Source organism: Rhinopithecus roxellana, chromosome 2, assembly GCF_007565055.1.
Source record: "Rhinopithecus roxellana isolate Shanxi Qingling chromosome 2, ASM756505v1, whole genome shotgun sequence".
Taxonomy (NCBI): domain Eukaryota; kingdom Metazoa; phylum Chordata; class Mammalia; order Primates; family Cercopithecidae; genus Rhinopithecus; species Rhinopithecus roxellana.
Genome location: NC_044550.1, coordinates 24,823,628 through 25,111,985, shown reverse-complemented (window position 1 = coordinate 25,111,985; position 288,358 = coordinate 24,823,628). Strand labels below are relative to the sequence as shown.

At 41.1% G+C, this 288,358-nt stretch overlaps 3 protein-coding genes, 1 long non-coding RNA gene and 2 pseudogenes across 8 annotated transcripts; 3 read left to right on the top strand and 3 right to left on the bottom strand.

Annotated features, from left to right (window-relative positions):
* Nucleotides 1–62,647: 62,647 nt before the first annotated feature.
* Nucleotides 62,648–63,106, bottom strand: LOC104682596 (annotated as a pseudogene).
* Nucleotides 63,107–102,244: 39,138 nt separating this feature from the next.
* Nucleotides 102,245–125,461, bottom strand: LARP7 (La ribonucleoprotein 7, transcriptional regulator). Of its 4 annotated transcripts, none has more exons than XM_010389309.2 (13): nucleotides 125,188–125,461; nucleotides 115,236–115,439; nucleotides 113,812–113,912; nucleotides 113,606–113,689; nucleotides 113,309–113,473; nucleotides 113,138–113,231; nucleotides 112,719–113,069; nucleotides 112,482–112,626; nucleotides 110,583–110,734; nucleotides 109,693–109,811; nucleotides 107,017–107,176; nucleotides 106,059–106,150; nucleotides 102,245–102,586 (listed from the first exon to the last, which is right to left on the bottom strand). In XM_010389309.2, the coding sequence occupies exons 2-13, from the start codon at nucleotides 115,435–115,437 to the stop codon at nucleotides 102,506–102,508; spliced, it is 1,746 nt and encodes a 581-aa protein (XP_010387611.1). In that variant the 5' UTR covers nucleotides 115,438–115,439; nucleotides 125,188–125,461; the 3' UTR covers nucleotides 102,245–102,505. The 4 variants fall into 4 exon arrangements, with proteins under 4 accessions (XP_010387611.1, XP_010387612.1, XP_030774898.1 ...); XM_010389310.2 differs by having other exon boundaries at nucleotides 113,144–113,231; XM_030919038.1 differs by having other exon boundaries at nucleotides 115,339–115,439; nucleotides 125,188–125,316.
* ZGRF1 (zinc finger GRF-type containing 1) lies at nucleotides 125,398–207,389 on the top strand. Its single transcript, XM_030919037.1, has 29 exons — nucleotides 125,398–125,450; nucleotides 125,606–125,781; nucleotides 129,586–129,676; nucleotides 131,163–131,243; nucleotides 137,225–137,284; nucleotides 140,426–140,614; nucleotides 140,926–143,170; nucleotides 148,182–148,246; nucleotides 151,312–151,362; nucleotides 154,670–154,753; nucleotides 157,365–157,538; nucleotides 164,283–164,433; nucleotides 166,549–167,201; nucleotides 167,887–168,025; nucleotides 169,131–169,315; nucleotides 170,677–170,873; nucleotides 173,703–173,842; nucleotides 183,161–183,304; nucleotides 183,950–184,064; nucleotides 185,440–185,702; nucleotides 188,456–188,615; nucleotides 192,141–192,218; nucleotides 192,420–192,567; nucleotides 197,385–197,512; nucleotides 198,355–198,478; nucleotides 205,546–205,722; nucleotides 205,859–205,993; nucleotides 206,704–206,965; nucleotides 207,148–207,389. The coding sequence occupies exons 3-29, from the start codon at nucleotides 129,656–129,658 to the stop codon at nucleotides 207,303–207,305; spliced, it is 6,327 nt and encodes a 2,108-aa protein (XP_030774897.1). The 5' UTR covers nucleotides 125,398–125,450; nucleotides 125,606–125,781; nucleotides 129,586–129,655; the 3' UTR covers nucleotides 207,306–207,389.
* Nucleotides 199,184–233,156, bottom strand: LOC115893786. Its single transcript, XR_004053844.1, has 4 exons — nucleotides 232,913–233,156; nucleotides 222,973–223,103; nucleotides 217,296–217,414; nucleotides 199,184–199,277 (listed from the first exon to the last, which is right to left on the bottom strand). It is a non-coding gene; the product is annotated as an uncharacterized LOC115893786 (long non-coding RNA).
* On the top strand, nucleotides 232,376–235,022 carry NEUROG2 (neurogenin 2). The gene is made up of 2 exons (XM_010389311.2): nucleotides 232,376–232,709; nucleotides 233,059–235,022. The coding sequence occupies exon 2, from the start codon at nucleotides 233,060–233,062 to the stop codon at nucleotides 233,876–233,878; it is 819 nt and encodes a 272-aa protein (XP_010387613.1). The 5' UTR covers nucleotides 232,376–232,709; nucleotide 233,059; the 3' UTR covers nucleotides 233,879–235,022.
* Nucleotides 235,023–239,278: 4,256 nt separating this feature from the next.
* Nucleotides 239,279–284,987, top strand: LOC104682611 (annotated as a pseudogene). Its single transcript, XR_004055055.1, has 2 exons — nucleotides 239,279–239,378; nucleotides 284,367–284,987. The product of XR_004055055.1 is annotated as a proteasome activator complex subunit 3 pseudogene (transcript).
* Nucleotides 284,988–288,358: the final 3,371 nt, after the last annotated feature.

Below are 288,358 nucleotides of genomic sequence, written 5' to 3'. Positions count from 1 at the left end.
CACAAATGTTTAATTTGAGCTAGGTGCTGCATCTGTATCAGTGAAAAAACAGTTTCTGCAGAAGCTTGAAGTCTAATTTGCAGAGTCATGGTAAGTTATTAGTATAAAACTTACATAATTTCTATTAAAAATGTGTACATGTATGAAATAACTAGAGTAAAATTACTCATGAACTAATGCTTTGTCACTAGTAGAGCCATGAGCTACATATGGAGCAGATACTGGGCCTCCAAATACCAGGGCAAAGACGCGGAATTGGATAGGCTTTGGTTAAACCAGGATTTTACATGTGGGAGGCACTTCAGATATAATCATATCCCAGTTACTCATTCTTAGGTGAGGAATCCAAGTCTCAGGGAGATATAAATAACAGTGTTATTTATTTATTTTTTGTTATTTATTATTTATTTATTATTATTATTATTTTTTTTTTTTTTGAGACTGAGTCTCACTCTGTCACCTAGGCTGGAGTGCAGTCGCGTCATCTCGGCTTACTGCAACCTCAGTTCGAACGATTCTCCTGTCTCAGCCTCCCGAGTAGCTGGGATTACAGGCACATGCCATCATGCCCAGCTATTTTTTTGTTGTTATTTTTATTTGTTTATTTATTTATTTATTTATTTATTTATTTATTTATTTTTTGAGACGGAGTCTCGTTTTGTTGCCCAGGCTGGAGTGTAGTGGCAGGATCTTGGCTCACTGGAACCTCCGCCTCCCGGGTTCAAGCAATTCTCTGCCTTAGCCTCCAGAGTAGCTGGGATTACAGGCACCTGCCACCATGCCCGGCTAATTTTTTTGTATTTTTGGTACAGACGAGGTTTCACCATCTTGGCCAGGCTGGTCTTAAACTCCTCACCTCATGATCCACTGGCCTCAGCCTCCTGAAGTGCTGAGATTACAGGCGTGAGCCACCACGCCCAGCCTGAAACACTGAGTGTTATTTAGAAGCAGAGATTCATGCTCTTTCTAGTCCAGGGTAGACCACATTGTTTGGTCTTGGTGAAGACCCAAGTAGATGACTTCTAAAAGTGCATCCCAACACTCAGTTGTGAGGCTGCATTCCGTTTTGTGGAAAACACTGTAAGGACAGAACACCTCTTTGGGAGCAATCAATAGCAACATTGCAAAGAGTTTATGACCGTGAACTCAAGAACCTGACTACTACAATTAAAAATCCCTACTCTGGCTGAGCACAGGTCTGTGATTTCAGCACTTTAGGAGGCCAAGGTGGAGGGATTGCTTGAGGCCAGAAGTTGGAGACCAGCCTGGGCAACACAAGGAGACTCCCTTCGCTACAAAAAAAAAAAAGGAAGAAGTAAATAGCTGGGTATGGTAACATGGTGCCTGTACCTACTTGGGAAGCAGGAGTGGCTGGGCCCAGTAGTTTGAGTAGTTTCAGGTTGCAGAGAGCTATGATCATGCCACTGCACTCCAGCCTGGGCAACACAGCCAGACCCTGTTTCTTAAAAAAAAAAAAAAAAAAATCCCTACTCTGTCAGTTCCCACATCTGTAAAATAGGAATAATAATGGTATCCATTTTATAGTCATTATGAGAGTAAAATGAGCTGAAACACACAGTGGTGTGCTAGTAAATGTTTCACCAACCTGGGAATAAGTAAGTTTTGTAGCACTTACCAATTTCCTACCTGATTTCAAACCACCAACATGAGTCAACTAGCTTATAGAATTCTTGATATTTTAACCATCAGCTCTTGTGAGCTGGTACTTGCATACAAGATATGAAATATTTATGAAAATCCCTGAGCCAGGCATGGTGGTGCACACCTATTGTCCCAGCTACTTGAGAGCGTAAGGCTTGAGCCCAGGAATTGAAGGCTGTAGTGTGCGATGATTGTGCCTGTGAACAGTCACATAGGCACTCCTCTAGCCCAGGCAACAAAGTGAGACCTTATTTCTGCACTTTGAGTGTTACATGCATACAAAACATGTAGATATTAGTTACTATACATACTTTTTTTTTTTTTTTTTTGAGACAAGGTCTCACTCTGTTGCCCAGGTTGTAGTGTAGTGGCACGATCATGGCTCACTGCAGCTTCAAATTCCCAGGCTCAAGCGATCCTCCCGCCTCACAGCCTCTGAAATAGCTGGGGACTACAGTCATGTGCCACCACACCCCACAATTTTTGTATTTTCTGTAAAGATGGGGTCCCATTTTGTTGCTCAGTCTGGTCTCAAACTCCTGAGCTCAAGTGATCTAGATCTACCCACCTCAGACTCCCAAAGTGCTGGGATTACAGGCATGAGCCACCATGCCCAGTCAGTCACTATATATACTACTAAAACATATATGACAGCATTTTCTCTGATTTTGGAATGTTTGAGTACACTATAATTTTCAAAATAACTAAATTCATAGTGATGCCCAGTGGTACCGTTATCCCCAGGAGGCCCTAAATAAAAATATAAGCTAACTAAAACAGTATGTTTACTATGCAAATGCAGCTTCCGACAGTTTCCTCCAATGCCTCTGCTTTTCCACCCTTAATTCCCTCTAGATAGAGTCTAGAGACATCATAAGTGTGTGACTGATTCCCATCTGAATGACATTATTAATTATATATTTTGGGGGATGAAGTTTCTATTTATTTCCTTATTTTATTTTTTTGGAGACGGAGTCTCACTCTGTCACCCAGGCTGGAGTGCAATGGCACGATCTCGGCTTACTGCAACCTCCACCTCCCGGATTTAAGCGAATCTCCTGCCTCAGCCTTCAAAGGAGGAGTAGCTGGGACTACAGGCGCTCACCACCACATCTGGCTAATTTTTGTATTTTTAGTAGAGATAGGGTTTCACCATGTTGGCCAGGCTGGTCTTGAACTCCTGACCTCAGGCAATCTGCCATCTCAACCTCCCAAAGTGCTGGGATTACAGGCGTGAGCCACTGCGCCTAGCCAGCAATTTTCAAATGTACAATATATTGTTATTAACTGTATTCACCATGTTGTTCAATAGGTCTCCTGAACTTATTCTTTTCTTTCTTTCTTTTTTTCTTTTTTTTTTTTGAGACAGTCTCACTCTTGTTTCCCAGGCTGCTGGAGTGCAGTGGTACGATCTCAGCTCACTGCAACCTTTGTCTCCCTGGTTCAAGCGATTCTCATGCCTCAGCCTCCTAAGTAGCTGGGACTACAGGCAGGCACAACCACACCTAGCTAATTTTTGTATTTGTAGTAGAGACAAGGTTTCATCATATTGGCCAGGCTTATTCTTCTTAAATTTCATGTCCTTTGACTAACATCTTCCCAATCCCTGCCCTCTCTGCCAACCCCTACCCCTGATAACTAACATTCTACTCTTTGCTTCTATGTTTTTGACTTTTTAGATTTCATATATAAGTGAGATCATATCGTGTTTGTTTTTCTGTACCTGGCTTATCTCACTTAACATAATGTCCTCTAGGTTCATTTGTATGACTGCAAATGACAGGATTTCCTTCTTTTTATAAGGCTGAGTAGTATTCTGTTGTGCATATATACCAGAATTTTTCTTTTCTTTTTCTTTTTTTTCTTTTTTTTGAGACAGAGTCTCTTTCTGTCGCCCGGGCTGGAGTGCAGTGGTGCGATCTTGGGTCACTGCAACCTCCGCTTCCCGGGTTCAAGCGATTCTCCTGCCTCAGCCTCCCAAGTAGCTGGGACTACAGGCACGTGCCACCATGCCTGGATAATTTTTATATTTTTTAGTAGAGACGGGGTTTTGCCATATTGGTCTCGAACTCCCAACTTCAGGTGATCTACCTGCCTGGGCTTCTCAAAGGGCTGGGATTATAGGCCTAAGCTACCGTGCCCGGCCCAGATTTTCTGTATCTAATCATATACTGATGGACACTTAAATTTATTCCATACCTTGGCTATTGTGAATAATGCTGCAATGAACATAGGCATGCATCTATAACTTCATCATACTGATTTCATTTTCTTTGGATATATATCCAATAGTGAAATTGATAGATAATATGGCAGTTTTATTTTTAATTTTTTTCAGGAAACTTCATATTGTTTTCTATAATGACTGTACTAATTTACATCCTAACCAACGGTTTATTAGGTTCCTGTTTGTTCGTTTGTTTGTTTGTTTTGAGACAGGTCTCCTTTTGTCACCCAGGCTGGAGTGTAGTGGGGCAAGCATGCCTCAGTGCGGCCTTGACATTGGAACTCAAGCATTCCTACCCCTATCCCCTGGGCACCACATGCATGTGCCACCATGTGGGGTAATTATTATTATTATTATTATTTTTTTTTTTTTTTTTTTTTTTTTTTGAGACGGAGTCTCGCTCTGTCGCCCGGGCTGGAGTGCAGTGGCCGGATCTCAGCTCACTGCAAGCTCCGCCTCCCGAGTTTACACCATTCTCCTGCCTCAGCCTCCGGAGTAGCTGGGACTACAGGCGCCCGCCACCTCGCCCAGCTAGTTTTTTGTATTTTTAGTAGAGACGGGGTTTCACCGTGTTAGCCAGGATGGTCTCGATCTCCTGACCTCGTGATCCGCCCGTCTCGGCCTCCCAAAGTGCTGGGATTACAGGCTTGAGCCACCGTGCCCGGCCATGTGGGGTAATTTTTTAATTTTTTGTAGAAATGCAGTCCCACTATATTGCCCAGGCTGATCTCCAACTCCTGGGTTGACGTAGACCTCCGATCTCAGCCTCCGGAGTAGCTGGGACCACAGGTGTATGCCAAAAAAGTGCCAGGATTACAGGCTTGATTACACCCGACCAAGGGTTTCTTTTTCACTACATTTCTATATCCTCACCAACAGCTGTTATTTTAAAATTTTTATTGATTCAATTTCCTTACTCGTTATCAATCTGCTCAAATTTTCTGTGTGTGTGTGTGTGTGTGTATATATATATTTGTATTTTTTACTTTTTATTTATTTATTTATTTTTTGGAGACAATTTTGCTTTGTCACCCAGGCTGGAGTCCAGTGGCACCATCTCAGCTGACTGCAGCCTCAACCCCCCGCGGCTCAGGCGACCCTCTCACCTCAACCTTCAGAGTAGCTGAGACCACAGGAGCAAGTCACCACGCCTGGCTAATTTTTTGTATTTTTATTTTTTATTTATTTATTTTTATTTTATTTTATTTTTTTTTTTTTTTGAGGCGGAGTCTCGCTCTGTCGCCCGGACTGGAGTGCAGTGGCCGGATCTCAGCTCACTGCAAGCTCCGCCTCCCGGGTTTACTCCATTCTCCTGCCTCAGCCTCCCGAGTTAGCTGGGACTACAGGCGCCCGCCACCTCGCCCGGCTAGTTTTTGTATTTTTAGTAGAGACGGGGTTTCACCGTGTTAGCCAGGATGGATTTTTTGTATTTTTAGTAGAGACAGAGTTTCGCCATTTTACCCAGGCTGGTCTTGAACTCTTGGCCTCAAGCGATCATCTCACCTTACCTTCCCAAAGTGCTGGGATTACAAGCGTGAGCCACTGCGCTAGCCCCAAATTTTTTCATGATTCAGGCTTAGTAGATTGTGTGTGCCTAAGAATGTATCAATTTCTTCTCGGTTATCAAATTTGTTTCTAGGTTCGAATTTGTTGCTCTATAATTGTCTATTGCAGTTTCACAGACCCTTTGTAATTTTTTTTTTTTTTTTTTTTTTTTTTTTTGAGACAGAGTCTTGCTCTGTCGCCCCGGCTGGAGTGCAGTGGCGCGATCTCGGCTCACTGCAATCTCTGCCTCCTGGGTTCAAGCGATACTCCTGCCTCCGCCTCCCGAGTAGCTGGGACTACAGTCGCCCACCACCACGCCCGGCTGATTTTTGTATTTTTAGTAGAGACGGGGTTTCACCATACTGGACAGGTTGGTCTTGAATTCCTGATCTTGTGATCCGCCAGCCTTGGCCTCCCAAAGTGCTGGGATTGCAGGCATGAGCCACCGCACCCGGCCAATTCTTTGTATTTCTTTTCTTTTTTGTTTTCTTTTGAGACAGAGTTTCGCTCTTGTTGCCCAGGCTGGAGTGCAATGGCGCGATCTCGGCTCACGGCAACCTCTGCCTCCCGCGTGCAAGCAATTCTGCCTCAGCCTCCTGAGTAGCTAGAATTAGAGGCATGCGCCACCACGCCCAGCTAATTTTTTGTATTTTTAGTAGAGACGGGGGTCTCTCCATGTTGGTCAGGCTGATCTCGAACCCACTTTCTCAGGTGATCTGCCCGCCTCCGTCTTCCAACGTGCTGGGATTACAGGCCTGATTACCAGATTACAGGAGCCCGCAGATCTGTTGTATTTCTATGGTGTCAATTGTAATGTCTTCTCTTTCATTCTGATTTTATTTGGGTATCCTCTATTTTTTCCTAGTCTCACTAAAGGTTTGTAGATTTTGTTTATCTTTCCAAAAAACCAAACCTAGGTTTCATTGATCTTTTTTATCTTTCTTGTTTTATTTATTTATTTCTAGTCTTTCTTATTTCCTTCCTTCTACTAACTTTGGGCTTAATTTGTTCTTTTTCTGGTTCTTTAAGGTGTAATGTTAGGTTGTTCGATTTGTAATTTTATAAAAATTTACTTGGATGCATATCATAGGCTTTACTTATAATGTTTCAATCCTTACAGCAACCATAATCTGTGATATTATTTTCAAGTGATGAAACTGAGGCTCAGAGAGGATTTAAAACTTTCCAAAGGCTATACATCTAGTCAATAATATTCAGTGTATTTGAACTTGCTCTCTGCTAGCTAGATCTTATGTTCTCTCCAATATCACACATTATGCCATAATTAAGAGACGGCTTTTCTCTAGTTCCATATAAAAATTTGAGTTAAACAACATAGAACATAGTATTTTAACCATAACTATACTGTATACTACAGCTAGTCTCTGAATCATATATGTATTATCTAATTTTATATATAAAATTCATAGTAAGCTATGGATACATATTTATAAACACTGAACATTTTATTACATATTTTCCAATAAATTATTGATAATTCTGAAATTAAAAGTTTTACTTTGATTTCCATACCTTTTAAATTTACTTTTGCAATAAGAGAATTCTTTTTTTTTTTTTTTTTTTTTTTTTTTTTTTTTTTTGAGACGGAGTCCCGCTCTGTCGCCCAGGCTGGAGTGTAGTGGCCAGATCTCAGCTCACTGCAAGCTCCGCCTCCCGGGTTTACGCCATTCTCCTGCCTCAGCCTCCTGAGCAGCTGGGACCACAGGCGCCCGCCACCTCGCCTGGCTAGTTTTTTTTTTGTATTTTTAGTAGAGACGGGGTTTCACCGTGTTAGCCAGGATGGTCTCGATTTCCTGACCTCGCGATCCGGCCGTCTCGGCCTCCCAAAGTGCTGGGATTACAGGCTTGAGCCACCGCGCCCGGCCCTGAGAATTCTTAAAATAAGCTTAAATTTTAGTTCGGAAGCTATAAATACAGCATTCATTCTGCAACTTGAAAATTTTGGAAATCTATTCCCTTAGAAAAATGGCAAGGTGGGGCTGGGAAAAAGAATAATACCGAATACACCTTGGAGACTCTATCTCCAATCCAAATGTTCATCTCACTTAGAGAGATACAGAGAGTGAAAATATGTCTGAGGTAAGTCAACAGAATCATCTGCTTTCAAATAAACAGACACTATGTCTACAATTACAGAGAAATATAATACCTACATTTTATTCATACCAGGATGCCTTTATACATACTCAGGCATAACTCGAAACATGATCTGTCCATCACCACCTCCCTGAGACCTTATTCCACCACTCTCCTCTCCTATTCTGTTCGAGCTACAACTGGCTGTCTTCCTATTCCTAGAACACACCAAACTGGTTCCGCTTTTTACCATTGGCATTTGCTTTAACATCTGCTGAAATGCTCTTTCCCCAGATGTGTGCTTCCTCCTTCACAGACTTCAGATCTCTGCTTGACTGTCACTTATCAGGGAGGTGTTCTCTGACCACCAAATAGAAATCTACTCACCCCACCCCATGTGCTCTGCGCACCTACCTTGTTTTATCTTCTTCATAATCCTTCTTACTACCTGATATTTTAAATTTTTATTATTTATGTATATTTTTAAATTGTAATAAAATCATGTAACACAAAATTTGCCATTTTCACATTTACACTGTTGTGCAACCAATCTTCGAGAACTCTTTTCATCTTGCAAAACTGAAACTCTATACCCACTAAACAACAACTTCCCATTCCCCCAGCCTGCATCCCTTGGCTACCACATGTTTAGTAGAAACATGGTGAAACCCTGTTTCTACTAAAAATACAAAAACAGCCAGGCGTGGTGGCTCGCGTCTGTAGTCCTAGCTACTCTGGAGGCTGAGGCAGGAGAATCGCTTGAATCCAGGAGGCAGAGGTTGCAGTGAGCCAAAATATCTTTAAGGCTCATCCATATTGTAGCATGTGTTAGAATTTGTTTCCTTTTTCTTTCTTTCTTTTTTTTTTTTTTTTTTTTTGAGACAGAGTCTTGCTCTGTTGCCCAGGCTGGAGTGCAGTGGTGCAATCTCGGCTCACAGGCAACCTCTGCCTCCTGGGTTCAAGCGATTCTCCTGCCTCAGCCTCCGAAGTAGCTGGGACTACAGGCGCCTGCCACCATGCCCAGCTAATTTTTTTTGTATTTTAGTAGAGACAGGGTTTCACCTTGTTGCCCAGGCTCGTCTTGAACTCCTGAGCTCAGGCAATCCACCCGCCCCAGCCTCCCAAAGTGCTGGGATTACAGGCGTGAGCCACCGAACCCGGCCGAATGTGTTTCCTTTTTAAGGCTGAAGAATATTCCACTGTATGTATATGCCACATTTTGTTTATCCATTCTTCTGATGTTTGGCTTGCTTCTACTTTTTGACTATAATGCTGCTATGAACATGAGTGGACAAATATTTCTTAGAGACCCTGTTTTCAATTCTGCTGTGTATATACCCAGAAGTATATTTATCCCTCTAGAAGTGGGATTGCTAGATCATAGAGCAGTTCTATTTTTAATTTCTTTTTTTTTTTTTTTTTTTTTTTTTTTGAGACGGAGTCTTGCTCTGCCACCCAGGCTGGAGTGCAGTGGCCGGATCTCAGCTCACTGCAAGCTCCGCCTCCCGGGTTTACGCCATTCTCCTGCCTCAGCCTCCCGAGTAGCTGGGACTACAGGCGCCCGCCTCGTCGCCCGGCTAGTTTTTTTTTTTTTTTTTTTTTTTTTTTTTTTTTTTTTTTTTTTTTTTTTTTTTTTTTTTGAGACGGAGTCTCGCTCTGTCGCCCAGGCTGGAGTGCTGTGGCCGGATCTCAGCTCACTGCAAGCTCCGCCTCCCGGGTTCACGCCATTCTCCTGTCTCAGCCTCCCGGGTAGCTGGGACTACAGGCGCCGCCACGTCGCCCGGCTAGTTTTTTGTAGTTTTTAGTAGAGACGGGGTTTCACCGTGTTAGCCAGGATGGTCTCGATCTCCTGACCTCGTGATCCGCCCGTCTCGGCCTCCCAAAGTGCTGGGATTACAGGCTTGAGCCACCGCGCCCGGCGACATCTATGATTCAATCTAGTTCCAGCTGTGTAGGTGTATTAGCTGTTGTTGACTGGTTACATATTTCTCTAATGTTTCCCAACCAAAACTTAGTTTCGTCGGATGCCATGAGCTCAGCCTCAATACATGGCATTTTTTTCTTTATTTCTAGAGAACTTTTTTCTCTTTTTGTTTTCTTTTCCTTTTTCTTTTCTTGACACAGGGTCTCTGTCACCCAGATTGGAGTGCAGTGACGTGATCATGGCTCACTGCAGCCTCAAACTCCTGGGCTCAAGCAATCCTCCTGCATCAGCTTCCCAAGTAGATGGGACTACAGGCATGAGCCACCATACATGGCCTTTTCTAGGGGTAAGCACATGACCCAGTTTTAATAATTAGAAGAAAGGAAGTGTCTGTAAGATGGCTACTAAGAAAGATTTACCTCCCTCATAAGAAAAGACCTTTTGCCACCACCTGACACCTTTCTCCAGCATTGCTTTCTGCTTTGGACATCATTACATGAAGATGTGATTTTTGGAACTGTGGCAGCCATCTAATGACCAGAAGGGATGACAGTGCTATCACTTGAGGATGGCAACGTAGAAGGATCAGAGAAGGTTCAATCATCGATGACACTATTGAGCCACTGAGCCAACAATCCTGGGACTCACAACTTCTGGCCTCCTGTTAGGTAAACAGTGAATGCACTTATGATTTAAGCCACAGTTAGTGGAAACACCCTAAAGGTGTATGTGTATGTGCACGTGAGCACTCGTGTATGGGGGTGTGTGTGCCTGTGTGTGTTTTAGGCAGGATCTTGCATCAAAGAGCTGTGACTTTGGACCACAACTTTATCATTTGCAGAGAGAGTTAGTGAGACAAGGAGATATTGTTAGGTGGTCCAAATTCGTATGCTTTGGGGGTTAGAGGTAAGGATGAGTTAAAAGAAAGTTGAAAATACAAATGCAAGATAAATTGCAAACTATCTTGGCTGGAGCTGTCTCTTCCTGCCTTGAAACAATTTAGAACATAGCAAATGCAGACAGCTGTTTAGAAATGGCTCGAAAAATGTGACTGCAGAGTCAAAAGCCTGTGGATGTTTAATACAGTTAATAAAATAAAACATTTTATGAGGTTGTAATATTTTCCTATTAAATTTGAGAAGGCTAACAAATGAAGTCTGATAATTATGCTTGTGAGATATGCAAATTACCTCTCTGACACTTGCACTTCTCCTCTAGAAGAAACTCGCTTTTAAAGATTCCTCCAGATGCCATGACTTTGGGTTAGTGTGATCCCAGGTGACTCACTTACTCAAACAATAAATTGCTTTTGATATCTTTTCTACCAATGCTTATGATGTCATTTTCATCACACCTGCATATGAGTTGCTAGCCAGACACAATAAATCCTGGCACTTTCATTTCAGGATTCACAATTTCATTATTACTTTCCCCTTTGAAAATAGCAATAACTTTAGAATCATTTCCTTTACTTTCTGCTTCTCCCACACTCCAAATTGGAAGCTCAGACCTTTTCCAGGTATATAGAGACAGCACCTTCTTCAGGGTAGCCAAACTCTTTTTTCTTTCTTTCTTTTTTTTTTTTTTTTTTTTTTTTTTTGAGATGGGGTCTCGCTCTGTCACCCAGGGTGGAGTGCAATGGTGCAATCTCAGCTCACTGCAACCTCCGCCTCCTGGGTTGAAGCAATTTTCCTGCCTTAGCCTCACAAGTAGCTGGGACTATGGGCACATGCCACCACATCTCACTAATTTTTTGTGTATTTTTAGTAGAGACAGGGTTTCACTATGTTGGCCAGGCTGGTCTTGAACTCCTGACCTCCAGTGATCCACCTGCCTTAGCCTCCCAAAGTGCTGGGATTATAGGCATGAGCTACCGTGCCCGGCTAGGGCAGCCAAACTTTTCATAAGCTTCAAGATGATAAAGGAGTCTCCATTATCTTCGTCACAATAGCAACCTGCCTTCCAAGAAATACAAAGGAATTCTCCATCTCTGCCCCACCCCTTCTTCAGCATCCTTCCTCTCTCCTATGTATTCATGTGTTCAACCCTGAGAGTGGCTGGCAAATATGGGCTTCTGAACCTTGGGGATTCAGGGATTCTATTTTCTCAGCAGCAAGAGAATAAAAGAAGCCAATAGATGCTGGTGGGGATGGAGTGGAGGATTTTCCTAAATACTGAGATCATTCCATAGTACTTTTCAAAAAAACAACAGCTAGGCAAAACTTCTGAATCATGGAACCATTACTCCCTTGATGGTCCTCTAATAGTCACGGCCAATGTAAGGTGTTTTTTTTTTTTTTTTTTTTTTTGAGACGGAGTCTTGCTCTGTCGCCCAGGCTGGAGTGCAGTGGCCGGATCTCAGCTCACTGCAAGCTCCGCCTCCCGGGTTTACGCCATTCTCCTGCCTCAGCCTCCCAAGTAGCTGGGACTACAGGCGCCTGCCACCTCGCCCGGCTAGTTTTTTGTATTTTTTAGTAGAGACGGGGTTTCACCGTGTTAGCCAGGATGGTCTCGATCTCCTGACCTTGTGATCCGCCCGCCTTGGCCTCCCAAAGTGCTGGGATTACAGGCTTGAGCCACCGCGCCCGGGAAGGTTTTTTTTTTTTTAATGCATGATGACTTTTCCATTTGCCAACACAATCTCTAGGCAAGAAATATTTGAGTTATGCGTTACACAGTCAAGTGCTTTGAAATACCTTAATTATTAAAAGCACATTATAAAACCAAACTCTATGTTTTCCTTCTATGTAGTCCACACATGTAAGACTTTAATTTCAATTTTAAAAGGTTAAATCATTTATTGAGCACCTGTTATAATTCAGGCAATATGATAGGCATTGTTCTACTCTCAATACCTCATAATGAGGCAATTAGGGAAATTTATGGCTGATTTCATTAGGAAGTGACAGGATCAGATGTATTAGTTGTAAACAAGAGAGTTTGTAAATGGGAGAGACTGCAGAGAGTGATACCAATTAGGACACTATTATACCCAATTTGGTCCTGAACTTGAACAGAAAAAGTAAAATTGGAGAAACGATGGAGAGAGGAAAAGAAACCAAAAATAGCACTTGAGGGTAGACACCAAATAGTGAGACTTTTACAGACATGTTATGTTTGAAGGACCCACAAGACATAAAGGAGGAGATTTATGGAAGTCAGATGAAAGTACCAGGTCAACAGAGGGGTTTACACTAAAGATACTGGTTGAGGCCGGGTGCGGTGGCTCAAGCCTGTAATCCCAGCACTTTGGGAGGCCGAGATGGGCGGATCACGAGGTCAGGAGATCGAGACCATCCTGGCTAACACAGTGAAACTCCGTCTCTACTAAAAATACAAAAACTAGCCGGGCGAGGTGGCAGGCGCCTGTAGTCCCAGCTACTCAGGAGGCTGAGGCGGGAGAATGGCGCAAACCCGGGAGGCGGAGTTTGCAGTGAGCTGAGATCCGGCCACTGCACTCCAGTCCGGGCGACAGAGCGAGACTCCGCCTCAAAAAAAAAAAAAAAAAAAAAAAAAAAAAGATACTGGTTGAGGAGACATCAACATATGGTAGTAATGGAAGCTACAGGAGTGGATAATTGATCTGGGAAGAAGTATAAATATGTGAGATGAAAATCAGGGATGGAAAGTAGAACCCTGGTTGACATTAATGTTTAGAGAACAAGTGAAGGAAGAGGAAGGGATGGAGGAGAATGTTAAAGAACACTAGTAGGAAAATCATGAATAAGTCATGATAATAAGTACAGCTCTTTAGGATCCAGCTGTTGACTAACTCACCAGTCTTATATCCTGCCACCTCCCCCAAAACTGTGCTCCAGCCATTCAGAACTTCTGATAACTCCCTAAAATGCCTAAAATGCCATATGCTTTCTACTTCCAAGCCTTTACAATTCCCGTTTCCTCTGATATTCCCTTTCTATCTTAGGTTGCAAGCTCTTACTCTTCCTTCAATCAGCTTCTCTTTGAGGCCTTTGCTGAAGTCCTGAAGTAGAGGCCCCCACTGCTTTTAATTATACCTTCTTTATTGAAATCATCACATTCTATTTGCTTAGTTGGTTTTTCCACTATACCATAGTTCCCTGAGTACTGAGTGTTTTCACCTCTGTATTTGAGGTGTTTTCACCTCTGTACTTTCAGGCCCCAACATGATACCTGGCATGAGGAGGTGGTATTGCATATACTGTTTAAGGACACAAGCTTTGATATCTAACACATGTGGATGTGAACCCCTTTTTCTGCCATTTGCTTGACTGCATGATCTTCAGTAAACTAAGCCTGGTTTCTTTAAATTAGAGTGATTATCGTCCTATCTCATCAAATGGATGGGAGGATGAAATAATACATGTAAAGAATTTGTCACAGAGCTTGACACACACTCAAGCTCAGTTAGTATAAGCATCTTTATTTCAGAGGGAGTTTAATATAATTGTTGAATATATCGGTGGTAATCTATAGTACTAATGAGAAGAGCTTCAGGAAGGAGGAAATGATCAACAGAATAAAAACTGCTAAGAAGTAGGCCAGGCCCAGTGGCTCACGCCTATAATGCCAGCACTTTGGGAAGCCGAGGCAGGCAGATTACTTGAGGTCAGGAGTTCAAGACCAGCCTGGCCAACATGGTGAAACCATGTCTCTACGAAAAATAAACATTAGCTAAAGTGGTGGTGAGTGCCTGTAATCCCAGCTACTCAGGAGGCTAAGGCAGGAAATTTGCTTGAACCTGGGAAGTAGAGGTTGTAGTGAGCCGAGATCACGTCACTGCACTCCAGCCTGGGAGACAGAGCAAGACTCTGTCTCAAAAACAAAAAAATTAAGAAGTCTAATAGGATTAGGCTATCCATTTCCTAAATAGTTAACTAATGCATCCTTGTCTCCCCATCAACTGGGTTTCTTTAACGTCACTGTCAGGCTCAGTCTTGCCCCAATCTCTATAACTAGAGAAGACAAAATAATTGGGAAAAACAACACCACCTTCTAAACAGAGCAAAGTCCTAGAATAGGCAGGAGAGAATGTGATCAAGGTCAGGATAATTCTTCCTCTGAAACAGGAAGGAAGAAGGCAAGAATATGTGAAAATGCAAATGTTTAGAAGTGGATGTGTGTTCCTGGTTCTCTTTTATAACTGAAGAAGGTGTCTATAAAAGAGGCATTCATGCATAAAATATTTTGTACCGTCAGATGAAAGAACTAAGTCAGCTATATAATCATCCAAGTTTTTATCAGAAAGGTAAGATTTTCTAAGTTGGCATACGAGGTCTCATCCATCTAGAAGTCTGATTTAGTCAACAGCCCTGGTACTCTTGTACATTTTAGCTTTTTATATTTACAAATATATATGTTCTTAAAGTAAATATTCATTGTTGTCTAAAAAACTGTCTAAGCACTTCTAGCAAAGCTATACAAATACTTGGTAACTATCTTGGATAGGTAATAGCACTAAAGCATATTGGCTTGTTAGATATTATATTTAGCTCAGCGGTACAAATTCATAAAGTAAACATTTTTCCTTATCAACTGGCATTATGAAGTGATTAGTCCTTATAATTTATATTAAATATGTCTATTACTCTGAAATCTACAAGCTGACACAATTTAAGGAATATCACAATACCATGCATCTATCATTTTCCTTCATGTTTGTTATTATCTATCAGTCATTTCATTGGGCAGTCTCAGAGTTTATTTGATTTGCTCAATTCCAAAATGAACTAAGGCAAAATAACCTTATGAAATTAAAGTGGAGACAGATAGCAGAAGAGAAATTCAGTATTCATAAAACTTGTAGGAAAATAGTTTAATAAGCACATCTTTTAGGACAATCAGGAAAAAAGGTCACACAAGCCCAATATATATTAGATAATACACTGCAGAAAAATGACACGTTCCTTCTACATTTATTATGATAAAAGAAGAATAAAGGTTAATGGATTTGAAGAACTGCATTTCCAAGAGTCTGGCTTTTAATACCAAGTGCCTGGCAAGATACCATTCATTATAAAGGAAACCTGTTGAGATAAATAACTTGCATATTTGTCTAGGAAATAAAGCATTTAAAAGAACAAAACTGTTTTTAGACCTGCTCAGGTAAAACAAAAGAATGCTTAATTTCATTAAAAGGAAAAATAAATTCCAGATGTAGCACTTGACAATCACCCAGGTCTTCGTGTTTCCTCCAATTTCTTCAGGCTATGCGATGCCATTCTCAAGGAGCATGACTGATTCTTCTTAGGCTTCTTGTTGGGCTGCTATTCTGTCTCCAATTTTCAAAATTTGGGTACATCTTTAAGGGATCTGATTCTGTCATATGTGATACAAAAGTGCCAGTCTTCTGCTCAAAGGGTTCTGTTTTCAGCCCAAACCCTAATCAAGAAATGACCTGTGAAGCGGTAACTTAAAATGTCCTTCTCATCACCCACAGCTCACTAAGCAATGATCATAGCCAAATACACATATTCAAGACAGAAGACACTGGCTAGAGAGACATTCTTATCAGGCTAACAGGTATGTAATGGAAGTTTTATCAGGCTAACAGGTATGTATGGAAGTTTTACACCATAAAGTGAGAGAAGCAAAAACAGTCCCAAAATTAGATGAACAAACTTAGTACTTTAAGTTAAATGTAATCACATTAGCAGCAAGTAAGATTAATGTACAAATAATAATAATGGCCCTAAAACAAGGATGTTAGCAACCTCAGCATAGACATTGCAGAGAATTCCTCAATGTGGAATTCAGAATGTGATCAGGCTACATATGGAAGACAGCTAATCCAGACAGGACTGAGACTTCCTAGTGAAGAGGCACAGAATTTCATACCCAAACCCCAGGGCATAGTATTAATAATATCAAAACCCCAGTGGATAGTATTAATAATTGCAGAGATCTGTTTAAATTATTTGAATTCTTTGAATGTTATTTCCTACAAATTCCGTCATTACTTTCATAAAGACCTAAATTAAAGAACCTCTTCCAAGAATTGTCATAAAAAATATCTGGCAGCCAGGCATCGTAGCTCACGCCTGTAATTCCAACACTTTGGGAGGCCGAGGCGGGCGGATCACCCGAGGTCAGGAGTTTGAGACCAGCCTAGCCAACATGGTGAAACCATATCTGTACTAAAAATACAAAAATTAGCTGGGTGTGGTAGCGGGTGTCTGTAATCCCAGCTACTTGGGAGACTGAGGCAGGAGAATTGCTTGAACCCAGGAGGCGGAGGTTGTAGTGAGCCGAGATCTCAGAATTGTACTCCAGCTTGGGCAACAAGAGTCAGACTCCGTCTCAAAAAGAAAAAAAAAAAAAAAAAAAGCTGGCCTAATATCTGGATATTAGTCAAGATTCTGTGCACAAATGAGCCAAACCAGTTAAGTAATATCCATCATAATATTCATTTTTTTCTGAGTGTTCTACAAATTACATTCACACAAAGTGTCTTAACACAACTATGATTTTATTTTATTTTTTTATTTTTATTTTTTTGAGACGGAGTCTCGCTCTGTCGCCCAGGCTGGAGTGCAGTGGCCGGATCTCAGCTCACTGCAAGCTCCGCCTTTCGGGTTCACGCCATTCTCCTGCCTCAGCCTCCCGAGTAGCTGGGACTACAGGCGCCGGCCACCTCGCCCGGCTAGTTTTTTGTATTTTTTAGTAGAGACGGGGTTTCACCGGGTTAGCCAGGATGGTCTCGATCTCCTGACCTTGTGATCTGCCCATCTCGGCCTCCCAGAGTGCTGGGATTACAGGCTTGAGCCACCGCACCCGGCCAGAACTATGATTTTAAATCTAGTACTGTTCAGCCTTTGAAATAAATTATTCCTTCAATTTAAAACCCCGCATGCAGTGACAGTTCCGGAGGTTCTACTTAGGAGGGACTTAATGGAGGCAATCTGATTGGAAGACAGAGAGATTCTAGGGGGTCATGGCATGAAGTGATTTGTCTAGAGGTTAAATACATATATATATATATTGTTTGTTTGTTTGTTTTTGTTTTTGTTTTTGAGATGTAGTCTCATACTGTTGCCCAGGCTGGAGTGCAATGGCGTGATCTCGGCTCACTGCAACCTCCACCTCCCGAGTTCAAACGATTCTCCGGCCTCAGCCTCCCAAGTAGCTGGGATTACAGGCACCCGCCACCATACCCAGCTAATTTTTGTATTTTTAGTAGAGACGAGGTTTCACCCTGTTGGCCAGGCTGGTCTCGAACTCCTGATCTGGTGATTCGCCCACCATGGCCTCCCAAAGTGCTGGGATTACAGGTATGAGCCACTGTGCCCAGTCCCAGACATATTGTTTTTATTAAATTGTATATTATAGAACTGATGAAAATGGCAGTTTTTTTTTTTTTTGTTTTGTTTTTTTTTTTTTTTTTTTGAGACGGAGTCTCGCTCTGCCGCCCAGGCTGGAGTGCAGTGGCCAGATCTCAGCTCACTGCAAGCTCCGCCTCCCGGGTTCATGCCATTCTCCTGAATGGCAGTTTTTTAAAAGTTGTATTTGGATTTTAAATAAGATTGTGAAAATACGACATCCATGATTAGGTGATAACGATGACAACAACAATGATGACCACGACGATAATGATTTTATTGGGAAGTGGCTTTCATCTGGGGATGGGAGGAAGGTGGCTAATGATGCCAACACCTTTCAGGGGTATTCATTCTCTACAGAATAAAGACCAAATTCTTTTTTTTTTTTTTTTGAGGCGGAGTCTCGCTCTGTCGCCCAGACTGGAGTGCAGTGGTGCCATCTCGGCTCACTGCAAGCTCCGCCTCCCGGGTTCACGCCATTCTCCTGCCTCAGCCTCCCAAGTAGCTGGGACTACAGGCGCCCGCCACCTCGCCCGGCTAGTTTTTTGTATTTTTAGTAGAGACGGGGTTTCACCATGTTAGCCAGGATGGTCTCGATCTCCTGACCTCGTGATCCGCCCGTCTCGGCCTCCCAAAGTGCTGGGATTACAGGCTTGAGCCACCGCGCCCGGCCAAGACCAAATTCTTTAGTAAACTGAAGGCCATCCATGATATTATACCAAATATCTTTTCTTTTTTATTTATTTTGAGACAGAATCTCACTTTGTCACCCAGGCTGGAGTGCAGTGGTACAATGTTGACTCACTGCAGCCTCTGCCTCCAGGTCCAAGTGATTCTCTTGCCTCAGACTCCTGAGTACCTGGGATCACAGGTGCCTACCGCCACACCTGGCTAATTTTTGTATTTTTAGTAGAGACAGGGTTTCACCATGTTGGCCAAGCTAGTCTTGAACTCCCGACCTCAGGTGATCCACACGCTTCTGCCTCCCAAAGTGCTGGGATTACAGGCTTGAGCCACCATGCCCAGCCTACCAAATATGTTTTCAGTTTTATCTTTCACTAGTAACTCCTTGTCATTTACTTTTTAGTCCATTACTATTGATCACTAACAGTTCTGCCTGGCCTGCAATATTTTCCCATCTCTCTGTGTCTCTTTATGTGTTCCTTCTGGATCTGAAAAGCTCTTTATCCAATCTCTACCTATAAAAATTAAAGCCATTCGTGAACCCGGGAGGCAGAGCTTGCAGTGAGCTGAGATCCGGCCACTGCACTCCAGCCTGGGCGACAGAGCAAGACTCCGTCTCAAAAAAAAAAAAAAAAAAAAAAAAAAAAAAAAAAAAAATTAAAGCCATTCTCCTATATCAGACTCAAATTTCAACTTTTTCTTTAAACCTAATACGATTTCCTTCAACCAAAATAAATTTTTATCTGTCCTTCCATGGTATTTTATACACTATTATTGCCCTTATGATATTCTTATTTATTTTATTTATTTATTTATTTATTTATTTATTTATTTATTTATTTATTTATTTATTTTGAGACAGAGTTTCTCTCTTCTCGCCCAGGCTGTAGTGCAATGGCTCAATCTCAGCTCATTGCAACCTCCGCCTCTCGGATTCAAGCAATTCCCTGCCTTAGCCTCCCGAGTAGCTGGGACTACAGGGAGTCTGCCACCACGCCCAGCTAAGTTTTTTGTAATTTTAGTAGAGACGGGGTTTCACCACCTTGGTCAGGCTGGTCTTGAACTCTTGACCTCGTGATCCACCTGCCTAGGCCTCCCAAAGTGCTGGGATTATAGGCGTGAGCCACCGTGCCTGGCCCATCATCTTCTATATGATTCTAAGATTCTTGAGAGCAGGGGTAGATCTAATGTCCTTCTCAGAAGAAAATTTAAAATATTCTGAGTGCTTTTCAAATGAACCATAACTTACAGAGTCATAACTTTGCTTTTGAAAAATCTGAGGAATATGGCCGGGCACGATGGCTCATGCCTGTAATCCCAACACTTTGGGAGGCCAAGGCAGGTGGGTCACCTGAGGTCAGGAGTTTGAGACCAGCCTGGCCAACATAGTGAAACCCCATCTCTATAAAATATTTAAAAATTAGCTGGATGTGGCATCGTGCACCTGTAATCCCAGCTACTCAGGACGCTAGCACAGGAGAATCACTTGAATCCAAAAGGCGGAGACTGCAGTGAGCCAAGATCGTGCCACTATACTCCAGCCTGTGTGACAGAGTGAGACCTTGTCTCAAAATAATAAATCAATCAAAAATCTGAAGAATGTATCTTTTAAAATTTTTGCCAGGGGTTATATTCCAGGTGACATCTGAAATTATTAATTTAGTTTCTAATTTTAACAGCTACCTTCTATAATGTCCAAATGAAATGTAAGGGAGGATTACATTATTAGTATGTCTTCTCTCAAGTGATAATTAAAACTGAAAATGTAATTGGTAATTTCTGTCTTCATGTTTGAAATGCCATAAAGTTTCATGGATTAAAGAGCAAATTATTACTAATTAGGGCCTTGCTCAGGCTGCCACTTATTTGGTAGGTAATTTTGAGCAAGTTACTTACACTCTTTGTGCATCCACTTAGCAAATCTGAAATCTAAAATATGGATTATTTGCTTTCCAATTTGCTATAGATATTAGTCATTAAGTGACTGTCAAGAATTATAAGGAAAAAAGGCTGGGCGCGGTGACTCACACCTATAATCCCAGCACTTTGGGAGGCCGAGGCGGGCAGATCACGAGGTCAGGAGATCGAGACCATCCTAGCCAACATGGTGAAACCCCGTCTCTACTAAAAAATACAAAATATTAGCCGGGCGTGGTGGCTGGCGCCTATAGTCCCAGTTACTCAGGAGGCTGAGGCAGGAGAATGGCGTGAACCCAGGAGGTAGTGCTTGCAGTGAGCCGAGATTGCACTCCAGCCTGGTCGACAGAGCGAGACTTCATCTCAAAAACAAACAAACAAACAAAAGAATTATAAGGAAGGAGGAAATCTGACAAGTGAACAGAAATGGTACTTGTTGGGGGTAGGGGAGTTAAAAAACTACTTCTTGGGTACTATGCTCACTACCAGGGTGCCAGGATCCATACTCCAAACCTCAGCATCATGCAATATTCCCATGTAACAAATCTGAACATGTACTCCTTGTATTTAAAATAAAAGTTGAAGGCCGGGCACGGTGGCTCACGCCTGTAATCCCAGCACTTTGGGAGGCCGAGACAGGCAAATCACGAGGTCAGGAGATAAAGACCATCCTGGCTAACATGGTGAAACCCTGTCTCTACTAAAAAATGCAAGAAATGGCCAGGCGCAGTGGCTCAAACCTGTAATCCCAGCACTTTGGGAGGCCAAGACGGGTGGATCACGAGGTCAGGAGATCGAGACCATCCTAGCTAACACGGTGAAACCCCGCCTGTACTAAAAATACAAATAATTAGCCGGGCGAGGTGGCGGGCGCCTGTAGTCCCAGCTACTCGGTAGGCTGAGGCAGGAGAAGGGCCTGAACCCGGGAGGCGGAGCTTGCAGTGAGCTGAGATCCGGCCACTGCACTCCAGCCTGGGCGACAGAGCGAGACTCCGCCTCAAAAAAAAAAAAAAAATAAATAAATAAATAAATAAATAAATAAATAAATAAAAGATAAAATAATAATAATAATAATAAAAGTAAAGGAAACAAACAAGATATTTGTAAAATATAAAGCTTGATTAGCAATTGTATACCTAAGACCAAAATTAATGTAATTCAATTTGTTACTTGGGATTCCTACATTGTTAAATGTAGTATTCAGAAGTGAGAGGGTGTAAAAGTAGTCTTTAATTCAGCAGTTTCATTTTATTTTTATTTTTTCCATGAGTTAACAGGGTAGAAAGAAAAAAATTTTTATTTATTTATTTTTGAGTCAGGGTCTTGCTCTGTCACCCAGGCTGGAGTGCAGTGGTGTGATAACAGTTAACTACAGCCATGACCTCCAGAGCTCAAGGAATCCTCACACCTCAGTCTCCTGAACAGCTGATTTTCTTTTTTTTTTTTACTTTTTGTAGAGATGAGGTCTCACTAGTTGCTCAGGCTGGTCTTGAACTCCTGGGCTCAAGCAATCCTCCTGTCTTGACCTCCCAAAGTGCTGAGATTATAGGCTTGAGCCACTACACCAGGCCTAAACCACCAGATTCACTCCTGAGAATTTATCTGTCAGTACATGTGTTCAAAGACCCATATACACTCTTTTTTTTTTTTTTTTCTTAAAGACAGGGTCTCACTCTGTCGCCCAGACTGGAATGCAATGACACAATTATGGCTCACTGTACCCTTGACCTCCCAGGCTCAAGTGATCCTCCCACCTCAGCCTCCCAAGTAGCTGTGACTACAGGTGCTCATCACCATGCCTGGCTAATTTAAAAAACTTTTTTTTTGTAGAGATGGTATCTCACTATGTTGTTCTGGTGGTCTTGGGCTCAAGAGATCCTCCCACCTTGGCCCCACAAAGTGCTGGGATGACAGGCATGAGCCACCAGGCCTGGTCCTCACACACGTTCACAAAGATAAATGTACATGATGTGCACTGTAGCAAAATGCTGGAAACAACCTAAATGCTCACTCATAAAGAGTGAAATGAATTATGAAACATGCATATAATAAAATATGTAACTAAATAAAAAATGAAGTATATGTACCAAAATGGAATACCAAAAATACATCATTATTCTTCTTCTTCTTATTATTATTATTATTTGAGATGGAGTTTCTCTCTTGTTGCTCAGGGTGGAGTGCAATGGCACGATCTCGGCCCACTGCAACCTCCGCCTCCCAAGTTCAAGCAATTCTCCTGCCTTGGCCTCCCGAGCAGCTGGGATTACAGGCATGTACCACCACATCTGGCTAATTTTGTATTTTTAGTAGAGACAGGGTTTCACCATGTTGGTCAGGCTGGTCTCAAATTCCCAACCTCAGGTGATTCACCCACCTCAGCCTCCCAAAGTGCTGGGATTACAGGCGTGAGCCACCGCACCCAGCCTACCAAAATAAATTATTATTAAAAAGGCATGATGTCAAGCAATGTGGATAGTAGGCTCCCATTTACGTAAACAAAAGGAGGAGAGGAGGATTGCAGTGTTTTGTTTTGGAGTAAGGTTTATTTTTCCCACATATCCATCTATAAACATGTGATGTTATTATCACATTCTGTATAATTTCTTCAATTAAAAAAAGTACAATAAAATCATGTTTACAGATTATTAGAGGCCAGGGGCAGTGCTGTACGCCTATAGTACCATTTATTCAGAAGACTGAGGCAGGAGGATCACTTGAGCCCAGCAGTTCAAGGCTGTGGTGCACTATGATCATGCTTATGAATCATCCCTGCACTCCAGCCTAGGCAATATAGTGAGGTCCCCATCTCTACCAAAAAAAAACTATTAGAATAAAGGACATTGAGTTAACCAAGAGGCTTACAATATAAACAATTGAAATCAAAATTACATATTTTTTCACAATAGCATGTACACCTATAATATTTTATTATTTTGAAAGCACTTACACTAACATTATGCCATTAGAGATTAATGATGGACCAATGAGGCCCAGTGTGGTGGTTTACACCTGAAATCCCAGCACTTTGGGAGGCCAAGGTTGGAGGACTGCTTGAGGATAGAAGTTTGAGACCAGCCTGGTCAACATAGCAAGACTCTGTCTCTATATATAAAGAATAATAATAATAATAATGGACCTATGAGATGGAATTATGGTTATTGCCATTTAATACATTATACAAAACTAAAGCTTATCAAAATTATATAATTTACTCAGAGTTACTCAGATAGGAATTAGGGGAGCTGTACAAGTCTTATTTCTTTTTTTTTTTTTTTTTTTTTTTGAGACGGAGTCTCGCTCTGTCGCCCAGGCTGGAGTGCAGTGGCCGGATCTCAGCTCACTGCAAGCTCCGCCTCCCGGGTTCACGCTATTCTCCTGCCTCAGCCTCCGGAGTAGCTGGGACTACAGGCGCCCACCACCTCGCCCGGCTATGTTTTTTGTATTTTTTGGTAGAGACGGGGTTTCACCGTGTTAGCCAGGATGGTCTCGATCTCCTGATCTCGTGATCCGCCCGTCTCGGCCTACCAAAGTGCTGGGATTACAGGCTTAAGCCACCGCGTCCGGCCACAAGTCTTATTTCTGACTTCTGTGTCTAATCCTCAGGAAAATGGCTGTCCTTCCTTGTAGTGCTGTCCTTGGGGAAGGAAAGGGGCTAACATTTATTGTGCATTTATCATATAATAACAATAGCTAAAATTATTTAGTATAAACCAAATGCCAGCTATCGAGCAAAATGTATTTTGTGCATTTTATTATTTATTTATTCATTTATTTATTTTGAGATAGGAGTCTCGCTCTGTTACCCAGGCTGGAGTGCAGTGGCGTGATCTCAGCTCACTGCAAGCTCCGCCTCCCATAGCTGCAAAGAGAAAGTGCAGGCCCTATGTGAGCAAGGCCCCTGGTCTCATGCCCTCCTCATTCAGTAGGGAAAAGTGTGGTTGGAAGGAGCCCAGAGTGAGAAGTTCTAGAGCCCAGAGCTTGTGTCTAAGGGTGGTACTATGTAACACTCTCCAAATTCAAAGCACAGAGCCCAAGGGCAAGGCGACTGAACAATCAAAAAGAAGGTAAACAGCAAAAGTATAGCATTTGCATATAGTAATGTATGAAGATTTAAGTGAGGAAATATTTCCTGTGAAATGTTTGTAACTAGTTCTTATCACATCTGTGTTACCTCCTGATCCGATGACAAAAATAACGTGCTAAGTCTTGTTTGATACCAGCTTACTTGTGTTAACCTAGTTCTCACTCTGTGGTAGATCTATTTTCAAAGGTGGCCAATATCCCTCCTACATGCTATTTTTACAATATGATGTTAATAGCCATCTCTCCCATGGAATAGTGGGATGTATGTCCCCTCCCACTGAATCTAGGTGAAGCCATGAGACTGCCTCACCAAGAGTATGACAAAAGAAACCTGTGATTTCTAAGGCTAGGTCTTAAAGATGCCTTTTAATTCTGCCACAATTTCTTGGGACTTTTACTGTTGGAACCCAAGTACCGCGCTGCAAGGAAGCCAAGATTCACACAGAGAGGACTTATATAGGTGTTCTAGCCAACACCCTCATGTAGCATTGGTCACCAGATGTGTGACTGAGCAAATTGTAGAAGATTATTGCTGCAGTCATGGAGTCACCTCCAGCCTTCTAGTCACCCCAGCTGATTCCTCATATCCTCACCAAGCCCTACCCAATTGCAGATTAATGAGCAAAACACATGATTATTGTTGTTTGAAGCCACTATGTTTGATGGGGTTTCTTATGTAGCAATAGATAACTGAAACTGTATTTATATATCCTTGCAATAAAAGCTAGGTTTACAGGCTAGTGAACTCAAGGCTATATGTGTCACTAGAAATAGATAATTAGCTCCTTAATATACCATAATCTACCCATATAATAACCCTTTATAAAAACATAAAATGCTAAACTTCTCCAAACCTTGAAGTGAACGAAGCTTAAAGTCCCTATTTATTTCTCTTCTTATTGCTCATATTCAACGTAGCTGATTTAGAAACTGTTTTTTTAAAGCCTCTGGGAACTCTCTGTATTCATCAAGTAGGGTATGAGATGTGATATATTATTTTGTCTTTTTTCCATTTGATTTTTTAATATAGTTTAATTGTATGAATTTCACTTTCATAAACAGTCTTCCTTCTAGAAATGAGTACTTGTCTTGTAGCTTCATATGTTTAAATGGGAAATGTATAAATAATGCTTTTTTTTTTCTATTTTTTGAGATGTAGTCTTGCTCTCTCAGCCAGGCTGGAGTGTAGTGGCGCGATCTCAGCTCACTGCAAGCTCCGCCTCCCGGGTTCACACCATTCTCCTGCCTCAGCCTTCTGAGTAGCTGGGACTACAGGCGCCAGCCACCACGCCCGGCTAATTTATTTTTGTATTTTTAGTAGAGACACGGTTTCACTGTGTTAGCCAGGATGGTCTCAATCTCCTGACCTCGTGATCTGCCCGCCTCTGCCTCCCAAAGTGCTGGAATTATAGGCATGAGCCACTGCGCCCGGCATTTTTTGTTGTTGTTACCTTTTTTTTTCATCAAACCTGTCAGCAGGAAGTAGAAGGATGGATTTTGTAAACCAAAATGCTTTCATCACATTGTAAAAAGTTTCTAGGATATCTCAAAATAGGCTGGGCGTGGTGGTTCATGCCTGCAATCCCAGCACTTTGGGAGGCCAAGGTGGGTGGATTGTTCAAGGCCAGGAGTTCAAGACCAGCCTGGCCAATGTGATGAAACCCCATCTCTACTACAAATACAAAAATTAGCCGGGCATGGTGCCATGTGCCTCTGGTCCCAGCTACTTGGGAGGCTGAGGCAGAAGGATTTCTTGAGCCCAGGAGGTGGAGACGAGAGTGAGCCGAGATCATACTACTGCCCTCCAGCCTGGGCAACAGAGCAAGATCCCATCTCAAAAAAAAAAAAAAATTCTTTTAAAGCCAAGCTAAAAGCATATTAATGCTGTTAAGATTTTCTAAATCTACATAATGCATACAGAAAATCTGAAAAATTCAAAATATTGAAATCCAGAAGAGAAAGTCTAGAGATGGACTCATGTCAACATGTAAAATGAATTTTGACAAAGATGAAAAGGCAATTTAATAGATAAAACATCTTTTCAGCCGGGCACGGTGACTCACACCTGTAATCCCAGCACTTTGGGAGGCCAAGGTGGGTGGATCACCTGAAGTCAGGAGTTCAAGACCAGCCTGACCAACATGGTAAAACCCCATCTTTACTAAAAATACAAAATTAGCTGGTCACGGTGGCACATGCCTATAATCCCAGCTACTTGGGAGCCTGAGGCAAGAGAATCACTTGAACCCAGGAGACGGAGGTTGCAGTGAGCTGAGATCATGCCACTGCACTCCAGCCTGGGCGACAGAGCGAGACGCTGTCTCAAAATAAAATAAAATAAAATAAAATAAAATAAAATAAAATAAAATTAAATAAAGAAAAGATAAGGATATCCACTGGGCACAATGGCTCACACATGTAATCTTGGCACTTTGGGAGGCCGAGGCGGGTAGATAACCTGAGGTCAGGAGTTCAAGTCCAGCCAGACCAACATGGAGAAACCCCATCTCTACTAAAAATACAAAATTACCGGGCGTGGTGGCAGGCGCCTGTAGTCCAAGCTACTTGGGAGGCTGAGGCAGGAGAATCACTTGAACACAGAAGGCGGAGGTTGTGGTGAGCCAAGATCATGCCACTGCACTCCAGCCTGGGCAACAAGAGCGAGATTCCATCTCAAAAAAAAAAAAGGAGAGAAAATATAAGGGTGTCAAATAAGCACATGAAAAGTGTTCAACATAATTAGTCATTAGGGAAATACAAATTAAATCCACAAAGAAGTGTCTCTACACCCTTATTAGAATGACTAAAACAAAAAAATGCCAACATCACATGTTGGCAAGGATGCAGAACAGTAAGAACTCGAATTCATTATTGGAAGGAATGTAAAAGCAACACAGTCACATTGGAAAATAGTTTGACAGTTTCTTATTAAGTTAAATATATACTTACTATATAACTATATAATTCAAAAATTATATTCCTAGGTGCACACCCAAGAGAAATAAAAACATAGTTCACACAAAAAAAAACCCATACAAATTTTTTTTGTTTGTTTTTGAGACGGAGTTTCACTCTTGTTGCCCAGACTGGAGTGCAATGGCGTGATCTCGGCTCACCACAACCTCCACCTCCAGGGTGCAAGCGATTCTCCTGCCTCAGCTTCTCGAGTAGCTGGGATTACAGCCATGCACCACCACGCCCTGTTAATTTTGTATTTTTAGTAGAGACGGGGTTTCTCCATGTTGGTCAGGCTGGTTTCGAAAGCTCGACCTCTGGCGATCTGCCCGCCTCAGCCTTCCAAAGTGTTTTATATAGCAACTTCATTCATCACTGCCCCAACCTGGAAACAACCCAAATGTCCTTCATCTGGTGAATGGCTGAGCAGTGGTGCACCCATACGATGGAATACTACTCAGCAATAAAAAGGAAGAAAATGTTTACACATATAAGAACTTAGAGGGACCTGTTTACAGGCACTATGCTGATTGAAAAAAATCAATTTTAAATGGTTTTATTCTAGGTGATTTCATTCATCTGACATTCTTGGAAAGACAAAACTATGCGGACAGAGAACATATCAGTGGCTACCAGGAACTGAAGGTGGGAGGAGCCTTTGTTTGACTACAGTAGGATTAGCATGAGGGAATGTTTCAGGGAGATAGAACTATTCTCTACCTAGATTGTGGTGATGGTTACATGACTCTAAGTATTTGTCAATACTCATTAAACTATATAAAAAGTGAATTTTAGTATATGTAAATTAAAAAGCAAAATTTAAAAACCAAAATTAATAATGTCAATATATAACTATATTTATTTATTGCCTCTGACTGTCATCCCTTGACTGTCTAAAATAAATTATCCTATACTGTAACTCAAATACTTTTTATAAAATAAAAATTAAAAATATAATATCTTGGCTGGGTGCACTGGCTCACACCTGTAATCCCAGCACTTTGGGAGGCCAAGGCGGGTGGATCACCTGAGGTTAAGAGTTCGAGACCAGCCTGGCCAACATAGTGAAACCCCATCTCTACTAAAAATACAAAAATTGGCCAGGCACGGTGGCATATGTCTGTAGTCCCAGCTACTTGGGGGTCTGAGGCAGAATAGCTTGAATCCCAGAGGCAGAGGTTTCAGCGAGCCGAGACTACACCCCACTGTACTCCAGCCTGGAGGATGAAGTGAGACTCTGTCTCAAAAACAAACAAACAAAACATATATATATATATATATATATATATATATATATATATGCGTGTGTGTGTGTGTGCATATGTGTATGTATATGTATGTATGTAACATCTTGACAAAAATATACAAAGAATGTAATTAATAATAGAAGAAACTGCCAGGTGCAATGGCACAGGCCTGTAGTCCTAGCAACCCAAGTGGCTAAGTCAGGAGGATTGCTTGAGCCCAGGCATTTGTTTATTGTATTCTTGTTTATTTATTTGTTTATTTATTTTTTTGTTTTGAGACAGAGTCTCACTCTGTTGCCCAGATTGGAGTGCAGTGGCATGATCTTGGCTCACTGCAACCTCTGTCTCCCGGGTTCAAGCAATTCTCCTGCCTCAGCCTCCCAAGTAGCTGGGTTTACAGGCACCCACCACTACACCCGGCTAATTATTTTTGTATTTTTAGTAGAGACAGCGTTTCGCCATGTTAGTCAGGCTGGTCTCGAACTCCTGACCTCAGGCGATCCACCCACCTCAGCCTCCCAAAGTGCTGGGATTACAGGCGTGAGCCACCGTGCCCAGCCTGTTGTGTTTTTCTTAGACAGGGTCTCACTGTCGTGCAGGCTGGAGTGCAGTGGCATGATCACCGCTCACTGCAATCTTGAACTCCCCGGCTCAAGCAATCATCTCACCTCAGCCTCCCAAGTAGCTAGGAGTACAGGCACCCACCACCACACCCAGCTAATTTTTGTATTTTTTGTAAAGATGGGGTTTTGCCATGTTGCCCAGGCTGGTCTCAAATTCCTGGACCCCAGGCATTTGAGGCTACAATGCAGAATGACTACACCTGTGAATAACCACTGCACCCTACTGCACTGCCCATAGCCTGGGCAGCACAGAGAGACCCCGACTATTTTTTTTTTTTTTTTTTTGAGACAGAGTGCTAGGATCACAGGCATGAGACACTGTGCCCGATGACCCCAACTCTTAAAAGAAAAATAAAAGAAAGAATGAAAAATCCTTTAAAAATGTAAGCCTGGCCAGGCGCAGTGGCTCACACCTGTAATCCTAGCACTTTGGGAGGCTGAGGCAGGAGGATCACTTGAGCTGAGGAGTTTGAGACCAGCCTGGGCAACATAGTGAAATCTCATCTCTATTTATAATTAAATATATATATATATAAATGTAAGCATATATGTATATATATATAGCCTGTTCAAAAAGATTCTCCATTAACCCATTCATTCTCAGAATTATTTTTCTCAGGACCATCATAGAAACAGCAGAAATAATTGAGGAGCTCCCACTGGAGGCAAAAGGTAACTGAAGGCTTTAGTCTCTCCTGTCAGCAACCACAATGCTGGAAAAATGTTCTTTTAGAGAACACAGAAGTGAAAATGGAATTCAAGCTTTTTTTTTTTTTTTTTTTTTTTTTAAGATGGACTCTTGCTCTGTCGTGCAGGCTGGATTGCAGTGGCACAATCTCAGCTCACTGCAACCTCCACCTCCCGGGTTCAAGTGATTCTCCTGCCTCAGCCTCCCAGGTAGCTGGGATTACAGGTGCCTGCCACCAAGCCCAGCTAATTTTTTTGTATTCGCAGTAGAGATGAGGTTTCACCATGTTGGTCAGGTTGGTCTCGGACTCCTGACCTCAGGTGATCCGCTCACTTCAGTCTCCCAAAGTGCTGGGATTACAGGCGTGAGCCACCATGCCCAGCCAAAGCTATTCTCCTGATGGATTTGAGTAATGAAAATTACTTCAACTCTACTGTAAATACTACAGTTAAATCCAAGTAACTCCATGAGAATAATTATAGATAGCTAGGAGTGACAGAGGAGTTCCTTTAATGGTCACAAATCCCGAAAATTAGAAGAGGAAGACAGTAAATAACAGTGATTACAAAGTGAGGCATTATTAAGACCACATTTTAAATCCCTGAGTTCCAGTTTCCTAGCTATGAACTTGAGTATGTAGCTCAGTTTCTCTAAACCCATGTTTTCTTGTCTAGAAAATGGGAATAATATCTCCTTCACAGGATTGTTGTGAAAACTATGCCTCGCTCAGCACCATGCCTGGCTCACTGTAAATATTTCAGTATTACCACTTGGGAGGTCTCAACGTTTCCACAGCAAAGAATGAAGGAACACGAGCTTGGTGCCATAAATGATACGACACCAATACCCAGAGACCACAGGGAAGGACTGATGAAGAAACAAGAGAATGACACTGAAGTTTTCTGGCACCAATGATAGACAATGATAGTCTTAACAGCTCTTCCAAGTCTCACAGCAATCAGTGCCATGATAATGCCCATCAGAGTTTGTCAGAAAGATGGTAAGGTCCAGATAGATGCTATCAATACATCTTTTCTTCTTTTCTTTTTTGAGACTGTTTTGCTCTGTCACCCAGGCTGGAGTGCAGTGGCTCAATCTCAGCGCACCGCAACCTCTGCCTCTTGGGTTTAAGCGATTCTTCTGTCTCAACCTCCTGAGTATCTGGGATTACAGGCACCCACCACCACACCCAGCTGATTTTTGTATTTTTAGTAGAGGCGGGATTTCACCATGTTGGCCAGGCTGGTCTCGAACTCCGGATCTCAGGTGATACTCCCACCTTGGCCTCCCAAAGTGCTGGGATTACAGGCATGAGCCACCGTGCCCAGCCTTCCATGTATCTTATACTTCATAATCTCAGTAAGTACTTGTTTAGCTTTGATTTAAATTCTCTGGCAATGGCCGTAAGAGTCATATGAGTCCTTTAATGTATGTGACATATACAGACAAACTATTTAAAACTTCAGTTGCAAAACAATCATTTCTTTGTCTTTTCTTTTACAAAGTTAGAAAATGAATGAAGAATAAACATGGGCTGATGTCCACGAAATCTGTCTCTCTATTTTAATAACTAATTTGACTTACAAGTTGGAAAAAGTAGGTGAAACTTCTGTAACTTATTTATTCTGGATATAAAATACAGAAAAGATACCCCTTTTCTTACAAGAAGAAGAAAAAAAGGGAAATACCTAATGCCTAAGAAGCCTGAAAAGATGGCGCATTGATAAAGTTATCTCTCCCTTAGCAGAATGAACTTAAAGGTCATTTTTCCTTGTCCTTCTCATTTTTGGAAACCTAGATTTTAAGTACACTGTGTGAAGGTACTGGACCACTTTAGATATTTCACGCTACATCAGTATTTTCCAAAAGCTTTAAAAAAAATCTTTGTTCAACATATGAAGTTGTAAAAAATAACATATATAGCTTGTGATATGCAATTCTAATAATATATGAAATAATTAATGAGAACAGAAATATAGCAAATAAATGCAAACGTGAATGCAATCCTACAGTGACATTTTAGGTATATGCAAATTAGATATTATTTAGGCTCATTATTAGAGGAGTGATCAAAACAAAAATTGATAAATAACCATTTTGTCTAAATAACATGGAAAGGACCCTATAAGTAATTCAAATTTTAAATAGTTTATTGCTTCAAATACCTATACCTGCTAATGGGTAGGGTTTTTGTCCTCTTCATTTCTTTATCTTTGGAGCATAAAACATTACTTTATGATGAATAAATGTCTGTTGAATAAATGAATCCCCACACAGCATAGTTTCATCAAAATCAGTACTTAAATATACTAATTTGCCAGTTACATTTATATTCATCAAAAGCTTTTCTAAAATATTTTAATTTCTAAATTTCCATTATATAATTAATAGTATGACCAATAGATTTGTTGCAAAAATCCACATTAAAATCTTTACTCCTTTGGACTTCTGTGCTTTTTTCAGTTACACTTATTCTGAATTTTTGCATGGTTCAGAAAGAGTAAAACAATTCCAATTTTAATTTAATTCCAATTCAATCCAGAATTGATTTGAAAAAGAATGATTAATGAACATGGAAAAACATGTCCCGGAAACAGTGACACAGTTAAAATACAATGTGAATGGGGCCTAAAACATTTCACCACTTAGTAGAACAACACGGTTATCCCTTCTGTTTTTCTATTTCTAATTTGCTCAAAATCACTTTCAGGCAAATGGTGATTCTGCAGCCAGAGGTTGTCAGTACTTCTGTTCCACCTGACTGGATGAATCAGGTAGACGAGAAGGACCAATAATTCCAGCAACCTATTTCTACATCCTATGCAAATTAATGCACCAATCACTAAAGCAGTGCTACTGTAAGGTCATATAAATGAAAGCCTGAACAGAGGACACCAGTCAATAACTTGAATGTTGCAGCACTATGTCATTTTACACAGTTTTTAATTATGAGTTTCTCTAAATAGAGTGTCTAGTCTGCAAAATAACAATGACCTTCCATACACATTTTTTTCTATAACTATTTTCATACATATTATTTGCTAGATCAATAAAAGTGCTTTACAGAATAAGATTTCATAGAAATGTTTGAGTGCACATATTCTATTTAATAATAAATTAACAAATTTTACTTCCTCAATGTTTATATATAAGTATGCATACACATATATTTAGCCAAACAAATATAAAAATAATTTTTTGCTTAAAATGTGATTTACATTGCAAATAACAATAATTTCACCTTCATTCTTGAATGCATAACTATCACAAATACAGATTTAATGATATCTGCTATCACAATTCTTCCAGAAAATTTAAAAAAAAAGAATAGCTCCAAGTGCATTAAAAATGCGTTGTCATAAAATTAGAGTCCCAGATTCTATAAGGATTTAAAACCCTAACAATTTCTTTGGGATGCAGATTGCCACAAAAACTGTACACACTACTTTTTAGTCATTGCATTAAAAAATGCCCATAAACAAAAGTTGTCCCTAACATAACACCACCTACACATATTAAGATTCAAACGTGGCAAAGACCTTGTTAGGCATCAATTGATTTTACTGTCATGTTTTCATAAATCCTGGAGTCTCTTTTATTTTTCAAAATTTCCACACTGCCAGGGAGAAAGACCATTCTGTTGGGTATTATTTTCCTGCACAGATACTATTCATCAACCAATTTTAGCCCTATTTCTAAATAGGAATCCAATTGTCTTCAGTAAAGAGGTTTCCTATTTGCAGTCAATGGATTATATTCTCACACTCATACACCACCCTGAACACAGCAAGTGTACAATCGCTACTACTGTGATAACCTAAAGTGCTAGTGCTATAGTTTCTGGCAATGGTAGCAGCGGGGAAAAAAATCTAGATACCAAATCACAGATCACAACCAGATGGAATACTCCCTTGTTTTAATATTACCATACAAACAGAAAACAGGGCTTATTCAAACAGTCAAAGAAACGTGCATTCCTCCTTGCTGTGCTGGGGGAAGCTGTTTGTGTCTCTATAGACGTGGAGAGAACAGGAACACATGTTTTCTGTACTACATCGCTAATGCAGGATACAGGGCTGCGGTTGTTGCGTGAAGCTCTGCCCGAAAGTTGAGAAATGGTGAGTAACCTCTAGACAAGGTTCCTGCTCTCCTATGGGTGGAAGTAAATGCTTCCAGCAATCCTTCTCAAGGTCCTCAGGGAGTTTGGGTCTGGGGTACATTTCCCCCTAGGGGCACCCTGGTTTCTTCTAACGGTATAGCTCTGCAGTGGGTCATGTGACGGCTGGGTGTGTGCCCCTGTGCGGTGTGGGAGGGATGAGTTTGCGGGGTGCGTGTGTGTGAGTGTGTGAGCGTTCAGAAGTTACAAGTCTGGTTTTGGAAGACGTGTATTTTTCAAGGGCTATCTGCGTGTGTGTCTGTATGTGTGTCTGTGTGTGAAGTGAGACTGAGAAAAGAGGTTTAGAGAATGATCCTGGGCCGAGCGATGTAGCCAAGTCGGCTCGTGTCGGCCCCGCTCCTTGGGGAGCCTCTGCATTGGGGTTGAGGTCCCCGCCCTTGGGGGACGCGAGGACAATGGGGTGCCGGCGCCCCTCCCGCACTTTGTGCACCCACCTGACGAATCCGCGGCGGGTTCGGCGGGGTGGAGGCCCCGCCTTCCGGGGCAGGGGAGGTGGGAGAAGCCATCTTCCTGCGGCTCCGGGTTTCTTCCTCCTGTCACGCCCGGGTCTCCCGCGTCTCCTCGGTCTCCTCAGCGTCGGGCCTGCGGCCCGCGCCCTCCCGGAGACTCCGCAGCCGCCGCGCCCCGCGGACCCGCCCCGGCTCCTGCGCGGTAGAGTGGAAGGGGCCGCTGTGTCCTCTGCTCGCCCAGCAGGAGTCCCTTCCCGCGCCACCTACATCCCGGCCGGCGGACTGCGGGCCGCGGCGGGCCGGGGTCGGACGCGACCTTGGCCGCGGGGCTGGGCCGGCAGCTGCCCCTTCCCAGCGCCGCGCCCGGCGCGTGTGGTCTGAACGTGCGAGCGGCTGGGCTTATTCTAGTGGCGGCGCCGGGAGAAAGGAGGCTGCTTCCCTAGCCGCTGCCGCTATCGCCAGGAGAGCGATGAGCTCATGGACAGCTCCCAGAAATATGTCTATATGCACCACTGACTGCCGGAGTTCGGGAGGTGGGTGGGGAGAAGGAGGCTCCTCCGCGGGCGCTCCCGCATCACTGGCGGACGTTCCCTTGGGAGGCCCCTGGCGTTTGGGGCGCGTCCAGCTCTTCTCTGCCCATCTCCACACTCACTCTCGGTTCTTTCCATTCATGTCATACACACTTTTCCTATCCGCACTCACTCTCCCCTGGCGTTGTGCTAAGGCACCCACCCACCCACCTCTAGCCTCCACGCGCACACATTCTTTGTTCTGCCAACTACTCCCTATTGATAAGGGGGCAATTCATTTACGGAGTGAATGTGGTGTGAACTGCCACTGGGACCTCAACCCCTGTCGGATGTGGGCTGATGGATGAAGTGTCCCAAGCGGTGTGTCCTTCACGCTTTGGGCGTTTCCCCCTCTCTCGAGATCCAACCTCTTCCCTTCCCACCTTCTTCACTATGAGAAACATCTTCCAGCTACGTTCCAGGGTAGGGACTTGGCCCCATCCCTCACGAAGGGAGAGAGCACCTCTTTTGTAGCTCTGGGAAGAACTTAAAAGACGGACCAGGGTTTGCACACCTTTGCTCAAGGATTTGTGGCAGGAGTCATAAATCCCGCACAGGGGCCGATCTTGTTTGCCTCACTATTTCGCAGGGGTATAGAGCTTCCATGGATTTGCAAACCACCTTCCAAACCTGATTACTGTCTTTCTTCATTGGCTCAGCTGTCCCATCGAGGTGGAATTATGACTTTTTACAGATAAAATGACCTTCCTGAGATTGTTCCCTTTCTCAGGCATCATCAATTTCCCTTTCTTATAGATTTCCTTAGAAATATACACCTACCTTCAAAAACAAAACAAAGCAAAACTTTCCTTTACAGCAGCCTCCTTTCCCTAAGCTAGTGTTCCAGTTCTGTACGTCTCTTTTCAGCAAGAGCCTTTACAAAGTTTCAATATCTCCTGTTCCTCTCTTCACGTCCTCTATTGAACGTAATCCCTTCAGGCTTTCCTCCACCTGCATCATCAAACTTTCTCCTGGCAAGGTTCCCAATGACCTCCATCCTGCTAAATCTAGTGATCAATTCTCAGTCCTCCTTTGGCTTGACCTCTAAATGTTAAAAAAAAAAAAAAAAAAAAAAAAAAAAAAAAAAAAAAAAAAAAAAAAAAAAAAAAAAAAGAAAGAAAGAAAAGAGAAGAGAAAAGGAAAGAAAAGAGAAAGAAAGAAAAGGAAAGAAGGCTGGGCGCGGTGGCTCAAGCCTGTAATCCCAGCACTTTGGGAGGCCGAGACGGGCGGATCACGAGGTCAGGAGATCGAGACCATCCTGGCTAACACGGTGAAACCCAGTCTCTACTGAAAAATACAAAAAACTAGCCGGGCGAGGTGGCGGGCGCCTGTAGTCTCAGCTACTCGGGAGGCTGAGGCAGGAGAATGGCGTAAACCCAGGAGGCGGAGCTTGCAGTGAGCTGAGATCCGGCCACTGCACTCCAGCCTGGGCGACAGAGGGAGACTCCGTCTCAAAAAAAAAAAAAAAAAAAAAAAGAAAAGGAAAGAAAGCTAGCCCCCGGCCACGGTGGCTCACGCCTGTAATCCCAGCACTTTGGGAGGCTAAGGCGGGAGGATCAACTGAGGTTGGGAGTTCGAGACCAGCCTGGCCAACATGGAGAAACCCCATCTCTACTAAAAATACAATTATAGGTGGGCGTGGTGGTGCATCCCTGTAATCCCAGCTACTCGGGAGGAAAATCACTTTTTTTTTTTTTTTTTTTTTTGAGACGTAGTTTCACTCTTGTTGCCCAGGCTGGAGTGCAATGGCTCGATCTCGGCTCACCTCAACCTCCGCCTCCTGGGTTCAAGCAGTTCTCCTGCCTCAGCCTCCCGAGTAGCTGGGATTACAGGCATGCACCACCACACCCACCTAATTTTGTATTTTTAGTAGAAATGGAGTTTCTCCATGTTGATCAGGCTGGTCTCGAACTCCTGACCTCAGGTGATCCGCCCACCTCGGCCTCCCAAAGTGCTAGGCTTACAGGCATGAGCCACTTCTCCCAGCTTAATTTTTGTATTTTTAGTGGAGACAAGGTTTCACCATATTGGCCAGGCTGGTCTCGAACTCCTGACCTTGTTATCCTCCCGCCTCGGCCTCCCAAAGTGCTGGGATTACAGGTGTGAACTGCCGTGCCCGGCTAAAAGTTTTTTCATCTCTTCAGGCGTTCCTCCAAGTCTCCCAATGTGACCATTTTTATTGGGGCAGTATAGCTTGACGGTTAAGACGGTGAACTGACGTCAATAACTAGCACTGAGATGCTATCTACTTAACATTTCTAAAGGCCGAGCGTAGTGGCTCACACCTGTAATCCCAGCACTTTGGGAGGCCAAGGCGGGTGGATCAAAAGGTCAAGAGATCGAGACCACCCTGACCAACATGGTGAAACCCCGTCTCTACTAAAAATACAAAAATTAGCCAGGCCTGATGGCGTGTGCCTGTGATCTCAGCTACTCTGGAGGCTGAGGCAGGAGAAACGCTTGAACCCGGGAGGCGGAGGTTGCAGTGAGCCGGGATTATGCCATTGCACTCCAGCCTGGCAACAGAGGGAGACTCCGTCTCAAAAAAAAAAAAAAAAAAAGGTTTCCTTACCTGTGAAAGGGTTTCCTTACCTGTGAAAGGGAAATAATATTACTTACTTTGTAGGATCATTGTGAATAGTAAATGAGATAATGTACATAGACATTGTAAATTTTCAATGTAAATACTTAATAATGTAGTCATGACTACAATATTATGTAATATTTTGTAATGATATATTACATAGATATCATGTAATGGTATCTACCTAAAAAAAGGAGACTGAAGATAAAGGTGGTTAAAAAAGAAAACCTTTGGCAGGGCGCAGTGGCTCACGCCTGTAATCCCAGCACTTTGGGAGGCCGAGGCAGGTGGATCACGAGGTCAGGAGATAGAGACCATCCTGGCTAACACGGTGAAACCACGTCTCTACTAAAAATACAAAAAATTAGCCAGGCGAGGTGGCGGGCGCCTGTAGTCCCAGCTACTCCGGAAGCTGAGGCAGGAGAATGGCGTGAACCCGGGAGGCGGAGCTTGCAGTGAGACAAGGTCGTGCCACTGCACTGCAGCGTGAGCAAGAGAGCGAGACTCCATCTCAAAAATAAAAAAAGAAAAGAAAACCTTTATATCATATCAGAAAATCAAGAAAAACTTAGCGAGGCAAGTAAGTCCCGGTAATACTGCTATGGCTCCTGAGTGTTCTGTATCATAACTGGGCATACAGAAATCTAAATTTATGGTCTTCAATCTCTCCAGTCCTGGGGTACATAATCCAAATTAAAGAAAAAATGAAGGCCGGGCGCGGTGGCTCAAGCCTGTAATCCCAGCACTTTGGGAGGCCGAGACGGGAGGATCACGAGGTCAGGAGATCGAGACCATCCTGGTCTACACGGTGAAACCCCGTCTCTACTAAAAAATACAAAAAACTAGCCGGGCGAGGTGGCGGCGCCTGTAGTCCCAGTTACTCGGGAGGCTGAGGCAGGAGAATGGCGTGAACCCGGGAGGCGGAGCTTGCAGTGAGCTGAGATCCGGCCACTGCACTCCAGCCTGGGTGGCAGAGCAAGACTCCGTCTCAAAAAAAAAAAAAAAAAAAAAAAAAAAAAAAAAAAAAAAAGAAAAAATGAACATGACAATAAAAGAATTAACATTTTAAATAAATAAATAATAGGTTGATATAGAGACAGATGTCGAGATTGATAGATATGGATAGAGACATGATGCAATATTATAAGTAGGAAAGTATTCTCTTTTTTCTTTTTTTTTTTTGTTTTTGTTTTTGTTTTTGTTTTGAGACGGAGTCTCCCTCTGTCACCCAGGCTGGAGTGCAGTGGCCGGATCTCAGCTCACTGCAAGCTCCGCCTCCCGGGTTTATGCCATTCTCCTGCCTCAGCCTCCCAAGTAGCTGGGACTACAGGTGCCCGCCAACTCGCCCGGCTAGTTTTTTGTATTTTTTAGTAGAGACGGGGTTTCGCCGTGTTAGCTAGGTTGGTCTCGATCTCCTGACCTCGCGATCCACCCGTCTCAGCCTCCCAAAGTGCTGGGATTACAGGCTTGAGCCACCGCGCCCGGCCTTTTTTTTTTTTTTTTTTTTTGAGACGGAGTCTCGCTCTGTCACCCAGGCTGGAGTGCTGTGGCCGGATCTCAGCTCACTGCAAGCTCCGCCTCCCAGGTTCACGCCATTCTCCTGTCTCAGCCTCCCGGGTAGCTGGGACTACAGGCGCCGCCACGTCGCCCGGCTAGTTTTTTGTAGTTTTTTTTGAGTAGAGACGGGGTTTCACCGTGTTAGCCAGGATGGTCTCGATCTCCTGACCTCGTGATCCGCCCGTCTCGGCCTCCCAAAGTGCTGGGATTACAGGCTTGAGCCACCGTGCCCGGCCTTATTATATTATTATAATCACTGCCTTGTATATACTTCAACTTGCCTCTTTCTTCTTCTGCCATGCTCACCTGGCAAAATGAAATCTGTTATATCCAGTGTTCCATCTACTCTAAGCCTGCACCCATGCAATGTATACCTGGAGAAAAATACTGAGAGGTCTCAGTGTTGCTGGATACTAATTGTAAGTGGGCCTTGTTGGTGTGTGGTAATCCTTCATCTTTCCTTAATAAATTAATTCTCCCACTTTCCAAGCCAATCATTAGCACATTAACAACTCTCTCCTCAAACTTCCAGTGCTACCCCTGAATTTTTTTTTTTTTTTTTTTTTTGAGACAGGGTCTCACTCTGTGGTTGCCCAGACTGAAGTGCAGTGGAGCAGAGTAGACTCACTGCAGCCTCCACTTCCTGGGTTCAAGCAATTCACATGCCTCAGCCTCTGGGGTAGCTGGAATCACAGGTGCATGTGACCATGCCTGGCTAATTTTTGTATTTTTAGTAGAGATGGGGTTTCACCATGTTGGCCAGACTGGTCTCGAACTCCTGACCTCAAGCAGTCAACCTACTATGGCCTCCCAAAATGCTAGGATTATAAGTGTGAGCCACCACTCCTGGCCTGGATTCTTCATTCTCAACTGATGACCTTGTTATTTCACCAGGAAAACAGAAGGAATGAAAGGGAGCTTCCACATAGTTTCATCACCATTATATTCATCTGCCCATATGCTGAATGATGCCTTTTATCTTCTTACCATGAATGAATTGTGCATGCTCTTATGAGAGGCCAAGCCCTCCACTTGGGCACTTGATCAGATCTCCTCAAATTTACTTGTGAACGTCATTCTTTTTTTTTTTTTTTTTTTTTGAGACGGACTCTCGCTCTGTCGCCCAGGCTGGAGTGCAGTGGTGTGATCTCGGCTGACTGTAAGCTCTGCCTCCCAGGTTCACGCCATTCTCCTGCCTCAGCCTCCCAAGTAGCTGGGACTACAGGTGCCCGCCACCATGCCCAGCTAATTTTTTGCATTTTTAGTACAGACGGGGTTTCACCATGTTAGCCAGGATGGTCTCGATCTCCTGACCTCATGATCCGCCCGCCTCGACCTCCCAAAGTGCTGGGATTACAGGCGTGAGCCACCGCGCCGGCGTGAAGTTCATTCTTTTTTTTTTTTTTTTTTTTTTTTTTTTGAGACGGAGTCTCGCTCTGTCGCCGGGGCTGGAGTGCAGTGGCCGGATCTCAGCTCACTGCAAGCTCCGCCTCCCGGATTTACGCCATTCTCCTGCCTCAGCCTCCGGAGTAGCTGGGACTACAGGTGCCCACCACCTCGCACGGCTAGATTTTTGTATTTTTTTAGTAGAGACGGGGTTTCACCGTGTTAGCCAGGATGGTCTCGATCTCCTGACCTCGTGATCCGCCCGTCTCGGCCTCCCAAAGTGCTGGGATTACAGGCTTGAGCCACCGCGCCCGGCTGAAGTTCATTCTTATAAGTACTCTCCCTCCTCTCTCTCTCTCTGGCTCTCACTTTCCCCTGTATCATCTATTTTCCCTCTCTACTGGCTCATTCCCATAAACATACATCCCCATCCTTCTGTAATTCCATGCTTCTGTTCCACGTGTAGAAAATTTTTTCTGAAATGTCTGTACTTGCTATTTCTGCCTTAAATCCACTCCCTTCAGGTTCCCTCCTAACCATTTCACCAAAACTATTCTTGTCAAGGTTGCCACTCATCTCCATGTTGTCATATACTTTGGTCTATTTTGTTTTGAATTTTTTTTATTTGTATAAATTTATGAGGGTACAAGTGCAATTTTGTTACATGCGAACATTGCGTAATTGTCAATTCAGGGTTGTTAGGGTATGCATCACCCAAATAATGTACACTGTACCCATTAAATTACTTCTCATCCTCCAGCCCCCTCCCACCCCCTCACCCTTCAAAATCTCCATTGTCTACCATTCTACTCTCTACACTTATGTATACACTTTGTTTTTTTGTTTTTTGTTTTTTTGTGACGGAGTCTCGCCCTGTTGCCCAGGCTGGAGTGCAGTGGTGCAATCTCGACTCACTGCAAGCTCCACTTCCCGGGTTCACACCATTCTCCTGCCTCAGCCTCCCGAGTAGCTGGGACTACAGGCACCCACCGCCACACCCAGCTAATATTTTTGTATATTTTAGTAGAGGTGGGGCTTCACCATGTTAGCCAGGATGGTCTCGATCTCCTGACCTTGTGATCTGCCCGCCTCGGCCTCCCAAAGTTCTGGGATAGGTATACACATTTTTAAGCACCCACTTATGGGTGGGGACACGCAATACTTGTCTTTCTGTGTCTGGCTTGTTTCACTTAACGTAATGACCTCCAGTTCCATCTTTGTTGCTTTGGTCAATTTTGGTCAGTTCTTGTCTGACTTATCTTCAAAAAAAGTTTCTTTGACATAAATTTCTTCACTTGACTTCCAGGACTCCACACACTGTCTTCGTTTTCCTTCTGCCCCATGGGCTGCTTTTTAAAAATCCATAATCCCAGGCCGGGCGCGGTGGCTCAAGCCTGTAATCCCAGCACTTTGGGAGGCTGAGACGGGCGGATCACGAGGTCAGGAGATCGAGACCATCCTGGCTAACACGGCGAAACCCCGTCTCTACTAAAAAATACAAAAAAATTAGCTGGGCGAGGTGGCGGGCACCTGTAGTCCCAGCTACTCGGGAGGCTGAGGCAGGAGAATGGCATAAACCCGGGAGGCGGAGCTTGCAGTGAGCTGAGATCCGGCCACTGCACTCCAGCCTGGGCGACAGAGCGAGACTCCGTCTCAAAAAAAAAAAAAAAAAAAAATCCATAATCCCAGCCCTTGGACCCCCTTTTCTCTGTCTATGCTGACTCCATAGCTTATCCCACACATTCCCATGATTTTCGTTTGTTTGTTTGTTTGTTTGTTTGTTTGTTTGTTTTTGAGATGGAGTTTCACTATTATTGCCCAGGCTGGAATGCAATGGCGCGATCTCAGCTCACTGCCACCTCCCCCTCCCAGGTTCAAGCTATTCTCCTACCTCAGCCTCTGTAGTAGCTGGGATTACAGGCATGTGCCACCACGTCCGGCTAATTTTGTATTTTTAGTAGAGACAGGGTTTCTCCATGTTGGTCAGGCTGGTTTGGAACTCACAGGTGATCTGGCCACCTTGGCCTCCCAAAGTGCTGGGATTACAGGCGTGAGCCACCATGCCCGGCCTTTTCCACGATTTTAAATAGCATCTATAGCTGACAACTCCCACATCAGATGTCTGTCCCTGCAGCTTCCCCTTTTGCCAACTGACTGCTCTCCATCTCCACCTAGATATCTGGGAAGCATCTCAGACTAAGCATGTATAAAGCTAAATATGTACTACTCCTTTAGCAGCCTTCTCCATCCCAATAAATAGCAACTGCATCCTTCCAGGTGCTCACCCCAAAACTTTGGAGTCATCCTTGACTATTCTCTCTCATACACATATCCAGTCCATCAGAAAATTCTGTTGGCCAAGTCTTCCAAGTTTGCCCAGAACCTATTTCCCAGTCATACCATTGCTGCTTAGAAAAGTGCAAGCCAGCCGGGCGCGGTGGCTCAAGCCTGTAATCCCAGCACTTTGGGAGGCCGAGACGGGCGGATCACGAGGTCAGGAGATCAAGACCATCCTGGCTAACATGGTGAAACCCCGTCTCTACTAAAAATACAAAAAACTAGCCGGGCGACCTGGCGGGCGCCTGTAGTCCCAGCTACTCGGGAGGCTGAGGCAGGAGAATGGCGTGAACCCGGGAGGCGGAGCTTGCAGTGAGCTGAGATCTGGCCACTACACTCCAGCCTGGGTGACAGAGCGAGACTCCGTCTCAAAAAAAAAAAAAAAAAAAAAGAAAGAAAAGTGCAAGCCACCAGTCCCCTCTTTCTTGGATTATTGTAATAGTTGCCTATAACTCTAACACCTATTCTTAGCAGGTCATTGAAAATTATCTACAGATATAAACCCAATCATTTCATATCTCTCCCTAAAATCCTCTAATGGGATGGACACAGTGGCTTACATCTGTAATCCCAGTATTTTGGAGGCTGAGGCAGGTGGATTGCTTGAGGCCAGGAGTTGACTAGCCCAGGCAACATGGCAAAACCTCATCTCTACAAAAAATACAAAAATTGGTCGGGTGCGGTGACTCACACCTGTAATCCCAGCACTTTGGGAGGCCATGGCAGGTGATCACAAGGTCAAGAGTTTGAGATCAGCCTGGCCAATATGGTGAAACTCCATCTATACTAAAAATACAAAAATTGGGCCAGGCACGGTGGCTCACACCTGTAATCCCAGCACTTTGGGAGGCCAAGGCAGATGGATCACAAGGTCAGGAGTTCAAGACCAGCTTGGCCAACATAGTGAAACCCTCTCTATACTAAAAATACAAAAAATTAGCCAGACGTGGTGGCAGAAGCCTTTAATCCCAGTTACTCAGGTGGCTGCTACGGGAGAATCACTTGAACCTGGGAGGCAGATGTTGCAGTGAGCTAAGATCATGCCATTGCACTCCAGCCCAGGTGACAGTGCAAGACTTTGTCTCCAACAAAGAAACAAACAACAACAACAAAATTAGCTGGGCATAGTGGCAAGCACCTGCAGTCCCAGCTACTCGGGAGGCTGAGGCAGGAGAATTGCTTGAACCCAGGAAGCGGAGGTTGCAGGGAGCCGAGAATGTGCCACTGCTCTCCAGGCTGGGTAACAGAGTGAGACTCTGTCTAAAAAAGAAAAAAAAACAAAAAACAAAAATTAGCCAGGCATAGTGGCACACACTTGTAGTCCCAGCTACTTGGGGGGCTGAGGCAGAAGGATCACTTGAACCAGTGAGATCAAGACTGCAGTGAGCTGAGATCGTGCCACTGCACTTCACCCTGAGTGATAGTGCCTAATATATGAGAGATTTAAAATACAATGCAACCCTTCTCTGTCATGTATCCTACCTATGTATCCATCTACACAAATTCTCAAACCTGCTCCATCCTCTTCATTCCCAGCCTAGATGGAGATTCTTACCATCAACCAAATCACTCAAGCTAGAAACTTTAGTGTCATCCTAGACCTCTCTACATCTCTCAGGTTCTATAATGACTCACCACATCCAGTGAACTCTAATATGGTAATCTCCGCTTCCTTTTTTTCTGTATCCTTGGCTTTAGTCAAGGCTTTCAGCCACTCTTTCGGTGTTTTGTTTAGTTTCTTAATAATGACCCCTCAGAGTTCTTCCTATCCTGGAACATCCAGCATAATTCAGCCAGAGTAACTTACTTTTTAAAACCTCTCCTGTTTAAACAGCCCTGATGGCTTTCTATTGCTTCAGGATAAAATCTGCATCCCTTTGCTTTGAAATAAAAGCCCTTCTAAATATTGATACACTTTTTGCATTAGGGAAGATAGTCCTAAGACTGATAGTTATTTAAAAATTTAAAAGGCTGGGTGCGGTGGCTCATGCCTGTAATCCCAGCGCTTTGGGGGGCTGAGGCGGAAGGGTCACCTGAAGTCAGGAGTTTGAGACCAGCCTGACCAACATGGGTTGACCAACATGAAGAAATCCCGTCTCTACTAAAAATACAAAATTAGCTGGGTGTGGTGGTGCATGCCTGTAATCCCAGCTACTCAGGAGGCTGAGGCAGGAGAATCGCTTGAACCTGGGAGGCGGAGGTTGCAGTGAGCCGAGATTGCGCCATTGCACTCCAGCCTGGGCAAGAAGAGTGAAACTCCCTCTCAAAAAAATTATAATAATAATGACCGGGCACAGTGGCTCACGCCTGTAATCCCAGCACTTTGGGAGGCCGAGGCGGGTGGATCACGAGGTCAGGAGTTCAAGATCAGCCTGGCCAACATGGTGAAACCCCATCTCTACTAAAAACTACAAAAATTAGCCCAGCGTGGTGGCAGGCGCCTGTGGTTCCAGCTACACAGGAGGCTGAGGCAGAAGAATCACTTGAACCCGGGAGGTGGAGGTTGCAGTGAGCCATGGTCGTGTCACTGCACTTCAGCCTGGGTGACAGGGCGAGACTCTGTCTCAAAAAAAAAAATACAAAAATTAGCAGGGCGTGGTGGTACATGCCTGAAATCCCAGGTACTTGGGAGGCTGAGGCAGGAGAATCACTTGAATCTGGGAGACGGAGGTTGCAGTGAGCTGAGATCAGGCCTCTGCACTCCAGCCTGGGTGACAGAACAAGACCCTGTCTCAAAAAAATTAACTAATTAATTAATAATAATAATAATATAAAAATTAGCCGAGCATAGTGGTGGGTGCCCGTAATCCCAGCTACTCAGAAGGCTGAGGCAGGAGAATCACTTGAACCCAGGCGGCGAAGGTTGCAGTGAGCCAAGACCTCGCTATTGTACTCTAGCCTGGGTGACAGAGTGAGACTCTGTCTCAAAAAAAAAATAAAAAATTAAAGAGGCTGGGTGTAAGGACTCAAGCCTGTAGTTGTAACACTGTGAGAGTCTGAGGCAGGAGCATCACTTGAGGCCAAGAGTTTGAGACCGCCCTAGGCAACATAGTGAGGCCTCACCTCTATTAAACATAAAAAATATTAGCTAGTGGGGTACGGTGGCTCACACCTGTAATCCAGCACTTTGGCAGGCCGATGAGGGTGCATCACCTAGGGTCAGTAGTTCAAGACCAGCCGGGCCAACATAGTGAAACCCTGTCTCTACTAAAAATACAAAAAAATTACCCGGGTGTAGTGGCAGCTACCTGTAATTCCAGCTACTCAGGAACCTGGGAGGCCAGAACCTGGAAGGTGGAAGTTGTAATAAGCTGAGATCGCGCTATTGCACTCCAGCCTGGGTGACAGGAGGGACACTCCGTATCAAAAAAACAATTAGCTGAGTGTGATGGTGCTTGCCTCCTGCTCCTAGCTATGCAGGAGGCTAAGACTGAAGGATCGCTTGAGCCCGGGAGGTTGAGGCTGCAGTGAGCTATGATCACCACTGCACTCCAGCCTTGGCAACAAAGCCAGACTCTGTCACCAAAAAAAAAAAAAAAAAAAAAAAAAAAATGGCCGAGGGTGGTGGCTCACGACTGTAATCCCAGCATTTTGGGAGGCCAAGGGGGTGAATCACCTGAGGTCAGGAGTTGGAGACCAGCCTGGCCAATATGGCGAAACCTTGTCTCTGCTAAAAATGCAAAAATTATCTGGGCTTGGTGGCACGTGATTGTAATCCGAGCTACTCGGAAGGCTGAGACAGGAGAATCACGTGAACCCAGGAGTTGAAGGCTGCAATGACCTGAGACGCTGCCACTGCACTCTAACCTCTGCAACAGGGTGAGACTCTGTCTCAACAAATAAAAAGAAATTTTATGGTTATATGTAGAATAATCTTTCAACATTTCTTCTTTCTTTCTTTCTTCCTTTTTTTTTTTTTTTTTTTTTTTTGAGACAGAGTTTTGCTCTTCTTGCCCAGGCTGGAGTGCAATGGTGCATTCTTGGCTTACTGAAACCTCTACCTCACCATGTTGACCAGGCTGGTCTACATGGTGGCCATGCACCCTAGCAAAGATTTTCATTGTAGCACTGGTTATAATAGATAAAACATAAATAAACAATAACAATCTGGAAGTCAGCTAAATATTCTAAAAGAGAGGATTGAGTACGTACATTATGAAGCTTCCACATATTGGGATGTTTTATAGAATGCTATTCAACCATTCAAATAATATTTTAAGCAAATGTTACTGGTTCTGTTGTTTGTATAATAAAATTGTTTCGGCCGGGCACGGTGGCTCAAGCCTGTAATCCCAGCACTTTGGGAGGCCGAGACGGGTGGATCACGAGGTCAGGAGATCGAGACGATCCTGGCCTGCACGGTGAAACCCCGTCTCTACTAAAAAATACAAAAAACTAGCCGGGCGAGATGGCGGGCGCCTGTAGTTCCAGCTACTCGGGAGGCTGAGGCAGGAGAATGGTGTAAACCCGGGAGGCGGAGCTTGCAGTGAGCCAAGATCCGGCCACTGCACTCCAGCCTGGGCGACAAAGCGAGACTCCATCTCAAAAAAAAAAAAAAAATTGTTTCAAGCTATCAGTTCCCCCAACACAGGCCCCACTTTGATGACATTTCCAATCTTTTCCATAACTGGCCTTTTGAGCTGGTTTCCTTCTGCTGTTCATTCGTGCTGTGTTCCTGCCATTCTCCCTCCTCAGAAACCATTCTTGCCTGTGACTCTGGCCTTACATATCCTGGATTCCATCTGCCTAGAACGCATTCACCTATCTTCTTCACCTGACTAGCATCTGTGCAAAATTGAAAGGGGTAATAAATCTCTCTTTTTTTTAAAGTAATGTTTATGTATTTGTTATTATCATTTTTGAGATGGAATCTTGCACTGTCACCCAGGCTGGAGTACAGTGGCACGATCTTGGTTCACTGCAACCTCCACCTCCCGGGTTCAAGTGATTCTCCTGCATTATTAGCCTCCCGAGTAGCTGGATTACAGGCACCCGCCACCACACCCAGCTAATTTTTTGTGTTTTTGTAAAGACGGCATTTCACCATGTTGGCCAGGCTGGTGTTGAACTCCTCACCTTGTGACTGGCCCGCCTCAACCTCCCAAAGTACTGGGATTACAGGCGTGAGCCACTGCGTCTGGCCTATTCATTTATTTTTGAGACAGAGTCTTGCTCTTGTCGCCCAGACTGGAATGCAATGGCACAATCTCAGCTCACTGCAACCTCTGCCTCCCGGGATCAAGCGATTCTCCTGCTTCAGCCTCCTGAGTAGCTGGGATTACAGGAACCCACCACCACGCCCGGCTAATTTTTGTATTTTTAGTAGAGACGGGGTTTCGCCATGTTGGCCAGGCTGATCTTGAACTCCTGACCTCGTGATCTGCCTGCCTCAGCCTCCCTAAGTGCTGGGATTACAGGCGTGAGCCACCCCGCCCGACTGGGTAATAAATTTCTTTTTTTTTTTTTTTTTTTGAGATGGAGTCTCGCTCTGTCGCCCGGGCTGGAGTGCAGTCGCCGGATCTCAGCTCACTGCAAGCTCCGCCTCCCGGGTTCCTGCCATTCTCCTGCCTCAGCCTCCCAAGTAGCTGGGACTACAGGCGCCCGCCACCTCGCCTGGCTAGATTTTTGTATTTTTTAATAGAGACGGGGTTTCACCATGTTAGCCAGGATGGTCTCGAACTCCTGACCTCGTGATCCGCCCGTCTCGGCCTCCCAAAGTGCTGGGATTACAGGCTTGAGCCACCGCGCCCGGCCTATAAATTTCTTTTTTTTTTTTTTTTTTTTTGAGACGGAGTCTCGCTCTGTCGCCCAGACTGGAGTGCGGTGGCCAGATCTCAGCTCACTGCAAGCTCCGCCTCCTGGGTTTACACCATTCTCCTGCCTCAGCCTCCCGAGTAGCTGGGACTACAGGCGCCCGCCACCTCGCCTGGCTAGTTTTTTGTATTTTTTAGTAGAGACTGGGTTTCACCGTGTTAGCCAGGATGGTCTCGATCTCCTGACCTCGTGATCCGCCCGTCTTGGCCTCCCAAAGTGCTGGGATTACAGGCTTGAGCCACCGCGCCCGGCCCTGGGTAATAAATTTCTAAAGAGAGTTGGGCCCACTCCAGGTCGGGCACGGTGGCTCACGCCTGTAATCCCAGCACTTTGGGAGGCCGATGCGGGCGGATCACAAGGTCAGGAGATGGAGATCAGCCTGGCTAACATGGTGAAACCCTGTCTCTACTAAAAATACAAAAAGTTAGCCGCGGGTGGTGGCAGGTGCCTGTAGTCCCAGCTACTCGGGAGACTGAGGCAGGAGAATTGCTTGAACCCGGGAGATGGAGGTTGGAGTGAGCTGAGATCATGCCATTGTACTCCACCGTGGGCAACAGAGTGAGACTGTTTAAAAAAAAAAAAGAAGAGAGAGAATTGGGCCCACTCCCAAGTAAACATTTCAAATCAATATAAATAAGGTCCAAAACAATCTTAAAACTAATCATCTAAAAGGGTAGGAGTTTCAGCTACACAGAACAAATCAATAGTCTGAAATTTAGATATTCTAGCTTAAATGGATCTTGAACAAAGTTTATTCATATTAAATATAGACTGATTGTCAGGTGGCTGATGTTCAAGGCTTTTCACATTAAGACTCCATCCTTCCTTTCCAACTTTATTTCCTGTCTCTTCTCTACATAAACCTTACTTCAGCTGAATCAGTCTACTCAATCTTAAATAAAACCCCAAATTTATTCTATCTTCTGCCAAAAGCACATTTGGATTTTCCTATACTTTTGCTATTACCTCATCCTATGATAATTTATGAACACTCACTGTCTATAGCAACCAAATAATATACATAATACTTGTGTATTACTTATATAATATATATGTAGTACTTATATAATACACATAATACTTATGCTATATTTTATAGTTATTATTATTATTATTATTTTATATATATTTTTTGAGATGGAGTCATGCTGTGTCCCCAGGCTGGAATGCAATGGCACAAACTTGGCTCGCTGCAAACTCCACCTCCTGGATTCAAGCGATTCCCCTGCCCCAGCCTCCCAAGTAGCTGGGACTACAGGTGCGCACCACCACACCCAGCTAATTTTTGTATTTTGTATTTAGTAGAGACGGGGTTTCACCATGTTGGCCAGGATGGTCTTGATCTATTGACCTTGTGATCTTCCCGCCTCACTCCCAAAGTGCTGAGATTACAGGTGTGAGCCACCACACCAGGCGTATTATTATTATTTTTTGAGACGAAGTTTCACTCTTGTTGCCCAGGCTATAGTGCAATGGCACAATCTCGGCTCACCACAACCTCCACCTCCTGGGTTCAAGTGATTCTCCTGCCTCAACCTCCCTAGTAGTTGGGATTACAGGCACCCAGTACCATGCCTAGCTAATTTTTGTATTTTTAGTAGAGATGGGTTTTCTCCATGTTGGTCAGGCTGGCCTTGAAATCCTGACCTCAGGTGATCCACTTGCCTCTGCCTCCCAAAGTGCTGGGATTACAGACATGAGCCACCACTCCTGGCCTATTGTATAGTTATTTATCTTTTATGCATATGCCCTATTTCCAGGTAGCTATGTTATCAACATCTTCAAGTTGGTGGGGTGGGGGTGTCATATGCTTGCTTACAACCTCAGCACATGTTCTATGAAAATAGGCATGAAATAAATGATAATTGTTTATGATTTGAGGAAATCACCACAAATGGAAAGAGCACTAGAACTGGGCACATTTTTTTAACATAAGTGCTTTAAAAAGGAATTATTTTTCTCCTTTTTCAGTCGTTTTTGGCTTTTTCAAACTAATAGAGTTTATAGAGCAGCCAAATTTTGAAGAACACATTGGTCTTTAGGTGACAACATGTTGCTACCTTATTGCCTGAAGTTATTGCAGACATTTTCTACCCTCATATTTGCAAATGTATCCCAATGTTTTACAAAATTTTATTAAAATTTTAGATTGCTATTAAGCTAGAATTTTTTTGTAGAATTTTAATTATAAAAGTAGTACATGCTCATGGTAAATAACATGCAAACATAACAGAATTGCACATAAAATGGGCTGTGCGCAGTGGCTCACACTTGTAATCCCAGCACTTTGGGAGGCTGAGGAAGGCAGGTAGCTTGAGCCCAGAAGTTCAAGACCAGTCTGGGCAACATGGCGAAATCCCATCCCTGCTAAAAATACAAAAATTAGCTGGGTGTGGTACCTGCCTGCAGTCCTAGCTATTCGGGAGGCTGAGGTGGGAGGATCGCCTGAGCCCAGGGAAGTCGAGGCTTCAGTGAGCCCTGATCATGCCCCTTCACTTCAGCCTGGGCAACAGAGTAAGACCCTGTCCCAAAAAGAGAAAGAAAGAAAAGAAAGAAAGGAAGGAAGGAAGGAAGGAAGGAAGGAAGGAAGGAAGGAAGGAAGGAAGGAAGGAAGGAAGGAAGGAGGACACATAAAGTGAAAAATAAGTGTCCTTCACTCCCTATTCCTGTAGTCCCATGACCCAGAGATAACTACTGTAAACTGCTTCTTTTTTGTCCTTTCAAAACTCTTAGCACCTGTATTTGCAAAGACAAATATATTTCGGGGATTATGTTATACATGTTACTTGACAAGGTCCTTTTTTTTAACTTTACGATACAGCATGTTTCCATATCAGTAAATCAACTTCATTTTTATTATAATATTTGATATCCTATAAAAACCTTACATAATAAATAAATAATAATTAAAATATTATATGAAACACGGTGGCTCACACCTGTAATCTCAGCACTTTGGAAGGCCAAGCTCGGAGGATTACTGTGGCCCAGGAGTTTGAGATGAGCCTGGGCAACAGAGCAAAACCCTGTCTCTACAAAAATATTTAAAAAATTAGTCAGGCGGCCGGGCGCGGTGGCTCAAGCCTGTAATCCCAGCACTTTGGGAGGCCGAGACGGGCGGATCACGAGGTCAGGAGATCAAGACCATCCTGGCTGACCCGGTGAAACCCCATCTCTACTAAAAATACAAAAAACTAGCCGGTCGAGGTGGCGGGCGCCTGTAGTCCCAGCTACTCCCGAGGCTGAGGCAGGAGAATGGCCTGAACCCGGGAGGCGGAGCTTGCAGTGAGCTGAGATCCGGCCACTGCACTCCAGCCCGGGTGACAGAGCAAGACTCCGTCTCAAAAAAAAAAAAAAAAAAAAAATTAGCCACGCATGGTGTCCTACCACTGTGGTCCCAGCTATTCAGGAGGCCGAAGTGAGAGAATCACTTGACCCCAGGAGGTGGAAGCTGCAGTGAGCCTGTCTCAAACAAAAGCAAAAACAGAAAATAACAACAACAAAACATATTATATGATGACGCAATATTGATATAAAGAAACTATGGATTCCTGACATTTTTTATTGAATTGAGGTTTTTATTGAGATAATTGTAGATTTACATGCCGTAGTAAGAAATAAGCAAAAACAGCAAGATCCCTTGCACACTTTGCCTAGTTATCCCCATGATAACATTTTACAAAGCTATAGTGTAATACCATAACCATGATGTTTACGTTACGTTATCAATCCACTAGTTTTATTCAGATTTTTCCAGTGTTACTTATACTCATCTGTCCCTACTTGTGAATGTGTGTGTACTAACTTCTACACAATTTTATCACCTTTGTAGATTCATGTATCCACCTACCACAGGCAAGTTATTCAACAGTTTCAACACCAGGAGGATCTCATGTGTTGCCCTTTTATAAACACTTCTCCTTAAACCCTGGCATCCACTTCGTCTGCCATTTCTAAAATGTTGTCATTTCAGAGCTGCTATATAGGTGGATGCCAACGTGATCCCCATGGAGCTACCATAGCTAATGGTGCCTAGGCCACCAGGAGCATCTGACATGGGCATGGCCAAGGCTAACCACTGGGCATGGCTGCTGGTGCTCAGATTCCTGTTTGGGTGCCGCGTCCTTCAGATCCTACTCCCTTCCTTCTCTTTTATGCCCAGGGTGGAGCCCAAGGATGCAGAGCAGGAGTCACAGATGAGAGCAGAGGTCCAGGATATGAAGCAAGAGTTATCCGCGGTCAATATGATGGTCAAGTTTGCCAGATCCGCCAGGCTGGAAAGAAAGATCAACAAGATGACGAACAAGCTCAAAACTCATGTGAAAGCATAGACAGCTCAATCAGGAATGATAAAATGGGTTCTAAGTGTTGCTTTCTACAAATTGCCAGGTACCGGCCGGGCGCGGTGGCTCAAGCCTATAATCCCAGCACTTTGGGAGGCCGAGACGGGCGGATCACGAGGTCAGGAGATGGAGACCCTCCTGGCTAACACGGTGAAACCCCGTCTCTACTAAAAAATACAAAAAAAACTAGCCGGGTGAGGTGGCGGGCGCCTGTAGCCCCAGCTACTTGGGAGGCTGAGGCAGGAGAATGGCTTAAACCCGGGAGGTGGAGCTTGCAGTGAGCTGAGATCCGGCCACTGCACTCCAGCCTGGGCGACAGAGCGAGACTCCGTCTCAAAAAAAAAAAAAAAAAAAAAAAAAACAAAAAAACAAATTGCCAGGTACCGTGATCAGGCTATCAGGCAGTCTTGTGGGGTTATCCATTACTTGACAGGGTCTTGCTCTGTTGCCCAGAGTGGAGTGCAGTGGGCCATCTAGGCTTACTGTAGCCTCCGCCTCCAGGGTTCAAGTGACCCTCCCACTTCAGCCTCACAAGTAGCTGGGACTAAAGGTGCTTGCCACCATATCCGGATAATTTTTGTATTTTTTGTAAAGACAGGGTCTCGCCATGATGCCCAGGCTGGTTGCATTTTCTTCCTATGTTTATTTATTTATTTATTCATTTATTTATTTTTATTTTTATTTTTATTTTTTGAGACGGAGTCTCGCTCTGTCGCCCAGGCTGGAGTGCAGTGGCCAGATCTCAGCTCACTGCAAGCTCCGCCTCCCGGGTTTACGCCATTCTCCTGCCTCAGCCTCTGGAGTAGCTGGGACTACAGGCGCCCGCCACCTCGCCCGGCTAGTTTTTTGTAATTTTTTTTAGTAGAGATGCGGTTTCACCGTGTTAGTCAGGATGGTCTCAATCTCCTGACCTCGTGATCCGCCCATCTAGGCCTCCCAAAGTGCTGGGATTACAGGCTTGAGCCCCCGCGCCTGGCTATTTATTTATTTATTTATTTGAGATGGAGTCTTGCTCTGTCGCCCAGGCTGGAGTGCAGTGGCACCATCTCGGCTCACTGCAAGCTCCGCCTCCCAGGTTCACGCCATTCTCCTGCCTCAGCCTCCCGAGTAGCTGGGACTACAGGCGCCCGCCACCATGCCCGGCTAATTTTTTGTATTTTTAGTAGAGACAGGGTTTCACCGTGTTAGCCAGGATGGTCTCGCTCTCTTGACCTCGTGACCTGCCTGCCTCGGCCTTCCAAAGTGCTGGGATTACAAGCGTGAGCCACCGCACCGGCTCTTCCTCTGTTTACAATGGCATTTGTTGGACAAGCATTTGTATAGTACTATCTACTTACTTGAAGATGTTAATTTTTCATTAGTGTTTTGTAAATTTCTTCATGAGACCATAATGCATTGTTTTGTGCTCAAATTTTGTATTGTATTTAAAACATTCAAATGAAATGTATTTTATATAAGCATTTAATATTTTATGCTCTGTTGAATGGAAAGAGGTAGAAAACAAATTTAGGAAGCCTGATTAAATTAATCTGAACTGAAACCTGTTTGGCCCATAAAGCATAACTCTGCTAAACCTATTTTTTATATACTTTTTTTTTTTTTTTTTTTTGAGACTGAATCTTGCTCTGCCACCCAGGCTGGAGTGCAGTGGCCGGATCTCAGCTCACTGCAAGCTCCGCCTCCCGGGTTTACGCCATTCTCCTGCCTCAGCCTCCCGAGTCCCATAGCTGGGACTGCAGGCGCCCGCCTCGTCGCCCGGCTAGTTTTTGTTTTTGTTTTTGTTTTTTTTTTTTTTTTTTTTTTTTGAGACGGAGTCTTGCTCTGCCGCCCAGGCTGGAGTGCAGTGGCCGGCTCTCAGCTCACTGCAAGCTCCGCCTCCCGGGTTCACGCCATTCTCCTGTCTCAGCCTCCTGAGTAGCTGGGACTACAGGCGCCCGCCTCCTCGCCCGGCTAGTTTTTTGTATTTTTTAGTAGAGACGGGGTTTCACCGTATTAGCCAGGATGGTCTCGATTTCCTGACCTCGTGATCCGCCCGTCTCGGCCTCCCAAAGTGCTGGGATTACAGGCTTGAGCCACCGCGCCCGGCCTGTTTTTGTATTTTTAAGTAGAGACAGGGTTTCACAGTATTAGCCAGGATGGTCTCGATCTCCTGACCTTGTGATCCGCCCGTCTCGGCCTCCCAAAGTGCTGGGATTACAGGTTTGAGCCACCGCGCCCGGTCCCCCGGCTAGTTTTTTGTAGTTTTTAGTAGAGACGGGGTTTCACCGTGTTCGCCAGGATGGTCTCGATCTCCTGACCTCGTGATCCGCCCGTCTCAGCCTCCCAAAGTGCTGGGATTACAGGTTTGAGCCATCAGGCCTGGCCATACTTTTTTCTAATTAAAATTTTTGCAAGTGCTTGTGTGACTTTCTTCCCTACAGCCACTTATTTGCTATGAGGAATCTGGAACTGACAAGTGTTGTAGAAGGTTTGCCCATTAACTGAGTAACCATAGCACAATAAAGCTAAATTCTATCACTAGTTTATAAAAGATCATATTTGTATTCTTGTATTCCCTCATGATTGAATAAGTGGCTTGTTATTATTTTGGCTAAGTGCTGTGGTCCTTTAGTTTATTGTCATGCTGAAGACCACCGGAGTGGATTTCAGGTTCCACTTATTCAAGCTCACAGATACTACAGGCTTAGTCAGCACCAAATTTAGTTTCCAGAAAGGACACAGGACAAGGAACACAGCAGCAGCGCCAAGGAGGACCTGGCACTAGTTTCCAGTGTCTCATCACCACACAGGATACATTTTGGTCACAAAGGATGAGAAGCCAAACTAAGGTGATTACGGCAGCATACAGAAGCTGCAGTGTTTATGTTCCCTTAGATAAAACTTAGCAGTTGGAGGACACATGCCTAACTCCTTTCATTTATGTATTTATTTATTTGCTTGTTTTGAGACAGAGTCTCGATCTGTCACCCAGGCTGGAGTGCAGTGGCACAATCTTAGCTCACTGCAACCTCCGCCTCCTGGGTTCAATTGATTCTCCTGCCTCAGCCTCTCCAGTAGCTGGGATTACAGGCACACGCCACCATGCCCGGCTAATTTTTGTATCTTTAGTAGAGACAGGGTTTCACCATGTTGGCCAGGATGGTCTCAAACTCAGACTTCAGGTGATCCACTTGCTTCAGTCTCCCAAAGTGCTGGAATTACAGGCGTGAGCTACCACTCCCAGCTCATTTTTAGTTAGCTGTTGTTTAGCGGTTCAACAACAAAGAATTGGCAGCCAGGTACACCATGCCCAGGGCCAGCTTTGCATCACTAATCAGTATGAAGTATTCCTGACAAGACCCTTTTCTCCTAACCACATATCTTTTCCGTTGTTACCAAAAGAATTTTGACAAATCTCACTGAGACTAGAGAAAAAGATTTATAATTCACAGCTGTTCACTGTTTCCAAATACATTAATAGTCTGTGAAGATTAAGTAGGAAGATTAAATAAGGAAAACTCAAATGTCTTTTATGTTTTATATCATTGTTTTTTTGAAAATAGTATTATTTTAATATAATTTTATTTTATTTTCTGAGATGGAGGCTCACTTTGCTGCCTAGGCTGGAGTGTAGTGGCACAATCTTAGCTCACTGCAAACTCTACCTCCCAGGTCCAAGTGATTCTCGTGCCTCAGCCTCCCGAGTAGCTGGGATTACAGGCGCCCGCCACCATGCCTGGCTAATTTTTGTATTTGTAGTAGAGACTGGTTTCAACATGGTGTCCAGGGTGGTCTCAAACTCCTGACCTCAAGTGATCCGCCTGCCTTGGCCTCCCAAAGTGCTCGGATTACAGACATGAGGCACTGCACCTGGCCCCTAAAATAAATTTTTAAATTATCAAAGTAATATCTTGAAAATGTTATATAAATGGAATAATAGAATATGTAACCATCTGAGACTGGCTTTTTTTGTTCAGCAAAATTCCCTGGAGATTCATTCTAGTTGTTGCAAGCATCAGTGGTTCATTCCTTTTTATTGTAGAGTAGTATAAATTAGAATCCTTTTTTTTCCTTTAAAAAACAGGTCTTGCTATGTTGCCCAAGCTGAGTGCAATGGCTGTTCACAGGCACGATTGCACTACTCATCAGCATGAAAGTTTTGACCTACTTTCTTTCCAGCCTGGGCCTGTTCACCCCTACCAAGGTAAGCTGGTTGTCCCCTGCCCTCAGGAAGTCACCATGTTGATTCTGAACTTAGTGCAGACATCTGACTGGTTTAGCATACTGCAGTCCTCCTAGTCTCAAGTATTCTCCTTATTGTGATAGAAGATGCTGCGGTGTCTGGTATGAAGATTCTAATTTAGCCAGGCCTATCGTCCCAGCTACTATGTTAACCTCAGACACCACAGCATCTTCTTCTTCCGCTCTGTTGCCCAGACTGGAGTGCAGTGGCACAATCTCAGCTCACTGCAGCCTCCGCCTTCCAGGTTCAAGCGATTCTCTGGCTTCAGCTTCCTGAGTAGCTGGGACTACAGGTGCGTGCCACCACGCCCAGCTTATTTTTTGTATTTTTAGTAGAGATGGGGTTTCACCATGTTAGCCAGGATGGTCTCGATCTCCTGACCTTGTGATCTGCCAGCCTCAGCCTCCCAAAGTGCTGGGATTACAGGCCTTAGCCACCGCTCCCGGTCACAGCATCTTCTATCACTATATATATGTTTATTTATTTATTTTTTGAGACGGAGTTCCACTCTTGTTGCCCAGGCTGGTGCAATGGCACGATCTTGGCTCACTGCGATCTCCACCTCCCAGGTTCAAGTGATTCTCCTGCCTCAGCCTCCCTAGTAGCTGGAAATACAGGCATGTGCCACCACACCTGGCTAATTTCTTTGTAATTTTAGTAGAGATGGGGTTCCTCCATGTTGGTCACGCTGGTTTCGAACTCCCAACCTCAGGTGATCCACCCACCTCAGTCTCTCAAAGTGCTGGGATTACAAGCGTGAGCCACCGTGCCCGGCCACCTATCACAATATATTTTAAGAAACTAAATACAGGATGGGCATGGTGGCTCACGCCTGTAATCCTAACACTTTGTGAGACCGAGGTGGGCAGATTACTTGAGGTCAGGAGTTCGAGACCAGCCTGAACAATATGGAGAAAATCTGTCTCTACTAAAAATACAAAAAATTAGCCGGGCATGGTGTCACATGCCTGTAATCCCAGCTACTCGGGAGGCTGAGGCAGGAGAATTGCTTGAACCAGGAAGGCGGAGGTTATGGTGAGCCAGGATGGCGCCATTGCACTCTAGCCTGGGCAACAAGAGTGAAACTGCATCTAAAAAAAAAAAAAAGAAAGAAAGAAACGAAATACAAGTGACTTTAAGAGTCAAAGATTGCATTGAAATTAATTAGGCCTACTTTTGCATTCAGGAGTGTAATGGTAACTTCATGAATATGGCCCTGGGTGAAGCCCAGGACAGTATTTCCAATAGGAAATGTATAAAGTTAGGAAATACCACTTTGTTTGTATGTATTTTAATCATTTGGTCAACACTATTTATGTTGACCTTAAGGGACAAGAGTAGTAATCCTAGATTGAATGAAACCTCTGGAAGAGGCTTCTGACCTTCTCCGCTGGGATAATTTCCATTTCCTCCAGGGCAGCATGCTTGGTACATGAAGAGCCAAAGTGAAAACCAGCTATTTGAGTAGGTCAAAGGGTAAAGTACTCTTCTATGGACTTGCTCTGGTATTTCGAACAACTTCCTTTTGAAGGACAAAATTATCTTAGTGGATTGAGATGATATTGCCTATTCAGAGGAGTTAGGAAACTGTGAAGGAAAAGGAAGGATGAGGAAAACTGCAAATTCAGGACACTTTGAACCTCACGATTGTTGAAACAGCTTTGTAAAAAGCTTCTGGAAATGTGAGATAGTACTCTGTCAAGAAGCACTTTTCCTTTTTTATTTTTTTGAGACAGGGTCTCACTTTGTCACCCAGGCTGTAATACAATGGCACATTTTGGCTCACTATAGCCTTGACCCCCTGGGCTCAAGCCATCCTCTCACCTCAGCTTCCCAAGAAGCTGGAACCACAGGCACGTTCCACCATGCCCGGATAATTTTTTTGTATTTTTGGTGGAGACAGAGTTTCACCACGTTGCCAAGGCTGGTCTCAAACTCCTGAAGTCAAACGATCTTTTTTTTTTTTTCCTTTTGAGAAGGAGTCTTACTGTATCGCCCAGGCTGGAGTGCAATGGCGCGATCTCGGCTCACTGCAACCTCTTCCTCCCAGGTTCAAGCCATTCTCCTGCCTCAGCCTCCTGAGTAGCTGGGATTACAGGCGCGTGCCGCCATGCCCAGCTACTTTTTTGTGTTTTTAGTAGAGATGGGGTTTCACCATGTTGGCCAGGCTGTTCTAGAACTCCTGACCACGTGATCCACCTGCCTCCACCGCCCAAAGTACTAGGATTACAGGCAGGAGCTACCCGCCCGGCCTTCAAACGATCTTTCTGCTTCAGCCCCCAAAGTGCTAAAATTACAGGTGTAAACCGCTGCACCCTGCCAAGAAGCACTTTTCCAAAAGAAGAAGCTAGAATATAAAACTATTCTACAAATATATATATTATATATACATTATATATATTATATATATATATTATATATATATATATATATATATATATATAAATTCTGGGCTAAGTGCAGTGGCTTGCATTTGTAATCCCAGCTTCTCAGGAGGCTGAGCCAGAAGAATGGCTTGAGGCCAGAGTTCAAGACTGCAGTGACCTATGACCATGCCACTGCACCCCAGCCTGGGTGACAGAGCAAGACTCGGTCTCAAAAAAAAAAAAAAAAGGGAATTCTGCCATATGATAGAATGTCTTTCTTTCAAAGTATTAGCTTTTGGTGAGATCATGGAGGGAATATGAGGAGAGAAAATAATGTTAGACATAGGTTTTTAGATGGGAAAATGTGTGTTTGACCTTTTATGATTTTTATAAATTAAAATATGATCTAAGGATCTGTAAATGGGAGCAGAATATTTATAGCCAACTAGGAAAATCTGAATAGCAAATTTCATTGGTTTGCAGATGGTACATAAATGTGACTTTGCAAAAATAGATCAGAGAGAACAGGAGAGAAATGGAGAGTAATTTATTGCAGTGACAAAGAAAACAATGTCTAGACCCCAAAACTAAACAATTATTTTCCTGTTTCTGCTAAAAGTACTTTATATGTTAACTTTTAAGATAATTACCTCAATATTTTATTCAGTTGAACATGCAAGCAACACTTTAGTTTGTGTCATTTAAAGTTTCTTTTCTTGTCTGTGCTTTTGTTTTTGAACAATGCAAATGGAGATATGAAGAATAATAATGCTCAAAGACCAGGATCAGGATAAAACATTCCCCAGAAGTCAACTATTCAGGCCCATTAAATATTTCAAACTCTGCATGTCCAAAACGAACTTCAGCTGCTTCTCTGCGTTTTCACACGAAATCTAGAATTTTAGGGATTATCCTAAACTTCTCTCCCTCCAACTTTCCCCACAACAGTCATTGAATTCTCCTCATACCAACTTCTTTTGTAGTACTTCCCTTCTCTGTCTTTGCATTTGCCACTATCTTTATTAATACTCTCACCATCCCCCCGGTGGTCCCACCCCCACCCATTTTAAAGATGGACTAGGACTTTCTGAGTGGTCTTTCTGACTCTGATCCTGTGATGTATCCTAGAATGATCTTCTAAAACAAAAATCTAACCAGGTGGCACCTCTCCTTCCACTCCAAGTATTCAGTAAATGCTTGGATTGGATACACTGGATTCAATAAAATCCATATTCTTCAGCTTAATACACAGTCTAGTCCTGGCTTATGGCTTCTGCCTCATGACCAGCCATTCCAGCACTACACACAGGGCCCTGAGTATGTCTTACTCTTCCCCACCACTTTGCCTTCAAATATCTTGCTCCTTATTATTCAAATGCTTCCCTTACTTTTATGAAACACAGTTCAACATCCCTCTTCTGGGCTCTGCTACCCCCAGCCCCACCCCACACCAGTCTACTTCATTTATTTTATTATTAATTAATTCATTTATTCATTCATTTATTTTTGAGACAGAGTCTCGCTCTGTCACCCAGGCTGAAGTGCAGTGACTTGATCTTGGCTCACTGCAAACTCCGCCTCCCAGGTTCAAGCGATTCTCCTGCCTCAGCCTCTTGAATAGCTGGGATTACAGATGCCCACCACCATGCCAAGCTAATTTTTCTATTTTTAGTAGAGATGGGGTTTCACCATGTTGGCCAGGCTGGTCTCGAACTCCTGACCTCGTGATCTGCCTGCCTTGGTCTCCCAAAGTGCTGGGATTACAGGCATGAGCCACCGCGCCTGGCCTTATTTATTTATTTATTTATTTTATTTTTAATTAGGAAGAGTATTTATTTCTGCTCCTTTCATGCATCTTATTGTTCAGGAAACAGTCTTACATACATATCTGAAATAATCTACCATCACACACTCTAGTTAAAGGCAAAGCACCATAGGAAAAGCTGATGAGCTGTCCAGAGTTCTCAGCTTATGGAACCTTGCTTCTTAATTTTATGTTAATTTCTGAAAATCAGAAATGTCGGCTCCAAAAAATCTTAAGGGGGTTCTAAAAAATAACTATTTGAGGGCGGGAGCGGTGGCTCAAGCCTGTAATCCCAGCACTTTGGGAGGCCGAGACGGGCGGATCACGAGGTCAGGAGATCGAGACCATCCTGGCTAACACGGTGAAACCCCGTCTCTACTAAAAAAAATACAAAAAACTAGCCGGGCGAGGTGGCGGGCGCCTGTAGTCCCAGTTACTCGGGAGGCTGAGGCAGGAGAATGGCGTAAACCCGGGAGGCGGAGCTTGCAGTGAGCTGAGATCCGGCCACTGCACTCCAGCCTGGGCGACAGAGCGAGACTCCGTCTCAAAAATAATAATAATAATTATTATTATTATTTGATACTATAGTTGTAGATATGGAGTAAGAAATGAAAAACTAAGAAGAAAATGCCACTAAACATAATTGGTATAGCAACAGGACAGCAGGAAAAAAAACACTGTAATAAAATTGTCTCTTGAATACCAAGAAGAAATTCTAGTGCAAGCTTCAATACATTTCTTGTTTTTTCACTAGATATTTCTTTTACTTCTGCTCTTCATTGTTTTCCACATGTCATACTGGAGGATTGGTACAGCCTTTAAAACTTCATTGACAGGAGCAAATCCAGTATCCTCATTACTGTTGTATATGTCCCATGTGCCTGAACATAACACAGACTAGCTTCTCATTATGTAAACATTTATCATATGGATAAAGGGGACTCTCCGAATAGTAAAGCAACAGTTGAGAATTAACAAGTCACAAATCTGCATAGTTCTTTCCCACATAAAAAGTGTTGTGGTTCTAAGACCTAAAGGCGCTCCTTCTGTACTACCACAATCCTTCTGATTTCTTCTCAAAGGCACTCTAACCCATCAGATAGCCTGGCAGTTTCATTCTCATGAATATTTTAGCCATGAAAAAATTTAATAGGACACATATGAATCCAATGAATAGAAGAAGAAATCTATTGAGTTTTGGGATATTTGGTGCATTCGGTGGGTCCAGGATTATGAAATTTAAACCTCCCATTGTAAACAGGAAGCTGGATGCAAGTCTTTCCATAATATATTGTCCATTTACTCTGTAGGCCAAGAAAGCTACTGGCCTCTGATACCCATGTTCATCAGTCATAGAGCCAACACTTGGAGTTTCAACAATAACATCATAAATGATTCCTCCAGTGATGAGGAAGTAAGACACCTTCACCAGAGCATACATAGTTATGGCCAATGGTATGTGCAGCCAGGGAGGCTTCTTCAGCTTCAGGTTGGGACATTTAAGTACTAAGAATGGGACACAGTACAAAGTCTCCATGTTGGTGGCAGCAAGCTATTTATTTATTTATTTATTTATTTTTCTTTATTTTTGTTTTTTGAGACGGAGTCTCACTCAGTCTCCCAGGGTGGAGTGCAGTGGCACGATCTTGGCTCACTGCAAGCTCCTCCTCCTGAGTTCACACCATTCTCCTGCCTCAGCCTCCCTAGCAGCTGGGACTACAGGTGCCCGCCACCACGCCTGGCTAATTTTTTGTATTTTTAGTGGAGACAGGGTTTCACTGTGCTAGCCAGGATGGTCTCGATCTCCTGACCTCATGATCTGCCTGCCTCGACCTCCCAAAGTGCTAGGATTACAGGCATAAGCCACTGTGCCCGGCCTACTATTTTTTATTTTTAAGACAAGGTCTTGCTGTGTCACCCAGGATGGAGCACAGTGATGTGATAACGGCTCACTGCAGCCTAGACCACCTGGGCTAAAGCCATCTTCCCATATCAGCTTTCCAAGTAGCTGGGACTACAGTTGCATGTCACCAGGCCAGCTAATTTTAAAAATTTTGGTAGATATAGAGTTTTGCCTGTTAAAAATTTCTTTCTTGGGCCAAGCGCGGTGGCTCAAGCCTGTAATCCCAGCACTTTGGGACGCCGAGACGGGTGGATCACGAGGTCAGGAGATCGAGACCATCCTGGCTAACCCAGTGAAACCCCATCTCTACTAAAAAAATACGAAAAACTAGCCGGGCGAGGTGGTGGGCGCCTGTAGTCCCAGCTACTCGGGAGGCTGAGGCAGGAGAATGGCGTCAACCCGGGAGGCGGAGCTTGCAGTGAGCTGAGATCCGGCCACTGCACTACAGCCTGGGCGACAGAGCGAGACTCCGTCTCAAAAAATATATATATATATATATATTTCTTTCTTTTATCCTCTTATTTTACCTATATTATGCATTCTTTCACTTACTCAATAAATACTTATTGAGTACACACTATGTGTCAGGCATTGTACGATACTGTCACTCTACTGTGATGATTTATGTGTCTCCCCCCTACTTGAACTTAAACTCCCTAGATACAGATTCCATTAAAATACAGTATTGAATGGGTGAATGGATGATGGATGGATGGATGGATGAATGGATAGATGGAGACTTTTGATGGTAGCTAACAAGATTCCTTACAAGCTCCAAAAAAAAATTTTTTTTTTTGAGATAGTCTTGCTTTGTCACCCAGGCTGGAGTGCAGTGGCACGATCTCAGCTCACTGCAACATCCGCCTCCCAGGTTCAAGCAATTCCCTGCCTTAGCCTCCTGAGTAGCTGGGATTACAGGAGCCCGCCACCATGCCCTACTACTTTTTTTTTGTATTTTTAGTAGAGACACAGTTTGACCATGATGGTCAGGCTGGTCTTGAACTCCTGACCTTGTAATCCACCCGCCATGGCCTCTCAAAGTGCTGGGGTTACAGGCATGAGCCACCATGCCCGGCCGTCCAATATATATAAATATATATTGGAATATATATATATATATAGGAATGTATAGAGAGAGGAATATATATATATAGGAAAATATATAGCGAAAGGAATATATATATAGGGAAATATATAGAGAGAGGAATATATAGAGAGAAATATATATATATATTTTTTTTTTTTTTTGAGACAGAGTCTCACTCCATTGCCCAGGCTGGAGTGCAATGGCGCGATCTACAACCTCTGCCTCCTGGGTTCAAGCAACTCTCCTGCCTTAGCCTCCCAAGTAGCTAGAATTACAGGTACCCACCACCATGCCCAGCTAATGTTTGGGGTTTTTTTGTATTTTTAGTAGAGAGAGGGTTTCACCATGTTGGCCAGGCTGTTCTTGAACTCCTGACTTCGTGATCCGCCTGCCTCGGCCTCCCAAAGTGCCAGGATTACAGGCGTGAGCCACCGCATCTGACCGTATGTAGGAACATTTCTAAGATGTATTAGAACCTTTCTGCCTGCTAAAAAACACCAGGACCATTTGGCCCTACTAAATGACTCTTTATTAATGTTCTTTGGAGGGCTTGAGTTTTCCTTTAAAATTTTTGTTTCCTTCTGTGCTGACAGGAAATCACTTGTTGCTTAATTGTGGTTGATATGCCACCTGAAGCAGCTGATTTTCCTCTAACACCATTCTGATCTGTTACAAGTTTGGAAGTCACATCATAAGAACTGCTGTAACTTTATGCAAAATGCAAACCAATAGATTCAGAATGAGGCCCTGAAGACCCTTATGAGATTGGTCTTGTCCAAGCACTTGAGAGTTGATTAAAGAAAAAAAAAATTTTTTTTTAAAGAGAATAGTCTTGAATCTAGGACACTGAACTTTATGATAACTATTTTTCCTACTCAGAATACTTCCTTACTTCCTGATTCTTTGGGCTCTTGACAAATGTGGCATATAAAATGTAGTACCATTTTAAACACTAGAGTCCACAAAAGGCTAGGCCTTACAGTGGCTCATGCCTGTAATCCCAGCATTTTGGGAGACCAAGGTGTGAGAATCGCTTGAACCCAGGATTTCAAGGCCAACCTGGGCAATGTAGCAAGATGTTATCTCTACTAAACATTAAAAACAAAAGCAAACAAACAAAATACACTAGCCAGGCATGGTGCTGCATGCCTGTAATTCTAGCTACTCTAGAGGCTAACGCAGGAAGATCTCTTGAACAGGGGAGTTTGAGGTTGCAGTGACCTATGATCACACCAGTGCATTCAAGCCTGGGTGACAGAACAAGACCTTGTCTCAAAAACAATAATAAATAAATAAAATCCACAAAAAGAGGAATTAATATTTGAACATATACCTATATAATGATAAGATATGGTATTGTGAAAAGACACATTTTAAAATCTATTTGATTTAAATATCTGGCAGAACTTATGGTACTTTTTAGTAAATGAAAATAACACGAGCTTGGGAAACAGATAAACCCAGGTCCAAAGTTTTGTTCTATCCATTTGGGTGACCTTTGTGTAACTTAGCTATTTTCCCTTCATTTCATCTATATAATCCCTAACCTGAAAAATGGAGATAAAAACATTTTTTTCTCTCTTTTTTTTTGAGATGGAGTCTCTTTCTGTCGCCTAAGCTGGAGTACAGTGGCGCAATCTCGGCTCACTGTAACCTCTGCCTCCCGGGTTCAAGCGATTCTCCTGCCTCAGCCTCCCAAGTAGCTGGGATTACAGGCGCACACCACCATACCGGGCTAATTTTTGTATTTTTAGTAGAGACAGAGTTTCACTGTGTTAGCCAGGATGGTCTCGAACTCCTGACCTCGTGATGCACCAGCCTCGGCCTCCCAAAGTGCTAGGATTACAGGTGTGAGCCATCTTGCCCGGCCCAAAAACACTTTTTACTGAATTGTTTGCAAATAGATTAAGATAATAATTTAAGAGCAGTTGCTTATTTGCCACTTTTTATTTCAGAAATGAGCTAAAATAAGATAGGGTTACGTATCAGTCATTGAAGAGATAACACTAACCGTCTCAACAAAATCATTAATGCTTTACTGGGCAAATCTTGTAATCTTTTTCAAATGTATGCTATCAGTGCCTCTGTGACCTTTGCTAACCTGTGATTACAGCTTTGCTCACCTGTGATTACAGCTTTGCTCATCCTCCTGTTATGAGAGCTCTACTCTGAGTGGCAACAAACTCTAGACCATCGGATTACTCTTGCAGAGAGTCTTGGGTTATCTTCCTCTGTGAAGCAAGCCAAGGAAATGATGTGACGTGGTTCCCAGCCTCTGACCACTGAGCTCCTCCACCCACTAACAATGTTTTGCTTTTTTTTTTTTGAGATGGAGTCTCGCTCTATTGCCCAGGCTGGAGTGCAGTGGTGCAATGTCAGCTCGTTCCAACCTCTGCCTCAAGGGTTCAAGCAATTCTCCTGCCTCAGCCTCCTGAGTAGCTGGGGTTACAGGCATGTGCCACTGTGGATAATCTTTTGTATTTTCAGTAGAAATGGGGTTTCACCATGTTGGCCAGGCTGGTCTCGAACTCTTGACCTCAGGTGATCCACCCACCTTGGCCTCCCAAAGTGCTAAGATTACAAGCATAAGCCACCATGCCCAGCCAACAACATTTTACTTTTAAAATTCTGAGTGTGTCATAAGCACTTTGTTGTATCCATTAACAAATTCAATCATACGAGACAGCATTTTCTTAATTAATTGACTTATTATATATATACATATATATATATATATATATTTTAAGAGATGGAGTCTCCCTCTGTCATCCAGATTGGAGTACAGTGACATGATAGATCATAGCTCACTGCAGCCTTGAACCCCTGGGTTGAAGCGATCCTCCTGCCTCAGCTTCCCCAGTAGCTGGGACTACAGGTGTGCACCACTGCACCCAGCTGACAGATACTATTATTATACATACTTAACAGATAAGAAAACTGAGGCAGAAGTTTGAACCTGTGCTGTCCAATGTCATATCCATTAGCTCATGTAGCAATTGAGCTCTTGAATCGTGGCTTGTCTGGGCTGGGCATGGTGGCTCACGCCTGTAATCTCAGCACTTTGGGAGGCTGAGGTGGGTGGATCACTTGAGGTCAGGAGTTCAAGACCAGCCTGGCCAACATAGTGAAACCCTGTCTCTACTAAAAACACAAAAATTGGCCAGGCGCGGTGGCTCAAGCCTGTAATCCCAGCACTTTGGAAGGCCGAGACGGGCGGATCACGAGGTCAGGATATCAAGACCATCCTGGCTAACCCAGTGAAACCCCGTCTCTACTAAAAAATACCAAAAAAAAACTAGCCGGGCGTGGTGGCGGCGCCTGTAGTCCCAGCTACTGGGGAGGCTGAGGCAGGAGAATGGCGTTAACCCGGGAGGTGGAGCTTGCAGTGAGCCAAGATCCAGCCACTGTACTCCAGCCTGGGCGACAGAGCGAGACTCCGTCTCAAAAAAAAAAAAAAAAACACAAAAATTAGCCAGGTGTGGTGGCAGGTTCCTCTAATCCCAGCTACTCGGGAGGCTGAGGCACAAGAATCAGTTGAACCCGGAAGGCAGAGGTTGCAGTGAGCTGAGATCTTACCACTGAGATCTTACCACTGCACTCCAGCCTGGGTGATGGAGTAAGACTCTGCCTGAAAAAAAAAAAAAAAAAAAAAAAAGTGGCTTGTCTGAATTGTGATCTAAGTGTAAAGCACACAATGGATTTCAAAGACTTTAAACTACCTCATTAACATTGGAGTACATTAATTACATGTTGAAATATTTTGGATGTATTGGCTTAAGTGAAATACATTATTAAAATTAATTTCAGGCCGGGCGCGGTGGCTCAAGCCTGTAATCCCAGCACTTTGGGAGGCCGAGACGGGCGGATCACGAGGTCAGGAGATCGAGACCATCCTGGCTAACGCTGAAACCCCGTCTCTACTAAAAAATACAAAAAACTAGCCGGGCGAGGTGGCGGGCGCCTGTAGTCCCGGCTACTCGGGAGGCTGAGGCAGGAGAATGGCGTAAACCTGGGAGGCGGAGCTTGCAGTGAGCTGAGATCCGGCCACTGCACTCCAGCCTGGGCGACAGAGCGAGACTCCGTCTCAAAAAAAAAAAAAAAAAAAAAAAAAAAAAAAAAAAAAAAAAAAAAAAAAAAAAAAAAATAAAATTAATTTCACCTGTTTCTTTTCACGTTCTTTAATCTGGTTACTAGAAAATTTTAAATTAACTGGGTGCAGTGGCTCATGCCTGTAATCCCAGCACTTTGGGAGGCTGAGATTGGTGGATCACGAGGTCAGGAGATCGAGATCATCCTGGCTAACACGGTGAAACCCCTTCTCTACTAAAAATACAAAAAGTAGCCGGGTATGGTGGTGGGCTCCTGTAGTCCCAGCGACTCGGCAGGCTGAGACAGGAGAATGGCATGAACCCGGGAGGTGGAGCTTTCAGTGAGCCAAGATCACGCCACTGCACTCCAGCCCGGGCAACAGAGTGAGACTCTGTCTCAAAAAAAAAAGGAAAGAAAATTTTCGCCGGGCGCGGTGGCTCAAGCCTGTAATCCCAGCACTTTGGGAGGCCGAGACGGGCGGATCACGAGGTCAGGAGATCAAGACCATCCTGGCTAACATGGTGAAACCCCGTCTCTACTAAAAATACAAAAATCTAGCCGGGCGACCTGGCGGGCGCCTGTAGTCCCAGCTACTCAGGAGGCTGAGGCAGGAGAATGGCGTGAACCCAGGAGGCGGAGCTTGCAGTGAGCTGAGATCCGGCCACTGCACTCCAGCCTGGGCGACAGAGCGAGACTCCGTCTCAAAAAAAAAAAAAAAAAAAAAAAAAAAAAGAAAATTTTCAATTAGGCTGGGCGTGTTGACTCATGCCTGTAATCCCAGCACTTTGGGAGGCCAAGGTGAGTAGATCACCTGAGGTTGGGAGTTCGAGACCAGCCTGACCAACATGGGGAAACCCCATCTCGACTAAAAATACAAAATTAGCTGGGCGTGGTACACATGCCTGTAATCCCAGCTACTTGGGAGACTGAGGCAGGAGAATTGCTTGAACCCAGGAGGCAGGGGTTGCAGTGAGCCGGGATCCATGCCACTGCACTCCAGCCTGGGCAACAAGAGCAAAACTCCACCTCAAAAAAAAAAAAAAAAAAAAAGAAAGATTTTAATTACTTATGTGTCTCACATTATGCTTCTATGGGACAGAGCTGGTTTAAGTAAGTTGCCCAAGGTCAACCTGCTAGTGTCAGAGGTAGAATTGGGACTAGGTGGTCTTGAAATATTAGCATTATAAATTAATGTTAACCATATATTAAAATATTTTAATAATGCAATTAACATATTCATAATTTAGTATGCAAGTTACATTATGGTAATTTCTATACCAGATGTTTGGTAATTCTCATAGCACAGCTAGGCTTAACACATTATTTTAAAACAATTGGACATTTGGAACCTTTCAGCTTTCAAAGTTGAGGTCAAGAAGGAAATGAAGATAGGATGTCCTTATTACAAATCTTTGAGATAATTTAGAGAGGAGAACATATCATTCATCTTTTGACATTATTTGTGTCCTAGTTTTCTTCTCTTTTCTTTTTTTTTTTTTTTTCTTTTTGAGATGGAGTTTCACTCTTGTTGCCCAGGTTCAAGTGCAATGGCTCGATCTCCTCTCACCTCAACCTCCGCCTCCCGAGTTCAAGCGCTTCTCCTGCCTCAGCCTCCCGAGTAGCTGGGATTACAGGCGCATGCCACCATGTCCGGCTAATTTTGTATTTTTAGTAGAGAAGGGGTTTCTCCATGTTGGTCAGCCTGATCTCAAACTCCCAACCTCAGGTGATCACCCACTTTGACCTCCTAAAGTGCTGGGATTACAGGCGTGAGCCACCGTGCCTGGCCTGTGTCTTCATTTTCAAAAAGTTACTTTTGTAAGGAATTAATCTTATGTGTAGCAGAGAAAAAAAAATAGGAAAAGCCCTTGTTTTAATAGAACATATATACTGGCCATTGGGTATGAGAGAACATAGATGTTAAACAAATAAATATACATTATGTCAGGTGGTTTTAAGGGCTATGAAGAAACACAAAGCAGAGTAAGAGGACTGAGAATAACAGGGGACTGAAGAGGGGGAATGGTGCTATTTTTAATAGGAGAATCCAAGAAGTCCTCTCTGACATGCTGACATTTGCACAGGACCTAAATGAAGGGATGGAGCAAGCCTTGCAGTTATTTTGGGGAAGAGCACTCCAGGCAGAGGACAAGCAGGTGCAAAGAACCTAAGGCAAGAACAAAAAGCTAATGTGGTGGGAATGCTGTGATCGAGTAGAAGATGAGGTCAGAGGGATATGGGGTGGGGATGGATACACAGGCCTAGGCCTGATGGTCCACCAGAAGGACTTTAGACTTCCTTTTGATTGACATTGAAAGTCACTGGGGGTTTTAGAAGAGAGGAGTGATTAAGTTCTGTCATACTCTGCCTGCTTTATTGAGAACAGGTTTTAGAGGTCAGGAATAGAAGTAGCAGCACCAGTTAAGATGCTATTGCAATGGTCCAGTTGAGCAAGCATGGTAACTTAGACTATAATGGTACCAGTGTTCAAGGTGAGAGAGGTCAGATTTGTGTTGTTTATGAAGGTAAGGCTGACAAAATCTGAAAATGGATGGGATGTGAGGCATGGGGGAAAAGATAACCAACTGGCCTGAATGCACATGACCATCTTATTTCATCTGTTCATTTGTTCATTTATCCTTTCATATATTTATTTATCAAGTATTTCTGCATGCTAGCAGAATGCCAGTAAACACGGTACATGCTGGGATGATAAAAGCAGAGAAATCTTCCAGGTTAGTGGATTTTAGAAGCATATATTTCAAGAACTTTTTTCTTATTGTACTATTCACTAAAGACTTTTTTTTTTTTTTTTTTTTTTTTTGAGACGGAGTCTCGCTCTGTTGCCCAGGCTGGAGTGCAATGGCTGGATCTCAGCTCACTGCAAGCTCCGCCTCCCGGGTTTACACCATTCTCCTGCCTCAGCCTCCCGAGTAGCTGGGACTACAGGCGCCGGCCATCTCGCCCGGCTAGATTTTTGTATTTTTTAGTAGAGATGGGGTTTCACCGTGTTAGCCAGGATGGTCTCGATCTCCTGATTTCATGATCCGCCCGTCTCGGCCTCCCAAAGTGCTGGGATTACAGGCTTGAGCCACCGCGCCTGGCCTCGCTAAAGATATATTTAAGAGAAAAATAAAATATAAAGAAAAATTAAAATCTCCACCAGTGTATGACAATCTTGAAATATTTATTTATTTATTTATTTATTTTTCTGACAGGGTCTCACTCTGTCACCCAGGCTGGCATGCAGTGGCACCATCACAGCTCACTGCAACCTTGACCTCCCCACCTCAGCCTCCTGAGTAGCTGGGATTACTGGTATGCACCAGCACACTCAGCTAATTTTTGTATTTTTTGTAGAGATGGATTTTCGCCATGTTGGCCAGGCTGATCTCGAACTCCTGGGCTCAGGTGATCCGCCTGCTCAGCCTAGTCTGCTAGGATTACAGACGTGAGCCACCACACCCAGCCAAAATCTTGAAATTTTAACATATATTCATTTCACTTTGAAATTCTTAACATATTTCTTTTATTTATAATGTATGTATTATCTAAGATATATGTAACATAACATAATTGGAATCATACCTTATATTGAGTTTTGCACCTGATATTTTTATCCCTCAATATGGTTCTCTTAACATGTCATTTAAATTTTTGGTTGTTTTTTTTTTTTTAGACGGAGACTTGCTCTGTCGCCCAGGCTAATTTTTGTATTTTTTTTTTTTACAAACGGCATTTCACCGTGTTGCCCAGGATGGTCTCGATCTCCTGATCTCGTGATCCACCCGCCTCAGCCTCCCAAAGTGCTGGGATTACAGGCGTGAGCCACGGCGCCCAGCATTTTTTTTTTTCTTGAGATGGAGTTTTCACTCTTGCTGCCCAAGTTGGAGTGCAATGGCACAATCTTGGCTCACTGCAACCTCTGCCTCCTGGGTTCAAGTGATTCTCCTGACTCAGCCTCCAGAGTATCTGGGATTACCAGCTGGGATGTGTCACCACGCCCAGCTAATTTTGGATTTTTAGTAGACATGGGGTTTCTCCATGTTGGTCAGACTGGTCTCGAACTCGTGACCTCAGGTGATCCACCCGCCTGGCCCTCCCAAAGTGCTAGGATTACAAGCATGAGCCACCACACCCAACCAACTGATTTTGTATTTTTAGTAGAGGTGGGATTTCACCATATTGGTCAGGCTGGTCTTGAACTCCGACCTCAGGTGATCCACCTGCCTCAGCCTCCCAAAGTGCTGGGATTACAGACGTGAGCCACTACCCCCGGCCTGATTTTACTTCTAAGGTAACACAAATCTTTTAAAAATCGTAGGAACACAGAAAGATAAAAATTGGAAAAGTAGTTTACTCAGTCCCACCACTCAATCGCAGTCACTGCTAAACTCCTTGTGGATCTCGTTCCAGTAATTTTTTAATGCTCAGATTATTTTTATTTTAAAACAAAAAAACTGACTTGTGCCGGGCTCGGTGGCTCAAGCCTGTAATCCCAGCACTTTGGGAGGCCGAGACGGGCGGATCACGAGGTCAGCAGATCGAGACCATCCTGGCTAACACGGTGAAACCCCGTCTCTACTAAAAAATACAAAAAACTAGCCGGGCGAGGTGGCGGGCGCCTGTAGTCCCAGCTACTTGGGAGGCTGAGACAGGAGAATGGCGTAAACCCGGGAGGTGGAGCTTGCAGTGAGCTGAGATTCGGCCACTGTACTCCAGCCTGGGCGACAGAGCCAGCCTCCGTCTCAAAAAAAAAAAAAAAAAAAAAAAAAAAAAAAAAAAAAAAAAAAAAAAAAAAAAAAAAAAACTGACTTGTATTTCTACTATAAATGCTATTTTGATTTTTTTTTTTTTTTTTTTTTGAGACGGAGCCTCACTGTCTTGCCCAGGCTGGAGTGCAGTGGTGCCAACTCGGCTCACTGCAAGCTCCGCCTCCCGGGTTTACGCCATTCTCATGCCTCAGCCTCCTGAGTAGCTGAGACTACAGGCGCCTGCCACCATGCCCAGCTAATTTTTTTTTTTATTTTTTAGTAGAGACGGGGTTTCACTGTGCTAGCCAGGACGGTCTCGATCTCCTGGCCTCGTGATCCGTCCGCCTTGGCCTCCCAAAGTGCTGGGATTACAGGCGTGAACCACCACGCCTGGCCTATAAATACAATTTTGTATCCTGACTTACTCACTTAAAGTTTCTCCCCATAAAGTTTTCATGAACATACTTTTTTGACGACTATAAAAATTCTATGGAATAAATGAACAGATGAAGAAATGAAAGAAATCCTCAGCTATAAAAGAAGGATGCAGATGGTGATAATGGTACCTTTTTTGGCAGTCAATTTAAGGATGAGTAATGGAGTGTTTAGCACAGCTTCTAGCACATCATATGTACAATAGATGAGAGCCAGTTTTACTAACTCTCTTATCTAATTTCTTTTTCTTTTTTTTTTTTTCTTTGAGACGGAGTCTCGCTCTGTCGCCCAGGCTGGAGTGCAGTGGCCAGATCTCAGCTCACTGCAATCTCCGCCTCCCGGGTTCACGCCATTCTCCTGCCTCAGCCTCCCCAGTAGCTGGGACTACAGGCGCCCGCCAGCTAGCCCGGCTCGTTTTTTGTACTTTTTAGTAGAGACGGGGTTTCACCATGTTAGCCAGGATGCTCTCGATCTCCTGACCTCGTGATCCGCCCGCCTCGGCCTCCCAAAGTGTTGGGATTACAGGCTTGAGCCACCGCGCCCGGCCTCTAATTTCTTTCATCTGTTCATTTATTCATTTTCTGCTGAATTTCCTTAGTTTTTTTTTTTGTTTGTTTGTTTTTTGTTGTTTGTTTGTTTTGTTTGTTTGTTTTTTGTTTTTTGAGACGGAGTCTCGCTCTGTCGCCCAGGCTGGAGTGCAGTGGCCGGATCTCAGCTCACTGCAAGCTCCGCCTCCCGGTTTACGCCATTCTCCTGCCTCAGCCTCCCGAGTAGCTGGGACTACAGGCGTCCACCACCTCGCCCGGCTAGTTTTTTGTATTTTTTAGTAGAGACGGGGTTTCACCGGGTTAGCCAGGATGGTCTCGATCTCCTGACCTCGTGATCCGCCCGTCTCGGCCTGGGATTACAGGCTTGAGCCACCGCGCCCGGCCGAATTTACTTGGATATTAATATGATCTATCTTTGACTATTGTTGGCCCATCCATCACAGAGTTTAATTAAGTTGATCTGGCAAGCTAAGTGGATGTGTTACTCTTCCCTTAGCACTCCATGAAGTTCACTGCACAGACTTTCCCAAAGAGCTAAGGTGAGTTTACAGAAGCCTCCATGCCAGAGCCTCTATAGATTTTCCTTAACTAGTCACCTATGATTTTGAGCATCTGTAATAATATCTTGGTGCTGCATCTGTCTTAACAGCCTTTCCAATTTGTTTGTCGGCTTTTCAACTTAAATATTGTTAAGTAATCATTTATGCATACTTTAAAATTAAAAATAATCTTTCTTATTATTATTTATTTATTTATTTATTTTTTGAGACGGAGTCCCGCTTTGTCGCCCAGGCTGGAGTGCGGTAGTGTGATCTCGGCTCACTGCAAGCTCCGCCTTCCGGGTTCACGCCATTCTCCTGCCTCAGCCTCCGAGTAGCTGGGACTACAGGCGCCCGCCACCTCGCCCGGCTAATTTTGTATGTGTGTGTATGTTTTTAGTATAGACGGGGTTTCACCGTGTTAGCCAGGATGGTCTCGATCTCCTGACCTCGTGATCTGCCCACCTCGGCCTCCCAAAGTGCTGGGATTACAGGGGTGAGCCACCGCGCCCGGCCAAAAATAATCTTTCATACTCAGTATCTGTTTACTTAAGAATGTTATAAATAGGCCAGGCACAGTGGCTCATGCCTGTAATCCCAGCACTTTGGGAGACTGAGGCGGGGAGATCACCTGAGGTCGTTAGTTCAAGTCCAGCCTGACCAACATGGAGAAACCCTGTCTCTACCAAAAATACAAAATTAGCCACGCGTGGTGGCGCATGCCTGTAACGCCAGCTACTCGGGAGGCTGAGGCAGGAGAATCACCTGAACCTGGGAGGCGGAAGTTGCGGGGAGCTGAGATCACCCCATTGCACTCCAGCCTGGACAAGAGCGAGACTCCATCTCAAACAAACAAACAAAAAGGAATCTAAGTGCTATAATCCAAGCCACAACACTAACTCCTAGTATATACCATTTTATATCCTTTTTTTCTTTTTTTATTTTTTTTTTGAGAAGGAGTCTCGCTCTGTCACCCAGGCTGGAGTGCAGTGATCAGATCTCAGCTCACTGCAAACTCCGCCTCCCGGGTTTACGCCATTCTCCTGCCTCAGCCTCCCGAGTAGCTGGGACTACAGGCGCCCGCCACCTCGCCCGGCTAGTTTTTTGTATTTTTTTAGTAGAGACGGGGTTTCACCGTGTTAGCCAGGATGGTCTCGATCTCCTGACCTCGTGATCCGCCCGCCTCGGCCTCCCAAAGTGCTGGGATTACAGGCTTGAGCCACCGCGCCCGGCCTATATCCTTTTTTTCTATGTACATGTATGAATATATGTCCCTTGTACTTCGCCTGTAGTTGTCCGTGTTGCTTGTCATAAAAAATTGGAGAAAACCCAAATTTTTCATTTTGGAAAAAAACAAATGCGATATCCTTGAACTAAAGTTTCATATCTTTGTGATGATTTCCTCAAAGGGGTTTAGGAAGCCTTACCTATTCAGTTTAGGGGACAGAAAACAAAGTAAGGGAAGGTTGACGCTGGATGTAAAAGGAAATGGAAAAAGAATGTCAATGTTAAAGGGGAAGGACAGGTTTCAGAGGCACATATGTCTTCTTACTGGGTCCTCAGCAGCTGTTGCTTCTCATCTTGCATCTGGACCCTGCCCAATACCAAGTGCCTGCCCTTTACCTCCCTCCTCCATCCTGCCCTTGAGACCCACATTAAGACATGCTAAGGCTCAACTCCCACTCTTCGGTACTAACCATACAATAAAAATTCCCAAGACATTCTAGCTGGTGCTGATTTCTTAGGGTTGCTAGTAATCAGTATTGTCTTAGGGAGCTTTCTTGTGTTTGGGCAACATTTTTGCTTCAATAAAAGATCAAAGAGATCTCTTGCCATAGTAATATACAATTTAAATGGTTTAATTATGTTTAATGTTCCACAGAATAACAAAACTATATATAGAATGTATGCTTGATATTGGTATTCTATTTCTTATTCCTCAGTGATTCTTGCTGTGATTTTTTTTTTTTTTTATGTTACCATTTGTGCTGGTAAAACATGGGCTTTAACGTCAGATAAACTTGAAATCTTCCACCTAACTTTACTTAACTTCATTAGTTGTAGGAACTTCATCGGACAATTTTACTTCTCTAAGCTTCAATTTCCTTAGGCAAAATGAGGCTAACAATACCTAACTCCAATTGTAAAAGGTAAATGAAATAATATATTCCAAAGGATTAATACGGTGCCAAGGAGATAGATTTTTAAGCCCTTGTTTCTTTTTTTTTTTTTTTTTTTTTTTTTTTTTTTTTTTTTTTTTTGAGACGGAGTTTTGCTCTGCGGCCCAGGCTGGAGTGCTGTGGCCGGCTCTCAGCTCACTGCAAGCTCCGCCTCCTGGGTTCACGCCATTCTCCTGTCTCAGCCTCCCGAGTAGCTGGGACTACAGGCGCCCGCCTCGTCGCCCGGCTAGTTTTTTTGTATTTTTTAGTAGAGACGGGGTTTCAGCGTATTAGCCAGGATGGTCTCGATCTCCTGACCTCGTGATCCGCCCGTCTCGGCCTCCCAAAGTGCTGGGATTACAGGCTTGAGCCACCGCGCCCGGCCTAAGCCCTTGTTTCTTATGAGACCTAGAATGGTGTCTCTTGGGTATTTGTTGCAAGTGAATTAAATAGACGAGCACATAATAAACATGAGTTCAATTCTTTGCCAGCATAGGTATCTGAGAATTTTTGCAAGGGAGAGAGAACACTCCCTGGTCTTTCAACGCAGAAAAATGGTGCCCAGTGCTGTCATTAACTTCCTCATATCCCAGGTTTTGGAGTCTAGTTGAGTGCATGGCAAAGAAAAAAAAAAGGACTGAGAATTTCAAAGAATGACCACTAGAACCCAGACCCAGGAATTTTCCAGCATGCTGTCATAGAGCCAGCATGATTGAATTGACAGCAAAATTATATCAGACTTTGCATTAGTCATTAGTGTCAGAGACTCAATATAAATCTTGATTCCGGCAAAGAATTTAGAAAGGGAAAAATTGTCCTCATCCTAGAAGGAGCTTAAGATCTAGGAGAAGGAATCCATGCACATAGCATTGAATGCATATGAAGTGCTAAAGTTGGTCAGTATTTTTTAAAATTGTGATTTAGCAATGATGGTTTCCTCTTTAATGATGGGTTTACAGTAAGAATAATATTTCTGGAACAATGTAATATAAAACTTTTTCTTATTTTACCTCTTGTCACTAAAGAGTAGTTTAACTCCCATATCACCAGCAAAATTCAGGGCACTGCATGGCTGCTCTTGTCTGTAGGCAGGGGAAGAGAGAAAGTGAGGTGATTTCAGGAGGAAGACACCCCTACCAAAAAGTATCTTCCTATCCCTGAAATTACATTTCAGAATCTCCTTGTAAAATGTTTATCACAGAGCCTGCACATATTAATTGTTCAGTATAAGATGGCTGTTTCTATTACCATTATATTACACATAATAATAACATATATAGTCATTATTTTATCTCTACGACTTTGCAGTCCTGGAAAAGACCATACCTTAAGCTGTTTTAGACCATGTCATTCTGCTCAAAACCTTCCAATGGTTTCTCATCTCCCTCAGAATCAAAATAAAAATTTTTTACAGTGAGCCCCAAGGCCCTATATTATCTGACCTCCAGCACTCTGGCCTCATCTCCTACCACCCACTCCCTTGTTCATGCCACACCATTTATGTTGAACTCCTTATTGTATCTCAACAAAGAAGGCACACTCACACCTCAGGGCCTTTGCACTTGCTATCCTTAGGCCTGAAAGTCTTCCCTCAAACCCTACTACAAATAGCTCCCTATCTCACCTCCTTCAGGTCTTTGCTCAAATGCTATCTTCTAACCAAGACCACTCTAGGTTACTAAACTTGCAACATCACACACACCATCCCTTTGAACTCGCTATTACCCTTTTTGTTGCTGTTGTTGTTGTTGTTGTTTTTGAGACGGAGTCTCACTCTGCAGCCCAGGTTGGAGGTGCAGTGGCAGGATTTCGGCTCATTGCAAGTTCCGCCTCCTGAGTTAATGCCATTCTCCTGCCTCAGCCTCCCAAGTAGCTGGGACTACCGGCGCCCGCCACCAAGCCTGGCTAATTTTTTTTTTGTATTTTTTTAGTAGAGACGGGGTTTCACCATGTTAGCCAGGATGGTCTCCATCTCCTGACCTCGTGATCCGTCCGCCTTGGCCTCCCAAAGAGCTAGGATTACAGGCGTGAGCTACCGCGCCCGGCTTTGTTGTTTTTGAGACAGAGTCTTGCCCTGTCACCCAGGCTGGAGTGCAGTGGTGCAATCTTGGCTCACTGCAACCTCCACCTCCCGGGTTCAAGCCATTCTCCTGGCTCAGCCTCCTGAGTAGCTGGCATTACAGGCATGCACCACCACATCCGGCTTTTTTTTTTAATTTTTATTTTTAGTAAAGGCGGATTTCACCATGTTTGCCAAGCTGGTCTCTAACTCCTGACCTCAGGTGATCCATCTGACTCGGCCTTCCAAAGTGCCGGGATTACAGACATGAGCCACCGTGCCCAGCCCCTGTTACCGTTTGTACTACTCAGGACACTCTTAGAGGGACAGAAATAATAGGAGATATATATATATATATATATATGAGTTTATTAAGTATTAACTTACACGATCACAAGGTCCCAGTATTAATCATCACACCCTTCCTCTTTTTTCCTCCATAGTCTGTATTATCATCTGATATAATATATATATATATATATATATTCATCTATTTATTGCTATCTCCTGACACTAGAGTAAAAGCTCAGTGAGAGTAGATCTATTATTTTGTTACTGATGCTTGGTACCTGATTGTTCCAAGTTAAATATTGGCTGAATGAACAAATGATACCTCTATCTTGTAATGGAAGATTTCGGAAAGCATTTTAATAAAAATACAATCATGGCCGGGCGCGGTGGCTCAAGCCTGTAATCCCAGCACTTTGGGAGGCCGAGACGGGTGGATCACGAGGTCAGGAGATCGAGACCATCCTGGCTAACACGGTGAAACCCCGTCTCTACTAAAAAATACAAAAAACTAGCCGGGCGAGGTGGCGGGCGCCTGTAGTCCCAGCTACTCGGGAGGCTGAGGCAGGAGAATGGCGTGAACCCGGGAGGCGGAGCTTGCAGTGAGCTGAGATCTGGCCACTGCACTCCAGCCTGGGTGACAGAGTGAGACTCCGTCTCAAAAAAAAAAAAAAAGGAAAAAAATACAATCATGTGGGGGATATGAGAATCAGGGTGACACCACCCAAGGAGGTAAACGGCTCAGAATAGAGAAGTCCTAGAGGTCTGAAGACGAATTTGTCTATTTTATCATTTTGTAGAGAGCCAACCCTCTTCACTGGGTCAGCAACAATACTGCATTAATTTTGGCAATTGAAGAAAACCTAAACCTCATCTCAGGAATTCTACTGCTTTTTAAAAACCCATTTGTGGCCAGTTCTCATTCATGTTAATAGATCTCTCCTTTTCCTTTAAGGACAGCAAAGCCAAAAAAAGTTACAAGGGCCCAGAAAGGAACAACTAGCTAAATATAGATACATCATACTGTAAGAAATAAAGACTGTGTAAGTCTGCCAAAATAAGATCCCATCAATGAGGAACATATTATGTTGTTCCTGGTTTCAACCTTGACATAGGAAAGTTTAAGAAACAGATTTGTAATTCTCTATTGCTTATGTAATAATTAGAAATCTTAAGTGTTCTGGTATTTGAACTGTCCTTTGAAAGAGCAACCTGGATATTTAAAGGCAGGGACTACGTGACTCCAGACAAAAATATACTGTATCATACTGGAAGCTATGTATGCCTTCCCAGCTGCCGCAAGAACATTTGTCATGTGGTGACAGCATTCTTCTCACTTCTGATAGCTCACACACTGTCAAACTAGTATGCATGCCCTTTGCTATAGTTTCTGTGTCTTTGTCTGTGTCTTTGTGAAGTCAGTTTTCAAGAACTTTTAAGGCCAGAACAACATAAGGAAGGTCTTAAGTCTCCTCTTACTTTTTCAGACAACTGCAAAGTTAAGGATAAAATCAGTAGAGATTACATGTCAGTGATAGGTAGTTTGAGGCTAGAGGTATGATGAAACCAAACACTTCAGTTGTGTGCAGAGTCTCACAATGCTAGGATTAAACATTAGCTTTGGATAGTAAGTAAAGCAGTCGTTAAAAAATTGCTCTGGGGCTAGGCGTGGTGGCTCACGCCTGTAATCCCAGCACTTTGGGAGGCTGAGGCGGGCAGATCATGAGGTCAGGAGATTGAGACCATCCTGGCTAACAAGGTGAAACCCCATCTCTACTAAAAACACAAAAAGATTAGCCGGGTATGGTGGCAGGCACCTGTAGTTCCAGCTACTCAGGAGGCTGAGGCAGGAGAATGCCGTGAACCCAGGAGGTGGAGCTTGCAATGAGCCGAGATTGCACCACTGCATTCCAGCCTGGGCAACAGAGCAAGACTCCGTTTCAAAAAAAAAAAAATATATATATATATATATATGTGTGTATATATATATATATATATTGCTCTGGAAAACTTTATTTTATTTATTCTATTTTATTTTTGAGATAGAGTCTTGCTCTGTCACCCAGGCTGGAGTGAAATGGTGCTATCTTGGCTCACTGCAACCTCCAACTCCTGGGTTCAAGTGATTCTCCTGCCTCAGCCTCCCTAGTAGTTGGGGCTACAGGTGCCCACCACCATGCCTGGCTAATTTTTGTATTCTTAGTAGAGACAGGGTTTTGCCAAGTTGGTCATGCTGGTCTCGAACTCCTGACCTCAGGTGATCTGCCCGCCTCAGCCTCATAGCTCTCTCTTGGTGTAATAAGTTAGACAGGAGGTGAATCTATATTACAGGATGGTGGTATTTTTACATAGAAGCTATACAGGAAGAAAAATTAAGTGTAAACAGAGGGGAGGTACATTGGAGGCAGGCAATAGCTTAGCTCACAAGGGAATACGATGTGGGACTTTAGCAAGAAGAAGCCAAATGATACGCAATAATTTTTTCCACATAGTTAGCATCAGAGAAACACTAGAGCAGTGATCCTCAAAGTGTGTCAGCATCACCTGGGAACCTATTAGAGCTGGGAATGCTCAGTTCCACCCCAGACCTATTGAAGGAGAAACTCCTGGGGTGGAGTCAGCAGGCTTAGCAAGCCCTCCAGGTCATTCTGATGCATGCTAAAATTTGAAAACCACTGAACTAGTGTATTCTATGCCTTAGTGCAGTGGTTCTCTAGCATTAAAGAGTATTAGAATAATCACCTGGTGCTGGATCTACCTCTGATGCCACATACAGAATAGATGCTTTAGAGCCGGGCACAGTGCCTCATGCCTATAATCCCAGCACTTTGGGAGGCCTAGGTGGGAGGGTAACTTGAACCTAGGAGTTCCAGACCAGCCTGGGCGACATAGTGAGACCCCTTATCTACAAAAAACTAAAAAATTAGCCAGGCATGGAGGAACATGTCTGTGTACTCCCAGCTACTTTGGAGGCTGAAGTAAGAGAAGTGCTTGAGCCTGGGAGGTCGAAGGTAGAAGCTGCAGTGAGATGTGATCACACCACTGCACTCCAGCTTGGGTGACAGAGCAAGACCTTGTCTCAAAAAAAAAAAAAAAAGAATAGATGCTTCATCAATTCTTGTGGACTTGTGGAAGAAGGGACGGGAGAGAGAGAAGAAATATACTCCTATATATACAGCAAAGAACCAGAACTCACAACTTTTGTCACTCATCTCTTACGTTTATGTTTTCATTTTTACTGTACTCCAACAAAAATTTTTTTTCTTTTTTTTTTTTTTTTTTGAGACGGAGTCTCGCTCTGTCGCCTGGGCTGGAGGGCTGGAGTGCAGTGGCCGGATCTCAGCTCACTGCAAGCTCCGCCTCCCGGGTTTACGCCATTCTCCTGCCTCAGCCTCCAGAGCAGCAGGGACCACAGGCGCCAGCCACCCTGCCCGGCTAGCTTTTTGTATTTTTTAGTAGAGACAGGGTTTCACTGTGTTAGCCAGGATGGTCTTGAACTCCTGACCTCGTGATCCACCCGTCTTGGCCTCCCAAAGTGCTGGGATTACAGGCTTGAGCCACCGCGCCCGGCCTACTCCAACAAATTTACAGGAGAAAAAGTCATCTTCATTTCTAGTACAATTTACATTGCACAAAGTAAATGTACACAATAGATACTTTACTGAGTTGAAATCAGTGTATATGTACAATTTTGTGATATTTGATGTTTTTATTTTGTGTTTATTTCTTATTTGTGCTTTGTTTTTATAAAGGAGTGGAGGCTTTTGCTTTTTTTCACTTGGCTTATGTACACATTTCCATGTATCAGTTTATCTATATGCTTGTCAGGTTTTTTCTTTTTTTTTTGACAGGGTCTCACGCTGTCACCCAGGCTGGAGTTCAGTGGCGAGATTTTGGTTCACTGCAGCCTCCACCTGCCAGGCTCAAGCAATCCTCCTACCTCAGCCTCTGGGAGTGGCTGAGACTACAGACAGACATGCACCACCATGCCTGACTAATTTTTTTTTTTCTTTTTTGAGTAGGAATCCTCCTCTGTCCCCCAGGCTGAAGTGCAGTGGTGCAATCTCGGCTCATTGCAAGCCCTGCCTCGTGGGTTCACGCCATTCTCCTGCCTCAGCATCCCGAGTAGCTGGAACTACAGACACCCACCAGCATGCCCGGCTCATTTTTTGAATTTTTAGTAGAGACAGGGTCTCACCGTGTTAGCCAGGATGGTCTCCATCTCCTGACCTCGTAATCCGCCCACCTTGGCCTCCCAAAGTGCTGGGATTACAGGTGTGAGCCACTGCACCCAGCCGCTAATATTTGTATTTTTGTAGAGATGAGGTTTCACCATGTTGCCCAGTCTGGTCTCAAACTTTTAGACTCATGTGATTGGCCTGCCTCGACCTCCCAAAGTGCTGGGATGACATGCGTGAGCCACTGCTTGTCATTTTTTGCTTTACTATTCTGCATGTTTCTTTTTCAGTGGCCTATTAAACAACTAAATTATGATATTTATGACAAGCAGTGGTAATAACATCTGAATTTTCTCTTGAAGACAGCATTGAGTGCCATTATGTGCTAAGTTCAGCTCAGATGACAAAGAAACAAAGGATCAGTCCCAATTCTGTAGAGACAATAGTCACTTATTAAGAAGAACCACAGAGCTTAAGTGATTAGAGAATAGGAAGTCAAGAAGTGGTCAGAAAGGGTTGTCTCCCTGAAGAAAACTAAATTTTGGATAGACACTGGGAGGAAGTGATGGATACAGACTGGCATAGAGTAGGAAAGACATTTCAAGTCTTTCTTTCCTTCTTTTTTTTTTTTTGTTTGAGACAAGTCTTGCTCTGTTGCCCAGGCTGGAGTGCAGTGGCATGATCTCGGCTCACTGCAACCTCCACCTCCCAGGTTCAAGTGGTTCTCCTGTCTCAGCCTTCTGAGTAGCTGGGATTTCGGGCTTGCACCACCATGCCTGGCTAGTTTTTGTATTTTTAGTAGAGATGGGGTTTCAGTTTCACCATATTGGCCAGACTTGTCCCGAACTCCTGACCTCAGGTGATCTGTCCTCCTTGGCCTCCCAAAGTGCTGGATTACAGGCGTGAGCCCACCACGATGGGCCCCATTTCAGGTCTTTCTAAGGGCCTAAAAAAAGGAACTAGTGCCGGGTGCAGTGACTCATGCTTGTAATCCCAGCACTTTGGGGGGCCGAGGTGAGTGGATCACAAAGCGAGGAGTTTGAGACCAATGTGGTGAAACCCTGTCTCTACTAAAAATACAAACATTAGCTGGGCGTGATGGCAGACGCCTGTAGTCCCAGCTACTCAGGAGACTGAGGTAGGAGAATCACTTGAACCTGGGAGGCAGAGGTTGCAGTGAGAAGAGATTACGCTACTGCACTCCAGCCTGGGTGACAGAGTGAGACTCTGTCTCAAAAAAAAAAAAAAAAAAGGAACTAGTTAGTCATGTGCTGTGTGCTATCTGCCAATTAACTTGGCCTAAGAAGAAGGTCATGTTAGCGAATAACAAAAAATGAGGTTGGAGAGTTGACAGCAAGCGTAGAACCCTAAGCCTAGAGATATGGCAACCAATACACAGGAAAATAATATATTCACAAATAAGGAAGTGATGTAATAAAAAAACTACAGCATAGTATGAAAAAAACAAAAACAAAAACAAAAGCTGACACCCCAAATTAATATGGCTATAAGAAGTAAAATCCATGGGTTTATTTTATTGGCAATAAAAGCTATTTAAAGCAAGAATTTTTGTAAATAAGATATATGATAATTATTTACGCTATCTTTTTTTAAAAATTTTTTGAGACAGAGTCTTGCTGTGTTGCCCAGGCTGGAATGCAATGGCACAACCTTGGCTCACCGCAACCGCTGCCTTCCAGGTTCAAGTGATTCTCCTGCCTCAGCCTTCCACACAGAGGGGATTACAAGCAAGCACCACTACGCCCGGCTAATTTTTGTATTTTTATTTATTTATTTATTTATTTATTTATTTATTTTTTGAGATGGAGTCTCGCTCTGTCGCCCAGGCTGGAGTGCAGTGGCCAGATCTCAGCTCACTGCAAGCTCCGCCTCCCAGGTTCACGCCATTCTCCTGGCTCAGCCTTCCAGGTAGCTGGGACTACAGATGCCCGCCACCTCGCCCGGCTAGTTTTTTGTATTTTTTAGTAGAGACAGGGTTTCACCGTGTTTGCCAGGATAGTCTCGATCTCGTGACCTCGTGATCCACCCGTCTCGGCCTCCCAAAGTGCTGGGATTACAGGCTTGAGCCACCGCGCCCGACCTAATTTTTGTATTTTTAGTAGAGACGGGGTTTCACCATGTTGTCCAGGCTGGTCAGGCACTCCTGACCTCAGGTGATCAGCCTACCTCGGCCTCCCAAAGTTCTGGGATTACAGGCATGAGCCATCGCACCCAGCCTATTTATTTATTTATTTTTAAATTAAATTAAATTTTTTTTAGTACAGTTGGAGTTTCACCACATTGGCCAGGCTGGTCTCGAACTCCTGACCTCAGGCAATTCTCCTGCGCCAGCCTCCCAAAGTGCTGGGATTACAGGCATGAACCACCGTGCCCAGCCTATTTATTTATTTTTATTTTTATTCATTATTTTTTTGAGATGGAGTCTTGCCTTGTTGCGCAGGCTGGAGTGCAATGGCGCGATCTCAGCTCATTGCAGTCTCCACCTCCTGGGTTTAAGCAATTCTCCTGCCTCAGCTTCCCAAGCAGCTGAGATTACAGGTGCTCACCACCACGCCTGGCTAATTTTTTGTATCTTTAGTGGAAATGGGGTTTCACCATGTTGGCCAGGCTGGTCTCGAACTCCTAATCTCGTGATCCGCGCCCCCCTTGGCTTTCCAAAGTGTTGAGAGTACAGCCGTGAGCCACCGTGCCTGGCCTATAATAATTATTTACACTGTCATGTCTTTCTTCTGTTGTCTGTGTACAAATGTGTTTTAGCAACTCTCTGCCCTATTTACCCCAGCTTCACAGTGTAAAATAATTCTTTTTTTTCTTTCTTTCTTTTTTTTTTTTTTTTTGAGACAGAGTCTCTCTCTGTAGCCCAAGCTGGAGTGCAGTGGTGCAATCTCAGCTCACTGCAACCTCTGCCTCCAGGGCTCAAGAGATTATTGTGCCTCAGCCTCCCAAGTAGTTGGGACTATAGGTGTGTGCCACCAGGCCCAGCTAATTTTTTGTATTTTAGTAGAGGTGGAGTTTCACCATGTTGCCCAGGGTGGTCTCACACTCCTGAGCTCACACAATCCGCCCACCTTGGCTTCCCAAAGTGCCTGGCTCAGTGTAAAATCATTTTAATGTAAGTTATTTCTGCTAGAAAATAGCCCTTGACACATCAAATTCTTTTTTTCTAGGCAGGATGGAGTGCAATGGTGGGACAGCTCACTGCAGCCTCGACTTCCTGGGCTCAGGTGCTTCTCCCACCTTAGCCTCCTGAGCAGCTGAGACTACAGGCACATGCCACCACGCCCAGCTAATTTTTGTATTTTTTGTATTTTTTAGTAGAGATGGGGTTTTACCATGTTTCCAAGGCTGGTCTCAAACTCCTCCGCTCAAGCAATTCACCCGTCTGCGTCTCCCAAAGTGCTGTGGATTACAAGTGTAAACCACTGGGCTCAGCCAACACACCAAATTATTATTATTATTATTATTATTATTATTATTATTTTGACATGGAGTCTCACTCTGTCACCCAGGCTGGAGTGCCGTGGCATGATCTCGGCTCACTGCAACCTCCACCTCCCAGGTTCAAGAGATTCTGTCTCTCAAGTAGCTGGAATTACAGGTGCATGCAACCATGCCCGGTTAATTTTTGTATTTTTAGTAGAGACAGGGTTTCACCATGTTGGCCAGGCTGGCCTTGAACTCCTGACCTCAAGTGATCTACCTGGGCCTCCCAAAGTACGGATTACAGGCCTTAACCACTGCGTCCAGTCAACACACCAATTTCTTTCTCTTTCCTTTTTTTTTGTTTTTGTTTTGAGATGGAGTCTCTCTCCATCACCCAGGCTGGAGTGCAATGGTGTGATCTCGGCTCACTGCAACCTCTGCCTCCCAGGTTCAAGTGATTCTCCTGCCTCAGTCTCCTGAGTAGCTGGGATAACAGCCGTGTGCCACCAAGCCCGGCTAACTTTTGTATTTTTAGTAGACACAAAGTTTCACCATATTGGTCAGGCTGGTCTCAAACTCCTGACCTTGTGATCCACCTGCCCCGGCCTCCCAAAGTGCTGGGATTACAGGCATGAACCACCATGCCCGGGCCGACACATAATTTCTATCATGCAAAAATAATTTAGATTTTCTTGAACAAATCCTAACACTGTATTTCTGTACTACATTTCTGAACCCACTCCACTAGCACTGACCTGTAATGGCAGTACTACTTAACCCTAGTCAAACCAGTGAAGTCCGTGTTTGCTGTATTTTTTGCATCTGCTGTCAGCTTCATTTAAGACAACTGCATCTAATTTCGTATTTCATTGTCTTCAATTGAGATAGTAATAAAGCTGAATACAGCTCTAAAAAATTTTTGATATTTTAAATATGCCAACGATATCAAAAGAGGAAATGTGATGCTATACTTTCCAGCACTGAGTTCTATTTTTTGTTTTTAATTTTAATATTCTACATGCATAAAAATCCATCTATAACTGAGCTATAATTGTTCACTCTGGGGTCCATATAATTCAGGGCTATCATGGTGAATTTAAATCAAGAGCGGAGTTGATGGATAGAAAATCAGTGCAGGAATTTTGCCGAGGCTTGATAGCCTAGGAAGTAATGATTTCAGAGTGAAATCTTTCCAAACCTGTCAAGAACTGTAAGAGCTAAGAAGAGCAATGTATTGAAAAGCAGAACCCATGGATTTACTTCAAAATGTTTAAGAGTCGGTACTAACTTTTTGGCCAAAACTCTTTGAGTATTGGGAAATGAGGACAGGTTTAGGGGAGTAAGTAATTGGGATGCTGAGAAAGGAAGTATAAGGATAAAAACCAAAGAAAATCACTAGGTAGGTTCCTCCCTAGTGGATACATATGAGTCTTATATTTTCCTCTCTGTTTTCATTATTCCATTTCCTCTTGTGGCCCTGTAAGCCCATCAACTAGAGTCACAGGATAAACAGATATGTTCGTTTACCATAATCTCAACACTTTGGGAAGGCAAGGCTGGGGGATTGCTTGAACCCAGGAGCTTGAGACCAACCTGGGCAACATGGGGAGACTTTGACTCTTAAAAAAAATAAACATATTATCAGCCAGGCCCAGTGGCTCACGCCTGTAATCCCAGCACTTTGGGAGGCCAAGGTGGGCGGATCACGAGGTCAGGAGATCCAGACCATCCTGGCTAACATGGTGAAACCCTGTCTCTACTAAAAATACAAAAAATTAGCCGGGCGTGCTGGTGGGGGCCTGTAGTCCCAGCTACTCAGGAGGCTGAGGCAGGAGAATGGCATGAACCCGGGAGGCGGAGCTTGCAGTGAGCTGAGATCACGCCACTGCACTCCAGCCTGGGCCAAAGTGTGAGACTCCGTCTCAAAAAAACAAAACAAAACAAAACAAAACAAAACAAAACACCATATTATTTGAGTGTAGCTGCATGTACCTGTAGTCCCAGCTACATAGGAGGCTGAGGTGGGAGGATCACTTGAACCTAGGAGGTTGAGGCTGCAATGAGCTATGATTGTACCACTGCACTACAGCCTGGGCAACAGAGCAAGACCACGTCTCAAAAAAAAAAAAAAAAAAAAAAAAAAAAAAAAAAGCAAAACCTTACAAGCTAGGAAAACAGAGGGAGAAAAGGAAGAGTGGTGTAAAGCCGGGAGGCGGGGCTTGCAGCAGTGAGCTGAGATCTGGCCACTGCACTCCAGCCTGGGCGACAGAGCGAGACATCGTCTCAAAAAAAAAAAAAAAAAAAAAGGAAGAAAAGAAGCGAAGAAAAGAAAGGGGGGAGAAGGGAGGAGGAAAGAGAATATGATATTTGTTTTTTAAATTTTAATTGTTTTTAGAGGTAGGGTCTTGCCCTGTTACATAGGCTAGAGTACAGTGGAGTGATCATAGCTCACTGCATCCTCAGATTCCTGCTGCCTCAGCCTCCTGGGGAGGTGGGACTACAGGCACACACCACCATACCCAGCTAATTTTTTAATATTAAATTTTGTAGACATGAGGTTTCACGCTGATGCTCAGTCTTTATTTAATTTAATTAATTAATTAATTTATTTTTTGAGACAGAGTCTCGCTCTGTCGTCTAGGCTGGAGTACAGTGGCACGATCTTGGCTCCCTGCAACCTCCACCTCCCGAGTTCAAGGGATTCTCCTGCCTCAGCCTCCCAGGTAGCTGGGGCTACAGGCACCCGCCACCATACCCAGCTAATTTTTTGTATTTTTAGTAGAGAAGGGGTTTCACTGTATTAGCCAGGATGGTCTCGATCTCCTGACCTCATGATTCACCCTCCTCAGCCTTCCAAAGTGCTGGGATTACGGGCATGAGCCACCGCCCCCAGCCTCTGTTGCTCAGTCTTTCTAAAACTCCTGGCCTCAAGGTTTTTTTTTTTTTTTTTTTATGAGACAGTCTACTTAATTGAGAATATACACTCTTCCTTGATTCCTTTGCTTTTTTTTTTTTTTTTTTTGAGATGGAGTCTTGCTGTGTCACCCAGGCTAGAGTGCAGTGACACCATCTCGGCTCACTACAACCTCCATATGTCGGGTTGAAGCGGTTCTCCTGCCTCAGCCTCTCCAGTAGCTGGGACTGCAGGCATGCATCACCACACCTGACTAATTTTGTATTTTAAATAGAGACGTGGATTCACCATGTTGGTCAGGCTGGTCTCAAACTCCTGACCTCAGGTGATCCGTCCACCTCAGTCTCCCAAAGTGCTGGGATTACAGGTGTGAGCCACCGCACCTGGCCAACTCCTGATTTTTCACATTCTTCTCTGAGAGTGAACATCAAAGTACATTCGAGTGTGATGTAGGGTTTAAAGATGCACATTTTTCCTTTGAAATAACTGTTATGCATGTTGTTGTCCAACTAAAGGAATATGGACCATTCTAATAATGGTGGGAAAATTGGCTCTGTTTGGGTTTAAAGAATACATTTTTCCACCAAGGCATATTTTCGCAGGATAAATTTGACTATTTGGTGTTTCTCCTTGTTGTTGGCTTCAGCGCCTAACTCTGACATCTGGGATGACTCTGCTTGTTACACTTGTCCTGTGACTTTGGGCAAGTGAACTGAACATCTCTAAGTCTCTGTTTCTGTATTTCCTTCCTTCCTTCCTTCCTTCCTTTTTTTTTCTTTTTTAGCATCTTACCCTGTCACCAAGTCTGGAGTACAGTGGTATAATTACAGCTCACTGCAGACTCAAACTCCCTTGGCTCAGGTGATCCTCCCACCTCAGCCTCCCAAGTAGCAAGTAGCTGGGACTACAGGTGCGTGCCACCACGCCTGGCTAATTTTTGTGTGTTTTTGTAGAGACGGAGTCTCGCCATGTTGCCCAGGCTGGTCTCGAGCCTCTGGGCTCAAGTGATCCTCCCATCTTGGCCTTGTAAAGTGCTGGGTAAACAGACGTGAGTCATCATGCCCAGCCTGTTTCTCATCTGTAACAAGCAGGAATATTTATTAGATGATGCTCATGTGTCTTTCTCGTACATGAAAGTTTTGATTCTATGATTATTCCTAGTGCAGTCCTCCCTTTCCAGAAAGAATCTGAACTTTTGGAAACATCAATAGAACTGTTTAACCTACAGCTGGGCACAGTGGCTCACACCTGTAATCCCAGCACTTTGGGAGGCCAAGGTGGGCAGATCACCTGAGGTCAAGAGTTCGAGACCAGTTTAGCCAACATGGCAAAACCCCGTCTCTACTAAAAACACAAAAATTAGGCAGGCGTGTTGGCGGGTGCCTGTAATCCCAGCTACTAGGGAGGCTGAGGCAGAATCCCTCGAACCCAGGAGGCAGAAGTTGCAGTGAGCCAAGATCATACCACTGAACTCCAGCCTGGGTGACAGAGAGAGATTCTTTCTCCAAAAAAAAGTTTAGGCTAGTTAACCCATCCTCAGGTTCTCCACCTTCAAGAGAGAAGAGAGATTTTTAGGCCGGGCGCGGTGGCTCAAGCCTGTAATCCCAGCACTTTGGGAGGCTGAGACAGGCGGATCACGAGGTCAGGAGATCGAGACCATCCTGGCTAACACGGTGAAACCCCAGCTCTACTAAAAAATACAAAAAACTAGCCGGGCGAGGTGGCGGGCGCCTGTAGTCCCAGCTACTCGGGAGGCTGAGGCAGGAGAATGGCGTCAACCCGGGAGGCTGGAGCTTGCAGTGAGCTGAGATCCGGCCACTGCACTCCAGCCTGGGTGACAGAGTGAGACTCCGTCTCAAAAAAAAAAAAAAAAAAAAAAAGAGAGAAGAGAGATTTTTATTTCCTATTTGAGTCACAACGGTAAGCATAAAGGATGACAATTATTTAATATTGTGATTCAATATTATAGATATTAAAGAAGTTTTCTAAATTGACTTTTGTTGTAGATTTGAGACTATGAGATTTGTTTGTCTCCTTTACTTTTATTGGTTCTTAATGGAAACTGTTTTTTTTTTGTTGTTTTATTTTGTTTTTGTTTTTATTTATTTATTTATTTATTTTATTTATTTATTTTTTTTTTTTTGAGACGGAGTCTGGCTCTGTCACCCAGGCTGGAGTGCAGTGGCCGGATCTCAGCTCACTGCAAGCTCTGCCTCTTGGGTTTACACCATTCTCCTGCCTCAGCCTCCCGAGTAGCTGGGACTACAGGCGCCCGCCACCTCGCCTGGCTAGTTTTTTGTATTTTTTTTAGTAGAGACGGAGTTTCAACGTGTTAGGCAGGATGGTCTTGATCTTCTGACCTTGTGATCCGCCCATCTCGGCCTCCCAAAGTGCTGGGATTACAGGCTTGAGCCATTGCGCCCGGCCTGTTTTTATTTTTTTGAGACAGGGTCTCACTCTGTCACCCAGGCTGGAGTGCAGTGACACAATCTCAGCTCACTGCAACCTTCATCTCCCAGGATCAAACAATCTTCCTGCCTCAGCCTTCTGAGTAGCTAGGACTACAGGCCCACACCAACAAGTCTGGCTAATTTTTGAATTTTTTGTAGAGATGGGTTTTCACCATGTTGCCCAGGCTGGTCTTGAACTCCTGAGCTAAAGCAATCTGCCCACCTCAGCCTCCCAAAGTGCTGGGGTTACGAATGTGAGCCACCCCAGCTGGCCTCTCATCTTTTTAAAAAACTTATTTTTATTTCTTTTGAGACAGGATCAATCAAGCTCTGTTGCCCAGGTTGGAGTGCAGTGGGTATTCACAGATGTGATCATTGAGGACTATAGCCTCAAACTTCTGGTCTCAACCAATTCTCCTGATTCAGCCTCCACATTAGCTGGGCCTACAGAAACGTACCAGCACTCCCGGCTTCAATTTTCATTGTTACAGCAATGAACATTTATAAAGCACTTGCTACATGCCAGATATTGTACTAAGTACATCATACCTATTAACTAAGTTAATTATCTGCACACTCTGCAAAACTAAACATTATCCAAATCTCTATATTAAAAAATAGCTGGGGTGTTGGCTGGGCATGGTGGCTCACACCTGTAATCCTAGTACTTTGGGAGGCCAAGGCAGGCGGATCACGAGGTCAGGAGATCGAGACCATCCTGACTAACATGGTGAAACCCCCGTCTCTACTAAAAGTACAAAAAACTAGCCAGGTGTGGTGGTGGGTGCCTGTAGTCCCAGCTACTTGGGAGGCTGAGGCAGGAGAATGGCATGAACCTAGGAGGTGGAGCTTGCAGTGAGCCGAGATGGCACCACTGCACTTCAGCCTGGGCAACACAGCAAGACTCTGTCTCCAAAAAAAAAAAAAAAAAAAAAAAAAATTAGCTGGTCATGGTGGTGGTGGCACCTGAAATCCTAACTATTCAGGAGACTAATGCAGGAGGACCACTTGAGCCCAGGAGGCTGAGGCTGCAGTGAGGTGTGATTGCACGACTATGCTCCAGCCTGAGTGACAGAGTGAGAACCTGTCTCAAAAAAAAAAAATAAATAAAGTCAAGCAATAATGGATTCATTAATAAATTATGATGGATACCCATAATGGCATACTAAACAGCTACTAAAAATAACCCAGGCTGGCTGGGCGTGGTAAAGGCTGTAATCCCAGCACTCTTTTTTTTTTTTTTTTTTTTTTTTTTTTTTGAGACAGTGTTTTGCTCATGTTGCCCAGTCTGGAGTGCAATGGTGCGATCTCAGCTCACCACAACCTCTGCTCCCAGGTTGAAGTGATTCTCCTGCCTCAACCTCCCGAGTAGCTGGGATTACAGACATGTGCCACCACACCCGGCTAATTTTGTATTTTTAGTAGAGAAAGGGTTTCACCATGTTGGTCATGCAGATCTTGAACTCCCGACCTCAGGTGATCTGCCTGCCTGGGCCTCCCAAAGTGCTGGGATTACAGGCATGAGCCACCCCGCCCAGCCAATCCCAGCACTCTTGAATGCCAAGGTGAGAGGATAGGTTAAGCCCAGGAGTTCAAGACCAGTCTGGGCAGCAAAGCAAGAGCCTATCTCTACAAATAAAAATAGTAATCATCATCATCATCATCGTCATCCAGCCTGGGCAACATAGGGAGAGACTTTCGGCCAAAAAATTTTAAGAATTAGCCTGGCATGTTGTATTTGTGCTTGTAAGTCCTAGCTACCTGGGAGGCTGAAGTGGGAAGACCACTTGAGCCCAGGAAGTCGAGTCTGCAGTGAGCCAAGATCATGCCACTGCACTCCAGCATGGGTGACAGAGAGAGGCCCTGTTTCAAAAACAAAATCAAAACCAAAAAGAATGCTATTTTAGAGAGACATAGGTGCAGTGGACTAGCAGTTGAGTGATTACTATCTGCCAAGAGTGTGTGAGACGGTAGATAATATTATCTCTATTTTACAGATTAAAAACCTGACTTCGAGGGGATAATGCTTTTTGAAAGAAAAATTTTTACAGTGTACCCCTCAGTAAACAAAGGAAGTTATGAAACTGTAATAGCATGTATAGAATTTTGATGCCTTTCTTTTTTGTTCTTATGTTTTTTTCTAGTTTTTTTCTACAATAAATTTTTATTGAGTAATTGAAATGATAGGGAAAGTAATTTCTAACTAGAACTTTCAGGTCATTATATTTTTATACTTTTGTCAGCACTTGAGATAATTTACAAGTATATTTTCATTCCTTCATTCAGCCTTTTTTTCCTTACTATTTATCAAACTTTGTGGCTTTTTTCTTTTTTTTAAACTAGAGAGGGCAAATAGAGTTGGTTTCCTTAGTAATGGTAGCTAAAGCTCCCAAACATTCTTTTCTGTTTTTTTCATTCTTTTCTTTTAAAACTGTTTGGATTTCCTGAGTAATAGATATGCATACTAATTACCAGTCCAATTTTATTTTAAGGGCTTGAAAATGATGACTGCAAAAATGAACTGATTCTAAACTAAAACAAACCATTTGAGTGGGTTGCCGGTTCCTCCTGGAATTCTCATATACTTTTTCAACAGTGCACCTTAGCTTCAAGGGTCAACGTCTTATTGTGTGGTTGTAAACAAAGGCTTTCATATGAAACATGAAGATTGTATTTGAAAGATTCTTCGGCCGGGCGCGGTGGCTCAAGCCTGTAATCCCAGCACTTTGGGAGGCCGAGACGGGCGGATCATGAGGTCAGGAGATCGAGACCATCCTGGCTAACACGGTGAAACCCCGTCTCTACTAAAAAGTACAAAAAACTAGCCGGGCGTGGTGGCGGGCCCCTGTAGTCCCAGCTACTCAGGAGGCTGAGGCAGGAGAATGGCAGGAACCCGGGAGGCGGAGCTTGCAGTGAGCTGAGATCCGGCCACTGCACTCCAGCCTGGGCGACAGAGCAAGACTCCGTCTCAAAAAAAAAAAAAAAAAGAAAGATTCTTCAACTTTCCATTTGTCTACTTAAAATACATTAAATAAAATAATGCATTTTTACTAAAATATACAAATAGGACACAAATACTAAAATAAAAAAAGTTTCCATCTTTGCTTCAGTTCTTCATCAAAGCAACCACTATTATAAACTTGGACTTCCTATGTGGTAAAAGAAAACAAAAAGGGACCACTGTTAATTTCCTATATTATTCTGAAATGTGTTTAATGTATATACAGCACATATATGATACATGCTGCTGCTTCTTTTTTTTTTTTTTTTTTTTTTTTTTTGAGACGGAGTCTCACTGTCACCCAGGCTGGAGTGCAGTGGCGCGATCTCGACTCACTTCAACCTCCACCTGCCGGGTTCAAGCGATTCTCCTACCTCAGCCTCCCTAGTGGCTGGGACTACAGGCATGTGCCACCACACCTGGCTAATGTTTTTGTATTTTTAGTAGAGACAGGCTTCACTGTGTTAGCCAGGATGGTCTCCATCTCCTGACCTCATGATCCACCCGCTTCAGCCTCCCAAAGTGCTGGGATTACAGGCATTAGCCACTGCACCCGGCTTGCCTGGTTAATTTTTTAAATAAGAGACTGGGTCTTCCTATGTTGCCCAGGCTTGTCTCAAACTCCTGGTCTCAAGCAATTCTCCTGCCTCTGCATCCTGAGTAGCTGGAACTACAGGAATGTGCCAACTTGCCCAGCTAATAATGTGTTTCTTATTTTTCCCCCTGACGTGCATCTTTGACTTGAAGTAATCTGTTTGTTGATTTGAGTGCTGTTACCCAGGTACATTTGGTTTGTAAAATTTCATAGATCTTTGGTACACTTTTTGTACAGTTTTTGGTGTACATGATTTACTTCAATAAGAAGTTAAGGCCAGGAGTTGTGGCTCAAGCCTGTAATCCCAGCACTTTGGGAGGCCGAGACGGGCAGATCACGAGGTCAGGAGATCGAGACCATCCTGGCTAACACAGTGAAACCCCGTCTCTACTAAAAAATACAAAAAACTAGCTGGGCGAGGTGGTGGGCGCCTGTAGTCCCAGCTACTCAGGAGGCTGAGGCAGGAGAATGGCATGAACCCAGGAGGCGGAGCTTGCAGTGAGCTGAGATCCGGCCACTGCACTCCAACCCGGGCGACAGAGTGAGACTCCGTCTCAAAAAAAAAAAAAAAAAAAAAAAGTTAAAAAGATACTTGTCAATGCAATAGCTTTTTGTAGGACTTAATTAAATGTTATGAAACATAAAGTGGGCCGGGCGCGGTGGCTCAAGCTTGTAATCCCAGCACTTTGGGAGGCCGAGACGGGCGGATCATGAGGTCAGGAGATCGAGACCATCCTGGCTAATACGATGAAACCCCGTCTCTACTAAAAAATACAAAAAACGCCGGGCGCGGTGGCTCAAGCCTGTAATCCCAGCACTTTGGGAGGCCGAGACGGGTGGATCGCGAGGTCAGGAGATCGAGACCATCCTGGCTAACACGGCGAAACCCCGTCTCTACTAAAAAATACAAAAAACTAGCCGGGCGAGTTGGCGGGTGCCTGTAGTCCCAGCTACTTGGGAGGCTGAGGCAGGAGAATGGCGTAAACCCGGGAGGCGGAGCTTGCAGTGAGCTGAGATCCGGCCACTGCACTCCAGCCTGGGCGACAGAGCGAGACTCCGTCTCAAAAAAAAAAAAAAAAAAAAAAAAAAAATACAAAAAACTAGCCGGGCGACGAGGCGGGCGCCTGTAGTCCCAGCTACTCGGGAGGCTGAGACAGGAGAATGGCGTGAACCCGGGAGGCGGAGCTTGCAGTGAGCTGAGAGCCGGCCACTGCACTCCAGCCTGGGCGGCAGAGCAAGACTCTGTCTCAAAAAAAAAAAAAAAAAAAAAAAAAAAAGAAACATAAAGTGAGGGCCAGGGGTGGTGGCTCACGCCTGTAATCCCAACACTTTGGGTGGCCGAGGCGGGTGGATCACGATGTCAGGAGTTCGAGACCAGCCTGGCCAATATGGTGAAACTCCATCTCTACTAAAAACGCAAAAATTAGCCAGGCATGGTGGCATGCGCCTGTAATCCCAGCTACTCGGGAGGCTGAGGCAGAAGAATCGCTTGAACCCAGGAGGTAGAGTTTGCAGTGAGCTGAGATCATGCCACTGCACTGCAGTCTGGGCAACAGAGGGAGACTCTGCTCAAAAACAAACAAAAAAAAAACAAGCCTAAAGTGATTAGTTAGGTTACTTTTATTTTTGGCTCTGTGCTTTTGCATATTTAAATGACTATGTAATTGTTACAAATATATAACTGATTCATCCATATATACAAATATCGTTACTTATTTCCCTGTATAGCATGCACTGTGATATTTCCTTTTTTTTTTTTGAGACAGAGTGTCAGGTCGGGCGTGGTGGCTCATGCCTGCAATCCAGCACAATGGGAGGTAGAGGCAGGCGGATCACCTGAGGCCAAGAGTTTGAGACCACCCTGGCCGACATGGACAAACCCTGTCTCTACCAAAAATTCAAAAAATTAGCCAGGCATGGTGGCACCTACCTATAGTCCTGGCTACTCGGGAGGCTGAGGCGGCGGAATTGCTTGAGCCCAAAAGTTAGAGGCTGCAGTGAGCTGTGATTGAGCCATTGCACTCCAACCTGGGTGACAGAGTGAGACACTGATTTAAAAAAAAAAAAAAATTCTTGAGTTACATTTGTTGCCCAGGATGTTGTGCAATGATGTGATCTTGGCTCACTGCAGCCTCAGTCTCCTGGATTCAAGCCATTCTCCTGCCTCAGCCTCCCAAGTAGCTGGAATTACATGCGCATGCCACCACGCCTGGCTAATTTTTGTATTTGTAGTAGAGATGGGTTTCGCTGTGTCGGCCAAGGTGGTCTCCAACTCCTGACCTCAAGTGATCCTGGCCTCGGCCTCCCAAAGTCCTGGGTTTATAGGTGGGAGCCACTGTGCCTTGTCGAGATCAAATTGAATTATATAGGCCGGGCGTGGTGGCTCAAGCCTGTAATCCCAGCACTTTGGGAGGCCGAGACGGGCGGATCACGAGGTCAGGAGATTGAGACCATCCTGGCTAACCCGGTGAAACCCCGTCTCTACTAAAAAAATACAAAAAACTAGCCGGGCGAGGTGGCGGGCGCCTGTAGTCCCAGCTACTCGGGAGGCTGAGGCAGGAGAATGGCGTAAACCCGGGAGGCGGAGCCTGCAGTGAGCTGAGATCCGGCCACTGCACTCCAGCCTGGGCTACAGAGCGAAACTCCGTCTCAAATAAATAAATAAATAAATAAATAAATAAATTATATAAAATAAAGTTATCTTATGTATACCTTAATTCATGGGCTGAAATTTGTGTTAGAACAGACGTAATGGAGTTCGTACTTTAAATAAAGCACCATAAAATGGACATTATTTGGCCATACTTATTAGATTCAAACTCAATCAACTGTATAATACATTCACTAGTTAACTTCTGCTTTTTTTCTTTTTTAGAGACAGAATTTTGCTCTTGGTCAGGCTAGAGTGCAATGGCACGATCTCGGCTCACTGCAATTTCCACGTGGCTCCCGGATTCAAGCGCATATCCTGCCTCAGCCTCCCTAGTAGCTGGAATTACAGGTGTGTACCACCATGTCTGACTAATTTGTGTATTTTTAGTAGAGATGAGGTTTCGCCATGTTGGCCAGGCTGGTCTTGAACTTCTGACCTCAGGTGATCCACCCACCTTGGCCTTCCAAAGTGCTGGGATTATAGGCATGAGCCACCGCATCTGGCCTCACTAGTTAACTTCTAGGATATTATGATTAATTTAAAAATATTCAGCCTTGCTGGGCGCGGTTGCTCACACTTGTAACCCCAGCACTTTGGGAGGCCGAGGCGGGTGGATCACAAGGTCAGGAGATCGAGACCATCCTGGCTAACACGGTGAAACCCCGTCTCTACTAAAAATACAAAAAATTAGCTGGGCCTGGTGGCGGGCGCTTGTTGTCCCAACTACTCCAGAGGCTGAGGCAGGAGAATGGCGTGAACCCAGGAGGCGGAGCTTGCAGTGAACGGAGATGGCGCCACTGCAGTCCAGCCTGGGCGACAGGGACACTCCGTCTCAAAAAAAATACATATTCAGCCACTTTTTGTATTTTCTTGATATTAAAATAAAACTAGGCAGGTATATAATTCAGCAGTTACTTTTAAAATAATCCCACAAAATGTTCCTCAAGTATAGAAAAATAATAAACTCCTTACATCCTGACAATTTTATATAGTCATACTGCGGGAAACAGGAAAATACAAATCCAGATCTATTTTGAGTCAAAAGATAACAAAGCATGAGGCTTATCAAATGGATTCGAGGACAAAATAACTTTTTTTTTCTTTTTCTGGCATCAGCTAAGCCTTGTGCAAAGATACAAGCTTTTGATATTCCCAATTTATTCAGTAATTGTGAGTCAGCATAAGCTATTACACTAAATACTGCCATTGATTCTAGTTGCAATGTGGTTCCTCCAACTCACCACTGTCTAATTGAAATATGTGAGCTACATAAGCAATTAAAATTTTCTAGTAGCCACATACAAAATTAACCAGAAACAGGTGAAATTAATTTTAATATTATATTTTAATACAATGTTATTTCAATACATATTCAATATGAAAAAATTAGTAATTTTTTTCCAATTCTTCCAAAAAAATCTGTATTTTATACTGGTAGCACATCTCAACTCAGACAATGGCCCATAAAGTTTTATTTGTGAAAGTGATACTGAGATGCTGGAGGGTGATTAAATAAAATTAGTTTTGCTTGCTCAACAAGCAGATCTTCAGGAAAAAAATAATAAAATAAAATTGGTTTTGCAGTTAAAGAAGCAGATCCCACTGACATGTACAAGGATAGGTACAGAGCAGGTACTTGAAAAAAAAAAGAAATGTGACTACTAAGCATAAGCACCTTGAAAACACAACCCACCTTTATGCAACTAAACATTTGCACTTGGGAAACATCATGAAGTACATATTCAACTTAATTCAATTAAACAAATACTAAGTAGTTACTGTGTGCTAAGCACAGTAATTCAGTAAGAATTTACCAAAAAGATGACAGGTTCAACAGGGACTTGGAAAGGTCATGAAGAAATATGATTTTACTTACAGAATGTATCTCATGTCATCTGGAGTGACGTTTGTCCTATCACACTATACTATAATTACACTGTATTCACTTGTCTGTCTTTACTAAGGGATTGTAAATTCAAGGGCAAGGACCTTTCCTCTGTTATCTCTAATGTTTAAAGAATCAGTGTCTGATATATACCAGGGACTACATAAACATTCTTTGAATTAAATGAATTAAAACATAAAAATATGAGGCCAGGTGCGGTGGCTCATGTTTGTAATCCCAGCACTTTGGGAAGCCAAGGAGGGTTGATCACGAGGTCAGAAGTTCAAGCCCAGCCTGGCCAAGATGGCGAAACCCCATCTCTACTAAAAATACAAAAATTAGCCGGCAGTGGCGGCGTGTGCCTTAGTCCCAGCTACGCGGGAGACTGAGGCAAGGAATTGCTTGAACCTGGGAGGTGGAGGTTGCAGTGGGCCAAGATCATGCCACTGCATTCCAGCCTGGAAGCTCCATCTCAAAAAAGAAAGAACGAACGAATGAATAGGGTTTCTCTTCCCTTGCATTTTTTGTTCCTAGGACTTGTCATTTTCTAATAAACTGTGTAATTTACTTATTTTTGTTTACTGTCTGTATCTGCGGCTGGAATATAAACTCCATGAGTGAGGAATCTGTTTTGTTCAATGTTTTCCAAGTGTTACAATGTCCAAACGCACTCAATAAATATTTGTTGAATGATCGTTTTAAAAACTGCTAATGGGAGGATTTGTGGAATTTTACTCGGTAACATCTCCATGTTGCCTTAAGACATTCCTCACTGACATCAATTGAATTCTTGAAACCTCAATTTACTCCTGATATTCTGATCTACTGGAGCATCTTTAGTCGTAATCCTCATCATAGGGCTTAGCAACTATTTATACATCTTCCTTCTCCTCCATGAAATGCATATGCTAGCTTTCCTTTGTGGAGAGAGAAAAACTTCATGGAGTGGGTGAGTGGGAACTTGCCATGGTACTTACTTTGGTAGCAATTAGCTGTCACTCCAACCAGTGAGATGGCCAATCTCCTTAAATATCTGGCTCATAGAAGTGAACAGATCCTGATTGTAGCCTCTCCACAATCCATGGAAGGGGGTGGCCAAATAAGACCCCCAATGTTGGATAAAGCTGACAGATCCAAGATTTAGTTTGTAGCCCAGTGAAATTAACTCCATGGCTGTCTAGAATACTTCCTTGAGATTTTGGTAAGAGATTAAGATGCCAGTCCTGTATGGACCCAGCAAATTCAATTCTGGGAAGGCCTTAAATATTTCACTCCTGTGATTTTCCTGAATAAAATAACAGAGCTCAGTTCTGCCTAAGGTTGATTCCTGTATTTTTTTCCTTCTTGTGCTCAGAGCACCTAGTATATTTTATTTTGTCTAACCAAAATAAAACATTTAACTTGATTTATGAAAAATAAACTGAACTCTTTTAAAATTTAACATTTCAATTAGAATCAATCCCTATGGTCTACTGTTCAATGGAAGCTCAGATAGGCCAAGTGGAATGAATACAAAGAAATATTAAACATGTCTGTATAAATCAACATGAAAAGGTATTGAAGGTATTGCAAGTTACACTACTAAGTACAGTGAGAGTTCAGTATTAAACATTTCTCTAAAGTTTATATATATTCATGTAGTGTTATTTTTGCAATTATGTTTTGGTTTTACAATATAAAAACAAAATCAACACATTTCCAAATAATGTTCAAAACACATTTATTTACTAAATCACCTGACATCAACATCTGAGATAATTTCAACAAATAAAATGTTTTAAGAAAAAATTGTGGTATACATCGTATTTGTCTCTAGAAAAAAAGTCTTATTTACAAGTTGAGGAACAAAGATATTTATTTTAATTAAAAACACATTCATTATACAGTGCTACCATAATAAAAGTGAATATCCCAAGAACAGCTCAAGTATCTTGTGAAGTATTAAGAGATGAACTGTTTTTTTTTCAATCATATTCAGAAAATCTTATGTGTTTACTTGCTTGTTGAGTCTTTGCCAGTCTAATCTTTTCGGCTTTGGTGATTAACTAAAGAGAAATAAATCAGAAATTAAGAGCGCACTGGATACTTAAAAAAAACACCGAAAAAGAAACACACACACACACACAAAACTATGACTAGAAAAAACTTCACAGCTATCAGCTTGAATGAAAATTTTTTAAAAACAGCGAGAAGATGACAAATGAGATAATTATGCTCAGGTCAAATCAATTACAAATCATATCTGTTATTAAGGCTATTGACTATTACCTATTTCTTATACCCTAACATAAATTGTTGAATATATTTAAGGAAGGCAAATGAAATTACACAGAATAAAGAAGAAGACTGTTTAAAATGTCTAAAATATTCCAAAAGCCTCCTTGATTAAAAAAAAAGTTAAAATAGCGCCGGGCGCGGTGGCTCAAGCCTGTAATCCCAGCACTTTGGGAGGCCGAGACGGGCGGATCACGAGGTCAGGAGATCGAGACCATCCTGGCTAACATGGTGAAACCCCGTCTCTACTAAAAAATACAAAAAACTAGCCAGGCGAGGTGGCGGGCGCCTGTAGTCCCAGCTACCTAGAAGGCTGAGGCAGGAGAATAGCATAAACCCGGGAGGTGGAGCTTGCAGTGAGCTGAGATCCGGCCACTGCACTCTAGCCTGGGCGACAGAGCCAGACTCCGTCTCAAAAAAAAAAAAAAAAAAAAGTTAAAATATTAAACTTTGGAATAAATGCAAATCTTTTCCTCTTAAAAATACAGATTCTAATGAGTATTCATTTAAATAGCTTTAAAGTGTTTGGTACCATAATGGCCATTGGAAGGAATTCACTTTTAGATTCAACTAAAAACCTATAATTCATCATTGAGGTGAATTAAAATCCAAAGATGTTTAGAACTCTATCATACCCACGTTGCTGTTCACAAATTTTATAAATTCTGCCTCTACCTGCTGAGTATCAGTAATTTATACAGAAAATAATTCAAATGTTTTAAAAGCCAAAGAGAAATAAGCTTCATTCTGTCTCTAGTAGCTGTTATCTATTTTTACCAATTTGTTCAAAATGATAGGGCATACTACAAAGATTTAGGCTAGCAAAATGACTAGGAGACATCCCTTTTGGCAGACTTTTCCTTCATCTTCTTGATGTTTTGTGAGACATCACTAATTTTATTTACTTGTGTTTAATATATTATTTTAGTTTAGTTTTTTTGAGACAGAGCCTCGCTCTGTTGCCCATGCTGGAGTGCAGTTGCACCATTGTGGCTCACTGCAACCACCGCCTCCTAAGTTCAAGTGATTCTCTTGCCTCGGCCTCCCAAGTAGCTGGGATTACATGTGTGTGCCACCTGGCTAATTTTTGTATTTTTAGTAGAGACAGAGTTTCAACATGTTGGCCAGGATGGTCTCCAACTCCCGACCTCAAGTGATCCACCCGCCTCAGCCTCCCAAAGTGCTGGGATTACAGGCATGAGCCACTGCGCCCGGCCCCATAATGTGAATATTAAGAGCAATAATTTTTTTACTTTTACTCAATTATGGGCCAAATACAATACTATTGTAGAAATATTGGGCTGTCATGCCAGTAAGGTATTTATGTAACCTTTTGGCAGATTCACTGATGTTCTACTAGTTTTTTTCTAAGCAATTCCCATTAATTACTAAGATGCTCCTAGTACTCCAACTACACTGGTTTTCTAGTCCCTGACAGTCTTCCCTTATGGTCCGTGCATTTTCTTTGCTTCTGCCTGAAAAGCTACACTTCTAAACTTTACTGGGGCTTACTCGCTCACTTCCCTACGGGTCTTGGCTGTAACATCACCTTTGCAGACAGCTTTCCAGACAACCTCAGCTGATATAACGCTCTCCTGCAATACACTTTGTTTTATTTTTCTGTCTAGCACTGGTCATCACCTAAACTATATGGTTTATCTGTTAGCTTCATGAAAGTAGAGGACTTTGTGATTCATGGCTTTACCCGAGGTTACAAGAATGGTGCCTAACACAAGGCACTCAGAAAACATTAGTTGAATTAACTAGCAAACAAGTTGGCTAAACTAATTATGGTCTACTCCTTTTTTCCAACAAGCTTTGCACAGCACTTACTTTGTGTGGTAACCTCCATTTCATTTCACAAGAGTCAACTTGCTACTTCCATAGCTACTTAACAAACTGTGTTAACAACAATCCTGACATCATAACTGAGTTGTGTTCCAACTCAATTTAAGAAACTTCCTAGTCAAAGATGAGCTCTAAATTTTTAAAATGAAAAATAAATGATTTATTCCTAGTTTTAAAAATATATAAAATTTAAATGAAATTTCACAGCAATTAGAAGGGTATTATTTAACAAAGTGACTTCATTTCAGTTACCAGTTCTGGATTAGTGATTCTAACATTTGAACAATCTCAAACAGGCTTTGAAATTAACACCTCATATCCCTGAAAGAATCCTTGGGAAGCACAGGAGGCTTCCCCACCACAGCAAGTTCAGTCTCCTTTCAAGGAAACAAAATTCACAAAGACCAGTAAGACACCTCCCCACAAATCACAGTAAATTCTGGGCAATGGAAGAAGGCTGATGAAAAACATTTGCCTTTTAACTTAAAAAAAATTTTTTTTTTTTTTTAAATAAATATGACCCCAAATCAACAAGCTTAGATTACAGGAAATAGGACTTTTAAAGTGTTTACCTAACAAAAAAGGAAGTTCATCTTTTTCTTTTTTCTTACACTTTTATAATATCATTTTGAGTGACAGAAAAATAAAATTACTGAAAGAGGGGCTTGCTTTTTTTTTTTTTTTTGAGACGGAGTCTTGCTCTGTCGCCCAGGCTGGAGTGCAGTGGCACGATGCCGGCTCACTGCAAGCTCCGCCTCCCAGGTTCATGCCATTCTCCTGCCTCAGCCGCCCCAGCAGGTGGGACTACAGGTGCCCGCCACCGTGTCTGGATAATTTTCTGTATTTTTAGTAGAGACCGGATTTCACTGTGGTCTCGATCTCCTGACCTCGTGATCCACCCACGTGGCTGGGGCTTGCTTTAAATTATTTAAGCTTGTTTGTATTACCTACTGACTATCTTAGAGAAAGAGGAATAAAGCTTATCGTTGCTATAGGAAACACTATGCATAAAGTCTCTCCATCTTATCTGTGGAGCTTCCTATCTTTAGAAACTACATTCTAAATACGTTGTTTTTACCATTACGATAATCTTTCTATAATCATTTACCACCAAACTACAAGACACAGCAGCCAGAAATCAAGATTGTTAAAGTATCACTAGTTAAAAAGAAAAACTGAATTACAATCATGTATCCTTGTGAGAAAAACAATTTCACACATTTTGAAATCTAGAGAAATGACTTTTTTCCTCCCAACCTAAAACATAGTATATACTCAGTAAATCTTTGTTAGGTAATAGCAAAGCTAAGATCATTTTATGACTACCTAGTACTGACCTTGGCATTAAATGTTCAAAGAAAGTTTAGTCTAAAAAAACAAAAATGAATCAATTACCTTTTCAGTGCCTCTTTTCTTTTCCCGAGGCTGATTAAGTTTTGCCTGTCTATCAACCAAAATCTTCTGCCAATACCTTTGTTCGTGATCACCTTAAAAACAAACAAAAACTCTGATGGATGAAAAGAAGAACATATCTGAAAAACCATATTCAAGACATTATATTCTCAATCACAGAACTAGGACAGTTTTTGATTATATTTAATGCCACTTTATACATATTACAGAATAGAAAAAAATTTATTAGTTTCGCTAGGTGCGGTGGCTCAAACCTCTAAATCTAGCACTTCGGGAGGACGAGGAGGCAGGATCACCAGAGGTCAGGAGTTCGACAACAGCCTGGCCAACATGGCAAAACCCCGTCTCTACTAAAAATTGCCTGGTGCAGTGGCTCATGCCTGTAATCCCAGCACTTCAGGGGGCCAAGGCAGGCAGATCACCTGAGGTCGGGAGTTTAAGACAAGAACAGGCTGACCAACATGGAGAAACCCCGTCTCTACTAAAACCATAAAATTAGCTGGGCAAGGTGGCACATGCCTGTAATCCCAGCTAACCTGGGAGGCTGAGGCAGGAGAATCACTTGAACCCGGGAGGCAGAGGTTGCACTGAGCTGAGATTGTACTATTATTGTACTCCAGCCTGGGCAACAAGAGCGAAACTCTGTCTCAAAAAATAAAATAAAAATATAAAAATTAGCCAGGCGTGGTAACACACACCTGTGATCCCAAGTACTCAGGAGGCTAAGGCAGGAGAATCACTTGAACCTGGGAGGTGGAGGTTGCATTGAGTTGAGATCACATCACTGCACTCCAGCCTGAGAGAGAGTGAGACCAAAAAAGAAAACAACAAAAAAACAAACAAACAAAAACAAAACTAGTTTCATTAGCCAAACTATGAAAATGTTATCCACAATAAGGATGGTTACAAAAAAAAAAAAAAAACTTCTATGAAGTTTTACCAGAAAGGATCTCGAGTTTCCAGCAGTGTTTCTTGTTAATTTCTGTATATGCATTTATTACTGCTTGAGCATCCTCAGGAGTTTTAAATCTAGCATGGCATTCTGTATCCCCTTCTAGCAAATCAACATAAAGAACTTCTGAGATTGCTGCCAAAGTATCCTGCATTAGAATTAAGTAGAAAGACAAATAAAATTTAAAAAGTTTCACAATAATTCTAAAACTATTCCAATGGTTATGCCAGAATATATTATGTAAATCAAGCATTTTGCAGACTAATGAGGAGCAAATATCCTGTATCAAACATTTCTTGTAAAGCATGTTCTTAAAAATAGATATGAATAATATCAACTCTAATCATTTATTTTCCTTTATTTTCTTGAAATCACATCCTTAAAATCTGAACTAGAATGGGAATATTCTATAAGGACAACAGATTTGTAGAGCAGAAAGCAGAAATAGTGTCCCCCAATCCCCAAATCAGGAAAGGTTCACATCTGGGAGTAGTTAGTATAAGAATAAAATTAAAAAAAAAAAAAAAAAGGATTAAGGGAGGTTTGTTTTTACTCACCTGCAGAAAATCACTATGACTTTAAAATATGTGTACAAATCACTCAACTTTTAATAACAACTCATGAAAAACAGTTTTACCGAACCTAAGATAGTAGGTTTCCAAATTGTTCAAGAGCTCTTACTTTCTCAAAAAAATACCTAAGCAAACTCTTCTAAACAAGTTGTGGTCACCCAGCAAGGAAAAGTTTTACCTACACTGCCTGCTGTGAGGGCAAATTAACCAGATTCCTGCATTCTTAATCAACTTTTTTTTTTCACAGCAGGTTTTACAGAGTATACAATGCATTTATGCAGGAATGTTACACTAATTCCTAATTCATCAACTTCCATTCACAAAGCTAAAGAAATAACTGGAGATTCCTAAATAGGGGAAAAAAATCTTTCTTATCTTGCCTCACTTTAGTTTTAACCTACATTTTCAGGACACAACTAATTTAGATTATGTTTAAATGTCGAATTTTTAGATGTTTGACTTATGGAAAGAATTGACCAATACCTGGGAGTATTATTTCATCATAGAATAAGAAAAGTTTATCAGTTAACAATAAAAAATATATAATAAAATCTATGAATTTCTAGAAGCCAGGGACTAGATCTTAACTCATCCTAACACTCAGCAAACTAGCACAAAACAGGCATTTAGTAACTGTTTGCCAAATTAAAAAAAAAAAAGAACTGCAAAGACATATACTTGCTAGTCCTTCCCACTTCTTTATCTAATTAATTAGTACCAAATTTAGATATAAAGCAAGTAAAAAATTCAGTATTGTTGAAATTTGAATGCATTCAGTACTAGTAATGAGTTTTATAACTGACTTCTGAGCATATTCAATTACTACAACTCAAAAGATATTTACTAAATATCCATTATAATGTCAGGCTAATCTCTTGATTTAAAACCCTTAGAATTTAAAACCCATAGAAGGACAAATTAGCCTAGTAATCACATGGGCAAGTCACAGACAGCTGTAACCACCATCACAGCTCAGTTTTTGTTTCAGCAAAATGTAAGTAACTACTAACTGGATTAATGCAGGGATTGATTTTATGATTTTGATGATCATAAATGATGAATTTGTAATTGATATAGTTACCATTTAAATAATAAAAGTTATTTAATGAGTGATTACAAATAACTGAGTAATTTTTTTTATTAAATGTTTTGCAATCTGATTAACCAGAGCAGTATTTACATCCCTCAATTTTCAGCTGTCTCCTGAAATGCAAGCTGGTAATAGCAATTTGGATTTGGCCAAATCCTTCACCAATATTGGAAAGAGAATCAAAATTTGTTTCTTAGTGACAGCTATAGGATTGTAGGACAGCATTTCAGATAAGGAGTGCTTACAGATAAACAACCACCTCAATGATATTCAAGTTAAAACCTGTGACTGATGAGTCTATGTAAAACCGAAACAACATACTAAGTGATGATGAATGTCAGTATAAGAAAATACTTAAAATATGTGGTATGTTACAGAGCATTTCACACTTTTTAAAAAGAAAAGGATTCACTTAAATGGGTGACAGGCAGGGTAAGGGTAAATAAGATATGGTACTCTCACATAAAAGTATATACTTTCTCTAACAGAAAGAAGTATTGCTACCAGTGTGGTATAAAAGGCTATAGAAGATAGACTGTACAAAACGAAAAAAAGATTATAAACCTGTGTGTACAGCAATTTGTAGCGTAAATTATATAGAACTATGGGTTTTTTTGGCACATGTGTGTAAGATTTCTATAGGTCTTCAAAAATATTTTACACTTATCTATAATTACAATTTTAAAGACAATCAGCACATAGGTAATACAAAAAAAAAAAAAAATCCGTGCCAACAAAAATAAGCAAAAGTTACAATTTTCCTATAAAGAAGAATGTTTAAACTGTCCTTACTATAAAACTGACTCAGTGAGGAATTTCAGTCTCTAGTTTTTGCTTCAAAATTAAACCTAAGAGTTACATGGAATTAAAACTGTACAGGTAGTTTATCATAGAGATACATATTCTAATTTGATTTGTTTTATCTTCCATATTGAAAAGATTATCACACAGAGAAGTTAAGAGAAGAAAGGAACAAATACCCTAGGGGCTCAAAATCATTACCCGGACTTGTTTCCTGCCAGGTAGAGGCTCTGTGCTAATGATCTTCACAATCACTCCACTCACGAACTGTGGTCCTGTTGCATTCACTTTCTCCTGGGGGGGACACTCTTCACTGTTGGCTGTTGATTAGAAAAGGAAAAAGACCAGCACTAAATCTCTTACACTTAACAATTTAATACTTGGGAGGACTATCTTAGAATAATTCCTGAGGCAGATTTAAATAATTTAAAACATTTAATTTTAAAATAAAGTTTATTTTATGTCATACTGCTTATTTCAAAATACCATGAAATAAAATCCAGAAAGTTTTATTATTCTACATGCAAATTGTTACTGCTAGAAGAGCACTGGTAAAGTCTTTAAGTTTGCACCTTCTCCCTGCACAAAGGAACAGCAAATTTTAACTCAATAAAGTTAAAAAAAAAAATTATAGGATACTGTGTTTTAAATACATTATTATTCCAACGTGAACATCATTTATTTTTACAAGAAATGATAATTTAAAATGTATCCTAAGTTTGAATTCATAAGAATTTTGCTTTAACTTATTCCTGCTTGTGGTTCATACTACAGAATGAAATTACAGGTGAGAAACTACAAACTTCATTCCTACAAACTTGTTCAGTCTACAAACTGCACTCATGTGCTTAAATGAAAACTGTAGAGAAAACTCAGGTTATTTAAAAAATTGTTTTAAATGAGCCTTTTAAATGTTTTTATATCAAGAGTAAATAACATAACTGGATAACTTAACAAATCAAGAATTGCTGTAATAATGACACAGAATAATGAAGTTTTTTAAAACTAAAGTTTATCTTGTAACAACTCAGAGGTAGCATTTTCATATATAAGTACATTACAATGTTGTCAAAACGATCAGTGATCTTTACTTTTTTCATTTTTCATTCCAGTCTTCTGAGGTACTCCACCGTCTGTTTCCATTTCTGACTCTGATTTTATTTGGGATATTGTTTTTTTTAAAGAAGCCATGCTAGCTTTTTGTAGCGCTAAATACTCTTTTTTCAAATCCATCCATTCGCTCCTGCAAGGAAAGAAATGAAAGTGATAACAGATGACTAAATATAAAAAAAAAAATAAAAATAAAATATAAAAAGTAAATATGGGAATATCTAAATATATACATTCACAATGACTTGGAGTAACTCCTCCACCCAACTTTCTTGTTTCTTTAAACACATATTCAAAATATTTCCTGGGTTCTAAAGACATTTAGCAAATAAGCTAAGGGAGTTCCTCTTCCCCTAATATTCAGATTAAATGTTTTAAGATTGCCAATTTCATTTTTGAGTGTGTCTGAAGTATTTTAATTTATGAAAGTAAAATTTTAGCATTGATTCCTTAACTAGTAACATTTACTAAATCAGTCATCTCTGTGGGAAAAGCGCGAGATTAAAGATTTGTTAAACTGCTTCCAATTTGAGAGATAACATTCCTTAGTATTTACTTGAATCAAGAAGAATTTCTAAGTAGAACAAAACACCCCATGGAAGCAATCTATTTATTTACATACATTTAACATGTAGATGTTTCTTCAAACAGCTAGAGTTCCTCCAGATAGAAACACAATGCCTCTCTTGGCTTAGTGGGAGCACTCATTGTTACCCTAATCTACGCCATCAAACAAGCAGATAGATTTTCCTTTTTTTTTTTTAAAGAGGAAGATATCTTGTGGTAATGGTTTTAGCTGTTAACATTGACATCTGTATACTTCAAAAAAAAAAAAAAAAAAAAAAAAAAAAAAAAAAAAGGATCCAAACCCACCCAGGATCATACATTCCCTGAGAGCTGATACATTAAAATAACAAAAGGCCCTTGTAATGATTCTCTGAGATAAAAAGGCAAAAGGAATTCAGGAGTTAAGAATAGTATAAATAGAAGTGGCTGAAGTCCCTGCCTTTTACCCTTCTGGAGGAGGACAGCAATCTTTGGGAACTAATTCAGGAAGGTAAGGAAATATTTTTCTTCAAAATGTATGCCATTTTGTTTTCTTTCTCCTCAGCTTTAACTACTCTCAAGTCCAAAGAAGTTGTATGTGGGTGGGCTCCCTTCAACTTTAACATGGAAGCGCTTTCTGTGACTTTAAAAGAAGTAAGTGCTTCCATGTTTTAGTAGAAGTGAATCCAACTTACTTCTCCAAAACAGAACATGCTAACTTCACTCTCCTTAAGAGGTTGAAGGGATCCCCTTTGCTTTAACATGGGGGTACCTGCTGTGTGAAACAAAAGTAAGTGCTTCCATGTTTCAGTGGAGGTGTCTCCAAGCCAGCACACCTTTTGTTAATTTTTTTTGTTGCTGTGTTTCAAGGTTACTAAGCTGGTTACAGGTTAAAGGATTCTAAGTTTGTCCAAGACTGGGCTTCCCACCACTTAAACGTGGATGTACTTGCTTTGAAACTAAAGAAGTAAGTGCTTCCATGTTTTGGTGATGGTAAGTCTTCCTTTTACATTTTTATAAGGTTTTTAGAAAAGGATTTTATTTATTCTCGTTTATTTAAGCTTTATTTTGTATTTTTAAATCTGTTAAGGTGCCCCCTCTACTTTAACATGGAGGCACTTGCTGTGGTATGACAAAAATAAGTGCTTCCATGTTTGAGTGTGGTGGTTCCTACTTAAATCAGCGATTGTGTTAACACCCACATTGTGTGCAGTTCTTTGCTACAGGCCACTACTGTTGCTAATATGCAACTCTGTTGAACATAAATTGGAATTGCACTTTAGCAATGGTGATGGATTGTTAAGCCAATGACAGGACTTAAACCACAGACTTACTTTGATAGTACTCTTAATGGTATAACTTCTTCTCCCATTTTATGTCTCTCTTTATGTTTTTTCTTATGTTTCCTTTTTGTTTTTAAGAGAGAGCTATCTTTTAGATCTCCAGTATCCTTCTCCTCTTCAGTAGAGATTTCTATATCTTGAAATAAATAAAAAAGCCAGTTAAGACTTGGGGCTGTGAAATGGGTGAAACAGAAGCTTAATTTATCTAAATAAAACCTTGCAGTTTACCTCTATTTTCCTTGGAAGCTTCTGAAGGTTCCTTAATGATGTCTTTCTGAGTAATTTTCTTTACTTTTGATCGGGGACCCAGGGACTCTGCATCTTCAGAGCTGCTTCTCTTCCTCTTGCCTGTTCTGACTTCAGGTAAGCTCGATGCTTCAACTCTGTCCCGCTTTTTCTTTTTCTTTGAGGACTGCTTTTGGGGTTCAGTGGACTCAATGTCAGAGCCCTCAGACGTGGGTCTGGATCTTTTCGTTTTACTGATGCTGGTGTTGCTTGTGTCCATATTTTCCTCTTTGGCTTGGACATTGTCTTCCTTTTTCATTCGGCCCTTCTTCTTCTTTTTCTTTTTCTTCTCTTCTGTAAAAGTGCCATCATTAGTTCATCTTACTTAAATTAAATCTACTTAAATATTGAAAAATACTCACCCACACCTCTTAAGGCTGGAATGGGCTTATTTTTCACTGTTTTAGGAAATATGCCAGGTTTTCTTGGTGCTTCTTCTGGTGGGTTGTTAAGAAACTGAAATGATTGCAAAAAAGTTTTACTATTTTAATACTTGTTACATATTTTTTTTTTTTTTTAGGACCTGGACCTACCTCAATTGCCTTTGCTGCTTGTTCTTTTGTTTCAAATTCCACAAATGCAAATCCCTTTGGATCTCCAGTAGACTTATAATGTGGTATACTTATATAAACAACATTGCCACATTTCCCAAAGACTCTTTCAATCCAGCTGTGATTAACATTTTTGGGAAGTAACTCCTATGATAAATTAAAAGCAATATTAAATAGTTTTTCACAATCCTTATATTTTCAGAATGTCAATAAATTTTTAAGTTAATTATATTGTTTCTGTGCCAGTTTCTGACTGGGGACCCGGGCTCTTAAGCTTACCACATACACCGTGCGCTCATCCTCATCTTTCGGTCTTTCCCCCAGAGGTTTTTTCCTCCTGATTCTGGTGCCTTCCAAATCAAGCTTTAAAAGAGTATTATTACATTAATAAAACTATAATAAACTATAATAATATAATGATCATTACATTAATATTATTTATAAACTATAATTATGTAGTAACGGCAGTCATTCTTAATTCTTACCTCTACAACAGCTGAACTTCTTAATGCTCTGGCAATTAACTTCCCATCAGTAGTCAGTTTTTTCATTTTGTTAAAAGACACAAGTAGTGATATATCAACATCTAACGAAAATGAAGAAGTTAATAATTGTGTTAGTGTACACTATCAGCAGGATTAATTCAATTTGGTACAATTTAACCTGCCCCTCAGGCGGGCTTGGTGGCTCATGCCTGTAATCCTAGTACTTTGGGAGGCCAAGGCAGGTGGATGGAGTTAAATATCAGCCTGGCAAAAAATTAGGCTGGGTGTAGTGGCGCATGCCTGTAATGCCAGCTCCTCTGGAGGCTGAGGCAGGAGAATCGCTTGAACCCAGGAGGCAGAGGTTTCAGTGAGCTGAGATCACACTGCACTCCAGCCTGGGAGACAGAGACTTTGTCCATTAACAGTATTGTTGTGTGAGGGTCTAAATGGCATTGCATATTTGGCATACCTAAAATGACACATCTTAGTGTATGTAATTGCAGATTGAGATTTTATTGCTTAGCAATATCTAGACATTCAAAGAGGATGTCTGGATCCCATCCTATTAGAAACAAGCACATGGTTGGTCATTTGAAATTTATCAACTGGGGACAGTGGCTCAATGCTTGCCTGTGTTTTCAGCTACTGGGGAGGCTGATGTTGGAGGATCGCTTGGGTGGGGCTAGGGGGTGGAGGTGGGGACAGAAGTTGGAGTGAGCAGACATGGAGCCAGTGCATTCCTGCCTAGGGAAAAAAGATAGACCCTGCCTCAAAAAATGTGAAACAAAAAATAACATTGAGCTAGGTGAAATGCCTTCTTGTATGAACTAAAGTATAGCACTCTCATCTCGAGTTACACATGATAAATGGTTATTGAAGCAATTAAATCCCAAAATACTTATAAGGTTTGATATGAAACTGCTTATTTAATATAGCCTAAACTCTTACCAACAGTCTAAATATTTAGAAGATTGTCATTCACTAAATAAAAATTAAAACAGATTATAAGGAATATACTTGCAGAAACGAATACATACATTATAGAATATACTATTTTAGGCTGGGTGCAGTGGCTTACACCTGTAATCCCAGCATTTTGGGAGGCCGAGGTGGGCAGACTACGAGGTCAGGAGTTCGAGACCAGCCTGGCCAACATAGTAAAATCCCATCTCTACTAAAAATATAAAAATTAGCCAGGCATGGTGGTGCGTGCCTTTAGCCCCACCTACTCGGGAGGCTGAGGCAGGAGAATCACTTGAACCCAGGAGGCAGAGGTTGCAGTGAGCTGAGATCGTGCCACTGCACTTCAGCCTAGGCAACAGAGCAAGACTCCATCTCAAAAAAATATATAGATATACTATTTTATAAATAAATCTAAAGGTAACCACATCTAAAAGTTGGTTCCTTTACTGAAGCAAACTTACATCCATCTCTAGATTTTTCTATCTGTTCTCGAAGAAATCTATCCTTGTGAAGATTTGCATCCCCAAACCAGAAGTCCACTTGCTTAGCAATATCTGCAAGCACCTGTTTAACTCGTGACCGTTTCTTTTTTTCAACTTCTTTTTTCTTTTCAGTGCTTTCTTCTTCCATTACCTTTTTTTGATTTCCACTTTCAGTTTCCATTCCTGTGAATTATAAGAAAAAGAGGTAAATATTTAAATAACCACAATAGCTAATATAGTTAAATATTTAGATTAGCCTTTACTGAGAGAATAATGGACTCACATTTGGCTGTGAGAAGACAAAATTTATTTTTATATTTAATAAAGTAAATTAAAAATAATTTACCTCCTATGTTAGGGATCATGCTTTAGTTTTTTTTTTTTTTTTTTTTTTTTGAGACGGAGTCTTGCTCTGCCGCCCAGGCTGGAGTGCAGTGGCCGGCTCTCAGCTCACTGCAAGCTCCGCCTCCCGGGTTGACGCCATTCTCCTGTCTCAGCCTCCCGAGTAGCTGGGACTACAGGCGCCCGCCTCGTCGCCCGGCTGGTTTTTTGTATTTTTTAGTAGAGACGGGGTTTCACCGTATTAGCCAGGATGGTCTCGATCTCCTGACCTCGTGATCCGCCCGTCTCGGCCTCCCAAAGTGCTGGGATTACAGGCTTGAGCCACCGCGCCCGGCCGCTTTAGTTTTTTTTTTTTAAATGCAAGGCCAGATTATCCTAGAATAATATAACAATTACACCTGTATCTCACTAAGCTGCACTTTTAAGGCAGTAAGTGAAAAGTGTAAGATTAAGGGACCTGGACACTCTCCATTGCAACAATCTCCCCGTCCACCGCGCCCCCCCACCGCCCCCCGCCCCCCACCCCAGAGAAGTTTTATTCGCTTTTTTTTTTGAGACGGTTTCCCTCTTGTTGCGCAGGCTTGAGTGCAGTGGCGCGATTTCGGCTCACTGCAACCTCCACCTCCCAGGTTCAAGCAATTCTCCTGCCTGGGCCTCCCAAGTAGATGGGACTACAGGCACACGTCACCACGCCCGGCTAATTTTTGTATTTGCAGTAGAGACGGGGTTTCACCATGTTGGCCAGGTTGGTCTCGAACTACTGACCTGGTGATCCACCCGCCTCCGACTCCCAAAGTGCTAGGATTACAGGCAGGAGTGGCTGTGTCTGGCAATTTTGATTTTTAAAATGTTAATTTCTGCTTTCTAGGGGCAGAATTCAGCTGGTAAGCTGTAGAAATAAGCCTCTTCTCTCTTCTCTTTTCTTTGAGGCAGTCTTGCTCTGTTGCCCAGGCTGGAGTGCAGTGTCGTGATCTCAGTTTACTGCAACCTCTACCTCCCGGGTTCAAGCGATTCTCCCTGCCTCAGCCTCCCGAGTAGCTGGGAATACAGGCGCCACTGCCACCACGCCCAGCTAATTTTTGTATTTTTAGTAGAGAGGGTTTCACCATGTCGACCAGGCTGGTCTCGAACTCCTGACCTCAGGTGATTTCCCAGCCTCAGCCTCCCAAAGTGCTGGGATTATAGGTGTGAGCCACCACACTCAGCCATAAATCAGCCTTTTCAAGTGGCCTTCTCATCCCAGTGTTTATTTCTGGGGCAGCAATTTCTAACTCCCTCCTTTCTCAAGTTCCTTTCAACATCTCTTCCCCTTTGCTCTGTCAGCTCCAGCCATACAGTCCTTCTTGCACTTCCTGAAGCTCACCCAGCAATGTCTAACAGGGTTTTTAAAACCTGTTCTGAAACACATATCCCCAGAGATAACACAGCTTGCTCTCCTACTTCAAGTGTTTATTTAAATGTCACCTCAGTGAGGTCTCCTCCCACAACCATATTTAATAATGCAAATTTCTGGATACATACACGGTAACTCCCCTGCCTTATTTCTGTTCGTAGCATTTATCACGTTCTAAGACTACTATCACTACTATGCAATTTATTTCTTTATTGTTTAGCCTTCCTAGAAGGTAAGATCAATGAAATCAGAGATTTTTGTCTGTTTTTTTTACTGATATATTGTCAGTCCCTGACACAGTCACTTAAAAATGTGTTGAATAAATTGTGCCTAGATTTTGTTGAATGAATTGAATCACTAGTGGTTATATGAGCAAAGGATTAATATCAGGCCTGGGATAATACAGGCTGCTTGAGAATAACCTCAGTTTCCCATAATACAGTCTTCTTGGAAACTGGAGAGACTAATGGGGAATGTTATCTGTTTCCCATGTTGCACCTGGTTTGGAGCAGCTATTAGATGGCATGGAGGCCTTATGCTTGTATGACCAGAACAACAGATTGATAGGCAAAAGGGGTTAAAGCTTTTATGTGTTAAAGTGTCCTAAATACACCGTGGTCCTTTTCTAGGGAAGGCATACATGCCTGTTGTGGGTAAATGGGAGAAAAAAGTAAATGGCTTAGTGGTCTCTGGTGGGATGAAGAAGCTGCATCTACCCTATCTTTTGCCTTGTATCTTTCTTTGGTAAACAGTATTTGCATCTCTTGAGTCTGACTGCTGGTTAGAATCTCTAACTGCTAAAGTGATGCTGCTGATAGTAACAGAAATAGATAATGTGTTTCAAAGTGTTACCTAGGAAGAGGGTACAAAGCCCTTAATGCATTTTACCTCAAATCTCCAACTAAACATACATTCTCATCAAACTCAACAGAAGAACATTTTGGCATTTTAGGCTTCAGTAGATCAATCAAATACCAATTTTGAAATTATACAAGTAATGACATATTTAGGTGATGCTAGCTTAAGACATAAAACACAACTACAGGTTAATAATAGAAAAACAATGAGGTGTCATCGAGTACCACATAACCATGTTCTTCACCTCATGCTCTCACTTCAACCCATCTGGTCAGGCTTTCCTCCTCACCATTCTAGAGAAACTGCAAACAAGTTCCTGAATGTGCTCCACTGTCTACTTGATCTCTCAGCAGCTTCATATAGCTTCCAAACTCGTTTTCCTCCTTTTCAATTTCCTTTTGCAATCTCAGTTTCTCAATTTCCTTTTACCCTATCTCTCCTACTGTGCCCTACACCTTTACATGATGCCTAAATTGGAGTCAGTCCTGGGCTTCCTTCTCATTTACAGTCATTGTTTTTGAGGATCCTGGCTTTAAGCTCGTTGGCTTTATGCTGAGGCTTTACAAATCTATCTTCTCTCATTAGCTCCCCATTCCAATATTAAACTGTCCACCTGGCACCTCCACTAGTTTATCTAAAGGATATCTCAAAATAGGACTTTCAAATGCTAACAACCCCCTCCCACCAATTTTCCCTATGTCAGAAAAACCAATTACAAAATTGCTGAAAAGGCAAAAGTCTTAAAATCATTTTTTTTTTTTTTTGAGACGGAGTCTCAAACTCACTCTGTCACCCAGGCTGGAGTGCAGGGGCACCATCTTGGCTCATGCAACCTCTACTCCTGGGTTTAAGTGATTCTCCTGCCTCAGCCTCCCAAGCAGCTGGGACTACAGGCATGCACCACCACGCCTGGCTAATTTTTGTATTTTGAGTAGAGACGAGGTTTCACCATGTTGGTCAGGCTAGTCTTGAACTCCTGATCTCAGGTGATCCACCTGTCTTGGCCTCCCAAAGTGCTGGGATTACAGGCATGAGCCACCATGCCCGGCCTAAAATAATTCTTAATTTCCCTTTTCTTTACACCTTATGGTCAATTCATCAGTATTTCTGTTAGCTCTAACTTTAAAATATATCCCAAATATGAATAATTATCATTTCCTCCATCATAAGCACCTGGTCCAAGATACTACTGTGTTGTCTGAACAACTACAAGAACTTTATTACTAGTCTGCTTGCTTCTAATCTTCTTCCCTTAGAATCAATTCTCCAGATAGAATTTATCATTTAAATATGTAAATCAGATCACGCCAATTCCTTACACAAACTCCTCCAAAGGTTTCTTTCTTTTTTTTTTTTTTTGAGATGGAGTCTCACTCTCTGCCTCCGGGGTTCAAGCGATTCTCCTGCCTCAACCTCCCAAGTAGCTGGGACTACAGGCATGTGCCACCACGCCTGGTTAATTTTTTTTTTGTATTTTTAGTAGAGATAGGTTTCATCATGTTGGCCAGGCTGGTCTCGAACTCCTGACCTCAGGTGATCTGCCCTCCTCGGCCTCCCAAAGTGCTAAGATTATAGGCATGAGCCACCATGCCCGGCCAGGTTTCTATTTTTTTTTTTTTTTTTTTCTGGAGACAGAGTCTCGCTCTGTTACCCAGGCTGGAGTGGAGTGGCACAATCTCGGCTCACTGCAACCTTTGCCTCCTGGGTTCAAGTGATTCTCCTGTCCCAAGTAGCTGGGATTACAGGCTTGCGCCATGACACCCAGCTAATTTTTGTAGAGATGGGGTTTCACTATGTTGACCAGGCTAGTCTCGAACTCCTGACCTCAAGTGATCCACCTGACTCCGCCTCCCAAAGTGCTGGGATTACAGGTATAAGCTACCGCACCCAGCTCAAAGGTTTCTTATCATACTCAAAATAAAGTCCAAAAACCTTACTGTGATTGACGAGACCCTATATAATCTGGCCTGGGGATCTCTCTAACTTCATCTATCATAATTCTTGCCAACAGGCTCAGCCCAAACATAACAACCATCTTTTGGTTCTTTAAACATGCTAAGACCTTTCCCACTTCAGGGCCTTTGCCCTTGCTGCTCCCTTGACTTTCCCTACCATATCTGTATGGATTACTTCCTTGTACACTTAGGTCTCTCTGCAAGCATCACTTCTTAGAGAGACTTACTCTTTCCACTCAATCTAAAATATTCTCTCCCTGCGGACCTTAACTCTGTCCACTGCTTCAGTCACTATTTTTTATCCTTGTACCCTGTTGTCACTACCTGGAATTATTACTTTATTTTTTATTTATTTATTTATTTTTTGAGATGGAGTCTCTGTTGTGCAGGCTGGACCACAGTGGCACAATCTTGGCTCACTACAACCTCCGCCTCACAGGTTCAAGTGATTCTCCTGCCTCAGCCTCCCAAGTAGCTGGGATTACAGGCAGCTGCCACCACACCCGGCTAATTTTTGTTTTTAGTAGAGATGGGGTTTCATCATTTTGGCTAGGCTGGTCTCGAACTCCTGACCTCAAGTGATCTGCCCATCTGGGCTTCTCAAAGTGCTGAGTTTACAGGTGTGAGGTACCATACCCAGCCTGAAATTTTAATTATATTGTCTATCTATCCCACCAGAATGTAGACACTATGAAGGCAGGAACTTTAACTTCATCAGTACCTAAGTATTTGTTGAATAAATAAACAGATTTAAAAGTACCTGTAAAATGTTAACCATTTCAAATTCTTTGTAAGGTTGTGGAATGTAAATAAAATACAAATAGGCCAGGTGCAGTGATTCATGCCTATAATCCCAGCACTTTGGGAGGCTGAGCCAGGTGGATCACTTGAGGTCAGGAGTTCAAGACCAGCCTGGCCAACAAAGTGAAACAAAGTCTCTACTAAAAATAACAAAAATATCTGGGTGTGGTGGCCCATGCCTGTATCCCAGCTACTCGGGAGGCTGAAGCAGGACAATGGCTTGAACTCAGGAGGCAGAGGTTGCAGTGATGCGAGATTATACCACTGCACTCCAGTCTGGGAGACAGAATCAGTCTCCATCTCAAAAACAAACAAACACAATGTAGGCTATGATTATCACTACAGCAGGCTCTACTGCTAATTTTCTCTCTTGAAAAAACTAAGTTATAAAGGGCAGACTACCTGCTCTCCAATTCATTTCCTTGTCAAAGCCCAACATCTAAGGAAAAGTAGACAGAAATATATAGGCGCGGAAAGCCACAATTTTCCCAGAAACCAGACTTTCCTTATCATTCTCATCTCTCAGCCCAGAGATCCTCCTTCATTCTTTTTCCTAAGGATTATTTTTGTGGCTTGAAGTATTTAAGTTCAGAATGATTTACCTTCGATTTAGATTAAACAGCAAGGAACATAAGATATGGTATAATTTAGCTTCTTTATACATTGACTGCAGAGAATCAGGAAGTTACAATACTTTCGTTAGTCTTGATCCTCAAAGTCCATATTTTTCAATGTCCTGTGGTAACAGGTATGTGTATTGTCACTCCACACATTCCAAATCAAACTCATTGTCTTTCTTATCCAGACCTGTTCTTTCTACCATCCTCAACTTATTTAAGGATGCCATATTCCACCAAGTTAACCAATCAAGCTACTTATTAGCTGGTGGATTTTGAGGAAGTTACCCCATCTCTCTGTGGTCTATAAAATATGGATAAAAATCATACTTACATTATAAGGTTGTTAGCATTAGCCAAAATAACGTAAATAAAGCACTTCCAATTGCTAAGATATAGAACACAAGTAACCATTATTCTATCCAATCTCTTGCTAAATCCTATCAGTTTGACTTTTGAAATGGCTCTCATCTCCATCCAGTGTTTTCTACAACTACTGCTACAACTGTCACTAGAATATGCCAATAGTTTATATAAACTGTTCTGTAAGTCATCCATTCTCAGCAGAAGCCTATGTATAACCCATCTAAAACACAGGCCTGGTTTTGTGATGCTTCTGTCAAAACTTGCAACATTAGAAATTCCTTAGCACCTTCCCATAACATAATAGGCAGTTTAAGAAAACATTGTTTAAAAAAAAAAAAAAGTAACATTTGGCCGGGCGCGGTGGCTCACGTTTGTAATACCAGCACTTTGGGAGACTGAGGCGGTGGATCACGAGATCAGGAGATCGAGACCATTCTGGCTAACAAGGTGAGACCCCATCTCTACTAAAAACACACAAAAAACCCCACGAAAACAAATTAGCCGGGTGTGATGGTGGGCGCCTGTAGTCCCAGTTACTCGGGAGGCTGAGGCAGGAGAATGGCGTGAACCCGGGAGGCGGAGCTTGCAGTGAGCCAAGATCGTGCCACTGCACTCCAACCTGGGCAACAGAGCAAGACTCCAAAAAAAAAAAAAAAAAAGTAACATTTAAGTTGCTTTAAATGCAGAATAAAAGCTACTGGGTAACAATACCAATAACTTTATATACATTTTTTGTAAATCCTCACAATCCCACTAGGTAGCAGTTTCTTCCATCTTCTTAATACAAAAACTCAAAAAAGTTATGTGACTTGGCCCAAGCTACCTAAGTAAGTTATCCCAGGTATGTTTGATCCCACATTGTCTACCTTTTGATATAATTTCCTGCAATTTATCACCATGGACTGTATGTTCTGACTCAGGAATTCTTTTTTTTTTTTTTTTGAGACGGAGTCTCGCTCTGTCGCCCAGGCTGGAATGCAGTGGCTGGATCTCAGCTCACTGCAAGCTCCACCTCCTGGGTTTACGCCATTCTCCTGCCTCAACCTCCCGAGCAGTTGGGACTACAGGCGCCCGCCACCTCGCCCAGCTAGTTTTTTGTATTATTAGTAGAGACAGGGTTTCACGGTGTTAGCCAGGATGGTCTCGATCTCCTGACCTCGTGATCCACCCGTCTCGGCCTCCCAAAGTGCTGGGATTACAGGCTTGAGCCACCGCGCCCGGCCGACTCAGGAATTCTTAATCTGAAGTCCATGCAACTTTGGCTGGACAAGAATTCTTGTGGGCTCCATTCAATTGTAAATAATACATTTTAAAGATAAGGTAAAATTAAGACTCTTGTACAAATATAAAATGGAATACATGGTAAAGATTTAAGCACAGTCATGGGTTGCTTAATGACAAGGACACATTCTGAGAAATGCATATTCAGGTGAGTAAGTACATCGTAGAGTATGTAGTTATTGTATGATGTACTCGCCTACAAACCTAGGTAGTATCGCCTACTACACACCTATAATCTTATGGGACCACTGTCATACATGCGGTCTGTCGGTATGTGGTGCTTGACTGTAAATAAAGGAACCACTTAAGTGTCAAAAACCAGTTCAAAGAAGAATTAAAAAAGCAGGTACGGCCCGGCGCGGTGGCTCAAGCCTGTAATCCCAGCACTTTGGGAGGCCGAGGCGGGTGGATCACGAGTTCAGGAGATCGAGACCATCCTGGCTAATACGGTGAAACCCCGTCTCTACTAAAAAAAAATACAAAAAACTAGCCGGGCGAGGTGGCGGGCGCCTGTAGTCCCAGTTACTCGGGAGGCTGAGGCAGGAGAATGGCGTAAACCCGGGAGGCGGAGCTTGCAGTGAGCTGAGATCTGGCCACTGCACTCCAGCCTGGGCGACAGAGCGAGACTCCGTCTCAAAAAAAAAAAAAAAAAAAGAAAAAAGAAAAAAGCAGGTACATAGGCAATCAGGAATGTTGAAATAAATATTAACAAATACTGCTCAGAATAAATAATTAATTGCATCTTTACTGGACAAACTCATTTCCATGTTGTTGTAGCGGTTTACACGGTTGAAAAATAGTTGAAAGTTCACGAAAGACAGATAACCGGGAAGAGTGAGTTAGACAAGACACCAAGTCATTTGTGTGTGTTTGCTATTTAAAGGTATTTCGTAATTTTTCCTGAGGAAATTATATGCAAAATGTTTGTTTGGAGACGGAGCCTCTCTCTGTCACCCAGGCTGGAGTGCAGTGGCGCGATCCCGGATCACTGTAATCTCTGCTTCCCGAGTTCAAGAAATTCTCCCAACCCGGCCTCTTAAGGGACTATAGGCATGCACCACCACTCCCCGCTAATTTTTGTGTTTTTAGTAAAGATGGGGTTTGTCATATTGGCCAGGCTGGTCTCGAACTCCTGACCTCAAGTGATCCGCCCGTGACGGCCTCCCAAAGTGCTGGGATTACAGGCGTGAGCCACGGTGCCCGGCCTCGCAAAATGTTTTAATAGGTACATACACGTTCTCCTGAGAAGCTAATCCATAACTTTTATTAAGTTTTCAAAAGAAGCGTTTCACAACAGGTTAAGAATCATTGTTCTAGTCACTGCTTACAATTCAAGTCCCTCAACACCTAGTGGCCTGTGTCTTCCGCTTTGTCTGAATCTTCTCGTCTAAATTTCCTTACTAAATGTTCAAGGCCCAGGTTAAATGGCATCTTACTCTTTGGGATGTTCCACCACCCTGTGTCCTCTAATTCACTGCCTCCTCATTTGTTTTCGCTTAAGTTTTTTTGCTAACGCACTCTGCACACCGTATCTAGCACTTGTTAGTTCCCTTCCATAACTGGATTTTTAACTCTTTGAGGACGATGGCAGAGTCCTGCAAAAGAAGATGATAATTTGGCCGGGCGCGGTGGCTCAAGCCTGTAATCCCAGCACTTTGGGAGGCCGAGACGGGCGGATCACGAGGTCAGGAGATCGAGACCATCCTGGCTAACACGGTGAAACCTCGTCTCTACTAAAAAATACAAAAAAAAGAACTAGCCGGGCGAGGTGGCGGGCGTCTGTAGTCCCAGCTACTCGGGAGACTGAGGCAGGAGAATGGCGTAAACCCGGGAGGCGGAGCTTGCAGTGAGCTGAGATCCGGCCACTGCACTCCAGCCCGGGCGACAGAGCGAGACTCCGTATCAAAAAAAAAAAAAAAGAAGAAGATGATAATTTTAGAATATAAATCCTAACGTTCACTATCCTCTGGCAGCCACAAGTCAGCTCCAATCTGCGAAATACTGCACTGTCTTTACTGACTACCGCTTCTCTCGGCACCCGTACTTCCACAAGCACAACGCCATAGGCAGGGCGCGCCCCAAACCGCCCCACGCCGGGCCCCTATGCGCCCCTACTCTCTGAAAACGAGAACTACAAGTGCTGCCGGAAGACTTTTGCGCGTGCGCATAGATAACTAGGTCAAGGAACTGACGGGTGTGCAGGCGGGAGGCGGGGTAAGAAGGACGACAGATATTAAGAGTGGACCGCAAGAAAAAGGACGGAGAGTTAATCAGACGTCGCCCAAGCTGTGCGACCCTACAGGCCGCTTGTAACTTACTCCGTTCAACTCCCAAAATACAGGGTCAAGTACTGCGGCCTTCACCCCTTTCCGTCTCCAGATCCTGATAGTCTTGGTTACTTTCGCGTCATAGGATGAGCGACAACGTTCGCCGGTCCCGGTCGAGAAAGACGGGTCCGAGGCAGTGCGCGCGCCACTACGTCACAGGCGAGGTGGTTCCGGGAGGGCGGGGCATCGGAGAGCGCGGCTGGCTGAGAGCCTCGAAGCCAAGGAAGAATTTGATTGGCGGTTTGAAAGCGAAGGTTTTTGGCTTGGGCGGAGGTGGGCGGGCCAAGTTTTGGGTCCTCATCTGGTGAGGTCCCACGTTAATGACGTCACATTATTTCGCGGGAAAAATTCGAAAGTGGATTTTCTGCAATTTGACAGGTGAGGTGAAGTGTTTCTCGGGCTTTCCTAGGAATGGCTTGAGCGATTTGGGGCGAAGGGACGAAAGACTCTGCTCCTTAAGAAGAGAACCGGGAAGGATGCTGTTTGGAACCAGGATTAGGGTGGTCGCAGTAACAGCTACTCGGACTGCTTGTAATAAGGGTTGCCTCTTCACCGCTTTTCCCAGGCCCTGCTTTGCAATTTCGAGTACGTATGAGGACCAAAGGGGACTTTGCTGTTCGTATTTAGGACTGATAAAGGATCAAGTCTCCATTGTCATTTGGTGACACAGGATTATGGTTCAGGATTATGGTTATTAGAATCTTGGCAAATGAGATGTGGGTTTCCTTTGTTTATTTGGACTGGATGGTTTCTTAACAATGTTGAGTTCGTGATTCCAAAACTTTGTTATCTGAACTATTTAGAGGTTCAGGTTTAGGTTCAAAAAATCCTCCTTGTCTAAAAACAAAAGGAAAAACATCTTGTAATTAAATGAAAAATGGCTCATACTTTACTGAGAACACCGAGTTTTATGTATATATATTGTGTCTGTACATATCGTAGTACAAGGCATATATATATGTGTGTATGTACGTATATCTGTGTATGTTTGTATGTATATAATTATCACAGAACATCTGGGATCTTTAAAAACTTCTTTGGAGAATAATCTTTCACCTGTTAGAAGTCGGTCAGCAGGTGAATTGGCTGGTGGACGTGGACAGATGAACACTTGGAAAAAACTCTTTATCTTTGCATCTCACTTAAATATATGATGCTGTTATCTTAAATAATTTTTTCTGATTAATGCTGAGATAAGAAAGGGTGTTGACTTTCAATGAAGAAGTGTTAGAGATCTTGTAGATTTTAAAAGATCCAGTTAGCTTTTTTTTTGAGGTTTTGTCCTGTAATCGAATTTAACCATCCTTTAAGAGTTTCCATCTTCCTAGTTCTTTTTAAACTATACATTCCAGAAGTAATATCTCAATTTAGGAAAATAATAGAGAATTTATCTTGCAATTGCGAAATAGCATATAAGTAATCCTAAATTAGTAAATATTGGGTTCCTAATCTGTAAATTGTAATAATACTTATTCTTCAGGATTATGAGACTGATAAATACTATATGTAAAGTATCTCGTCCAATTCCTGCCTGATACATAGTATGTAATCAATAAATAGTTATATAATATATATGATTACACACAATAATTAATTATATATTATACAACAGTAATATATTTATATATTATATAATTACATAATAATTATAGTGTGTATAATTAACATAATATAATGTATATAATGTAGTTTATAATATAGCACTTTGGGAGGCTGGGAGGATTGCTTGAGCCCAGGAGTATGAGGCTGCAGTGAGCTATGACTGCAACACTGCACTCCAGCCTAGGTGACAGAGAGAAACCCTGTCTCTATCAAAGAAAAAGAAAAGTTAAAAAGCAAACAAAAACAAAACCTCCAAATAAAGCATTTAACAGTCTCTAGCGTATGGTAGCACTGAATACATGGTAGCTATTAAACAGATCTGATATTAATAACTGCCACATGCCCAGCACTGTGTCTGTACCATGTATTCTCATCTATGTACACAGCATATCCAGCCCAGGAGTGGTTTTCTGGATCTCTCTTTTATCTTCTTGGCATTATTAGGCATCAGCAGTTTATGTACGCTAGAGGGGAGAGAGATAAGATGTGAGAGTTATATTTCTTTCTTTTTTTTTTCTTTGAGATGGAGTCTCACTCTGTCATCCAGGCTGGAGTGCAGTGGAGCGATCTCTGCTCACAGCAACCTCCGCCTCCCGAGTTTAAGCAATTCTCCTGCCTCAGCCTCCTGAGTAGTTGGGACTACAGGCGCCCGCCACCATGCCCAGCTAATTTTTGTATTTTTAGTAGAGATGGGGTTTCACCATGTTGGCCAGGCTGGTCTCGAGCTCCTGATGTCATGGTCCACCCGCCAGGGCCTCCCAAAGTGCTGGGATTACAGGCGTGAGCCACCATGCCTGGCCAGGTGTTATATTTCTGAAAGGCAATCCTTCTGTAGGTTTGGTTTCTGTCCTGTGACCTGTGTCATGAAGCAAGTATGTGTATCTCATTTGCATACCCCTTACCTATCCTTTCTCCAGATAACCTTGATTAGTTGAGGGAAGATGCCACTCACTTTCTTGTACTTCACTGCCCCCTCCCATTTATTATTATTTTTTTTTTGAGACAGATCTTTGCTTTTGTCGCCCAGGCTGGAGTGCAGTGGCATGATCTTGGCTCACTGCAGCCTCCACCTCCTGGGTTCAAGTGATTCTCCTGCCTCAGCCTCCCAAGTAGCTGGGATTATAGGCACGCACCACCACGCCCGGCTAATTTTTCTATTTTTAGTAGAGACGGGGGTTTCACCATGTTGGCCAGGCTCGCCTGGAACTCCTGACCTCAGGTGATCCGCCTCTCTCGGCTTCCCGGAGTGCTGGGATTGCAGGTGTGAGCCAACGTGCCTGGCCTGCACTTCACCCCGTAATTGTACTAGAGTTCCCTCATCAGACATATCAATTCTTGTTTGGGAAGACCTTCACTGGCCTTCCCTTGACTAATGGTTATTTCAACTTACAGCTTAGGCTTTACTTCCTTGAAGAAGCCTTGTTTGATGATCCACACCAAGCTGGGTGACCCGCCTGTGCTTATTCCTGCCATATTTTATTAAATTTACTGTTTATCACCCCGCCATACTGAAATTCTTTGAGATGGAGTGTAGAGTTTCCATTTAAATATTTTAGCCTAGCATAATATCTGGCACATAGTAAGTACTGAATAAGTATATGTAACTTATAAATATGTAAGTGGCATATTTTAGATGTCTAAAAGAGGAACTGAACTCAGATCACAAATTACAGCTCCTAGGTCTTTTAGGTCTGTATTCTCAAACTTGAGTGTCCATCAGCATCACTTGGAGGGCTTCTTAAAAGACAGACTGCTGGGCCCCCAACCCCAGACTTTCTGACTTAATAGGTCATTTCTTACTAGTTCCCAGATGATACTATTGGTCCAGGGGTCACATCTTTAGAACCACTTCAGGGAAAATAAAAGGCCGGGCGCGGTGGCTCAAGCCTGTAATCCCAGCACTTTGGGAGGCCGAGGCTGGTGGATCACAAGCTCAGGAGATCGAGACCATCCTGGCTAACACTGTGAAACCCCGTCTCTACTAAAAATACAAAAAACTAGCCGGGTGTGGTGGCGGGCGCCTGTAGTCCCAGCTACTCGGAGGCTGAGGCGGGAGAATGGCGTGAACCCGGGAGGCGGAGCTTGCAGTGAGCCGAGATCGCACCACTGCACTCCAGCCTGGGTGACACAGCAAGACTCCGTCTCAAAAAAAAAAAAAAAAAAAAAAAAAAAAGGAAGTATGTTTCTTTGGCATTTCTATTTACTTCTTCACTGATCACCATCAGTGATTTTAGATTTCCAAATTTGCCCACAAAAACAGTTTTATCCAATAGTATAACATAACTACAGTAACTGTTGCAACAGTGTTGGAAAGATTTTTCCTTGCAGAGGTACTATATAATTAATTGGTCCTAGGTACTGTGGTATATTGATGCTAAGAGTTGAAAGGAAAAATTTAAAACACAAGGGGGCCATCTTGTGGTGGCCATAGCAATTCAGAAAACTTTAAAAATTGAATTTGTGCTATAGGAAACCAAACATGTGGAGGACAAATTGGTGTTTTCTGATACATATTATGCATCTGGAAAAATGTTTGCAGACTACAAATTAGTTTATATATTTTACTTAGTTTTTTCTTTACTTGTGAAAAAATTCTTGTTTCACAGCATGGTATCACTTTTACTGTGTCCTCAGTGATAGATAATTTTATTACACCTCTGTTTACCTTGGTAGTTAGGTCGTCTTGGAACTGTGATTCATGTCTATGGTCGGGAGTTTATTGAGAAAAATTTTATTTGTTATTTTTAAGAAATCAGGGTGGAAATTTTATGTCATTTTTAATTTTAGGTGGTATAAATAGTTGAATAACTACTTCCTATTTTCTGGACCCAGCTGGTTTATAACTTCAGAAGAAATAATGGAAAGCCAAGAATTTATTGTAAGTTTTACCATTTTTTACAATTTGGTGAAATTCCTTTCCTTTCTCCCTTTGTTCTTTCTTTTGAAGGCGTTTCACAAACATATTACTGTGTTGCCAGGTTTAGCAATAACAAAACAAAAAAAAAAAAACAAAAAACAGGCTACTCAGTTAAATTTGAATTTCAAATAAACAATGCATACCTTTTTTAACATTAGGATCCCAAATATTGCACAGTAGTTTATCTGGTAACCCTATCTGTTGCCTACTATTCATACTTGTTACACAAAATCATCACTTTTCAGCCTTTTGGCTAAGATCAAGTATTAGACAAAGTCCTTTGTAACATATTCTTTGGAAGTGTGAGACCGGGAAACAATTTCTTTCTCTTGAAGAACTGGCATTCCTCTTCTGTATAGATCAGCGGTTCTCACACTGTTTGATCTCGGGATTCTTTAACACTCTAGAAAATTATTGACCCCAAGTAACTTGTGTATATGGGGGTCTTACGTCTATTGATGTTTTTCATACTAGAAGTTAAAGCAGAAATGTAAAAAGTATTTATGATTTGGCTTAATGGAAGACAACTGGATTCTCATGTTTGTTTCTTCTACATTCAGGTTGCAATTGACTCTTACAATATTGCGTATACATAATCCTGGGAAACTTCATTCTGCACCCCTGAAGGAGTGAGGATGAAAAGACAGCATTATGAAAATAGTTTTGACTTCACAGATACCTGTAAAGGTCTTGGAGACCTCCGGGAGTCTCTGGACCAAACTTTGAGAACTGCACAGATTATTAGTTCTCTGTAATCCAATAATTTTTTTCCCTTCCCACTGATGACTAGAGAACTCAAATTACTTTCAGTGCTCATTTATCTTTTTTGTTTCTTCCTTGCATTTTTCCTCTCCTTTCTTCCTTCCCCTGCCATTTCTTCCCTTATTCCCCCCTTCTCCTTCTCTCTCTCCCTTCCTTCCCTTTTTATTTCTTTTTTTTTTTTTTTTTTTGAGACAGAGTCTCGCTTTGCAGCCCAGGCTGGAGTGCAGTGGCCGGATCTCAGCTCACTGCAAGCTCCGCCTCCCGGGTTCACGCCATTGTCCTGCCTCAGCCTCCCGAGTAGCTGGGACTACAGGCGCCCGCCACCTCGCCCGGCTAGTTTTTTTTGTATTTTTTTAGTAGAGACGGGGTTTCACCGTGTTATTAGCCAGGATGGTCTCGATCTCCTGACCTCATGATCCGCCCGACTCGGCCTCCCAAAGTGCTGGGATTACAGGCTTGAGCCACCGCGCCCGGCCCCTTTTTATTTCATTTAATTAATGTTTAATGCTATTGTCATGCTATCTGTGCTTTTGTTTTTAAAATTTAAAAAATTGATATGGGTGTATGTGCCTTTTCTTGATGAAAGGTGCCTTAAATATATTTTGTATGTAGGAAGGATATATAAAATATATAACATTGAATATATATAAATGGAAACCATTTCTTTTGTATTTTTGGAAATAAGGTTCTATATACTCATCAAAAGATGAAGAAGTCAAAAGTGTGGCAAGATGGAATTCTGAAGATCACTCCCTTAGGAAACAAAGTGAGTACAAAGCAGTTGACTACAGGGTGCAAGAGTGAGGTTCTCGATTTTTGATTGAATATTTTAAAAATTGTACGTGATAAAATGTCAAATATATCCATACATTGAAATGATGTGAAAACAGATTTTCAGATGATCCTCATATCACAGTGGTTCATTTGTGCATTCTAAAAATGTTCATTAATAGAATGAATAAGATCTCTTATCCAGTAGCAAAGTACAGTGACTGTTATTATTATTATTTTTTTGAGGCAGAGTTTCACTCTGTCGTCCAGGCTGGAGTGCAGTGGCACGATCTTGGCTCACTGCAAACTCTGCCTCCTGGGTTCAAACGATCCTCCTGCCTCAGCCTCCCAAGTAGCTGGGACTGCAGGCACCTGCCACCACACCTGACTAATTTTTTTGTATTTTTAGTAGAGACGGGATTTCACCATGTTGCCCAGGCTGGTCTCAAACTCCTGACCTCAGGTGATCTGCCTGCCTCAGCCTCCCAAAAGGCTGGTATTACAGGTGTGAGCCACTGTGCCTGGCAAAAGCAGCTTTTTAAAATTAAAAATAACACAAATATTTTATTAGTTTTTTTGTTTGTTTGTTTGTCTTTTGAGACAGAGTCTAACTCTGTCACTCAGGCTGGATTGCACTACTGTCTGCAACCTCCACCTCCTAGGCTTAAGCGATCCTCCCACCTCAGCATTCCAAGTAGCTGGAATCACAAGCACACACCACCTCACCTGGCAATTTTTACATTTTTTGTAGAGACAGGGTTTCACTGTGTTGGCCAGGCTGGTCTCAAACTCCTGAGCTCAAGCCATCTTGGCCTCCCAAAGGGATTACAGGCATAAGCCACCGCGCCTGGCTCAAATATTTGAAATATCAGATTACCTAATGTCAGATTGGCCAATAACTAAAATCTATTCATGACCATAATTCAAAAGTATTGATATTTTTGGTTTGAATTACTTCATTGTCTCTATATCCAGTTCTAAATGTTTCAGGAGTTACAAGGTACTTTCACATTGAGTAAAAAACATGTTGTTACCCAAGTAAATTGGAGTTATCATATCAACAAACTGAGACTGCCAGTACGATTTTAGAGTGAGATTTGAGACCCAGGGCTATAGATAATCAGGATAACTTGAACACCATCACCAAGGGACGTGTTGAGCCCTGTGTTTAATTGTAGTAACAACAGGATCTCCAAGTCTATGCTCTTTAAAGGTGGTGGTCTCATGGTTGCTATCGCTATGTTCAAGTCATGTGATTAATTCTTCTAATTTAAATAGATGAATATTCAGGTCTGTGCATATCCATATGTTTTTAAAATACATAAACTAATTCATTCAGTGTCTGATGCTATTCTATATAACTTTTTCTTTTATATTCTCCCTTTTTCTTTAGATCCAGTGTCTTTAAAATCTTGTAGATATTTAAAAACCATCTGATTGGATTCTGCATATCCTTTGTGTTGTCTTCTGGTTCCAAATTATTATGGTCATGCTAGTGCTACTATCCAACTTTATCTTCAACTATAGCATACATTTGTTGAGTGCCCGTTATATATCTCACACAAGTAGGTTATAGGAAAACAAGATAAATTCAAGTTAGTCCCTGAAAGTTTCTGTGTTCTAGGCAAGTTAATTATCTCACTGTTTCCTATATAACGCCCTCATTCTTAAATGCAGGCTGTTGCTTATATTCTTCTCTTGCTGGTTATGCCTTTTCTCTATGTAAATTCTGTCAAAGTTATTCATCTTCCACTGAATAAGTCATCAACCTACCAACATATCGCTGGTGGACAGTGGGAAAAGTCAAGTAAGATAGGTGGATGCAGAGTAGAAGAGCAGTTAGCATCAAATGTCAAGTAGACCTCAGTTTCAATTCTGGCCCTTTGCTTATTAGATGTATAATTTTGGGGAAGTACTCTCAGTGCGTCTGTTCTTTCTTTTTAAAATGGGGAAAATGATGCTTCATAAAGTTGTCTTAAGGATTAAAATAAGAAACATGTGAAGACCTTAATAAAGTACCTGCCACATCCTAAGCACACAATGAATGGTAGTTTGTTATTATAGCTCTTGTCTTCAAGGGACTTTTATCTAATTTTTGACTAAGGGCATAAGGGTTATAATATGTTTGTTTAGGATTCTATGAGATTACAAAGTAGAGACATTTAGATCTGTCTCCGGTTCAGGGAACTCTTTCTAGATGAGGCATATATGTATATATTTTTTGTTGTGTTTTGTAAACAAAATTGCTAAGTTAAGGGGAAGGGAGCTGAATATTGTGTCCTAGTCCCAACAACCTGAATGTATGAAATGATACGAAATGTGGGGAACTATAAGCATTTAAATCTAGCTGAAATGAAGGCCCCATATTGGGAAATGATGCAGTATAAAGCTAAAGAGGTAGACAGGAACCATATCATGAAGAACTTCGTGTGCTCAGCCCTACGAGCTAATGAAGAATTATGAGAACAAGAGTGACATATCATATTTGTATTTTATTTTGTTTTATTTTTTTGAGACAAAGTCTTGCTCCGTCACCTAGGCTGGAGTACAGTGGCACGATCTTGGCTCACTACAGCCTCCGCCTCCTGGGCACAAGTGATTCTTGGGCCTCAGCCTCCTGAGTAGCTGGGATTACAAGCATGTGCCACAACACCTGGCTAATTTTTGTATTTTTGGTAGAGATGGGTTTCACCATGTTGGCCAGGTTGGTCTCAAACTCCTGACCTCAGATGTTCCACCCTCCTTGGCCTCTTAAAGTGCTGGGATTACAGATGTGAGCCACCACGCCCGGCTATGTTTGTATTTTAGAAAGATTGGTTTGGCAGCAGTGTAAAAGTTGTGTAGGATGAAAGTCAGACTGGATTTCAAAGACCTATAGTAGAGGCTGTAGAATAATCTAGACAAAAAGTAATGGAGGTCTGACCAAGCAGACATTAGCAATGACGATGGAGAAAAAGAATGATTATAGATAAATTATGAAAATATAGCCTCTTAAATCTTGGATATAGAAGGTGAGAGGAGAATCCAGAATGACTTAGGTTTGTGTATTTATTTCCCAAAATGAAATATTTCAAAAAGAAAAATAAGTTAATGGGAACAATCAAGATTTTTAGTTCCATATTGAATATAATAAATTTGAGTCTGGGTACGGTGGCTCATGCCCGTGATCCTAGTACTTTGGGAGGCTGAGGTGGGCAGATCACCTGAGGTCAGGAGTTTGAGACCAGACCAGCCTGCTTAACGTGGTAAAACCCTGTCTCTACTAAAAATGTAAAAATTAGCCAGGCATGGTGGCGGGTGCCTGTAATTCCAGCTACTCGAGAGGTTGAGGCCCTAGAATTGCTTGAATCCAGGAGATGGAGGTTGCAGTGAGCTGAGATCATGCCACTGCACTCTAGCCTGGGTGATAGAGTGAGACTCAGTCTCAAAAAAAGAAAAAATAAATTAAATAAATAAATAAATTTGAAGTATCACAGAAATACTCACATAATTAGCTGTAGAGATCTAGACCTCAGGAAGGAGATCCCGACTACTAGTAGATTGGAAGTCCTTGGCTTTTAGATGGTATTTGAAGCTATTGGAGTGTGTTCATTTATTCAACAAATATTTTTTGAGCATCCGAGTGAGTTACACACTGTTCTAAGAAATACAGCAGGGAACAAAACAGATAAATCCCTGACTTGATGGAAATAACACGGAGGAGAGAGACCGCTAAATTAAATGAATATGTATGTCTAGTGAAAGGCAATAACAAGGACATTAGTGTGGTTGGAACGGAGTGAGCAAGGGCGAGAATGGAGATAAAGGGGATTATATAAGCCTCACTGGCTATGGAAAGAACTTTTGTTATTCTTAGGGAGCTGTAGAGACGTGGGAATGATTTGAGCAGGAGCATAACATGATCTGATTTATATGGATGATAGTGCTCAGGGAGGGTGTATCAAATTAAAAGAGTGACAAGAATACCAATTTTTTTTAGCAGCTTTATTGAGATATAATTCACACTTCACACACTTCGATTCACCCATTCAGTGATTTTTAGTATTTTCACAGTTTTGCAACCATCAGCACAATTTAAATGTTGCATATTTTTGTCACCACCAAAAGAAATCTCATACTCATTGGCAGCTACTACTCAGTACCCAGCCCCCAGCCCTACGCAAACACAAATCTACTTACTGTCTCTATAGTTTTACCTATTCTGGACATTTTTGCATGAATGAAATTATATAATAAGTAGTCTTTTGTGAATAAGTCTTATTTAGCATAATATTTTCAAGATTCTTCCATGTTGAAGCATGTATCGTCATATATATTTTATTTTTTATTGCCATATAATTTTTTTTTTTTTGAGACGGAGTTTCGCTCTTGTTGCCCAGGCTGGAGTGCAATGGTGTGATCTCAGCTCACCATAACATCCGCCTCCCTGGTCCAAGCGATTCTCTTGCCTTAGCCTCCTGAGTAGCTGGGATTACAGGCATGTGCCACGAAGGCCAACTAAGTTTGTATTTTTAGTAGAGACGGGGTTTCTCCATATTGGTCAGGCTGGTCTCGAACTCCCAACTTCAGGTGATCCGCCCATCTCAGCCTCTCAAAGTGCTGGGATTATAGGCATGAGCCACTGCACCTGGCATGATTTTCTTTTTTTCAATAGACAGGGACTTGCTCTGTCGCCCAGGCTGGATTGCAGTGGTGCAATCATAGTTCAGTGTAGCCTCAAACTCTTAGGCTCAAACAATTCTGCCTTAGTCTCCAAAGTAGTTGGGACTACTTAGTCTTACACCACCGTGTCTGGCAAATAAAAGAAATTTTTTGGAGATAAGAGTCTTGCTTTGTTCCCTGGATTGATCTTGAACTTCTGGTCTCAGGTAATCCTTTCATCTCAGCCTGCAGAGTACCTGGAGTAGCTGGGATTACATCACGAGCTGTGTACCGAGCCCAATACGTCATGTTTTGTTTATCCATTCGTAATACAGTTGATATACTTTTGGGTTACTTCAACTTTTTGGCTATTATGAATAATGCTGCTATGAGCATTAATGTGCAGGTTTTTGTATAGACATATGTTTTTATTTCTCTTGGGCATATACCTAGGAGTGGAATTGCTGGGTCATGTGGGAATTTTGTTTAATCTTTTAAGTAATTGCCAGACTGTTTTCCAAAGTGATGGAAACACCAGTATTAAAGGGGCTAGTGGAAAAATTGCTATGAAAAAGGGCTAGAGACATAAGGGGAAAGCTAGAAAATGGTAATCACCTTAGCATCCTTTTTTCCCCCCTTAACCCTCACATTTAATAAGTTTTATTCATTATACCTCGTAAACAATTGTCTTATCCTCCTGAATGCCAATACCTTATTTTAAGTGCTAATCATCTCCTTTATCCTGTATACCATCCCATTGCAATAATCTCTTGAAATGATCTTGTCTCCTGTTTGTCCCCTTTAATGTGTTTCAATTATATTTTCTTCCCAATTTTTTTTTTTTTTAATTGAGATGAAGTCTCGCTCTGTTGCCCAGGCTGGAATGCAGTGGCGTGATCTCAGCTTACTGCAACCTCTGCCGCCTGGGTTCAAGCAATTCTCCTGCCTCAGCTGGTATTTTTAGAAGAGACGGGATTTTGCCATGTTGGCCAGGCTGGTCTGGAACTCCTGACCTCAGGTGATCCACTTGCCTCGGCCTCCCAAAGTGTTGAGATTACGGGCGTGAGCCACTGCACTCAGCCTCTTCCCAGTTTCATTCTAATATCCTCCTGGTAGCAATTAAGTTCTTGAATTTATTTTATGTATGCCTTTACTCTCTTACACAGACTGATGCATAATAAACATTCAAAATAGATGCATTTTCAAATCCAAGTTCAAATGTAATCCTTTCGTTATATGATGACTTATATAACAATTACTTATTTCCTCTTGAAGATGTTTAAGAAAAGCATAATTGTGTTGTTCCTTTTTAACCTTTATTTTGTTTTTATACAGGCAATTTTATATGATGACAAAGGAGCATGTTTGGAGAGTGTGTTCCTTAAATGCCTTGAGGTATTTTAGTGTGTTTATCTTATTTTTAAGTTATTATTTAAAAATCTCTTTAAATCCTTTATGAATATTGTTAATGTAGTCATAATACTAATAATTATAGTTAGTATTTGTTGAACGTTATAACTAGACTTTGTGCTAAAACCTTTTAGATATGTTTCCTTTAATCTCTACAACTGATTTTTTATAATCTAAAAAAAACCCTGGTTTTTATAGATTAGGAGTGCAGTGCAGAAAGGTTAAGTAACTTGCTCATGTTCATAGAGTTACAGTGGTAGGAAGGCTGAGATTTGATCCCGGGAGGTGATTCTAGAGTCTAATTCTACTACATGATTTTTTCATAGGCAGAGGTCTACTGTGGGAAATTTTTTGTGACATATTCTCATTTAAGTATAATATTCTCTCACCTAAAAACAGAACTACCATTCAACCCAAGAGAACTATAACTGGGTATATACTGAAAGGAATATAAGTTGTTCTGCCATAAAGACACATGCATGTTCATTGTAGCACTATTCATAGTAGCAAAGACACGGAATCAACCTAAATGCCCATCAGTGATAGACTGGATAAAGAAAATGAGATACAAATATACCATGAAGTATAGCCATAAAAAAGAATGAGATCATGTTCCTTTACAGGAATATGAATGGAGCTGGAGGCCATTATCCTTAGCAAACTAATGCAGGAACATAGAAGACCAAATATTACATGTTCTCACATGTAAGTGGGAGCTAAATGATGAGAATGTATGGACACAGAGGGGAACAACAGACACTGGGGCCTACTGGAGGATGCAGAGAGGGTAGGAGGAGGAAGAGGATCAGAAAAAATAATGGGTACTAGGCTTAATACTTCGGTGATGAAGTAATCTGTATAATAAACCCCCATGACACGGGTTTACCTATATAACAAACCTGCACATGTACCCCTGAACTTAAAAGTTAAAAACAAGTATGTAAATAAGGTATTCTATCAAATATGTAGTTTGTGTTTTTCCTCTCAAAGAGGAAAAAGCATAGAAAGAGAACTAAAGGCATATTTTAGTGAAGAATTAGGATATTAAAGTTGGTCATTCTGGGTTCATTTCCCAGTTATAAATACTTCCTGGCCCACCTAAACTCTGTATCTAACTTCTCTGATGTAAAATGTAATCTAACTTCTCTGATGTAAAATGTAGATCACAGACAGACTTTACTTACAGGGTCGGTCTGAAGGTTAGAAATAACTTTTGTAAAATGCCTAGCAGTTTTAGTTAGTATAGTGATTCTTTTTTTTTTTGAGATGGAGTCTCCCTCTGTTGCCCAGGTTGGAGTGTAGTGGCACAATCTCGGCTCACTGCAGCCTCTGCCTCCTGGGTTCAAGTGATTCTCCTTCCTCAGCCTCCCGAGTAGCTGAGATTACAGGTGTGTGCCACCATACCCAACTAAGTTTTTGTATTTTTAGTAGAGATGGTGTTTCACCATGTTGACTAGACTGGTCTTGAACTCCTGAACTCAAGTGATCCACGTGCCTTGGCCTCCTAAAGTGCTGGGATTACAGGCATGAGCCACTGCACCTGGCCTAGTACAGTGATTCTAAATGTGTTAAAATGGATACTATGATGATGATGATGTTTAATTTTGGCCATAGGATTTAATTCATTTTGAAATTTTACATGACATCAGTAGTGGTTATGGTACTTTTATATATTTTTAGAAGGGTCTAGGAGAATCAGTATCTTAGTATATGGTTTGATTGGTGGTAACTACTATTATTTCATCTTAAAAATCATTTTGGGCCGGGCGCGCTGGCTCACGCCTGTAATTCCATCACTTTGGGAGGCCGAGGCGGGTGGATCACCTGACGTCAGGAGTTCAAGACCGGCCTGACCAACATGGAGAAACCCCTTCTCTACTAAAAATACACCCGCCTCGGTCTCCCAAAGTGCTGGGATTACAAGCATGAGCCACTGTGCCTAGCAATAATCTTATTTTTATGCTGCAGTCAGAGGTGGTGGCAAGTACTACATTTACTCATTAATGTGATTAAAATGCATTTTTAGAATATGATTATTTAAGCAACTGTAATGATTTATAATAATGTTTAATTTGTGATAATTATGAGTATCTTATTCATTTAAAGATATATAGTTGCTAATAACTCTAATTTTTGAAAAGTTACACTTAGCTGTATGGATTCTAAGTGAATTGCTTGAGAGGAGGCATTTTTTTTTTGTCTTTGTATCCCTAGTATGTAACAAGGGGCCTCATATAAGTCCCCAGTATGTAATATTATTTACTAATTTAATTTTGTTTTTAGAGACATTGTCTCACTCTGTCATCCAGGCTGGAGTATAGTAGTGTGATCATAGCTTACCGCAGCCTCAAACTCCTGGGCTCAAGGGATCCTTCCACCTCAGCCTTTCAAGTAGCTGACACTATAGGAACATGCCACCATACCTGGCTAATTTTTTTTTTTTTTTTTTTTTTTTTGAGACAGGGTCTCACTCTGTCACCTAGGCTACAGAGCAGTGGTGTGATAACCGCTCACTGCAGTCCTGACCTCCTAGGCTCAAATCATCCTCCCACCTCATCCCCCCAAATAGCTGGGACTATAGGTGCATTCCACCATGCATGGCTAATTTTTAAAAATGTTTTTTGTAGAGACGGGTCTTGCTATGTTGACTAGGGTGGTCTTGACCTCCAGGCTTCAAGCATTCCCCCTGACTTGGCGTCTGAAGTGCTGGGATTACAGGCATAAGCCATCCCATCCTGTCGGGCTAATTTAAAATAAAAATTTTTTGTAGGGATAGGATCTGAATATTTTGCCCAGGCTGGTCTCATACTCTTGGCTTCAAGCAGTCCTCTTGTCTTGGTCTCCCAAAGTCTTGCGATTACAGGTGTGAGCTACCACACCTAGCTCTAATATGTGTTGTTGAATAAACAAATTAGAGAAATTTAAAAATTATATTATTGTCCTTTTTTGTGCTTATTGATAGTTAATGAGTACATAATAAAAAATAATTGAAGACTTTAGTTACTGATTTATTCGTTCAACACCTATTTATTGAACACCGATTGTGTCTTAGTGCTAGTGAGCATCCTGGAATACATAGATAATCAAATAATTAGATGTATGTGATTTTGACATTTATTCTTTTAGGTGAAACCTGGAGATGAATTAGAAAGTGATCGATACTTAATCACAGTTGAAGAAGTTAAAGTTGCTGGAGCCATAGGTATTGTTAAGCAGAATGTCAATAAAGAAGCACCAGAGTTAAATTCAAGGAGATTTATATCCTCTGGCCGATCTCGTGGATGTCAGCCTTCTGGCTTAAAAAGGAAGTTTACTGTAAGTTTTGGTGTGGAAAATAATACATCAAAATATATTTATTAAATTGTCTCAAAAAGTGGTGAATTTCGAAGTTATTGTACTCTGTCATTCAAAGGGCACCTCATAGTATACTTAGGTAGAAAGGAAATAAACCCTACTTTGAAAAATCTTATTACAAATGAATGTATTTTAACAAACTTTAAATCTGAAATATTACTTTACCTTAGGCAAAGCAGAAACACTCCTTCATCTTTTTTTTTCTTAGCCAGTTCACTTCACATTTTCTTTATGGGTAGTGGTACAGCTAACAGTTATTTTACTATTTTCAGGATTTTCAAGGACCACGTCAGGTTCCGAAGAAAATGGTTATTACGGAAAGTGGTGAATCAGCTGTATCACATGATGCTAAGAAACCTGGCTCTACTATTTTTTCTCCATTCTACAGCATGCCTCCTTTGTTTCCTACTGTTGGCAATAAAGATGTAAATAATATACTGGCAGACCCTGAGAACACTGTGACTTACAAGAACAGAGAGAGAAATGCCATGGATTTTTCTTCAGTTTTTTCTCCATCTTTCCAGATTAACCCAAAAGTGCTGTGTGAAGAAAAGTATTTTTGCTCTCCTATCAATTCTGGAAATAAGCTTTCAGACTTACTGACCAATGAGACTGTGAAAAGAGATAGTTTGTCATCTCACTGTTCAGGAGTTTCACAAAACATCAGAAGCAAAGCACAGATATTAGCTCTTCTGAAGTCTGAATCATCTAGTACATGTGAGGAACTAAATTCTGAGATGACAGAGCGTTTTCCTCAAAAACAACCACAGGGAAGTTTAAAAATTGCTACTAAACCAAAGCACCTAATTCAACAGGAAGAGTGTGCTGAGATGAAGAGCACAGAAAATTTATACTACCAGTATCAATCAGAAAATACCATGAGAAATAAAAGCCGGTGGGCCATGTATTTATCCTCACAGAGTTCACCTATACGTTCTACTGTAGATGGGAATGATACAGAAAGGAAAACCAAGGCCCAGGAAGATGATATAAATTATAATTTGAAAGACCTTTCATTACAAAAAAATACACAGTTCTTTGAAACATGTGCTGAAGAGGGGAAAAAGTATAATGTAGACAAGTCAGTCGGTAATAATGATCAATCCTGGAATCAGGAAGTAAAATTACAAATTCCTTCATTCAGTGAAAGCAGTAGCTTACAGGTTACTTGTAGCAGTGCAGAAAATGATGGTACATTGTCAGAATCTGACATTCAAGAAGATAATAAAATATCTTTTAATCAAAATGACAAGGTCTGCATTAAAGGATCAGTTCTCATTAAAGAAAATGCTCAGGAGGTAAATACATGTGGAACACCAGAAAAGGAGTATGAACAATCAGAGTCATCTCTGCCGGAACTGAAACATCTCCAAGTTGAATCTAGTAATAATTCTAGAATCTCTGATGACATTACAGACATGATTTCTGAAAGTAAAATGGATAATGAAAGTCTTAATAGTATTCATGAATCACTGAGTAATGTAACACAACCATTTTTGGAGGTAACTTTTAATCTGAACAATTTTGAGACCAGTGACACTGAGGAGGAATCACAGGAAAGCAACAAAATTTCCCAGGATTCAGAGAGTTGGGTAAAGGACATTTTGGTTAATGATGGCAATTCATGTGTTCAGAAGAGGTCTGAGAATACAAACTGTGAAGAGATTGAAGGTGAACATTTACGACTCTTAACATCTGTTAGTGGCAAACCTACAGTGACATTTCCTGTTAAAGAGACTCTGCCATCACAGTTTTGTGATAAAACTTATGTGGGTTTTGACATGGGAATTTGTAAAGCTGAAAACACTGGAAAAGAAATGGAGGAGTATAGTGACACATGGAGCAATTTTCAATCTTTCAAGTGGACTGATGCTGTACACATAGATAATAAAGAAGATTCTAATAAACCTATTCAAGAAGTCAGAAGTAACTATGATTTTGCTTTACTCCCAAATAAATCTAAAGGTATAAACATGAATTTACATATTCCTCATATTCAAAATCAGACTGCTGAAAACAGTAATCTATTTTCAGAAGATGCTCAACCTCAGCCTTTTATTTTGGGAAATGACTTAGACAAAAATGTTGAACATGTTTTACCCTCAACTTCTAGTAGTGACAACAGTGTCCAACTATTAAATACCAATCATAATCACTCTGAATGTATTGAACTTGATAAATCAAATACCCACATTTCCAATTCTTTGTTTTACCCACTGGGAAAAAAGCATCTTATTTCCAAAGACACAGAAGCACATATATCTGAACCTGAAGATTTGGGAAAGATTAGAAGTCCACTCCCTGACCATGTTGAGGTTGAAACTGCCAGAGAAGGCAAACAATACTGGAATCCTAGAAATTCTTCAGAACTTTCTGGATTAGTAAATACCATTTCTATTTTAAAGTCACTATCTGAACACCGTACTGCTTTAGACAGTTTGGAAATATTGAGAAAGAAAAATACTGTCTTTCAGCAAGGAACTCAACAGACATATGAGCCAGATAGCAGTCCTGAAGGTTAGAATTGGGTGTCTATTTTGGATTGTTTTCTTTATAGCTCAAAGAGCTATAAAGAAAGAAGATAATAGTTCTGGGTGCTACATTAAAGAATTACATAATGTTTAAATAGGTAATACATGTACTTAGTAAAACCAATGTTAATAGAGAATAATACCAATGAAAAGTCCCCATCCAACCACATCCCTCAGTCTACCCTTCAGAATTAGCTACAGTTTTCATCTAGGATATCCTTCCATAAACATTCTATGCATGTATAAGCGTACATTGGCACATTTAAGTTAATATATGTCAAAAAATGTACATATATATGTACGTATGTGTGTGTATGTGTGTATTTTTTTTTTTTTTTTTTGAGACAGTCTCACTGTCACTCAGGCCGGAGTGACTCACTGCAGCCTCTGCCTCCCAAGTAGTTGGGATTACAGGCATGCACCACCATGCTTAGCTAATTACATCTATTCTTATTATTCATTTTTGGACAGGTACTAGGGAATACATTTTTTTTTAAAAAGTGAGTTCATATTGATACCTCTAATTCCAATCCTATACCAGAGAGTTCTTTTCCCTCTTTCCTCTGTTCCATAATTGTGTCTGTCTTTTTTTCTTTTTAGGACAGAGTTTCACTCTTGTTACCCAGGCTAGAGTGCAATAGCACGATCTCAGCTCACTGCAACCTCCACCTCCTGGGTTCAAGCGATTCTCCTGCCTCAGTTTTAGAGATACTTCAAAGTTCTCTTTATAGGAATTAATCATTTCTCATTCCCATGAGTAATGTATGAGACTGGGTGTTTCTCCACAGCCTTGCCAATTGTGTATTGCCCAGCTTTTGAATGTTTGCCATTCTGATAGATGAGCAATGGCTTTTCAGTGTATTTTTTATTTTATTTATTTATTTAATTTTAATTTTTATTTTTATTTTTGAGACGGAGTTTCACTCTTGTCCAGGCTGAAGTGCAGTGATGTGATCTCAGCTCACTGCAAACTCTGCCTCCCAGGTTCAAGCGATTCTCCTGCCTCAGCTGGGATTACAGGTGTGTCCACCACACCTGGCTAATTGTGTATTTTTAGTAGAGATGGTTTCACCATGTTGGTCAAGCTGGTCTCGAACTCCTGACCTCAAGTGATCCACCCACATCAGCCTCCCAGAGTGCTGGCATTACAGGCATGAGCCACCACTTCTGACCTTTTCAGTGTTATTTTAAATTTGTGTTTTTACTACTACAGGTGAAATTGAGCATCTTATGTTTAAACATCGTTTGTATATATTTTTCCATGAACTATCTTTTCTGTCTACCCCTTTGTCTGGCTTTTTAATTCTTGATTTGTAGAGTTCTTTATATATTAGAGATATTAGCCCTTTATGATATATGTTGTAAATGTTTTCTTTCAGTATGTCATTGATCTTTTGACTTTCCTTATGGTACACTGGCAACAGCATTGTATTTTAAAGAATATAATAGTAAATAATATACATTTGAATGTAAATGAACAATGCACTACTTTCAAAAGGTAAAATTGAACTTTGAGTATCTCATGTGATTCCTGAGAAAAATATACATAACTTATTGTACCTACTAAAATGATTATTTGAAATGTAGTTAAGTTTGAAGATAATTGTTAGTTTGTTTTCTAAAATATTAAAAGTAGCCGGACACGGTAGCTCATGCCTGTAATCCCAGCACTTTGGGAGGTCAAGGTGGGTGGGTCACCTGAGGTCAGGAGTTCGAGACCAGTCTGGCCAACATGATGAAACCATGTCTCTACTAAAAATACAAAAAATTAGATGGGCATTGTGGCAGGCACCTGTAATCCCAGCTACTCGGGAGGCTGAGGCAGGAGAATCGTTTGAACCCGGTAGGTAGAGGTTGCAGTGAGCCGAAATTGCGCCATTGCACTTCTGGGCAATAAGAGTGAAACTCCCATCTCAAAAAAAAAAAAAAAAAAAAAAAGTAAAAAGCTTTAATGAAAAATAAATATGAGTAGATAAAGTTATATAATATCATATAAGAACATAAAGTTCTAGCGTGAAGATTTAGGGATTATAGAATTTAGTTTTGAAGACCAGGTGGTGGCTCACGCCTATAATCCCAGCACTTTGGGAGGCTGAGGTGGCCAGATCACCAGAGGTCAGGAGTTCAAGATTAGCCTGGCCAACATGGTGAAACCCCATCTCTAATAAAATATATAAAAATTAGTCGGGTGTGGTGGTGGGGACCTGTAATCTTAGCTACTGGGAGGCTGAGGCAGGAGAATAGCTTGAACCTATGAGGTGGAAGTTGCAGTGAGTAGAGATTGTGTCACTGCACTTTAGCCTGGGTGACAGAGCAAGACTCCATCTCAAAAAAAAAAAAAAAAAAAATTTGGGAAACCAACTTGTTTCTCTCATCAAGTTGGAAAGAAAATTACAGTTGATTCTGATTATTTGCAATAGTTCTGTGAAGTCACTGCAAACATGTAATTAGTAAACAATAAACCTTGCTCCTATGGGAAATACAGGGTTAGGGTCCTGCAAGCCTGTGGTCAGAACATTTTCATTAATTTGTGAATACATAACCTTGTTTTATGTATGTTTCTGCTTAAAGAACCTTATTTAATATATATTATTGGTTCATTAACATTGAACTCATAGCCAACAGCCATGTAACTTACCTGTAAAAAACTTACCTAACACACTCATAAGGAATATCACAGTCTTGCCCTTGGAACACTAGACAGCACTATTCTTAGGGGCCTTTTTTTTTTTTTTTTTTTTGACACAGAGTCTCAGTTTATTGCCTGGGCTGGAGTACAGTGGGGCGATCTTGGCTCACTGCAACCTCTGCCTCCTGGGTTCAAGCAATTCTCCCACTTCAGCCTCCCGAAGAGCTGGGACTACAGGCGTGTGCCACCATACCCAGCTAATTTTTATTTTTTTATTAGAGATGGGGTTTCGCTATATTGGCCAGGCTGGTTTGAACTGACCTCAGGTGATCCGACTACCTCAGCCTCCCAAAGTGCTGGGATTATAGATGTGAGCCACGGCACCTGGCCTCTTTGGGGACATTTTAAGTAGTGAAGTTACCAATAAATAGCACAAAAATGAAAAATGTGGCACTAAACGGCCATGAAAAAGATAATTGTTTACAACATAAGCTAAACCAAGAAGCCAGAGTGTTGCCTTGAGAACATGCGTTTCAGGCAATTTGTTTTTTGCTGCTTTATGTATGTCTGCAAAGACCATGAAAGTATAGCAAATACTGATTTAGGGGTTACAAATAAACTGTAGGGAGTAGGCAGAATCCATGAGTAATGATCGACTAAATTCGCTTTTTTGATATAAATATATTTCTCTAAAAAGAATTAAGTTGGTTGCTTGAGACAGTTTGAGAAGATTGAATCACTAGAGTATAACGTACTTTTATGACGTTTAAAGCAAAATTAGAGAAGAATAACTTTTGCTACCAATTTAGAATGTGTGAAAGTGTTAAATTTCTAAATTTGTTGTGAGATAATTGTATATAGCTTAGAAATGTTAATTTAGAATGTTTTTCTGGAGCAAAGGCAGTAAAGGAAAACAACATCAATTTTCATCCAGTGTTTTTAAAAAACTTTAGAAATGTCAAGTTCCAAAATTATTGTTTAGTTTATTTTATTCTGAATTTTAGCAGGAAAATAATGAAATCATAAATAGCAATAGCCTAAAAATGAAGTTTACACTAGTTATAGCTATGATTTTTTGCCATAATTATCACTTAAAATTAGTCTTTTTGTGATTTTAGAAGAGAGAGATGATTGAATATGTACTTTTTTAAGAAAAAAAAATTCTATTTTTAAATGGATACCTGATAAGCTGGCAAAACTAGCCACCCTGCACTCCTTTCCATTCTGCATACTTGCCAAGTTTTCTGCTGTTTTGTGTTCAGCCTTTTACCTGAACACTTTTACCCTTGTCATAGCTGAATTTTTTCTTCAAGTCTCAACTTAAATGTTACTTCCCATGAGAAACTTTTCTAATTCCTGTATCAAAAATCGTTCTGTATCATATCACTGTTCAATGAGATACCCTTTTGTATCATAGTCTGAATTTGTCTGGTTTAGTTATTTGTCTTTTGTGTCTCTCTTTTTTCAAGGAATTTTTTTTTGTCATCTTCACTGCTGTTTCCCTAGTTTTTGGCACACTGCACTTGGAAAATAATTGTTGAGTGAATTTTTTAGAATATAGAATTTTTTTCTTAAGCCATAGTAAAAATGGGTTTAAGATAGACTAGAAATAGCATGAAGTGCTGTTTTTCTTTTTTCTTTTGTTTGAGACATGGTCTCACTGTCACCCAGGCTGTGGCCTGGGTGGAGTGCAGTGGCGCAACCTTAGTTCACTGGAACCTCCACCTCCTGAGTTCAAGTGATTCTCCTGCCTCAGCTTCCCGAGTAGCTGGGATTACAGTTGTGCACCACCATGTCTGGTTAATTTTTGTATTTTTAGTAAAGACGAGGTCTCACCATGTTGGCCACGCTGGTCTTGAAATCCTGGCCTCAAGTGATCTACCTGCCTTGGCCTCCTAAAGCGCTGGGATTACAGCCTTGAGCCACCATGCCTGACTCGGTTTTTCTTGTCTATGTTTGCACATAGCAACAGTATACTGGGAGTCTTGACTTTCTTGTTCCTAACAGTTGTCCAGTACTTCATTTTTAGCATTTTTAGCATTTTTAGCATAGGTTATTAACTATTGGGTTAGTATTTATTTTTTAATTAGTGTAAAAAAGGAGTACAAGGAAACATTCCTACTATTGACTTAGAAAGTAAAAAGGCTTTCATTTTAAATATTTTTAAATTTTTATCATAAAAATGTTTTAGTCTAAACAGAACAGTACAGTGAATCCTCAAATGCTACTTTCTAAATTGAACAATTAACCAAGATCGTCTGATCTTAAAATTTAAGTTATATTCCTTGCTTCAGTTTTAGGAATAAGTTAAATTTTAGAGTACTGCTATATATAACAATGATATGATTATTTCTTTTCTCCATTACAGTGAGGAAACCATTTATTACAGTAGTTTCACCAAAGTCTCCTCATCTGCACAAGGATTGTCAACAGGTACAGGTTTTTTCTCTAAGAATATGTTCTTTTATTTTGATAAGAACTTTCTATAATTTGTAATAGAATTATAGTAATATAGTCCCAGGCTATCTTGGTTCATGACTCCTCCTGTATCTAATTTTTTCATTGCCTTCCTCAGCCAGAAGAAATACCTAACAGTTGTGTTTATTATGTAGTTAGTAGTATTAAGCAACTCAAGTATTTCCTATGTTAGCATTTTGTTTGTTAAAAAATACAGTTACATGGCTCGGCGCAGGGGCTCACGCCTGTAATCCCAGCACTTTGGGAGGCCGAGGCAGGCAGATACCTTAGGTCAGGAGTTCGAGATCAGTCTAGCCAATGTGGTGAAACCCCATCGCTACTAAAAATACAAAAAGTAGCCAGGCATGGTGGCATGTGCCTATAATCTCAGCTACTCAGGAGGTCGAGGCAGGAGAATCGCTTGAACCTGGGAGGCGGAGGTTGCAGTGAGCCAGGATCACACCATTGTACTCCAGTCTGGGCAACAAGAGTGAGACTCCATCTCAAAAAAAACAAAAACAAAACCAAAAAAACCCCACAGTTACTAATGGAATGTGTCCCTCTGTTGGGCACTATACGACTTCTCAAACCTTGGAATAGGTTAGGTAACACCACCTTATTTCTTGTTACACATTGATTTTCTTATGATAATTGCTTTTTATCAAAGCAGTTTCTCAGAACTCAGCTTCACAAAGGCATGATGTCATCGAAAGAAATGTAGCAAGATCTGATATAGAAACAGACCTGGAGTTAGTAGTTCATTAGGTGTCAGACAGATGTCAGGTGATACTGTTTCCCTACATGTAAAACACCTTGTGGAGCTCCTGTGGGTTCATTGTGCCACCTCAGAGTACCTTGTTGCACAGTTTGGGAACCATGGTAGTTATATAAAAAATAATAATTCTAATTAGGATGAATTGAAATTCTAGGATAAATCATCTAGATGACTGTTTCTAACTCAATGGGGATGCCATTAGCACTTCTGGAGGGTCATTTCTTTCATTATATGGCACTGGTCTTTCTACAGACATGTTTGGAACAAAAGCAAGTAGAATGTTTCACTTGCCTCCTTTTTATTTTTGTTTTTATTTTTTTTTGAGATGGAGTCTCTTTTGCCCAGGCTGGAGTGCAGTGACACCATCTTGGCTTACTGCAGCCTCTACCTCCCAGGTTCAAGTGATTCTCCTGCCCCAGCCTCCCAGGTAGCTGGGATTACAGGTGTGCACCACCACTCCCAGCTAATTTTTGTATTTTTAGTAGAGACGGAGTTTCACCATGTTGGCCAGGCTGATCTCCAACTCCTGACCTCAAGTGATCCACCCGCCTCAGGCTGCCAAAGTGCTGGGATTACAGGCATGAGCCACTAGGCCCGGCCTCACTTGCTTCCTTTTTATATCTTTCTTTATTTTCTGTTACTGGTCCTTTTTTCCCCTTTTAATAATCTTGATTTTTTTCTTTTTAAATATAGAAAACAGTGAAGAGAAAAATAAAATTTACCCTATTTCTCAGAATATTTATTAATGTTTCCAGATTTTTTTGTGTGTCCAGTTAAAAAAAATGGTTAGATTGATGTATATAAATAGTTTTATATCCTTTCCCCTTAATATCATCGTATTACCTCACATTATTAATAATTCTTCTTAAACATACCTTTTAAAAGTTATTTACCATCCATCCTATGCTTTGTCTTGTGCTTTGGACAAATAGTTCTCTGTTTTGGTCATTTAAATAATTTCCAGCATTTTGCTATTATAAGTAACCCTTTAATAAATGTTTTTACACATAAATCATTGTTTGCATTTTAAGTTTTTTCCTTAGATTTGATTCCAGAAGTAGAAGTAATTATTTGGAAGGCTAGGAACAACTTTCTTTCTTGGGTTCTTGATATTTTCTTTTCTTTCTTTTTTTTGCGACAGAGTCTTGCTCTATTGCCCAGGCTGGAATGCAGTGGTGCAATCTTGGCTCACTGCAATCTCTGCCTCCTGGGTTCAAGCGATTCTCCTGCCTTAGCCTCCTGGAAGTTGGGACTACAGGCACACGCCACCATGCGCCAGCTAATTTTTGTATTTTTAGTAGAGACGGGGTTTTGCCATGTTTGCCAGGCTGGTCTCGAACTCCTGACTTCAGGTAATCCGCCTGCCTTGGCCTCCCAAAATGCTGGGATTACAGGCATGAGCCACTGTGTCTGGCCATGACATTTTCAAATATAAAAATTTTAATGTTTTACAATTAGAATATTTATTTTACTTCATTTTTACTAGTACCCTTCCAAGCTTTTTAAATTCTTGCTAAGTGACAATACTGTTTTATCAGGATTTTACTTTTTATGTATTTTTTTCTTCTGAGACGGGTTATTGCTCTGTTGCCCAGGCTGGACTGCAGTAGCGTGATTGGCTCCTGCAGCCTTGACCTCCTGGGCTCAAGCGATTCTCCTGCCTCAGCCTCCTGAGTAGCTGGGACTACAGGTGCATGCCAGCACATAAGTAACTTTTGTATTTTTTGTAGAGATGGGGTTTCACTGTATTCCCCAGGCTAGTCTCAAACTCATGGACTCAAGCAGTCCTCCAACCCCAGCCTCTAAAGTGTTGGGGTTAGAGGTATGAGCCACAATGCCTGGCCAGTTTTTATTTCATATTAGTGATGGTGTTCTAGTATTTCTTTTTTTTTTCTTTGTGAGACGGAGTCTCACTCTTGTCGCCCAGACTGTAGTGCAGTGGCGCAATCTTGGCCCACTACACCCTCCTCCTCCCGGGTTCAAGCGATTCTCCTACCTCAGCCTCCTGAGTAGCTGGGATGCGCCACCACACCCAGCTAATTTTTGTGTTTTTAGTAGAGACAGGGTTTCACCATGTTGGCCAGGTTGGTCTTGAACTCCTGACCTCAGGTGATCCGCCCATCTCAGCCTCCCAAAGTGCTAGGATTACAGGCGTGAGCTACCACGCCCAGCCCTAGTATTTCTTAAGTCTAACCGAAATTTATATTTTTGTTTTCTAAATTATTATTGCCTATTGGTTTATCTAAATTAATATTCTCTTCCTAAGATACTAAAAGAAGATGAAGTTGAACTAAGTGAACCACTTCAGTCTTTGCAGGTAAGTTATTTAAAATATAAATTAGCCACTAGACACGGTGGCTCACGCCTGTAATCCCAGCACTTTGGAAGGCTGAGGCGGGTGGATCATGAGGTCAGGAGATAGAGACCATCCTGGCTAACATAGTGAAACCCCGTCTCTACCAAACTACAAAAAATTAGCTGGGCATGGTGGCAAGTACCTGTAGTCCCAGCTACTCGGAAGGCTGAGGCAGGAGAATGGCGTGAACCCGGGAGGCAGAGCTTACAGTGAGCCGATATGACACCACTGCACTCCAGCCTGGGTGACAGAGTAAGACTCTGTATCAAAAAAAAAAAAAAAATTAGCCAAATTATATTTGTATATATAGGTATGGCGTGTAATTTTAAGTTTATAAATAAATATATGTTTGTATTATATATTGTCAGTTTTTGAAATCATTTGTAGTGATATTCATTTAGTATAAACGTACTATATGATCAATATAATTTGGTTAAATAACAGATTATTTACCATGAAGTTAGTTTGCAGACTTGCAAACATTACCAAACCCATGAGTCATTGACAATTAACCCCTACAGCTCTGTTGCCTAAAACAGAACAAAATAAAAAGAAAACACCTGTATTATGGTTACTTGCCATTTTTCATTCTTATGTAACAATATTACACATATAAAATTATAAACAATTGGCAACTACAAAATTTAGCTTACAAATGATCACATTTTTGTCTTTTTTTCACTTGGAAAAATAAGGCTTAATTTTTTTTTTTTTTTTTGAGACAGAGTTTCACTCTTGTCACCCAGGCGGGAGTGCAATGGCACGATCTCAGCTCACCGCAACCTCCGCCTCCCAGGTTCAAGCAATTCTTCTCCCTCAGCCTTCTGAGTAGCTGGGATGACAGGCATGCACCACCACGCCTCACTAATTTTGTATTTTTTTAGTAGAGATGGGGTTTCTCCGTGTTGGTCAGGCTGATCTCGAGCTCCCCACCTCAGGCGATCTGCCTGCCTTGGCCTCCCAAAGTGCTGGGATTATAGGCCTGAGCCACCACGCCCGGCCTAGGTTTAAAATTTTTTAAGGACAGGTATCACTATCACTATTTTTTCCCTCAGAATAAGTTGCCACTTAAATATCACATATTTTTTAAAAGTCTGTTAAAACCAGGAGCAGTGGCCTGTGCCTGTAATCCCAGTAACTTAGGAGGCTGAGGCAGGAGGATCATTTGAGCTGAGAAGATAGAGTCCAGCCTGGACCACACAATGTGACATAGTGTGATCCCCCTCTTCTTAACAAGACAATAAAAATATGCTGTCATCCCACAGTAATGAAAAGGTCTCAATAATCTTTTGCAATAAAAATTATTTAAATCTGTTTTTAGCTTTAAAATAGGAGTACATTAGTATTTTTGTGATGGCTCTTTTTTTTTTTCTTTTTTCAGATGGGTTCTTACTCTGTCACCCAGACTAGAGTGCAGTGGCACAGTCACAGCTCACTGCAGCCTTGACCTCCAGTGCTCAAGCCATCCTCCTCCAGCCTCCCAAGTAACTGGGACCACAGGTGCACAGTACTATGGCTGGATAATTATTTTTTATTTTTTTATTTTGTAGAGATGGAGTCTGACTATATTGTTCAGGCTGGTCTCAAACTCCTGGCCTCAAGTGATCCTCCAACCTCTGCCTCCCAAAGTGCTGGGATTATAGGCATGTTCCCAGCTTATAATGGCTCTTCCTACTACAACTCTCTGAAACAACCTCTTTATGTATGTTGGTGATAGAAGGAACTTTGAAAACAGCGTGTTCTTTGAAGATACCCTTAATGCCACTTCTGCCTCATTTTTAAAAGTATAATTAACTACACATTGCAAAAGAACTATTCCAGCAGAGAAAGTAGTATGCTAATTAATTTTGAAAACTGTATTTTGGAAAATTGTAATTCTGGCTTGGCACAGTGGCTCACACCAGTAATCCCAACACTTTGGGAAGCCAAGACAGGAGTATCATTTGAGGCCAGGAGTTTGAGATCAGTCTGGGCAATACAGCGAGACGCCATCTCTAAAAAAATTTTTTTAAATAAAAATAATTAGGTGGCGTGGTGGCACATGCCTGTAATCCCAGTTACTCAGGAGGTTGATATAATTAGGTGGCGTGGTGGCACATGCCTGTAATCCCAGTTACTCAGGAGGTTGAAGCAGGAGGATTACTTGATCCCAGAGGTCAAGGCTGCAGTGAGCAACGATTGTGCCACTTGCAGTCCAGCCTGGGTGACAGAACAAGACCCTGTCTCTAAAAAAAGGGAAAAGAAAATTCTAATTCTGAAATATAGGTTGAATATTTTTAAGAGCTAATTGGTTGGCAGTTGTGCTTATATATAAGTGTTATTAAAGGAAAGTGACCATTTGAAGAAATATGCTAGTTTACCTCTTCAGTCTATTGGGAAAGTGTTCTTTCTCTGTATTTGTTAAACATTTAAACAATTGCTTTTGTAGTTGAATTCATTTTCTTTGTCCAAGTCATATGAAAAGTTATGGTTATTTTTTATATTACTTGATGAACTAAAAATGACTTGTTGCTGTTGTCAGTATCATGTGTTTTGTGATTGCTAGGAGGTGATTCATTCTTCAAATAGTCAATCGCACGTTTTTAATTTTTCTTCCTTTCATTTCTTGCTCATTTTAAAATAGATGATCTGCATTAACATAGTATTAGGTTTGACAGGTGATTTATTATGTACCTGGCATTTTTTTCTTTTTTTTTTTTTTTTTGAGATGGAGTTTTGCTTTTGTTGGCCAGGCTGGACAATAGCGTGATCTCAGCTCACCAGAATCTCCGCCTCAAGGGTTCAAGCAATTCTCCTGCCTCAGCCTCCCTAGTAGCTGGGATTACAGGCACATGCCACTACGCCTGGCTAATTTTGTATTTTTAGTAGAGACGAGATTTCTCCATGTTGGTCAGGCTGGTCTTGAACTCCCGACCTGAGGTGATCCGCCTGCTTTGGCCTCCCAAAGTGCTGGGATTACAGGCGTAAGCCACTGCACCCGGCTGTACCTGGCATTTTTTTCTAGTGTTCAAAGATTTAATTAAAAATTTAAAATCAGAATTTTCTAACATGCTAAGTTTTAAAATTAATTAGCATAGTGACTTACTTGCTGAAGTACTCCTTTGCCAGGGAGAGATAGCTTGTATGTGTGTGTAGAGAGAAGCAAGATAGAGATGGCAATGTGTTTTCACAGGGCAAACTTGTTTTGTAATTATTTTCCCATCAAAATCATGAACCACCTGTGAAACTATTCTAGCTAACTAGATAACTTACTGGTATTTTATCCTAGTTCTCTTCCTTGGGAAGTAAAGAAGAGACTGCTTTTCTGGCTGTTATTCCTAAACAAATAGAGAGAAAAACCTGTGACCCTAAGGTAAAATTTGTGAAGAACATCAATTTCTTTAACCAACTATATTTTCTTTTCTTTTTTCTTTTTTTTTTTTAAAAAAACAACAACAACAACAACTAAACTATCAGAGTTTTCACAGGCAGAAGGTTAGTAGCATAATAACTGTTTTTTTTTTTTGAGACGGAGTCTCGCTCTGTCACCCAGGCTGGAGTGCAGTGGCCGGATGTCAGCTCACTGCAAGCTCCGCCTCCCGGGTTTATGCCATTCTCCTGCCTCAGCCTCCCAAGTAGCTGGGACTACAGGCACCCACCACCTCGCCCGGCTAGCTTTTTGTATTTTTTTTAGTAGAGACGGGGTTTCACCGGGTTAGCCAGGATGGTCTCGATCTCCTGACCTCGTGATCTACCCATCTCGGCCTCCCAAAGTGCTGGGATTACAGGCTTGAGCCACCGCGCCCGGCCTAATAAATGGTTTTAAGAACAAGAAAAACTAATGACTCCTGATCCCTTTTTTGGTCTTGAACTTTCTCTATACTACTAATGAACTAATAATACAGTGTTTACATTATCCCTCCATACATAGGATACACTGGGGGTTGGACACAAAGTCATGTAGAGTACAATTAATGAATACTCTGTGGGGAAAAAAATGAGTATCTTTATACCCTTTAACTTATTATAGTCTATTCTACCACTTATACTTCTGAGTATATGGAAGTATATGTAACCAAGCTCTAAGTAGTGCTGCCTATTCTATGTAAAAAATTAACAAAGACAACAACATAAAAATGGATGGGTTTTGTAAATAGCAGTTCTACTACTAAAACCCAATACACCCTGGAAGAGATCTACATGGCAGCATAGAAGGCAAGGTGCCTATTTTGGCCAGGCATGGTGGCTCACACCTGTAATCCCAGTACTTTGGGGGGCCAAGGCGGGTGGATCACTTGAAGCCAGGAGTTCAAGACCAACCTGGCCAACATGGCAAAACCCCATCTCTACTAAAAATACAAAAACTAGCCAGGTGTGGTGGTACACACCTGTAGTACCAGCTATTCTGGAGGCTGAGGCATGAGAATCACTTGAACCTGGGAGGTGGAGGTTGCAGTAAGCCAACTGCGCATTGTGCCACTGCACTCCAGCCTGGGTGACAGAACGAAATTCTGTCTCAAAAACAAAAAAGGAAAACAATGTACCTGTTTCCTTATGGGGAGTATACATTACCCATCAGACAAAGCAGAAGCAGAAATATATAGAATCTTTGACAGTTGAGACTCATTTTTATTACAATGTTTATTTTTAAATTCAGAAGAGTATTTTCCACCAAAGTCCTATTAAAGGGCATTTAAATTAGATTTTTCTTTCAAATGTGTAAGGTACAGTTCTTCATTTTTGAATGAGTATATTCAATTATATATTACTGTCATTTTGTTAAAAATGAATTAATCCTTTATCTACATTCCTTTGACTCTCTTATCAGTCTTATTTTTCCACATTTTGGGTAGGCTTTACTTTGTATGGAGTAAAAATCCTAGAACCCCCCAGGGGGCAGCAGAGAAAGCCATTTGAAGCCTGAAAACAGACTGAGTGAAAGAACCTCTCTAAGGAACATGTCTACATTGGAATCACACTCTTAGGCTTTGCTCTCAGAGCAGTAGGATGTCACATCTTTCTACTGAGAGGCAGAGTCCACCACCCATCCTGCAGTTGAGCCTGATATTTTACAAAACCCCTAAGTAAAGAGAAATGCTGTTTGCGTTCTTTCTCATTCTTCCCTGTTACCGGCTGTTTATTGATTGCTTCCTGTATACCAAGTACACTGTTAAATATAGGTGGTACCTAGATGAAGCAAAAAGTCTCTGCTCTCAAGGGGCTTAAAGTACAGTTAGTGTAGAAATAAGGAGAAACTTCATTGTAGTATGAAGTTGTAAGTCTATAACATGCAGTATTGTATGTAATACATAGTTGTGTAATATATAGTGGAAGCATAGAGAAACAACTAAATATTTCTGGCTTAATTACCCATTATTATACTCATCTTTATGATTATAATAAAATTATACTTATTCATTTTTTCCCCTTCATTGGCTATGAATCATACTTTTTTTTTTTTTTTTTTTGAGACGGAGTCTCTCTGTGTCACCCAGGCTGGAGTACAGTGGTGCGAAGTTGGCTCACTGCAACCTCCGCCTCCTTGGTTCAAGCAATTCTCCGGCCTCAGCCTCCTGAGTGGCTGGGATACAGGCGCCTACCACCACGCCTGGCTAGTTTTTTTATTTTTAGTAGAGATAGTGTTGGTCAGGCTGATCTTTAACGCCTGACCTCAAGTGATCCACCCACCTTGGCCTCCCAAAGTGCAGGAATTACAGACGTGAGCCACCATGCCCAGCCTAAATCATACTTTTTAATGTTGAAGTTAAATGCAGTTAAATCAATGCCCTTTGAATTTGTTACCCATACATATGTTTTAGGATAAGAGGAGAATTTCCTGGTTTTCAGCATTAGTTCCTGGTAATTATTTACAATAATTCCTGTTATAAGAAGTGAATTAGGTATTATGTTCTGTGTGTTTACTTTGTGAATATATGTGTCAATATATAGTTATGCAGTTCTTATTTTTAATGATTTATCTGTAGCCTGTTGAGTTTCAAGGACATCAAGTAAAAGGATCAGCTACTAGTGGTGTAATGGTCAGAGGACACAAGTCACAGCTAGGATGCAGTCAGTTTCCAGACAGCACTGAGTATGAAAACTTTATGACAGAGACACCAGAGTTACCTAGCACGTGTATGCAGATTGGCTTCTTGCAGGTAAAAATATTTTTATAGTTGCATTTTGCCAAATCATTTTCTTTCTGTTAATACTACATTTTGTAAAAATAATATAGTTGTTTGTACAGTTATAAGTTAAAAAGGAGTACAGTAAATTGACAAGAAGCAAAATAGCGCAAGTAAAACTAAATAACAAAAGTATTTTACTTGAAAGATATATTACCTTTTTAGGATTGGGAGTTTAGTAGATTACTTTTCACTTCAGAGAAGACTAGGAATTCATGATAAAAGCAAACAGGTAGATTACACAGAGAAATACTCATCTGTTTAACATCTAATAGATTTTTTTTCTTCTGATATTCCCCTTCTGTCTTTAAATATGACACTGAGTACCTCTAATTGCTACCAAAGGCAGATTTCTGGGGATGAAAGTAGAGGTCATGAGATGAGAATGATAAGCATGTATTTGAAACAGTGTTCATCAAAGAGATTTTTTTTAAATTTCCCTTTTTATTAAAGCATAATACGTATTAGAAGAAATAAAGAAAAAAAGCATAATAAGCATAATACATACAGCAAATAAGTAAATCACCACAAAGTGAACATACTCATATAACCTCCACCTTTAACAAATAGAGCATTATCAGCATCCAACAAGCTCTCCTTCTGCCCCTTTTCAGTCACTACCCTTTTCCCTAAGATATCCACTGTCTTGACTTGTAACCATCTATTAGTTTTGCTTTAAAACTTTATATAAATAGAATCATACACAGTGTATTCTTTGTGTCTGCCCTCTTTTGTTTAATATTGCAGTTTTGAAATTCATTTATGTTGTTGCCTGTGGCTATAATTTATTCATTTTAATTGCTGGTATAGTATTCTGTTGCATAAATGTATCCCAATTTATCCATTCTTCAGATGTTCATGTTATTTGTGTTTAGGGACTATTACAGATACTGCTGCTGTGAACATTCAAGTACCATCATGAACATGTACATATACACACACACGTGAGATACTTCTGTTGGTTATATTACCCAGGAGTAGCATCATTGAGTCACTGGATAGGATATATTTACTTTTAGTACAGAATGCCAAACTGGTTTCCAAAGTGGCATTTATAATTTACATCTCCATTAGGAGTGTATGAGAGTCCCCATCACTCTACATCTTTACCAACACTTGATGCTGACTGTTTTTGGTTTTCAATTTTAGCTGTTCTGGTGGGTATATACTGGTACTTCAGTTGTAATTTTAATTTGCATTTTCCTGCCTGATAGTGAGGTTGGGACCTTTTTTGTATGCCTTTGATGTAGTGCCTGTTTGGCTTTCTTCCTTTTTTTTTTGAGACGCAGTTTTGTTCTTGTTGCCCAGACTGGAGTGCAATGGCGTGATCTTGACTCACCGCAACCTCTGCCTCCTGGGTTCAAACGATTCTCCTGCTTTAGCCTCCCGAGTACCTGGGATTACAGGCATGTGCCACTTCGCCTGGCTAATTTTGTATTTTTGGTAGACATGGGGTTTCTCCTTGTTGGTCAGGCTGGTCTCAAACTCCTGACCTCAGGTGATCTGCCTGCTTCGGCCTCTCAAAATACTGGGATTACAAGCATGAGCCACCAGGCCTGACCTCTTCCTCATTTTTTAATTGATGTGCTTATCTTTTTTTTTTTTTTTTTTTTTGAGACGGAGTCTCGCTCTGTCGCCCGGGCTGGAGTGCAGTGGCCAAATCTCAGCTCACTGCAAGCTCCACCTCCCGGGTTTATGCCATTCTCCTGCCTCAGCCTCCTGAGTAGCTGGGACTACAGGCGCCCGCCACCTCGCCCGGCTAGTTTTTTGTATTTTTTAGTAGATACGGGGTTTCACCATGTTAGCCAGGATGGTCTCGATCTCCTGACCTTGTGATCCGCCCGTCTCGGCCTCCCAAAGTGCTGGGATTACAGGCTTGCGCCATGATGTGCTTATCTTTTAAAAAACTTTCTGGAATTCTTTATATAATTGGATACATACTCATTGTCAGTTGTATGCTTTGTAAATATCTTTCCTGACCCTTACGTACTTTTTCACTCTTAGTGGTATCTTTGATGAATCAGTTTGTCTTTTTTTGTTGTTTTTTGAAACAGAGTCTTAACTCTGTTACCGAGGCTGGAGTGCAGTGCATGAACATGGCTTACTGCAGCCTCAACTTCTTGGAATCAAGCAATCTTCCTGCCTCAGACTCTCAAGTAGCTGGGACTACATGTTCCCACCACTATGCCCAGCTAATTTTTTTTAGACAAGGTCTTGCTCTGTCACTCAGACTGGAGTACAGTGGCGTGATCTCAGCTCACGGCAACCTCTGCCTCCTAGGTTCAAGCAATTCTCCTGCCTCAGCCTCCCGAGTAGCTGGAACTACAGGCATGCGCCACCATGCCTGGCTAATTTTTTGTATTTTTAGTATGTTGCATATACATTTAGAACTAGCTTAACAATTTGCTATGTTGGCCAGGCTGTTCTCAAGTGATCTGCCTGCCTTGGCCTCCCAAAGGTCTGGGATTACAGGCATCAGCCACCACTCCCGGCTGCCTAGCTAATTTTTAAATTTTTTTTTTTAAGAGATGGGGTTTCACCAGGTTGCTGCTGGTTTTGAACTCCTGGGCTCAAACAATCCTCCTGCCTCAGCTTCCCAAATTGTTGGGAGTTGATGGGTTTAAGACAAATCTTGGAGGTGGAATCATGGATGTTACTGGATTAAATGTAAGGAGTAGAGTGAAAGAAAGGGAGAAGAAAAACAATTGGGCAGACTGAGGCAATTTTCATTGAGTAAAGCAAGATGGGGAACTGTATTAGTTTGCTAGGGTTGCCATAACAAATTACCACAGGTTAGATGACTTAAACAACAGAACTTAATTTTCTCACAGTCTGAAAGCTGGAAGTCCAAGATCAAGGTTCCAGCCAATTCTATTTCTCATGAGCCTCTCTTCATGGCTTACAGATAGCTGCCTTCTCCCTTGTTCTTACGTGTCCTTTTTTTGTGTGCATTTGAAGAGAGAGAGAGAGACAGAGAAATCTTTGTTGTCTCTCTTTGTAAGGAAACTAATTCAGTTGAGTAAGGGCCCCACCCTTATGACCTCATTTAACCCTAATTGTCTCCTAAAGGCCATGTCTTCAAATATAATCACATTGGAGGTTAAGGCTTCAACATACACATTTTTGTGGGTACATAATTCTCTCTGTAGCAGGGAGGAGCAGGTTTGGTGAATACATACGAATAAATAAGGAATACTTGTGAGACCGTCTAAAATAGAGATGCTACGTAAGAAGTTGGGTACATGGGTCTGATTTAGAGGAGATGTTTGTGCAGTCATTTGCACAAAGAAAAGTTTAAAGCAATAAGAATGGGTGGGTTCATTTAAAGAGAGCATAGAGAGAGAAGAGAATGGGTTTTATTTGTATCAAGAATTGGGATGGAGTTAGTTATGTGAATTATTATTGAGACACCCAATAAAATGAGGACAGAAATATGTCCATTTCATTTAGCAATGGTGACCTTGGCAAGAACAATTTCAATGAAATAGGGTTAGAATTAGTTTAGAGTCAAAGAGTGAATGAGGCCTGGCGTGGTGGCTCACACCTGTAATCCCAGCCCTCTGGGTGGCCGAGTCGGGTGGATCACCTGAGGTCAGAAGTTTGAGAATAGCCTGGTCAACATGGTGAAACCCTGTCTCTACGGAAAACACAAAAATTAGCTGTAGTCCCAGCTAGTCAGGAGCCTGAGGCACAGGAATTGCTTATACCTGGTAGGCAGAGGTTGCAGCGAGCCGAGATCACGCCACTACACTCCAGCCTGGGCAACAGAGTGAGACTTGGTCTCAAAAAAACAACAACAACAGCAAAAAGGAATGAATGAGAGGTAAGAAAGTGGAGACCATGTATGTAGCAAACTCGTTAAAAGATAAGCATATTTAATCACTCACTCATTTGACAAATATTTCTTTTTTTTGTTTTTTTGGTTTTTTTTTTTTGAGACGGAGTCTCACTCTGTTGCCCAGGCTGGAGTGCAGTGGCTGGATCTTAGCTCACTGCAAGCTCCGCCTCCCAGGTTCACGCCATTCTCCTGCCTCAGCCTCCCAAGTAGCTGGGACTACAGGCGCCCGCCACCTCACCCGGCTAGTTTTTTGTGTTTTTTAGTAGAGACGGGGCTTCACCCGCCACCTCACCCGGCTAGTTTTTTGTGTTTTTTAGTAGAGACGGGGTTTCACCGGGTTAGCCCGGATGGTCTCGATCTCCTGACCTCGTGATCCGCTGGTCTCGGCCTCCCAAAGTGCTGGGATTACAGGCTTGAGCCACCGCGCCCGGCCTGACAAATATTTCTTGAGCAATGCCTGTATGTTACGCTGTTCTTGGTCTAGAGATAGGCTTGTGAATAAGGCACAATCTTTCCCTCACAGAACTTACATTCTGGTTAAAGGAGACAGAAAATAAATATACAGCACCTCAGAGTGTCTTAAGTGCTCTGAAGAATGACACTGGTATGTAGGGGGATAGGGAGTACACATGGGATGGAGTTCTATTTTAGGCAAGGTAAGCCTGTCTGATAAGATGACACTGGAGTCAAGATCTGAGTGAAGAGAGGGAGAGAGCCATGCAGATATCTAGGGAAAAGGCATTCCAGGCACAGGGAATAGCAAGAGCAAAGGTTTTGGGGCAGAAGAATGATGGCTGGTGTGTAGAACAGCAAGGAGGCTGCCATGGAATGAATGAGGGGGAGGTTGAGAGGCAGTGAGATTAACCAGGAGGTAAGGGGCTGATCAGGTAGGGCTGCATAGGGCTTTGTAAGAGCTGCCTCATACTTTAAGAGAGATTGGGAGCATTGGAGGGTTTTGATCAGAGGAGTGAAATAATCAAACTTACATTTTAGAAAGAACTCTGGCAAGTTTGTGGAGAGGGTAGTAGGGGAACAGAACGGAATACTGTACTCAGTAAGTATTGCCTGTTACTGTTATTTTTATTAAAGAGGCAATATAGTCTAGATTGGCTAGATTTGAACTCCTTTATAAGCTTGATGAATAAAGCAAATTTAAGTGCTAAATTGTTCTTTTTCTCACTTCCCTCAGTTGTAAAATAAGGAAAATAAGAGTACCCACCTCATATGGTTGTGATAAGGATTAAACAAATTAAAAATATTTAGTGTTGGCATATAGTAAGAACTCAGAAATATAATAAAACTATTTTTATGGTGATGATTGTAATTTCCCATTTGTCTGTCTTCCACTGAACTGAACTCCTTGAGTCCAGAGATCATGAGTATTTTTTCACATCTTTATTTCCTAGCACAGCACCCAGAACCCAGTAGCCAATCAAGAAAATGCTGTAAAATGTATATATAAGCTTATAAACTTTGAATCTTTATTGTCTTTTTTTTTTTTTTTTTTTTGAGAAGGAGTCTTGCTCTGTTGCCCAGGCTGGAGTGTAATGGTGTGATCTCAGCTCACTGAAACCTCGCTTCCCAGGTTCAAGCGGTTCCCCTGTCTCAGCCTCACGAGTAGCTGGGATTACAGGAGCACGACACCATGCCTGGCTAATTTTTTGTGTTTTGGTAGAGACAGGGTTTCACTGTGTTGCCCAGGCTGGTCTCGAATGTCTGACCTCAGGTGATCCACCCGTCTCAGCCTCCCAAAATGCTGGGATTACAGGAGTGAGCCACTGTGCCTGGCTATTGTCATTTATTAAGGAAAATATCATACACTCACTAACATACTCATTTTAGCAAGTTCAAATCATTTACAAGAGTATGAAGTTATAAGTAAAAGAGCTTTTCCCCCAATTCCATTCCCATCTGAATCCACTCTAACAATATGGTATGTATTCTTCCAAATTTTATTCTTTTATTCTGTGCTTGTCAAAGAATTTTTTTTTTTTTTTTTTGAGACGGAGTCTCGCTCTGTTGCCCAGGCTGGAGTGCGGTGGCCGGATCACAGCTCACTGCAAGCTCCGCCTCCCGGGTTTATGCCATTCTCCTGCCTCAGCCTCCCGAGTAGCTGGGACTACAGGCACCCACCACCTCGCCCAACTAGTTTTTTGTATTTTTAGTAGAGACGGGGTTTCACCATGTTAGCCAGGATGGTCTCGATCTCCTGACCTCGTGATCCGCCCGTCTCAGCCTCCCAAAGTGCTGGGATTACAGGCTTGAGCCACTGCGCCCGGCCCCTGTGCTTATACAAATATATATATTGTATATATATTTGCTCATCATATTAGATTTTAAGATGATTAATTTCTGGAAGAAGTAGCAGCAAAATTAAATGCTGTTCTAACAAGAATAACATATGAACTGTATAGCTGGGATATATTTTTAAATTTCACTTCATTTTGGAGCAATGTCTTGAAGTTTAGATCAACTATGGACTTGAGGACATAAGAGAAAACTGTTCAGTCCTTGAGTCTGCAGGGATTTAGACCTTCACAGCTATAAACATTAGGTCTAATTTGGCCCGAGCCCCTTAGAATGGCAATTGATCTTCAGGACCAAATCCTAATAACCCAGACCAGTCCAAATCAAAATCTGACCCACTTCAAATAAATCTGAAAGATTTTTTGCTCTATATTTTACTGTTATTCTTGTTGATTTTAGTAAATTTATCCCGTCCTTTTTGGAAGAAGTTTTATAGTTGTTGCCCCCACCATAGCTCTACATAATGTGCTTTAAATCATTATTTTTATAATATAGATTACTAGAATTCATTCAAACTAAAGAAAAAAATCAGAAGATTTTGGTCTGTAGTTTTGATTCTTCTTTCTGTGTAGGTGACATCACCAGAACAAAACGTCTCTACGTTGAGCCCTATTTCTACCTTTTCTTTGAACTCAAGAGATGAAGACTTCATGGTAGAATTCTCTGAGACGTCCCTGAAAGCAAGAACTTTACCTGATGATCTTCATTTTCTCAACTTGGAGGGTAGTCGTTACCATATTGCTCTAATATCTGTCTATTCATTTAAGAGATGAAATTTTTTATTTGAGAGATTATTACAGTAAATATATCTTAGAACCAGATTCAGTGTCATACCCCTTGAAGCCTTTCCATAACTTTTCTTCCTTTGAACTTTTTCTATCATAGATAGCTATTCCAGGTACAATATTCCCTTCTAGCTATCTAGTTCCTTCTTGTTTCTCCTCCCAACTTTGTCAACACAGACCCCTGAAAGTATCTTCTACCATTGTCGGTACTTCTCACAGCTGTAACTGCAGCATCTGACCCCTTTATAGCCCCTTCCTGTTCCAGAGGAATGACTCATTGCAAATGTCTCATCAACACCGTTGGTTGACTTTAGCATAACCTCTTAGTTTCTCTTTTTGCTTTGGGATCCTGAACTCTTCAACTGCTGTTCCATACTTGCATGCCTAGGACTCTGGGTTTTCATATATTTTGGCCCTTCACTATGAGTCAGCTTCTGCTTTTTGATGAATATAATACTATTCTCTAGGATCCCTTTCACTAAAATTTCTTTTCTTCTCTCTTTTCTTATAATCTTATCAATATATCTTCCCCTGATTCTGAATTTATGTTGGGTGAGGGGTGAGTTGTAGATAATTTTTTTGATTTTGGATGGATGATACAAAAAATTTTGTAATGTGAATTGGTAGTTGGGTTAGAGAAGATTTTATGGGTGTGCTTGGTAGAAGACAACAAGGTAGAGAAGAATCAAATACACGGACGGGAGTGGGTATTCAAGAACAAGTGATATGGTAATGAACAGTAGATGATTTTCACAGTTATACCATGAATCTTTTAGTTTAATGGATTTTTAACTTTTCTTTCAGTGTTACTTGATTGACTTGTTAGAATTACAACATAGCACTTTATAAAAGAATATTCACTGGCTCACCTACTGCTCTGCTACTTTCCAGATGATCTCCAGAGTGTATTAACAGCAAAACAAAAACTCTGTCAGGAAGGTACATTATTATAAAATAGGTATCCATAGTATTGTCAGATAAAAACTATCAGCTTGCATAATTCTGATGCAGTATTATTCATTTTTTTATATATTCAACAAATATTTATTGCTTCTTAGATTTTTAGGAATATATCACTAAAGCTGCTGACACACAAAGAATCATTAGAATCATTAAACTTTTTCAGACAGAATTTGCCATGAGTTTACCAGAATTCTACTCTTATCAAACACCATTAGATCAAAAAAAAGCTAAAATATTTTTTACTCTGAAGGGTAACATAATTCATGAGTGTAAAAATATCTAAAGGAAGTTACAATCACATAGTCATATAAATGAACCATGAATTTCAGTCTCTGGAGAAAGAATGAAAGTAGATATAAAAAACTAGTCTAGGTTCTTTTTTTTTTTTTTTTTTTTGAGACGGAGTCTCGCTCTGTCGCCCAGGCTGGAGTGGCCGGATCTCAGCTCACTGCAAGCTCCGCCTCCCGGGTTCACGCCATTCTCCTGCCTCAGCCTCCCAAGTGGCTGGGATTACAGGCGCCCGCCACCTCGCCCGGCTAGTTTTTTGTTTTTTTAGTAGAGACGGGGTTTCACCGTGTTAGCCAGGATGGTCTCGATCTCCTGACCTCGTGATCTGCCCGTCTCAGCCTCCCAAAGTGCTGGGATTACAGGCTTGAGCCACCGCGCCCGGCTAGTCTAGGTTCTTATCCTGACTCTGCCACTTTGTAGTTATGCTACCTCTAAGCCTTTGTAATCTCATTTGTAAAATGAGAATGATGCATTTTTTGGTTGTCGTTAGCTTTAAAGTGCTTTGAAAACGTTAAGTGCTATATAAACATAATTTAGTAATTAGGAAAATAATCATTAGTTAAAGAGAAGAAGAAAAAGAGGGACTTCATCAACCCTAAAAATGTTTCAGTATATATGAATTAAGCTTTGAAATCTTTTTCTTTGAGATTAAAACCATTAATTTTTTTTAAGGAAACAAAATAATATGATTTTTTTTTTCAGGGCAAGTTGCTACTTTTTGCTTTTGTATACCCACTGTTTTCTAGAGCCTAGGTGATAACTAGTAGAACATTTTTATTTAATCAGCATTCTGTTTTTTCAGGGATGAAAAAATCCAGTTCTCTGAAGAATGAGAACCTTCAAAGGCTTTCATTAGTAAGTAGAACCCAGGTTCCACTTATTACTTTGCCACCTACTGATGGGCCAGCTGACTTAGACTCTCATTTGTGTATGATCAACTCTAACACGTACAAGTCTTCTGGTTCCCCCATGCTCCACTTGTGTGAAAAGTCAGCAGTTCTTCCTTTTAGCATTGAGCCTGAGGACCAAAATGAAACCTCTTTCTCTGAAGAATCTGGGGAAGTGACTCCAGGGGATGTTACACTTCTCAATAATATGTCTACTCAGAGCAAGTGGCTGAAATATCAAAACACATCCCAATGCAATGTGACTACTCCAGACAGAGCTGATAAGAGAATAACTGATGGCTTTTCTGCTGAGGCTGTTTCTGGGATGCATTTTAGAGACACAAGTAAAAGACAGAGTGATGTTATCAATGAAAACTCTTTAAACTCTGTGCATTTGCAAATGATAAAAGGCATGCTCTATCAACAGCAGCAGGATTTTAGCAGTCAAGAATTGGTTTCCAGAAAGAAAGTACTTTCTCTGAATTTAAAGCAGACTTCTAAGACAGAGGAAATTAAAAATGTATTAGGAGGGTCTACCTGCTACAACTATAGTGTAAAGGATTTACAGGTGAGGAAATGTACCAGTCTTGTACATTTTTCCAATAGTTATTGTCTGAATTTCAACAAAAGAATTAACAAAATATACTGCATAGGAGCAATTTGAACAGATGGCTTTTCCTAACTCTGAGCTGCAGTCACATCATCTTTTACTTAAAATCTCTCGTAATAGTAGTGAACATTGAATGAAATGATTTATTTGAAAGTATCTGGTACAGTGTCTGGTACATTATCAATACTTAATAAGTGATAGCTCCTATTTTTGTTTCCATCACTACTACCATTGCAATGATTGTTTTTACTTTTGACTGTCAATTGTGTTTGCTGATTAAGTCATCATTGGGGTAAAGGTGCATCTTATTTCACGTTAATTTTGAATAATCCTTATTATAGTCATAACCAGAAATAAAGATGCATAATGATCCATTCACATCAGTTAAACTTTTCCTAGCAAAAAATATATAAAAACTTATTAAGGGGCAGATAAGAAAAGTTACTCTTATTTAGGGTTAAAAATGCCATTTGTAGGTATTCTTGCTGTATTTGGTTTCTCATTTAAAATTTGAAAGTAATTTTCAAGAATCCTAGAAATCAAAAGAATTAATTAAAAAAATAAGTCTATGAAAAATAATTTACTTTTTAGTAAACAGTATTTTTCTGGAGTTGCTATGATAACTTGAATTATTCCATTGCAGGAGATAAGTGGCTCTGAGCTATGTTTTCCAAGTGGGCAGAAAATAAAATCTGCTTATCTTCCCCAAAGGCAAATTTACATACCAGCTGTTTTTCAGTCTCCTGCTCATTATAAGCAGACTTTCACATCTTGCCTCATAGGTATGGCTGTTGAGTTTTTATTGTATTACGATTGCTGCTTCATGTAAGTAGTAGAATTGTGAGAGTATGATACATTATACTGTGAATTTTCATACTAAATATCTCATTCAAGATTTGTTATTTTTCATATGTTCTAGTTTTTGAACAGTAACTTTAATTCTAATTTCAGATCAAAACTGAGTTTTAAAAGTGGGAGATGACAATCTTCTTTTTTTTGAGACAGGATCTCACTCTGTTGCCCAGGCTGGAGTGCAGTGGAGCGGTCTTGGCTCACTGCAACCTTGCCTTCCAGCCTCAAGCAATCCTCCTGCTTCAGCCTCCCGAGTAGCTGGAACCACAGGTGCACACCACCATACCCAGCTAATTTTTTTTTTTTTTTGACACGGAGTCTCGCTCTGTCCCCCAGGCTGGAGTGCAGTGGCCCAATCTCGGCTCACTGCAAACTCCGCCCCCTGGGTTCACGCCATTCTCCTGCCTCAGCCTCCGGAGTAGCTGGAACTACAGGCACCTGCCACCATGCCCGGCTAATTTTTTTTTGTATTTTTAGTAGAGATGGGGTTTCACCGTGTTAGCCAGGATGGTCTCGATCTGCTGACCTCGTGATCCGCCCGCCTCAGCCTCCCAAAGTGCAGGGATTACAAGTGTGAGCCACCATGCCTGGCCAACCCAGCTAATGTTTGTATTTTTAGCAGAAATGAGGTTTCACCATGTGGCTCAGGCTGGTCTTGAACCCCTGGGCTCAAGCAGTCTACTCACCTTGGCCTCCCAAAGTGCTTTGATTACAGGCATGAGCCACCACACTTGGCCAGGATTATCTTTTGCAAGTTAAGAGTTTTTCTTTCTTTCTCTTTCTTTCTTTCTTTCTTTCTTTCTTTCTTTCTTTCTTTCTGTCTGTCTGTCTGTCTGTCTTTCTTTCTTTCTTTCTTTTTTTTAAGTAGAAGTAAATGACCTGTTAAATTTAGCAGAAAATAACTTTTAAAAGTGGAAATTCGTATTGTGTATGACCCTGTTTAAAGGCTATTCAAATTTAGCTACAAACAGCACATGTAATACAAACAAAATTATTTTGTATTTAATTTTCTGCTTTATCTCTTTTTTTTTGTAGAACATCTAAATATATTGCTCTTTGGGTTAGCACAAAACTTGCACAAAGCTCTTTCAAAAGTTGACATATCATTTTACACATCATTGAAGGGAGAGAAACTGAAAAACGTAGAAAATAATGTGCCATCCTGCCATCATAGTCAACCTGCAAAACTTGTCATGGTTAAAAAGGAAGGTCCAAATAAGGTATTCTTGCTTCCCCTCCCCCTACCATACCAAATACTTCTCTTATAAAGGGTTTAGGTACCTATTACTTCATGATAAGCTTAAAGAGTGAGTCTTAAGAGCTTTCTATTTGAGGTGCTAGTACCTAACACACATTAAATTCTCAAAGTTTTATTGAAAGAATGATCTGTGCTCTAGGATACAAAAATATGAGTTAAAATTAACCTTCAAGTTGCTTAGAATCTTTTTGTGTAGTATTTTTATTTTATTTTTATTATTATTATTTTTTTAGAGACAGGGTCTCACTGTTGCCCAGGCTGGAGTGCAGTGCCATGATCATAGCTCACTGCAGCCTTGAACTTCTGGGCTCAAGCCATCCTCCTGCCTTGGCCTCCCAAAGTGCTAGGATTACAGGCATAAGCCACTGTGCCCACCTGAAAATTTTACATACTTCTGTAATTGATAAAATAGGAGGAATATGCCTAAGTTATAGTGAGATCACTGAGAAGGGGGATGTGTTTCAACCTGAGAGCTTAGAGATTTCAGAAATGAGCCTGAAAAAAATGAAGGTTGAAACTAGTCTACCATGTAATCCCCAGTACAAGTAACAGATAAGGCCAGAGGAATAGACAAGTATGCTGACTTAATTTATATTGTTAATAATATATTATGGAGGGAGTCAGGTTAGTAAAACGTATGTTGATTGATGACTTATACTCATTGTAGAACTGTGCTTTCATTCATAATACAATTTGCTTCCACCGTTTGCATATCCCACTTTATTGTTAGCTAAGTGTATAAATTTGGATTTAAATTTAGGCGTCAAAAGCCAAAATTCATAAATAGTGGTATAACTGTGGACTAAAATATAGCTACTAAAAGTCTTTGTTTTCTTTTTAAGATTATTTGATGACATAGTTTCATGCTCATACTATGTTGTTGGGTACGAAGGGTAGGTTACGGAGTAGAAAATGTATCATCTGAGTTTTGTTTAAAAAATTTTACATGTGTTTGTTCTTGTTGGGTTGTGGTGTGTGTGTACTTACGTGAATGAGAAAAAAGGATAGAAAGAAATGGATAAGATATTCAGTGCTTCTGGGCAGCTTTCAGGTTGTTTATAGTGAACATTTTAAATCAGAAAAGCAAATTTTCAAATAAGCTTTTACTCTCAGAATAATGTAATCTTTTGATAAAGAGAAAGTAAATGGAAAAGCAGGTGGTTTTAAATTTTAAATTAATAATAAAGTTAAGTTGTATAGTGACTAATTTACTGGAGTACAGTAATGCCAAGCAGTCTGCATAGAAGCCTTGACATACACAAAAATAATCGAAAAATAAAAGCTTTTTTTCACTAAATGTTGATCTTTTTTCGTTCGCCTTAGGGTCGTCTCTTTTATACATGTGATGGACCCAAAGCTGATCGATGTAAATTCTTTAAATGGCTTGAGGACATGACTCCAGGATATTTAACACAGGAAGGAGCTCAACCTGGCATGGTTTTAAGTGATATTAAGAGTATTGGCTTGTACTTAAGAAGTCAAAAGATACCACTCTATGAGGAATGCCAGCTTTTGGTGAGGTATGTTTTATAGTACCAAGCGATTGCCTGTGATTATATAAGAAAACGACAGCCTTCACAGAACTATCATCAGTTTTGAAAGAGATTAAGATAGGAAAACTATTTAAAAGATGGAATACCTCAGTTTCTAAACCTGCAAAATGGGAATAAGTCTTTTTTTGTTTGTTTGTTTGAGACGGAGTCTCGTTCTGTCACCCAGGCTGGAGTGCAGTGGCCGGATCTCAGCTCACTGCAAGCTCCACCTCCCAGGTTTATGCCATTCTCCTGCCTCAGCCTCCCGAATTGCTGGGACTACAGGCACCCGCCACCTCGCCTGGCTAGTTTTTTTTTTTTTTTTTTTGTATTTTTTAGTAGAGACGGGGTTTCACCGTGTTAGCCAGGATGGTCTCGATCTCCTGACCTCGTGATCCGCCCGTCTTGGCCTCCCAAAGTACTGGGATTACAGGCTTGAGCCACCACGCTCGGCCGTCTTTTTTTTTTTTTTAATTATATAGTGACAAGATCTTGCTCTGTTGCCCGGGCTGGGGTGCAGTGGTGTGATCCTTAGCTCACTGCAGCCTTGAACTCTTGGGCTCAAGCTCTCCACCTGGCCCAGCCTCCTGAGTAGCTAGGACTTCAGGCCTATGCCACCATGCCCAGCTAATTCGAAATTTTTGTAGAGTTGGAGTCTTGCTATATTGCCCAGGCTGGTTTCGAACTCCTGGACTGAAACGATCTTCCCATCTCAGCCTCCTGAAGTGCTGGAATTAGAGGCGTGAGCTACTATGCTCGGCCAGGGAATGTCTTTAAAGTTATTTCGACTCCCTCTAAACATCAAATAGTGTGAGCAATATCAGTATAACTAGCAGGGTGCTATTTTTCTAACTTATTTTATGTATAGTTGGGGCTGTGTTCCACAATCCTAAGGGAAACCCTATCTGACAAACTATAGGAATAATTTTTAGCAGTGTGGCATAATAAATAACTGATTGTTTGCATGTCTGACCTACATAGCTTATAGGATAATAGAATGCTACTTTTTGGAAGTATGTCTTTTATAAAAGTTTAGATTATTCAAAATAAATATAAAGACCATTTGCATGGTGATTTAATAGTAACATTTTTATTGGGAGCCTGATATATGCCAGGCCCTCTTGTAACTAGGCACTTTACACGAATTTTTTTTTTTTTTTTTCTTTTTTGAGACGGAGTCTCACTGTCTCCCAGGCTGGAGTGCAGTGGCACGATCTTGGCTCACTGCAGCTCCGCCTCCTGGGTTCACGCCATTCTCCTGCCTCAGCCTCCGGAGTAGCTGGGACTACAGGTGCCCGCCACCATGCCCGGCTAATTTTTTGTATTTTTAGTAGAGACGGGGTTTCACCGTGTTAGCCAGGATGGTCTTGATCTCCTGACCTTGTGATCCGCCTGCCTCGGCCTCCCAAAGTGCTGGGATTACAGGCGTGAGCCACCGCACCTGGCCTCACATGAGTTCTTTTATGTAATTATTATAATAGCCTGTAAGATGGAGATATGGGAATAAGTTATTCCCATTTTATAGTTTGGAAAATGAGGTTCCTCAAAAAAAAAAAAAATAGAACTATCATATGATCCAGCAATCCCAATCTTGGGTATGTATCCAAAAGAAAGGAAATAAGTATATCAAAGAGATACCTGCACTTTCATGTTTATTTCAGCAGTATTCACAATAGCCAAGATACGGAATCAACCTAAGTGTCTGTCAGAAGATGAATGGATAAAAAAAATGTGGTATATAAACACACACACACATACACAATGGGATCTTAGGCATAAAAACGACTGAAGGCCTATAATTTGCAACAACTGGAGGTCATTATGTTAAGTGAAATTAGCCAAAGGCCAGGCATGGTCTCACGCCTGTAATCCCAGAACTTTGGGAGGCCAAGGTGGGCGAATCACTTGAACACAGGAGTTCAAGACCAGCTTGGGCAACATGATGAAATGTTGTCTCTTGAAACCTGGTCTCTACAAAAAATAAAAAAATTAGCCAGGTGTGGTGGCCTGCACCTGTAGTACCAGCTACTTGGGAGGCTGAAACAGGATGAGCCCAGGAGGTGGAGGTTGCACTGAGCCAAGGTCATGCCACTGCACTTCCAGCCTGGGCAACAAAGCCAGACTCTGTCTCAATCAGTATCAAGAAAAAAAAAAAAAGAAAGACGCCAGATACCAAAAGACAAATGTTGCATGTTCTTACTCATATGTGGAGCTAAAAAAGCAGATCTCATGGAAGTAAGAGAGTAGAATGGTGGTTACCAGAAGCTGGGAAGAAAAGGGGGTGGGAAATGAAGAGAGGTTGGTTAAAATGTAAAAAAAAAAAAAAAGAAAAAGGAATACAGTAGGGAAATTATAGTTAATAATTTATTGTATATTCAGAACAACTAGAAGAGAAGAATTGTAATGTTCCCAACACAAAGAAAAGATCAGTGTTTGAAATGATGAATATCCCAGTTTCCCTGATTTGATTTGATCATTACTCAATGTGTAAAGAGACCAGGAGATCACATTTACTCCTAAAGTATGTGTAACTATTATATACCAATAAAACAAATTAAATTTAAAGATTTTAAAAAGCACATGAGGTGTTCTATCTTTCAGATACTTTTCTATCTCAGTCTCTTCTAAAACTGATGACAGTTCTGTGAGAGTTGTTATTGTCTTACTTTGATAGAATATATTTATATTTTGTATACATGTATGAAAGTAGGTACACATATAAAACCTGGTTCTTTTCATACTGTATTTTAAAGATTTTCAAAAAACTTACACCTTAATATTATTACAACTCATTTTTATTTTTTATTCCCTTTTCAGAAAAGGATTTGATTTTCAGAGAAAACAGTATGGCAAACTAAAGAAGTTTACTACTGTAAATCCTGAGTTTTATAATGAACCAAAAACCAAACTTTATCTTAAGCTGAGTCGGAAGGAAAGTTCTTCAGCTTATAGCAAAAGTAAGTTGATCTGATCATACTGGTGATTCAATCTAGCCTTATATCTCCCATTACATACAGCTGTATAAGTTGTTTATATTAAAGAATTTTATATTAAATTTTAAAAGTATAATTTAATAGTACTGTGTATTATAAACTAATTGTAGAATAAATTAGACCATTTCTAAAAAATATATTTTAAGATGTTAGGGCTTTTTAAAAACTTCATTAAAAGGGATACCAAAAACATTTAATTAGTTCTTGGAATCATATAAGTAAGTATATTGAATCAACTGTGCCCTGATTTAATGTCAAAAATAAACCGAAAATATGTAATAATGAGTTTGTTGATGCTTCTTTTATTGTCTATGTAATTTGGCAACATTGAACCCCAAATTTTGTATATTTGCAAATAAAATCCTTTAAACATTTCCCCCCACCCCCGAGACAGAGTCTTACTCTGTTGCCAAGGCTGGAGTGCAGTAGCGTGATCTAGGCTCACTGCAGCCTCTGCCTCCTGGGTTCAATCCCGAGTAGCTGGGATTACAGGTGCACGCCACCAAGTCCAGCTAATTTTTGTATTTTTAGTAGAGATGGTTTCACCATGTTGGCCAGCCTGGTCTTGAACTCCTGGCCTCAGGTGGTCCACCCACCTTGGCTACCGTGGGATTATAGACATGAGCCACCATCCCTGGCCAGCACTGAGTGTTTTTAAAGGACCTTAGGTGCACTAAGTTGGATTAATCATTATTTGTGATTTTGTGACCTACTCTTAGTCATTGGTCCTCACATAGCTCACTTTCATTTAGTTATTTAGTTAGTTATTTAAAATAATATAATAAGCATTTGTGAGCCCACAAACCAAATCAAAATCTAGTACCTTTATACCAACCTACATTTAAGTTAACCCCACTACCTCATCTTGTCTCTCCAAACCCAAGGTAATTATCATTTTGATCCTTGCACACACCAGCATTTTTCTTTCGTTTGTGTATAGATTTATGTAAATGAATTCCTAAAGAGCCAAGTAAAATTTTTAGTTTTTTTAGACCTTACTAAAATGATGTCATTCTGTATATAATCTTTTGGAATTTATCTTTTTTTGGTTAGTATGTTGCTACAATTTGTCCATGTTGTTGTTCTTAAATCTAGTCTAGATTATTTGTTTTGACTGTTGTATAATATTTTGTAAACATGCTATAGTTTATTGTTTTCATTGTTTGGGTTTCCAAGTTTTACCACTGTGAACAGGGTGTTGTGAATATTCTTGTACTGTCTTGTAGATATGTACAGATTTCTTTTGAATATTACTCTAGGAATAAAAATGCTGCATTACAGCATATGAAGATACTTCACACATCTTTAGATTGTAGTGCCAAACTGATTTCCAAAGTGGCTTCAACCTGAGTATAAGAGATCTTATAGATCCACTCATTGAAATGAGTGTAAGATGATTGCATTGTGGTTTTAGTTTACATTTCTCTGCTCACCAGTGATGTTAAAATACTCTTCATGTGTTTATTAGTTACATGTGTTTCTTCTTAGCCATTTTACTATTGGGTTCTTTATAACCTTCTTTTATTTATAGAAGTTCTTTATGTATTCTTCATATTAATTCTTTGTTGATTATGTATATTGTGAATATCTGCTCCTCAGATCATGTCTTTTCACTTACTTTAAGATATCTTTAGATAAATAAAAATCTTAATTTTACAATAGTCATATTTATTGTAATCTTTTCTTTTTGACAGTGCTTTTTATATCTTATCTTAAAAATCTTTTCCTATGCTGAGTTCTAAAATTACTCACCTATATTTTCTACTAAATGTTTTACAGTTTGGTTTTTGACATTTAAATCTTTATTATTAATTTCCATAATTTTTTGAGGGAAGAGGTGGTGTTTGGTTACATGAATAAATTCTTTAGTAGTAATTTCTGAGATTTTGCTACACCTATCACCTAATCAGTATACACTGTACCAAATTTGTAGTCTTTTATCCTTCACCACCCCGCTTACCCTTTCCCCTGAGTCCCCAAAGTCTATTGTATTATTCTTATGCCTTTGCACCCTCATAACTTAGCTCTCACTTATGATTAAGAACATACGATGTTTGATTTTCCATTCCTGAGTTACTTCACTTAGAGTTTTCTCCAGTTCCATCCAGGTTGTTGCAAATGCCATTTTTTGTGCCGTTTTATGACTGAATAGTATTCCATGGTGTGTGTGTGTGTGTGTGTGTGTGTGTGTATCTATCTGTATCACAATTTCTTTATCCACTTGTTGATCGATGGGCATTTGGGCTGGTTTCATATTTTTGTAATTGCGAATTGTGCTGCTATAAACGTGTAAGTATCTTTTTTGTGCAATGACTTCTTTTCCTCTGAATAGATACCCAGTAGTGGGATTGTTGGATCAAATGGTAGTTCTACTTTTAGTTCTTTAAGGAATCTTCACACTGTTTTCCACTGGTTGTACTGGATTACATTTCCACTAGCAGTGTAAAAGTGTTCCCTTTTCACCACATCCTTGCCAACAACTATTAATTTTGATTTTTTTGATTATGGCCATTCTTGCAGGAGTAAGGCAGTATTGCCTTGTGGTTTTGATTTGCATTTCCCTGATCATTAGTGATGTTGAGCATTTTTTCATGTTTGTTGGCCATTTGTATATCTTCTTTTGAGAATTGTCTATTCATGTCCTTAGCCCACTTTTTGATGGCATCATTTGATTTTTTCTTGCTGATTTGTTTGAGTTTCTTGTAGATCATTTGTCAGATGTATAGATTGTAAAGATTTTCTCCCACTCTATGGATTGTCTGTTTACCCTGATGATTGTTTCTTTTGCTGTGCAGAAGCTTTTTACTAATAGTTTAATTAAGTTCCATCTATTTATCTTTTTTTTTTTTTGAGATGGAGTCTCGCTTTGTCCCCAGGCTGGACTGCAGTGGCATGATCTCGGCTCACTGCAAGCTCCGCCTCCCGGATTCACACCATTCTCCAGCAGCCTCCGGAGTAGCTGGGATTATAGGCGCTTGAACCTGGGAGGCGGAGGTTGCAGTGAGCCAAGATCACGCCACTGCACTCTAGTCTGGGCGACAGAGCAAGACTGTCTCAAAAAAAAAGAAGAAGGATTTTTATTAGGACTGTCAAAATAAAATGGATTCTCCTTTTTTTTGGAGACAGAGTCTCCCTCAGTTGCGCAGGCTGTAGTGCAGTGGCATGAGCTTGACTCACTGCAACCTCCACCTCCTGGGTTCAAGCAATTCTCCTGCCTCAGCTTCCCATACTCCCGTACTGGGACTACCACCACACCCAGCTAACTTTTTGTATTTTTAGTAGAGGTAGGGTTTCACCATGTTGGCCAGGCTGGTCTTGAACTCCTCACCTCAAGTGATCTGCCTGCCTAGGCTCCCAAAGTGTTGAGTTTACAGATGTGAGCCTCCACGCCTGGCCTACCAGTCTATTTTTGCTGAAGTATTTTTTTCATTATAATTTAGTTTGTTTTAAATTTCCCATTAAGGTTTCTTTTTTAACCTGTGAGTCATTTAGCATGTGTTTTAATATTCAAAAATGTAGGGAATTTCTAGTTTAACTTTTTATTAACTTCTGACTTAAATATGTAATAGGTAGATATTTTTATTTTTATATTATTCTTTAAAATTTATTAAATTTATGTATGTATGTATGTATGTATGTATGTTTGAGTCGAGTCTTGCTCTGTTGCCCGGGATGGAGTGCAGTGGCACGATCTCAGCTCACTGCAACCTCCGTCTCCCAGGTTCAAGCAATTCTCCTGTCTCAGCCTCCCAAGTAGCTGGGATTACAGGCACCCACCACAACACCCACTACATTTTTTTAGTTTTAGTAGAGACAAGTTTTCACCATGTTGGCCAGGCTAGTCTCAAACTCCTAGCCTCAAGTAATCTGCCTGCTTCAGCCTCCCAAAGTGTTGGGATTACAGGCGTGAGCCACTGCAGCTGGCCTACTAAGGTTTTTGTACACTTGATCTTAGCCAAAAGACTGAGAAGCGATATTTTTAAGGCTGTTTTTAATGGCATAGTACAAGAGAAATACATTTTCTCTAATTGTTGAATACAGAACTCTTTAATGGTCAGATCAAGCTTATTAATTGTCTTGTCCAGATCTTCTATATAGTCTTGCCAACTTTTTGTGGCAGTTATCTAAGTAATTAAGGGAGATGAGTTGAAAATTTCCTCTGTGGTGCACTCTCTCCCTGCTATTTATTACATTTTGCATCTTATATGTAAGGGTATTTTATTGGGTACATATATATTTTAAATTATTATTAACGTCGGGGTAAACATATCATTATGTAGAGATGATCCTCTCTAATAATTTTTTCTTAAAAGTCTGTTGATATAGGTATGTTAAGTTTATTTTGACTAGTATTAGTTTCATAAGTCTTTTTTCATTTTTTAATCTTTGTTCTTATATTACAGGTGTTCCTTATAAACAGCATATGTCTCAATTTTAAAGATGTGACTTGTAAATAGAATAAACCCAATAGTTGACTTTATTATAGTAATTGATACCTGGATATGTTTCTTTAATCTTAAATTATTTTTGTTTATTCTAATTTTACTATGCTTTTTAAAATCATTTCTTATTTTTAAAAAATAAATTAATATTTAAATCTTACCCCCGCTCCCAATAAAACAGATACTTAGAAAGCACCCACATCCCTTGGTTCTTCCCCTGATCTGTTTCCTTACTCTTCCCCCTCCTGCCCCCAGTTGACAAAATCTAGACTAGTGCTACTCAAGGTAGAGTCTGTAGGCTGGTTCTGGTCCACAAACTTACTGGTTCCCAAAGAGAGCTGAGGAGCTGCTCCAGAATGTAGATCACCTATATCATTAGCATGCTGTTTAGTTTAGCTGTATTTTGTTTTATTTGTAGCAAGCTTTCTGAATGAAGGAAGCATTATGTTGATTTGTTGAATTACATTCTAGCACAAGCTTCTTGTTACAGACCAGTAACAAACTGTTCAGGACAGCCTGCTTTGAGTAGTTCTAGTCTAAATCTTGAAACACTGGGTTAGTATAGATCTATTTTCTATCTTTTTTGGATGATAATTTGGCTACATATAAAATTTTAGGTTCTAAGTTCTTTTCCTTTAATGCTTTCAACCTACAAAAACGGCACTTTCAAATATTTTAATCCAACATTTAATATACTTAGTTATCATCTTGTATTCATTGTTGTTGAAAAGTCTGATGGCACTGTGATTCTATTTTTTTTTTTTTTTTGAGACGTAGTCTTGCTTTGTCGCCAGGCTGGAGTGCAGTGGTGTGATCTCGGCTCACTGCAACCTCCGCCTCCTGAATGAGGAGGTGATTCTCCTGCCTCAGCCTCCCGATTAACTGGGACTACAGGCACACACCACCACATGCAGCTAATTTTTGTATTTTTAGTTGAGATGGGGTTTCACCATTTTGGCCAGGATGGTCTCCATCTCTTGATCTTGTAATCCACCCGCCTTGGCCTCCCAAAGTGCTGGGATTACAGGCATAAGCCACTGTGCCTGGCTTTTTTTTTTTTTTTTCTTTAAGACAGAGTTTCACTCTCGTTACCCAGGCTGGAGTGCAGTGGTGCAATCTGGGCTCACTGCAATCTCCGCCTCCTGGGTTCAAGTGGTTCTCCTGCCTCAGCCTCCCGAGTAGCTGGGATTACAGGTGTCTACCACTATGCCTAGCTAATTTTTTTTTTTATTTTTAGTAGAGACAGTGTTTCATCATGTTGGCCAGGCTGGTCTCAAACTCCTGACTTCAGGTAATCCACCCACCTCGGCCTCCCAAAGTGCTAAGATTACAAGTGTGAGCCACCACGCCTGGCTGGCACTCTGATTCTTATTTCTTTATGTGTTATGTGCTCTTTCTGGCTGGGAGTTTTAGAATTTTCTTAATTACTTTGATAGTCTTATATTTCTCTATACAATGTCTAACTGGGTTTTTCCTTGTTTCTCCTTTTGGGCACATTATGGACCTTTTAAATCTAAAGTTCATTATCTTTTTTTATACTTCTGGGAAATGGATCTTCATTATTTCTTCGAATAATCTTTCTTTTTATCTCTTTATTCTTTCCCTCCTTTCTAGATCTTTTATTATTTAAATGTTAGCACTTCTGAATCTGTCTTCCAAATCTCTTAGTTTTTCCTTTATATTTCCTGAATTTTTGTCCTTTCTTCCTTCTGGGAAATATCATCAATGTGATTATCTGAATTGGCTATTGATTCCTCAAATGTATTCATCCTGCTATTTATCAATTATATTTTTCCAACCTAATATTTGTGTTCATTTCTTTTTCCTGTTTTTTGTCTTTTTGTTTGTTTATTTTGTTTAATTTTTGAGACAGGGTCTCATTCTGTCACCCAGGCTGGAATACAGCAATCATGGCTCACTGCAGCGTTGACCTCCTAGGCCCTAGTGATCCTCCCATCTCAGCCTCCTGAGTAGCTGGGACTATAGGTTCAAGCCACTACACCCAGCTAATGTTTTTATTTTTTTGTAGTGATGGGGTCTTGCTATGTTGTCCTGGCACATCTCGAACTCTTGGGCTTAAGTGATCCCCCTGACTCAGCCTCCTAAAATGTTGGGATTGTAGGCATGAGCCATTGTGCCTGGCCTGTTTTCCTGTATGTATGTACATATGTATTTATTTATTGAGATGAGTTCTTACTGTTTTGCGTAGGCTGGTCTCAAACTCTAGGGCTCAAGCAGTTCTGTCATCTCAGCCTCCCAAGTAGCTAGGATTACAGTTGTGTGCTACTGCACTCGGCTGTTATTATTTTACATTGTTACTATCTTCCTTTACCTCTTTTTTTTTTTTTTTTTTTTTTTAAGTCTTTGTGTTCCTTGAATGTCTCAATATTTTGGCCTGTGAACTCATTTTCCCCTGGCAGTATCAGCTTTTCTTTCTGGCAGTGCATGTTGGGGAAGGCCCATTCCAGTCTGGTCAGCTTTGAGGAGCTCAGGGAGTTGAGGGTGTAACTGAGCTATGGGGTAGAGAGCCCCAGGCACTAGAAAACCACAGTTACCCACAGAATGATCCCTAAAGTGAAATCTAAAACCTCTGATTAAAAGGAAAATGCAACATTAAGATGTATCATTTCTTAGATTGTAAAATTCTTTAGCCCTAGGGGTTTGGAGGTGAGGTAGAGACTGCCTGTGATCAGTGAGTTACCATCTGGTTTTCTCCACACTTTATGGCACAGGGCTTGCATTGCTGCCCTGATTTTTTTTTTTTTCCTCCAGAGGATTTCTGGACCAGAAGTATAAATTGCCTTATGGATGGGTAGGCCCTATTTGTCCCAGTACAATTGGGGATGGGGAAGAGGATGGGATGGGAAGCAAGAACAGAACCCCAAGAGGTTCCTCACCCTCTTTGATCCCCTCCTCCTCTACAGGCCTTCTGCACTTGGCCAAAATCAATTCAGGTACACAAACCCCAGTTCAAAACAGGCCCTCCAACTCGAGATTTTCCGTGGTTTTCTCAACTTCTGTCTCTGTTCCCCACAGAAAGGAAGCCAACAATTATACTAATTCAGCATCTTAGATGACACCAGAATCAGGAATCTCCTATATCTTTATTTTTAATTCAAAAGTTTTTTTTGAGCATTGTTTTGCATGTTTTGAATTATGTTATTAATTTAGTAAGTAAAAAGAATTTATAATGTGACCTTTGAAGGAAACTTTTGTGCAGGAACATTATGTATGTTTTTATTTTTTAAATGTATATCACATAGAAGACATTCATGAAGTGGTTGGATTTTTAGAAATTAAGCATTTGAGATCATTTTTTAAAAATTAAAAATCTCCAAACCAGCATTTGGGGAAAAAAGAAAAAAATTAACAAGTAATACATAAATATATACAATGAAAAATCAAGGTATAAAGAAATATATACAGTTAAAAGTGAAAGTCTTTAATACCTTTCATTTTCATTCCTTATAGGTTACCATTTTTAAATGCATATGATTAAATAATTACTAGATATATTCAGTCTTAAGGTTCTCTTTAGTTTATTTTCTTCACTTGAATCTCTCCCTATTTGCAGCAGGGAAAATTTAAGATGAATCCAATTTGATAGATTTTGTCCAATAAATTTCAGACTCATTTGGGTATTGAAATCTTGGTCGCTGCCCAGTTTAGTCTCTCTTTCAGGTCTTCCACACCTTTCTTATTTCTAAAAACCCTGTTCCTCCCTGTGCCTACTTTTAATATCACAAGATACACATGCTAATTACTAAATAGTTGCTAGAGAGGAGGAAGATCCGCTTTCCTGAAAGAGGCTTGTTAGTGAAGATGGGATAGTATATTGCTATTTTGTGATTATTTCTCAGCTTGCTAGAACTGCTAATATCCTTATTGATCTGATCTTTGGCACTATTCCAATTGCTGATGCCCTGGCAGTTGGTTTTCTCAGCCTGAACTGAGTCCAATATTCCTTTTTTTGTAACGTGTTAAGTGGTTGCTGTGGTCTAAATGCGTCCCTCCGCCCTCCACTCCCCCCGCCAAATACGTATTTTAAAATTTGATTGCCAATGTATTAAGAGCTGGGGCCTCTAGGAGATGATTAAGTCATGTGGGCACTGCATAACTTAGTCCTGCATGGGATTAGTGACCTTATAAGAGGTTAAAGGGAGTGCCTTGGCCCCTTTGCACCAGTGAGAGTGAGCCTTCACTGGTTATTCACTGGTGCTCTGCTGGCACCTTGATCTTGGACTTTTTAGCTTCCAGAACTGCTATGAGAAGTACACTTCTACTATTTGTGAATTACTAATTTAAGATATTTTGTTATAGTAGCCTGAACGGACTAATACAATAGTCTTATGGGCTAGCTTATGTCCTGCCTTCTTAGGAGTTCTGTGGGTTCATGCAAAACCTAGGGATTTCCATTGTAGCAAACTTATCTTCCCATGTGATGTCTCTGCCCTCCTTCTTCCTCACCCTGTAATTCTGCCATCTCTTTAGTCTTTTTCTGTGTGATTCAAGAGTACTATATTAATTGCAGAATCTGATGTTGGTTCTTTTGTTCAGGAGCACTCCCAACCTTTAGGTTGATAGTTGATGAATATCTTTCCAGAGCTTTACTTCTCATCATGTGTACATATATGTGTACTATAGATGTATGTACACACATGTGCAAATACATATAATTTTAAAAAATATAGAACCATTCTGTATGTGTCTGTGTAGTATTTAAAAATGTTTGTCTTCACACCAACATGGCTCATGTATACATATGTAACAAACGTGCACGTTGTGCACATGTACCCTAGAACTTAAAGTATAATTAAAAAAAAAAAGTTTGTCTTTTCAGATGATCTTTGGGTGGTTTCAAAAACCCTAGACTTTGAGCTAGATACTTTTATTGCATGTAGTGCTTTCTTTGGACCATCGTCTATCAATGAGATAGAAATACTACCTTTGAAAGGCTATTTCCCTTCCAACTGGCCCACTAACAGTGAGTATTACTATGTTCATTTTAGTTTATATTTAAAAAGAATGATAGACAAGATGCACTGTTTGATTAAAGCCAATAAAAAGCACCCAACTCGTTTCTACTATTCTGTACAGTGTGTTCTTGAAAATGTGTATGAAAGTTGAATATATAGATATTTCTGTGAGGAAGAATGATGTGTGGGGAATTGTTTTGTTCTAATTTTCTAATTAGATTGTTCTGATTTTCTGTTTTCCATACATTTCTATGAAGTAATTGAGGAAAAAAATGCAAGAAAGTGTTTAAAAATTATACAAATACTACTGTATGGCACAAATGATATGTTGATTAAAGGAAACTGCTGGCTGTGAAGTTGTGCTACAATGTACTAACTCAAAACAGGTGTTCTTGTTCATTTGTTGATATATAGAAGTCCAAATATGGTTTAAATTATGCAATTTGTGGGTACCCATTATAAAATGAATGAGCAGATAGCATAGTAATTTAATGAATATAAGTTTGGGATCTCTGTGTGTGTGTTTAAGGGTTTGTTTTATGTCATGTGCTTAATTCAGTAGCCAAACTCTGAGTTATGTGAACATTTAACACAGAATTTTTATGGGCCATTTTATTTACGTCGAATGTTTATTTTCTGTATCCTCTGTACAGTGATTGTCCATGCGTTATTGGTTTGTAATGCTAGCACAGAACTGACTACTTTGAAAAACATTCAGGACTACTTTAATCCAGCTACTCTACCTCTAACACAGTACCTGTTAACAATGTAAGTCAATTTTTACCTTTGAGTCATTGGTATTAAAAAATGGTAACCAGAAGTAAAGATGAAAATTCAATAAAAGTACATTATATAAATGTTGCCAATAAAATTGTAATTATTTTTCAGACTATGACATTACTCTCTGTCAGTAGTTAAAAAGAGAAAAGGGGTGGGGCACAGTTGCTCATGCCTGTAATCCCAGCACTTTGGGAGGCCGAGGTGGGCAGATCACCTGAGGTCAGGAGTTTGAGACCAGTCTGACCAACATGGAGAAACCCTGTCTCTACTAAACATACAAAGTTAGCTGGGCATACTGGCTCATGCCTGTAATCCCAGCTACTCGGGAGGCTGAGGCAGGAGAATTGCTTGAACCTGGGAGGCAGAGGTTGTGGTGAGCCGAGATCGCGCCATTGCACCCTAGCCTGAGCAACAAGAGTGAAACTCTATCTCAAAAAAGAAAGAGAGAGAAAAGGAAATATGCAGTATTTTTCATCTGTTTATTAAGATTTGAGCTAATAAATGTTACTGTAAATTTTTTCACTTTGTCAGGAGATAATTTAAGGATCATATCTGTATTTATTTTATTTTTTATTATATGTATTTTTATATCACAAATTATTTAACATTTAAAGGAACCATTTTACAGCTTGAATCCAGTGTGTATATTGCTACTGATTTTATTCTCGATATAGCCATCTCGTTTTCAATTTCTCAAGCACCATGTCCCTTTTTAAAAAAATGGAAGTGATATTATATTAAATGCATTAAAAATGATAGGAAAAGTCCAGTTTTCAATTTGGAATATTATTATCTATCTGTGATGTTTTATTTTTCTCACTATAATGAAGTCCTAGGTAAAAAAATAAATATCCTTATGATTTAATTACATTATTTATCCAATTTGAAATGAATTTTCATAGAAATAGAAATAAGACCAATTCATGTGATGTAGTTTTACCTGAAATGAGGGCTAGATTAATTATCTAAGTCAGGTTTGTATAATAGAGCATGGGTTTTAAAGTCAGTCCACCACTTATTTGTGGTGTGGTATTGGGGGAAAAATTCAATATTCTCGTATCTATATTTGGGATAATTAACTAATTACCTACTTCCTAGTGTTGTGAAGATTTCATCAAGTAATATGTAAAATGCTCAGCAGTGTCAGCACGTAGTAAGTATTCAACAAATGTTAGTTCTCGTCTACCCTCCTCAATATTGGAGGATGTATCCATTTACAGTATATATCCACTTACTGTTTGTTTCTATAAAAAACTGTTCTCTGTAATGCTTACAAAGTGATGGCTAAGTTATGAATTTTTCTACTCATCTTTTTCAAATGTCCCTATTTTTAAAAATTGCTTATTTGCTTCATTTTTATTAGGTCTTCGCCAACTATAGTTAGTAACAAAAGAGTCAGTAATAGAAAATTTATCCCACCAGCCTTCACAAATGTCAACAAAAAATTTGAACTACTCAGCCTAGGAGCAACACTGAAGTTAGCTAGTGAGTTGATTCAGGTATACAAGTTAAACAAAGATCAAGCTACAGCTCTAATTCAAATAGCTCAAATGATGGCATCACATGAAAGTATTGAAGAAGTGAAGGAACTGCAAGCTCATACCCTCCCTATCACTGTCATACATGGTAAGAAGCAAGAAATAAAATAATTGTAATTGTTTTCTTTTTTTTTTTTTTTTTTTTTGAGTTGGAGTCTTGCTCTGTCACCCAGGCTGGAGTGCAGTGGCCGGATCTCAGCTCACCGCAAGCCCCGCCTCCTGGGTTTACGCCATTCTCCTGCCTCAGCCTCCCCAGTAGCTGGGACTACAGGCGCCCACCACCTCGCCCAGCTAGTTTTTTGTATTTTTTAGTAGGGACAGGGTTTCACCGTGTTAGCCAGGATGGTCTCGATCTCCTGACCTCGTGATCCACCTGTCTCGGCCTCCCAAAGTGCTGGGATTACAGGATTGAGCCACCACGCCCGGCCTAATTGTTTTCTATTCGTAAGCTTTTGTAACTCAGTCTGCTCCTTTATAATTTCCTAGTCAAATGAGGTTCAAGAATAACTCTAAGCAGACCTTTTAACCTGTACCCACTTCGGTAAACTGTTAGATGAGAACAGAACTGACTACCCTAAAAAAGGAGACTTATTAGCATATCTGATGAATGAGTAGCGTTATTAGCTTATGGTCAGAATAACCAGATTTGATTTAGATGTTTACATGTTGCTGTCTTATAGTAAACTTAACTTGATTAGCAAAACCTTTTGTTTATTCCTAATCAGCTCACTCTTCTATCCTTTATATCAGTGATTACAAACCTTAATTCTTCTCATAACCTCATTCTTGCCCTTTCTCTTGATCTTGCCTCTAAAAGAGGAAATGGAGGTCATAACAGAAACTGCTTTCAATGTCCTGCCTTCCGTCTCCAATTTACCTGATTTTGGAGCTGTTCTTACTGCTTGGTTCTGTCATAGCAAAGGCGATTTACTTCCTCCTACTTACAGTAAATAGTTGTATCTGGATTCTGTTGCCTCAGTAGCACATTTTCTCTCATAGACCTCTACCCCAAAGCTAATCCTACTTTTTTGTCCTATTTTGAGGAGTTATATCATATCCACCCTGTTGACCAAATCAAACCTGAGAGTCATCCTAGATTATTCTCTCAAGATTAAGTGACTCTTTCTTAATCCTCCTCTTATTCTCTCACTATTCATCTCCTGCCATCAGCTTAGTCACTGAGATGTGTTCCTTCTAGATTCTATCTGTCTTTCATATTGAGTATCTCTTCTCCAGTTTACTTGTATCCCCTCAATCCAAGCCTTCATCATACCTCCATATAGCCTAGTGGGTAAGAGTGTGGGCTCTAGAGTTAGAATCCTGAATTTACATTCTGACTCTATCATTTGTTAACTGTATGATTTTGGGCAGGTTATATATCTCTTAATCTTTAATTTCCTACTCTGCAAAATGGAGATCATAATAGCATTCACCTCATAGGGTTGGAGGATTAAATGAGTTAACATACGTAAAGGGCTTAGAACAGTGCTTGGCACATGGGAGGTGCTTAGTAAAGTTGACATTTATTATTGTTATAATTATCTCACAAACTTTCTAATTGATCTACCATTAGTTGTGCCTTACTTCATATTTTCATTCAAGTTGTTTTTTTAAAACACAATCTGATTAAGTCAAACTCATTGCTTGGCCTCACACCTGTAATCCCAGCACTTTGGGAGGTCAAGGAGGGTAGCTTGCTTAAGCTCAGGAGTTCAAGATCAGGCTGGGCAACATGGCAAAACCCTGTCTCTACAAAAACATTTAAAAATTAGCTGGACATGGAGGCATGAACCTGTAGTCCCAGCTACTTGGGAGGTTGTGGTGGGAGGATGGCTTGAACCTGGGAGGCAGAGGTCGCAGTGAGTCAAGATTGCACCACTGCACTCCAGCCTGGGCAACAGAGCCAGACCCTGTCTGAAAAAAACAAAACAAAACAAAACAAAACAAACAACCATTGCTGAAAATCTTTAGATGACATCTGCTGGCTTCTGAGATAAGATTCAAACTTTCTTCAGCTATAGCAAACAGAGCTTTTGTGATTTACCTTACTAGCTGCTGTGCCTACCTTATCAGCCTCATCTCTTACCTATTTGGTAGAGGTTATATAGAAAAGTTACTTTAACAGCTACATGCTTTGTCATGGCTCTTCCTGGAATGACCCTTTCTCTAAGCAGTCTGGATATCTTACTCTGGAAGTCTTAGTTCTACTTCTTAATTTTAGGAAGTACTCCCATCTCCATCAAAGCAGGGATAGATTTTCTTCCTTCTGTGATCCAAAATAATATTACTTACCATATTATTTCTAATTATTACTTTACTTGTTTATAATTTTAAGTAGGCAATGGTCTCATTTAAAGTGGAAGTATTTTGGTTATCTATCCCCTGTGCTTTGCACATAGTGAGCACTCAGTGTTTTTTGAACACATTAATTAATGGAGGAGGGAGAGATGGATGAAATATTTATTATGCCTATAGAAATTTATGTTTGACCAGGCACAGAGGCTCACGCCTGTAATTCCAGCACTTTGGGAGGCCAAGGCAGGTGGATCACTTGAGTTCAGGAGTTTGAGACCAGCCTGCCAATACGGTGAAACCGTGGCTCTACTAAAAATACAAAAATTAGCCAGGTGTGGTGATGCATACCGGTAATCCCAGCTACTTGGGAGGATGAGACAGGAGAATCACTTGAACCTGGGAGGCGGAGGTTACAGTGAGCTGAGATTGTGCCATTGCACTCCAGCCTGGGTGACAGAGTGAGACTCTGTCTTAAAAAAAGAAAAGAAAAAAGAAATTTATTTATTTTATGCTTTTTATTTTTTCTTCTTCTTTTAAAATAATTAGGTGTGTTTGGAGCAGGAAAGAGTTATTTGCTGGCAGTGGTGATTTTGTTCTTTGTACAGCTGTTTGAAAAGAGTGAAGCTCCCATCGTTGGAAATGCAAGGCCATGGAAACTTCTAATTTCTTCTTCTACTAATGTGGCTGTTGATAGAGTACTTCTTGGGTAGGCATGACAAGTGCATTTAAGTAGCTATTGTTTTGGAATATTGTTGAGAGAGGCAACCCACTATGGGCCCTGAGTATCCATGTACTCTTGCTGGTTATGCCAAGAATGCAAGACATTTGTCTCTGACCCAGGAGCCAGCATCTATGAAACAGTAACAGGCTAACTAATTAGTTTGTAAGTAGGATAAAATAAAAACCAAAACTGGAAATTTTGGCACAGTGATAATCGTGCAAAAATTCAAGTTCAGCCAAGAACATGTAGGGCTAGAGATGTATTGTTGGGGGAGGCAGTCTGCCAGCGGCCCTGAGCATCCCTGCTGGGATGCCAAGGATGCAAGTTCCTGACCATTCTTACCCAAAACATTTCTCACATTTTGTTTGCAATAAGCAACTTTGACTGATGAAGTAATGTCTCCCTCCAGGACAAAGAGCAGGCTTGCTTATTACTTGTTATAAGATATTGGATCCCCAGCCTCAGTGGTCTTGCCCTACTCCTCAACCCACGGCATGTGCAGGCATCTACCTGGATACTGTTTGTCTCCTCATGTGACTTGGGAGCCAAGGGAAACCAATGTAGATATGTTGATAATTATACTGCTTCCTGTGCCATGAGTAAAAGTCCTTTGTCTCTGTCCTAGGAGTCTTGGGTCTGTTACCTTAGAAGTTAAAGGCCGGGCGCGGTGGCTCAAGCCTGTAATCCCAGTACTTTGGGAGGCCGAGACGGGCGGATCACGAGGTCAGGAGATCGAGCCCATCCTGGCTAACCCGGTGAAACCCCGTCTCTACTAAAAAATACAAAAAACTAGCCGGGCGAGGTGGCGGGCGCCTGTAGTCCCAGCTCCTCGGCAGGCTGAGGCAGGAGAATGGCGGGAACCCGGGAGGCGGAGCTTGCAGTGAGCTGAGATCCGGCCACTGCACTCCAGCCTGGGCGACAGAGCGAGATACAAAAAAACTTAGCCCGGCGTGGTGCCAGGTGCCTGTAATCCCAGTCACTCAGGAGACTGAGACAGGAGAATTGCTTGAACTCAGAAGGCAGAGGCTGCAGTGAGCTGAAACTGCACCACTGCACTCCAGCCTGGGTAACAGAGGGAGACTGTCTCAAAAAAAAAAAAAATTAATAAAAAAATAAAAAAAAAGAGGTAGGCTAGAATCAAATTCCAGAATCAGTAGTTATAGATTAGTCTCTTGTTCATCTGCCTATATGAACACATCATAGTAAAATGGCTTAACAATTTAAGTATATTATGTTTTTTATTTCAATAAGAGGAATGCAAAGAAGATAGTAATCTGTTTCGAAGGTAATTTTTGTGATTGTATAAGACTTTATTAAAAATGCAAAGAATATTACAGTATTTCACCAATATTCCAATGTTTAATGATCTGAATTCAACATAAATGGCAAAATTTGGTTAGGAGAAACAGTCATTATTTATAAGCCTAGGCATTTTAAAAATTAATTTTCATAATTATACAAGTGAATGCTTATGGTAGAACATACGCAGACTACACAGATGTTTTATTATATTTATTTACAGATTTTTAAATACACATACATTTTGTTTTCCAAATTTGAGATTTAATAGTATGTGTTGTTTGTGTCCTGCTTTTTTTACTTAAAAAGTTGGCTCATGCCTGTATTCCCAATACTTTGGGAGGCTGAGGTGGGCAGATCACTTGAGGTCAGGAGTTCAAGACTAGCCTGGCCAACATGGTGAATCCTCATCTCTACCAAAAATATAAAAATTAGCTGGGAATGGTGGCACATGCCTGTAATTCCAGCTACTTGGGCAGCTGAGGCACAAGAATCACTTGAACCCGGGAGGTGGAGGTTGCAGTGTGCCAAGATCACACCACTGCACTACAGCCTGGGTGACAAAGTGAGACTCTGTCCCAAAAAAAAAATCTTAGAAAACATAATTTTTTATAACTCTATTATATTCAATGATTTTCTTATATCATACTTTAAGCAATTTTTGATCAGTAAATTATTTCCAAATTCTTGCCAGTATGAATTATATTATGACAAAGATCCTTAAACATAAAACTCTGTATCCATTTCTGATTCTTTCCTTAGGAAAATAATCCTAAGCCTAGAATAAAAGATATGAAAACTTTTAAGCTTCTAAATATACTTTTCAAAATTTCCCTTCAGAAAGATTCTTCCAGTGTACACTCTTATAAGCAATTTAAAAGAGTGGCTGAGGACGTTTTGTTTGTTTGTTTGTTTGTTTGTTTGTTTTTAATAAAGACAATGAAGAGTTACCTGGAGACTACACAGGAAGGAACTTTAGATTGCTTAGCCCAAGATGAAAATTTAACTGTAGACTGTTAGAAAACAAAACAATATTAAAAACAAACAAACAAGAAGTTAGAATGAGGAGGGAAGGTAAGTACGCAATACTAAAGGTTAACAGGAAACTTATAATAAAAGAGATTCTTTAATGCTTAAATCTCTGATAAGGACCTGAGAAATGTGAATCTCTAATTAGGATCTATGCCTCAACTGCTTATAGTCTGGTTTCATACATTTCTTCACCCTGAAATAACCTTTTCATTGTGTGCTTGAACAGACCTTGTTTTCCTATTGTAATGGATAGAACAGTTTCTTGAGAAGAAATGAAAGAGCATGGGGTGAATAGTACTTTGAGGAGACTGCACCTTTTGTTATTATAGATTTAACCAAACTTGCATTGGAAAAAAAATCGTAAGCTAGTATTTCAGCCCGTTAAGTTGCTATTATTCTTCAAGGTGAAGACTATGAAAAATGTGAAAATTGAAATCTGTTCATATATTGATACTAATTTGTTTCATAATTATATTGGAAAATTGTTTTTAGAGATCTATAGTTTAGTTCTCCAGCTCTTTACGTTCCCATTTTGAGGTGGTAGAAGAAGTTTTAGAGAGTTGAGTATTCACTGAGTTCCAGCTGTGTTCCCAGCATAGTGCTAGAGCTGTAAGATATATAAAAGGGAAGTGTAGGTGAGGGGTCATTCCTCACAAAGCCCTAACTAAGGGGTAATGTATGTAGAGGAACAGTCATAACCTTTGGATGTAGACAGAGTTGCCTGGATTTGAATCATGATACCTCACCTCTGAGCTTGTGTCCTCATCTCTAAGAGGAGATATAATCTAGAGCTGTAGTGAGTGTTAAGCAATGTAACATACGTAAAGAGGCTCTTCCTAACAAATCTTGGTGCTAAGTATATGGTAGCTATTGCTTTCTATATTGTGTCTTTAGAGGCAATTTTATTTGTGATAAATATTAACATTGGCTTTTTATGAACATTTAATGAGCCTTCAAGATGGAATAATGCATATTTTAAAATTCTCTGGAAAATGCATTATATTTAAAAAACCAACTACACTGCATTTACGTTGTTTGAGTTTAGGTATTTCACATTAAATTGTATAACTAAAATATACTGTTACACAAAATTATGTAATAACACAGTTATTATATAAAACTTTATTTTGTATTCTGTTTCCTAAATAATCAGAATCTATATTGTTTTCTTATTTAAAGGCTTCTCAGTCTTGGATTTGAAAACTTTATCAGAGTTGGGAGTGTTAGGAAGATTGCCAAACCAATTTTACCTTACAGGTAAGAATGCAAAATTCCAGAAGTCACAGAATGGTCAGAGGGAAGTATGGTACTTTTATATCACTCTTACCTTAAATTTGATTTTTGAAGAATGGAGAAAGACTTACCTTTTCTTGGTTAACTTAGAAAATTCGTATTTTGCTTTACTGTGATGTTACAAAAAATGAAATAAAGAGGAGTGTTTTTAATATAATTCTTTAGCCTGCATGCTGGCTCAGGAAATGAAAGTGAACAGTTAAAAGAACTACATACACTAATGAAAGAAGACCTGACTCCTACGGAAAGAGTCTATGTGAGAAAAAGCATTGAGCAGCATAAACTGGGGACAAATAGAACCCTGCTGAAGCAGGTAAGAAGTAGCTTCAATTTGTTTCTTGATTTATGTATACCATTCAGATTCTCTTATTTCTGTTGATGAAATAATATTTCCTTTAAATAAAACAAACTGCCATGATAGTTTAGATTCCACTGAGGTGCATGCATGTGGATCCTTGGATATAGTCTACCCAGTGTATGTTTTATGTTTGCTTCAAAGCATTCTTCAAATTCGTGAATAGATCCAACTCACCATGACTGAGTCATCCTTTCTCCTTCTCTCTGTTTACTTTCTTTTTATAGGCTTGAAGAGGAAAGTATAGAGGTGGGAATAGATTCTTTGCAAGTTAAATGAAATTGGTTGTATTCTAGGAGAAACAGTAATGGAGAGGGTCTGACCCTGAGCAAAATATCCAAATGAAATTTGTCGTTGATGCTCTCCAAGAAAGCCAAGACCTTTAGTGTTTGTATATATCCAAAAATCCAGGAGGCTCAGATACTAGCTTCCAGGTATTGGGAGCCAAGACTAAGCACACAAGATTCCAGGCTGTAACAGGTAGCACCATCTTCTTTATCAAGTTTTGATCCAGGGAAGCCTGGGCATCAGCTGTTGGAAGAGAGAAATCAATCAGCAGCTTCCTCATATGAAAGGAAAGCATGGGGAAAAGCAATGGGGATGGAGTAAAAGAAAGTTGTTGGCTTCTTGGGCCACTTGCACATTGGCAACTTTCTGCTAGAGAGTTGAGAAAATCAGTCTACTTGGGACCCTGTATTAATCAGCTATTGCTGAAATAATGAGGGTTGACAAACTCAGTCTCAGTACATTAAGACAACAGCTTATGGCTCCACAGGTCAAGTGGCGTCGCTTGGCCTGAGGCTACGGATCAAGTCTCTCATTCTGAGAGCAGTTGCTATGGCATGATCTTCTAACAGATGGCAGAAGTGCAAGAGGGCAGGACAGATCACAGAAACACATTTAAGGCTTCAGTTCATATTATGTCTGCTGACATTCCATTTGCTGTAACAGGTCACATGGCCAAGTCTAACATCAGTGAGGCAAGGAAATATACTCCCCTACTTCTCTGGTGGGAAGCACTGCCAAGTAACATGGCAAAGGGTGTAGATATGTAATACTAATATCCTAAAGCAGGAAGGAGAAACTGGAAATAATAACTAATCTGTAACAAGTTTTGGTTCTGGAAGTCCTCAGAAAACTTCAGACTAATTTTCTGTTATTTGAATTATAGAGTTAACTCTGTACTCTCTTAACCAAATCCAGAAAGGCTTAGTTTGGCTGTGTTGAATTAATACAAATTAGTCATTTATTTAAACTACTTACCATTTTACTCACCCAACGTAACAATGATACATAAGAATAATGTATTGTTGTTAACGATTTCTTGGATGATTTTCTGAATGAAAGCTGAGTTACCATGATCTATTGCTCATTGATATCACCTATTTACAAATGAAAACTATTTTAGAGGAATTTTTTTTAGATGTTTTCTCTGACATATTTCTAAGGTCCAGTCAGGCATTCAGACCTGACACCTTTTTTTTTTTTTTGAGCCGGAGTCACTCTGTCACCCAGGCTGGAGTACAGTGGCGCAGTCTCAGCTCACTGCAACCTCCACCTCCTGGGTTCAAGCAATTCTCCTGCCTCAGCATCCTGAGTAGCTGGGACTACAGGCACATGCCATGACACCCGGCTAATTTTTGTATTTTTAGTAGAGACGGGGTTTCACAATGTTGTCCAGGCTGGTCTCAAACTCCTGACCTTAAGTGATCCTCCCACCTCCGCCTCCCAAAGTGCTGGGATTATAGGCATGAGCCACCACACCCGGAAGACCTGACTCATTTCTAAAGTGACATGTCTTCACAATAAAACTAATTTTTAAAAATGCTTCATAGTTAATTAATACTTGCTAGGTCAGTAACAAAATCTTTTCTGCTGTTAGAATCTCAGCAACATAATAATAAATTAAAAGATAATATAATTTTTTAAAGAAAACTTAATACTTTAGGTTTTTATATTAGATATTTCTTTAAATTTAAAAACTTCCTGACACAGAACTTTAGAGTTCTCATTCTAAGATTGTTTTGTAGATATAGCTGCCAGAAATTAAATAAAATGAATAATATTTCAGAGTGACACTGAAGCTTGATCATTTTTAAAGAACTGAACGTTTAAATACTGTGGAATTTCTGATATAAATATGGCTTTAAGATTTTTGTTTTTGTTTTTAACAAAAGAAGAAAACCTAACTGATACAGGGCTATTGTGTGTGGTAAATATTATTTATTATTAAAGAAAATAAGGCGGTTGTAATGTTTTCTTGTTTTGTAGGATCTGTGGAGGCAATATTTAATTTGTAAAGTATATTTTTTGTCAGTTTGTTGAAAAAAGATATGGTCAGTTGGTATGAACTGCCCTTGCTATCAAGAAGTATAATTTTATAGATCTTCAGATTGTTAGAAGAGAATAAGTACAATCATATATCATTTAACAATGGAATTACATTCTGAGAAATGTATTGTTTTACAGTTTTGTCATTGTGTGAACGTCATAGTGTACTTACACAAACCTAGATGGTATAGCCTACTACACACCTAGGCCACATGGTATAGCCTGTTGCTCCTCAGCTACAAATCTGTACAGCATGTTACTGTACTGAATACTGTAGGCAATTAATTGTAGCACGATGGTATTTCGGTATCTAAACAGAAAATGTACTGTAAAAATATGGTATAAAAGATTTAAAATGGTACACCTATGTAGGGAGGGAGGGAAGGAGAAATTGGAAATAATAACCACAAAGTTTTGGTTCTAGAAGTCCTCAGAAAACTATGTATATTATAGCTTTTTAATAGTTAACTTTATAGTTAAATTACCATGAATGGAGCTTGCAGGACTGGAAGTCACTGTGGTTGAGTCAGTGAGTGAGTGGTGAGTGAATGTGGAGGCCTAGGACATTGCTGTACACTACTGTAGACTTAAAAAAAAGTTTTAATTTTTTTGAGACAGAATCTTGCTCTGTCCAGGCTGGAGTGCAGTCTGCAATCTCAACTCACTGCAACCTCCGCTTCCCGGGTTCAAGCGATTCTTCTGCCTCAGCCTCCCGAGTAGCTGGGATTACAGACACCTGCCACCATGCCTGGCTAATTTTTGCATTTTTATTAGAGATGGGGTTTCACCACGTTGGCCAGGCTGGTCTCAAACCCCTGACCTTCAGCGATCCACCTGCTTCAGCCTCCCAAAGTGCTGGGATTACAGGTGTGAGCAACCGCGCCTGGCCTACTGTGGACTTTGTAAACACTGTACAGTTAGGCTACCCCAAATTTATTTAAAAATTTTTTCTTTCTTCAGTAATAAATTAGCTTATTATAACATTTTTACTTTATATAAAGTTTAAAATTTTTAAAAACTGTTTGATTCTTTTGTAATAACGCAGCTTGAAACACAAACATTTTGTATATACAAAAATATTCCATAAGCCTTATTTAAAATTTTTCTTCTTTTATCTTTAAAACTGTTTTTTTCTTTTATTGTTTAAAACTAAGATACAAACACACACATTATTCTAGGCCTACCCAGGGTCAGGATCATCAATATCACTGTCTTCCCCCTCTACATCTTGTCCCACTAGAAAGTTTTTAGGGGCAGTAGGACACATGGGGCTGTCAGGGCTTATGATAACAATACCTTCTGGATACCTCCTGAAGGACGTCCCTGAAACTGTTTTATAAACAACTTTTTTTTTTTTTTAAATAAGTAGGAGTACATTCTAAAATAATAATAAAAGTGTGCTATAGTAAATGTATAAACCACTAAAATAGTCATTTATTATCAAGTATTATGAACTGTACATAACTGTATGTGCTATAATTTTATGTGACTGGCAGTACAGTAGGTTTGTTTACACCAGGATCACCACAAACACATGCATAATGCATTGTGCTGTGAGGGTTGTGATGTCACTAGGGGCTGGGAATTTTTCAGTTCCATTATAATTTTATGAGACCATCATCATATATCTGGTCCATCATTGACCGAAACATCACATTGTTATGTGGCACATGACTGTATATGTATAGGTACATGTATGTATATATGTTTGTGTTTATACACACAGATGTATATGAACACAAACATACGTGTGTATATGTGTATGTACACATATGTGTACAGATAGCGGGCTACTAGGTCAATGACTACATTGAATTAGAAAATTCATAGATTTCCCTATTGTTTACACTTAATTTTAGAGATTAAAAATCAGCTTTTATGAAGCTTTTTGCCTTCAGAGTAATGGCATGTTGCTGTAATGTGTAACTTACAAGATTCAAATATATTCACAGGCTACGAGTACATTTTATTTACTGTTGTTTAAAATTAGTCATCTTTACATTTTTAAATAAATAAAACTAATGTGCCTGAAGGTTAAGCAAAGAATATTTCTTTAACATATTCAATGTTTTTTGTGAAGAACTTTGGCCTGTGTTGATATAATGTATGTTGTCTAACCTCATCTAGACAATAAAATATGGGCGTCATCCTTGATATTTTACAAATGCTTGATATTGTGATACTTTCCTTCTGAATATCAAAATATGTCTTTTATTTGTTCTTGTTAATGGGCTTGTGGCTTAAGTAACCTACATTTGTTGATTTCCATTTTGTATGTAGGAATAATAAAAATATGGAGATATGATGATCTAAGATTTCTGATGGCTAGGAATTAAATTAGGACTAGCTCACTCTCTAATTTTAGCCTACAAGTTCTTTGGTAAATACATTCTCTTATTTTCTTTTAATAGTTGTTAATTAATAACATTTTTGTTGTAATAAAGGTTCGAGTAGTTGGAGTTACCTGTGCAGCCTGCCCATTCCCATGCATGAATGATCTTAAATTTCCTGTAGTTGTGTTGGATGAGTGTAGTCAGATAACCGAACCGGCCTCTCTCCTTCCCATTGCAAGGTAACCTAAAATATTCTTTTCCTAGGGGTAACACCTATAATCCTAGCACTTTATGAGGCTGAGGCGGCTGGATTGCTTGAGTCTAGGAGTTTGAGACCAGCTTGGGCAACATGGCAAATCCCCGTTTCTACAGAAAATACAGAATTAGCTGGGCATGGTAGTGTGTGCCTAAAGTCACAACAACTTGGGAGGCTGAGGTGGGAGGACTGCTTGAGCCCAGGAGGTCAAGGCTGCAGTGAGCAGGGATCGCACGACTGCAGTCTAGCCTGGGTGACACAGAGTGAAACCCTATCTCAAAAAAAAAGAAAAGAAAAAAGAAAAAATAATAATACTGAAGCATGAAAGGATTAAATAATCTGCTGGGTATCTAAAATATAATGGAGTTGAGATTTAGATATAGGTTTGTTTATAAAACTTTCATTTTTCCCCACTATATCCTACTCCTATTTAGGAAAACATTTAGCCCCTGAGAACCCAATTTACTTAATTTCTAAGACAACGGTTTAAGCTAAATGACTCCTGAGAAAGACTTTAATTTTAAGAGTTTATGGATTCTAAAAACCAGCATTTCCCAGATAATGAAATATTAATTCCATGCAGAGGCAAGGGGCACCTACTAGCTTTTATGTGTGGGGAGGGTAACTAAATTATATAAAGGATTCTTTATTGCGTAACTTTTCAAAGGCTTTAATGCGCTTAATAGCACTACTAAACTTTATTAGTACTCAGGATATTTCATGGCATTTGAATATTTCGAAGTGCAATTTTGGCAAACAGTGTAATAAATGATGTTAATGCAGTCTTTTTAATTGCTTAGATTAATTTTTGAAATTCTGTTTTAGGTTTGAGTGTGAAAAGCTGATTCTTGTTGGAGATCCCAAACAGCTACCTCCTACTATTCAGGGTTCTGATGCAGCTCATGAAAATGGATTAGAACAAACTCTTTTTGATCGACTTTGCTTAATGGTACATACTGCTAAATTCTTACAGAATTATCATTTATTGATTCTGCATTGTGTGTGTGTGTTGATAGAGAATGAAAATATTAGAAGACTTAGTCCTGCCTTAAAATAATGTATAATTGGAGTTGTCTGGAAAATATTAATCTTAAATACAAGTGGAACCCTGTAATTTAAGTACCTTTTTTTTTTTTGAGACAGAGTCTCACTCTGTCACCCAGGCTGGAGTGCAGTGGCGTGATCTCGGCTCACTGCAAGCTCTGCCTCCCGGGTTTATGCCATTCTTCTGCCTCAGCCTCGCTGGGACCACAGGCGCCCACCGCCTCGCCCGGCTGGGTTTTTTTTTTGTATTTTTTAGTAGAGACAGGGTTTCACCGTGTTAGCCAGGATGGTCTCGATCTCCTGACCTCGTGATCCGCCCGCCTCAGCCTCCCAAAGTGCTGGGATTACAGGCTTGAGCCACCGCGCCCGGCCAGTACCTTTTATAAAAAGAAATTTTTCCCTATTTACTTGAGTAGTGGGTAGGAGTATATAGCTTTTGCTCTAAAACCAAAAAAACCTATAATGTCTCTATTATCTACATGGAGCACTACTTCACATTGTAAATAATTTTTAAATTAGTAATTAACATTTTTTAATTGGGGTGGAATTTACTATCTTAGTCTATTTTGTGCTGGTATAACAGAACAACCTGAGACTGGGTAATGAATGAAGAACAGAGATTTATTTATTATAGTTCCGAAGGCTGAGATGTCTAAGACCTAGGGACCTGCATTTGGCAGGGACCTTCTTGCTTCATTGTCATCCTGTAGTGGAGGGCAGAAGAGCAAGAGAGTGGGAGAGGCCAAACTCATCCTTTTATGAGGAAGCCACTCATGTGATAATGGCATTAATCCATTAACCCACACACATATACCAGGAATGGCATTAATCCATTCACAAATCCATCTTTTTATGAGGTATCCACTCATGTGATAATGGCATTAATCTGTGAGGATTACAAAGAATCCTCATGGCCTAATCACCTTTTGAAAGTCCCACCTCTCAACACTGTTGCATGGGGATGAAGTTTCCAACACAGGAAATTTGAGGGACACATTCAAACCATTGCATTCATCTAACATAAAACCGTTTTTTGAATTTCTTTAAAAAAAATTTTTTTTTCTTTACAGCATGCAGTTTATATAGCAGAAACTATTTTAAAGTGAACAGTTTAGTAACATTTAGTACATTCACAGTTTCTTGTGTAACCACTACCTCTGTCTGGTTTAAAAATGTTTTCATCACTTCAAAATAAAATCCATACCCATTTAGCAGTTAACTGCCCATTTCTTCTTCCCTACAGCTTCTGGAAGACACCAGCCTGCTTTCTCTCTGTATGGATTTATTTATTCTGGATATTTTATATAAATGGAATCATACAATATGTGACATTTTGTGTCTCTCTTCTTTCATTTTTTGAGGTTCTTTCATGTTGTAGCATGTATCGGTACTATATTATTATTACTTTGGAGTACATTCATAATGTTATACAACCATCACTTGTCCATTTCCAGAATTTTTTCATTGTCCCAAACAGAAACTTTGAACCATTAAGCAATAATTTCCCATTTCCTCTTCCCTCAGCCCCTAGTAACCTCTGTTCTATTTTCTAGCTCTATGAATTTGCCTATTCTAGGTGCCTCGTTTGAGTAGAGTCATACAATATTTGTCATTTTACATCTGTCTGATTTACTTAGCATAATGTAGAGTTCATCCTTGTTGTAGCATGTATCAGAATTTAATTCCTTTATAAGGCTAAATAATATTCCATTGCATGTATGTACTACATTTCTGTTGATAGATAGTTGGGTTGTTTTCACCTTTTGGCTCTTGTGAATAATCTCTTGTTCAAATCCCTGCTTTCAGTTCAGTGCATACCCAGAAGTATAATTGTTGGGTCATATGATAATTGTATGTTTAAATTTTTGAGGAACCACCAAACTTTTTTCTATAGTAGCTGCATCATTTTACTCTCCCAACAGCAGTTGCACAAGGGTTCTGATTTATCTACATTCTCACCAACACTTCTTGTTGGTTTTTGAGTATCATAGCCATCCTAATGGATGTGAAGGGGTATCTTATTGTGGTTTCCCTAAAGACTAATGATCTTGAGCATCTTTTCATGAGCTTATTGGCCATTTTTATATCCTCTTTGAAGAAATGCCTATTCAAGTCCTTTGCCTATTTTTTAATTGGGTTGTTTGGTTTTTTTGTTGTTGCGTTATAGAAGGTTTTTTTTATATATATATATTCTAGAAATTAGTCTCTTTTCAAATATATGATTTGCAATTTTTTTTCCATTTTGTTGGTTGTCTTTTCACTTTCTTAATAGTGTTTTTTGATGCACAAGAGTTCTTAGTTTTGATGAAGTTCAATTTACCTATTTTTTAATTCTGTTGCTTGTGCTTTTAGTGTTATATCTATGAAATTGTTGCCAAATCCAATGTCATGAAAATTTTCCCCAATATTTTCTTCTAAGAATTTTATAATTTTAGCTCTTATGTTGAGGTCTTTGATCCATTTTGAGTTAATTTTTGTATATGGTATAAGGGTCCAATTTCATTCTTTTGCATGTGGATATATAGTTTTCCCAATGTGTGGAAAAGACTCTCCTTTTTTCCCATGTAATTGTCTTGGAACCCTCATCAAAAATCAGTTGAGCACATATACAAGGGTTTATTTCTGGACTTTCTATTCTATTCCATTGGTCATTGGCTTGTAGATGCTACCTTCTTGCTGTGTCCTCACATGGTAGAGAGAGAAAGAGAGAACACTGTTTCTATACAAACTATACAACTGTATAAACACTATGTTTGTATAGTTGCCATTCTTGTTTCATTTTCTGATGTTCATGCTTGGATGTCAGATACTCTCTCAGATTGTATTCTCTGTTTTCTCAGTACCCTGGAATTATGGTGATGTCCCATCAAAGTGATAGGACAGCTGAGGCCCAAGAGTATCCCTGGGAAAGGGACATTGTTCTTGAGCCTTCAGTTCTACTAAAAACTGCCAAGTTCACTTTCCCTTTTTCATTATTCTTAGGAACCATTGCCATCATATGAATTCTGGCTCACTGTGCTGCTTTTTCCCCTTCCACCCCAGAATCTTGTTTCTTTCTCGATGACAAGTACTTTTTAAAGTTTATGGCATTTGGTTGGCTGTAAACCTTTCTTTGTTGCATAATTGCTGAATTATCTTTGCTGCTGTTTTTGTATTTTTTGTACCTTTATATATTGGAGAATGGATTCTACAAGGCAGCTTTATTCTACCTTCTTAATTAAGAAGTTCCCCCTTAGATTGAATTTCAAGTTGCATTGAATTTTGAGTTGAATTTTATTTCGTTTTGTGAAGAACGAAGCTTTCAGTTGTCTTGAGCTGTTAATTGTAATTTAATTGCAAATCTTTCTACCTCTTCTGTGACAAGTCAGTGTCCAACCTCTTTTGTATCAGACATTTTCAATGGCTTTGTAAAAAAAATCTTAACTAAAAAAAAAAAAAAAAAAAATCTAGGCCGGGCGCGGTGGCACAAGCCTGTAATCCCAGCACTTTGGGAGGCCGAGACGGGTGGATCACGAGGTCAGGAGATCGAGACCATCCTGGCTAACACGGTGAAACCCCGTCTCTACTAAAAAATACAAAAAACTAGCAGGGCGAGGTGGCGGGCGCCTGTAGTCCCAGCTCCTCGGCAGGCTGAGGCAGGAGAATGGCGGGAACCCGGGAGGCGGAGCTTGCAGTGAGCTGAGATCCGGCCACAGCACTCCAGCCCAGGCAAGAGAGCGAGACTCCGTCTGGGAAAAAAAAAAAAATCTTAAAAAAGGGCTGGGCATGGTGGCTCTGGCCTGTAAATCCCAGCACTTTGGGAGACTGAGGTGGGAGGATCACTTAAGGCCACAAGTTTGACACCAGCTCTGGCACCAGAGTAAGATCCTGCCTCTACCAAAAAAATTTAAATAAAAAGTTATCTAAATTCTTAAAACATTTTTGAATAGGTGATATAGTCATATGGTTCAGAACTCAAGTGGACCCAAAAAACATGGAGATAGTGAAGACTTCTCCTCCTGTCCCCCAATCATTCATTTTCTCTCCTTCAAAGAAACTGTCATCCCTTTCTTGTACCTTTCTTGTGATATTTTATGCCTGTAAGCAAATATAGAGCTTTTTCCCTCCCCATCTTAACAAATGGTAGTGTACTCTGCATACTGTTCTGCCCTTTTCCATGTACGTATTGTCAATGCCTTTTAAAATATGAAGTGGGTTTTTATTTGGGGGAATTATAAAACGCAAATAAGGGGTGGACAAAAAAGTGAGTTAGTCACAGAGTAGAATAAAAAACAGTTATTATGAATGAGCTAGATCCATATGGATATTCTCAGAAACATAATGGATATTGAAAGAAGCAAAGCACAAAGGGATAATTATAATAAAATGCCATTTATGAGAATTTCAAAAGCACATAATATATATTATTTATAGATTCATACTAATACAGTAAACATATAAAAACATGTATGACGAGTCCACAAAACAAAATCAGGACTGGGGTTATTTCTGGGAAAGGTGGTAGAGGAAAGCAATGAAGGAGGATCTTTAGCTATACATGTCATATTTTATCTAACAAAAGAGAGAGCCAAAACAAAAATGACTTAATGTGGCTAATGTCAAGTCTGGATGGTAAGTTCATGGATGTAATATTATTTCTTTGCTTTCTGTATATTTGAACTAGTTCACAATTATTTTATTTTATTTTTTTTTTTTGGGGGGGGCGGAGTCTCGCTCTGTCGCCCGGACTGGAGTGCAGTGGCCGGATCTCAGCTCACTGCAAGCTCCGCCTCCCGGGTTTACGCCATTCTCCTGCCTCAGCCTCCCGAGTAGCTGGGACTACAGGCACCCGCCACCTCGCCCGGCTAGTTTTTGTATTTTTAGTAGAGACGGGGTTTCACCGTGTTAGCCAGGATGGTCTCGATCTCCTGACCTCGTGATCCGCCCGTCTCGGCCTCCCAAAGTGCTGGGATTACAGGCTTGAGCCACCGCGCCCGGCCTAGTTCACAATTATTAAAAGTAAAAGAAATAAAAGTAATCACTATTCATTATAGAAAGTGTAGAAACTACAGACGAGAAAAGGCAAGCTGGGTGTGATGGTTCGTGCCTATAATCTATAATCTCAGCTGCTTGGGAGGCTGAGGTGAGAGGGTCATTTGAGTCCAGGAGTTCGAGGCTGCAGTGAGCTATGTCTCACCACTGTATTCCAGCCTGGGCAGCAGAGCAGGATCCTGTCTCTTAAAAAAAAAAAAAGAAAAGAAAAAGAAAAAGAAAGAAAAGAAAAAAATAGATAAAGTCGGGTGGGGTGTCAGGCACCTGTAGTCCCAGCTACTCAGGAAGCTGAGGCAGAAGGATCGTGTGAGCCCCAGGAGTTTGAGGCCAGCCTAAGCAACAGCGAGACCCTGTCTCAGAAAAGAAAGAAAAAAGGTAAAAACAAAACAAAAACATCTGTAATAACTTCACTGCCCTTAAGAGAAAATTCTCTGTAATGTTTTAGTATTTTTCCTTCCATCTTTTATCCTAGGGTTATATGCCTATATCAAATATATGTATTTACACATAGTTGAAACCATACCATAAATATAACTTCTATCTTGCCTTTTTAAACTTTGTGTAATAGTAAATCATCTCCCCTTGTTACTACTAGCTTTGTAATCATTACTGTTGTCATAAATATGTTGATCACTAAGTATTATGTGGTGTGGATATACCATAATTTAGTCATTTCTCTAACATTTGAGCAGCTCACTGCAACCTCCACCTCTTGGGTTCAAGGGATTCTCCTACCTCAGCCTCCCGAGTAGCTGGGATTACAGGCGCCTGCCACCATGCTTAGCTAATTTTTGTATTTTTAGTAGAGATGGGATTTTACCATGTTTGCCAGGCAGGTCTCGAACTCCTGACCTCAGGTGATCTACCCGCCTTGACCTCCCAAAGTGCTGGAATTACAGGCGTTGAACCATTGCGCCCGGCCTGAGCATTGTTTTTCTTTCAGCATTTTTATACTTGACACTTTTGTCAGCAGTTTCACGTGCTTGCTGACTTAGACTTATAAACATAGACAAATTTATGCCCCAAAGAGTACTAGGATTTTTTTTTTTTTTTTTTTTTTTTTTTTTTTTTTGCCATAGAAGAGTCTTTCTCCATGTGGTCATTAATCCTGCATTGAATTATACATGTATTATTGTTAGAGTACCTTGTAGCTATTCAATTCTAACAATACTACAGAACTTTTTGCTTGAATAGCCCTAAAGTAGATAGGACTTGGATTTTATGATGCATTAATAAAATCTGTAACTTCTTTGAAGATTCAGAATGAAAAATGGCTTTTACTCAATGAGGGAAGTTAATGAGATATCTACGACACCTAATTTTTTAAGAGATTCTTTCAATTTAGTGTTAGACCAACTCCAGATATATTATAAAAGCATAATGTTGGCCAGGCGTGATGGCTCACACCTGTAATCCCAGCACTTTGGGAGGTCAAGGTGGGTGGATCACCTGAGTTCAAGACCAGCTTGGCCAACATGGGGAAACCCAGTCTCTACAAAAAAACAAAAATTAGCCAGGCATGATGGCAGATGCCTGTAATCCCAGCTACTCGGGAGGCTGAGGCAGAAGAATCGCTTGAACCCAGGAGGTGGAGGCTGCAGTGAACCAAGATTGTGCCACTGCACTCCAGCACGGGCAACAGAGCGAGACTCCATCTCAAAAAAAAAACACCATAATGTTAGGAGCCAAACTTACTAGATAAGTCTAAGGTTGACATCTTTTATATTTTCTAATTTTTCTAATTTAATATGAACATATTTTTAGTAATTTAAAAAATATTTTTATTTTTTGTAATTCATTACAAAAAATTACATTTTTTGTAATTCATCTCCTAAGACCATACATAATATAGCAATATTTTTAATTTTAAAAACAAATGTTCTTTCCATAGAAGAATAAAAAGGTTATGTGTTCTTACTTTTCTTCTTTTAAATTTCTTAGGGTCACAAGCCAATTCTATTGAGAACTCAATACCGTTGTCATCCTGCAATCAGTGCTATTGCTAATGATCTGTTTTACAAAGGAACCCTCATGAATGGTGTAACAGAAATAGAGAGGAGCCCTTTATTGGAATGGCTACCAACCCTGTGTTTTTATAATGTTAAAGGACTAGAACAGGTAAATGACATTAATGTTGATGAGAGTCAACATGGTTTAGGTTCCTTGTTTAATTTTGTTGTTGTTTGTATGATTTTACTTGGTTTTGCCATAGCCTTTCTGGGAAATATAATTTAGGATCTGTTTCTTTCTCCAGATAGAAAGAGATAACAGCTTTCATAATGTAGCAGAAGCCACTTTTACATTGAAGCTGATTCAATCACTGATTGCAAGTGGAATAGCAGGCTCTATGATTGGCGTGATAACATTATACAAATCCCAGATGTACAAGGTTGGTATTATGTATTACAGTATTTGTCATATATTAAATATTACAATTACATATTACCATATTTGATATTACATTTATAGTAGTCGGTTTGGTGCCTGAAAAACTTTTGGTACTGTAATTAATGTATTAAAAAAGAAACATTCTGATTTTTTTCTAGTCTGGCTTTTTTTCTGTATAATTAAATGTAAACCTAACAAGGTTTAATTAAATTTAGTTTACCGCTGTTGGGGCAAAAATGCAAAAAAAAAAAACAAATTAGAGGGAAGAAAATATGGTGTATGCTTTGTAGACAGATGGGATTGAATCCCAGTTATCCAAAATGTTCTTTTATTACTGGTACATTTTATCAGTAAATCAAGGATAGATACCAAATATTAATGTACAGATAAGCCAATTACTTCTAACTAGATTTTTCTTTTTTCTTTTAGTATTTTTAAATCTGTTTCATTATTAGTTTATCAGCTCCAAATTAGCATATCCAAATGAGTTACGTAGCAATAGATAAATCGCTTTTGATTTTGTGTCGTAATTAATATTGTCATCTAGTCATTTATCTATCATTTTAGAAACTAGCCAAATCTATGTGAGTCATAAAAGAAAAATGAAAATTATTTACTGTTAGTTGAATTATAGTGGTTGCTTTGAGCAGGTTCAGAAGCTTCAGTTCTTCACAATCTCTCACCACATGATTGCTGTCTTTTCCTCCACAGCTTTGTCATTTACTCAGTGCTGTGGACTTTGGCCATCCTGATACTAAAACTGTGCAGGTGTCCACAGTAGATGCTTTTCAGGGAGCTGAAAAGGAGATCATTATTCTGTCCTGTGTAAGGACAAGACAAGTAGGATTCATTGATTCAGAAAAAAGAATGAATGTTGCATTGACTAGAGGAAAGAGGCATTTGTTGATTGTGGGAAATTTAGCCTGTTTGAGGAAAAATCGACTGTGGGGACGAGTGATCCAACACTGTGAAGGTAAAATAAAAATGTGTTTAATTCATGCATATCAAGTTCAAACTGACTTTTATGGGTTAATGCTTGGGGTGCTTCAAGCAGGAACAGTTCTGAATTTGTCACTGGGGGAAGTAACTGACATGATGATATTGGGACCTCTGTAAAATAAAGAATAGTTGTCTCATGTCATATGTTTTTTTAAGGAAGGAAAGATGGATTGCAACATGCAGACCAGTATGAACCACAGCTGAACCATCTCCTTAAAGATTATTTTGAAAAACAAGCAGAAGAAAAACAGAAGAAAAAGAGTGAAAAAGAGAAATCTAAAGATAAATCTCATTCACAAAAAGACATGATGTAAATATTTTGTATTTATGTAAATTCAGACTCATTTTACGTTGTATATATATATATTTTTTTGGAAACGGAGTCTCGCTCTGTCGCCCAGGCTGGAGTGCAGTGGCTGGATCTCAGCTCACTGCAAGCTCCACCTCCCGGGTTTACGCCATTCTCCTGCTTCAGTCTCCCGAGTAGCTGGGACTACAGGCGCCCGCCACCTCGCCCTGCTAGTTTTTTGTATTTTTTAGTAGAGATGGGGTTTCACCATGTTAGCCAGGATGGTCTCGATCTCCTGACCTCGTGATCCACCCGTCTCGGCCTCCCAAAGTGCTGGGATTACAGGGTTGAGCCACCGCGCCCGGCCCATTGTATATTTTTTATATATTTATTACTCTAAACCCTCTTATTAAAAATACTTTATGATATTTAAATAACATAGTAAACACATGTAAAAATTTTGTTCTTCAAAAAACTGTACAAAAGGTAGTATAAAATCCTAATAAAAATAAGCTTTTTTCTAAGAAGAATGATTTTTGTTTGCTAAAGAAATGAATTTTACAAGGGGCAGGGTATGGAGAATACCTGTATACTTCAATAATAGTGAATGTCTCCAGAGCTCATCTGTTGGAACATATCTACACAATCAGCTATACCAACACCTTTCTAAACTTTATCAGAGTATTTTTTAAAAGATTATAAGGCCCCCCATTTTATAAATAAAAATATATTCACAAATATGTTTTTATGTTTAGAACTTTTGAAAAGTACACAAAAGAAGAAAGAAAAACACTAAAAGTTTACACCTGGAGATAGCAGTGTTCAACACCTGGCCATGGCTAGTGCCTTGCACCTATACCTGATATAATAGGTGCTTAATAAGTATCCATTGGAAGAATGAACAGATGAAAGAAAGATTACCTTTGGTTCATTTTCTTCTAGTCTTTTTCCTCTGCATTTGTTTGCATAGTAGGTATTGATATATATATGGGTTACAACTTTTTATTATAAAAGTAATACATTCTTGTAGAAAATTTGCAAAATGCAAGAAAGTATACAACAGAAAACAAAAATCACCTAGAAATACACTACCCGGAGATAATCACTAACGTATTCCTTTAGTCTTTTTTCTATGCTTATATTCTATGTGTATATATGTAGTTAAGTTTTAAACCATTTGTGTCCACATTGATTCTTAGACATTATTAACAAAAGAGCATTTATACATCCTGGAAAGAAAAATGACAAGGGCTTGATTATAATTAATATCAATGCAATATTTTTACCAATTAAAAAAATCTTAGTAACCCAAGTCACTCAATATTCATTTCAAAGATGCAGGAAAATTCAAATATTTTGTGACCCAAGTCACTCAATATTCATTTCAAAGATGCAGGAAATATTCATTTCAAAGATGCAGAAATTATTTCACAATAAAAAGAAAATGACCAGTCAGTCTTTATGGAGCTCTTAGGGAAAAAAATAAATTCAATAATAAAACTTGTGGTTTAGTAATTCTCCAAGCCTTTTCCCAAGTGTGTTAGTTACTACTTGCAACAATAGTTGCTTTTTTAAGTGTTCATCCAGACTGAAGTGAAAGATGTGACTTCCAACAGATCCTTACAAAGCAGAGGAATAGTTGAAGGAAGTATTACAGAACCACATTTTACCCATGAACTGTACAATCTAACTGACAACATACATTTAAACTGGATTCCTGAGTTTTGCTGCCCAGACCTCCCTATTTTTTATTTCTTAATTTTGAGTCGTTGGCCAGCTGGAGCTAGGTCTCAAGTAATTTATTTTCCCCAAAAAAAGTATATAGATGATATATCTTTTGAGGTTTTGTATATCTGAGGATATATTTCTTTTACATACACTTATGAGAGCTATATAAACACTATGTAAATTGCCCTTGGCTTCACTTACTGTTCATTTGGATGATAATTGAACTTCTTTCTCAGATCTATAGCTGGATGACTGACTGATTTTGTACAATTCCTAGTCTAAATCCTACTAGCTTTTATCTAGAACTGCTCAATCTTCTGCACTTGTGCCTGTGCTGTCATTAATTGCTCCCTTCCCTTCATCTCTCATTTTGTCAGTTTTCCAGAAATTTCAATTTCTACCATGATATAGGGACAGGTCTTGATGGTGTAGAGTAAGACTTCTCAACTTTGGCATTTTTAACGTTTTTGGACCAGATAATTCTTTCTTATAGAGGGGCTGTCCTGTGCCCTTTAGCAGCATCCCTGGCCTCTGCCCATGAGATGCCAGTGGCACCTTACCCTAAAGTTGTGACAGTTAAAAATGCCTCCAGACATTGCCAAATATTCTGATATAGAGGGTAGGTTCAGCATTCCAGCAATCTCAAAAAGCAGTAACTGCACTTAAAAGTATAGCTGCCTTATTTTTTGGTAGTTATAAATCTTGTATTTTTGATATTTAATAAAGGAGAGAAGGGTCTTATTTTTAAGTGAGCATGCCTACTCTGTTTCTAATGCCATTATACATGTACTGTATCAATTTTATATTTTCAATCCAGGGATATCATTGTAGCAGTTCATTACTATTCCTCCCAACTTGTGACAATAGGTCAGCTAGGAGTGTCAAATATTTATCTTATGTCTTTTCATAGTTATTTTAATGTGACAGAGGCCACTGGAACCTTTTTTTTTTTTTAATTATTATTTTAATTTTTTTTGAGACAGAGTCTTGCTCTGTTGCCCAGGCTGGAGTGCAGTGGTATGATCTCAGCTCACTGCAACCTCTGCCTCCCAGCTTCAAGCGATTCTTCTGCCTCGGCCTCCCAAGTAGCTGGGATTACAGGTGCCCACCACCATGCCCGGCTAATTTTTGTATTTTTAGTAGAGATGGGGTTTCACCATGTTGGTCAGGCTGGTCTTGAACTCCTAACCTCAGGTGATCTGCCCACCTCAGCCTCCCAAAGTGCTGGGATTACAGGCATGAGCCACCGTGCCTGGGTCCTTTTTAAACAGGAACACATCAAAATCTTTAAAAGAACTTCCCATTCAACAACATTCCTCTTATTTAGAACATAAGAAGTTAGTATAAATGTTATGGTGTAGAAGGTGGCAAAGAGATGGATAATATACTATGCTACTATTTTTGCTAAGGGATTAGCTCTATCTTATAACTACATAGCTATTATTTCCCTTTTACTAATTTATAGCATATTGTAACAAAACTAAAACTCAATTAATAGAAAATGTTGGTTTTTGCAGAACCATTCTTTCTATTCTTTCTAGCTCACCTGCATAGCTCACTAGGTTAAGCACTCTTTTCCACCAGGCACTTTAGAAAAGAAAAAGTAATGGTGGTGCGGGGGAAGAAATGGAAAAGGTTTAGTCTCTGTTTCCATGCTGCCCCCATTCCCTTAGTTTAGGACGGAGATTCCCACCTGGGTGAGAAGATGGAGAGGCTTTCTTTCATTCTGGGTGGACCTTACTCCACAGTGGATATGGTATTAATAGTTTTGTCTCTGGTTTTAATCTTTACCATCCTGGATTGGGTCACAGAATGTCATCCCAAAGTGTAATGTCAGCTGCAGCAGGCCTGGTTTATATTAATAAAACATTCTTCTGATTGGGTGGTGTTGATCATTGTGGAGTTGTTTTTGGCTCCATGATATATTTTGAGTGGAAACATACTATCTGAACCCTGAATATTAATATGGTCTTTATATGTATTTTCAGTAAGAAAAAGATAACAATATTTGACATTAAAAAAAAAAAATCCCTAAAGCCTAGGCTAACACATTCTTTATAAACTTTTTCATCTCAAATTCCAAGGTTGGATAGACATGAATTGAACTTTAAGAAGCATCCCATTCAATAACAATCAAAATATTAAAATTTCTTAGGATTTTACAAGATACTCAAAGTAATAAGCCAGTTTTACAATGATAGCCGTCAAACGTCTATACATAACAATCTTAAAACAATGTCTCCCAACTTGTGTTCATTAAATGATAGGATTATATAAAAATGTCAAGATTTTAATTTATAGAATAAGTCTATTAGTTTATGTATCACAAATTGAAATAGAATGAAATTTCTAGGCTTTAATCTACTCATCATTAATTGCTTACTTTATATAGTATGTGTGTTGGATTTTTTTTATTTTTGAAGATTTTTTCACAAACATCTCATTTACCCCAGTGGGGGGATAGGTATTTTCCCCATTCTGTAAATGATTTAGCCAAGGATCAGAAAAATTGAAGTGATCCACCTAATCTACCGTGAGTAGTACAAGGCAGGGCTGGAACCCAAGCTAATCCAATTCTGAGGCTCGGCTATTTGCACCACCTGCATTGTAAGTCACTTTATCAAAGGGTAAAAGACAGACCAAAAATTTTACAGTCCTCTTTGATCCAACTAGACTCGTCTCCTGATCATTTACCTTAGTTAATTTAGTATGAAACCATTTATTAACAATGTGTTTTTGTTTGTTTGTTTGTTTGTTTTTTGAGATAGATGGGGTTTCACCATGTTGGCCAGGCTGGTCTCAAACTCCTGACCTCAGGTGATCCGCCCCCACCTGGCCTCTCAAAGTGCTGGGATTACAGGCGTGAGCCACTGTGCCTGGCCTATTTGTTGGACAATCTATACCTTCCTGGTAAATATAATTTTTACTAGAGGAGTGGGTTTGTTGATTTCTCTTTGAATGTCTACATTTGCTACTGTGAGATGTAGTTTGCTACTTAATGCAAGAGAAATATTGATTATTAATGCAAACGTATTTATAGCTGAAATGGTGATTCTTAAAATTCTTATAATTCTCAAAAGTAGGTGAAAAAATAATATACTTTGCTTTCCTCTGTAGCCAGCTCCTGTCCTTATTCAAAATTTGAATTGTGAAAAATTACAGGTTGCTTGAGGTTGTGAAGCTTAGTTTAAAACTTCAAAATAAAACATAACTTTTGGTATTGCTCTTTTATATTTGAACAAAAAAACATTTGCTTTGGGATGCCAAAGCAAACCCAAAATTCTGCTTGCTCTTGACTATGGTTTAATTTAAAGACAGCTGTGAAATATCTTTATACTAATTAGATTTGTTTATATTAAATAAGAATGAACTGGAAGTTGGTGATTTACTCGACAGATATTGGACCTTGAAAATTAAATAATTGCTCTAAAAACATTAGATCAACACTGATTTGAAATCCCTGCTTTGTAATTAGCCATGAGTGAAATGTGTGTTTAGTTCAAGTTGTGTGTTTGGTTTACATTAGCATGACATGATTATAAAGCAAAGGAAAATTACTAACCAAACGTCTCCGCAGTCCTCTAAGTTTCTCTTATCCTGAAACACTAGTTAGTTTGATTTTTAAAAAATCTAGTCCTGATGATAAATGAAGATGTATGTGTGCATGCTTGCATGTGTGGAAAATCAGGAAGCAGTCACCTTGCAGGCTAAAGAACTGGTAGAGAAAATTTCCTAAGTGAAAGTTTTAGGGTACCTATGGTAGCCAGCCTCTTTAAAGACATATAGTTCATTTCATTGGATGAATTATAATGGATTTATGGCTTCTTGGAATAGAACTAATTATTTCTTTTTTTATTTTATTTTATTTATTTATTTTTTTTTATTATACTTTAAGTTCTAGGGTACATGTGCATAACGTGCAGGTTTGTTACATATGTATACTTGTGCCATGTTGGTGTGCTGCACCCATCAACTCGTCAGCACCCATCAAGTCGTCATTTATATCAGGTATAACTCCCAGTGCAATCCCTCCCCCCTCCCCCTCCCCATGATAGGCCCCGATGTGTGATGTTCCCCTTCCCGAGTCCAAGTGATCTCATTGTTCAGTTCCCATCTATGAGTGAGAACATGTGGTGTTTGGTTTTCTGTTCTTGTGATAGTTTGCTAAGAATGATGATTTCCAGCTGCATCCATGTCCCTACAAAGGACGCAAACTCATCCTTTTTTATGGCTGCATAATATTCCATGGTGTATATGTGCCACATTTTCTTAATCCAGTCTGTCACAGATGGACATTGGAGTTGATTCCAAGTCTTTGCTATTGTGAATAGTGCCGCAATAAACATACGTGTGCATGTGTCTTTATAGCAGAACTAATTATTTCTTCGGTGCCATTAAAGTCAGTGCATTCGGCCGGGCGCGGTGGCTCAAGCCTGTAATCCCAGCACTTTGGGAGGCCGAGACGGGCGGATCACGAGGTCAGGAGATCGAGACCACCCTGGCTAACACGGTGAAACCCCGTCTCTACTAAAGAATACAAAAAAAAACTAGCCGGGCGACGAGGCGGGCGCCTGTAGTCCCAGCTACTTGGGAGGCTGAGGCAGGAGAATGGCGTGAACCTGGGAGGCGGAGCTTGCCGTGAGCTGAGATCCGGCCACCGCACTCCAGCCCGGGCGACAGAGCGAGACTCCGTCTCAAAAAAAAAAAAAAAAAAAAAAAAAAAAAAAGTCAGTGCATTCATTGAGCATCTGCTCTGTGGCTGGCCCTTTGTGCACAACAGGCATATGCAGCTTGTTTTATGTGTTAGGCCAGGCATGGAGTGCAAGGCTAGTTACGTACCACTCCATCCCGACATGGGGCAAAGTAGAGCTCTCCTGATGGAAAAACTTAAGGGCATACTTGAAGCAAGAAAATTGGGCTCCTTTGCCTATTCTTTTGGAATATGTACTTCTAAATAAGAGCTAACATGACCACGATGCCATCAGGAGCTCAATACTTTCTCTACTACATCCTTAGGTTCCTTATATCTAGAGTCAATATCAGGCTATGGGGTATGAAGTAGAAGCTAGATCTTTGAAGACCAGGTAAGTCATAGAGAGGTAGAAGAATAGTTGTGAATGGAAGGGAGTTACTGGTGGAGAAGACAACATGGTTAACAAATTCTGAAGTACAAAAAGATCCCTCGTCCTTCAGCGCAGCTGTGGATGTATGTATAACCAGCTGACATCTCCCACAGGTTTGTGACTCCTTTTAGGTATTATGAGCCCTATCCAGTGTTATGAATGGATGATGATGACCTTTCTGAGTAACATGGTGACATCACATAAGAACAAAATTAGAGCATAAGGTAAAGTGTAATGAACAGCAAGCAGTCCAGGGTAATTTGATGAGTCTAGACATTGTTGTATGAGACCAGACATTGTTATATGCACTATGTATGTTGCCTAGGCAAGCTGACTGAATATAAGGGACCAAGGACAAAATAGTCAACATATTGGTAAAGGAATCGCATACATAACTTTAGTGCCAATGGCTCCTAAGAATCATGTTTTGCATTTATAATTTGGGATCAGCACCAGTACAGTAGGTGCTCAGTAACTATAGAATGTTATAAAAATCTAGAATGGGCAGGGCATGGTGGCTCATGTGTGTAATCTTAGCACTTTGGGAGGCCAAGGTGGGCGGATCACTTGAGCTCAGAAATTCAAGACCAGCCTGGCCAACATGGTGAAACCCTGTCTCTACTAAAAATACAAAAATTAGCTGTATGTGGTGGTGTGTGCCTGTAGTTCTAGCTACTCAGGAAGCTGAAGCAGGAGAATCACTTGAAACCAGGAGGTGAAGGTTGCAGTGAGCCAAGACTGCGCCACTGCACTCCAGCCTAGGTGGACAGAGTGAGACTCCGTCTCAAAAGAAAAAAAAAAAAAAAAAAAGGCCAGGCGTGGTGGCATGTGCCTGTAGTCCCAGCTATTCAGGAGGCTGAGGTGGGAGGATCACTTGAGCTCAGGTGGTGGAGGCTTCAGGGAGCTGAGATCACACCACTGCACTCCAGCCTGGGCACCAGCCAGAGTGAGACTCCCTCAAAAAAAAAAAAAAAAAAAAAAAATCCAGATGATCTGTTTTCTTTTGTATTTTGCATACTTTAAATATTTTAAAATGAATCAAACTGGGTTTATTTCTCTTACCTTCTAGTATGTGCTCTCATGTATGCCTTATTTTTTCTTTGAGACAGTGTCTCTGTCACCCTGGTTGGAGTGCAGTGGTGTGATCAAACTCCTGGGCTCAAGTGATCTGCCCACCTTGGCTTCCCAAAGTGCTGGGATTACAGGCATGAGTCACCATGCCTGATCAGTGCCTAATTTATATACTTGAAGCATGAATACCTCATTCTGTTTTCTGTTTTTATTCATTATGGCACATCTATTCTCTTTCCCGTTATTTTTGTTTAATTCTACTTATATACTTTTGAATAGATAATAACATTCCCATGGTTTGTTCAAGAGGAACAAAAGGGAATACAGCACAAAGTCTCCCCTGCTCCTGTGTCCTCCAGCCTCCCAGGTTTCCTCCCCAGAATCAACCGATGTTATAAGATCCCTATATTTCCTTGCAGAAATACCTTACTAACATACAGGTAAATGCATATAAATATCTCCGCAGTCACCAGCTTTTATTTTTTAAATTTATTTTATTTTATTTTATTTTTACAGACAGGGTCTTGCTCTGTCCCTCAGGCTGGGGTGCAGTGGCATGATCTTAGCTCACTACAGCCTCAACCTCCTAGCCTCAAGTGGTCCTCCCAACTTAGCCTTCCCAGTAGCTAGGATGACAAGTGCATGCCAGGCTAATTTTTTTTTTTTGTATTTTTTTGTTGGGACAGGGTCTCACTGTGTTGCCCTTGCTGGAGCTCAAGAGATTCTCTTGCCTCAGCATCACAAGTGCTGGGATTATAGGTGTGAGATGCCAGATGTCACTTTTTTTTAAAGATGGGGCTTCATTTCATCATCCAGGATGCAGTGCAGTGGCACAAACATAGCTCACTATAGCCTTTTTGTAGAGAAGGGGCCTCAATATGTTGCCCAGGCTAGGCTTGAACTTGTGGCCTTAAGCAAGCCTCCTGCCTTGGCCTCCCAAACTGCTGGGATTACAGGCATGAGCCACTGTACTCAGCCTGGTCTCCCTCTTTTACATGGTAGACTACTATGTAAAAAATTTTGTATACCTTGCCTTTTTCACTGAACAATATATCTTAGAGTTCATCCCATGTTGTCTATACTTAAAAAAAATCCTGAGATTTATTATCACCCTAAATTACTCCAACATGCTGCTGACCATGACCTCTCCCTCACTCCCACACACACTTTCTGGCTTCATGATCTCTCATCTCCTGACTTGTTACTATTCTGACATTCTATTAGTTTCCTTATCTTTTCCTCTCTGTCTAGACACCATCCTGCTTAAGCATTCTCAACTGCCTTGGCAAATTAGTGGCTTGCTGCAGTTTTTTTTCCAGCTGATAAAACTCTATGGATTTATTCAAACATCCTTTTCCATTTTCTTACACCTGGGCTTCTGGGTGCTCTAGAGGAAATTATTCTGACGTGCAGATGGGTGCCACAACACATTTATGATAACTGATCTCACATGTCCCATATGCCCAGAAGTTATATGTCCCTAAGCTCTTCAACTCATTGTCTTCAGTCACTCTTCCCACCAGAATGATTTTTCTAACATTGCAGATATGATCACATTAGAAATTTTTTTATCGCATCTCATCACATATAACATTGTTTCTCAACATGTGATCATTGGTCAACTTGTGTCAGAACCACTGACTTCAAAGTCATTTATCCTAAGAAATATGTTTTTGTTTTTAAAAACTACTTGTATTGAGGTATGTAAAATAGGCGTAATTTAAGTGTACATCTTGATGAATTTTGACAAATGTATGTACACCTTTATAACCACCACCAAAACTGAGAACATTTCCATTACCTGCAAAGTTCCCTTGGGCTCCTTTGGGGTGAGTCAATCTCTCCTCCCCAAGATAACCACTAATCCACTCTCCAGAGACTACTTTTACCTGTGTTAAAACTTTGTATACCCTTTTCACAAGATGGTGCTGAATGCGAAGAAGGAAGCTCCTGCCCCACCTAAAGCCAAAGGAAGTTCCTGCCCCTCCTTTTGGCGAAGTCTTTGAAGACCAAAAGACGGGGTTGAAGGGTGTCCACGGCCACAAAAAAAAAAAAAAAAAAAAAAAAAAAAAAAAAATCCTTACATCACCCACCTTCTGGCAGCCCAAGATACTGCAACTCTGGAGGCAGCCCAAATATCCTCGGAAGAACGCCCCCAGGAGAAACAAGCTGGACCACTATGCTGTCATCAGGTTTCTGCTTACCACTGAGTCTGCCATGAAGACCACATAAGATATTCACTAGTTTATTTTCTTCTGTTACCAAGATTGCCAAGTTTGACTATCTAGGAATCAAGGTAATGTTAAGAGAGAGACAAAAGGAGTTCCTTCTGTCTGTTATTTTTCTTTTCTTTTTTTCTTTTTCCTTTTTTTTTTTTTTTTGAGACAGAGTCTCTCTCTGTCGCCCAGCCTGGAGTGCAGTGGCATGATCTCCGCTCACTGCAAGTGATGCCATTCTCCTGCATCAGCCTCCTGAGTAGCTGGGACTACAGGCGCCGGCCATCATGCCCGGCTAACTTTTTGTATTTTTTCAGTAGAGAAGGGGTTTCACTGTGTTAGCCTGGATGCTCTTGATCTCCTGACTTCATGATCCGCCCATCTCGGCCTCCCAAAGTGCTGGGATTACAGGTGTGAGCCACCGTGCCCGGCCCTATCTGTTATTTTTCATTGGTTTGGAAGTTTGGAGCTTGTTAGATTCAGTTGTGAGTGATAGAAAACCCAAAATAACAATGCCTTCAACAATTAGAAGTTTATTTCTCCCATGCAAATAAGTTGGGAAGGAAGCAATGGAGAACTGATATGGTGTCGCTGTTCCACCATCTCCAGGCTGTGCACCTCTTCCTCATGACCCAAGATGGAGATCCATATATTACATCCATATTCTAAGCAGCAGGGTAAAGGAAAAGCAAGGGAGGAGGGCATGCCCCTGCCCTTAAGGACATGAAGTTGCATGTGCCACTTCTGTTTGCATCTCATTGGCTAAAATTGAGTTGCACTGACCTCTCCTAGCCACAAGGAAAGTGAGAAATGTAGTCTTTAACTATAGGCAACCAAATGCCCAGCTAAAAATGGGGATCTAACTACTATGAAAAAGGGAGAAAATGACTAGTTGAGCACCACTGGCTGTCTTTTCTGTAGCAGTGTCACATTAAAGACATTCCCATTCAATCTTGTAGGGATATATCTATCTCATTGCATGTCTTGAAGATTTCAGGAGGTGGTGTTCCCATCGTCAGTTCATGGGGTAAGTCCCAACTCTGGTGTGGAGCTTATGAATCTAAGGACAGTCATCTGTGGGGACATAGGGATTCTCCGTGCTCAGTAATAATGTGAGATGTTAGTCCCTGTTTACATTTATGTTTCTGATCATGTTGGCTCCACGGAGTGCTTTAATAGCCAATAAGAAAAAAAATGGCAACTTACTATGTACATTATTAGTCAACACTTAATGACAGCCAAATAACACTGTACAAACAAAGATTTCTTGGTATTTCAAAAAAAGGTGGGTGGGGAATGGTAGACATATCACACAATATACCTGGTGCCATACTAAAGGTATCCAAATTTGAAACTTCACAGTGGCAGGTTATATGAAATTTGTGTTGTGTCTTCAGGTGATTAAAAAAAATATGACATCTATCCCGTAAGTTGATGTTGTTGATGTTGATTTGGATAGAATTGCCTTTATAGTTGTACTTATATTTATAAATTTTGTTGGTTGTCATCGCTATGTAAGAGATAAAAACAAGGAATTTATAGTAAGATTTATATTTGGCCATCTTTAGGTAACACTGTAATAACAATAGCACTGTCTGCACTGATGAGTCCATAGAGAATCTTTTCCCTTTCAGAAGGGTCAACACATTCCTCAAGGAAAGCGCATAACCCTGAAATTGTCAAGCCTGGGTATACAGTGTGACAGGACTAGACTGCAGTTGTGATCTGGGTGATCTTAGGCAAGTTTCCTCATTTGTGAAAATGGTAATGACAATAATGTCCTCATTGGGATTTGTGCGAAGAAAAAATTAAGTAATATATTCAAGGTTGGTAGGTGGTACGGTGCCTGGCTCATTGTAGGTTTGCTTCCTCTCTTCAAGAAGCAGTCCCTATATCCTCCAAGTTTCCAAAAGGTATAAGCTGCAAATAAACATCTAAAAAAAGTGCTCCAGAAAAACACTGAATCCTTTGGTCACCCAATGCAACCTAAAAATATGGAGAAAGACTAAGTAGAGAAAAAACTGCAAAAGAAATCTTTCCTTTAGAGGATAACTTTGTCAAGAGCAGTGCTGAGCACTTTGCCAAGAGCACTCTTGTCAAGAGCACTGACACAGCCTTGCCATAGCCATAGACTATACACTGTCCAATAAGGAGAAGGAGGAAAAAGTGATGGTCTTCACCTCTATGAATGCTATCTTGACCTAACATTTAACTTGGTTCTCCAAACCGATTAAATTACCTGGGTGAGTAAAGAAAAATCACTTTGTGTTCTGCAGTTACAGATTTATTTCTTCTTAAATATCAAATTAAAGAGAAATTCCAATGCCAGCAAGCTGTGATTGAAATAGCTATCTAGATATTCTTTCTTGACCAAATGCTTGGAACTAAGAGATTACTACTGACTTCTTAGGAGGCTGTATCCATATGTTTCTAATTATTACTTTAAAAATTCTATGTGGTTTATTTCACCTCTATTTTATTAGGGAGAAAAAAGCACTTTGAATTTTTGGATGAGAGGGAAGGAAAAGGTTTTTATTTATTTATTTTTTTTGAGATGGAGTTTCACTCTGTCATCCAGCTGGAGTGCAGTGGCAGGATCTTGGCTCACTGCAACCTGGCCACCTTCCAGGTTCAAGTGATCCTCCTGCCTCAGCCTCCTGAGTAGCTGGGATTACAGGCAAGAGCCACTATACCCAGCTAATTTTTGTATTTTCAGTAGAGACGGGATTTCACCATGTTGGCCAGGCAGGTCTCGAACTCCTGACCTCAAGTGATCCACCTGCCTCGGCCTCCTAAAGTGCTGGGATTACAGGTGTGAGCCACTGCACCCGGCTGGAAAAGGCTTTTATTTCAATGAAGCACTACTCCTTTTTCAGAGACAGTCCCTCTGTGTTGCTCAGGCCATAGTGCAGTTGCACCATCTGGCTCAGTGCATCCAGGAACTCTTGGATTCAATTAATCTTTCTGCTTCCACCTTCCAAGGTGCTAAGATTGTAGGCATGAGCCACTATGCCCAGCTGCAAACACTTAACATTCTTGATGCCAATTTTATGAGACACTGAGAGCCAAAGGAAGACTCAGAGAAGAAACCAAAATACCATGTGACTTTTTGGGTGGCCAGCAATTTATCTTAAGAAACAACACACTGAAACCTAATACGATGTCCTTAAACCTCTGATCATTTGTTTTCTGAGAATATTGTTGGTCTCAAATCCAACGTAACTCAAATTATTTGAAGTATAAGAGTAAGAGGTGCGGGTGCAATGGCTCACGCCTATAATCCCAACACTTTGGTAGGCTGAGGTGGACAGATCTCTTGAGCTCACGAGTTTGAGACCAGCTTGGGGAGCATGGCAAAACCCCGTCTCTGCAAAAAAATACAAAAATTAGCTGGGCATGGTGGCACACCCCTGTAATCCCAGCTACTCAAGAGGCTAAGGTGGGAGGATCACCTGAGCCAGGGAAGTCGAGGCTGCAGTGAGTGAGCCGTGATCATGACATTGCACTCCAGCCTGCATGGCAGAAGCGAGACCCTGTCTCAATACATAAATAAATAACTAAATAGCTAACTAACTAAATAAATAAGAACAGAGCTCACCAAATTCATGCAAATAATAAAATTAGAATTTTCTCCACCTTTTGGTGGCATATTAGACTCTCCCCAGCTGGGAAATTTGAAAACGAAACAGAACAAAGTGAAAGCTGTCTTCTATTTAGGATATCCATAGGGTTTGGCTTTCGGTTAATATTGACGTGGAGTTTTATTTTTTATTTCTAGTCTATTTTGTTTTTTCAAAATTTCTTAGTAGACTTTTACCATATAGCCTTTTACCATATATCTTTTTTTTTTTTTTTTTTTTTTTTTGAGACGGAGTCTCCCTCTGTCGCCCAGGCTGGAGTGTGTGGCCGGATCTCAGCTCACTGCAAACTCCGCCTCCCGGGTTTACGCCATTCTCTCGCCTCAGCCTCCCGAGTAGCTGGGACTACAGGCGCCCGCCATCTCGCCAGGCTAATTTTTTGTATTTTTTTAGTAGAGACGGGGTTTCACCGTGTTAGCCAGGATGGTCTCGATCTCCTGACCTCGTGATCCGCCCGTCTCGGCCTCCCAAAGTGCTGGGATTACAGGCTTGAGCCACCGCGCCTGGCCTACCATATATCTTTTGATTTTTCTGCACATTATTGTATTGTGAGATTAATCTTTTTCTTCCTTCAAGAGAAAATGAAACCTCAAATCCTCAAAAATAAAAACCCTGGAGAAAAAGAGAATTTGCTGAAAAGAATGCCATTATCCTCTTGCAAATCCTTTCCTTTCTCTTATTCTCAGTCCTGCTGTCTCATGCACCCGACAATAACACAACATAGTTTCAGTGTGGTGACTGCTGCTATAAAAATGCAGTTAAATAGAAACCCACAGTAGCGTCCTTCAGGGTAAAGATGGCTTCTGTCACAGAGAAAGCCAAAAGCCTAACAGCATAGGAAAGCAAAACTCAGAATCAAGTATTTTCCAAATCCTGATTATTTTTAAAACAGTAGCCATAGATGCCATATTTCCAAGCACAAAATGAAAAAGGAGGAAAATTTTTAATTACGGCTGAGGGCAGGTCAAGAAGAAACACATTTTAAAAAGATTAGACACAAAGAATTTCCTGCTGGCAAGTGTTATTAAATAAGGGAGTGTATTACTTTGAGACTTTTTTTTTTTTTTTTTAATCTGTCTGGGCACAGTGGATCATGCCTGTAATCCCAGCGCTTTGGGAAGCTGAAGCAGACTGATCACTTGAGCCCAAGAGTTTGAGTCCAGCCTGGACAACATGGTGAAACCCCGTTTCTACTAAAAATACAAAAATTAGCTGGGCATGGTGGTGCTGTCTGTAGTTACAGCTACTCTGGAGGCTGAGGTGGGTGAATTGCTTGAACCTGGAAGGAGGAAGTTGCATTGAGTGGGATGGTGCCACTGCACTCCAGCCTGGGCGACAGAGCAACACCCTGTCTCAAAACAAACGAACAAACAAAAAATCAAGTCTTTCTTTAGAAATCCACCTGAACCCTATGATGAAGTCTCATCTCTCTGAAAGTTATGTGATGGAGCATTGAGGAGCTTTCCTTTCTCTGTTCAGCCCCAGGAATTTTGATTTAACAAGAATACTGAAATTGCAATGTATGTTCCTCTCCTCTAAAACAGTGTTTCCACTGATAGTTCAAGAATAAGTTTTATTTTATTTTTTATTTTTGTCTTTTTTCGTATTTTTTATAGAATCTTGCATTTGCAAACAAATCTCAAGTACACAGATTGATAAAGTTTTAGACAAATATATGTCCATGTAACCACCACCCTGATAAAAATATAGAACATTTTCATTACTCCAGAAAATTTCCCTATGTTCTTTTGTAGTCAGTACCTTGCCCAGAAGTATTCTATTGCCACAGATTAATTTTACTTGAAGAATAAGTTTTAAACGTTTGTCTTAAAATTACAGTATCCCATGTCAATGCAAATGACTCAACTCCTGGGGCCTTAATTTTAACTGTGGATGAGTTCTATGATATAACTTACCCAACTTCAGACATCTCTGAACTGAAATTTCCTTCCAATGTTTGACAGAGACTACAAAAGAAAAGGCATTCTCCAGAAGGCCGGCATTTAAAAAAATAACAATTTCAGATTATGAATGTTCCAGTATTTACCTAGAACACACAGAGATAAAAACTTAACTTACCACTACTCAGTAGAAAAAAAGATAACCATTATGAATATATTTTTCACTCTAGGATGTATGAGCTTATATCTCTGTCCAATCATTTAGATACAAATATCTATAAATTGGGGTCATACTAAACATTATGAGATTTAAAAATTAAATATCCATCAGAAATATAATTTTAATGTCTGCATGACATTTTATTATAGCAATTATATGTAAATATATTTACTACCAAAATTTTGTAGTAAATTATTGTATAATTTATTATTAGTCTCTACTGTTGATAAATGTGAGAAACTTAAATTTATTCCAATTAACAGGTAAAGTGGTAAAATGGTAAGTCCTTCAGTTAACTTAGATCCTTGGGAAAGCATAGTAATTTGTTGACGAAGTTAAGGACAAGTAAAGTGGGAAAGAGATGAAAATGGCGAGCGGAAATAGAAATGTGGGTGTCTGGACCCATGAGCTAAGGCCTAAAGCAAATGACGCTGAACGCCTCTCTGTCCCCGCCCAACATTTTACACACATGACATCTAGCTAAAAATTAACATAAAATACCAATTCGGATGATAATTAAAATGTACCAGGGAACGACAAGCAGTCTGGAGAATGAATCTGAACGTGGCTCTGGGTGCGTGAAGAAAACATCTGTACAGACATGGTGTAATACACAAAGCCTGGACCCACTAAGTGCATCTGATTCCTTTTGAGCCTGGAGACCAAGTCCTTTTCTCCAGCCTATTGGGTCTTGGCGTCACTTCTAGCTGATTTGCTAAATCTTCAGAACAAAACAAAACTCGTGGGGCTTAAATATGGTTGTTCTCAAACTTGGCAACCATTAGAACCCGGGGGGAGGTGTTTTGTGTTTGTTTATTTCAGATTTTGAAACTGCAGGTGAGGACGCGGCTGGGCATCTTGCGTTTGGAACCCGAGCCGCAGGTGAAGCTTCCCAGAGGGCGTCCCCGGACGGACCTCGAGGCAACCCCAAACCCACTGTCCCCCGGTGACCGACTGTCCTGGGAGCTTCCCCGCGGCCCCGAAACCCCGCGGTGCTCTCCGGATACCCCCTAGACTGGCGCGGCCCACCAGGAGGCGCCCCGACTTCGCCGCGCGCCCGCGGTGAATCGGCTGCCCTCGGGTGGGCCCGGCCCTCCCAGACCCGGGCGCTTCCTGAAAACTCTCAGGTGCCGCAGGAAGGGAGAGCAACCCCGAGAGGCGCAGCGGGCTGTAGGGGGCGCCTCCTGCACACCCGTCAGCGCTCGGGCTCCCTCAGACACCGCCCTCGCAAAAGATCTTGTTTTGTGTTTTGTTTTAAAAGTCTTCTCCGCCCCCGTGCTGCATGAAGGCGTAAATGAGGGAGGGGATGGAGGGATGGGAGCGGGTGGGAGGGGAGGGAGGGGAAAACGGAGAAAAGAGGCGCTGGCGGACTGAATACCTTCTTTAAATTACTGCTGACACCTCGGTTCCAGGCCCCTAAAATCTCAATCAACAATCTATTAGAACTCAACAGGAGTAAAACTAAATCCTCGTTTAAGTGTATTTATCCGATCTCCTTTCTCTCTTTCAAATGCTAAATCCATTTCAGCATATGCCCCCTTCTTTCTCTCGCCTTTCTCTCAAGACTGGCAGCCCATACCACTCTTGTAAATATGAAAGATGCTAATCATATGACATATCACGTCTCCGTCGGAGCCGGAATAAAGCCTTCAGATTTGGGATCATTGCCTCCAGACAACAGCTTCATCAGCCGGAAAGTTGGTTTTTTTTCTCCTTTCCTTCAACCCTCAATCCCTTCTTTGTCTGGAGGAAAATGCAGCCGACTCGAGCCACCCAGGCCATATGGTTCACTCTGTATTTTCTTAGTTGAATTCTGAATTGTTTCTGTGACTTGCGAATTTTTTTTGGAAGTACGTGTAAAGACATAGAAGAGCTACTTGTGCAGGGACCGCTGCCCCGGCGCGCCGCGGCAGCCCCCTCCCGGCCTGGAGACCCGGCCCTGGCTCCTCCACCGAGAGCGGTACCAGCAACTGCGTTATCGCAGGGTCGTTTCTACCAGGCAGGCCACAGCTGTCTGGTTCGCGCCTGGTGCTAACGCTGCGCCTCCCTAGGCGCCTGGCACTCGGTAGGCGCTCGAGAAATACTGCAGGGGAGGAGAAAGAATGGATAAATCAGCAATAAGGGTCGACCCCCAATGTTTTAGGTTCTAAAGTATATCTTCAGATTTCTGAAAATAAACCATACTCCAGTTTCCCAACACGATTGCATTACACTGTTTTATTGTCTACATACACGTATCCTTTTCTGATATATAAAACTTTTTTTTTTTTTTTTTTGAGACAGGGACTCACTCTGTTGCCCAGGCTAGAGTGCAGTGGTGCGATCTTGTCTCATTGCAACCTCCCGTTTCCGGGCTCAAGTGATTCTTCCACCTCAGCCTCCCGAGTAGCTGGGATTACAGGCACGTACCACCACGCCCGGCTACTTTTTTTTTTTTTTTTTTTTTTTTTGAGGCGGGGATTTGCCCTGTTTCTCGGGCTGGCTTCGAACTGCTGAGCTCAGGCGATCTCGGACTCCCAATGCGCTGGGATTACAGGCGTGAGCCACTGCGTGCGCGACCCATAAAACGATTTTTAATACCTTTTGAATGTAAGCTCTATGGGGGTAGGAATGTGCGTCTTGTGCGTCGCAGTGTTTCCTGGGCCTAGTACAGTGTTTGACACACATTTGGTGTTCATTAAGTATAGTTTGAATGTAGGGAGGAGGAATGATTCAATGAATCAATTAAAGTAATAAACTGATATCCTTTTCTCAAAAGATACAGATTAAGAAACCGTCTCTGCTAAAGATTCGAACTTATTTACCTCAACATCACTCTTTCCATTTGTATCAGCAACAATAAACAATACATTTATTTCCAGGAGAGAATTAAGTTTTGTTTTATTTTGGGGGATTTTTTCCTTAGTGGGGAAAGGAGAGGGAAAATCAGCTTTCAAGATCTTTATCCATTTCTTAAAGTTTTGTGTTTTCCAGGTTCGGACGGTCGCCGGGAGGGAGCAGGCTGCCAAATTTCCTTGCTCTGTGTCTAACTCCTTACACAAATCCCAAAGGGCCCTTTCACCAAATCATTAAATTCTACAGAGGTGGTCAAGCTCGCACTGCTTTTCATGAAACGTAGAAAGAAAAGGGTCCTTGAAGTTTAGAAGATGCCCAAGGAAAACTCCTTGAATGACATCAAAAGAATGAGTTTCCATAGCTGTTGAAGCACGAGGGCAGTGTATCCGCACAAAGGGGGATCGGGGCACTGGGACGGGCCCACCGCTCTGTCCCAGGACAATTGGGTCACTGAAATAGGGAATTAATTACCATTGGAGAGTGGGCAGCCCATTCACCACTGGCTGAGTTTTATTAAACGCCAATATAAATAACAAAACAACTCTTGTGGCTGCACTATTCCTACACGCCAAAGGAAGGATTATGCTGGGGATTAACATCTTAAAGTCTATGAGACTTTCTGACTCAAGGCTCGGAGCTGGTAATCGTGTTTGTCTCCTGGTTCAGCGATTAGTGCTCTCTTTCTTGCACTTTCCCCTGGATAGCCAATGTCCCTTTTTGCAGGCACAGAAGGGTGGGGAAGAGGTTCTCTCCCTAGTGGGCCCCCAGCTCTCCATTCACGCGCTGGCTGTTCTTTTCCCCTTACCTGAATAAAACAATCAGAAAGCTGGCATGGATTGGCAAAATCTCCTACGGTAATTTCTTTCCTTTGTGGGAAAGAAGAGGGACACTTGGGTAGCGGGTTGCATTAGGGGTAAGAAGTCTGCGGAGCTTTGCCTTCCCCAGAGCAGGTGGGGACAGTAGGTATAGCGTCTGCGAATAAGGAAGTGAGCCTCCTAGCACCTGCGGGACCGATTCTGCGCTAGCAAGCTGACCTTGTGTGTCAAGCCGAATCCCGGAAGGTTTGACTTGGAGGCACCAGAACGCGTCGTGCGAGCTTGGGACCAGGGTCTCTAGAGTGGGGCTTGGGGCCTGGAGGATGATCTTCCCTGCCTTCTGTCTGCTCTGGCGGATGCCGATTCCTCGGACGCTATGAAAATACTGAAGAGGAGGGGCTGGCGCAGTGAAGCGCAGCTCAGTGACCTGGCCGGGACCTCTCCAGGGCTAGGTTCAAGCCGATTCCTCCCCCGAGAGGATTCAAGGGGAAAACGTGGGGGAGACCGAGAATACCATGTGGGATGCAGTAACTGGGGATCGGGGCGAATTTACATTGTTTTCCCCTTGGCTTCCTTGGCTCCCGGATAGGGACCGTCAGAAACTCCGAATTCACACTCATTCCCAGCGCTAACCACTATCAATAACGAATCCTAGCGTTGCAAGGGGTGCTCTGCAGAGAAAGCTAATTTTTCCCATCCCAGGCTCTCCTGCTCTGGAAGCTGCGTTTCTAGCGTGCAACGAAGAACTAGAAACAGTTGATGTAAAAGATGTTTAGGATTTACCAACTTTTTCCCGCCATCTTTCCATCTTTCTGAGAACTCACTCGGAGGATTAGGATTTGGGTTACAAAGCCCCCTTGTCAGGTACTTCATCTTGTTATTTTAGCAGAGCGCAGACATTCCTGTGAATTAGGGGACAGGCTCGCTGGATAGCCAAACCTTGGCTTTTGTCCTCTCAGGGAAGGACTCCCTCCTTCGCGCCCCCGACAGTCACCTGCAACAGCAAGGGACTAGGGCGGCGACCATTTGTCCTCTTTCGCCACTTGTGAGGTCGAAGTGTGGAGGGGATGTAGCCCATGGCTCCACAGCAACACCTACCCTAAACTTTAGGGCTTTTGGGTCGTCTCAAAGTTCAAGCTTCTTAGAAGCAACAAAGACATTCTAAAGATCCCCACCCTTTCACCCCTCCCCTTACTCCACTTTTCTCTCACTGCACGCACTCAGCCCCCTTTCTTTCTGAGGCTTGGGGATGAGTTTAAATCATTGTGCTCCCATTTCTTGATAACTGCCTACTTTGAGCTTTTGTTCTCTTAAAGTAGGATTCCGCACTGAAAGAAGGGCTGAAGATGAACAGTTTGACCCCTTAGGACAGTTCATGCAATGGACAGGAGAGGCACTCGGTCACCATTCTGGCTGATGCTATTCACTCACTCTCCTCCCCCTTCACATAACATGTCAGCCTCATTTCATCTGGACAATCTTTTAGACCACACAAGTGCCTCTTGAATTTATTTAAGTTAAAAGAGTGCTAGCAGAGTACAGCTAAGGATATTTGGCATTAGTTATGCCTTCGCAAAGCTGAGTACAAATGGAAATTGCTTTCTTTTTCCGGCAAAACTAAGCAAAATGCTGAACAAATACAATTCTGCTATCTAGGCAACTGTGAGTAGGAATGGTTGGTCTTTGGATTGCATGAGGTTGTCCTTGGGTGTTTCTTTTCTTTTTAAAAATGATATTTTTCACAGTAAGAAATATTTTCAGAAATGCTCTGTGATCAAATGTGAATCAGCTCTTGAAGGCTACAGTACAAACACACAACCAAAAGTCTTAAGAGTTCCAGGACATATAGAAGGCATTTTTGTTTTTGTTTTTTACAGATGTAGTTTTAAAAATTGTTGTATACTTTTTTTTTTTTTTTACATTTTACATTCTGGGATATATATGTACAGAATGTGCAGGTTTCAACATGTGCTGTAGTGGTTTGCTGCACCTATCAACCTATAATCTAGGTGTTTTTGTTTTGTTTTGTTTTGTTTTTTTTGAGACGGAGTCTCGCTCTGTCGCCCAGGCTGGAGTGCAGTGGCACAATCTCGGCTCACTGCAACCTCCGCCTCCTGGGTTCACATCATTCTCCTGCCTCAGCCTCCCGAGTAGCTGGGACTATAGGCGTTGGCCACTACGCCCGGCTAATTTTTTGTATTCTTTAGTAGAGACAGGGTTTCACTGTGATAGCCAGGATGGTCTGGATCTCCTGACCTCGTAATCCGCCCGCCTCGGCCTCCTAAAGTGCTAGGATTACAGGCGTGAGCCACCGCGCCTGGCCTATAATCTAGGTTTTAAGTCCCCGCGTGCATTAGGTATTGGTCCTAATGCTCTCCCTCCCCTCGCCCCCCAGCCCCACCCCCGACAGGTCCCGTATGTGATGTTCCCCTCCCTGTGTCCACGTGTTCTCATTTACAGATGTACTTTTTATAGTAATCGGACATACATCACTGCATATGCTCAAAGAAGCCCTGGTTTAAAAAAATAAAATTCTATAAACCCGATGATGGCTTTACATTTAATGATTAGAAATTGGTTTATAGCAATGTTTCAATATGTACACAATCCTAAGTTTCTTGACATTGTTGGAATGGTTTTTCCTTTTGCAGGAAAATTCCAGAATATGAAGAGTGCAGTTTACCTTAATACAATTTTACCATTACTAAGCATCTGTATAGGATATACTTAACTATGCATTATTAACTTATCACTCACAGACAGTATAGAAGATTTGGATTTTGTCAAAGGAAAACATGTACCCTTTCAGTGAGTCATAAAAACATAAAATCCTGGGAGAATATAAAAACTGGAGAGTCAGATGTTCAAATACTGTTAACAATCAACTAAAGAAATCCATTGTGTGTTTCACTGGCACTAAGCATCAGACCCAGCTTGATCTCATTGTTATTTGGGGTTATAGGAGGCTCACCAAGTTTCCCTTTAAGTGTCTACTTAACTAGATTCCAGTTCTGTTCTTCCCCCAAATATATTTTATCATTAAATCAACCCAGCACTCCCTAGCTAAACCAAAAGTTTAAAGCAAACTGTCCAAAGACAGGAATCTCCACTGACACTAAAATAAATCTTCTTTTGTTTTCATTACATTAATCTATTTTGGCTTGTATTTCTTTGCAACCCCTGTGAAGCGATATAAATATCTAGACTGAAAACCCAAGGTTCCTCCTATCATTCATTGGTATTTGTTTTTAAAAGTCTTTGATCACTTCCTCAGAACCTAGCTTTCTTGTCCTTTTATTTTATTCAAATTTACAAACAAACAAAAATTCTGTGTCTGCTCCTACGTGTTCCTTCGGTCCCTACTGGGCTAGACAAGTCCACACCCTTGGCAGGTTTTCTTTTAGGGGGACTATGAGAAGAGTATTTGCTTGTTTGGTATCAGTGATAATTGCCTATAAATTAATGCTCATGTGTAGAGCAACAAAGGTAAGCACTTCTAGCACAATTTGTGCTTGGTCAAACTTTTTATGAAGTTCTGATTCTGCAGGTTCATGATACAGAGACAGAAACCCAAAGATGTGTGAGAGGCAGGTGCTGTGTGCTAGAAACACTGAAAGTGTCTCCGTTTTCTTTTCATTTCTGCACTTCTAACACGTGAAATTAAGCTGTTCTAAAATAATTGAGGCAGAAACTGGCAAATGATGCTTTTATATTTTGGGAATTTGCTTTAAAAAGGGAGAACGTGAAAACACAAACACCAAAGAGCAAAGTGGAAATCATGATAGTTTTCAAATAATTCCAAGATAGAGGGAAGTCGGAAGGTTGAAGAACTGCAATGGGTAATGCTCCTCTTCACAGGTTTCTAACTTTCATTTTCTTTACTTTGTGCCTTCCAGTCCTCCTTGTTATTTCCCTGAAGAAAACATTAAACAAATTAAAGCCATGCAAAAACACTAACAACCAATTTAACCACCCCATCTTTGGAATACAGCTTGTTTCTAAGTCCTACAAAAGGAGGGAGACAGAAACCAGAAGACAGTATTCTCTTTCTCTTCTACTCTTCCACTCCTAACACTCCAACTGTGCCTTGCCTAAAGTTAATTTGCAAAGGGGATCTCAGGGGACCCCACTCCAGTCTACTGAAGTCCGGATCCATCCCCACGTCGACAAAAGGGTGGGCATGAACGTGGAGAAAGTGGGGAGGGCTGAGGAGCAATTCAGAACAAGTTTCCTCCGAGGTCCAGTCGCCCTTCAGCTCTTTTTTTCTCATTGAAAAACAGGAGAATTGGGAAGATGGGCCCCTTGTCCCTACAACGCCCCCCAGCGCGGAGCAGAGGTCACGGAAATGTCAGCGCAGCGCATTTGCTTGCAGGAGCAGCAGCTCTGCCGCTCCTCCAGCTCGGTTCGCTGCCACCCACGCGGGAAGCCTCCTTGCTGTCCCTCCAGGCTATAAACTGGGTAAACCCCCGCAAAACCTGTATCAGTGCCCGGAGCCTCAGTTTGCCGTATGTAAAACGAGGGAGATCCTTTCAGCTCTAACAAGTGAGTGGTTTTATTCTCATATCCTCTAAAAGCTCATCAACTGCTCCCCTATCCGACCTCCCCTCCCAGGAGACGCCTATTTGAATCCCCAGTGTCCTCTCCCTTCACTCTCCCACGCCAGTTTCGACGGACCCCAAACACACTTGTCCACGAGGCGTCCACAGCTCGCCATCCACGCCCTTCTCCTCTCCTAACCAAATGAATCCGTTTTAAAATCGTTTACTATTTGATACAGCCCCTCAGAGGCTTTGCCAAGAGACGCCCGGCAGCACCACAGGGCTAACTGCTTTCCCCGGGATTCTGACCCCCATTAACTAATTCCTAGTTCCCGTCACCCAGGAGCTAGGAGGGCCGGCAGCGCCGGGTGCGGTGCCTGCGCGCGCGCGCCGGGCGGGGGGAACCTCGGCGGCAGCAAGGACGAAGGCGGGGGCGGTAGCACGGGTCCCCCCATCCGCCCCCAGCGCTCGGGCCCCTAATGAGCCGCTGAAAGGGAGCGGGCTCCGGTGCGCGTGGCTCGCAGGCCTCCCGGAGTCCGGGGCGCCCTGATTGGCCAGCTGCGCCTCGCGACCTTCATTCATTAATAAATTAGCGGCACGCTCCAGCCGAGCGCGAGCCACCAATCACAATGGACAGCGGCGGCGACAACAGCCGCAGCTTGAGCCTCTGCGGCCGCTGCGGCTTCGCCAGCTCCGGCCGCAGCCTGGAGCTCCAACAGGAGCTTTAGAACCATTTTATGCTGATTAGATAAAGGGGGAAAAGAGAGGCGGGGGTGGTGGGAGGAGGAGGATGGATGGCAGCGCCAAGGGAGGGGGAAACGCGGTGAAGAAAGAGAAAGAAATGAATGATGATAATGCAATGAAAAGAATAAGCCCGGGGAGGGAAAAGCGGGGGAGAAGGGGGGCAGGACTGACAGGAGGAGGCGGCGGCGGCGGCGGGGAAGGGGGGGCCCGGGGCAGATCTGATTGTTTTCTTGGTGGTATATAAGGGGTTTTAAGGAGAGTCGTGTGCCAGACACGCAGCCACTGAACCACAAGCAGCTTCGCTTTAACTGGAGTGCCTGGGAGTCGCGTGCCAGGAGCCGCACGGCCAAGGACTGACTGACAGACAGACACGCACTACCACCACAACACACGAGACCCGGGCGGGCCGCCGCCGCCGCCACCGGGGCTCTTGGCAAACTCGCCGGTCGCAGAGGTCCCCCGCGGAGCTGCGCCACAGTAGCGCCGGGCTTGCAGCTTTCACCCCGGGCGAAGGACGCGGCGCTGCGCTCGCGGCTGCGCTGAGATTCCCGGCACACGCCAAAGTCACAGCAACGCTGAGGCACAGTTAGAGCCAACTAAGTAAGTATCGAGCCACGGCTTCCAACTTCGCAGGTGGTTTCCCCGCACTCAGTCCAACCACGCCCGCACGCCCTCTGGTCCGCGCAGAATCTTTGTCGCGGAGGCTGCAGTCCCTTCTCGGCGGGAACGCAGGTCGGCCCGCGGAGGGCAGGACCCGGCTGACTGGCTGCAGAATCACAGCGAGTGCTAGTGGCGCTCCTGACCTTGGCCCGGGTTTCTTTCCCCGCGCCATTCGGAGCTGGTCTTCTCGGGTGCGCGCCCGAGCACGCCCCTGTGACACGAAGATCGCGCCTCTGTTTCTTTCCTTACGCCTCACTGCCCTTTTCTCCTTCCCCTCTCTCTTTGGTAGGATGTTCGTCAAATCCGAGACCTTGGAGTTGAAGGAGGAAGAGGACGTGCTGGTGCTGCTCGGCTCGGCCTCCCCCGCCTTGGCAGCCCTGACCCCGCTGTCATCCAGCGCCGACGAAGAAGAGGAGGAGGAGCCGGGCGCGTCAGGCGGGGCGCGTCGGCAGCGCGGGGCTGAGGCCGGGCAGGGGGCGCGGGGCGGCGTGGCTGCGGGTGCGGAGGGCTGCCGGCCCGCACGGCTGCTGGGTCTGGTGCACGATTGCAAACGGCGCCCCTCTCGGGCGCGGGCCGTCTCCCGAGGCGCCAAGACCGCCGAGACAGTGCAGCGCATCAAGAAGACCCGTAGACTGAAGGCCAACAACCGCGAGCGAAATCGCATGCACAACCTCAACGCGGCACTGGACGCACTGCGCGAGGTGCTCCCCACGTTCCCCGAGGACGCCAAGCTCACCAAGATCGAGACCCTGCGCTTCGCCCACAACTACATCTGGGCGCTCACCGAGACCCTGCGCCTGGCGGATCACTGCGGGGGCGGCGGCGGAGGCCTGCCGGGGGCGCTCTTCTCCGAGGCAGTGTTGCTGAGCCCGGGAGGCGCCAGCGCCACCCTGAGCAGCAGCGGAGACAGCCCCTCGCCCGCCTCCACGTGGAGTTGCACCAACAGCCCCGCGCCGTCCTCATCCGCGTCCTCCAACTCCACCTCCCCCTACAGCTGCACTTTATCGCCCGCCAGCCCGGCCGGGTCAGACATGGACTATTGGCAGCCCCCACCTCCCGACAAGCACCGCTATGCACCTCACCTCCCCATAGCCAGGGATTGTATCTAGAGGTGCCGTTTCTGCTACCCACGTCAGGCCTTAGTGGGTTCCCTTTCCTGTCCCCAGTCAAGCCCTTCTCCCTTACCCTGCCCCCTCCCTTCTATGCCCTGGAAACCATCTCACTTCACAGGGCAGGTGTAGCCGTTCTGATTCCTCGGTTGTTTCTTGCATTTCTTGGCTTTGTGTATCCTTCATTCAGACGGGCTCTGATTTATTGAAGGTGTGATGGAGCTTGTTGTCAAAGCCAAGGGTGGCGTTTTGGGGGCGCTTCTTGAGACGAAAAAGACGCTGGGAAGAGATGATGGTGGCATATCTAAACAGTTTGCAGAACGGACTGACGCTCCTCCCCTTTCTCTGTAACGCCGGAGGACTTGGTGCAGTTCGTGTGAATCTCACAGGGAGAATGCAACTGGTTCCTGTGATCTCTTCACCTTTGCTTCTACATAGAGATGTTAATGTCGAGTAGAAAGAAATGTATCTTAGCATCTGAATGATTTTACTGGTAATAATATTATCCACAGATTTGCAATGGCTGGCATCTGCTTTATTCCCATTGCTGTCTGCAGGCTGTGGGAATTTCACCTGTCAAACCAAACTTTCCCTCTCTGATGTGCACTTTGTTCTGTTTCCCAGATTCGTCACAATGCCTATTGTCCTGTCCTTCTCTTTCCTTTTTCTTCCCTATTTTGCCATCTGTCCCTTATGATTTATAAGGGGGAAAAAACTTGTTTTGTTAGAGGGGCAGGTTAGAAGTCATTGTATAATTTGTAGGCTTTGTAATGATTGAATGCAAGCGTGGAAATTTAGGCTGAACTCTCTATCAAAAGGAAAAATGAGGAGGAAAAGGGAAAAATCAGGAGGGAGGATTGCTTCATGCATTATTTATCTCGACCTTTTAGGGAAGAAGGAACTCCCCCATTCTTTCAAGAGATTAAAAATAAATCAACAGTCTGAAAACCTAAGCAGACACGGAGCATTATCCGGATCAGCCACACACGTGTTCCCTTCTATTTATTATAAAGAAATTTTTCATGGGAAAATATGTATTTTTTTGTATATTCTACAGAGTTTATTCTAGTATGTATTTACGTATTGAAGAACAAGAAAGTTGTTCTTGTGATTAAACTATAAATAAAGTATCTAATTTTCATAAGTTTGTGTTTTGTATTCTAACTTTTTCTTGCTTATGTGATTATTAGATGCCGAATCAGTTGTGTGTTTTTGAAATTCTCCCCATGTCAAATTGAATGTAGTACTTGTATTTTTTGGCAATGCTTTGTGTAGAATTTCACTAAGAAATCACAAAAAGCTGAATCATATTTGAGACACTAATATTGAAATGAGTGTAACTCTATTTTTAAGACAAGCACACAATTTATTTTTAAGAAATAAATTTCTGAGCAAACAAGCAAAAAAGGGGAGAAGAATTTAAATGATAATTAAGTCATGATAAGCTCCAAAGTTCCGAAAACCTTGATTTGAAAAAAAAGTGAAGTTGAAATTTCTTGGTGGAGTGTGTGGAAATTTGTTTTTTGTACAATTTGTTTGGCTTCAATTCTCATCTGTAAACTGAAGGGATGGGACGTGACCTCCAAGGGTGCTCCCTTTCCAGCTCTAACATCTGTGATGTAACAGTATGTAAAAATTCATTATTAGAAGATTTCCTATTAGGCGTTTTAACAAGGTAGTTGCTTTTAAAAGCAGACTCCCAGAATAAAGCAGACATTTAGAGTGAACTGGAATTGAAAACATTTAAAGAAATAGCTCCACTTTCCAATATTTGTTAAAGTAATTACATAGTCAAAACTTCTTCAAAGAGAAAGCAAAAATGGTTTAACTTGCACCTCAATCTCCAAAGCAGAAATGAATGATCTTTGATTGGCTTTGGGTCAAAAATGACCAAATGAAGGTTGACCACATTCTAGGTTTAATCCCCTTGGGGAAGAGTGTCTATGACAACACAAGCTAAAAAAGATCACAATAAATCTTGGTTGTTCACAGCATCCCCCTCCCCACGAATGTCTTACCTGCATCTGGTTTGGGCTAAATACTCCACTCTTCTGCACAATGCAATAATAATTTCTCCTGAGGTGTCTATCTGAAACTACTCCTCTCTAATAATTCCATTTTATTTATTTTTATTTTTTATTTTTTTTGAGACGGAGTCTTGCTCTGTCACCCGGGCTGGAGTGTAGTGGCCGGATCTCAGCTCACTGCAAGCTCCGCCTCCCGGATTTACACCATTCTCCTGCCTCAGCCTCCCGAGTAGCTGGGACTACAGGCGCCCGCCACCTCGCCCGGCTAGCTTTTTGTATTTTTTTTTTTTTTTTTTTTTTTGAGACGGAGTCTCGCGCTGTCACCCAAGCTGGAGTGCACTGGCCAGATCTCAGCTCACTGCAAGCTCCGCCTCCCGGGTTCACGCCATTCTCCTGCCTCAGCCTCCCGAGTAGCTGGGACTACAGGCGCCCGCCACCTCACCCGGCTAGTTTTTTGTATTTTTTAGTAGAGACGGGGTTTCACCGTGTTAGCCAGGATGGTCTCGATCTCCTGAGCTTGTGATCCGCCCGTCTCGGCCTCCCAAAGTGCTGGGATTACAGGCTTGAGCCACCGCGCCCGGCCAGCTTTTTGTATTTTTTAGTAGAGACGGGGTTTCACCGTGTTAGCCAGGATGGTCTCAAACTCCTGACCTCGTGATCCGCCCGTCTCGGCCTCCCAAAGTGCTGGGATTACAGGCTTGAACCACCGCGCCCGGCCAGTAATTCCATTTTAATCAAAGGCAGAACTAACTCAGGGTTTTGGTTTCATTTTTATAGCCAAGCATGAGAGACCTTTTGGTAAATCCCTTTTAATTTAAAGATTGTGTTACTCTTAGCTGCTCTTTGAATGTCTGATGTAGGGAGAAAGTAATATTTCTCTTATATTCACATTTATGTTTCTAGTGTTTAAAAAGCCAAGCCAGCAAGCAAAGGAACTGTAATATGATAGTTTGAAAACATCAGTTTTGGTGCTGAACAATGCATCTTCTGGTGATACATTTGATGGCACATGGTGCTTCTTTTGGAAACTTGCCAAAGAAATAGTTCATGACAAAATCTCAGATGCAGCTACTCCTCCGACTATGGGAAAACTTCTCAATTGGTGAAGCCATCCCATAAAAAGATGACCCTAAGGGCTCAGCTGGAGAGGCAGGGATGGATAGATGATTCAATAATCCTAGCTCTGAGCAAGGCTCATACAGCTAATACAGACTTCACTCTTGACCTAGCTGACTCTAGACACTTCTTCCAAGTCCAGAGTCTTGTTCAAGTTCTCAAAGCTGGAGCTTGCAGGTCTCCATTTACAAACAAGCAGACACATCCTAAGTGCCAGGGCTTTCATCTACCATTTGCAATTCACACTCAGGCTTTCCCTTCCCCATCTAGAACACACCTTATTGTACACTAAATTGGTGCAATTATTTTTTATGGTGTCTAATCATCTTAAGCGGGTAAGAATGATGTACTGACTGCCTCAGCGCCGAGATTCTCTCCCCTAACCCGTTGCAACCTTCACAGCCTGTGACCTGAGGCCCAGCCGTTCTTTTCCCTTCCTAGTAGGAATGAGTACAATTAGAGGGTCGAAGCCGCTGCTTCTGGGGTAGGCAACAAGGTCGTTTTTCCATTTGATTCATTTCCCTCCCGACATTGTGACCGCGCTGTGATGAGCTGCATTTGTGTGCACCAAGTAGGTTTGCAGGCCTCGGAGCCACGCCATTTTATTTCTGGTGGCTCTGATGAGAGACACTTCAACCAACGCTGTGGAGATTTTCTTCCGGTGACAGTCACAGACTCCCAGCGTTGCTAGATCTTTCCAACGCCAGTTAGTGCGCTGCGGCGCGTTCCTAAGTGCGGAGAGGCGCGAAGGTGGGTCCTGTTCTCATTGGAGCGTCGCTTTAGCGCGGCCAGAGTTCCGGGATTGGCTGTATTTATTTGTTCTAAAGTACTTAGGCCTTGTTACAGCTCATTTTGCCTCCACTAGATTTTAAATACATCCATCTGAGCGCCAAGAAAGAGAAAAAAGGTAGGGAGGCGGACTGCCAACCGCTGGGGCTGCCTCGGGAGCCGAGCCTAGGCTCAGCTGGAGGCAGGAGGAGGGGCTGAGGCTTCCCTGGCCCGCCGCACCTGGACCAGAACTCGGTGGGCTCCCCAGGTGTCCCAGCTGAGGCGAAGGCCCTGGGCGGCTTTGGCCAGGAGGGAGGAAGGGCCCACTCGGCACTTCCCAAAGCCTAGTCCTATGACCCAGGAAGGGCGTTTAGGCCCAAGGCCGGCTTCAGCCGCCCACCCGTCAGTCTGGGTCACAGGCTGTTAAAGGGCCTGGCTTGAGGGCGAGGTTGAGAGCTGCGGCGCTCCCACCCGCTGGGTACACCCCCCTGCATTGCACACCCTTGGGCCGGTTGTGACTTCTGGGCACCGACACCTGGAACCGGTTAAAAGCGCCTCCTCTTCACCGCCAGCCTCGGTCTCCCCCGAGCCCCCTCGGGCTCCCAAGCGAGCTTTGAATGTATTAATTAAATAAAGTGGGCAGCTCTTGAATCGCGCCAATGCAGGGCGCTCCCGGGAGCGTGAAAGTCCCGGCCTCCGAATTCGCAAAATAAATGTGTGAAAAGAGAATTAGTGAAATTAGGTTAGACCAATAAAACGTGAGGGCTCCAATACCCCCCTTTCTCGCTCCCCCAGCCTGGGGCTAGAAGGGCTATCTGGTCTGATCTATTGTTTCCTGCCCTGACAGGGGGTTCATTGTGTGATAAATAATACCCCCTCCATTTTCTTTTATTCTTTAAAAAAATGGGAATTTGCATAATCAGTGCTTTGATGTGGCCAGAAATCGGAGGTTTGGTCTCCCCAAGTCTGCTATTGGTAGCGAAGCAACAAAGCTAGATTCAGATCTTTCACTTCGCTGACAGTGTGTGGGGCAGATTGTCAGAAATAGCAGCGTTAAGCTGCTGGCTTCTTTTTTAAGGACCACTTTAATGATTAAACTTAAGGAATGTCCAAAAAAGGAGGGATGAAAGGCCAGCTTTCTCATCACCCCATCAGACACCCCCCCCTCCCCCGCTCTCCATGCTTCTTATTGTTCTCTGCAGTTTCTTTTCCAAAGCGCTTGGTTTGGGGGATGGTGCATCTTCCTTGGGGCCGCCCCACGTGTCTCCGAGTGGGCACCGGCAGGGGTCCCCCTGGGCCAAGGAGGGGCCAGGTCTGCAGGAACGGTTCTCCTTGCCCCCCACGCGTTTTTCCTTCCCCAGTTTGATTTTTCCAGCCGAGATGGGGTTCATTTTACGGAGGACGTTGAAGTGAGTCGTTCCTTAGTCCTCGAGTGAAATGAGTGGGGGTTGGGGGGTTCCCTGGGAACGCAGCTTGGAGACAGTTTCAGATGGTCCCCGACAGGAGAGGCGAGCAAAGAAATTCAGTCATCCGGAAAGCAGAACGCGAAAGCCAGTGTGGCCGGACCTATTATTTCCCTGCAAGGTGGCGTGAGTCGGGAGGATGGAGTGGGAAAGAATCCTGACGGTGTGTGCGTTACAACAAATGACTTTTTTCCCCCTCTCGGTGCCAGGGTCGGGGGAAGGGAGATAGGGGTGGTTCTGTCTGCTTTCGCTCGCATTCTCTGCTTCTCCAGCTGCTCAGAGCGCGAAGGGGGAAATGCCAACTTGGATTACTGACTGAGAACACCGCGTGAAAGGCCAGGCCTCCCTGATCACACGGACAGGCGCCGGTTTCGCGCTCCAGCCTGTAGAGGTGTCAACCGCGTGAGAGATGCTCGGCCTCCCGGGATCCAAATTGGAGATGGAATCAGAGATGGAAGGGGGAAAGGAGGAGGATCCTTGAAACACCTGCGCGCCCACGGTCCCACTCCTTCTTTTCCTCAGCCCCGCATCTCACCGAACTGACCCCGGGCCATTCTTCAGATGTCCCAGCAGTTTTTGGATCGCAGAGCTTCAGCGGTAGTTAGCTCATCGTCAATTCTCTTTTTACTCGGTTATCTTTGCTTTTACTTTTCAAGGCTGTAACTATGTAAGCATTCGGTTTTCTGCATATTCACTTTCTTACAAAACAAAAGTTATATATTTCTTAGGAAAAAAAGAACCAGGGATCCACAGTTCTTCCCAATGGAAACATATTTTTAAGGCTCGACTTTGGGGGCAGCTGTTTAGATTCGTGTAACCTGGTAGACTCTACTTACTGCACATGGAAGTCCAGCCATGCAAGAAAGCAAGAGGCAATATGTTAAAGTTATTTCCAAAGGACTCATCTCCTAGAGTAGCCTATTTGGACTGCAGCTGGCTTTTTAAAGATTCAGTACGGAGTGTATATCTTCTCTGACAGATCTTGTCGAATTGTACAGCAGGTTGTGTCACCAGTGTTTGTCTCCATTTCTTTCTAATAATTCCATTATCACCTTCTCTTTGTTTCCATCTGCACTCAAATCCTCGATTTCACTTACACTCCTTTTTGCTCCATAACTAAAGGCATACGTGGAGACGTTAAACAATGGAGCAAAGAACCAAAACCTTTCACCTATCTTATTTGATGTAGAAAGGATTAAATGAAGGTGCTGAAGTCCATGTAAAATGGAAACAGGAAGCCTTAAAATATGGAGAGAGCTGGGGATGGTTTCCATGGCAGCAGCTTGCAATAAAGCCTAATTCCAAGTGACAAAGAGGTCATCTTCCTTTTCAAACGTGTTTATGATCCCTTTGTATATTGTATTTTGGCATAAAAGCTTCTCTGCACCGTCAGGGCTCCGCGGGCAGCTCTATGACTCTCAAGGGGGTTTATTGCCTCCTTGGCATAAGAATAGCCAAAAGAAGCCAAACTAGTGCCAGTGTGACAAAAGAGTAACCCCACAGGCTTGCATTTGCTTTCTTTCCTTTTTTTTTTTTCAATACATAAATCTTGCTATGCATTGAAGTAATCAAACACGAAGGATTCTGAGATAAGTTTAATCTTGTTTTTTTTTCTTCAAATTTTTACATCTACTGAAACATCATGTATAAACCAATACAAGAAGGTTGATTTAATATGAGGATATGATTTATTTTTGCGTTACTTTCCAGATAATTTTGGGAAAGAAGTCAAGTGAGATAAAACGTTGAACATACCTGTGAAACTAACTAAAGACTAGCTGTAAACTTCAGATAATCATTGTATCAATGAATTAATACTTTTTTTCATATCACAGTGCCTAGACTGATCAAAAAGGTGTTTTTTAAAATCAAACCTATCTAGGCCAGGTGTGGTGGCTAACGTCTGTAATCCCAGAACGTTGGGAGGCCAAGGTGGCAGGATCACTTGAGGCTGGGAGTTCGAGACCAGCCTGGCCAACATGTTGAAACCCCCCTCTCTACGAAAAACACAAAAATTAGCAAGGCTGGTGGCACACGCCTGTAATCCCAGCTACTCGGGAGGCTGAGGCAGGAGAATCACTTGAACCCTGGAGGCAGAGGTTGCAGTGGGATGAGATCCCACTACTGGACTCCAGCCTGGGTGACAGAATGAGACCCCGTTTCAAAATAAATAAATAAGGGCCTGGCGCGGTGGCTCAAGCCTGTAATCCCAGCACTTTGGGAGGCAAGCAGATCATCTGAGGTCAGGAGTTCGAGACCAGCCTGGCCAACATGATGAAACCCAGTCTCTACTAAAAAAGTACAAAAACTAGCCAGGCATGGTGGCACACACCTGTAATCCCAGCTACTCGGGAGGCTGAGGCAGGAGAATCGCTTGAACCCAGGAGGCAGAGGTTGCAGTGAGCTGAAATCGCACCGCTGCACTCCAGCCTGGACAACAAGAGTGAAAACTCCATCTTAATAATAATAATAATAAGAAGAAAAAGGATAGTTAAAAAAAATCCTATCTAAGTTAATAATGTTTCCCCTAACCCTCAAAATTACCATGGCAACAGCTTGGAAGCAGACAAGAAAAAAACATAATTTTGCTGGAAAAACAGTAAAGAACTCAGAAGTCCTGAGTTCACATCCAATGTTTCTTTTGAATTAGGAGATGATTTTGGACTGTATCTCTGTGTGACATCGGGCATGTGCACACATAATCACATCCAGTAGAGTTTTTCATGGTATCTGCAATAGAAACTCCTTCCTATAATTTTCAGTAGATGTAGGAGACTCCATCTGACATTTTCAGTTATTATTCTGTAAGCAAACAATTTTTAAAGTGGTTCAGTTCTCCTTGAGTAGAACTGTTCTGGCATCTTAGGCTTCTCTGTTCTACATTGGGGAGAGTTTTCTAAACGTCCGAGAGTTTTCAGAACCATTTTGTTTTGAACTATAGGAGGTGAAGCTGAACTGATGAAGGCACTGGCCAGTGGTACCCTCCTCACCTCCACATTACTCTGTATCTTACCTACACTTTCATAACACATGCATGGTGTGGTAATTACCATAATACCTTACAAAGCAGATTGGAGAAAATATCTGTGGTGTCAATGACTGGATATAGTTCTCCAGGTAATCGGGTAATTGCTGCCTTTGCTTATTTCTTTTTTTCTTTTTTTTCTTTTTTTGAGACAGGGTCTCACTCTGTTACCCAGGTTAGAGGCTAATGGCACGATCCTGGGTCACTGTAGCCTCTGGCTCCTGGGGTCGAGTGTTTCTTCCATGTTAGCCTCCTGAGTAGCTGGGACTTCAGGCATACACTACCACACCTAGCTAAATTTTTAAATTTTTCATAGAGATGAGGCCTCCCCTATGTTTCCCAGTAGGCTCAAGTGACCCTCCCACTTCAGCTTCCTAAAGTGCTGGGATTATAGCCGTGGTTACTGCTCCAGCTCGCTTCATTTTTTCCTTTGAGATGGAGTCGCCAAGGCTGGAGTGCGGTGATACGATCTTGGTTCACTGCAGTCTCCGCCTCCCAGGTTCAAGGGATTCTTATGCCTCATCTTTCCAAGTATCTGGGATTACAGGCACATGCCAGCACACCTGGCTATATTCAGTAGATGGGGTTTCACCATGTTGGTCAAGGCTGGTCTCCAACTCCCGGCCTCAAGTGATTCACCTACCTCAGCCTACCAGAGTGCTGGGATTACCAGCATGAGCTTAGGTGCCTGGCCTGCTTCTTTAACTTTCTAAGGAAGAAAGTCAAAGGGTCAATTTTCTTCAATACCTTTTTTTTTTTTCTCCCTACCCCAGCAAAGTGAGTGAAACTCCCCAAGGGCATTTTGATTCTAATGTTACCATATTTTTGGTAAGGGACTAGAAAGACAGTATTCATAAACATTGAGCTTCTCCACCCTTTTTTATTCATGACACACTTTCAAATTCTAGAAATTTTTCTTAACAAATTGGAAAGGATTACAAGTCTCAAGACAACATTAAACAAGGCAACAATGATTACACCATGCACTGTCTCACTGACATCTCACAGAATCTATTAGCATTCATAATCATTGGATTATTCACTTCGTTGTCCTTTTGCACTATATTACTGTGTAAATAGAACTATTTCTTGTCCTACAGTGATCTGCTCTACACAGTAGGCAATATTTTTACAAGTTCCAGGAAACACAGTTTTTTTGCACTACATTTAGACTCTTATTTAAAGCTTGAAGAGGTCTGGTGTGGTGACTCATACCTGTAATCCCGGCATGTTGGGAGGCTGAGGTGGGAGGATTGCTTGAGGAGTTCGAGACCAGCCTGGGCTATTTAGGGAGACCTTGTCTCTCTAAAAAAAATTAAAAATTAGCCAACATGGTGGTGTATGCCTGTAGTTCCAACTCTTCAGGAGGCTGAGGTGGGAGGATTGCTTGAGCTCAGGAGGTCAAGGCTGCAGTGAACTGTAATCGCACCACTGCACTCCAGTCTGGGTGACAGAGTGAGAACATTTCTCAAAATAAAAATAAATAAATAAATAAACAAAAGAAAGCTTGCTATTTCCTTTCATTCCATGATGTTCAGTTAATTGTGTTTCACCTGACAAAACACTACTGCTGGATATTGTGGAGGATGTTCCTAGTCTTTGCCGTATCTGACTCTTTAATCCTTTTGGGCATGCTCAGACCATTTATAACTGAGCTTGTCTCTATCTCCCTCTTGCCTTAAGATAGTAAGGCCAGAATATCAAAGCTAGTTGGGCTCCTGAGTGACCACATAAAGAGCGGTGGTCCTCATGAGTCACCGACACTCACAGTGGATGTTGTATGAGAGAGAAAAACCTGTGAGTTAAGCCACTTAGATTCAGTGGTTGGTTGTTATTGCATCGTAATTTAGCCTACCCTGATTAATATGGTTGTATATTTATTCAGGGAGTATATAACTTATTTGTAGCAACAAAATTTAAAAAGGGTCTTATCATTGACTAAAACTTGGTAGTCCACCTTTGAAGAATTTGAAGATTCTGTTATTTTAAAAGTCATTTTTATTTTTATTTTGAGCCATGTAAGAATGTTTTAATGCCTTAAAATCTTCAGCTGTTCCAAAAGTGATTTTTAAAAACCATCTTAACCATTTTAAGTGTACAGTTTAGTAGTGTTAAGTATATTCATATTACTGTCCAACAAATCTTCAGAACTTTTTCATCTTGCAAAACTGAAATTATATACTCATTAAACAACAGCTCTCATTTCGTCTTCCCTCCAGCTCCTGGCAAATACTATTCATATTTATTTTCAAAGCATATAGGACCCCTGCCCTCATTTTTCTCTATCTCATTTTAATTAACTTTAATTTGAATTGCCCACACTATTATTACAGAAGTAAGCATGTATAAAGTTCTATCATTCACAACTAGTTCTTCTGCTACCTTTTGGGAAATAATTAACAAAATGGAGCTGTACTCTCCTTTCCATAGTGTTATTGACTGATGCGAAATTGCGGTCAGTTTTGCAAGAGAGCACCCATTATCTTGGTACCTACTCCTCCTGAATGAAGAGTAGATGGCTTGACAGAGTCCTGCAGGTAATTATGTTTTTTGCCCCATTTTTTTCCAGAATGGGCCAGAGGTAGTTCAATGGGTCTAGAGGCCAGTTTGAAGAGTAGATTGATTCCTGAGCCCATAAATAAAATTCACTGTGATGTACAATTTGATCCTGTTGGTACCCAAGCTTAAAAGGACAATGTGATTAAACTACACATTAAATGGAAGTACTATAATTAGCTTACTAACTTAGAGTATGTGATGGGGTTTTTTCATTTTGGAGAAGCCAGAGCATTGGACTAAGTGATTAGGGTCCTTTCTGTTACTGAGTGGCTATATAACTGTGAGTAGGTCTCTTAGCCTGGTATAGTAGGCCTAAGGTTAGAACAACTATTTATGGTTATACCAGGTATTTCCAAACTCTATTCTAGCTTCACTTTTCAAAGTTTTTTTAAAAAATAAAGTCCAATAGGTTTGCTTTTAGAAACACTTTTAGACAAAATCTAACAGATTCATCTTGATATATTTTTGGATTTTACTTTTCAAAGGGTCCATATTAATTTTGAAAAATACTTGGAAAAACCACATTTTAACTTGTTTTTTTATAACAATGCCTTTGAAAATGAAAACTGGAAGCTTGAAGAAGGCAACTGAAAAGTCCCTCAAGCTAGGCTAATATTTAGCACTGACATCTAAGACCGGCCATGTGCTTTGGATTCAATTTTGTTTTTCATTCAGCACTTGTACTGAACAGAGGTCAATCATTTTAGGTGGCGAGGAGAAGCAAATTTTTGATAAAGGTTTCTCTCTTTTAAACTGCTTCCAAGCAGGGGATGACAATTTCTTTTGTTCAGAGAGTTGTAATCTTTCATCTGCCTCATTTCTCCCTGATCTTTAAAGGTGTCTCTTGATTTGGACATCATGGATCTATAAACACATCACACAATAATTTAAAATTGTTCCTCTTGGGTGGAAAACAGATTAAATCTCAGCTCCCCATGAATAGCTCTGCTCTCTTTTTTAATAAAGAAGAGTTAGACTGGACCAGTGCCGCTGGCATATTTACCTTCATGAGCTAAAAAAAAAAAAAAAAAGTTAATTACTGCTCGGAGCAAGAGCAAGTTAGTCTGGCTGTCCTGAGCTGTCTTTTATTAGTTGTCCCCTTCATTAATTTCCCTCACTGCATTTGCTGCTAATAGCTGCTTGGTCCCCCTTAGCTCAAAGCCGCATCTGTGCCACTGAGCAGAAAAGTAGGAGCCTGGCCAAAGGGGGATAGTGATGGAGTGAGAGAGACGCTATTTACAAATCAGCTCTTATTAACGTGATGGTCTGGTGCGTTGAAGAGGGAAGATGGTGGCCTCAGAGCAGAGAGCTGTAGAGCAGAGTTAGTGAAATCTGAAGGAACCAGCACCGAGCATGGTGGTTTGGATTTGTACTTCTCTCCATTGAGCTAGTGTTCCCTTAGAGCCAACTCAGAATAACACCTTTTTTTCCCCCAAGGCCTGGATGTGTACTACTCTGTCACCGAACTTCATGAAAAGTTCCAAAAGTATCGATCTTTAGCAAGGAGGTTTAATTTTCCCCATATGATACAAAGACTCTGAGAGATCCAAGTCAATAAATGATCTTTTTTCTTTTATAAGCTTATAATTTATTTTTAGATATTAATTCAGTTAGAGACCATGTTGTGAATACATACATAATTTTTAAATCCTTGTTCCATTTATGATGTACATTAATTCGATGATGCTCAGCTATCTTTATTTTTCTCACACTTACCACAAAGAAGCATACTATCTTACTAATTTATTTTATTTACATTATCTTCCTTCATTAGAATGTAAATTCCAGGAGGACAGGTGTGTGTGTCATGTGTGCGCCTGCTCACCCTTTGCTCAGTGTTGCTATCTCCAGCATCTGTAACATGCCTCTGATCCAGGCTGAAAGGGCAGGTAACTCTCTCTTCTTTGGTGGCAACATTAAACAATAAGGTCATGTAAGTTTTCTTTCTCGAATCCCCTTTTCAGGAGAAACCCAAATAAGTTCTGAACAAAGATTACCCAAAGGAATTTTGCAAGCATTATGTCCATTTGTTGCTATGTTGTGATTTTTTCTTTTTCTCTCTAAGAAAGATCAGGCCGGGCGCGGTGGCTCAAGCCTGTAATCCCAGCACTTTGGGAGGCCGAGACGGGCGGATCACGAGGTCAGGAGATCGAGACCATCCTGGCTAACATGGTGAAACCCCGTCTCTACTAAAAATACAAAAACTAGCCGGGCGAGGTGGCGGGCGCCTGTAGTCCCAGCTACTCGGGAGGCTGAGGCAGGAGAATGGCGTAAACCCGGGAGGCGGAGCTCGCAGTAAGCTGAGATCTGGCCACTGCACTCCAGTCCGGGCGACAGAGCGAGACTCCGCCTCAAAAAAAAAAGAAAAGAAAAAGAAAGATCAACAGCGATCATGGTGAGATTTACTTGAGAATTGCTACAATGTTATCATTTAATCTTTTTGTGAATAGAGGGAAAAAGTTATTAATATATTTTGAGTATTAAGGGGACTTTAAGCTTACGTAGAGTAATTTGACTAAGATAATAAGATAAGTATACATAATAAGTATAAAAATAAGTATAAGATAATAAGATAATAACTAATATAATAATAAGATAAGGCTAAGAGTCTCCCAGGATAAGGTCACCACTTATTCAAAACATCTGGTGTGCATAGGACTCCTGACTAGATGATGGTTTCAGAGTAAAAGAGGTGCATCTGTTGGAACAAAGGGACTTTTGCTGGGACAACTGATAGAGGGAAGAGCAAGAATTCCTTCCAAATGAACAAAGTTCTGTCTCCCAAAAAAGTCAATGTCTAACCTCTTGCCTAAACGATACTGATCTAAATGATACTAAATATTTACAATGAAAGGAACAGGTTTGAGTTTTGGCTCCATCTGTGTAATTCTGAATAAGTTCCTTAGTCTGTCTGAGCTCTTGGTTCTACACCTGTAAGCTCTATCTTCGATCACAGAATATTTAGACAGTTTCCAGTTTTTCTCTAACAATAACAGCATTGCAGCTAAACTTTGCATTCACATTTATTTTCTTAGAATGAAAGAGTGCCCAGAAATAACAAATCATGTGTCTTTTTATGGACATGAAAGTATGTTCCCAATACATTATTAGTTGAAAACAGCAGATTAGGTCAGGCGTGGTGGCTCATGCCCGTAATCCCAATGCTTTGGGAGGCCAGGGCAGGAGGATTTCTTGAGCTCAGGAGTTCATGACCAGCCTGGACAACATAGTGAGGCCTTGTCTTTGCAAGACATTTTTTTTTCTTTTAATTAGCCAGGTGCGGTGACGTGTACCTGTATTCCCAGCTACCCCAGAAGCTGAGGCACGAGGATCACTTGAACTCAGAAGGTTGATGCTGCAGTGAGCTATGATCACACCACTGTACTCCAGCCTGGGTAATAGAGTGAGACTCTATCTCAGAAAAAAAAGCAGATTATAGGAATGTGTGTAAAATTATCAAATGATTATCAAATAATAGCTGTAATAACAGCTAACATTCATTGTGCTTACATGTTAGGACCATTGCTAAGTCATTTACATAGATTATTTTATTAAAACTTCATAATAACCCTCTGGTGTAGCTACTATTATTATTTCTATTTTACAGAAGAAGACATTCAAACTTTAAATATTAATAGTGGTAATCCTGGTGGTTGAATCATGACTATTTTAACATTTATAATTATTGTTTATTTGATACTTTCTATTTTTCAACTTTGAACACAAATCACTTGTGATAGTGTGGTGAAATATACGTAACATTTACCATTTTATTCACCTTTAAGTACAATTCAGTGGCATTAAGTAAATTCACAATCTTATGCAGTTATCAGCTTGCCTACTTACAGAACTTGTTCACCATCCTAAACAGAAAGTTTGTTCCCACTAAACTATTCCCCATTCTCCCCAGTCTCCAGCTCCTGGAAACTTCTCTTCTACTTTCTGTTTCTGTGAATTTGCCTTTTCTAGGTGGCTCATATCAGTGGAATCATGCAATATTTTCCTTTTGTGTCCAGCCTTTTTCACTTAGCATATTTTAGAGATTCATTCAACTTGTAGCATGTGTCAGAATTTCATTCCTTTTAAAGGCTGAATAATATTCCATTGAAAGTCTATACCACATTTGTTCATCCATTCACCTGTTCATGTGAATATATACATATTGGTTTTCAAATAGGAAAACAATATTTTTATTTTTATTTTTTTAAAGATGGAGTCTCGCTTTGTCACCCAGGCTGGAGTGCAGTAACGCAAACTCCGCTCACTGCAACCTCCGCCTCCCGGGTTCAAGTGATTCTCCTAACTCAGCCTCCCAAATAGCTGGGACTACAGGCGCGTGCCACCATACCTGGCTAATTTTTTTGTACTTTTAGTAGAGACAGGGTTTCACCACGTTAGCCAGGTTGGTCTCGATCTCCTGACTTCGTAATCCGCCCACCTCGGCCTCCCAAAGTGCTGGGATTACAGGTGTGAGCCAGTTGCTCCCGGCCAGGAAAACAGTATTTTTAATTAATTTCAATAACATTTCTTTCCCCCAGGTAAGACTGCTATAAGGTTTAAATGATACAATATATGTATCGTTGGAAAAGTATAAAATGCTTTTTGAATAGTGGTAATTATTTTCAACAATGGTTTCTCTTAAACCTCTCACTCTTTCAAGTCTTGGAAAACATCAGAAAGACATATTTTCTAGTTCTTTGAAGGTGGTGGAGTTACTCTGTGGCAGATGGACCACATCAGATAATGGCTACTTGCCTCTTTGTTTCTAGGCCCTTCATTTGCATAAATGGTTCAGGTTTTCTCAACAATAATTTTTGAACTATCCTCTCATAGAAGAGCTGGTTGGACTGGCAAACCGAATCCAGCAGCACATTAAAAAGCTTATCCACCACGATCAATTTGACTTCATCCCTGGGATGCAAGGCTGGTTCAACATATGCAAATCAATAAATGTAATCCATCACATAAACAGAACCGATGACAAAAACCACATGATTATCTCAAAAGATGCAGAAAAGGCCTCTGATAAAATTCAACACACCTTCATGCTAAAAACACTCAAGGCCGGCCGGGCGCGGTGGCTCAAGCCTGTAATCCCAGCACTTTGGGAGGCCGAGACGGGCAGATCACGAGGTCAGGAGATCGAGACCATCCTGGCTAACACGGTGAAACCCTGTCTCTACTAAAAAAAATACAAAAAACTAGCCGGGCGAGATGGCGGGCACCTGTAGTCCCAGCTACTAGGGAGGCTGAGGCAGGAGAATGGCCTAAACCCAGGAGGCGGAGCTTGCAGTGAGCTGAGATCCGGCCACTGCACTCCAGCCTGGGTGACAGAGCGACACTCCGTCTCAAAAAAAAAAAAAAAAAAAAAAACAAAACACTCAAGGCCAGGCGCGGTGGCTCATGCCTGTAATCCCAGCTACTCAGAATGCTGAGGCAGGAGAATCGCTTGAACCCAGGAGGTGGAGGTTGTGGTGAGCTGAGAACATACCATTGCACTCCAGCCTGGACATCAAGAGTGAAACTAAAAAAAAACAAACAAACCCACACTCAATAAACTAGGTATTCATGGAACATATCTCAAAGTAATATGAGCTATTTATGACAAATCCACAGCCAATATCATATTGAATGGGCAACAGCTGGAAGCATTCCATTTGAAAACTGGCACAAGACAAGAATGCTCTCTCTCACCACTCCTATTCAACATAGTGTTGGAAGTTCTGACTAGGGCAATCAGGCAAGAGAAAGAAATAAAGGGTATTCAGACGGGAAGAGAGGAAGTCAAATTATCTCTGTTTGCAGATGACATGATTGTATATTTAGAAAACCTCGTCATCTCAGCCCCTAAACTCCTTAAGCTGATAAGCAACTTCAGCAAAGTCTCAGGATACAAAATCAATGTGCAAAAATCACAAGCATTCTTATACACCAATAACAGACAAACAGAGAGCCAAATCATGAGTGAACTCCCATTCACAATTGCTTCAAAGAGAATAAAATACCTAGGAATCCAACTTACAAGGGATGTGAAGGACCTCTTCAAGGAGAACTACAAACCACTGGGCAAGGAAATGAAAGGACACAAACAAATGGGAAACATTCCATGCTCATGGTTAGGAAGAATCAATATCGTGAAAATGGCCATACTGCCCAAAGTAATTTATAGATTCAATGCCATCCTCATCAAGCTACCATTGACTTTCTTCACAGAATTAGAAAAAACTATTTTAAATTTCAAGTGCAACCAAAAAGGAGCCTGTATAGCCAAGATAATCCTAAGAAAAAAGAACAAAGCTGGAGGCATCACGCTACCTGACTTCAAACTATACTACCAGGCTACAGTAACCAAAACAGCATGGTACTGGTACCAAAACAGAGATATAGACCAATGAAACAGAACAGAGACCTCAGAAATAACACCACACATCTACAACCATCTGATCTTTGACAAACCTAACAAAAACAAGCAATGGGGAAAGGATTCCCTATTTAATAAATGGTGTTGGGAAAACTGGCTAGCCATATGCGGAAAACTGAAACTGGACCCCTTCTTTATACCTTATACAAAAATTAACTCAAGATGCATTAAAGACTTAAAAGTAAGGCCTAAAACCATAAAATCCTAGGGGAAACCTAGGCAATACCATTCAGGACGTAGGCATGGGCAAAGACTTCATGACTAAAACACCAAAAGCAATGACAGCAAAAGCCAAAATTGACAAATGGGATCTAACTAAAGAGCTTCTGCATAGCAAAAGAAACTATTATCAGAGTGAACAGGCAACCTACAGAATGAGAGAAAATTTTTGCAATCTATCCATCTGACAATGGGGTAATATCCAGAATCTATAAGCAACTTAAACAAATTTACAAGAAAAAACGAACAACCCTATCAAAAAGTGGGTGAAGGATATGAACTGACACTTTTCAAAAGAAGACATTTATGCGGCCAACAAACTTATGAAAAAGAACTCATCATCACTGGTCATTAGAGAAATGCAAATCAAAACCACAATAAGATACCACTCCATGACAGTTAGAATGGAGATCATTAAAAAGTCAGGAAACATGCTGGGCATGGTGGCTCATGCCTGTAATCTGCCTGGGAGGCCCAGGAGGGCAGATTGCCTAATGTCAAGAGTTTGAGACTAGCCTGACCAATATGGTGAAACCCCGTCTCTACTAAAAATACAAAAATTAGTCGTACATGGTGGTGGGCACCTGTAATCCCAGCTACTTGGGAGGCTGAGGCAGGAGAATCACTTGAACCCGGGAAGTGGAGGTGGCAGTGAACCGAGACCAAGCAATTGCACTTCAGCCTGGGCAACAAGAGAGAAACTCTGTTTCAAAAAAAAAAAAAAAAAAAAAAAAAAAAAAAGTCAGGAAAAACCAGATGCTGGAGAGGATGTGCAGAAATAGGCATTCTTTTACACTGTTGATGGGAGTGTAAATTAGTTCAACCATTGTGGAAGACAGTGTGATGATTCCTTAAGGATCTAGAACCAGAAATATCATTTAACCCAGGAATCCCATTACTGGATATATACCCAAAGTATTGTAAATCATTCTACTATAAAGACACATACACATGTATGTTTATTGTAGCACTGTTCACAATAGCAAAGGCTTGGAACTAACCCAAATGCCAATCAATGATAGACTGGATAAAGAAAATGTGGCACATATACACCACGGAATACTGTGCAGCCATAAAAAAGAATGAGTTCATGTCCTTTCCAGGGCCGTGGATGAAGCTGGAAACCATCGTTCTGAGCAAACTAACACAGAAACAGAAAACCAAACACTGCATGTTCTCACTCATAAGTGGGAGTTGAACAATAAAACATATGGACACAATGAGGTAAACATTGCACATTGGGGCCTGTTGTGGGGTGGGGAGCAAGGGGAGGGATAGCATTAGGAGAAATACCTAATGTAGATGACAGGTTGATGAGTGCAGCAAACCACCATGGCACATGTATACCTATGTAACAAACCTGCACGTTCTGCACATGTATCCCAGAACTTAAAGTATAATAATAATTTTTTTTTAAAAAAGAGCTGCTTGGGGCACGGGGCTATGTTATTCTACACTAGTATTACAAATTGATTTTCTTTAGGGATGCCGCGGTGAAAGGATTGCTTAGAGCCAGGAGTTCGAGACCAACCTCAGCAATAAAGTGAGACCCTGCCTCTACAAAAAAGTAAAAAAAATTCAGTCAGATGTGATGGCATGTGTCTGTACTCCCAGCAACTTGGGAGGCTGAGGTGGGAGGATAGGTTTAGCCCAAAAGTTCAAGGCTGCAGTGAGGTGTGATTACACCACTGCACTCCAGCCTAGGCGAAAGAGCAAGACCCTGTCTCCAAACTAAGTAAATAGGCTGAATGCAGTGGCTCATGCCTGTAATTCCAGCACTCTGAGAGGGTGAGGTGGGCAGATCACTTGAGGTGAGGAGTTTGAGACCAGCCTGGGCAACATGGCGAAACCCTGTCTCTACTGAAAAAAAAAAAAAATACAAAAGTTAGCCAGGTGTGGTAGTGTATGCCTGCAGTCCCAGCCACTTAGGAGGGTGATGCAGGAGAATTGCTTGAACCTGACAGGAGGTTGCAGTGAGCCAAGATCATTCCACTGCACTCCAGCCTGGGTGATAGAGCGAGACTCTGTCCCCAAAAACAAACAAACAAAAAACAGTAAATAAACATTTGAAAAAGATTTTCTTTTGTAGAAAGAAATGTTTCCCGTAATATGTTTCTTAAGACTTAGTAACCACTGGCTTTTCTCAAAATTGATAAATCAGTAGCAAACACTATATTAATAGCAATGTTATTAGAATGCTGTAGAGCTATTAGACCCCTAGGAGTTTTAGAAATCATGAAGGATGGAATTTGAATTGAGAAGCAGTTGAAACAATTGGCCAGGCCTATGGGTAGGGAGAACCCCCACAGCTGACCTGGGTTTTGACTAGATTAAGCAGATGATCATGAGGTCATAAGATGTAAGATAGGTGAGTTGCAACAATATTTGGTTGGAACAATGAGGATATGGTAGAGAGAAGCCTGGCAATGGCACTGAACTAAAGCCAGGGAGCTTAGGGCACCAGAGTGTCCAAGATGGCTGCAGGGAAGGAAGGGGGAGGGTACTAATTGGGGAAAGACACTGAAGACAGACATTACATTTCCTCTGCTTTACAATTTGTCCATGGAGGATGGCTCAGGTAACCTCGTGGCTTGTACGCTGCTGCAGTGAGGTATGCCGTTGAGGCAAGGAGAGGATCATATTGAATTTGGAGTCCACAGATAGAAATTTGATTCCAAATTTAATTATAGATTTGGGCAGCCATTCTAGCCCCAGTCTTATTTCAAGCTCCAGAAAGTGAGTTTGGTAACCTCTGAGTAATTTTCTGTCTCATCAGATTACTTGCCTTTTTTGGGGGATACTATCTTGTGTCAGGCATTATGCAAGACAAGGGAGCTATAACAATAGTCGAACATGATTCTTGCCCTTCTATGGAAGAGACTGATCAAGCAACCTAATGATTACAGAAATGTGAAGTATTATTTTAGAAAACATGCAGGAATACAGAGGAAAAGCACTTAGCACCTTCTTTTTTTTTTTTTTTTTTTTTTTTTTTTTTTTTTTTTTGAGACGGAGTCTCCCTCTGTCGCCCAGACTGGAGTGCAGTGGCCTGATCTCAGCTCACTGCAAGCTCCGCCTCCCGGGTTTACACCATTCTCCTGCCTCAGCCTCCGGAGTAGCTGGGACTACAGGCGCCCGCCACCTTGCCCGGCTAGTTTTTTTGTAATTTTTTTAGTAGAGACGGGGTTTCATTGTGTTAGCCAGGATGGTCTCGATCTCCTGACCTCGTGATCCGCCCGTCTCGGCCTCCCAAAGTGCTGGGATTACAGGCTTGAGCCACCGCGCCCGGCCAGCACCTTCTTAACTGAGAGCAGGGTGTGTTTGGTTAGAGAATATTGTTAAATGAGCAGATGCTTGAGTTTATTCTCAATGTTAGGAAGGATGTGAGTTGAGGGTCCAAGATAATTACATAAAGTTTAGATTTATCACTGAAGAGGTGGCATTTAAGCTACAGGTATGGATCATATTACCCAAGGAAAGTGTAACAACCTATAAAATGCCAATAGTTAAGAAAAAAGGAGAGTAAGAGAAGCTTGAAAAGAAGAAGCCAGAAGAGTAAAAGAAAATCCGGAAGAGAGTTGTCAGAAAGAGAAGGTAAGCCGAGCGTGGTCCACAACATCAAATGCTACAAAAATCAAGTCAAATAAGCATTGAAAATGTTAATTTTGTTTTTCAACCTGGGGCTCACTGAAGAGCCAAGCAAAGGGGGTTTCTGGGGTGCTGAAGGTGAGGGCATATTGCAGTGAGTGGAGGAGTGAGTAGAAGGGGAGAGCGAAGACAAGGAGGATAAATAATTCTTACAGAGTATTAAATGAAGAAAAAAGAGCATGGTGATGGAGATTGAGTGAAAAGCTAACTTTTTCTCTTTTTCATTTATTTCTAAGATAGTAGTAGTTCAAGTAAATTGACAGAAAAACGGAAGACAATGGTAGAGAGGAAGGAGTTGAAGCTAGAGAAGGAAAAAGTTATACATATTTTTCTTACCAAAATGAAATGGTACTGTACCTACTGTTTTGCAATATTTTTTCAATCACTTTGCATTTTAGTAAATTTTAAATTTTATCTATATTTCAAAACATCCCTGAACATTTGTGGCAGAATTTTAAAGAAAATATTTTTGTTTATCACATGTTTACACTCATTAAATAAAAAGGGAACACAGAGAAAACCTGAAAGATGACAATTAGCCACAGTATCACCAGTCCAAAAGATTATCTTAGCAATTTTGCATGTTCATTTTTTTCTAGTTTTCACATACATAAAGACTAGGCTTGTTGCGTGTAAATGTTTTATATAGTTCAAATTATGCTCTGTATACAATTTTGTATTTAACTTTTAATAGTTAACATTATTTATAAATATTTTTCATGGTATTGCTTTTTTTTTTTTTTTTTTGAGTCTTCCTATGTTGGCCAGGCTGGTCTTGTACTGCTGGGCTCAGGTGATCCTCCCGCCTCAGCCTCCCAAATAGCTGGGATTACAGGCATGTACCACCATGGCCAGCCATATATATATATGTATTTATGTCAGCTTGTATTTTAGAATCAGGTCTTACATGTGCAGGTTTGTTACAAAGTTACATTACATAATGTTGAGATTTGAAGTACAAATGAATATGTCACCCAGGTAGTAAGCATAGTACATAGTAGGTAGTTTTTCCAACCCTTAACATCCTCTTTCTTCCTAACCTCTTGTATTCCCCAGTGTCTATTATTTCCACTTTTATGTCCATGAGTACTCAATATTTAGCTCCCACTTATAAGTGAGAACATGTGGTATTCAACTTTTTGTTCCTGCATTCATTCACTTAGGATAATTTTAGTTTCCAGCTGCATCCATGTTGCTGTGAAGGACAGGATTTCATTCTTTTTTATGGCTGGGTAGTATTCCATGGTGTATCTGTTCCACATTTTCTCTATCCAGTCCACCATTGACTGGCTCCTGGGTTGATTCTATGTCTTTGCTATGCTGAATAGCACTGCAATGAATATAAAGGTACTTGTATCTTTTTGGTAGAATGATTTATTTTCCTTGTGTATTAGTACATTTTCATGCTGCTGTAAGGACATACCCAAGACTGGACAATTTACAAAAGAAAGATGTTTAATGGACTTACAGTTCTGTGTGGCTAGGGAGGCCTCACAATCATGGCAGAAGACAAAAGGTGCATCTCACATGGCAGCAGACAAGAGAAGAGTGAGAGCCAAGTGGATGGGGTTTCCCCTTATAAAACCATCAGATCTCCTGAGACTTATTCACTACCATGAAAACAGTACGGGAGAAACTGCCCCCATGATTCAATTATCTTCCACTGGGTCCTTCTCACAACATGAAGGACTTATGCGAGCTATAATTCGAGATGAGATTTGGGTGGGGACACAGTCAAACCATATCATCTTGGTTATATACCCAGCAGTGGGACTGCTGGGTTGGATGGTATTTCAACTTGCAGTTCTTTGAGAAATCTCCAAACTCCTCTACACAGTGGCTGAACTAATGTATGTTCCCACCAACAATGTATGTGTTCCCTTTTCTCTGTAGCCTTGCCAACATCAGTTACTTTTTGACTTTCTAACAAAAGTCATTCTGACTGGTGTGAGATGGTATCTCATTGTGGTTTTGATTTGCATTTCTCTGATGATTCATGATGATGAACATTTTTTCATATGCTTGTTGGCCACTTGTATGTTTTCTTTTTTTTTTTTTTTTTTTATTATACTTTAAGTTCTAGGGTACATGTGCATAACGTGCAGGTTTGTTACATATGTATACTTATGCCATGTTGGTGTGCTGCACCCATCAACTCGTCAGCACCCATCAATTCATCATTTATATCTTGTATAACTCCCCAATGCAAGCCCTCCCTCCTCCCCCCTCCCCCATCCCCATGATAGGCCCCAGTGCGTGATGTTCCCCTTCCCGAGTCCAAGTGATCTCATTGTTCAGTTCCCACCTATGAGTGAGAACATGCGGTGTTTGGTTTTCTGTTCTTGTGATAGTTTGCTAAGAATGATGGTTTCCAGCTGCATCCATGTCCCTACAAAGGACGCAAACTCATCCTTTTTTATGGCTGCATAGTATTCCATGGTGTATATGTGCCACATTTTCTTAATCCAGTCTGTCACAGATGGACATTTGGGTTGATTCCAAGTCTTTGCTATTGTGAATAGTGCCGCAATAAACATACGTGTACATGTGTCTTTGTAGTAGAATAATTTATAATCCTTTGGGTATATACCCAGTAGTGGGATGGCTGGGTCATAAGGTACATCTAGTTCTAGATCCTTGAGGAATTGCCATACTGTTTTCCATAATGGTTGAACTAGTTTACAATCCCACCAACAGTGTAAAAGTGTTCCTATTTCTCCACATCCTCTCCAACACCTGTTGTTTCCTGACTTCTTAATGATTGCCATTCTAACTGGTGTGAGATGGTATCTCATTGTGGTTTTGATTTGCATTTCTCTGATGGCGAGTGATGATGAGCATTTTTTCATGTGTCTGTTGGCTGTATGAATATCTTCTTTTGAGAAATGTCTGTTCATATCCTTTCCCCACTTTTTGATGGGGTTGTTTGTTTTTTTCTCGTATATTTGTTTGAGTTCTTTGTAGATTCTGGATATTAGCCCTTTGTCAGATGAGTAGGTTGCAAAAATTTTCTCCCATTCTGTAGGTTGCCTGTTCACTCTGATGGTAGTTTCTTTTGCTGTGCAAAAGCTCTTTAGTTTAATGAGATCCCATTTGTCAATGTTTGCTTTTGCTGCCGTTGCTTTTGGTGTTTTAGACATGAAGTCCTTGCCCATGCCTATGTCCTGAATGGTACTACCTAGATTTTCTTCTAGGGTTTTTATGGTATTAGGTCTAACATTTAAGTCTCTAATCCATCTTGAATTAATCTTCGTATAAGGGGTAAGGAAAGGATCCAGTTTCAGCTTTCTACTTATGGCTAGCCAATTTTCCCAGCACCATTTATTAAATAGGGAATCCTTTCCCCATTTCTTGTTTCTCTCAGGTTTGTCAAAGATCAGATGGCTGTAGATGTGTGGTATTATTTCTGAGGACTCTGTTCTGTTCCATTGATCTATATCTCTGTTTTGGTACCAGTACCATGCTGTTTTGGTGACTGTAGCCTTGTAGTATAGTTTGAAGTCAGGTAGCGTGACGCCTCCAGCTTTGTCCTTTTGACTTAGGATTGTCTTGGCAATGCGGGCCCTTTTTTGGTTCCATATGAACTTTAAAGCAGTTTTTTCCAATTCTGTGAAGAAACTCATTGGTAGCTTGATGGGGATGGCATTGAATCTATAAATAACCTTGGGGAGTATGGCCATTTTCACGATATTGATTCTTCCTATCCATGAGCATGGTATGTTCTTCCATTTGTTTGTGTCCTCTTTTATTTCACTGAGCAGTGGTTTGTAGTTCTCCTTGAAGAGGTCCTTTACATCCCTTGTAAGCTGGATTCCTAGGTATTTTATTCTCTTTGAAGCAATTGTGAATGGAAGTTCATTCCTGATTTGGCTCTCTGCTTGTCTGTTACTGGTGTATAAGAATGCTTGTGATTTTTGCACATTAATTTTGTATCCTGAGACTTTGCTGAAGTTGCTTATCAGCTTAAGGAGATTTTGGGCTGAGACGATGGGGTTTTCTAAATATACAATCATGTCATCTGCAAACAGGGACAATTTGACTTCTTCCTTTCCTAACTGGATACCCTTGATTTCTTTCTCTTGCCTGATTGCCCTAGCCAGAACTTCCAACACTATGTTGAATAGGAGTGGTGAGAGAGGGCATCCCTGTCTTGTGCCAGTTTTCAAAGGGAATTTTTCCAGTTTTTGCCCATTCAGTATGATATTAGCTGTGGGTTTGTCATAAATAGCTCTTATTATTTTGAGGTACGTTCCATCAATACCGAATTTATTGAGCGTTTTTAGCATGAAGGGCTGTTGAATTTTGTCAAAAGCCTTTTCTGCATCTATTGAGACAATCATGTGGTTCTTGTCTTTGGTTCTGTTTATATGCTGGATTACGTTTATTGATTTGCGAATGTTGAACCAGCCTTGCATCCCAGGGATGAAGCCCACTTGATCATGGTGGATAAGCTTTTTGATGTGCTGCTGAATCCGGTTTGCCAGTATTTTATTGAGAATTTTTGCATCAATGTTCATCAGGGATATTGGTCTAAAATTCTCTTTTTTTGATGTGTCTCTGCCAGGCTTTGGTATCAGGATGATGTTGGCCTCATAAAATGAGTTAGGGAGGATTCCCTCTTTTTCTATTGATTGGAATAGTTTCAGAAGGAATGGTACCAGCTCCTCCTTGTACCTCTGGTAGAATTCAGCTGTGAATCCATCTGGTCCTGGACTTTTTTTGGTGGGTAGGCTATTAATTGTTGCCTCAATTTCAGAGCCTGCTATTGGTCTATTCAGGGATTCAACTTCTTCCTGGTTTAGCCTTGGGAGAGTGTAAGTGTCCAGGAATTTATCCATTTCTTCTAGATTTTCTAGTTGATTTGCATAGAGGCGTTTATAGTATTCTCTGATGGTAGTTTGTATTTCTGTGGGGTCAGTGGTGATATCCCCTTTATCATTTTTTATTGCATCTATTTGATTCCTCTCTCTTTTCTTCTTTATTAGCCTTGCTAGCGGTCTGTCAATTTTGTTGATCTTTTCAAAAAACCAACTCCTGGATTCATTGATTTTTTGGAGGGTTTTTTGTGTCTCTATCTCCTTCAGTTCTGCTCTGATCTTAGTTATTTCTTGCCTTCTGCTAGCTTTTGAATGTGTTTGCTCTTGCCTCTCTAGTTCTTTTAATTGTGATGTTAGAGTGTCAATTTTAGATCTTTCCTGCTTTCTCTTGTGGGCATTTAGTGCTATAAATTTCCCTCTACACACTGCTTTAAATGTGTCCCAGAGATTCTGGTATGTTGTATCTTTGTTCTCATTGGTTTCAAAGAACATCTTTATTTCCGCTTTCATTTCGTTATGTACCCAGTAGTCATTCAGGAGCAGGTTGTTCAGTTTCCATGTAGTTGAGCGGTTTTGATTGAGTTTCTTAGTCCTGAGTTCTAGTTTGATTGCACTGTGGTCTGAGAGACAGTTTGTTATAATTTCTGTTCTTTTCCATTTGCTGAGGAGTGCTTTACTTCCAATTATGTGGTCAATTTTGGAATAAGTGCGATGTGGTGCTGAGAAGAATGTATATTCTGTTGATTTGGGGTGGAGAGTTCTATAGATGTCTATTAGGTCCGCTTGGTGCAGAGATGAGTTCAATTCCTGGATATCCTTGTTAACTTTCTGTCTCGTTGATCTGTCTAATGTTGACAGCGGAGTGTTGAAGTCTCCCATTATTATTGTATGGGAGTCTAAGTCTCTTTGTAAGTCTCTAAGGACTTGCTTTATGAATCTGGGTGCTCCTGTATTGGGTGCATATATATTTAGGAGAGTTAGCTCTTCCTGTTGAATTGATCCCTTTACCATTATGTAATGGCCTTCTTTGTCTCTTTTGATCTTTGATGGTTTGAAGTCTGTTTTATCAGAGACAAGGATTGCAACCCCTGCTTTTTTTTGTTCTCCATTTGCTTGGTAGATCTTCCTCCATCCCTTTATTTTGAGCCTATGTATGTCTCTGCATGTGAGATGGGTCTCCTGAATACAGCAGACTGATGGGTCTTGACTCTTTATCCAGTTTGCCAGTCTGTGTCTTTTAATTGGAGCATTTAGTCCATTAACATTTAAGGTTAATATTGTTATGTGTGAACTTGATCCTGCCATTATGATATTAACTGGTTATTTTGCTCGTTAGTCGATGCAGTTTCTTCCTAGCCTCGATGGTCTTTACATTTTGGCATGTTTTTGTGATGGCTGGTACCGGTTGTTCCTTTCCATGTTCAGGGCTTCCTTCAGGGTCTCTTGTAAGGCAGGCCTGGTGGTGACAAAATCTCTAAGCATTTGCTTATCTGTAAAGGATTTTATTTCTCCTTCACTTACGAAACTTAGTTTGGCTGGATATGAAATTCTGGGTTTAAAATTCTTTTCTTTAAGAACGTTGAATATTGGCCCCCACTCTCTTCTGGCTTGTAGAGTTTCTGCCGAGAGATCTGCTGTTAGTCTGATGGGCTTCCCTTTGTGGGTTACCCGACCTTTCTCTCTGGCTGCCCTTAAGATTTTTTCCTTCATTTCAACTTTGGTGAATCTGGCAATGATGTGTCTTGGAGTTGCTCTTCTGGAGGAGTATCTTTGTGGCGTTCTCTGTATTTCCTGAATTTGAATGTTGTCCTGCCCTACTAGGTTGGGGAAGTTCTCCTGGATGATATCCTGAAGAGTGTTTTCCAACTTGGTTCCATTTTCGCCCTCACTTTCAGGCACCCCAATCAGACGTAGATTTGGTCTTTTTACGTAATCCCATACTTCTTGCAGGCTTTGCTCATTTCTTTTTCTTCTTTTTTCTTTTGGTTTCTCTTCTCGCTTCATTTCATTCATTTGATCTTCAATCGCTGATACTCTTTCTTCCAGTTGATCGAGTCGGTTACTGAAGCTTGTGCATTTGTCACGTATTTCTCGTGTCATGGTTTTCATCTCTGTCATTTCGTTTATGATCTTCTCTGCATTAATTAGTCTAGCTGTCAATTCTTCCACTCTTTTTTCAAGATTTTTAGTTTCTTTGCGCTGGGTACGTAATTCCTCCTTTAGCTCTGATAAGTTTGATGGACTGAAGCCTTCTTCTCTCCTCTCGTCCAAGTCATTCTCTGACCAGCTTTGATCCGTTGCTGGCGATGGGCTGCGCTCCTTCGCAGGGGGAGATGCGCTCTTATTTTTTGAATTTCCAGCTTTTCTGCCCTGCTTCTTCCCCATCTTTGTGGTTTTATCTGTCTCCGGTCTTTGATGGTGGTGACGTACTGATGGGGTTTTGGTATAGGTGTCCTTCCTGTTTGATAGTTTTCCTCCTGACAGTCAGAAGGACTGTCTGTTTGTCTGTTGGAGATTGCTTGAGGTCCACTTCCGACCCTGTTTGCCTGGGTATCAGCAGCAGAGGTTGCCGAAGATAGAATATTGCTGAACAGCGAGTGTACCTGTCTGATTCTTCCTTTGGAAGTTTCCTCTCAGGGGTGTACTCCACCCTGTGAGGTGTGGGGTGTCAGACTGCCCCTAGTGGGGGATTTCTCCCAGCTAGGCTACTCAGGGGTCAGGGACACACCTGAGCAGGCAGTCTGTCCGTTCTCAGATCTCAACCTCCGCGTTGGGAGGTCCGCGGCTCTCCCCAAAGCTGTCAGACAGAGTCGTTCGCGTCTGCACTGGCTCCCGCTACTTCCCCTGTTGGTCTTCAGCTATGCGCTGTCCCCAGAGGTGGAGACTACAGAGACAGGCAGGCTTCCTTGAGCTGCTGTGAGCTCCACCCAGTTCGAGCTTCCCAGCGGCTTTGTTTACCTACTTAAGCCTCAGCAATGGCGGGCGCCCCTCCCCCAGCCTCGCTGCTGCCTTGCGGATAGATCGCGGCAGACTGCTGTGTTAGCAGTGAGGGAGGCTTCGTGGGCGTGGGACCCTCCCGGCCAGGATTGGGATATATTCTCCTGGTGTGCCTGTATGCTTACAGCGCAGTATTGGGGTGGGAGTTACCCGATTTTCCAGGTGTTGTGTGTCTCAGTTCCCCTGGCTAGGAAAACGGATCCCCTTCCACCTTGCGCTTCCAGGTGAGGCGATGCCTCGCCCTGCTTCAGCTCTCGCTGGTCAGGCTGCAGCAGCTGACCAGCACCGATTGTCCGGCACTCCCTAGTGAGATGACCCCAGTACCTCAGTTGAAAATGCAGAAATCACCGGTCTTCTGTGTCGCTCGCGCTGGGAGTTGGAGACTGGAGCTGCTCCTATTCGGCCATCTTGCTCCCGTATGTTTTCTTTTGAGTAGTGTCTGTTCATGTCTTTTCCCCACTTTTTAATGGAGTTGTTTGTTTTTTGCTTATTGATTTGTTTAAGTTCCTTATAGATTCTGGATATTCGACCTTTGTTGGATGCATAGTTTGCAAATATCTTCTCCCATTCTGTAGGTGGTCTGTTTACTCCCTTACTGTGAAGAAGCTCTTCAGCTTAATTAGGTCCCATTTTTCAGTTTTTGTTGCTTTTGAGGTCTTAGCCATAAATGCTTTGCCAGTGCTGATATCAAGAAGGATAGTTCCTAAGTTTTCTTGTACATTTTTTATAGTTTGAGGGGTCACACTTCAGTTGTTAATCCATCTTGAGTTAATTTTTGTAGATGGTGATATGTAGGGGTCCAATAAATGGTGATTGGTAGGGGTCTGATATGGTTTGACTGTGTCCCCACCCAAATCTCATCTTGAATTCCCACATATTGTGGGAGGGACCTGATAGGAGGTAATTGAATCATGGGGGCAGGTCTTTCCCATGCTGTTCTCATAATAGTGAATAAGTCTCATGAGATCTGCTGGTTTTGTAATGAGGAGTTTCCATACACAAGCTTTCTTCTCTTGTGTGCTGCCATGTGAGATATGCCTTTCACCTTCCACCATGATTGTGAGGCCTCCCCAGCCAAGTGGAACTGTAAGTCCATTAAACCTCTTTTTCTTCTCAGTTTTGGGTATGTCTTTATCAGCAGTGTGAAAATGGACTAATACAGTAAATTGGTGCCAGTAGAGTGAGGCACTGCTGAAAAGATACCTGAAAATGTGGAAGCAACTTTGGAACTGGGTAACAGGTAGAGGTTGGAAGAGGTTGGAGGGCTCAGAAGAAGACAGGAAAATATGGGAAAGTTTGGAACTTCCTAGAGACTTGTTGAATGGCTTTGAACAAAAGGCTGATAGTGATATGGACAATGAAATCCAGGCCGAGGTAGTCTCAGATGGAGATGAGAAACTTGTTGGGAACTGGAGTAAGCGTGACTCTTGTTATGTTTTAGCAAAGAGATTGGCAGTATTTTGTCCCTGCCGTAGACATTTGTGGAACTTTGAACTTGAAAGAGATGATTTAGGATATCTGGCAGAAGAAACGTCTAAGCAGCAAAGCATGCAAGAGGTGCCTTGGGTGCTGTTAAAGGCATGTAGTTTTATAAGGAAAACAGAGCATAAAATTTTGGAAAATTTACATCCTGACAATGTGATAGAAAAGAATATCCCATTTTCTGAGGAGAAATTTAAGCTGGCTGCAGAAATTTGCATAAGTAATGAGGAGATGAATGTTAATCCCCAAAACAGTGGGGAAGATGTCTCCAGGGCATGTCAGAGGTCTTCATGGCAGCCCTTTCCATCACAGGCCTTGAGACCTAGGAGGAAAAAATGGTTTTGTGGGCTGGGCCCAAGACCCCTCTGCTGTGTGCAGTCTAGGGACTTGCTGCCCTGCATCCCAGTTGCTCTAGCCGTGACTAAAAGGGGCAAATGTGCAGCTCGGGCTGTGGCTTCAGAGGGTGCAAGCCACAAGTCTTGGCAGCTTCCACATGGTTGAGCCTGTTAGTGCACAGAAGAATGGAGGTTGTGGAACCTCTGCCTAGGTTTCAGAGATTGTATTGAAATGCCTAGATGTTCAGGCAGAAGTTTGCTGCAGGGGTAGGGCAGTCATGAAGAACCTCTGCTAAGGGAGTGTAGAAAGGAAATGTGGGGTGGGAGCCCCCACACAGACAGAGTCCCCACTGGGGTGCTGCCTAGAGGAGATGTGAGAAAAGGGCCACCATCCTCCAGAGCCCAGAAAAGTAGATCCACCAACAACTTGCATTGTGTACCTGGAAAAGCCACAGACACTGAATACTAGCATGTGAAAGCAGTTGGGAGAGAGGCTGTACCCTGCAAAGCCACAGGGACAGAGCTTCCCTAGTCTATGGGAACCCACCTCTTGCAGTAGCATGACCTGGATGCGAGACATGGAGTCAAAGGATATCATTTTGGAACTTTAAGATTTGACTGCCCCATTAGATTTTGGACTTCCATGAGGCCTGTAGCCCCTTTGTTTTGGCCAATTTCTCCCATTTGGAATGACTGTATTTACCCAATGCCTATACCCCTATTGTATCCAGAAAGTAACTAATTGGCTTTTGATTTTACAGGCTCATAGGCAGAAGGGACTTGCCTTGTCACAGATGAGACTTTGAACTGTGGACTTTTGAGTTAATGCTGAAATGAGTTAAGATTTTGGGAGACTGTTGGGAAGGCATGGTTGGTTTTGAAATATGAGGACATGAGATTTGGGAGAGGTCAAGAGTGGAAGGATATGGTTTAGCTGTGTCCCCACTCAAATCTTATCTTGAATTTTTTTTTTTTTTTTTTTTTTGAGACAGAGTGTCACTCTGTTGCCCAGGCTGGAGTGCAGTGGCGCGATCTTGGCTCACTGCAAGCTCTGCCTCCCAGGTTCACGCTGTTCTCTTGCCTCAGCCTCCCGAGTAGCTGGGACTACAGGCACCTGCCATCATGCCTGGCTAATTTTTTGTATTTTTAGTAGAGACGGGGTTTCACCATGTTAGTCAGGATGGTCTTGATATCCTGACCTCGTGATCCACCCACCTCGGACTCCCAAAGTGCTGGGATTACAGGTGTGAGCCACCATGCCCAGCCCACATCTTGAATTTTTACATGTTGTGACAGGGACGTGGTGGGAGGTAATTGAATCATGGAGGCAGGTCTTTCCCATGCTGTTCTCATTTTAGTGAACAATCTCACTAGATCTGATGGTACTATAAAGAGGAGTTTCCCTGAACAACCTTTCTTCTTTTGTCTGCCACCATGTGAGACATACCTTTCAACTTCCGCCATGATTGTGAGGCCTCCCCAGCCATGCGAAACTGTAAGTCCATTAAACCTCTTTTTCTTCCTAGTCTTGGGTATGTCTTTATCAGAAGTTTGAAAAAGGACTAATACAGGGTCCAATTTCATTCTCTGCATATGGCTAGCCAACTATCCCAGCACCATTTATTGAACAAGGAGTTCTTTCCCCCTGGCTTATTTTTGTCACCTTTGTTCAAGATCAGATAGCTGTGGGTATGGTTTTCTTTCTGGGTTCTCTATTCTTTTCCATTGGTCTATGTGTCTGTTTTCGCACCAGTACCGTGCTGCGTTGGTTACTGTAGCTTTGTTGTATAGTTTGAAGTTGGGTAATGTGATGCTTCTGGTTTTGTTTTTTTTTTTGCTTAGGATTATTTTGCCAGCCATTATTTTAAATGGTAGACTATCAGCAAGTTGCCATACTATAGCTTTTACTTTTCTCCTGGGGTTTGACATTTAGGCTTCAAAATTTTCACTGTCCTAAATTCTGCAGGAATGTCCTTGTACCTAAAATTATTTTATTTTTAAATATATATATATTTTTTGAGATACAGTCTTGTTCTGTTGCCTAAGCTGGAGTGCAGTGGTGCGATCATGGGTCGCTGCAGCCTTGACCTCCTGGACTTAAGTGATCCTCTCACCTTAGCCTCCCAAGCAGATGGGACTACAGGTGCATGCACCACCATGCCTGACTAATTTTTTATTTTTTGTAGAGATGGGGTCTTGCTATGTTGCCTAGACTGACCTCTAACTCCTGTCCTCAAGTGGCCTCCCAAATTAAATATTCTTTATGTTTAGAATTATTCCACTTGACAAGATTCTGAGAAGTTAAATCAGTGGATCAGATAATGAACACTTAAGCCTTTTGATACATATTTTCAAGTTATTATCCAAAAGGATTGTATAAATTTCTATTTTCATCTTTTATAATTAGATAATTCATTACCATATTAGGAAATCATCACTAACCTGAAAAGTGGAAAATATAAAAATATTTTAATATCCTGCATTAATATTTGCAACATTATTTAAGTTAAATATTTTGCCATGTTGTTTATTAATTAATTATATTGTCTCTTACATGAATTGTTTTCGTACCTATTAATTACTAGGGTCTTATTTAGCATTTCTTTTTGACTTGAATAAATTTTTTCTACAAAAAAGGAAGGAATATGTTGCCTGTTCTGTTCTCCAGTGTTTTACTTGCCTTTTAATTTTGTTGGATGCTTTGGTGTACATACTTGGAACTATTGATTTAATGATATTTGATCTCTACTATTGTTTTAGGCTTGGAAATTCCCCTCCCCCTACCCCATCTGGAATAGTTTTCATTTCTATATTTTTTTCTGTTTCGTTGTTATTTCTTTAATCTCTAATGAATTAATATAATGTATACTTTAAGATCAAGTCTTAAGTAGAATTTTCCTAAATAGCTTACCAATTGGCCAGTGACATCTTTACTGTATTATCAATTCAATTTTTTATTGTCTTTATCATGTGTTAAATTGTTATTCTAACTTCTGTGCTATTTGTTCTACTTATCTCTTTGTTTATTATTGAACAGCAGCAAGTTGTGTTAATAAAGCTTTTAGAGATATTTTAATTTCTGATAGGTTTTGTTTTTCTCTCTTACACTTTAAAAAACATTTAATCTACTGTTCTTGTTTACTTTTTCAGGTGGAATTTAATAATTTGTCAAGTTTCAAAAGCAAAGCTCTTGCTGTTTTAGTGCGAAATATGCCATCCTATACATAAATTTGGGAAATGAATCAAATATAAGGGACTGAAAGGCTGATCTAAACTGGCAAAGTTAAAGAGGGAACATTCTGGCTCCTTCCAGGGATAAAATTTAGTTTCAAATGCAGCTTGATTGGGGCTCACATAGTTTTCTCTCTCATCTCTCAAGACCACCTCTTCATGCATGGCCGCTTTCTTGTCATACTTTACCTTTGTGGCTTCAAGATAGCTGCCAGGATACATAACGCCAGGTGCTAATTCATGGAAGTGAATATCTCCATTTCTAATTGCTCCAGTAGAAGTCCAGAAACTGATTCTTGTGGTTCTGGCTGCCCTCAAACTGGGCATGAGCCCAATCCTGAAATGGATGCTGTGTTCAGAGAGATAGGAAACATTGATTGACTTAAGCCAGTTAGGGTCACCCCTGTAGCTGGGGATGGATGTGGAATAGATACTGTGGTCCCCTTCAGGGTTGATTTACCCGTCTCCCAGATGTTGGGAATGTTAGCTGCTGATGGTTTATTGCTGGGCTCTCTCTGAGAATTCCCTGCAGCTGTAGAGAATTCTAACCCAAAGTCACACCCCTCCCGGGAGGTAGCCTGAAGCCAACAACTGACTGAAGTGGGGACACAAAATCTTGCTTCCTTGCCTCATTATTGAGTTAACTCTGAGGGCTCATGCCATTTTCATAGTTCCCCAAAGAATCAGCCAAGACCTCAATTGCAGCGACATTGCTACTGCCTCAGCGTGTTCCTCCATGATTCTGCCCTCCTTACGTTCTGAATGGTGTATTTGCTGAGGTCACTCTCCAATTAGCCTTCTGCATGCAACTTGTCTCAGAATCTGTACCTAAGGAACCCAAGGTAAGAGGATGATCAATCATCCTATACCTAAAATACTTGGCCAAGAATAGAGGAGGAGATATCTCAAAGGAACTCTAGGTACTGTTGGTATAGTTAGAATGGGGAGAAATAAATTCAAGGGATGCCACCAACTAATGTTCACTACAAGAAGGATACACTTTACAACACACAATATTCTCATTTAGTACTATATTATGGCTTTTCAGTTGCTCAATTATCTTAATACAATTTCACAATATTAATAAATATTTTTATTAAGGTGTTTTCTGTTTCTCTATGTAGTATATTCTGTAAATTATTAATTAATTGATTTTTTTTTGAGATGGAGTCTCACTCTGTTGTCCAGGCTGCTGGAGTGCAGCAGTGCAATCTCTGCTCACTGCAACCTCTGCCTCCTGGGTTCAAGCGATTCTCCTGCCTCAGTCTCCCTAATGGCTGGGATTACAGGCACCCAACACCACACCTAGCTTTTTTTTGTATTTTTAGTAGAGATGGGGTTTTACCATGTTGCCCAGGCTGGGCTCAAACCCCTGATCTCAAGTGATCCATCCACCTCGGCCTCCCAACGTGCTGGGATTCAGGTGCGAGCCACTGCACTCAGCCTCCAAAATACTAATTTTTCCTAAAACTTTTTAGGGACACATCTATTTAATGTAGCAGCCTATGCCTTTGTGGCATTTTTTTTTTTTCAGGGGGTGGGGGGAAATTCTAAAACTCCATTTATGATTTTTCAAATGGTAATATGAGTTAAGAATGAGACTAAAATTTCTCTTAGATGGGCTCATTTGATATAGATGGATATTCTGAGTTGCCAAGAAACCAAGACATGCCTTCAGGGATTTGTTCACTCACCATATACCAGATGGTTATTTTGATTCCCTCTCTTTAAAAAACATCCAACTAGAAAAATGCAAGCTAGCAACACAGGAGCTGGTACTGTCAACTATGAAGAGAATAATTCCATGTGTCCAGGAGGCTGTGTACTGTGTGTCATTCATTGAAAGTGTCTGGAAAAGGCTATTCCTCCCCCATGAACTTCCCAACGGGCCTCAGTTGTGTCACTAGGCACTGCGAAATTAATTCTGTTGAGGCAAAGTTTGGGCCGGAGGAGTCAATTCCACCCACTGGTGCCCCATCCCCTCCTCTCTCATTCTGTTTAACAAATCATCAACCCGTAGTTGCTTGAAACGGTCACGAGGAACTCCCATTCCTAGAATGGCAGGGGAGTTTTAATGCCAACAAATGTGAGCGTGTGCTAGTGAGCCTGGCTGAGTTGCATAGGAGACTTAAAAAGCACTTTGCCAGTTTCAGGGCTTCTTAAGTTTTTTTCAAGAGCAACAGAAGTCCCACCACATTTTCACCTGTTCTTGCAGGTGATGGAAATGCATTTGGTAAAGTACAGGAGGTAAAATCATGAACAGTGCTCTGTGTGAGAGGCTTTTCCTGCATTGGTCACCTAATCTTTGGAAAAGCCTTATGACTAGGTATTCTTATTCTTATTTTCATTTTACATGGGAAGAAACTGAAGCTAAGGAAGGTTACACAAGTTATCCAAGGTTACACAGACAGGTAGTGGTGTCCCTGGGGAGTTGGGTGTATGTGGAAATTTCAAGTTGAATAGTGTTGCAGATGAACTCCGTGTTAAATTGTGTATTTCTCAAAACTTGGCATTAATTCTTTTCTGTCAATTGTTGTCACATCTGGGCAGGAGGGACCTTACCAATTTATATTGCTAATTAGTAGGTATCTAAATGCCTTAAAGAATACCAAACTAATCCCCTCTTTCCTTTTCTACATGTAAAGAAACATATAACATGAGAACTTTAACTGCGGGGATAAGCCACATGTGGGCCTACTGACATACTTAATTTGGACTTCATATTCAGAGACAAGTAAACAGCTTTATTTATTTATTTATTTATTTTTAGAGACAGGATCTTGCTCCATTACTTAAGCTGGAGTTCAGTGGCACAATATTGGCTCGCTGCAACCTCTGCTACCTGAGTTCAATCGATCCTCCCTCCTCAACCTCCCAAGTAGCTGGAGCTATAGGCACGTGGCATCACACCCAGATAATTTTTGTGTTTTTTGTAGAGACACGGTTTCACCATGTTGCCCAGGCTGATGTGGAACTCCTGAGCTCAAGCAATCCACCTGCCTCAGACTCCCAAAGTGCTGGGATTACCGGCATGAGCCAGCCCACCCGGCCAACTTTTTCTAATAGCAAGTATAAGCTCTTCGAGTCTTACTGTGTTCCAACCATCTTGACCTAAATCAAAGTCCTGTCAAGTGATAGGAAGCAGCCAAAAACATGCTATCAGGATAGCTGTGACCATTATGCCATCTGCCTAGCATTTTACAGCACATAGTCAATAATCATAATAGCAATAATGAAATGCTATTTATTGAGCACTTAACCTTGTACAAGATTTTAGACTAAGGGCTTTATCAGCATTGTTTGTTTAATCCTTGGAAAAACCTTATGAGTAGGTATTAGTACTTTTTTATTTCATATGGGAAGAAAATGAAACTAAGGAAGTTTAACTAACTTGTCCAATATCACACAGACAGGTACCAGCAGAAGGGGATTTGCACCCTAGCCTGAATTACTTTGGAGCCTTAGCTGTAATCACTATACTAAATAGAAGTATGAGTTCGAAGAGAAATATTGCAATAATAATCTTATGGTGCATGTGACTAAATTTCATGGGACTAGCCTAGATGTTTTCTTTATAGTAATCTTACACTGGATGGTCTAAGGCAAAGTGGAAGTCATTAGTTCCATTCACAAATATCTCAGTTTTTCTCTGAAGTATATAGTAGAATTTACTTTCTTTTACCTTTACCTTTAGAATTGTTGGCCAAATGGCTTACTTTGATTATAAATTGTGAGTGAAAGTGACACTTGTCACATTAATAGTGAGCTATAAGACAATATCAGTGACTCTTGTCACTTTCAGGGAGAAGCTTTTAAAAACCAGTGCATGAACATTCCGCTTCTAACCATGATGGAATAATAGGTACCACATTTACCCTCTGGCCATAGGCAAATAGAAAGCTGTATAAAATATATGAAACAGTTCTTTTCAACCTTTGGAAAATAGGCAGCACAGGACAAGAATCCCTAAAAGGAGAGAAACCAATGAGAGGTACCCAATGACTGTCCTAGCTTACTACTTGAAAGGACACAGCAGAGAGGGGAGGAGCATGAACAGAGCCTGGTGGTCTAGCTAAAATGAAGAGACAGAATTCGGAGTTTGGGGAAGCCTCTGCAGCTAGAATATGTGAGGCAGAGGAGGGAGCTGTTCAAGGAGAGAGGTCAGAAGATCTGCACGGGGGTTCTCATGAGTTTTTAGCTGAGTACTAATTTGCACTTGCACTTGTGGAAACTACCAAAGGAGGAGAAGGTATCACGAGAAATGAGTGGGCAGAAAACCCCCCAGAACTTACACAGAGTTAGGAACAGTTTGTGTTCACATATGCCAAAGGAAAAAAAAAATGCTAAAAATGGAATGTTGAGTAAAGTGCCACAGAAGTGGGAGAAAATTAACTCTAGACTAAAAGCTGTTTTGGATTTGACCTAATAAAGCTTATAAGCAAGCCTCAAGCATATTAAACAGATTCCAAGGAACTTTACTGCATCCACAAACCTAGTCCCCAAATATTTAAAATAATACAAAAAAAAAAAATCCAACACCCAACAACATAAAATACTCAATATTTGGCATCTAGTAAAAAATGACCAGGAATTCAAAGAAGCAGAACAATGTTACTCACAAAGGAGAGAAAAATCTATCAGAAGGAACAAATGTAGGAATGACATTTGATAATTAAATTGGTAGACAGGGCATGAAAACAACTCTTATAACAATTCAAGATGGTAGAAGAAAGGATGAACATGAGGAGAAGAAAAAAGAAATGTATTAAAAATTCAAAATAAAAGTTAAAGTGGTAAAACATAAAGTATCTGGAAAAATGCCTAGGGAAGATAAAGAGCAGATGACATGGCATAGAAGAAAACAGTTAATAAACTTGAAGACACTTTCCAAACTAATACAGAGAAAAGCAGCAGTAATAGTGAGCTATAAGGCAACATCAGGAAGCCAAACATATGTATGATTTGGAGTCCACATAAAAGATGGAGAGAAAGAAAAAATATTATAGCACTAATGACCATAAATTTGATGAAATCTATAAAACCAACCATCCCAGTAGTTCAATAAATCTGAAGCAAAAAAATATAATTTATATATATAAATATATAAAATATATATATAAAATATATATAATTTATATGTATTATATATATAATTTGTATATAACATATACATACTTTTATATACAAACTATATAATACATAATAGATAATAGATATAAACATTTATATATACTTTAAAAAATAACTTTATATATAAATAAAAATATATAAATATATAAACAATATATATAAACTTTTATGTATATATAAAAAAGTATGCTGAAGTATACAAAATAATCAAATTTCTAAAAATCAGTGATAAAAGATAATAAGGTTTTCAAAGTAGTGAGAGAAAAAAAGTAGTCAGAGAAACAAAAGTGAGAAGACAACAGACTTCTCATCAGAAATAATGCATCCAGACATCTTTAATATGGAATGACATATTTTTAAAAAACTCCACCTAGAATTCTATATCCAGCAAAAATATCTTTTAGAAATGAAATTCAAATAAGGACTTATATAAACATGTAAAAGCCAAGGTAATTCATTGGCAGCAGATCACTTCTTCCTTGAAAGAAGCCCTTCAAGGCAGAACGAAAACGATACAAGATGAACATATGAATCTACAAAAACAAATGAAGAGTGCCAGAAATGATAGACATTTGGGAAAATATAAAATACGTTTATTTAAAAAATATTTTTGAAAGATAATTGACTATTTAAGGCAAAATAATAAGAATATATTATGAATTTATACATAGAAGTAAAATATATGACAATGATAGCACAAAGGCCAGGTGTAGGAGGAAGAAAACAAAGTATATTCTTTTAAGGTTTTTATACAATTGGTGAAATACTATATTACTTGAAGGTAGGCCACGTATAATATCAACCTTAAAGCAATTGCTTGAAAAAACAAAGAATAGTTAACAGGCCAACAAAGAAGATAAAGTGGAATTAATAAAAACATGATTAACAGGAAAGATGCTAAGGAAAGAAAAATAAAGAAACAAAGAACTCTGCAACAACAACAACAACAAAACCCCAAACCCCACATAAAGCAGTGGTAGATTTAAATACAACTTTATTGACAATTCAAGTGAATGTAAATGGTCTAAATAGTTCATTTAAAAGGCAGAAATTGTCATACTGGATAAAAAAGCAAAATCCAACTGCATGCTGCCTACTTTCAATATAAAGATAAAAGTAATAAAAGTAAAAATGTAGACAAACATGTACTCTGTGGACACAATCAAAAGAAAGTTGAAGTGGCTATATTAACATAGTTATACATTGTTTTAAGATGTAGGTTTTATTATTATCCTGGTGTGGTGAGGCTAACAAATTAGGAGATGATTGCCATTGAAAAGATAGTTTGCTATTCATAGTTCCCAAGAGGAAGGGCATGCCAAACAACAAGGGCATGTGAAGGGCACCAAGTTGGTCAGGAGACGGAGTGAGGGGGACACATGGGCAAGACCCTTTTTGTGGTTCTTACTGGAGAGGCAAAGCAAGGCAATATAAGCAGGCTTAGGATTTTGGCTGGTTTGAATAATTTCAGTGGGCTCTAGGATAAAAGGGCTGTCTCTTGTTGTCTAGTATCTGACCCTGGGGTGATTAGGTGAAAGGAATAGTGACTGTGCATGTGAAGACCAAAAAAGGAGATGGTTGATGTTAGGGGATCTGGATTTGTTGATTTGTATTTGAATTGTTCACACAATTCCTCTAGGAATTGGCTATCCCTGGGAGGGACAGTCTTTCCAGTGTCAGCAAGGCCCACATGTCAGAGCATCAGAAATACAGAAAATTGGCCAGGCACAGTGACTGACGCCTGTAATCCTACCACTTTGAGAGGCCAAGGTGGGCAGATTGCCCGAGATCAGGAGTTTGAAATCACCCTGGGCAACATGATAAAACCTCGTCTTTATGAAAATATAAAAAATTAGCCAGGCATGGTGGCGGGTGCCTATAGTCCCAGCTATTCGGGAGGCTGAGGCACGAGAATCGCTTGATCCTGAGAGGTGGAGGTTTCAGTGAGCTGAGAACTCACCACTGTACTCCAGCCTGGGCAACAGGGCAAGACTCTGTCTCCAAAAGAAAAAAAAAAAAAGAAAAGAAAAAAGCAAAAAGAATGATCAATACATATTAATAAGTATATTTCAGAGCAAAGAATATTAAAGAGAGATAATGAAGGCCATTCATATTGATAAATGGGTGAATTCATCAAGAGGATATAATGTTCTAAATATATACTCTTTTCAAAGCAATAACTGATAGGAGCAGACATAGCCGCAACGGAGACCTTTATTTTAATATTTAATAGAAAAAGATTAGAAGTCACTAAGGATATAGAATACTTGGAAATCACTACCAATTAAATTTAGTTAACATTTCTAGAACACTCCAACCAACAACAGCAGAATACATATTCTTTTCCAGTGCTCAAGATACATTTACCACAATAGATCATAATTTGGTTCCTAAAACAAGTCTCAATAAATTTAAAAAATTGAAATAATTTAATGTACATTCTCTTACCACAACAAAATTTTATTAGAAATCAGTCACAGAAAGATATTTGGAAAATCTCTATTTGAGAATTAATAACAGACATAAAAAGTCAATGGTCCAAGAGGAAAATGGGTTGAGCTGAATTATAACATATCAAAATGTGTGAGATATGACTAAAAATTGATTAGAAGAAAATTCATAGCATTACAAACTACCTTAAAGAAGAAAAACATTTAAAACCAATTACCTAATCATTTTATGATTATACCCCAACTAAGCAGAAAGAAGGAAAAAAATGAGTATAATCACTTTATGATTACACCCCAACTAAGCAGAAAGAAGGAAGTAATGAGAGACAAAATCAGTGAAATAGAAAACAGAAAATAAAACAGAAGTAATTAATATAACAAAAGAGCCAAAAATTATTTTTTTGAGACACTTAATTGCTAAACTTCACATCACACTGATGAGCAAAACTGAGAAGACAGAGATTGCCAATATCAAGAATGTGAGAATGGACATTCCTAAAATCCTGCAGACATAAAAAAGTAGGGGAAAATTATGAGCAACTTCATACCAATAAATTTGACAAATTAGACAAAATTTACACGTTCAGTAAATTATCTAAGTTAACTACAAAAGATATGGATAATCTAAGTAGTCATATATCTCTTAAAGATATTAAATGTGTATTTAAAAACCTTCCCATGACAAATATACAAAACAATAAACAAACAAACAGCACAACAACAAAAAAGCTTCAGGCAGTTGGTTTTACTCGTGAGTTCTTACAAACATTTAAGAAAATGAAATATTATTAAATCTACACAAACATACCCCCCCCAAAAAAGAGAATAAAATTTATCTCAACTCATTTTGTGAGGCTAGGATTACTTGTTTTTTACAAATTTGTTGTTGTTGTTGTTTGTTGGTTGGTTTTTTTAAGACACAGTCTCACTCTGTTGCCCATGTTGGAGTGCAGTGGCACAATCTCGGCTCACTGCAGCCTTCGCCTCCCAGGTTCAAAAGATTCTCCTGCCTCAGCTTCCTGAGTAGCTGGGATTACAGGTGCCCACCACCACACCTAGCTAAATTTTGTATTTTTAGTAGAGTCGGGGTTTCACCATGTTGGCCAGGCTGCTCTTGAACTCCTGATCTTAGGTGATCTACCCTCCTCGGCCTCCCAAAGTGCTGGGATTACAGGCATGAGCCACCGTGCCTGGCAAATTTTTTTTTTTTTTTTTTTTTTTTTTGCTTTAATAGATTTTGGGATACAAACGGATTTTTGTTACATGGATGAATTACATGGTAGTAAATTCTGAGATTTTAGAGCACATCACCCGAGTAGTGTACATAGTACCTAGAGTGTAGTTTTCTATCCCTAGCACCCACCCCCCCCCACCTTCTGCCTTCTGAGTCTCTGAAGTCTATTATATCACTCTGTATGCCTTTGCATACTCAAAGCTTAGCTCCCACTTATAAGTGAGAAATGCTGTTTTTGGTTTTTCACTCCTGTGTTACTTCACTTAGATTAATGGCCTCCAGCACCATCTAAGTTGTAGCAAGAGACATTATTTCATTTCTTTTAATGGCTGAGTAGTATTTCATGGTGTATATATATACTGCATTTTATTTATTCACTCTGTAGTTGATGGGCATTTAGGTTGGTTCCACATCTTTGCAATTGTGAATTGTGTTGCTATAAACACATGGGTGCAAGTATCTTTTTCATATAATTACTTCTTTTCCTTTGGCTAGATACCCAGTAGTGGGATTGCTGGATCAAATGGTAGTTCTACTTCTTAGTTCTTTAGGGAATCTCCATACTGTTCTCTATAGAGGTTGTACCGATTTACATTCTCACCAGAACTGTATAAGCTTTCCCTTTTTCCCATATCCATGCCAACATCTATTGCTTTTTTTGCTTTTCAGTAATGGCCTTTCTTGCAGGAGTAAGGAGGTGTCTCATTGTGATTTTAATTTGAATTTCCCAGATGATTAGCAATATTAAGCATTTTTCCTACGTTTGTTGGCCATTTGTATATTTTCTTTTGAGAAATGCCTAATCATGTGCTTTGTCCACTTTTTAATGGGATTATTTGTTTTTTCTTGCTGATTTGTTTGAGTTCCTTATAGATTCTGGATATGAGTCTTTTGTAAGATGCATAGTTTACAAATATTTTCTCCCATTCTGTGGATTGTCTGTTTACTCTGCTGATTATTTCTTTTGCAGTGCAGAAGCTTTTTAGTTTCATTAGGTCCCATTTATTTATTTTGATTTTTGTCACATTTGCTTTTGGGGTCTTAGTCATGAAGTCTTTCCCTAGGCTGATGTCTAGAAGAATTTTCTCAATGTTGTCTTCTAGAATTTTAATAGTTTCAGGTCTTATATTTAAGTCTTTGATCCATCTTGAGTTGATTTTTAGATAAGGTGAGAGGTAGGGATCCCATTTCATTCTTCTTCATGTGACTTGCCAGTTTTCCCAGCAACATTTGTTAAATAGCATGTCCATTCCCTAATTTATGTTTTTGTATGCTTTGTTGAAGATTAGTTGACTGTACACATTTGACTTTATTTCTGGGTTCTCTATTCTGTTCCATTGGTCTATGTGCCTACTCTTATATCAGTACTATACTGTTTCGGTAACTACAGAGGCTAGCATTATTCTGATAACAAAAGCAAACAAAGGCATTACAGTAAAAGAAACATGTTATTAAAGAGTTAGTTTTTGCCGGGCGCGGTGGCTCAAGCCTGTAATCCCAGCACTTTGGGAGGCCGAGATGGGCGGATCACGAGGTCAGGAGATCGAGACCATCCTGGCTAACACGGTGAAACCCCGTCTCTACTAAAAAATACAAAAAAACTAGCCGGGCGAGGTGGCGGGCGCCTATAGTCCCAGCTACTCGGGAGGCTGAGGCAGGAGAATAGTGTAAACCCGGGAGGCAGAGCTTGCAGTGAGCTGAGATCCGGCCACTGCACTCCAGACTGGGCAACAGAGCGAGACTCTGCCTCAAAAAAAAAAAAAAAAAAAAAGAGTTAGTTTTTAATATATTGCATTTATCAAATAGATAAATAAATAAAAGGACAAGTACTTCTGTTAAATAGTGACTGAAAACAGCTTACCAAGATTTTGGTAAATTGAATCTAATAATACATATATAAAATCTTCAAGACCAATAAGTTTTATTCCAAGAATGCAAAGTTGGTTCAACATTTAAATATTAACTAATATAATTAATCATATTAACAAACTAAAAAAGAAAATTCATTTGCTCACAATGGGCATTAAATAATAATTTGATAAAAGCCAACATTAATTCATTATGAATGCTCCCAGCAAACTAGGAGTAGAAGAAAATTATTTTGGCAATCAGACAAAGGATATCTACAAAAAAACTACAGCTATTATAGTTAGTGGTGAAAGACTGTATGATTTTCCTCTAAGTTTTGGAATAAAGTGGGGATGTTTTCTCTCATCACTTGTATTCAATGTTGTATTGGAATTCCTAGCCAGTGCTATATGGCAAGAAATGTTAGGTTGGTGCAAAAATAATTGCAGGTTTTGCCATTATGAGTAATTAAAAATAATGGCAATAACTGCATTTACTTTTGCACCAACCTGATATAAATAAAGGGCTAAAGATTGGAAAAAAGAAGTGAAACTAATTCACTGAAAACATGATTATCTATATGTAAAATTTTAAGGAATCTACAAAAAGCTACTAGAACTAATAATTTAATTTAGTGAAAGCAAAGGATACACGTTCATTATACAAAAGTCAATCACTCGAATGATAAAAGCTTGTGTCTGTTTTTCCACAATTTCAGCTCTTTCTCTACAGAAGATAAGACTCTCACTCAGGGCAACCTTAGTAGATTTGAGGCTCAATATCTGCTTCTGAATCCAGGAGACAGAATCCCTGAGTTCATCGTTTTCTTTCATCACTTTGTCCACTGAACTTAGGAGCAACCAACCAGCTTCACTATGTTCCTTGGTTCTCTACATATGGTCAAAAGTACTATGTATAGAGTCACCCAAAATGTCACTGTGGTCCTCCAGTAAAATAGGGGCTTATGGAGGTCAGGTAATTAATGGAGTTTTAGTTCAGGTCCAACTTACTGTGGGTCCAGTGGATGACTGGACTCATCCTATGGTCATATCCCCACTGCCAGAATGCATAATTGGCATAGACATACTTAGCAGCTGGCAGAACCCCCAAATTGGCTCCCTGACTAGTAGGGTGAGGGCTATTATGGTGGAAAAGGCCAAATGGAGGCCACTAAAACTGCCTCTACCTAGAAAAATAGTAAATCAAAAACAATATTGCATCCCTAGAGAGACTGGAAATTAGTTCCACTATCAAGGACTTGAAAGATGCAGGGGTGGTAATTCCCACCACATCCCTGTTCAACTCTCCCATTTGGCCTGTGCAGAAGACAGATGGATCTTGGAGAATGACAGTGGATTATCATAAGCTTAACCAAGAGGCGACTCCAATTGCAGCTGCTGTTTCATTGCTTGAGCAAATTAACACATCTCCTGGTACCTACTCTGCAGCCATTGACTTGACGAATGCCTTTTTCTTCATTCCTGTTTGTAAGGCCCACCAGAAGCAATTTGCCTTCAGCTGACAAGGCCAGCAATACACCTTTACTGACCTACTTCAGGGGTATATCAACTCTCCTGCTTTGTGTCACAATCTTATTCAGAGAGACCTTGATCACCTTTTGCTTTCACAAGGTATCACTCTAGTTCACTACATTGATGACGTTATGCTGATTGGATCCAGTGAGCAAGAAGTAGCAAATACACTGGACTTATTAGTGAGACATTAGGTGTCAGAAGATGGAAAACAAATCCAACTAAAATTCAGGGACCTTCTACCTCAGTAAAAGGGGGTCCAGTGGTGTGGGGTCCAGTGGTGTCGGCTTGTCAAAATGTTCTTTCTAAGGTGAGTGATAAGTTGCTGCATTGGGCCCTCGTACAACCAAGAAAGAGGCACAATGCCTAGTGGGCCCATTTGGATTTTGGAGACATTTTTCATCTGGATGTGTTACTCCAACCCATTTATCAAGCGACCCAAAAGGCTGCCAGTTTTGAGTGGGGTCCAGAACAAGAGAAGGTTCTGCAACAGCTCCAGGCTGCTGTGCAAGCTGCTCTGCCGCTTGGGCCATACGACCCAGCAGATCCAATGGTGCTTGAGGTGGCAGTGGCAGATAGGGATGCTGTTTGGAGCCTTTGGTAGGACCCCATAGGGGAATCACAGTGGAGGCCTCTAGGATTTTGGAGCAAGGCCCTGCCATCTTCTGTAGATAACTACTCTCCTTTTGAGAGACAGCTCTTGGCCTGTTACTGGGCTTTGGTGAAAACTGAACATTTGACTATGGGTCATCAAGTCACCATGTGACCTGAACTGCCTATCATGAACTGGATGCTTTCTGACTCATCTAGCCATAAAGTAGGTTGTGCTGAGCATCATTCCATCATCAAATGGAAGTGGTATACACATGATCGGGCTTGAGCAGGTCCTGAAGTCACAAGTAAGTTACATGAGGAAGTGACTCAAATGATTGTGGTCTCCACTCCTGCCTTCTCTTCCCCACCCTGCACCAATGGCCTCATGGGGAGTTCCCTATGATCAGTTGACAGAGGAAGAGAAGACTAGGGCCTGCTTCACAGATGGTTCTGCACAATATGCAGACACTACCCGAAAGTGGATAGCTGGAGCATTACAGCCCCACTCTAGGACATCCCTGAAGGACAGCAGTGAAGGGAAATCTTCCCAGGGGGCAGAACTTTGAGCAGTGCACCAAATGGCCAGATGTGCAATAATATACTGATTCATGGGCTGTAGCCAATGGTTTGGCTGGATGGTCAGGGTTGGAAGAAGCATGATTAAAAAATTGGTGACAAAGAAATTTGGGGAAGGGGTACATGGATGGACTTTTCTGAGTGGTCAAAAACTGAAGATATTTGTATCCCATGTGAGTGCTCACCAACAGGTGACCTCAGCAGAGGAGGATTTTAATAATCAAGTACATAGGATGACCTGTTCTGTGGATACCACTCTACCACTTTCCCCAGTCACCCCCGTTGTTGCCCAATGGGCCCATGAACAAAGCAGCCATGGTGGCAGGGATGGATGGTTATGCATGGGCTCAGCAACATGGGCTTCCACTCACCAAGGCTGACCTGGCTATTGCCATTGCTGAGTGCTCAATTTGCCACACCAGAGACCAACACTGAGACCTCGATATGGCACCATTCCTCAGAGTGATCAGCCATCTACCCGGCGGAAGGTCAAGTATATTGGACCTCTTCTGTCATGGAAAGGGCAGAGGTTTGTTTATCCATCACTGGGATAGACGCTTACCCCGGATATGGGTTTGCCTATCCTGAACACAATGCTTCTGCCAAGACTACCATCCATGGACTCACAGAATGCCTGATCCACCATCATGGTATTCCACACAGCATTGCCTCTGACCAAGATACTCACTTTATGGCTAAAGAAGTGTGGCAGTGGGCTCATGCTCATGGAATTCACTGGTCTTATCATGTTCCCCATCATCCTGAAGCAGCTGGATTGATAGAACGGTGGAGTGGCCTTTTGAAGTCACAACTACAGTGCCAACTAGGTGACAATACTTTACAGGGCTGGGGCAAAGTTCTCCAGAAGGCCATGTATGCTCTGAATCAGCATCCAATATATGGTACTTTTTCTACCATAGCCAGAATTCATGGGTCCAGGAATCAAGGGGTGGAGGTGAAAGTGGCACCACTTGCCATAACCCCTAGTGATCCACTAGCAAAATTTTTGCTTCCTGTTCCCACGACATTACGTTCCGCTAGCCTAGAGGTCTTACTTCCAGAGGGAGGAATGCTGCCACCAGGAGACACAACAACGATTCCATTAAACTGGAAGTTAAGATTGCCACCTGGACATTTTGCGCTCCTCCTACCTTTAAGTCAACAGGCTAAGAAGAGAGTTACAGTGTTGGCTGGAGTAATTGATGAGGACTATCAAGATGAAATCAGTCTACTACTCCACATTGGATGTAAGAAAGAGTATGCATACAATGCAGGAGATCCACTAGGGCATCTCTTAGTATTACCATGCCCTGTGATTAAGGTCAATGGGAAACTACAACAGCCCATTCCAGGCAGGACTACAAATGGCCCAGACCCCTCAGGAATGAAGGTTTGGGTCATTCCACCAGGAAAAAAACTACTACCTGTTGAGGTGCTTGCTGAAGGCAAAGGGAATACAGAAAGGGCAGTAGAAGAAGGTTGTCATCAATACCAGCTATGACCACATGACCAGCTGCAGAAATGGGGACTGTAATTGTCATGAGTACTCCTTCTTTTGCTAAAAACATGTTTGTGCATGTATACGCGTGTACTAGGAAAATATCCTTATTTTGTTTCTTTTTCCTTTATCATGTGACATAAGATTTATTGATTTCATATTAGCATTTAAGTATTGTTAACCTTATGTAATAGTATTTAGGTTGGGGATTGGTATGTTTCCGGTTGTACGACGGCATAGTTATGACCTTATTATTGTCTTTATTTGAAGATTATGTATGATCTCAGGAGATGTGTATGGGTTCAAATTGACAAGGGGTGGACTTGCGATGGTTAATACTGAGTGTCAACTTGTTTGGATTGAAGGATACAAAGTATTGATCCTGAGTGTGTCTGTGAGGGTCTTACCAAAAGAAATTAACATTAAAGTCAGTGGGCTGGGGAAGGCAGATCCACCCTTAATCTGGTGGGCACAATCTAATTAGCTGCCAGTGACTATAAAGCAGGCAGAAAAATGTGAAAAAGAGAGACTGGCCTAGCCTCCCAGCCTACATCTTTCTCCCATGTTGGATGCTTCCTGCCCTCAAACATTGGACCCCAAGTTCTTCAGTTTTGAGACTGGTTCCCCTTGCTCCTCAGCTTGCAGATGGCCTATTGTGGGACCTTGTAATCATGTAAGTTAATACTTAAGAAACTCTCTTTTATGTGTGTGTTTGGAGACACATATATATAAAACCATATATATATATATGGTTTTCCACACAGCATTGCATATATATACAATTTAGTTCTGTCCCTGTAGGGAACCCTAATACATTAAGTTAACTCTCCCTCCCCTCCACGCACCTAGTGCTTTAAATCACGCCACTGTCTCCTAATTTACAGTTGCTGACAAGAGGTCTTTCGTAGTTTTTATCTTTTTTCCTCTGTAAGTTATATCTCCTCCACCCTACCCTGTTTCCATGCGTGGCTACGGTGAAGATTTTGTCTTAGTATTTGGTTTCAGCAGTTTGACTATGATATGTCTAGGTGTGGCTTCTTTTGATATTTATATTTTGGGGATATTTTCTATGTTTGTTAGATCTGTGAAGTTTTGTCTTTTGTTAATTTTGGAAAATTCTCAGAATTTATCTCTTTAAATATTTCCTCTGCTCCATTCTCTATCTTTTCTTCTTCTGGTAATCCAATTACATATGTTTAGTTATTTTAATATTGCTATGCAGATTTTGGAAGCTCTTATTCTTTTTTAAAACTCTTGGCTCTTTACATTCCAGTTTAAATAATATTTGTTGATCTATTTTTTATTTGACAAATATTTAGTAAGCACCTATCATATACCAAGAACTATAACTTTCATCCTCTGTATAAGGATTACAACCTTGCACAGAACAGATAAAATTTCATTTCTGTGGTAGTTACTTTTCAGTTGAGAAATGGAAAGCAATACAATAAATTAAAAAATATATAGACTGGTGAACGAAACAAAGGAAAGAAACAAAAGACTCTTTCTAATGCTAAGAAGAATTAATAAAAAATGAACAAAATAAAAATGTTAACCAGCAGCTGGTGGACATTATTGAGAAAGTGAAACCTGAGATCCGGCTGTGGATTGAGAAATGTAACACGGTCAAAATATGGGTACAGCTCCTGATTCCCAGGATAGAAGATGGAAACAACTTTGGGGTGTCTATTCAGGAGGAAACAGTTGCAGAGCTAAGAACTGTTGAGAGTGAAGCTGCGTCTTATCTGGACCAGATTTCTAGATATTATATTACAAGAGCCAAATTGGTTTCTAAAATAGCTAAATATCCCCATGTGGAGGACTATCGCCGCACCGTGACAGAGATTGATGAGAAAGAATATATCAGCCTTCGGCTCATCATATCAGAGCTGAGGAATCAATATGTCACTCTACATGACATGATCCTGAAAAATATCGAGAAGATCAAACGGCCCCGGAGCAGCAATGCAGAGACTCTGTACTGAGGCCAGGGCCAGGGCCAGGGGACTCTGTGAGTCTGGCTCAAGACCGACATTGCCTTGGTTTGTTACATGACTATCGTGATGGGGAAACTGGCTGGAAATAGTAATCACCCCTCTCTGTTTTTAGTTAGAGTCTAATGAAACTCTCATCTAGTTCAAAAAAAAAAAAAAAAAAATGTTCAACATGTCATTAAAATACTACCATGTTTGGACGAAATGAGTATGTTCTTTTGTGCTGTAAAAACCATCTTAAGATATGTACCCTAGAATTTAAAGTGTAATAAAAAAAGCCATCCTAAGATCATATTTATTTTAAAAAAATTTATTTTAGGTTCAGAGGTATGTGTGCAGGTTTATTATATAAATAAGTTGCATGTCACAGGGGTTTGGTGTATAGATTATTTCATCAGCCAGGTAATAGGCATAGTATCCAACAGGTAATCCCTCTTCCCACCTTCCACTCTCAAGTAGACGCCATGTCTGTTGTTGCCTTCTGTGTGTCCATGTGTACTCAATGTTTAGCTCTCACTTAGAAGTGAGAATATGGGGTATTTGGTTTTCTGTTCCTGCATTAGTTTACTTGGGTTATGGCCTCCAGTTCCATCCATGTTGCTGCAAAGAACATGATCTCATTCTTTTTTATGGCTGCATAGTATTCCACGGTACATATGTATTTTCTTTATCTCATCCACCACTGATGGGCACCTAAGTTGGCTTCATGTCTTTGCTATTGTGAACAGTACTGCGATGAGCATATATGTACATGTGAGCATATATATAGGTGAACACATATATATGTATTGTGAACACACATGGGATGAACATATATGTACATGTGTCTTTATGGTAGAACAATTTATATTTTCGGGGGGTATATACCCAATAATGGAATTGCTGGTTCAAATGGTATTCTTTTTAAGATCTTTGAGAAATTACCACACTGCTTTTCACAACTACTGAACTAACTTACATTCCCACCAGCAGTGTATAAGCATTCCCTTTTCTCTGGAAGCTTTCCAGCATGTTTTTGTTTTACTTTTTTATAATAGCTATTGCGACTGGTATCTTACACCATCTTACAGTATCTCATTGCGGTTTTGATTTGCATTTCTCTAACGATTAGTGATGTTGAGCATTTTTTTTATATGTTTGTCAACCACGTGTATGTCTTATTTTGAAAAGTGTCTGTTCATGTCCCTTGCCCACTTTTTAATGGGGTTGTTTGTTTTTTTAATGACTGGTAAATTTGTTTAAGTTCCTTATAGATTCTGGGTATTAGACCTTTATCAGAAGCATAGTTTGCAAATACGTTCTTCCACTTTGTAGGTTGTTTACTCTGTTGATAGTTTCTTTTCCTGTACCAAAGCTCTTTAGTTTTATTTGGTCCCATTTGTGATTTTTTGTTTTTGTTGCAATTACTTTTGGAGCCTTTGTCATGAAATCTTTGCCAAGGCTGATGTCCAGAATGGTATTTTCTAGGTTATCTAGCAGGGTTTTTTATATATATATAGCTTTAGGTTTTACATTTAAGTATTTAATCCATCTTGAGTTGAATTTTGTATGGTGTAAGAAAGGGGTCCAGCTTCAACCTTCTGCATATGGCTAATAAGTTGTCTCACCATCGTTTATCAAATTGGGAGTTGTATTAATTTTTTTCTCATGCTGCTAATAAAGACATACTTGAAACTACGTAATTTATAAAGAAAAGAGATTTAATTGACTCATAGTTCAGCATGGCTGGGGAGGTCTCAGGAAACTTACAATCATGGCAGAAGGCACCTCTTCACAGGGCAGCCAGAGAGAGAATGAGTGCAGAACAAAGGGTGAAGCCCCTTATAAAACCATCAGATCTTGTGAGAACTCAGTCACTATCAGGAGAACAGCATGAGAGAAACCACCCCATGATTCAGTTATCTCCACCTGTCCTGCCCTTGACACGTAGGGATTATTATAATTCAAGGTGAGATTTGGGTGGGGATACAGAGCCAAACCATATTAGGAGTTTTCTTCATTGCTTGCTTTTGTAAACTTTGTTCAAGATCAAATGGTTGTAGGGGTGCAGCTTTATTTCTAGGTTTTCTTTTCTATTCCATTGGTCTATGTCTCTGTTTTTATATCAGTACCATGCTGTTTTGGTTACTGTAGCCTTGTAGTATAGTCTGAAGGCAGGTAATGTGATGCCTCCAGCCTTTTTCTTTTTGTGTAGAATTGCCTTGGCTATTTAAGCTCTCTTTTGGTTCCATATGAATTTAAAAATAGTTTTTTCAAGTTATGTGAAGAATGTCACTAGTAGTTCGATAGGAATAGCATTGAATCTGTAAATTGCTTTGGGCAATATTGCCATTTTAACAATATTGATTCTTCCTATCCATGACCATGGAATGTTTTTCCATTTGTTTGTGTCTTCTCTGACTTTTTTGAGCAGTGTTTTGTAATTCTTGTTGTAGAGAACTTTGACTGGTTAGCTGTATTCCTAGGTATTTCATTCTTTTTATGGCTATTGTGGATGGGATTGTGTTATTGATTTGTCTATCATCTTGCACACTGGTGGTGTATAAAATGCTATGGATTTTTATACATTGACTTTGTATCCTGGAACTTTGCTGAAGTTGTTTATTAGATCTAGGAGCCTTTGGGCACAGACTATGGGATTTTCTATATATAGAAGCATATTGTCTCCAAACATGGATTTTTTGACTTCCTCTCTTTCTATTTGGATGCCTTCTTTTTCTTTCTCTTGCCGGATTATGTTGGCTAGTACTTCTAGTACTATGCTGAATAGGAGTGGTGAGAGTGGGCATCCTTGTCTTATTGCAATTCTCAAGAGGAATGCTTTCAGCTTTTGCCCATTCAGTATGATATTGGCTGTGGGTCTGTCATAGATGGCTTTTACTACTTTTATCATTTACTACCTTCAATGCTTAGTTCGTTGAGGGTTTTTAACTTGAAGGGATGTTGAATTTTATTGAAAGTCTTTTCTGCATTGATTGAGATAATCATGTGATTTTTGTTTTTAGTTCTGTTTATGAAAAAAATCATATTTATTGATTTACATACATTAAACCAAGTTTGCATCCCAGGGATAAACCCCCCTTGATTGTGGCAGCTTAGGTTTTATATGGTGCTGCATTCAGTTTGCTGATATTTTGTTGAGGATTTTTGCATGCTTTTTCGCTGTTGTGTCTCTGCCAGGTTTTGGTATCAGGATGATGCTGGTTTCAGAGAATGAGTTAGGAAGGAGTCCCTCATCCTTAATTTTTTGAAATAGTTTCAGTAGGAATGGTATCTGCTCTTCTTTATACATCTGGAAAAATGTGGGTATGAATTCATGTGGTGAACTTTTTCTGGTTGGTAGGCCTTTTATTACTGATTCAATTTTGGAACTTATTTTTGGTCTGTCCAGGGATTCAATTTTTTCCTGGTTTAATTTTGGGAAGTTGTATGTTTCCAGGAATTTATCCATTTCTTCTAGGTTTTTCTAGTTTGTGTGCATAGAGGTGTTTATAGTAGTCTCTGAACATTTTTTTT

Excerpts from the sequence above, each read along its gene's own strand:
- LARP7 (XM_010389309.2), bottom strand. The coding sequence starts at position 115,437 with ATGGAAACTGAAAGTGGAAATCAAAAAAAGGTAATGGAAGAAGAAAGC. Across the intron at positions 113,070-113,137 it reads TCCAGCCTTAAGAGGTGTGG|AAGAGAAGAAAAAGAAAAAG; the intron begins GTGAGTATTTTT and ends GCACTTTTACAG. Across the intron at positions 110,735-112,481 it reads CCATTAAGAGTACTATCAAA|GAGCGAATGGATGGATTTGA; the intron begins GTAAGTCTGTGG and ends CTTTCCTTGCAG.
- ZGRF1 (XM_030919037.1), top strand. The coding sequence starts at position 129,656 with ATGGAAAGCCAAGAATTTATT. Across the intron at positions 173,843-183,160 it reads TTCTTCAGCTTATAGCAAAA|ATGATCTTTGGGTGGTTTCA; the intron begins GTAAGTTGATCT and ends TTGTCTTTTCAG. Across the intron at positions 188,616-192,140 it reads GTTGATAGAGTACTTCTTGG|GCTTCTCAGTCTTGGATTTG; the intron begins GTAGGCATGACA and ends TCTTATTTAAAG.
- NEUROG2 (XM_010389311.2), top strand. The coding sequence starts at position 233,060 with ATGTTCGTCAAATCCGAGACCTTGGAGTTGAAGGAGGAAGAGGACGTG.